This window comes from Giraffa tippelskirchi, chromosome 5, assembly GCF_054371585.1.
Source record: "Giraffa tippelskirchi isolate mGirTip1 chromosome 5, T2T-mGirTip1v1.2.pri, whole genome shotgun sequence".
Lineage (NCBI taxonomy): Eukaryota > Metazoa > Chordata > Mammalia > Artiodactyla > Giraffidae > Giraffa > Giraffa tippelskirchi.
The window spans coordinates 18,564,526-18,835,169 of record NC_137279.1 but is presented as its reverse complement, the minus strand read 5'-3'; the positions used below and the strand labels follow the sequence as shown (position 1 = coordinate 18,835,169).

The window sequence follows — 270,644 nt, the reverse complement described above, 5'->3', positions numbered from 1 at the left end:
CCCTCCCCCAGACAGACCCTCACTTCCTCAGCTTCCAAGGGGGAGCAGAGCACCTTTTCTCGGAGAAAAGAGAAGGGCCTCCCCTGGGCTCTGTTCTGATCCGTCTGTCTGGCTGTCTGGCCTCCTCCTTTGGACCGGCTCACACCCCGCGGGCCACGCCCCTCCCCAAGTTCCCACCCTCGTCGGGGGTGCTGCTCCCTTCCCAGACACTCCCTGACTTTCCTCTAGAGCCGCCTTCGCTCACTGCTCAGCGAGAACAGCCGCTCCAGGCTCCAGTCCTCACCACGAAGGCAGTCTTCCCCTGACCTCTGGTAAGTTCACATGTTTCGAGAATTCTCTTTGTCCTGCTTAGCAAAGGAGGCGTGGAGGGGAAGCAGGAGGCGGGTGTGGGAGATGCTCAAGTGGGAGGTGAGGACCCACGTGCACACACGCTCTGGCCCGGGTGGAGGGGGCAGAGATGCGCTCAGAGCCCTGTGGTTTGGGGTCGAGCCCAGCACCCGAGCACCCTGGGGACCTTCCTGGCCCACCACAGCCTCTTCCTCTCCCTGTACTTTCCTTAGACTCCCAGATTTCAGATTGCAGTGCCCTGAAACCTGACTCTGGTCTCTGGAAGTACTGGAAGATGTGGCCATCTGGGCTCTGAGTTGTCCTGCTAATTTCAGAGTGGATGAGGCGAGCATCTTTATAATCAAAGCTGCTGGCCACCTCTTTCTCTAAGAGCCCCTCAGGCTACAACAGGGGCTCAGGGAGGTTGGTGCAATTTCATACCTGGCCTGTGCCCAGGGTCTTGGGCCTCTGTCCCATCCTTCCCCTATTCCCCATCTACCCCTCCCAGCAGAGATGGGTGAAGCCCACGAAGAGAACCTTGGGAGAGGAAAGGGGCAGGACCCCCAAGATTAGTTGATGTGGCTTCAGGGAAGGCAGGAAGACTGTGGGGCACAGCCAGGTCCCTGGATTCAGGCAATCCTGTGACCCTCCTTTTTTATCTGGCGAGCCCTGAGGAGGGAACACCAGAATTCCTTTTTCTTTGCCATCAAAGCCTTGAAAAGAGCAAAGAGTGGGGCCGAGGAGGAGGGAGAATGGATGGGTGGCAGGTCAGGGTCAACTGCAAGGGGGAGATGGCCATTCTTCAGGCACAGCCACCTGCTCAGCCCTGCTGGCTCCCTTGTGCAGCTGGGGTCACCTCACCAGAGTGTGGGGCCAGCTCCCATGGGGCTCCACTTGTGGGCATCCTCCATGCTCATTCACCAGCAAATGCTTATAAGATCCTTATTCAGTGCCAGAAATGGTGCTGGGTGGGAAAAAGGGACTGCTCTGGTGTGGGTGTGTGTGTGTGTCTGTGTGACTGCAGCACAGGCAAGTCAAAATGCCCAGGAACAGCACTGTCCAACAGCAGTATAAAAGCCAGCCACTTGAGTAATTTTAAATTTTCTGATAGCGATGCTAATAGAAGAAAGAAGTGAAATGAATAGTCGATTTTATTTAACCCCACATATTGAAAAGACTGGGCTTCCCTGATGGCTCAGTGAGTAAAGATTCTGCCTGCAATGCAGGAGATGTAGATTTGATCCCTAGTTCGGGAAAATCCCGTGGAGAAGGAAATGGCAACCCACTCCAGTATTCTTGCCTGAAGACTCCCATGGACAGAGGAACCTGGTGAGCTGCAGTCCAGGGGGTTGCACAGAGTCAGACATGACTGAGCAACTAAACACAACACACATCCAAAAGACCCATCATTTCTACATGTAATGAAAGTTTCTAAAATCTTAATGAGATTCTTTACACTCTTTTTTTGGTATGAAGTCTTAGAAATGCAACATATAATTGACATTTACAGCGTGTATTGTTTCCGGCTGGCCACATCTTTCAGCAGCCACACATGCTAGTGGCTTCTGTATGGGCAGCACTGCCCTAAAGCACTCATGTGCACCATGGGGTCCAGGGGCCAGCAGCACTGGCATCTCTTGGCAACTTGTTAGAAATGCAGAATCTCTTGTCCCAGACCTGCTGAATCAGAATCCATATTCAAACAAAATGCCCAGGTGATTGATGCTCATTGTAAATCTGAGGACCCTGGGTGTGTAGGGACAGCAGGGTAGAACGAATTTTACAGAGCATTTGCTTTAGGGGCTTTTCATATTGGATCTCAACCCCTTCTCAGGGTGAATGATCTGAGTATTATCACCCCTGCTAACACAGGAAAACAGAGGCTGGGAAAGTTCAACTTCTCACAGCCACAGAGCTCAGATGTAGAGTAGACCCAGGGTTTATGTCTTCTATGGAATGCTTCCTTGGTGAGGTCTGGGGGAAATCCTTTACCCCTCAAAGTTCTCAGTATTTCTTCCTTGATCATCAAAAATGGCCTTCCCTGGTGGTCCAGTGGCTAAGACTCCGTGCTCCCTAAGCAGGGGGCCTGGTTCGATCCCTGTGCAGGGAACTAGATCCCGTATGCCACAACTAAGACCCTGAGTAGACAAATAAATAAAAAACAAATATTCTTCCAAAAAGTGGCCATAGTCACAGTATATCTGGCTCCCTCCATTGAAGCATATGAAAAAACAGGCCCCTTCCCAGTGAACTTGGGCCGTGAAAAGAAGAGATGATCAAGCAGTGAGAGAAGTAAACGACACTGTGTTCTTTGTCCTCATACACTCACACTGGCATTTGTGGGGAACTTTCCGTGTGCAAGCCCCTGCGCTAACAGTGGAGCCCTTCTGTGACAAAACCGCCAGGCAAGAACAAGCACTGTCCACGTACCAGATAGCGAGCGGAGGCTCAGAGGGGGTCCCCATGTAGCAGGCAGCAGCACTGAAGTTCATGTGGTTCCAGGGTGGGCAGTGTCTCACCCCCCTGCCTCACGACTTCTCACACGAACCCCCACCCCCACCCCAACCTTTCTCCTGTCGCCTCTGCCCACATCTAGCACATTCACATTTTTTTGGTTGTAAGTCAGTTCCTGAGAGGAAACTGCTGAGTTAAGCTCCTCCAGTAAAAATCTTTCGCCAAGATGATGACGGGGTTGTTTTATAGATTAGCTTTGACACCTGCAGCTATTTCCAAATGCAGCCGAGCAGGACTTCCACCCCTCCTTCTCCTGCTCCCCATTTACAACCTCCCCCCTAGCAGCTGAGACAACAGAGCGTCGTCAGGTTAGAGGCTCTGGGACTGGGCCCTGGTACACAGAGCAGGCAGCCCCATCTTTCTGCGCTGCTTCCTCATTGGTAACGTTGCTGAATTATGATGGGCCCTACCTACCTTGTGAGGCTTAAGTGAGAAGAGGTGTGGAAAGGCCCCTAACCAACCATAAAGCATTGTGAGATGGGGGTCACTGGATCATTCTTGGATTCATTCATTCTCGGGTTCTGGAGACTAAAGAGGGACATGGGGAAGGGAGAGAGGGTGTCGGCTGTGTGCAACCTCTGGACCCCAAGTTCTTTTTGTAATGAACTTGAATATTAGGTGAACATTAAAAACAAAGGTAAAGAGAGCAGGATTGCAGATTGTGTGGGCAGAGAAGCTTCTGAAGAGAAGATACAGAATCGAGTATCTCAGTGTGCCGTGGGGAGGCAGTTTGGGAAAGCAGGCAGAAGGAACACAGCCCAGTTATTGGTGACGACTGTAGGTCACCTTCTTAACAACCACCACAGTGACACTTGAGTGCCTTCTGTGCGTTGAGCACTGGGTTCTGGAGTTTATATGCATTATCTCTAGTCCAACAAGCACCCTAAAATGTAGAAGGGCCATCTCCCCATTTTACAGATGAGAAGGGAAGCTAGGAAGGTTAAGTAACTTTCCCTAGGTGTCAGGTGAGCCCTGATGGTCTGACCCATTGCACCAGAGGCTCTTTTCAGGGATCCCTTCTCCCAGCCTCCACCCAGCTGTACCTTCCTGCCCCCTTTGCTCAGTACAAAAGCTGCCTGTTTCCTTAACGGAATGACAACTTATCATAATATAGTTAAAATTTCACCCAAGGAATAATTTAGGCACCTTTACCTCAGCTTGTGACCTACTCTTGTGTAAGAGTAGGTTTCCACCTCCAAAGGGGAAAGAAAATAAACAATAAGGGGAAAGAAAATAAAAACCCATGATTATGGGTCTCTCCCTCCCAACTAACATTTTCAGGAAAGAAGAGCTCCCAAGTTCTAGTCTTTACTTGAAATCATTCCGAAGAGTTTCTTGTCTCTTGGTTTCTCCCATAAATACCAAACAAGAAAAAGTAAAACAGGCAAAGTACTATAGAGGGGATACAGTAATGATACAGCTTCCTAGTTGCGTCAGGTGACCATCTGTGATGAGAGTATTACCATTATTTAGCCACTGAGAAGGCAAAGTAAGGGACCTGCCAAAGGTTACCCCAGTTAGGATGTACACAGTTGGGATTTGAACTCAGGTACTCTGAGCCCAGAACCCAAATGTCTGCTAACCCAGGCTCTGACTCCCTCCTAGCACAAGGAAGGCAGATGCACCCAGGGAACTTAGCTGACACTATTGCACAGGTGTGCTGGGAATCACGGAGTAAAGCAATCTGTCTGCACTTGGCACTCTGCGTCATTGTCTTCCAGGGCCCAGCAAGAAGCTGGCATTCAATGGCTATTTAGTGAATGCATAAATTAAGAAATAATCTAAAATATCCTAGATTTTTAATAGGAAATAAAAAGAAAAAACTCTGAGATTAGAATGAAACCAAATTCCTCAATTCATTCCCCTGCTCCCCATACACATAGGCCATGGAGTGTTATGGCTGCACACGTGGATCTCAGAAGACTTGGCCTTGCTTGGTGATGTATCTTGTTCTACCACCAGGCTATGCCCAGGGGCCTTCAAATAAAAGTTACTTCATGGTGCTGGCAGAAATAGAGCCAGACTACCTACGACCATAACCTGGCCCCACTGCTTACTATCTGAGCAACCTTGGGCACATCACTTGACCACTCTGTGCTGACTCAGTTTTCTCATCTGTAAAATGGGGATGGTAATAGTTCCTGCCTCAGTGGATTTGTGAGGGTAAAATGAGTTAATATGTACAGAACACTTAAGAGTAGTGCTGGTGATATGAGTGTTAGCTATTGTCCATTTTCGTCTTCCTCTAAGGATCCCAGTGCTCTTTACTTATTCCGTTTCTCAGCTTCTTACTGACTCATAATGTCATTTTGAGAGTTAGATGTCCAAGTACAGGACCATCTCTTTTCCATGTCCCTTAAATTCCCGTGTCAAGGACACAGGGCAGGTTTAAGATGAGCAACAACTGATCAGCATCCCTGGGGGGAGAGATCCCTGGAAGATTCTGGGAAGAGAACGAGACAAATGACAAAGTGTTGGGCTCACAAAAGAGGCCTGTGACAAATGACTGGGAGGACTGGGTGGACAGATGGAGAAGAGCAAAGGCCCCTGTCCTTTTATTGGAGAACTCCTTGTGGCTCCCTGAACAAGACAGTGGCTCCCTAGGGGCTGGGCTAAGGGTTGGTCTCCCTGGTTTTCTCTGCTGGGATGAGTAATATGGACCAGGGCAGAGGGTCTATATCAATCTAACCCAGCAGAAAAATGAATGAAAATTGAATTCTCCAAGGAGAATTGGGGAGCTGTTATCCAGACAGAGATAAATCAAAGGATGCCACAGAGACAGGGAGAGCAGGTTTCCAACAGCAGGAGAATAATTAAGGAAACAGTTTCGAAATGCAAATGATAAAAGAGGGTTTGAGAGGAATAAGGACAAGGAGGAGATCATTGGAGATGGGGTGACAAGGAGCAGAGGCAGTGAATTTGTCCCTCAGCGGAAAAAGAGACGGGGCTTCAGGATTCCTGGCGTCTGAGGGTGAACTCACCCCCTCTGTGAAGTTCCTAAAATGCAAGGGTTAGAAGATACACAAGTCTGCTGTGCCCAGCGGAAAGAGCACCAGATTGGGAGTCAAAGGCTGGATTTAATTTCCAGTTGACTCTGTAACTTATTAGCAGTGTGACCTTAGGCAAACCACTTAACTTCTCCGTTTCCTGATAGTCATACCCAAGCCCTGGCATGATGATGAAGATCAAATGAGATAAAATATGTGGAGAAACTTTGTAAAATGTAAAGTGCTAGACAAATGCAAGCTTTAATCATTTTCTTAAATTGAGTTTCTGGAGAGTCTTCCCTCAGAATTGGATCCACTGACATGTTGGGTTTGGTTCCCAGAAATGTAATATGTAAATGTCCAGAAAGTACTGGATACTCTTTCTGACTATTGACCGACTGCCCTGACAGAACTTTAGACCTGGGAAAGCCACATGGCCACCAGCCATGAGTGGTGGCTGGTACCCACCCTCTTGCTGGGGTGTAGCTGAAAGGCACAGGTCTGAGGAGGCTCTGAGGACCATTGCTTCTGGGATGGCACCTGCCAGCTGTGGACAGCCTTCAGTGGGAAAAGCCCTGAGTTAGCTCAGAGGTTTAAGTCCAAACACCTTGATGGTTTTCCTGGGCTATTCCAGTAGAGACTGTCTGCTCTCTGTGGGAACTAGTCCTTCTTCCGTTCTGTGGGGGGTTGGGGTGGGGAGACTAGCTTAGCCCATTATCCTCAGGGTTTTCACCCTCCGATGTCACTTATGAAATTGTTGTGAATAATAGATGGAATTACACAGGTAGAAATTCTTACCTTGGTGCCGGGCACAGTTTTACACTTTCAGTAAACATTGGTTATTATTTTTACCACCATAGGTTATTATGTTGATGTTATTATTATTGCTATCTGTAGCGGCAGGCACTAAAAGGTACATTTAAGGGAAACATTTTCTTTTTTAAACTGGAGATTCATTATTAGATGGGAAAGGTAAGGGCCCAGGAGGAAACTGAAATACCTTGGTAGATGTAGGTGTTAGTAGAAGACCTTGGGAATGGGATTCAGCTCATACCAGGAGACAAATACCTCTAGAGAAGTACAGGAATGCAAAAAGGGTATTTATTGGTGGGGCTGCTTTGTGGGTACCTATGGGGACACAGAGGGATGTTGGGGGAACTGCTGCTCACAAGTCAAGAACTGACAGCAGAATGGGTCTCCCAGGGATTTTCTGCCATTGGGTAGAGTTGAAAGTGGCATCCCCTGAACAAGCCCTGGGCACAGGAGAGTCCCTACCACAGTAATGCTGCCCCAAACCCAGTGACAGGCTAATGACATGCAGTGAGAAGAGGGCAGGACCCAGGCAGGTTCATTCAAGGGGAGCAGGAGCTGCAGATAGCATTTTAAAATATAATATTAAATCATAAAAGTAATTACACATATGCTTCACATTTCACTGCATATAAATATTTTATCTTTCACTAATATTACTGAAAACATATATCAACTTTACAGGAAATCTGGAAAAGAAAAAATTCTGTAAAACACATCTCCCTAATATACTTTTTTTCCGTAATTCACTTCTGAATAGCATTCTGATATATTTTCTTCCAGTTTTTCCCCAAAGATTTTGAAAAACAACTTCTATTAGTTTTTTTTCTGCTTTATAAAATAATGTGCTCTTTGAGGAAACTGAAAAGAGCAAAAAGAAGAAAATAAAAATTGTAATGTACAGATAACCACTTTCATATTTTAGCACATATTTCTATCTATGCTTGTTTAAAAAATCCTAAAGTCCATACTGCTTCACATTCTCATTTTTCTCTCACCTCCTTATAAATCTGAAACACTTTTCTACATTATTAAATATCCTGTTGTATTTTCAAATGACTATAATATTCCACTTATATACTCTAATAATCCCCTATTGTTGGATATGTAGGTTATCCTCTTTAACTGTTATAAACATATATCATTATAGATATTATTCTTGATTATTTTGTGTGGACAAATTTTTATATGGATGAGGTCAAATCCATCACACTGGTGGGCTATAAAAGATATTGCCAAAATGCCCTCAGAAGACATTGTTCTTCTTTGCATACCCACTAGGAAACTGTTTTCTAATTCCCCCACACACACACCCTAGCCAACAATGGGATTACCACTGCTTTTATCTTTGACTAACATTTTTACATACTTATAATCATAGAATATTGCATCCTGCTTTAAAAATTTTTAGTATTTCACAAGCATTTCCATGTTGCTACGTTTCATAATTAGTTTCAATAATTGTATAACATTATTTTTCTTTTATTGAATACTTAGGTTGTTTAAGCCTCTTGTCTGAAACTTTTTTCAAATTTTATTATTTCCTTAGAATAGACACTCTAAAGTGGAATGACATGAACTAAAGAGTATGAACAGTTTATGGACTTGATACATATGGCCCAATTGCTTTTCAAACGAATTTAAGAGCTTATAAACACATTAGCAATGTTTGTGAGAGAAACAGTCTCCAAGCACCTTCAACAGCAGTGAATTCTACGATTCTCCTCCCCCTTTTTTCACTGAACAGACAGAGGTATATGCACAAGATGTTTTGTTTTGCTTTTCTTTGATTCTTAATGAGGCTGGCATTTCCTCGTGATTGTTTGCCAGCAAAAGTTTTCGTAGAAAACATTTTGGTGAATACTGAAAATGTCACCTGGTTCTTGGCTTCTTGTGCACTGGAATTGCCTCGCAGGTAGGCAGGGCAAGAGACGATGCCAAACCAGCACCAGGACACACAAAAGTCACTGTGACTTCATTGAAAACAAATTCCAAGCGCTGGCAGCCATGCCATGCTCGCCCACTGTCATGCTTGTCCCTCACCAGTCCTGGTATCCCCTCTTTTTCTCCCAGGAGAAAAACCTGGATGGTTGAAGAGAGAGCACCCAGTTCCCCTTCCCACCCGAGCCAAAGCCCACTAAGCTGGGATCACACATCTGTCTGTGTCTCTGGAACGAAATTCAGAGTGGCGGTGTTGCGAGAGCTGGGATCCAGAGAGTCGCCTATTAGGATAGGATCCTAGGATCCGGAGAGGGTCCTATTGCAGGGGGATGGGCTTCTCGAGCCTGCAGTCAGGCGGCGCCGAGAATCGGATGAAGCACTCGGCGGAGACCCGTCCCAGCGACGGGCCTTCTGTTTTATTTCCTCCAGGACTTCGCGCAGAGAATTGGTGTTTGTGTGTGTCTTGTAAATACCATAAGCAACACGCGCGCCTTCGCTCGTTAGCCCCGGCGGTGGGTGTGCGCGCTGCCGCCCCAAACGCACGAGGTGGGGAATTGTTTAAAACACCCGCGGTAGCAGCGGGTGAGGCAGGACGGTCTTGAACGACTGAGGGCAGGACAAGCTGGGCGGACGCAGGCAGAGCGGCCGGGACGGGGCGGAAGAGGACCTGAGAGTCCACTGGAAGCCGCAGGCCGCTGTGTGCGGGGGCGCGCACCCGGGGGCCCGCGCCCCGCTACCTCCGCGCGCAGTCCCTTGGCGGCCCTCCACCGCCGGCCGCCGCCCGCCGCCCGCTGCCCGCTGCGTGACTCGCGCGCTCCGGGCTGAGTACGGGCTGTCCCTGGCCCGGCCTCAGCCAGACGCGGGGGAGAGAGAGCAAGGGCTGGGAAGCGCCGGCGGGAAAGGAGTTGGCTGGAGGAGAAGAGGAGGACGACGAGGACGAGGAGGATGGAGTCATCTAGTTACGGAGCGCGCTCGATCGTCAGGCCGGGAGAAGCCGGGGACCGAGAGCGCGCGACGGGAAGACCCCCGCCGAGCGGCCGAGCCTCCGGAGTGCCTGCCCCGCCCTTTGGTTCGAACGGAGGAGCGGAGAGGACAAGAGCAACCCGCTGGGGCCGGGACCCCCCGCGGGAACCCACGGAACCCTCGAAGGCCCGGACACAGCCGTCCGGGACACCTGCTGCCGCGGCCGAGTCAGCCGCAGTATTTATACCCGGGGCGCGAGCGCGCACCGCGGACAGCGGGTGGGGGAAGGCCCGTGAGGCCCCGCCCAGCTCCATGCGGTCCCGCCCTCCTGCCCGGCCGGCCTCCCTCGGGGCGCTGGGACCCCCACTCCGGCCAGGGTCCACCGCATGCTGCCGGGTGGAGGGCTTGGCTGAAGGGCGGGCCTGCCTGCGGAAAGCGACGTCACGGCCGTTCCTGCAGTGTGAATGAATCAAAATGCCTGGGTGACCGCGGCCTCCCCGGCGGCCGGCACGCCAAGGGTGGAGGGGGAGGGGGAGGGAAGCGGGCGGGGGAGGGAGGAGGGGGAAAAAAAGCCAGAGCTGCAGCAACAGCGTCTCCTCAACCCGGGATGTGCACCAACCCCGGAGAGCGAGATCAAAGGGATTTGAAACAGACCGGGGACTGGCAGGGGGAGGGGGCCAGGCAGCCTGTGGAATCCTGCTGGAGAAGCGGAGGGTCCGCTTCCACCGTGACTTCGGCGGTCTGGTTGGGTGTTTTTTTTATTATTATTTTCCAATTTCTGAATCCAGCTTGAGCGAGAGATCTCCGTAGACTGCGACTCGCTGGCTCTCGCTCGGAGATGATGCAGAGCGCAGCTGTCCCCGCGGAGGGGGCTGTCAAGGGGCTCCCGGAGATGCTTGGTGTGCCGATGCAACGTAAGACACCCCCCTTTCTCGCTGATTTAATTTGATAGCCAGACAACCAGCAGCTTGGGCCGATTTGGGGCGGGCCGGACGCTGCGCGTAGCCTGGACCGGAGGGGACGGGCGGGGCGAGGGGCCGACGGACGGGGCGCAGAGGCGGTCACAGGGCAGGGGCACCAGCCAGAGTGCGTGTGGAAGGGCCTGGCCCTTGGCTTTGGGAGCCGAAAGTGAACACCTCCGGGATGGTGCTTGAGGCGAACCGAGGGATACCGAACCCCGCATCCCCAGCCCGTGGCTTTTCTAGGAGCGTTGGGGAGAGTGCTGTTTGAGGACGCCAGGGGAACAGGCTGCAGGCCAGGTCAGAGCCCTGGGGTGGTCCCCCAAAATCACCCCCCGGGGGGGCGGGGAGGGCTACAGTCAAAGCTCGCAGTACCGCTAGTGCAACTTCACCCCAGCTGGCGGAAAGTTGGAGAGCGCGTCCCCCGCCCCCGGGGCTGGCGGCACAGAAGCCCAGGCCCACTCTCTGTCCCCGCGCGCAGGGCGTGCGCCTGATGCGTCCCCAGCCCCTGCTGCCCGCAGCGCCCGCCGCCTGCGCCGCCGGGGACTGCCAGCTCCTAGTGAGGAAATCCACTCGCCATATTCTAGCAAGCCGAGGAATGAAGGGAGGGGGAGCACCAGGACGAAGTTCTGAATTCGGGGTACATCCTTGGCGCACGAGAGGGCAGGTTTCGGGATAGCTTGGACTCGTAAGGGAAGAGATAAGAGCGTAAGGGCACTTTGCTCGCCCGCTCGCTTGTCTTTCCTGCACCCGAAATCAGGAAGGTGGCCGGAGCTCAGAGCCTGTTTATACTCAGGTGTGTGTGTGAGAGTACGTGTGTGTGCGCGCGCGCAGGGATTTTCCAGGTGGGAATCTGTTTCTGTCCCTCACTAGCGAAGGGTGAGCCTTCGGTGGAAAATCTGTGCAGAGGCCAGAGCACGTCCTGTGGCGTCGCGCCCGCGTGGCGGGCGCCGCTCGAGCCCTGCCCCGCAGGCTTTCGGGTTCCGCGGACCGCCCCTGGGCATGGTAGAGAGAAGGCTTCTTCCCTCTACTCGCCGAGGGGTTTCCGCCTGCGACTTCTTCCATGGAGCGGTAGCTACATCCTTGAGGGCTGGCTCATCCACGGATGGTACCTACCTACGAACTAGGGTGCACGAGCGCGCCCTCCTGCGCCCCTGCTCTCTATGACAAGGTTTCTGCCCCAGCAATACCTCAGAGGTAGCCTGGCGAGAGTGCCCCGACTCCGCGACTTCCTAAGAAGTTTGTGAGAAGGGACTAGAAGAGGATAGCTTCGCTCAAATCTATTTAGGTTGTTCGTTGACTATATCCTACAGTTATCTTTTGTATCTTTTTCGGTCAATTGTTGACAATTCTAAGTCTGCGCTGTGCCTTCGGGAGTTTACTGCTAAGATGTGTCTGTAGAAGGTGTTGGGGGCTCACTGACTCCTTACTCCCCTCACCCACCAAGGGCGGGGAGGGAGGGGGTTGTCAGCCCCCTCGCACACACACTCACAAACCCTGTCAAATGTGCTCCGGCTTAAGCTGATTGTCACTGTGCAAGTGAGGGGAGTGTGAGAGTGGACGAAGGTGTGTGTTTCTTGTGTCCTTTTACTGGGTACAGCTGTGATTTAACAGCTGTGGTCCATAGGTGGCCTGTGTTAGGACTGCAACATAACACAGTGGGGTTTGCTCTGACAGCCTTTCTTTGGATGCCTCGCACACACTCTCAGATGGTCTCACTTTTTGTTTTTCTTGCTGAGACAACTTTGATTCCATCATCAGGAACTCGATTTCCTAAAATGCCTAAAACTCACCTTCAGAGTGACAGTTCGCCAGGGCTCAGCATCTGGGTTCGAAGTATGGAAAACTTAAGGAGGTAGAGAAGGGGACTCGCATTACAGGGCGGTCCTGCGAGGCAAGGCTGAACCAGGAGGGGGTGGTCTGTCCTTCCTTTTGTCTTGCCCTGGTTCTGTGGCCTTGGTTGGAGGCGGCACTGGCCAAAACTGAGGGCACCAATCCCCTTGGGGATTGGGATCAGCTTTTTTTTTTCCCCTTGGGTGTGTGTGTGTGTGTGTGTGTGTGTGTGTGTATGTGTATGGATTGTTCCCTCACCGACTGCAGCAGATCTGGCTTCTGGCTATTAAGCTGCTGGTGCTGGGAACTGGGGGTAGAGGGGAGGAGGGGGGCTGGCCCCCTCTGGCATATATACCCAACCATTCTCTTTGGTATGTAGGACCCAGTAGCCTAAGAATTCCATGTAGAAGTGGACATGCCCTTGGGCCTCAGGGAGGGAGAGGGGTAATCCTGGGATGTGGGTGTTTAAACCTGGGGGTGGGGGTGGGGTGGGGAGAAGAGAATAGAAAAGCTCTCCAACACTGGTCCCTCCAACCCACCAACTGGAAGGCTTACCCATCCCCCCACCACAGCCGCCTTCTGCTTCTTCACCCTGAGCCACTGCAGATGGAGCACAGGTCTAGCGATCCCCCCACCTCAGTGGCTCTGGTCCCTGGCCTCTAGGGGCATTGTAGGGGTTGGAATCCAGTTTGGTCTTCTGCTTTGAGGGGATGGTTTAGGCACATTCCCTTCAGGAAAACATTACCAAGTTATGTAATCATTTCTCTCTCGGCGGTCCTCTTTCATACACCCTATCCGCTCCCATACCCCCTAATCCCCACCCCCCCCAGCCACACACACACTGCTTGCTCCTGGGCGGCCTGGTATATGGTGCTCCCTGTCCCCCTGCTTCACCCCTTGGAGGTTGCAGAGCAGGTCCTGGCCTCGCTCTCACAGCCCCTGGGTCACCCGATGAGGATGCACCAGCTCAGGCTTTCCTGGGACAAGCTGGGAGTCTTCATCCCTTTGACAGGCATAGGTCTGAGCAAGAAGCTTGGAAGAATCTGGAAGGAGGAGGCTGGGAGCAATCCAAGAGCAACTTAGGGTAGAGAAATAAAACAGCCCCCCCCCTTAAAGCTTGGACTGGTCGCCGGGGCAGTGCCCCCTCCGCCTCAGGTCAGTGTTTTCTAAGGAACTCAAACCCTGGCTCCTTGCTCTGGGTGTCGGGAATGCTCTCATGTGCAGGAGGCGACACCCTCAGGGTCACTTCCAGCACCGGGCGAGTTCGTTGTTTTGTGGGTGCGTGTGGACGGGTTCAGGAAAGGACCTTGTCCTAAGTTGATGGGTCCCGGCTGCTTGGCCCATAGTTTAGGGTGGCTGGTTTCTCTTGTTTCAGGCACAGCCTGCCTTTGTCTGGGTGGTCCTCGCTGTGTCCCTCAGGGCTGCCAAGGTCGGAGTCCCCACAGCGTCTGACCCTGGGCAGCGCTGGGTGCGGTGACCTCTCTGCCTCCTCCCAACCTCTCTTCTCCCCGAATCCAGCCGTTCCAGTCCTGCTGGCCCCTCTGGCTGGCCAAGACATTTAGGAACAATGAGGGACATGGCGGGGGGCGGGGAGCGTTTTATCGGCCCCTTGCCTTCGGTTTTGGCCCATCTCACAAGTAGTCTCCTGGGGCACGGAGGAAAGGAAAACAGACATCCGAGAATGTTGGCCGGAGAGCGGCCCAATCCCGCGGGAGGAAAGACTGATTAGGCCGGTTCAGACAGGGGATGGTGAATGGGAAGCAGGCCCGGGGCGGAGGTCACCCATCTCTTACTTGTGTCCTAAGAAAATCTATCTTGCAGCTCTTGTGAACCCCGAAGCTGTGGGCAAGGGTGTTTGGTTCTGTATTTGGTAGGATCTGGGCAAAGGACGTCTCAGGACACCTCATTAGCCTTCTTCCCTTCCGGGTGCTCCTGCGTGGGGTGAGTTCTCCTTGCCCTGGTCGGGTCCGACTCCTCACCCCTAACCTTAAACTCTTGCAGGCTATATCTTAAGGGTGGAGTAAACGCATTTCCCGGCCGGGAGTTCTCTCCAACTCTGGAACAGCGATTTGCTCTTCTTCCCATTCTTGCCTCTTCTCGTGGTTCCAGGAGAGGTAAAAAGGAAAAAAAAATACAGAGAGATTGAAATGTCATCAGATTCAGGTACAGATATTCAAACAGAAGCCCCCAACACCGCAAACCTCTTTCCCTGCGTCATAAAAATATAGTCCGGCGCGGGCCAACTTTTACAGGTCAGACTGGTTGGTCCCGCTGGCAGATTTGGGCCTCGCCGGTTGGGGATTCGGACCCTCCCTCCGCGAGGATCCTGTCCCACCGTCCGGCCCGAGCTGCGCACCAGCCAGAGGGAATTTGGAGAAACCCGGGTGAGCGCAGCCGTGCCTCGTTCGGGGCGGCGGGGGGCCGCGGCGCCCGAGGGCCTAGCTGCTCGGGCCTCGCTGCTCGGGCCTCCTCGGTTCCCTTGCCTATATCCGAGAGGGCGGAGGGGAGCCCGCCTGGGAAGCCGAAGTCTCGGCGACGCTCCGGGGGATGAATTAACGATTTAACCCAGACAGAGAGCAGGCAGGTGGGGCGAGTGAGGGGCGAAGGTCTACACTGAGCGGCCCCATGTCCGCGTCCAGGGGAGAAGAGAAATCGGGGCTGAGAAGAGAAGGCAGGACCTAACTCGAGTAGTTTTCTCGCTTGGCCGCGATCCATCCTCGCGGAAAAGCAAAGCCAGGAGGGGCCGGGCGGGAGCGGCGTCCTTGGGTCTGGGAGCGCGACCTGGGTGACCTCTCCGCCACCGGGGCAGAGCTCTTCTGCCCCAGGGCAGGCGCCGGCCTGGGTGGCCCGGGGGCCAAGATGAATTGCTTCCAAAAGCGTTTACCTCGCACCTGCGGGCAGCGCACCGTCCGGAGCGAGCCCGCCGCGTGCCCTGGGTTTTTGAGGGCTCGCCTGGGGGGCAGGTGCAGACAGGGAGGCCCTTCCCGGGGAGCCAGCTTCACCTGCACCGCGTCCACCCGCTCCAAGTGGAGGTCGCAGCTGCTAAGGGGGCAAAAGAGGGGCGCATTCGGCATTTCTGCGCCTTGGCCCTTTCCCTCCGTCCTCCTTGCCAGTCCACCTTCCTCTTCCTAGTTTATTGTCCCGATTAGTCTGGGATTGGCCGAGCCTGGAACCCGTTTCCTACTTGTTTGGAGCCGGGCAGACTTTTCTCGCCGGGTGCGCGGGCGGAGCGCGGGAACTATAAATCCTCTTCTTCCGCATATCCATTTCGCACCAAGAATTTGGGAAAACCGTGTTTACCCCACCCCACCCCCCACGCGGGCGGCACATCTTTCCGTGAATTTTTAACCCTTAGAAAGCGATTCTCACATTTTGGCAGCGGCTCCTCCAGCACAGAACCTGGAGGCAGCCTGCGGGTCCCTGCGCCGCGCGCCCCTTTCCGCGTTCCCCTCTGGGTTCCTGGCCCTGCTCCCCGAGCTTAGCGGACCTGGAAGAGCGCTGGAAACGTGACGGACTCAAGAGAGACGAGGTCTATACCTGGACAGCTGTTGCTGTAAATTAAATTCGACCTGGGGAGGGACTTAGTAACACTGTGCGCCCGGGAAAGAAATGAAGCGGGCCGCGGGTTGTACCCACTGTCCTACAGAGGAAGGCGCGGCTGGGACTCGGCGTAGCCTTCATTCACCCTTTGGGGCTCAGAGGTTGGCTTCATCAAGGATGGGATTTTTTTATTTTTTTTGGAGGCAGGGTGAATGTCTTTTAAAGGAATCTGAAGGATGAAACTAGTCAGGAAGAAGAATTACTAGCAAAGCCCGGGCGAGATGAAACCGGGAGCGGCAGGAAGTTAAATGAAGGAATACCCGAGCGAGGTGTACCTCCTTCCCGACACGCCAAAAACAAAGCGGGGTTAAGGCAAGAATGTAGGCTGAACGCCCTGGGGATTAGAGCAACGCGAGTCTTCAAGACGTCTAGGAGTCAATCTACGCGACCAAATACCAGGGTCCATTTTTCAAAATCGAGTCCTCCTGGAGGTGAGGTGGGGTGAGGGGGTCGAGGCAGGCGGGAAACCGGCGTAGCAATGGCTTTCCATTGAGTAGACAGAACACAGCCCACGGGGGCGTTTTGGATTTTGAACAGTGACCTGATGACCCCGCTGACCATGTGTAGACAGCCTCAAGTCCTAAATATTTCCATTGTCCTAACATTTCCCCTTTGCCTCGGATTTTAGAGTCCTTTCACTCTGTGCTCCAGTCAATTAGTGATTACTTTAGCACCGCATTAGCAGACAGAACGCAGAGAGACGCAGGTGCTGGGAGGGCTGCGGTGGAGGAAGGGGAGGGAGACAGCCACACCTGCAGCCATCCAGGGATGGGAAATTAGTTAACAGGCACTCACCTTTCTTTCTATCACATTGTTAAGAGGTCTCCTTTGAGCCTCTTGATTTAGTCTCTACCGGTTGGTATCTGTGGGTTTCTCAGGGAAACTAGCCTCCTAATTAAGGAGTTGTGGAGGGGGGAGGTGGGTACAGTTGGATGGAGGGATCTTGTGCCATTTCTTAGATCAGGATTGGAGCTGAGAAGCTTTGGAATGCAGAGAGACTTGGAAACAGTTAAGCTGCTGAGCAGCCGTCCGAAAGGAGTCATCTTGCCCACTTTGGGAAACCCAAGGCTGGAGACAAACAGCCATTTGCTATGGCATACCAGATCCTTACTGTATAGATGGCTGGATTTGGAGATGGATGGTGTGTGCAGGGGGGTCGTTTTGTAATGGTTTTCTGCCTTTCCTCCCTTTCTGGAATGAATGTTAACAATGCCCATAACACAGATGTGAGCCAGTAGAGTCTACCACTTTTAGGAAAATGTCATCGTGGTTTGAATGTCTTTTTCCTTTCTCCCTTCCTTCCTCAGTCCCTTCCTTCCTTCTTTTGTGAGATCTTTACGGGAGGAGCATGGGTTTGCACAAGATTTCTGACCAGCGGGGTCTTATCAGGGGTTGAGTACCCAGCAGCCTGTGGGGAGGTAGATCCATCCATCTCTCACTCAGTTTCCAGGAGGCTTGGGAGGGAAGAGCAATTTCTGGGTCTGGAACAGAAGCGGTCCGGAGCGGGGCTACTGTTGTTTGTGGTAGGAAGAAAAACTCACATGCCCCCTGTGAGGTCTTTACCTTTTTAAAGTCTCAATTTTATAGGAACCTCCATCAAAATGGAGCACAAATGAGCCATTTTGAGGCACTGCAGCTGGGGGTAGGAGGACAGGTTTAACTGGCAAAATTGAAATGGATTCTTCCTTGGAAAATGTACTTTGGGTTAACTGTACTTTGGGTTAGTGACGGGTTGGAAAAATCATCTTGGGAGGCAACTAGTAACTCCTGTTGTTATTCTGGCGGGTTTCTTTTTTCTGATCCCCACTTCCCTTCCCTCTGCCGATTTAGGTCTAGTCACAGATGTTTTACTGTGGTATCTCACCCCCAAATGCCTTTAAAGTATAATTTACTTTAATTATAATGTTAAGGGGTTAAGGGATTGGTTCTGGGAACAGCTTAATAGAGACAAAACTTGCAGCCAAATTAATTGAAAGTTTCTTCTTATGAGGGAGCAGTTGCCAAACATATGGAATATTGCCACAGAATGAGACATCAGAAAAATGCATTGTGGAGATTCAGCAATGATTAAATGTGAAGAATGGAATAGAAATAGAGAGATGTCTGTTCCATAGACTGTCATGGATTTGTTTAACATGATTTTTCGCTTTTATTTGCAATTATTGAGAATAGTCAATAGTCAACTGAAGATTACTAATTCTGTGTCAATATATAACCTAGGAGATAATTCTACACCTGCAAATATATGTCAACATTTCTTATTTTATTTACTATGGGATGCCTTCTATTAAATGGTTGTCCAGATTCAGCCTTAAATGGTAACATCGAAATTGTCTCAAGGCTACTTTTGAATTTGATCTTTCGTCGAAGAGGTTACTATTTTTGAGCTAAGCAGAAGAACAAAAGAGATTTTCAAAGGGACCTCAAACCAACAAATGAAACAAATAGGACCCATGGTGGGAAGGATTCTAGAGAAGAACAGAGGGAGAAGACGCCGTTAGGTGTGATCATTTCTGATTCTCTGACTCTTTTCTAGTTGTTAGTCATTTGTCAAGACAAACTAGAAATTAGATAAGATGTGCAGATTGCTGTATTTTTAAAGTACATAAGCAAATAGGGTTATATTAGAGAATATAATTTACCTTAAATGTGATGCCAGGTTTTGTTTTGTTTTTACTTATCTCAATATTTTTGTGGCTGGCCCAGATCATTATAGACAATGCTGTCATCACATAATAACACAATGTTCAATAAACTTTTTATTCTTAAATTTTAAAGAACTAATATTGGAATTTTGTGCTTCTACTGTGCTGTTTAAGATTAAGAGCCTAATTCTGGGAAGGATTGGGGGCAGGAGGAGAAGGGGACGACAGAGGATGAGATGGTTGGATGGCATCACTGACTTGATGGACATGGGTTTGGGTAAACTCCGGGAGTTGGTGATGAACAGGGAGGCCTGGTGTGCTGCGATTCATGGAGTCGCAAAGAGTCGGACATGACTGAGCGACTGAACTGAACTGAACCAAGTTATTAAGAGAACGTTTATAAAAACATTTTTGAAAAAAATTATGTTTGGTCTCTTCAAGATGCTTTGGTTTAGAAAAAGGGAACATATAAATAAGGATGCTCTAAGTTCAGTTCAAGTCGCTCAGTCATGTCTGGCAAACCATTTCAGTATTCTTGCTGAGAATCATGAACTCCTTATTGCCATAGAATAAGGGAACATATAAATAAGAATGCTCTAAACTGTTCAATAAAATTGAATTGTCTTTAAAAGGGAAATAATAAAGAAAGACCCAGGAGGGGGGAGAAAACAGACACATCTAGTTATGATTTGTCATATAAACTGCATCCTGGGTCTCAGTCCTCTGTCCCTTTGGTCACAGTTATCAGGTGATTTGAAAGAGGAGTTATGACCAGAAAACAAGGTTTTGTTGTCAGTAGGGATGACAGCGACTTTGAATTGGAAAGTTTTATTTAAGAAATATGTATCAAATAACAGAACTTTTAATTAATTTAACTGTACCTCTGTTATAATTCTTAGACTTGGATATTCCAGAACTTAGGTTTGCATTTAGGCAGGCCTGGTACCGTACTTTTTATGTCCTGTGGCCTTATGTTACCAACACTTCAGAATTAATCATTCCCAGATGAAACGAATAAGCCCCCACTGAGAATATTTCCCCAACCTGCCTTTTCAAAACCTCCTTCTTTCTTACTTAAATAACTTTAGGTAACAGAGCAACATTGTCTGCCATTAAGTGTTGTGTTTTCCCTCTTCTGTGTTGGGAAGGAATGGAGAATTCTAAGAAAAACATTTGCATAATATTTCAATTACATATGTGTTTCCTTAAAGCCCCATTTGGCTTTTCTCCTTTCAGTTTGTAGTCAGTAAAAAAAAAAAAAAAAGCAAATAAAATTAAGTATTTTGGGAAACATGAAGTAGCCAAATGTTAAGACAGAGTTCAAAATAAAAACTACTTACCAGCAAAAGGATTTGAGGTGAAATCCACCAGACAGAGGTGGCTTTGGTGAGCATTGTTGGAAGCCTTGGTCTTCAATCAGTCTCAGAATCTATCACAGAGAAAAAGAAGATTCTAGCCCTGGTTTGCTCCCCAATTGTGTACCCTTAGGGAAGCCCTTTTAAATGTAGAGGTTCACTTTTCTCAAGATCTCAAGGAAGAGTAAATGAGCTTGCAGATTTGCAAGTTCTTGACAAAATTCATAGTGTGGGCAAACTTAAAGACCACGATCATGATCACGGTTCCTGTTTTGGGGATGGAGTTGCCCTAAGCGGGCTGGAGGACTCCTGGGTTTCCCGAGAGGATGGCCAAGACAATAGGGAGCACTGGAGGGGTCTCCAAACAGGAAACCCTGGAAGCAGGTCCCAGGGACCGCTCCCTATCCAGAAAGAAGCAAGGAAAACTTTTTCCTGGGCATAAGGCTGTCAGGTCAAATGGTTTGTGACACAAAAAGAATTTTATTGTCCAAAAGGCAGTGATAAAGCAGTGTCTTGCAGGATTCCAAAGTGGCCCCTGAAAGTCCAAATTTTACAAAATACTAATCTGTTCTGAGACTGTGGTTAAATGAACATTATTCCAACCAGTACAAAATACCTGTCTTTAAAATATTAAAGTATTCACCAGCATTATGGATCCAATGGAAATATCTGAAATTCTAAATCATTTTCCCAGAAAGATACACTTTCTCAAATACACTTTAGAAATCCTTTTCAAGTGTGTTGGTTCTAGTTTTAGTCTCCTTAGTGGAAAAAAAATTGTTTTTCCTCACCTTGTTGATCTTCTGTGACCAAAGAAATAGAAAGCACAATTTTTCAAAGAATTAAAATCGATTAAACAAACACAAATGATCTCTGAAATGTTTCATGGTGGCCCCAGGTTCCTTGAGAGCAGTTTCTTGGAAATGAAGAAACGTGAGTGGGGAATAAAAACACACAGTACTTATTATACATCACCAGAGGGGTGTGGGCAGTTTGATCTGCTGCAGACCATACAAGACCTTTGATCTCTTCTACTTCCCACCTTTCTGAAACTTCGCAAATGGAGGAATTTGGGGATTTAAAACAGAATCCATTGTCTGATGGGCCACTCTGAAAAATAAGCCCCATGTGCCCCCACTATGGCACTTCAGGTGATTTGAGGGCTGAGTATCACGTTGTGTCTTTCATGAAAGCTTATAAGCTTCCTTGATGAAGAAGTAAGTTCCAGCTATAGGCAAAGGGTTTTTAGTTATTTCTTACCAAATAAGAAATAGTCACTTCACCATTGGGCATTTAGATGTCTCCAAGAAACGTAGGAGAAGCCTCAAGTGTTAATTTGAACTCAATCCACTCTTACCTGGATGCATTACAGCAAAAGGTCTGGCAGTTTGTGGCCCCAACCACCCCACTCTCAGCATTCACATATGAGGAGGGGGACCAAGGTCTGGCAAATTTGCCCTCATTCTGTGGAGGAAAGAATCTGACGCTTCTTTATTCCAAAAAGACTGAATCTTGTAATGTTGCATTATCTGCTGTTCATACTCTGGGATTATGTTGATTAGAAAGGGTTGTACATTTTCCAGATGCTTTAGAACAAGGTGGATAAAGGAGAGTTTTGAGTGTTTTGGTGGTGAGGGTAGGGAAAATTATATTGGGAAATAATGAAGCATGAAATAATTTTGATACACTTTAAATGTATAAATCCATCTTGTTGGTGACTGGCTATGAGAAGGGAGAAGGAAGCTGACCACTGAGCTTGGACAAAGGTATTGTGGAAGTAAGTGTTTGTTTTATACTCATTAACTGATGCAGTCACATGGCAACCCTGAGAAAATGATGTTATTATCTCCATTTTACAGATAAGAAAATTGAGGCTCAAAGAGATTGAACAGCTTGTCCAAAATCACACACATAGTAGAATCAGCATCTCAGACTCTGGTCTGGGTTTTATCATAAACAATTTGGCAGAGCTAAAGATTTGAAGATCTGAACTCTAACCAGAACTGAAAAATTTCAAATTCCCTAAATAGTTTTCCAAAAAGGTCTTTGAGCAAAAGTTTCTACTTCCCCCTTGCTTTCCACTTTACTCACTATCCACTCTCCTCACCTCTCCAGGGCTGGACAGCTCCCTCATCTGGAGATGGTTTCCTTTCCATAGATACAGATATATATGTATGTGTATATATATATATATGAGTATATATGTGAGTGTGTCTGTGTTAAGTATGTCTGTATATACTGTAAGTGTGACTATGTGGGTACATCTGACTGTGTGTATGTGTCTGTGTGAGTGCGTGTGAGGGTGTCTGCTTGGGTAGTTATGTACATGCAATTGTTCTCCCTGCCAACTCAGGTCTGTGCCTTGGGTCGTGTCTCTGCTGGACTCTGGTGGACGGCCCCATGATGAGAGGGTATTGTCCCATGTGGTCCAGCATCTCCACAGGTTCCTTGGCTGCTCCAGGAGTGTTGCTGTCTTTTCATGCCTGGGTTTACCCTCTGCAGAGCCCTAGCAGAGAGCATCACCACAGAGCACTTTCCTGCAGATAAGATAAAAATTTTCATTTTAAATGAAATGACTCCTCAGATCAGGAACTGAGTTTATAGATCAAATTCTGTCTTAGTGACTGCAGAAGTCTGCTTAAACTCCAGTTTTCAAGGTAAAAAATCTTGCCATATCAAATACTGCATAGATACGTAAAGTTTACTGGGGATTTGGAAATCCTGTCACACCTTAGAAATTTTGGTTACAACTTTATTTCTTGTAGGAGATGTATATAACCTCTGTCCTGTTCAGACTCTTCAAATTATGAAAAAAAGAAATCATAGTTTATTGTAGGTTAAAAAAAGATTTGTGTTGTTGCTCTTTGAAATTTTCTAGATAAACATTTCACACACATCTAAATAATTGCCTGGAGCACTGTCTCCTGAAGTGTGGGGCCTGAGGTCACAGGTCCTCACCCCCATCAAAGGCGAGAATGAATCTGAACTTGACAGATGCCATCAACAAGCTGGCACCTTGTAGCTGGGGGGAGGGAATCAGCCAAACAGGGGTTCCCACTCCCAGCCCTGCTTGGGCATTAGGTGTCTGTCCCCTAAAACACTTGTATGCTCTGTCTGAAGGAGGGAAATCTGTCCCTTAGACATTTCTGTCTGCACAATTGTTAGGGAGCACCAGAGGCCAGTGGCTTATCAACCTCATCAACTCCTTTTTACTGAACACAGAGCAGCTTGGAGACTATTCCTCCACCTCCATCTCCCCTCTATAATATGATACGTGAGCCAGTAGAGCTAGCTGGGTGAGGTGATGTCTGACCCTCTAGCTCTGGGGATGGGTGAGCCCACCCCATGTCAAGCTTAGTTCAAATCCTGGTTCCCCCATTGGAGGACCTCTGACACTTTGCTTGACCTCTCCCAGACTCAGTTTCCTCATCTGTAAACTGGGGATAATAATGCTCCCTCATCAAGTTGTGTGGATTGAGGAAACCTATGTGCAGGGCCTGGCATAGTTTATAACAGGTTCTTGTTGCCTGGTTTTATCTTCATTATTGATATACTGTGGATCTCTTAAAACCATTTCTGCATTATCTTTGTTTTTTTAAAAATGCTCTGTCTCTCAAAATCTGCAGTGGAATACAGTGGGAAAGGTTTTATTTTCTTTTAACTTAAAAAGCACCCTTAGGGGACTTCCCTGGTGGTCCAGTGGCTAAAATGCTGCGTTCCCAATGCAGGGGGCCTGCATTTGGGGGCCTGGGTTGATTCCTGGTTGGGGAAGTAAGACCTCACATGCTGCAGCTAAAACAAATGAAAAAAGATCCTGCGTGCTGCAACTACAACCCGGTGCAGCCAGATAAATAAATAAAGTATTAAAAAAAAAAAAAGCACCCTTAGTATGTCCTTTACCTTTTTTGCCAAGCTTGAGGATGCCAGTTGGGTTCCAAGGTCTCAACCCGGAGTTTGGGAAGCCCAGCCTACCCCTCCGGAAGCACTCCCTGCAGGCTGGAGGTTGAGAGAAATGGCTTGTCTGCCTGCTTTTAGTGTTGTTCCTAAACGTGATGTTGTCTGGGCTTCCAACCCTCTAAACATCCCCTGCCAGCCCTTCCCGCATACATTAGCCTTAATGTATTCTCCCTTGAATACTCATCATATTAAGGCTCCCGGTAGATACCTTGCTCGAAATAAATTTTATGGGCACGCATCCTCGCCTCGCCCTCATCTCCATGCACTTGTGGCCTGGAGGAGAAATATAGCCGTATCTTTCCTTGGAGGCCAAACAACAATTAGGTGGGAATGGGTGGCCCTCTGGCCCAGGCGCAGGGCGGGAAGTGGGGAGGGAGCGGGCTTGCGCTCCGTTCCCCCATCGGTCTCTCCCGGGATTAATTTGCCTCCGCTGGCCTGTGACCTGGTTCCTGGGACAAAGACGTCCCTAGTTGGTCTTTTCCCCGGGCTGATGATCCACGAAGACCCACAGGTCGGACCGGGCACCCGAGGCTCAGGGGGCATGGGTTCCTTTGGCTCTGCACCGCGCATCCGGGCACACCTCTTTTCTGAGCCGGAGGGCTTCTCCCCTAGGGCTTCCTTCCCATCCTTTGCATAAAGATGCCTGAGCAGACTTCCTTCACAGCTCCTTCCTTAAGGCTCAGCAGCTGCCACCAGAGTGCCTGCAAGGGAGATCCACACCCTTTTGCTTTTAATGGCTCCATTTACCTGCCTGTCCCCATCCCTTTCCCAGGCTGGACTTGTCATACCAAGGGAGCTCCAGGTTACCCGCCCCTTACTCACTATAGCTTCACCTCTTCTTTCCCAACCTCCCAACTGGTAAGGCCCCCGCCCTCGGAACCCTCTCTGGTGGCTCCAGGGATGTGGCGCCTGGTGGTCCCTGGAGTGTCAAGTGTGTGGTTGAACAAGAACCTGCCTGGTGGTGCCCGATGAGTCCCCAAGCCATGGCACAGCTGCTGTGTGCTGTGGGTCCTCTCTGAACCTCCGCAGGAGGGTCTTGACATCTATGTCAAGATGTCAAGACCCTCCTTACTCAGCACAGTGGCACCACTGAAATACCTGGTTACTGCAGTTATCTTACCTCTTATAACAGGAGCCTTTACTGAACACCTACTGTATACCAAGTCCTTGTCCTGTATACTGAGTCCTGTTGTTTGGCCTCCAGCCAAAGTGTTGTGAAGATGAATTGATTAATTTATCTTCACAACACTTCTACCAGATACAGTTGTCACCATCACTCCATTTTACAGGTGAGGAAACTGAAGCAGCGGCAGAATATTGGGTTGGCCATAAAAGTTCATTTGGGTTTTTCTGTAAGATGGTTTGGAAAAATCCAAATGAACTTTCTGACCAACTCAATGATTTGTTAAAGCTTAGAAAGCAGAATCAAAATTAGGCAGTCTGGCTCCAGAATCCATGGTCTTAACCTGTGTCCTACCTTGCCGCTCTTATTCAATGGAAATTCCTGTAGCTGTCATGTGCTTAGCCCTTTGCTGGGACTCCTTGGTAAATACTTACTGGTTGAACAGTTTCTTTGTCGAGGAGGAAACCTTTTGAGATAAAAAGAAAATCCCATTTGAACTGGGACTGGTAGTGAGTGTCCAAGCCTACATGTATCAGGGAGTTTTCATTTTGGTCTGAGAATCAGATCAAAGGGCAAGGCATCTAGTGATTCTGACCTGCAGGCAATGGTGTGCCTGCTGAGGCCATGAAGGGAACAGGCTGTGTTGGGGATTCAGTTGGGTTCAAGATCAACACTGTACGTACAGGGCTAATAATGAGGGTTAGTGAATGTCTCCATAGCCTGTCTGTGTTTTAGATATAAATGACTTAATACTTGAGAAAGCTTTCTCTTCACATAGGTTTAGATGTGTTCAGTTTTTCCCCTTAATGCTTTGAGGCTAATGCTCTTATGTGAACACTTTAAAATCACAAGTCTCCATAGCCTGTCTATGTTTTAGATATAAATGACTTAATACTTGCAAAAGCTTTCTCTTCATATAGGTTTAGATGTGTTCAGTTTTTCCCCTTAATGCTTTGAGGCTAATGCTCTTATGTGAACACTTTAAAATCACAAGAGATTTGGTTTTACTACTTTTGTTGACATTTTGGGATGTGCAGGAAAAACTAGTGAAGAACTGTCTCCAGGTGAGCTTCTTAGGAATTTTTTCTTTTTGTAAATTTAAACATATATAGTAAAAATTTTTACAATGTTGTGTTGGTTTCTGCCATACAACCATGCAAACCAGCCATAATTATACATACATAACCTCGTTAACCTCCCTTCCTGTGATACATATGTACTATGGAATATTGCTGCTACTGCTACTGCTAAGTCGCTTCAGTCGTGTCCGACTCTGTGCGACCCCATAGACGGCAGCCCACCAGGCTCCGCCGTCCCTAGGATTCTCCAGGCAAGAATACTGGAGTGGGTTGCCATTTCCTTCTCCAGTGCATGAAAGGGAAAAATGAAAGTGAAAGTGAAGTCGCTCAGTCGTGTCCGACTCTTAGCGACCCCATGGACTGTAGCCTACCAGGCTCCTCCGTCCATGGGATTTTCCAGGCAAGAGTACTGGAGTGGGGTGCCATTGCCTTCTCCGATGGAATATTACTCAGCCATAAAAAAGAATGAATTTGAGTCAGTTCTAGTGAGGTGGATGAACCTAGAGCCTGTTACACAGAGTGAAGTAAGTCAGAGAAAAACAAAGATCATGTATTAATGCGTATATGTAGAATCTAGAAAAATAGTTTTGACGAACCTATTAGAGAAGCAGATATAGAGAATGGACTTGTGGGGAAAGAGAGAGTGGGACGAATGGAGAAAGTAATATCAACATATATACACTATCAGGTGTAAGATGGATAACTGGTGAGAAGTTGCTGTATAGCACAGGGAGCCCAGCCTGGCATTCTGTGATGACTTAGAGAGGATTTGATCAGCAATTTATTTGGTGATAAATATCTTTGGAGGTACTCTTGTGTGCCAGGCACTGTGCTAGGCATGGAGGAGACACAACTGAGAAAGAAATACTGCTTCTACTCTTTAAGGATTCCACCTTCTAATGGGAAAGACAGTGTGTAAAAAGACAAGTAGCGAAAAATGCTATAATAGAGATGAGAAAGCCCAGGGTTTACCAGCCTTGTGACATGCTGTATTATGAGACTACCATGGGAGGCCAAATGCTTGCACTTTTATGTTTTTGTTCTTAACATTTGTTACAGTCCTTTTTTTGAGGAAAAGGACAAGGGAAAATGGCTAGAGATGTTCACACTATTTCTTCATCCAACTGTGAAAGCCTGACCATTTTATACATTTTGAAACTAATTCAATGACTCAAAAATACTATCAATCCCCTGAGCAATCCCCTGGTAGAGATGGGATGCCAGAGAAATAGACCTTGGCTAGGAAGTCACCCAACTCAGGAACAAGATGGGGCAGTGGTTAGGATTCAGTTGCGGACAACAGAGTCCATTTTCACTATTTAAATGGAAAGTGGGCAATTACCAGGTATGAATTAGATGACTTTCTGCTTAGTGGAGCCAACCCTGGACCAAGCTTCTGGGAATAACTCCCAGTCCCCAGAATGTGTTGCTTTTGCCATGATTGATTAGGACATTAAAACCAGAGAATCCTGTGGCCTCTGCCATGTTCCACATGAGCATAATGGGGGCCTGCCTCTTGGCTGTGCCTCCATTCTACTCAGTTCTGAATTCAGGTCTCTCCTAAGTGCATCTGATTGGCAGACTCTAAATCACATTTGGAACCCGAGCTGCAAGAGAGTCTGGAAAAGCAGTTTCTAGTTTTCCTGTCTGCAGTACTACACAAAGTCATATTAGTTGGGGATATTAATTGATGGTGTCTTTTGTAGTTCATTAAAATAGTGAGATTCTTTCTCCTCTTGGACCTTTAGGCTTGGACCTTGGTCACTACCCCTCTCCCCCACATATCATTTTCTTTTTAGGCCAGATGGCCTCTCAGTCCATGCCTAGGCAGGGCTCACTTTAGAGGCTTTTTAGCACAGATTCTACCCAATAGTGAAAGTGTCATGTGCTTCCCTGGTGACTCAGATGGTAAAGAATCTGGCTGCAATATGGGAGACCTGGGTTCAATCCCTGGGTTGGGAAGATCCCCTGGAGGAGGGCATGGCAACCCACTCTAGTATTTTTGCCTCGAGAATTCCATGGACAGAGGAGCCTGGCGGACTGCAGTCTATGGGGTCGCTAAGAGTTGGACACGACTGAATGACTAAGCACAACACAGTGAAAATGTCATAGAAATAAAGGTGAATGTTATTGGGTCTTCTTGGCCACTGGCTGCTGAATTGCAGCTGGCGTAAGTGGAGTTAGCTGATGCTGCTAGCCTTGTGGTGCTCCCAGAAACAGGCCCTTTGGGCCAAAGCCACCCAAAGCCAGGCCAGGAAAACATGGATTGGATTTCGGTCCCAACCTACTCCTTTGACCAGGTACCTTTGCACAGTGTACAACTTGCACAACTGTATGTGGCAGCTCTGGGAGTTTGGCTTATGTTCTTTCCCAGATCAGGCAGAACGAGAAGGCATCCACACAGCACCTGGTCCGGGTAGCAGTGCTGTGCGGGAGCCTCACCCAGCCTCTCTCACCTCTCTCCACAGAGATCCCCCAGTGTGCTGGCTGCAACCAGCATATCCTGGACAAGTTTATCCTCAAGGTCCTGGACAGACACTGGCACAGTTCCTGTCTCAAGTGTGCGGACTGCCAGATGCAGCTGGCTGACCGGTGCTTCTCCAGGGCTGGCAGCGTCTACTGCAAGGAGGACTTCTTCAAGTAAGTCAGAACTGGGTTGGGGGGGGTGCAACTTGCTCTCCCTGCCCTAATCTAACTGCCTCCCCCATGCAGTGAGGGGGAAGCTTGCAGTAAGACAGGGTGAGGAGGGCAGGGGTCCATCCTGTGTGGGACGGGTGAACCCTGATGCTAAGAGGCTGTTCCTCATTGAGGTCCCTCTTCTGATCACTGGCCCCATCATTCCTTGACGCCCAGAATCTCGGCCTCACGTGAGCTCTGCAAGGGGCAGGAGTGAGGAGCCGGCAGGAGGCAGGAGCCAGACTTCTCCAGGGTGACTGACAAAGGATCCCTGCAAATCCTAAAAGGAGTTCCTCTTTCTGTCTTTGTCAGTTGGTGCCTCAGGACACTTGGTTGTATCATTCCTGTGACTTTCAGAGTGGCCCTTTGAAATTTGGATCTAGAGGCATCTCCATGGCTGCTTCAAGGGTCTCAGAGAAGAGATGCTCCTGGTAGGGGTTGAGCCAGGCTCACACAGTGAAGAGACTTCAGTGGAAATATGATGAAGAGACAGTTTTGTGTGATGCTTTAGAGCTCAGACCCTGCCTGAGTTTGAACTTCCTTATTAGCTATGTGCTGTGCTCTTGAGCAAGTTATTTAACTTCTCCTTGCTCAGTTTGCTCATCTGTAAAATGGGGCTGATGATAATAATAGGGTTGTTAGTTTTGAATGAGTCAACATGTGTAAGTTCCTTAGGACAGTGTCTGATACATGAGAACTAGCTCTTAAGACTGTCTTTGGTTTTTCATTCTGGGATTGGGTTCATCAGAAAGAAAAATCCTGTTGGAACTTTAGGTCAGAGTGAGGGGATCCCCTAAAATTTATTCTCCATGGCATTTGGTCTGGGACTTCTCTTCCAGAATTTATTACCTAGGCACTTAGGCTGGTGCCTCAAATGAAATGGACTGGCTAGTAAGACAGGAGGTGAGGGGTGTCTGTCAGGGACACAGAACCCAGTACGGGTGGCCCTTGGGGTGTGTGGAGTGTGCTGGGGCTGCGAGGTGGCTCACCAACACCGGGAAACACTGGGCAAAAATGAGCAAGCCCTGGAGAGATGGTGCGCCTCCTGCAGGGGATGTGTATTCTGGAGACAGGGAGAAGAAATGGGGAGACGCGCCATTCCTGGATATGGAACTCGATTTCTCCCAAATCTTTCCCAAGATTTAACTGCAGGGAATAAGTGATGTGAATTTCTGAGGATTCTCCAATTTTGTCAGTCCAATAGGAGTTGAAAAGCACTTTAAAGATGATGTTGATAACCACGGGGGCTGCCTCCATGGCTTGTGCTTAGAAGGCAGGACTCATTGTCACTATCACACTTCGGTCAAATAAGCTCTGCTCTCTCCTTGAAAGTGTGTGTATGTGTGTGTGAGCACACATCTATGCTCGAGCTCCCTGAGGGTGGGGCAGTGGCTAGCACAGGCACACCCAACAAATCCTTAGGGTTCCCAGTTGAGGGGTGGGCCTCTGGTTCTTTTCTGTGGACCGCACCTCCCCCACTTTCTCCCCATCTTCCTCTTACTTTGCCTGCCCTTGATGCTCACCTTGTTGCCTGTATTCTGGCATTTAAGCAGTTCCATCCCCTCCACTCACATCCTTTCTCCACAACAAGAATTTGCCTCAATTTTCCTCACTCACAGATGCCCTGGTCAAGTACAATGGCAGCTCTTTGGGCCCCAGATAGGGCAGTTGTCATCCTCTATGTTGGGGGGTGGGGAAGAGGGCAGGAGGAAGTAGGTGGGCAGGCCTGGCCTTGGGGCCTTGGTGAGCTGTCCATGCTTCCAGGGCCAGTGCCTCATCCTACCGTTTGTCCCTGGACCTTTGGAAATCTTCAGTGAACTTCAGGGTGAGCAAGAGGCCACATTGCCTTCTTGCCCATCTGGGGACAGGTGAGGTGCTGAAGGGTCCCTTGGCTGGAACCCTGGCTGGGTGCAGGCCTGTCAGGACCAAAGACCTAGAGCTCCATAGTCAGAGAAGCCCTTTTGAGCCCTGGCATTGTCCTGGGGCCCTATCTGATGTTTGGACCTTGACTGGCTAGCTCCAGGTTTGGGAACAGGAGGTGGCAGCAGCTGGCATGTAGCTTTGGCCTTGGGAGAACTAGTGATAAGGAAAAAGGATCGCTTTAGACCCAGGAGGGGCCAGGAAGCGGGCTACAGAGGGATTAGCACAAGCTTATGAGCCATAAGCCCGAGACCAGAAATAACAATGACATTTACTCACCCAGGCTGTTGCCCCAATCCCCGCCTCCAAGACCTTGGAGACTCATCAGTAGGGTCTCTAGTCATCTCCCCCTGGCTGCTGCCCACAACACCTCCCCACCAGACCAGCATCCTCTGTCACAGCTCAGGTCCTGACCCACCATCCCCAGCTCCTTTGGCAGGCCCCCCTCTGCCTACAGAATATTCCAGAAACACTGTGCCACCAGAGCCTTCTGCCTGGTGCTCAGCCTCCTGTCCAGTCCTAGTTCACGGCTTTCCTTGGGTACCCGATGCCCCCCAGCAGGATGCCCCCTTTCCCAGGCATGCTCAGCGTTTCCCCATCTCCACACCCTGGTCCGGGCTATTTTACTGTCCTGGGATGAGGTCCATCCTCTCAAGGTCTCCCCATCCTTCCATGGTGGTGAGTCCAGCTTTTCGGTGGAGGGAGCCTGGTGGAGGCCTGGCCACCTTACCCTTCGTCTCTGCCGGTGACTCAGCACAAGCTGCCTTGCTTGGCTGGTTCCTCATGCACCTGTTGGCCCGAGGACAGGCTTATTAGTCATTCATTTTTCTGTCTCCCCCGTACACATTGGCCGTTGCTGGGTTTGATGCAACAAAGAGTAGATTACACAGTGAATTTACAGTGTGCTGTGGGGACTAGTTTCTTCTGTACCCAGCTTTGGCATCCTGCAAGTCACAGAGGCCCAGGCTGCCTCCCTTATTTAGCCATGGTTGCTCTCCTCTCCTGAAATCATTCTGCTTTGTAAGGTAGCCCACTGTCAGGGCTGGAGCCCCTTGTTAAGGGGAGCTGGCCACACATTCAGTGCTGAATCCACAGGTCATTAATTCTGTGCTGGGGATGCTGTGTGGAGAGAAATGGAAAGCAGAAGTGATTCCCCCCACTACCCACAGAGGGACAATCAGACACAAAGCCCCAGGGAGGACCCTTGGATTTACAGGCAGTCAGGACTCACCCAGCATTTGGGATCATGGCTGTTTGGTACAGGAAGGCACAGGTGCAGCACAGTTTGGTCTAGCAAGTCACAGTCCTTGGTGAGGACAGGGAGAGAGCATTGTCTACAGTCAGAGTGGCTTCACCCCTCATCCTCAGGGCTTGGGACCTGCCGCCCACTTGGGGCTCAGACAGTGATCTGGTTGCAAAACTGGGGGTCTGCTCCTCATTGCAGCTCATTAAAGGTCACCAGGCACCTGCTTTCAGCTGACATACATGCAGAGGGACACTGGGAGGAGAGAGAACAGAAGATGGGGCAGGAGGGGAGGGCAGTCCTGGGCACCCCAGTTCCCTCCCGCATCTCACACCAGGCTGCAGGAGTCACCTCTGGCGGCCTCAAGAGAGCCCAGCAGGTGCCATGCACTCAAATCTGCCCACCAGACCTCAGAATGCTTGCTGCTGTGGCATTTGGAAGATGTCTGGTCAGAGGCATCTTCTCTAAGCACCTTGAAGTAAAAGAGAAAAAGAAAAAAGAAAAAGTACTATTCTTTTATGATATCTGCCCCAAAGCCTGACTCAGAGACAGAGGGCAGGATTCATTGACCTTACTGATCAGCACTGTGGTTCTAAGTTCCAGAATCAATACTTTAAATCTCTTTGCCTATAACAAGGGGCAGGGCCACTGCTTTGCACAACTCCAGGGGGCATATTTTATTCTGTGTGAAGTTTTGTGAATCAAGACAGTATTGTGAGGAGCTGGAGGGATGAGTACCCCAGAAGTGGGGGGAGGATGGAGGTGAAAGATGGAGATTGGCTTCCACCAGCCTCCAGCCTGTGAAACATGGCCTTACTGGTGCCTGGCAGCAGAGGGCGATGTTGGCGTGTGCACAGACAGAGAAAGACATACTGTTGAAAGGTTGTACTCTGTGGTTGTTGCGCTTTGGTGGGGGGGGGGGATGCTGTTAAACACTGTCTTGCTCAGTAACATTGGCTGATTTTTGCTGTTGTTTGTTGTTTTGCTCTTGGGTCCTTGGCTTCCCTTCTCCAAAGGAAATAAAATTCCAAGGCCAGAGAGGAGAGGCGGTAAGTTGACTAATGCAGTGTGCTTCTGAGACTATTACAAAATTGCAAGCCAGGAAGCCAACAACTCCTTGGGTTGTGTTTGCTGAGCAGGTCCTGTCTGGACTTTGCATCCAGGTGTGGAGGGTGCTTGGCTCCTTGCAAAAGGGTTGGAGCCTGGGGAGAGCAGGGGTCTGGGATTTGGGCTTCTGGGTCCCCTGCTCTTCACTGTCTGGGTCCTGGCAGCTCCCTTACTTTGAAGCATGGTGAAAACAGGTTTTCCGCTCCAGGAACTGGTTCAAGTGCTGGAGGTCCTTAGGCAAGTTCCTTAACCTCTGAGGGTACTGGGTACACAGGAGCGTTTCGCAAAAGGGAGTCATTTTATGAGCAGACTGGTTTGGTGAACCCAAATGGAGCTTGATTGAATTACTGTTCTGTGTTTAACCAGTTGTTCATCAGCAAACAAGAGACCTGGCCTTCCTGAAAACCTCATCCCCTTATCTGTTAAGAAGTGATGTTCTAACCCACTGAGCTGCTGTGAAATGGGAAGAAGGTGGTGTGTAAACTGTGTCCAGCACTGCTGGATTCTTCTTGCTAGGTGCTAGAATCTCTGGGTGTTGGGTTTCTGGCCCCAAAGGACTAGCTGTCAGAGTTCTCCCCCAGGGCTGTGCTGTGCTGGCTTCTCCTGCCCCCTGCCCCCTCCAGCTTTGCGACCTTCCCACTGAGATGATTTTAAAAGCCTAGAACTCCTCACATGGAGGTCAGGGTAGTCTGGCTCGCTGCAGTCTGCTGGGCATAAACCATGGCATAGAGCTGCTGTGCTGATTTACACAAAGACTTGACAAACAAACCAGTGATTATTATAATATGAAAACAAAGAGCTACAGAATCAAAGGAAGGGCAAGATTCGCATGCATTTTTAAGGTAAGCCACAGCCCTTAAGAACATTCCAGTCTTGTGGGGGAGCTTCAAGCTGTATCCTGGCTGCCAGGTCTTTGTGCTCACACCTGCCTACCAGAGGGGGCCGTGGGGAAGAGTTGGAGATGTTCGGGGGTGACTGCCACCCTGGGGGGGGGGTCCTGTCTAAAACTTCATGCTTCTTTGGGGGTGTCTCCCTGCGCCTGAGGCCCTCCCTTGCCTGGCACTTCGGGGACCCAGCGAGATGCAGGGCTGCTGGACCGCTGTCAGTGGGGAGCTGCGCCCCTCCCCCAGCCAGTCAGTCTCTGGGCAGTAACGGGCTGTCAGCCAAGGGCAGGTAAGAGGCGTCCTTGGGAGCCTGGGAGCTGCTGATTTATCCCCGCCGCCGTTCAGAACAGCCTGTCTCAGCTCCGGCAAGCTCTGCGTTTGGCCCGGCCGCAGGGTGGTTTTGCTGGCTCCTGTGAGGTCTTCATTAGTGACCTTGGGCCAATCACTCTTGTAACCAGGGCCTCCATCCTTCAGCTGGGCAGATGCCCATGGGACATCGGGCAACCTGGGGGACATGGGGAAGGGCCGCGCTCTGAGTTGGACTTTGGAGAGGGAGCAGGCACTGGGTTTGAATCCGGGATCAGTGTGAATTTGGGGCATTAGACCTCTTGGAGCCTCACTCTCATCTTGAAAAAAGAGATGAAAATAAAAATGTCTACTTTCCTAGGTTACTCCGAGGATGGAGTAAAATGAAGTACTTAGTATCTATCCATCATTATTGGTAACTACTCTTTAATTTATTTTTATTTTTTGATGTGGACCATTTTTAAAGTCTTTATTGGATTTATTACAATATTGACTCTGTTGTTTATGTTCTGGTTTTTTGGCCATGAAGCATTTTGGATCTTAGCTCCCTGAGCAGGGATTGAACCCATACCCCCTGCATTGGAAGGCGGGGTCTTAACCACTGGACCACCAGGGAAGTGCCTGGCTATTCTTATTAAGACCATGACAGCATATCTATGTAGGGAGGAGAGAAAAAGAGAACAGGAGGGTCCTGGGGGCAGAGGCTACAAAAAGCCTTGAGCCAGACAGGGGTGCCGGGGAGGGAGGTGGGGCCTGTCCAGTGCAGTGGCGGGTCAGGTGGCTGGAACAACTGTCCACCTCTTGGCGTGGGGGTGGTGTGTGGAGATGCCATAGGTTTTCTCCACAGGATGTCATCCCTGTCTGTGTGATCCAGAGCTCTGTGGTGGTGATCGCAGCCCTCAGCCTTCACTTCCCAAAGCGGAGTTCCCAGCTCTGGCCGGAGGGTCCAGCCTGTGCTTGCATGGGTGCCTCTAGCTAGCTGGTACCTTACTGCCACAGGAAGAGGACACTTCAGTTCTGCGGTTGGTTGTGGGTCCAGTCTGGGGCCAGGTTCTTGCTGAGCCACTTATTATTTTTGATAACTACACAGCTACAATGACACATAACACACATCATTCTCGAAAAATGTTCTTAAAGAATTCACAAGGGGAGGGTCTCTTTGACGTGTGACTTTCCATAATTTCTGAATAGTTTATAGTCTAATCCCCTCACTAAGCAAATTAAACCTTTTAAGGTAACGATCAGATGGTTCAGATAGTAGCTGTGCATGTGGACATTTGTAAGATTCAAACACACTGGTGGGACCAGGCCCACTGTCATTTGCAAAGGCCTGTAATCAAGGCAGAAGCAATTACTTAGCTGAGCAGCTCCCCCTGGGACCTGAGGCCGTATATCAGGCGGTGATGAGTCCACAGATTATCTGTCTGCCTGCCCTGGAGCCCTCTTGTTCAGCTGGGCCCGCCCACCCTCTAGGAGCCCAGGCTTGCTGCCGTGAAGGCCTCCTGACATCTGTGGTACCTGCATACCAGAGACCTTTGTGCCCTGGGGAATCTATTTGGAACCAAATAGTTGCAGATCAGCCTGGGACAGCATCTGGGCTGTGGAAACATAGTCCCCAGACAAAGAAGGATTGGAGTGACGTGGGAGTGGGAGATGGGTGCACCTTATAACACACCAGCCAGCATCAGCAAGCCTCATTCTCTTAATCACTGGGACTCCACCCCTCCCTCCTTTACCTCCCACCCCACTTCACTGGGGACGGAGACACAGGGTCCCACCTCCAAGAGGCCCTCCCTTTCCCTCCCCACCACCTCTGGGGCCCCTGTCACACGTCTCTGCTCCGCTGGAAGCTTTCCAATCAACTATCCTACTCATCTCGTCCCCTCATGCCTTCCTGCCGCAGGCCCATCTTTGGTCACCTTACTCCCCTGGCTCCTGAATCTCCTGAACCCAACGCTCGGGTTCATCGCCTGGCTCCACCACATTGCTTGCTGATTCTCTGGCCAAGATCACGTGAGCATCTGGGGAGAGCCAGTCTCTGGCTTGTGGCTGTGGCTCCTGGGGTCTGTCAGGGCCCCTGGAAGCCCCACCTAAGGAGGAGCCGCAGACCAGCCTTAGACCCTGTGATGGCCATCGTGGGTCCTTACCGCTGGCTGCGGGATGGGGTGAGAGTGGCTTGGGAGGGGCCCCTATGCCTCTCCCCGTTCCAGTGCCTGCCACACCTCCATGAGAATGAGTTCTCAGGCCTTGAAGGGCTCAACAATTAACAGGCAGTCTGCACATGCTGCAAGAGGGCCTAGAGCACCCATTACATAGGGTTTCTCAAAGCACGGTCCATGCCACAACTGCACCGGGGTCATTCATGAGCGGCTTATTAAAAGTATTCTGGGGCCAGAGTCAGGAATCAGGGATGACTTTTCTGCTTTTAAGCAAACATCCCAGGTGGCACTTCTACACAGGGTAATTTGGTAACAGCTCAGCTAACACCTTGGCAGAGAAGAATTAGCCTGGGGTCAGGAGGGCTGATTAGGTGCCCGAGGAAGGGAGTGGAAAGGAGGGACAATGTTGTTGGGCTAGTTGGCAGCCTGTCTCACCTGTGGAAAGGGACTAATAATGCCTATGATAAGGGCTCTTATGAGTTCAGGTGAGATAGCTCACTAGAAACTCCCCTGGTGAATACTAATGCTTCATGCATGTTCACAAAATTTAAGAGAGATGAGCTGGACTCTGGGAGAAGAGGGTCAGATCCTACGTGTCTCATTGCCTCTTGGGAAGCAAATCTTCCCCCAGCAGGGAAAGCAGGGACATATGACTGGGGGAAGGGAGAGTTGGGCTGTAGATTTTTTTTCTGCCAGTCACTGGGCTGTGTGATCTTGAGCAAATCTCTGACCCTCTCCCGGTCATTTTCTTCTGTGTTAAATGAGGAGGTTGGACTAGGAGACTGATTCTAAAGCTTTTCCAGTTGCATTCATCTCAAAGTAATATTGAATGTTCATTGAAAAGAAAAACATTATATTAAAAACTGCAAATAAAAAGCGGAGCCTGAGCGGAGTTCTGGTGGGCCTGGGAGGTTTATGTGTGAGTATGCACATGTAGCTGTGTCCCCATTCTCCAAGGCCCTGATGTTCTCCAGTGTCAGGCCTTCTCCAAATATGGCACCTTCTACATCTGGAGAAGGCTGACTGTTCTAGGGCAGAACTCTGTGTGCCGTGACATGGCTGTGGTGGTGATATATGTTGGAAATATTGGTACATACAGTAACAGTAAATATCAGCGGCTTACCTGTCAAGCGTGGTGATAGATAAAAGAAATACATGGAGGAAAGTGTCAACTGGGGAAAAAATATACGACTGGCAGTAAATCACCGCCAAGCAATTAAAGCATAAAATTAAGTTGTGTGATATTTTGTTTCCTTGGGATGGTGCACCACACTGTGGCGGCTCCCACACATGGGGGCTGGCCTGGGCCTGGGTTGGACTACTCCCAACGGCCGAGAGAAGGGAAGAGGATTGGGTTCAAATTCCAGCTCCACTGCCTATTGCTGTGATGTCTCTGGCATGTTTCTTACCCTCTCTGAACTTATTTCTTCCCTACAAATGGGGGAGTGGCCCTTGATGTAATTTGGGGTGGAGCCAATGAGATTTGCTGACAGGTCACACGAGGGTGTCCAAGGCTGTGGGCCTGAGCAACCGGAAGAGAGAAATCCCCCTTCTCTGAAGGAGCAGATACTGAGGGAAGATTAGGAGTCTGGTCTTGGGTGTCCAAGTTGAGATGCCGAGGGGGCGGCCGTGGGCTGTACCATCTGGAGTTGCGGGGAGGTCCAGGCTGGAGGTGGAAGTCAAATCCCCAGAGGTGTGGGATGGATAAGAAGAGTTGGAGGGAGGTGGACCAGGGGCTGCCAGAGAAAGGAGCAGAACCCGGAAAGCCAGGTCCTGAGGCCCAGTGAGCGAAGTGTTCTAAGGAGGGACCACCGATGTGGTGCAAGGTGAGGGGCAATGAGACCTGACCAATGGACTCAGCAGTGTTGGGGTCACCTGGTTAAGTGAAGTTGGGCTTGATTCATTGGTGACCACCTGACTGGAGCGCTGTATTAGTCAGGGTTTTCCACAGAAAGGCAACCAACAGGCGGTGTGTGTGTGTGTGTGTGTGTGTGTGTGTGTGTGTGTGTGTGTGTAAAGAGATTTAATTTAAGGATTGACTCACACGATTTCAGAGTCTGAGAAGCCCTAAGACCTGCAGTCAGCCAGCTGGAGGACCCAGGAGAGTTGATGGTATAAGTTTCAGTGCAAAAGTTGATAGGCTTGAGACCCAGGAAGAGCCAGCATTTCAATTCAAGTCTAAAGGCAGGAAAACACCAATGTCCCAGCTCCAGGCAGTCAAGCAGGAGGAGTTCACTCTTGGGAGGACAGGCTTTTGTGGTCTCTTTGGCCTTTCACCTGATGGGAAGAGGCCCATCACATTGAGGAAGGCAATCTGCTTTACTCGGTTGACTGATTCAAATGTTAATCTGTCTAAAACCACTTCTAGACACACTCAGGAAGACGTTTGACCAAATATCTGGGAACTCTGTGGCCCAGTCAAGTTGGCACATGGCAACTGGAGTGGACTCAATGTAGAATGAGAACAGGGCATTAGAGACTGTGTATAGACCCCCTTTTTGAGGGATTTTGCTCCAAGGGGAGTAGAGATGCAAGGATGCGTAGGGTCAAGAGAAGTTTTTTGTTTTGTCTTGAAGTGGCAGAAGTACTAGCACTCTGTATGCTGCTGGGTACCTGTGATAGAGAGGGGACATTGATGATGTGGGTGGCAAGGGGTCTAGTTGTTTGCTGAATGATCTTACTAGGAAGGAGTGGACTCTGTGTCCAGATGGGCCGTCAGACTTGACCAGGAGCACAGATGGGTCAGCTGTAGGGAGCGAGAGACTGGGCACGTGGTGGGTGGACAGAAGAGTGGGAGTGCCTAGCAGGCCTTTGCTGAGAGCTCCTCTTTTGTTCCGGAAATAGGGCCACCAGCTGAGACCAAGGATGAGGGGATTGGGAGAGAGAAGGGATGGGAGGGTGGGAAGGTTAATAGACTAGAGGGAGAACTGTGCTTTCCCAGGCCCTCCTGAGGTCTGGACCCTGAATTTAAAGGTTGTCCAGTCAGTGAGGTGGTATGTTTCCCTCAGTCCTGTTCTGACACCTGTGCTGCGTGGAGGAGATTGGAGGTTGAGAACAGGGTGAGGAGTTGAGGGTATGGGCAGGAGAGGGATTCTTAAGATGGACCACGGAGTCTTTGCTGGGTTGGGGGGAGGTGAGGCCATGAGAAGAGTGAGGGACAGTGAGAATGGGCCGGGTGGCAGGGTTGTGGGAGTCAGGCTGCTGCGGGCACTGAGCTGGAAGGGCAGGCACTGCGACGCTTGGAAGTTATTCCTGGAGGCACTCTAGTTCCCCATGGCATTGTCTGGGGTGGACCCTGAGGGTGAGTGGCTGAGGATATGACCTTCAGGTGTGCGTGCTCAGTCACTCAGTCGTGTCTGACTCTTTGTGACCCCCACGGACTGTAGCCCGCCAGGCTCCTCTGTCCATGGGACTTCCCAGGCAAGAATACTGGAGTGAGTTGTCATTTGCTCCTCCAGGGGATCTTCCTGACTTGGGTATAGAACCCGAATTTTCTGCATCTCCTGCATTGGCAGGTGGATCCTTTACCACTGAGCCACCTGGGAGGCCCATGACCTTCAGGAGAAGAGGTCAAAGAATTCAGTGGACAGGGTCAGGAGGGACTTGCTGTGGGGACATTGATGTCACCGAGAATTCTGGCAGCAGGGACAGTGAGCGTGAGAGTCAGCCAAGAGCAAAATCCACCCAGGAGGGAGGGGGTGGGCTGGGGGTGGTGATGAAGCCCCAGGGAGGTAGCAGGGTGTGCCCTGAGAGCGGTGGTGAGGTTTAAGTGAGGTTATGGACACAGGGGCACACAGCAGGTGCTTGGTAACTGGGAGCTGCTTTTTAATCATATTGATGACGAGAATATGGTACCTGGACTGATCGTAGGTGAGAACATAAAATGAGAAATGTGCTGGAACACTTGTGGTGTAGGGTTTACATACACCTGTTTCTAGAAGATGTGGTGCCTGCCAGGTCTTCTTGTCATCCTTTTTGCAGTATCTGGAGATCCTGCCCTGGAGAGTGGGCCAGCCAGGCCTGTTGAGAGGGGTGGGAGTGGACAGATAAATGGGCTGAGGGAACTTGGGTTGAGCACGGAGGGAAGGGTGAGACCGAGGACACAGGTTTGGTCCCCTTGCTGGGGTCAGGGGCAGCCCTTGAATGTCAGCTATGACATCTAGTGCATTTCCATAGACAGCAACCCAGGCCCTTCACGCCTGACCTGTAGGGGCAGGGGAGTGTCGACAGGATCAGTCAGTGTGTTGGGGTGACACTGACTGTTGGGGGCAGGCTCCTGGGGCAGTCCCCACATTGCAGGGTCGGGAGCCCCAGTGGCTCAGAGGGGGCAGGGCAGAATAGGTGCACCATGACTGGCTTCTCTGTGGCACTTGCTGTCACTGTGTGCCAGCCGTGCTGTCAGAAGCACCGAGTTCAAATGCTGGTCTTTCTACTCTGTGCCTGTGTGAGCTGGGGCCAGCACCTCACCAATCTGAGCCTCAGTCTCTCATTTGTCAGAAGGTATCAGAGTCCCTACCTTTCAGGCTGGGAGACATTTGTGGACTGAGTGTGATGATGAGAGCAACGTGGGGTGGAAAGTTTATGTTTTAATAAACTTCAGGCCTCATTTTATGGTGGGGGGGAGCAGTTCAAGTCCCTTCTTTGAAAAGCTTTTGCCAGGAGCTGCAGCTATTACGGGCTTCCCTGGTAGCTCAGACGATAAAGAGTCTTCCTGCAAGGCAAGAGACCCAGATTCAATTCCTGAGTCAGGAAGATCCCCTGGAGAAGGGAATGGCCACCCACTCTAGTGTTCTTGCCTGGAGAATTCCATGGGCAGAGGAGCCTGTGGACTACAGTCCACGGGGTCACAAAGAGTCGGTTATGTCACGTGCTAATTCTCCCCTGCTTGCTCCGACCTGTGCTTGAAGATGCAGTTGGAACACTCATTCCTCCCAGCATGCATTCATCCACTCCTTCAGAGGTTCTCGGTGGGCAGGGATCAGAGAATTGCCAGCGATGTTGCTCTGTGGAGGAAAATCATGTGAGCTGTTAGAATTCTTCCTTGCATTTTCTTTGTCATTTGGATCAGCTCCAACTGCTTTCCCTGGGGAGACCAGCTGTCCACGGAGGTCCAGCAGGGCAGCACTCACCAGAGAGGTTGTCCTTCTGATGAGCGAGGCCAATGCTGTTTGCACCTGATGGGCAGGGCCCTGCACACAGTAGGGGTTCAGTGATAGGATGAGGGGGGTGCTGACTGGCAAGTTCCTCGGAGGCCTCTTCCTTGGCCAGTGTGCTGCTCTGTCCCCACCGCCGTCATCCTTCAGATTTGGTCAGGGCAAGTTCACAGTTTTACCTTGTTTCCATCCAGGGAGTTTTAACCATGGCCATCTCATTCCTGCCCACCGCAGAACAAGCCGCATAGCCTTTCAAGGCCATGGCGGTCGCACCTGCAGCCCTGGCTAGTCTAAGATCTGGAAACTCACGACAGTGTCGTCATCGCATCCGCAACCCACAGGATGACGGCACCGTATTCTGGGCTCGCTGGCTCTGACCAGGAGTGGGGGTTGGGCACCCCTTGGGCCTCAGCCACACTGGGGGAACCCTCTGGGCCCCGGGGGTGCACACAGTCCTCTCAACAAAGGGTCCCGTTGGCTGTGCTCCAGGGGAGAAAGGTAACGAGAAGCAACTTCCACTTACCATCGGTATAAATCCCACAATCAGGAAAATTGCTTCAATTGCTAAAAAACGCTGGTGGGAAAGTCCATTTATTTTTCATTTTTCTTGTGCACTTGCCACCCTCATGCATGAATCACTGTCGGTATGTAGATTAAATTTATACCCCCGTTATCTTTCATGTCTCTGGGGCTCTGGTGTCAACTGGGTTTCTGGTTACTGAAAACCACTGCCTGCTTTTTAGTGGGGAGAGGATGTGGCCCTCCCTGTGGGCAGGGGCACGGCGGGGTCTCCACTGTGTTTTTTGGAGTCTCTGCTTTGTTTTGAGGTCTCTGCTCTGCCTTCTTCCTCCTCTGGTCTCCACCCTCGATTCGGCCACAGGACTTGCTTTTTGGAAAACTCTAGTTCTTCTCTGGAGCTGCTTCTGCTCCATCCTTTGCAGCAAAGGATTTGAACACTCGGGTTTTGGTGGTTTATTTGAGAGGGTTTGCAGTGAGCAGGATAAAGGCATTGTTTCATTTCCAACACCTGCTTTGTGCATTGCCTTGGCCTAGATAGAAAAACTATAGGCAATTTGAAAACAGACTCTAGTAACATATATGCAGGCTTCCTTTCTCTTTGTCCCTGAAACACATATACACACACACACGCAGTAGAGCTGGGTGCCTGCCTGCGTTCCTCTCTAATACAATGACAGCAGTTGTGGAAGAAGCCTGTTCTCACCTGTGCTCTGGGAGGTACTGAGCCATAGAACCATCTAGAACTGATAGTAGACTCCATTCTCAGATTTAGCCATCTCCGTGCACAACCTCTGAAAGCATGGGTCTTTATTCACTGACTTTCAACAAATGTGATCTCTACTTTTCTGGGTCCTGGACTTGAAATCTGATGAAAGCTTTGAAACCTTTTGAAAATCGGTTGAAAGTCCAGACCCCACCTCCTGATGCACAATTTTGAACAACTCAGGGGTGGCTGATGGAGCTTGTCCCGAGCTCCAGGCTGAGAACCCCTGCTCGCAAGAGGCCTGCTCCATGCACACCACCCTCCTCATAAAACCCAGAGGCATTCCAGGAGTTCAGAAGTCTGGGCTTCTTTCAACCCAAACGTCTCAGCCCCTCACACTCTGACACCCTCCTCGTATCTTGTCTCAGCGGAGCAGTCCTCGGGGCCACACTCCTGGCTCTTTGGGGTTACCCATCTAGACCCCCACTTCTCTGTGACTGTGTCCCTGGGAGGGGGCTGAAGCCACAGCTGGCCACGCCTGCTCCAGGCTCCTGCAGCCCCCCAGCAGGTATCATTACTGCACAAGAGACCCATCATTCTGCATTAATCTGGGATTCATCATGATAGCCATGACCATAATTAATTTATTTGGTATTAATGTGGATGAAATATGTACTGTCCTTTCAGGGGAAATCAGGCTGCCTATAAGCATTAGTTAAAAGGACCATTAAAATCAAACCTTCCCCAGATCCATTAGGCGAAGTCTTTCATCCTGAAGAAGATAAAGTTCTGCTGTGTGAAATGTCATGAATAATTAGGTTGATTGCTGTTTTAAACTCTGCCCCTTCCTCCCCAGCCCCTCCTGCTTCCCTCCTGAAGCAGGGAAGGCTCACCTGCAGTGGCTCACCACCCTCCCCCTTCATCGCCACCTCTACACCAGCCCCAAATTTCCCTCTGACCTCTGGGACCACTGGCATGGCTCTATGTGTGTGGCCAGAATGGGGAACGGGGCTTAAATGACCCAACTGGACTATATTTTCAATGGGTCTACTTCTCTTTCCTTCCCAGCCTTAGGGCAGGCTGGTGGTGGGCACCTTCCTCTTACCTCAATGCTGCTCCAGAAAGGTGCAGACAGAGAAAGGTCTGAGGCAGCATCCTTTAGACTTGCGTCTGCAGTCTCCCTGCCTGGAATGGTGGCAGAGGTAGAAATGCAGATTCCTGGGCTCACATCTCTGGAGCTGTGTGTGGGAGGGGGGAGGAGGCTGATAAGGATGGTTTGGCGTGTGCAGGGTGGAGGGGAGAGGCAGAAGAGAGGAACCATTGCAAGAGCCCTGCTCCGCTGCCGAAGTGCGACTTCTCCGGAGCTCCCCTGTGGACCCTGACATGCGGGGTGTCCCGGCCACACGGCTCCTCCTGTGGGAAGCACGTGAAGAGGTGTTCTGCCTGATGCTTTATGCACATGGGCACTTGCAGTTGCCCTGTGGGACTGGTCCTCTAGGCTTCACCATAAGGCTGAAGAGACCAGGAGACAGAGGATGAAACTGTCTGCTCAGGGGGACTTGGAAAATCCTATGGCCCTGGGTGAATTGATGACCTGTTAACTGGACAACTGGATGGCCCAGAGGTGGAGGCCCATGGACACCCCAGAACAGTGGGGTGGGCGAGGGGCCGATGAAAAGTGGGGGGAAGCCAGACCCCTCTCCCCACCCTCATGCTCTAATCCACTCTAATTCCCTGACAGGCGCTTCGGCACAAAATGCACAGCCTGCCAGCAGGGCATCCCCCCGACCCAGGTGGTCCGCAAGGCACAGGACTTCGTCTACCACCTGCACTGCTTTGCCTGCATCATCTGTAACCGGCAGCTGGCCACGGGGGACGAGTTCTACCTCATGGAGGATGGGCGACTGGTGTGCAAGGAGGACTACGAGACAGCCAAGCAGAACGGTAATCAGCTGCGCCCTGAATGGCTAACCTCTGTCCTGCCAGAGTCCAGGCTGCCCACCCCTCGAAGCCCTGCAGGTACCCTTCCCAGATGCCTGAAGGGAAAGAGATCTCCCATCCACCCCCCACCCCCAGTCCTTGGCACTGGCTGCCCCATTGAAGCATCAATCAAGTTATGGTTGCTGAGCAGCTGCTTGTCTTGGGACAAGGCAGTACTTTGGCTCAAGAGTAGCTGGGGACCTTGTGCTCATCATCACTCAGTCTCCCCATATTGGGACTTAGCCACTGGACCCCCAGGGAAGTTCCATGCTCCTTAGTTTTTTTTTTCTTTTTTGCTGCAAAAAACTTTCTTCCATTTGGTCCAAGGCTTGAGAGAGGGCTCCAAGGTGTTAACAAGCTGCCCAGTGGTTGCAGAGAGGGACTTCAGGCAGAAACCCTGACATTAGACGGGCTCCTCAAAGGCCGCTGGGCTCCAGAGACTCCTAGTTATGCTTGAGGATGAGCCTTTTGAAGGGATATTCTCCCAACCCCGCCCAGGGACCAGCCAGTCTGTGAAAGTGGGTCAAGTGGTCACCCATCTTCTAGATATGTTTCACCTCCTGCCCTAGGAAGTGGTTTTCCAGGAAGTCACAGATGCAGGGGTCTGTGCGAGGAGAACCCAGGCCATGCAGATCTGAAAGGGTCTGGTTTGGGTTCTTCTCCATGAGAAGGGTGGCTTCCATAGCATCCTGGGTCTTACCCCACTCATCTCGAAGTGGCTCCTGCATGTCCATGAAGAGGGCGTGGCTGCTGCACTGGTTTTGCATGTTCAAGACTCACTCCACGCCCTTGCGCTCCTCCTTGGCCAACTTGCGGGAAAAGTGGCCCACACCCTCCAGAGCCATATTGTCGTGGTTGAGATAGAAGCCCAGAGAGAGGTAGGTAGTGGAGGCCCTCAGACGCATGTTGACCAGGCGGTTGATGGCGGCCTCCCCTTGGTGGAGTAATTCTGACGCATCTGGGAGCTCATGGTTGATGGGTAATAAAGCTAAGCTCAAAAAACAGTGTTGGCTGGTCCTGGTGATCGCAGACCTGCTGAGTGGCGGATTCCAAAGGTCGTGACTGGGGAAAAGGTTTGGGGGTGGCTGGAGGCTGGCGCAAGGGGCGTCCTTGGGTCTGTTCCCTCCAAGCACTGTTGAAGCAAGAGACAGATCCCGGGACCGCCCTGCCCTTAGCTTTGTGTATCAGGATGCACATTTACCTCAGCCCCTCCACACCTCAAAGGCTTCAGTCAGCAAGAGCCCTCGCATTGGGCTAAGTCCCTCTTGGAACAGGCCAGCTTGTGTTTCAGTTAAACGTGCTGTTTCTCCTCTCAGCCTGCAGGCTCCTTGAGGGCAGGGACTTGGGGGTGATGACTCTTGTGTCTCCCAAATGCCCTTATGTGGGAGCAGACACTCAGCCGGTCTTTTCGCTCACGGAGACTCAGCCATCTCGACCATCCGCTCCCGTGCACCCGGCCACCCTCCTGGACCGCCTCTGGGCCACGTCCATGGTCTGCACAGAAGCTGATGGCACAAACTGAGGCTGATGTTGGGCCCCAGCATTGAGCAGCCACCCCAGAAAACCTGCCTTCACAGGGGCAGCCTGGGCAGCACCTGCTCCTGCCGCCTGAGGTCATGTTCTTGGGCAGCCCTGGGTCTTTCCTGGGACTTTACAAGGCTTGGGGAGCTCTTGGACCCCCATTCCCTGGCTCCCCTCAGAAAGACCATGTCTGATTTCCCACCTTCTACCACCTCACCTCAGGGTCCTCACTCACAGCTGTACCCTCCAGCCTGGCTCAGATTTTGGCATTTGGCCAAACTCACCTTGGGCATTTCAGATGCACGAACTCACAAAACGTCAAGGTCATTTGCCCTTGACTAGAATTTTTATGAACTCAGGGTGTTACTGTGGAATGCTCTTGTTGACAGCTCTGGGCTTGATGGAAAAAAAAAAATAAACAAGGCAACGACAATTTCATGTATATCCTTCCAGGTCTTTCCTGAGTTCCCACCTATATATTACATGGTTATGATCAATACATGGAGAAATTAGTTTTTTGCTTAATAAATGCAGTTCAAGGTGGTGACGAGGAGGCCCTTTCTGTGAGGCCGCTGGAGCTCGGCTTGGCTATGGCAGAGGTGGGAGGGACGGCACCTCTCTTTTCTGTCACCCGCCCTCCACTCTGCCCCCCTCCCCTGGCTCTGGCCTCCGGCATGGACAGCCCTTCCCTCTCTTCTCTTTCCCAGGCCTCTACAAGCCTGTTCCCGGGCTCTTTGCTTTAATGTATTAATCTGCTCTGGCTCCTTAAAACTCACTCAGTGCTGTTGCTTTGGAGTCAATTACGGTGTCACAGAAGATTAGGGCGTCTTGTCAGGGATAAACCATCAATGCAGAGGGACTCAGAGAGCCCAAGCTGTCTTCGGAATTCTGATGCCCTTCACCAGAGACATTAAGGATGGAGGCCTCCCCCAGGCCAATAGCTGCTTCTCACTATCAGTTGCCTCGTTTAGACCCTGAGAAGTTGCAGCCTGGCCTCCGCTGCTGCTGTGGATGGGTCAAGAGAAAGGGGAGACCAGCTGGGGAGGCAAGATGACCCAGTGGGGCTCACACTTGTATCCAGGATTGTTTGCGCCGTGGCAGAACCTCTGTAGGACAGTGGAAAGACACTGGATCTGGCCTCAGAGGCTGGGAGGCATCTCTGCTGGGCCACCCACTAACTTGGGGGTCCTCTGGCGATTGTGTAGCTGGTTGAGCCTTGGCATCTTAGCTCCACGTGGGGGGTCAGAGCATCTACCACACAGGGCTGTGTGCTGGGTTTCAAAGAGGCTGCAGCTTGTGGAATGGGATGTCACATGAGGGAGAGACCAGTGCAGAAGAGAAACGCAAACAGTAAGATGTGCTGTAGGTTTGATGGCAACTGGGCGTTACACAGTGTTTCTGGTCTGTTCTTCTGGCCTCTGGTTGTCCACGAGGCTGAGAGCACTCCATCCCATGGAATCTGGGTGATTCTTAGTGCAGCAGGGGCCTTGGTCTGCTGTGGGACATTGGGCTCTCTCTTTTTATGTTTTGATCCCTTCTTGCTAATCTAAACCCTCTTTGCGATTTAGATTCCCTCCACTGTGCTACACAAAGGATTGAGTATCAGCTATTTGTACCTTGGTGTGAATAATTTTGTTCATTTGTTACATTTCCTTGAATATTTGCATTCTCAATATAATGAGGTTGCCTTTTATGCCAGGGACAAGTGCTGGAGACCCCGCATAATTCAAAACTAACATATTTTAAGGCTAATTTTCCCATAGGAATTAATGTGAAAAATTGGGGTGGGATGTATTCTGGGAGCACATAAATCCATAACCAGTGAAGTGTATCTTTGCCTTAATGCTACTTTTTATTTTCTCAGCACTATCTCAGTCCCTCCCAGATGCTCTCTCCTAAATTAACAGCCTAGGGTATCATGGTCTTGCTTGGCCTTCCTTATAGCGTTTTATCACATTTAACTTCCACACCAAAGTTATTGATTTTTGGGTACATTTTTCAGCATGAGCACTGCCACCGCTACTTAATGAATACTTGGATGACATTGTTATAGGATATAAAAAAGATTTTAAATTATAATAACAGTGAATGTTAAAATAACAGCATGATAGTCCCTGTAATCGAAAGAATAAAGTTCTGTGCACGTAGCCAGCAGTACAGAACCAAGGAGCCACCAACCCAGGACAACAGGGGTTTGTCCCAATGGCACTGCCCAATGGCCATGATGAGAACAATTTCTAATTCACTAGGGCAACCTATTTTGAAATTAAGTGATTCTTGATGAATTAAAAATTTGGAGTGTTTCCGTTATTTCAAATTTTGTGTGTAATGTGTATATGGATTTTTTTGTTAGGTTTTTAAAAAAATTTTTACTTATTTTTGGCTGCACTGGGCCTTCGTTGCTTTACATGGGGTTTCTCTAGCAGCATTGAGCAGAGGCTACTCTTCATTACAGGGCACAGGTTTCTCACTGTGGTGACTTCTCTTGTTATGGGGCACAGGCTCTTGGCATGCAGGCTTCAGTAGTTTCGGCTCTCGGGCTCTAGAGTGCAGGCTCAGTAGTTGTGGCCCATGGGCTTAGTAGCTGCTTGTCATGCAGAGTCTTCCCAGACCTCGGATTGAACCCATGTCCCCTGCATTGGCGGGCAGATTCCTATCCACTGCACCATTTCCTCCCCATTGGCAGGAACTCTGAAGAGTATATGAATATTTTTAAAGTGCACTATTTTGTATTCACATCAAGTGCTGTCATGCTGTTATCTCTATACTTACGGAAAGAAGGATGTGATCCCTAACAATGAGTTTTGAAGGTTTTCCTCAGTGTCTGCCTCAGTGGCTCTGGAATCTTCCTCACTGGGTTCAGGACCCCAGGGAGGGACTTGAGTGGCAGGGCTTTGAGGATGACGGGGGCTCCGCTGGGGAAGAAAACAGCCCAGGGAGAAGGGAGGACTGGGGGCCTTGTCTCCCATCCACCGTGTGCACCATGGCTTGTAGTGTGAGCGGGGCTGCGTGACTACTTACTCCTGCACTGTGCTGCCCACACCCAGGCTTCTGAAGGGTGAGGGGACTTGCCCACATCACTGACTCAATGACAATGGTGAACCCCGGTCTTCTGACCCCGAGAAAAGCCTTTTAGAATGGTCATGAGGATCATAGACACATAAAGTTCTTGATAAACGTCAGCTGTTATTGTTGTTTTAAGAGAGGACTTCCTTGGATAGAAGGGAATAAAGGGAAGAAGATAGACATGGAGCAGACCCTCTTCAAAGGACACCAGTGAGAAGGGGCACAGAGAACTCAGGGGGTCGGATGCAGCTGCCCATTTCCTCTTCCTCGACTCTGGGCAGGGGTGCTAGGCAGAAAATGGATAAGCCTAAGTGCTGGGAGAGGAACAAGCCATTTACACTGCGTGCTTCTTCTGTGCTTGATTCTGGCTGAGAAGAGCCTTTGACTTACAGGCACTTGAGGCTCAAAATCTGTTGAAGACAGTTGATTAGTCAGCTTGTTGTCCTGAACACTCTTTATACAAGTGTTTTTCAAAAAAATTTGTTTGACTATAAGCCACAGTAAGAAACTTGTTTTGCTTCAACTCAGCACACTTATTCATACACCTAACACTGACCAAGTTTCATGAAGCAACACTTGCCCCCATTTGCCTCATCCATCCCACCCCACCCCTCCCCACCCCACTCCACCCCATCCCATCCACCCCACCCATCCACCCCACCCCATCCCATCCATCCCACCCATCCCACCTCACCATACCCCATCCAACCCATTCCACCCCATCCCATCCACCCCATCCCATCCATCCCACCCCATCCCATCCATCCCACCCATCCCACCCCAACCCCCCCCAACCCACCCCATCCCATCCATCCCACCCCATCCCATCCATCCCACCCATCCCACCTCACCATACCCCATCCACCCCACTCCACCCCATCCCATCCATCCCACCCCATCCCATCCACCCCATCCCATCCACCCCACCCCATCCCATCCATCCCACCCCATCCCATCCATCCCACCCATCCCACCTCACCACACCCCATCCACCCCACCCCATTCCATCCACCCCACTCCATCCCACCCACCCCACCCCGCCCATTCATCCTACCCCACCCCACTCTACCCCATCCCACCCCGTCCACCCCACTCCACCCCACCCCACCCTACCCCATCCCACCCCTCCATCCCCCCCACCCCACCCCACCCCATACACCCAACTCCACCCCACCCCACCCCATCCCATCCACCCCACCTCACCCCACCCCATCGACCCCACCCCATCCCATCCACTCCACCCCATCCCATCCACCTCACCCCACCCCATCCCATCCCATCCAATCCCATCCTATCCCATCTCATCTCATCTCATCCATCTTATTTCCTCTTTTAGTTTTTGATCAACTAAATTGACTTTACAACCCACTAGTGGGTTCTGACCCGTAATTTACGAACATTGCTTAGGTAAATAGTAGATGGACAGTTCACCTTTACTATGAGCCCAGGGCTGTGGAAAGGCAATGAGGTCATGGATGAGACCTGGGGGGTGGAGGCTTCTGATGGGAGAAGGGACAGGCATCTGGGGCAGCCCAGAGCAAAGACTTCCTTCTGTCTCCTTCCCCTCTGCAGCCTTGGCAGTAACTCACAAGGTTGGCCAGCGGAATGTTTGCCATGATGGGGAAACGTGTAGAATGGTACGCCTTCAGTCTGATGAGAGCCCCTTATGGCTGGGCTGGGAGGGGATAGGGAGTGGCAGGGAGCTGAGGAACAGCATATTGTCCTACCTTTTCAGTGACTCGGGAAGGCCTGTAGTACGGGAGTGGGCTCCATGTGGGTAGAGAGTACTCCCTCCCTCCCTCCTTCCCCATTCTCCCTCCTTCTTGCCCATAGCGGGCAAGATTACATGAGGAAAGGAGGAAGGATGAGACCCAGCTTCTTCAGATGGGCTGGAAGCAGTAAGAAGTGGTTTTCGTTGCAGATGACTCAGAGGCTGGAGCTAAGCGGCCCCGGACCACCATCACAGCAAAGCAGCTGGAGACGTTAAAGAACGCCTATAAGAACTCCCCTAAGCCCGCCCGGCACGTGAGGGAGCAACTGTCCTCGGAGACAGGCCTGGACATGAGGGTTGTACAGGTGAGGCCCCAGCCACCCCGACCCTCGGGGGCTCCTTTGCTGACCTGGGATCCCAGGCCGGGCACCACCTGGGGCCGGGCCTGGGGTGAGGGTGGAGGGTGTCCTGTGGGTCCCTGCATCCGTGCTGTCCACAGGAGGACGGCTCCAGGGGTGGTAACCACGGCACCTCATCAGTGTGGTCCCTGATCCCCTTGGGGCACTGGGCTCAGGGCCACGGCCCCAGGAAATCTGCTGAACCAGAGAGATGTCTGAGGCCCACCCAAGCCAGGGGAGCGATGGGCACAACCCATTCCTCACCCGTTTGCTGCAGCTTCAGTCTTTTTCTCTGGTCTCAGGGACCCTGGGGGCTTTGGGCTTGTGGTGGACACCCCCCGAGTGCGTCCCTTTGCTTGTGCGGCAGGTTTGGTTTCAGAACAGAAGGGCCAAGGAGAAGCGACTGAAGAAGGACGCGGGGCGGCACCGCTGGGGGCAGTTCTACAAGAGCGTCAAGAGGAGCCGGGGAGGCAGCAAGCAGGAGAAGGAGAGCTCTGCGGAGGACTGTGGGGTTAGTGACAGTGAGCTGAGCTTCCGAGGTGAGCAGGGCTGGAGGGGTGAGGCCGAGGCCCTAGGAAACAGTGACCCTCGACAGGCAGGAGAGATCTTTCTGGAGGCCTTGCCAGCTCTCTCCTGAACACAGGCCTCACCCTGTGACTTGGGGTAAAGGGTAGGGGGAAATGGTCATGGCCCTTCCAGAGGGGACAGGGCAGAGGAAACCAGGGCTCTGCTGCTGACCCATGGAAGCTGGGCTCCCAGGCCTGTGGACCCGAAGGCCTCCCCTCCTTGCCCACTGCCCGGGGCTCCCTCACCAGCCCACACAGCTGCGAAGGACCCCTGAGTCTCAGTCTGTGCCTCAAGCCCCTCTCCTGCATTTCTCCCCTCAATGGGGGCAGTGGCCTTCCTCCTGTGACCCCCTAGAGTGAGCCCCCTCCTCTCCTGGTGGTCGGAGGATGTGCATCACATCCCTTGGCCCTGGGGAGTCAGTACTGTGAGTGCACGTGAGGTGGGGACTGGCCTTATTCTGAAATCCCTTCCCCTACTGCTCACTTCATCTTGTCCCCAGCACATATGCTTTGCCGCATGCGCTACATTCAAATTTTGTGCGTCAGCAGAATTGCAAATGGCTGCATGTTTTGGATCCTTTGGTTGTTTGCGAATAGCCATTCTCTTGTATCGAGTCCTCAAATGTGAAAGATCTTCTCTTGTGGTGGGAGAAGGGAAGAGGCCTGAGCTGGGGGAATCAGAAATCTGGTTTCCAGTTGTGGCTCTGTCAAATTGATTTACTTTTCTTGAGCCTCAGTTTACCCATCTCTAAATGGGTATAACTGTATCCTTGCCCATCTTGCAGTGCTCTTGTGGGGATCCGTGAATACAACTGACTGGATGCATTTGGAGAGAGCTCACTGCATTTTTACGCTTGGAAGACACAACCATTCTTAGGCAGCTTGTGGTTCCTACCTGAGGGCCCTGTCACTTGGGATGACAGGTGTAGGCAAAACATCAGTTAATGGCCATTATATAGTGGAGCTGAGCCTTCATCTCCTGCCCCCTTTAAAGGGCATGACTCCCCTCCCCCTTTTCATTTTCATGGATGGGATGTGGAACAGCCTAGGGCAGGTTGTCAGAAGGGATGGATGTTGAAGTCCACTCTGGGGTGGCCTTGGTAGGAATGGACACACAGGCCCAGTGGGAATAGAAAGGAAGTCTGTGGGGCAGCAGATGGCAAGAGCTGCCTGCGAGGACCATGATTTCCTGAGAGGACCGTAGGTCAGCCCAAAGGTCTTCCCATGAGGCTCAGGGCATGTTCAGGGGCCTTATGCTCACCTTCCAGGCCTCTTGGCTGGGGCCGTGGGGATGGAAAGCCACTCAATCTCCTCTAAGCTGCTGAAATCAACATCTGGAACATACGGCATTGTTAAGTCTTGTTTTGTAGCTCCTTTCTGTTGGGTGCAGGTGGGCCCCTAGGTTGACATATCACTGGTCTCTCCATGTAACTATCTTATTTTTCTTAAGACTAAAATTGTTCACCTCAGTTGGAGAGATGAATTCTTCCAGGTGGCAAAGATTCCACGAGATCCCCTAATGAAATTCCTCAAGAAACAAGAAGGGCCATTTGCCTTAAGCAATCCAGTACTTTGTCCCCAGTGAAGAACTTATCAGTAGAGAAATCAAGTCCTTTGATACTGAACCTCTTTCCCAGGTAGAACAGAAAGCTTTTGTGTACCTGTCTTGCGTCCTCAGTTCCCTTGACCCCACGGCCCTGCTTGTTTCCCTACAACTGAATCAAGTACTTTTTTCAGCTCAAAAGCTTTCAGATTAAATCTTGTTAGCACAGAGTTTCTTCCATTTGTGCTGTGGATGACATGTGACACAGCAAACCTCAGGCATTCGTATTCCATAGCCGTAAGTGTAGCATCTTTGTACATGAGCCACCTGAGACCAACAAGCTCACGAAACATTTGTCCAGCCTTCTGGGACCTGAGCATGTGGTCTCTGGAGGTGTTTGTTCTGTTTTTCCCCTTGACGTGGGTCAGTGTCTGGATGCCGGGCTGACATGTTGGTGTCTGGTTCACGCTCGGCTTCTTTCCTGGTCATGTGTATTCCTAGGTTGTGAAGAACAGGGGAGCGTTGGAGTCCTGGCAGCTGACAATAAATCTCCGTTCTTTTGTCCACAGAGGATCAGATTCTCTCAGAACTTGGCCACACCAATAGGATTTATGGCAACGTGGGGGACGTTTCAGGCGGACAGTTAATGAATGGGAGCTTCTCCATGGACGGGACAGGACAATCCTATCAGGACTTGAGGGATGGGAGCCCCTATGGAATCCCCCAGTCTCCATCCTCCATCTCGTCCCTGCCATCCCACGCTCCTTTGCTCAATGGGCTGGATTACACGGTGGACAGTAACTTGGGCATCATTGCGCACGCAGGGCAGGGAGTAAGCCAGACGCTGAGAGCCATGGCTGGGGGACCCACCTCTGACATCTCCACAGGAAGCAGTGTAGGCTACCCCGACTTTCCGACTAGCCCGGCCTCTTGGCTCGATGAAATGGATCATCCTCCTTTTTAAACACTTCTCCTCCCCACCCTACCTGTCCTTCTGGCTTGAGAGAATATCTTCAAGGATCGAAAGACACATGCCTTTTAAGGACCGAAAGTGCGCCAATGTGAATTTCCATTATTTTCAATGGAAGTCCTCTGCCGATCCCGGGGAGGTCGCGGCGGGACCCCACTGGGGCTGGCTTTCCTGGGAAGCGGTGGGAGAGCAGCTGCCTCTCAGGACACAGCACAGGGGCGCAGAGCCCAGAGCGCTAGGGTGCCGGCTGGTCGGCTCCTCCCCTGCCCCCCGTCCTGCTTACAGGCTTTGGCTGCTCAGTGCTTGGTTAATGGGGTGACTGTGTCAGGCCACCTAAGCCTTCGGGAACTCTGCTCCAACTGGAGAGTCTCATGAGATGTCTCCTGAACCACTGCTCTCGCCAGAACTGAGATTCCCGAGGTGGAGGCCTCACGGCCCTTGAGTATCGATAAAAGTGATTTCTGGACCACCCTTACTTAACCCCAATTTTCAAAATTTAAAAAAAAGTCACTTATTAAAGATGAGTGGAAAACTTTGACGACCACAGTTTGATGTTGAACATGCTCCTTCCTCTCTTTTGTTTTTGTTTTGCTGTGAAAAAATATGACTTTTTCCCTACCCAGAACTGCACGCCAGAGACAATTTTTTCAGTTTTGGTTTTTATGAAATTCCATCCCAATCACTGAATCCCTGATGGCAAGAAGTGGTTTTCATTGCAGGTGACTCTGAGGCTGGAGCCGAGTGGCCCTGGACCATCCCAGCGACTGCCTGACAAGTCCCCCTGGTGCACAATGTGCCTTTTTAATTTGCTTGTATTATTTATTCCACAAGACAGGTTATGGGTTCCAAAATGATCAAAGCTAAAATATGGAGAGAACAGAATGACAATCAGTGAAAACATTTGTAGGCGTTTGGATTCCAAACATGCAGTCAGTTTAGCCAAATCAGCAGATGCTAGTCTCCCAGAGTTCTCATCCGGTAGGGCGAAATGATATTGGATCTGTTTGGAGGGAGTTGGTTTAGATGAGATTGTAAGCCCACTGCTCACCTGCAGCCAACCGTCCTCAGCCCTTTAAAAATGAGCGCTTTCTCTGCCGCACTAGCTGACTCAGTAGGAGGACAGTCTTGGCCTCTTCTGAGTACTGGCCATGCTTCTTGGCCCATCTTGGTTGGGAGGAATCATTTAGGGAGCGGCCCTTAAGTTGTCCACAGGGTTCCAAATGGTCCTTGGGCCTCATCCCTCTGGGTTGTTGGCTGGGCTCATGCCATGCCCTGTGGTGCTCCAGTCTTGCGCTCAAAAAGGCAGAGCTCTCTGGCCACTGGCAGTGCAGAGGCTCTCAGCTTGCAGGTTTGCAATAGCGGATCACCAAGCCTGGGGCACACCTGCTTTATAAGCTGCTGTCTCTGCAACAGACTGTGCTTCCACAGGAAATGCCGTTGTGATGGTGCTGCAAGTCCCACCTTACGTCACACATCTGTCCATCCAGAAGCTCTCCATGTGCATATGGAACTTAGCCAGGTAGAATCGATTCCAGTCCCCTTGGGAGACGGTGGTTTGCTTCTGCTGGCCTCCCATTCTCTTGAACAAGATCAGCAGAGTGGGAAAGGGTAAGAAGGCATTGCCTTTCTTTCACAGCAAGTGATGGGGCCAGAGCACCTGAGGACCCTTCCTTCTAGGAATGGTTTTGAGGACCGCAAAAGGTTAGGTATACGGTAGGCAGACTAAAGGAAGAAATCAGCACTTCCTTTCTGGATGCTGCATCTTTCGTAAACTCCTTCCCAGGACTAAACTAAGGTCAGTGAAGCTTCTTTAAAATAGATAATAAATTCCTGGATCAGCCTTCAGGCCATCTTTTCTCTGATCAATTTTGTAGTGTACCCTTATTTTTTGATGTGCTTGATTGTCATGATTTTTTGTTTGGGGAGTCTGTAAATGTAGACTCTGCCTGTGATTCCAGGTGTCAGGATGACGGTGTGTTAAGCCTGGCCAATTCTATGTGCTATTGGGAATTCCCCAGTAATGTGAATATCCGGGGTAGGGATAGAGACACAAATGCAAGATAACAAGCCATGTGAAGGAAAGGAAAATGCAACAGTCTTTTTGGAGGACAGAGTCTTAGGCACACTGTTCTTAGCAGGCTGCTTACAAAACACAGGAGAAAGACTGCTGGATTAAAACCAGTTAAAAACTGCCCCACTCAGACCACTGTCTCAGCCTGATTACTTGGAGTAGTATCTCATGGAACCTCAGAGACCCTTTGTATTTTCGCTGAGTGCAGTACTGGGAGAGCAGACTCTTTAAGATGGGGGTGGGGGGTGTTGCATCCCTCTCTGTGTAGCCCTGCTTTTGGAGACTAGATGAAATTGACCAGTTTTTGCTTCTGTAGGTGGGTTCATCAGGCTCACTCTCTATTCATTCATAGGAGAATGGAAGGCCTCCCTCATTCATGCACTCCAGTGAGGAGCGCAGGTGACACCGTGTTGGGAGGAGCTCCTTTGGTTTGGTGGGGTTGACTAGCCAGGAGGGCTGTTGAGCAAGCCCTGACCAGAAAGCCAGGGGAGCTGAGCGTAAGTTCCTAGGGCCACTTTGCCAGAAAGCAGCAATCACTGGTGCCGCCATCTAGAAACACAGTCACAATCGGTCTCAGATTTTTAGTGGATTTCTGTGCAAGTGGGGTTAGCATTATGGGGCTAGTGCCACCCATAAGCCCATAGGCCAAGACAGTTCCTTGGCTCTTCTGAGGCTCAGGGATGGAGAAGAATGAAATTGTCCTGAGATTATGGTCCAGGCACTCCTCTTGCTCAGTAGTCTGTTATGGAGGTACGCTACATGGGAGCTTTTCTCCCCCTGTGAAATGACACAGATGAATTTTGAAAATGAGATGACGCCTTCTAGAGGCCCTTACACTCCTTGGACCTGTCTTTGGCTCTAGGAGAGCCTGGCTGATAGACCTGAGGGTGGGAGGCTTCTGAATCCAGGAGCAAATTAATAAAATGAAAAAAAAAAAATCACCCAAATTTCCAGTGGTAACTGATAAAAGCAAAAATGGTATCTGCAAGGCTATGGAAGAATCTGTATCTGCTGAAAAGTAGTAAGACCAGGGAGAAAATCCCAAATGCAAGGGCTAAAATGGCCACTGGGTAAACCGCACTGTGGGAAAGCCTGGACCCCAGTCCTTCAGGAACTGGCAGTGCCCCCTGAAGCCAACTCCTTTCTGTCCTTGTGCTTTTTCTTTCTTGCCTCATCTGACAGTTATAAAATGAAAACCAACAACCACATTGATAACGTTATTCACATAAACTAATACCATGAAACACCAGGGAAAGAGGACAAAATTAAGACAGAAGAAAAGCATTTGGCAGTGTTGTTCAATAAGGTGTTTTTTGGGGTTTTTTTGGCCAGTGTAAAATATGAAATCTGATAAAGATCCCTGGGGGCCGTTAGATCTTTGCAGTGAAGTTCACTTTGCAAGAAATATAAGAAATCTGACAAAAGACGTTAGCATGTCTGAAGCTCGAGCTGGTTATTCTGATACAACCACCTCCTGGCCAGAGGGGTTGAAGGCTTCAGCTTAGCAACAGCTGTGCGCTGTGTGACAGGCCACTGTCCGCCACCCGCACCCCTGCTCTCCCCCTCCCTCTGACCACTTGGTTATAACCATGGAAATAATGACCGTACCTCCTCAGCCAGCAGGGTCTGGAAGGACCGAGGAGGCTCATTTTTAAACATTGCACTTTAAAAATTGGAAACCGTGAGATGAAGAAAAATTCAATTAAGCGGAAATGAGTTTTGTTTTATTGCCTGCTGCTGAAGGGCGCTGGGCATGCTGAAAGCTAAATAAAAAGCACATCACTGCCTCTCTCTTTCTCGGATTGGTCGATGGGCCCTTTTTGCAGTCGTTGCTCCAACTGCTCTAACACAGTGACTGGAGCCAAAAAGAGAGAGTGCAGCAAAGTCACCCCATCCCCACTGCTTGGTAGGACCACAGGAAAGCACAGTTTCAGCTGCGAGCTCTGGTGAGGAGTCAGCTGCAGGTCTGGGAGGTGCACCAAGCATCCCTTCGCTTCGGGAGGCAGAGCACAGGTGGACAGAGCCAGACCCCCCACGCTCACCCGCTGCCCACCTAGAGACAAGAACCATTTGTACGTTCCCCACTTGAGGACTGTGTTTAGCCAAACACGCAGGTTCAGGGCCGCAGCATCTTAGAAGCTGCTCTGAACTTGCATTCAGACCTCAAAGCCCGAGATCCCCTAAGCTCTGGATTGTCGCCCTCACCCTTCACAGTGTAAATTTTGTACAGTTAAAAAGAAATGGAGTCTCATTTCCTGGGAAAAAAAGAAAAAGAGAAAAAAAAAGGACCCACCCATCCTTATTTATGGCCATGTGACTTTGGAACACAGAAGCTGGTGCGTTTGTTTGTATGTGCCTCCTGTGTGTTGGCATGATGAGATGTGTATGGTAAAACTATGTCAAATAAATATGGAAATTCTTTAGAAGCCAGTGTGTCTTGCTTTTCATTTGGGTTTCTGGAATGTTTTTCTCTTGACATAATAGAATACAAAGCTGTGCTGACATAGATCCCTTTCATCGCCAGAAGGAAACCCAAGGTACAGCTCTGAATGCAGAGCTACTTACAACTGCAAATATCTGTACTATGAAATAAAGGGTTGGGTAGAGGAAGTTGTCTAATTTTTCTAATTTTTCTTTTTTCAGTTTTCTGGGGCCAGTCCTCTGTTTCAAGGCTTAAGGAATGGGCAGAGAAAACTAGCTGATTCCATACATTTTAGTTACCATTTATCCTGTTGCATTTTTAAAAAAAGTTTTCACATATTTAATACTGAGCCACACAGGGCACTAGTGAGGAAACAGGAAACATTAGGAGTCAAGCTCCGTCTCTCGCATGAGCTGTTCAGGCAGCAGTCGTGTTCTCACTACTGTGATTTGGCTGGTTGAGGATGCAGGTGACCTTGACACAGCATGAATGCGTGCCACTTATACGTGAGGCCCTTATAGACCCAGCTTGGTTCTTCTCCAATGTCTTCTTTTGGAGTTATACCCGATTTTATTACCAGTTTTCATTCGAATCCGTTGGGGAAATGGGATGATTCTGCTGTTGTTTGATGATTGTATGATTCTGGCCAGGAATCACGTGATCCTGAAAGTCTTGTGAGAAGATGAGAGGAGCAAATTCAGCTGCACATAGTGATCGCAGAGAAGAGAAAAGAGCTGTCCTGTTGTGTTTTTAAAGTCCTTCACATGTATACGTTTTCTCCCTAAGGATGTGAGAATGTCTGTATTTGGGTGAGAGGTGAACAGAGGGATAGAAACACCTCATCAGGGCTCCTGGTCAAGCTTTTCCAGGAAAATCTCCATTCAGTTTTTTTTTTTTTTTTAATCTGCAGGAGACTTTATTAGTGTGCAGGACCTGAAGTTTTGCTAGAGTGGAAAGAGCAACAGAGATTCCTTAATAAAAAAGTTTAAAGTCATGACATTTCTTTAGAGCTGGGGTTCCACCTAGGAAAAACTAGTGCTTTTTGTATTAGTGATTAGATTTCTTTGTTTGAAGAGAAGATCCAAACAGAGGTGCACTGAACTATGGTAACTATTGGCCACTTGTGGCTATTCCAGTTTAAATTGATTAAATAAAATTAAAAGTTTAGTTCCTTACACCAGCCATATTTTAAGTGCTCAATAGCTATTTTAAGTGTCTAGTGGTTACTGTATTTGGACACACAGATATGATATGTTTCTATCATTGCAGAAAGATTTGTTAGACAGTACAGATGGAGACTGGCTAAGAAGAATGGGCAGAGAAAGCTTATTCATCACCTGTTTAGCTACTAGTTATCCTGGAGTTCTTTGTATTCTCAGCCTCCGTAGACAGTGGTAGCACCAACTTTTTTTTTTTTTACTTTTTTTTCCCCTTTGGTTTGGTCCCTACAGACCAGCTCCTGAGCAGTGTGATTCTCCTTCTGACAGTGGCCTTTCAAAAGGACAGTTGTCTAAAGAAGAATAAAGGAAAGAATCATAAAGAAAAGAAATCACTGGCTAGAAAGAATGAAATAAGACACAAACTCAGGAGATCAAAGACTTAGCAGTCAGTGTTTTCCACCTCTTTCTGAGCTATTCAGCTAAAATCAGAAAAGGATAAAAAGCCATCAAAGGCAAGTCAGTATGTTGTAAATTTTAACCAGTTGCCAAACTGGTTAAAATCATAAGAAAGGTAGGGGGTCGTCAACGTAACTGAATGTCTCTTCTTAGATTTGATATTTGAGACCTAGTTTAAAAATTGGCCTGTACAGTCTAAGTGGAAAATTGTTGCCTCCCTATGCCAAGTCTCCTAGAAGGCTATTTCAGTTTCATCATTTGGAACTCCTGATGAATCTCCTCCTTTGCAGTCTGTGCAGTGAGTGGGGAGCCATGGAGCTGGGTCTGGGTGCTTGTGTGGGTCATGACTGCCTCAGGGAAATAAGCACTGTCAGCTCAGTCTCTGCTGCTGGGGAGACACTGTGAGTTAGGAGGGAGGGTATAAAATGGGGCCAAATCACTAGGAAGAGGGAACTTTTTACTACTATAATTCTAAAAGAAGTAATAAAAGCAACCCATCCAAACTATTAAGGTCTTCTAAATGATCAGCTGCTGCCCTAGGCATCCTGTCAGAGAAAGCTGGTGTGGCTTCTCCATGGAACATTTTTCCCTTTGTTTTCTTTTCTCACTTTTGTCTAATATGACATCAAGATTTTCCTTTAGAATTCTTTCCTTTGGTGATTCTTCCTTTGGCCATCTGCCCCGTTAAAACACAAAAACTGAACTTCAGTTCAGTTCAGTTCAGTTGAGTCGCTCAGTCGTGTCCGACTCTTTGCGACCCCATGAATTGCAGCACCCCAGGCCTCTCTGTCCATCACCAACTCCCGGAGTCTACCCAAACCCATGTCTGTCGAGTCAGTTATGCCATCCAACCATGTCATCCTCTGTCGTCCCCTTCTCCTCCCGCCCCCAATCCTACCCAGCATCAGGGTCTTTTCCAATGAGTCAACCCTTCGCATGAGGTGGCCAAAGTATTGGAGTTTCAGCTTCAACATCAGACCTTCCAATGAACACCCAGGATTGATCTCTTTTAGGATGCGTTGATTGGATCTCCTAGCAGTCCAAGGGACTCTCAAGAGTCTTCTCCAAAACCACAGTTCAAAAGCATCAATTCTGCAGCGCTCAGCTTTCTTCACCGTCCAACTCTCACATCCATACATGACCACTGGAAAAACCATAGCCTTGACTAGACGGACTTTTGTTGGCAAAGTAATGTCTCTGCTTTTAAATATGCTATCTAGGTTGGCCATAACCTTCCTTCCAATGAGTAAGCGTCTTTTAATTTCATGGCTGCAATCACCATCAGCAGTGATTTTGGAGCCCAAAAAAATAAAGTCTGACACTGTTTCCCCATCTATTTCCCATGAAGTGATGGGACCAGATGCCATGATCTTAGTTTTCTGAACGTTGACCTTTAAGCCAACTTTTTCACTCTCCTCTTTCACCTTCATCAAGAGGCTCTTTAGTTCTTCACTTTCTGCCATAAGGGTGGTGTCATCTGCATATCTGAGGTTATTGATATTTCTCCCAGCAATCTTGATTCCAGCTTGTGTTTCTTTCAGCCCAGCATTTCTCATGATGTACTCTGCATATAAGTTAAATAAGCAGGGTGACAATATACAGCCTTGACGGACTCCTTTTCCTATTTGGAACCAGTCTGTTGTTCCATGTCCAGTTCTAACTGTTGCTTCCTGACCTGCATACAGGTTTCTCAAGAGACAGGTCAGATGGTCTGGAGTTCCCATCTCTTTCAGAATTTTCCACAGTTTATTGTGATCCACACAGTCAAAGGCTTTGGCATAGTCAATAAAGCAGAAATAGATGTTTTTCTGGAACTCTCTTGCTTTTTCGATGATCCAGCGGATATTGGCAATTTGATCTCTGGTTCCTCTGCCTTTTCTAAAACCAGCTTGAACATCTGGAAGTTCACGGTTCACGTATTGCTGAACTTAGGTATGTTATTAAGTAGTAGGTTTTTTTGTAATTAAACTAACAGTCACAGATTTCCCTGACAGAATGCATGTCTTCCCTTCCCACAGAAGGGACTCCTAGGAGGAAAAGGTATCCATGTGACTTGTTCATCCTTCAGGTTGTTTGGCAGATCACTGAAATGGCCAGAACTTTCAAGGCTGATACAGGTTAGGCTTTCTCTAGAGTTGGGGGAGAGTTTGTTTATCATCTATCTATTTATTTAACTGAAGTATAGTTGATTTACAATGTTGTGCCAATCTCTGCTGTACAGCAAAGTGACTCAGTTAATGTGTGTGTGTGTGTGTGTGTGTGTGTGTGTGTGTGTGTGTGTATTCTTTGAGAGTTTTTTCTTTTTGTTTTGTTTTTTAACATTTATGTTTCTCTCACTTGCATGCCAACCGTGGACCAGGATCTCCTGTTGGTTGAGAGGGGCTTGGGAGTTTTGGAAAGGCTAGGAATTGCTTCCTGAAAGATAAAATATAAACCCCCCAAAATGGTCTTGGCACACACTTGGAGTTGGAAATAAGCAGATTTTTTTTAAAAGGCCATTAAAATGGTAAATAGGTTTCAACAGATGGCTTCAGCACAGCAGTGGAAAGCCCAGGCAAGGACTTTGGGGTTAAATCTCATATTTTAGTCACCTGGGACAAATATTTATAAAGTTGACAGCTCTCTCCTCATCTCTAAATAGAGACAGTGAAGGTTGCCTGCTCCCTGGCCAGCTGATGGGGGCTGCCTGTGACCTAGGGAATTGAATGTCACTCTTTTTGACACCTGTCACACTTCAGCTCCCCCAGTCTACAGGAATATGATAACCAAGAACTTATATGGTGGATGGGCCAGGACTTTTATACTCAATACGTGTGCTGGCTTTATTATTTTTTCAGAATCATTTTAACATTTAATGCTTCTCAATTAAAGTGATTTCCTGGAGTGGATGCCAAGCTTCGTTTAGAATGCGCATTAACCACTTTCTGTATCGGTAGTTAAAGGCACTGAGGGATTTAAACAGCAATCCACAAGTCTGTTCAGTCAAGGTTTGGCGGAATAAAGCAGATTATAAACAATAATATATGTCTTTCTCTTTTTTTTTTGGAAGGTTTCCAAACTCACAAACAGAGCTAAAGTGCTGTAAACATATCCAGGAGTAAGCATTGGGCTCTGCAAATGTACTCCATGAAAGCCACGGCCACCGACAGTGCCACTTTTTATCCTGTGTGTGTACGTGTGCACGTACTTTAAAAGAGCTTTTTATTACACAAAGTGTCCATCAACTGAACTCACCTTCTAAATATTAAAATGGAAACCGGGATTGCTATACAAGTGAGAGGAAAAATAAATCCTGGCTGCAGTGTGGATGATGAATTTGCTGCTGCTGCTGCCTAGGGCGGCCGTGGAAAGGCACCTCTCTATTCCTTAATGCCCTCACAGCCACTGCGTCTAGTAAACTTAGGTTCAAATGGTCTTTTTCTGCTTCCCTGGTGGCTCAGTTGGTAAAGAGTCTGCCTGCAGTGCGGGAGACCTGGGTTCAATCCCTGGCTCAGGAAGATCCCCTGCAGAAGGAAATGGCAACCCATTCCAGTATTCTTGCCTGCAGAATTCCATGGACAGAGGAGCCTGGTAGGCTATAGTCCATGGAGTCACAAAGAGTCCAACACGACTGAGTGACTTAACACTTTCACTTTTTTTCAAGAGAAACCCACACTGAGTGCTTAGAGTTCTACCATGAGGCAAATGCATGTTATGGCGGCAGCTCCTTGGATGTTCACTTTCTGTTTTAACTTCAGCGTTATAGGAAGGACTCATGTTCATTCCTTCTAAGATATGTAGGAAGAAAGTGAGAAGGAGTCTGTCCTGAGTGTAAACTAGCGTGTACATTGTGACCATCTCAATCTGGTTTTTAGGGCTAGCAAGCTTTCTAATGCTGGAGGAAGGCATACTGCCCTCAGAAATGACTCCAATTCATGAATTTCCAAGAGAAGAGAGAATAAAAATGTACAGTAATGACATGTATTTTATAACTGTGCAAAGGAGAAGTGATATAACAAAACACAGAAAAATTTGAATGATTTACATATAAAGTAAAAATAGTAATAAATAAAAAGCCATGAACTCCCAATAACTATGATGATCCATACAAGGATTAAGCCATTAAGTTCTGCTTTTCAGGTAGGAGCATGACAAGAATATTTCAAGGGTAAGTGAATAAAGATGAGATTAAATAGCCTTTCCTGTTCAATCCTTTAGTGTAATGCCAATTAATGCATATTTGAAAAATTGATCATACTTGGTGCATAATAAACGTTAGATGATAAGTATAACGAAGCTTTTTTTCCCCTTCATTCTAATAATCACTGCACTTTGACCTAAATCCCTCTGATGAAGGAACTGTGAATAGTTTCTGAAATAATTAAAGATGCTCAAGGTAAAGCTTCAGTAACGATCATAATAATTTTTCAAATCACATGATTACAAAAGACTGCACTGAAGTCTTTTTATGCTACAAGGAGAAAGTCCAACATGTGTATATAAAATCCACAAAGAAGATTTTAAATCCTCAGCCTCTGACCGTGGTTACTTTTGGTTTTGCTTTAGCTTATCCTGATAAGGTAGTACAGGGAAAACTCGGGACTTGGTATCACAGGTTTGGATAACCACCCTGATTCTGGAAAAATAAGATTGTGTATATTGAAGTGCTTGATATATAATAAAGCCTATATAAAGATGGGCATTTCCATTGTTTGTACTTGTATAACCTTGGACAATTTCCCTAACAACTCTGAGTTCAATTTCCTCATTTGTAAAATAGAGAAAATACCAATTATTTCTACTTTTATAATTCTGAGTTTCATTTAAGATGCTTGTGTATAAAGTCCTATACAAGGTAAGGTGTAATTACTGTTTACATCATTAATGTTAAAATGTATTGACTTTAAGATACAGTAGTTTATGTGTTACTAAGAAAAAATGCTGCCAATTCAACTATGACATTGTTTATAAAAGATATCCAATTTTGGATAAATTAAAATGTGAAAAAATGTGCATCTTAAAATTCATCAATTATAATATTATGACTACTATTAAAACATTTGACCCCAAATGCCTTAAAGGTTAGGATTCAAAATTCATTTAATAATATATTTAAACTCGACATTTTCATTACTTGTGGGTTACATACCTTTTTGTGATAAACATCTACTTATGAAGGTGATCTTTTAGGGACCTAAAGTCTGATGAAAGCCTTCGTGTTTCAGCCGTTAAATGCTAAATAAACATTTGAAAGTCTTCATATTCAGCTGAAGCATATGTTAGCCTGGGCGCTAACCCTTCTCCAACCCAGGCTCAGCTCTGCTCCAGTAACACACCTTGTTCATTAATCCTCAAAGATGTCATATTGTACATGGAACAATAATCCATAGCCAAGTAGTTAAACCTGGCAAGAAGCTAAGAAATACCTATTTAATAGAAAGGTTCACCGGATTATGACAACCTTTTATCCAGAAAATGCTGAAACATTTTAAAAAAGATACAATAGAAACGATTCTAGATACAATACTTTGGTTGTTACCCTTCTACCTAACAAGCATCAGAGATAACAGTATGTGTCCAGTTGGCTGACTTCTTGTCTCTTTATTAGAAACATAGTTATAGTAGGTTTAAATAATTTAGTTTTTGATTATTAACTTGTGAATTTCTATGAGACTTTTCAAGATAGTCCATGCAATATCTTTGACTGCGTGTGCTCAGTCATGTCCAACTCTCTGCAACCGCACGGACTGCAGCCTGCCAGGCTCCTCTGTCCATGGGGTTTTCTGGGCAAGGATACTGGAGTAGGTTGCTATTTCCTCCTCCAGGGGATCTTCCCAATCAGGGATTGAACCTGCATCTCCTACATTGCAGGTGGATTCTTTACCGCTTAAGCCATCGGGGAAGCTCTAAAATAAGATAGCTTCTAAGATCTCTTGTGGGGCTTCCCAGATGGTGCAGTGGTAAAGAACCCACCTGCCAATGCCAGTATTTTGAGATAACATCATATAAGTACTTTTAAATATGCACAATAATGGGGAAAAGGAATAACAGTGGCCTAGAACAATGCCTGTCATTTAGAAGGCTCTCAAGAAATATTTGTGGATGTATGGAGGAGGGGCTTTAAAACTTCACATGAATTTTGTGGACCAATAAAGGGGCTGAGATTCAGCAGATTTGGTCTGAACTATGGCTCTGCTACTGCTCTGTGATCTTGGGCAATTTAAGTAACCTGTTAATATCTCAGATTCACCCTCCTTTAAGTGGCCTAAGAGCCCTTGTACTACCTACTCTACAGGGTTACTGTGGAAGGATGATAGATTAGATATGCCCATGAAAGCATTCTGAAAAGTCAAAAAGAGCTAATGCATATAAAAAGCCATCATTAGTCACACAGAATTGAACACGTGGGCTCATTTCTACCCTGCAGCAGAATCAGATGTCAAACAGTTTAGGGTCCAATATTTTGGCCCAGACTTCTTTAAAAATTTCCAACTGTGGTGATCACTGATAAAACTGTAGTCTAGGTAGACTGTTGAAATCTTGAACATTTTTTTAAATAATAAAAAAAGACACAGTAAGACCCCATACATCATTCAGTAGAAGCACTTAAAACTATGAAAATGGGTTCAAGTCAACAAAAGATTTCTCATTCTTGAAGTATGGTAACAAGAAGCCAGAAAAGAAGGGGTTCTAAAGGGGATTCACAGACCCCATGGAGTTCAGAGATGGGCTTCAGGAGACCTCAAGATTTCATGTACAACACCATGTTCTAGGGAAGAATGAGCTGGAACTCCGCAAGAATTAAGAACACTGGTTTAGTTGACTCAAGCTAGAGTTCTGAAGATAACAGTGATTCACTTGCTTTCTTTTGCCTCTTCTGTAATGTTTGTTTACATGATTCTCTATTTCTCGTTTTTCCCTAGTGTGTATCAAGACTACTGTAATGGCATTCAGGGCCTCTTATATGAGTTGGTTGAGGGCAAAGCAAATGACAGTGTTGAATAAATATTAAATACAGAGTCATTAACATTGTTCTGATCACAATATCTTCAGAAAAGAAAAAAAACAAAAAGCAACACATTCCCCTTTTCACTTTATTAAGGACATAGGAAAATGGTGCTGGGCATGCTTTTATGTTTAGACACACATCTACAGAGGTGGCTAGAGGATAAGACAATAGAATAAATGTGGAATTGAGAATGAGGTGAAAGTAGAATGGCAAACTGTAAATAGTCTAGAAAATGCTAGTGGTAAAGTAGCAAAAGCAACTATTCATAACTCTGACGAATGTTTCTAGTTACCCATTACTTTATAAGGCCTCCAAGCCAACTGGTTTCCAGTTTGGGAACACAGTGGAGACTCAATTTTTAAAATACTCATGTACAGCACTGCTATATTTAAAACAGATAACCAACAAGGACCTACTGTATAGCACAGGGAACTCTGCTCAATGTTATGTGGCAGACTAAATGGGAGGGGAATTTGGGGGCAAATGGATACATGCATATGTATGGCTGAGTCCCTTTGCTGTTTACCTGAAACTATCACAACATTGTTAATAGCTATACTCCAATATAAGATAAAAGCTTTTAAAAAATACTCATGTACTCAAAAAAAAAAAAGACTGAACAATTACTCTGAAGTTTTGGTTGAACCATGATTGGAATTGAATCTTTAGGAAATTCTCTGGCGGTTCAGTGGTTAGAACTCCATGCTTTCACTGCTGAGGACATGGGTTCCATTTCTGGTAGGGGAACTAAGATCCCACAAGCTGCTTGGCATGGCCAAGAAAGGAAGAGGAAATGAACCTTCAGAAAATGGTTTTCTAGAATATTTTCAAATGCTAATTGGCTTGAACATGACTAATCTGTCCAGGAAAAAAAAAATCTGCAAAACAAAACCAAACTTACACTAAAATAAAGTATGTCCTAGTTTTATCCTGCTGAATTATATGAAAGAGTGGTTCACCACTTATCTGAGGAAGTTAACCAGCTTTCTGGTCCAGTAAATTTGTGTTCTTTGATGGCAAGCATTGCAGGTTTGGCAATGGAACTCATGATCTGGCTGACACGTGGTGTGTGTGTGTGTGTGTGTGTGTGTGTGTGTGTTAGTCGCTCAGTTGTGTCTAACTCTTTGCAGACCCGTGGAGACTGTATCTCACAAGGTTCCTCCGTCCATGGGATTTTCCAGGCAAGAATACTGGAGTGGGTTGCCATTTCTTTCTCCAGGGGATCTTCCCAACCCAGGGATCGAACCCAGGTCTCTCACATTGCAGGCAGACTCTTTACCATCTGAGCCACCAGAGAAACCCTGAGCCACCAGTAAAAGCTGACGAGTGAGGCACTAAATAATTGTTCAGTAATTTAAGGGGAATGAAAACAAATCAAGATCCAGTTTTCTCAGACATTTATGGATGAAATCTTCCCCGTAATAAGGCACAGGGAGATGATCCATAGATTGTTATATATGACAGCAAAGTTTTTGAAAATTTAGATACTGGTGACAAAAGCATAAAGATTTTGGAAACTGATTTTAGAATGTACTTAAAAATGTTAAGTTGATGAATGTTTTTAGTGATAGCTTTCAGTGCAAATTTGAAACCTTTAAAATCAAAGTAATAAAAGCCAAATTACATTCTTTATTTAAAAACAACTATATAGTTTTAGATGTGGCAAAATAGCTTATTAAACACTTGTCTAAGAAATATCAAGGTTGAATTACAAAAAAGAGATGAAAAAACGAGTTTCTTGATAGCTTCTTGCTCAGATAACTACTTTGTAAATCGGAAATGAATGAACACATTTTGATTTGCTAATGTCCTAAAAATGCACAAAGTACTATCAGTTAAAAGCTGTATGCAACGTCTTGGTCGCTTTTACTGTAAATAATGAATAATGTTTCTTAAAACACATTCAATTAATGTGGAACATGAGGTTAGCTGAACAGGAGGTTGCCATGTAGCTGAAATTGTGGGAAAAGAAGAGATAACAAAGAGAATGCTCTGCTAGAATTACAGTAACATTTCAGGATGTACTAACGTGCATATCTCTTCCACAGATAATTAAGAAGTCATTTTAAAAATGAATGATCTTGGTGAATGGTTTTGGTTTACATCTCTGAAAATTAGAGATCAGAAAAATCACAAAATAAGCAACATTATTTAACATGCCTCATTTCTGCTCTGGAGGGGCTGGTTGAGCTAATGCAACTCTTGTCCATTGCTGAGGGTGCCACTAAGCAAGTTTATTCCTTGTTATCTTAGGAGTGATATCTTAGAAAAATGATCTTTTAAATGGTCATCTCTGCGTCTCAACTTGTTTCTTCATTTCTCTTCCCTGACAACTATCTATACTTTCCTTACATAATAAGAAATGTTAAGGAACTCCCCAGATGGAGTTCTTGAGGCTTAAAGGGGAGCCAGTTTCAACAGTGGCACACTTGTCTGTCCTTTAAATAAAACCTGTGGTGTAGTTGTTTATGTTTTTAATAAAAAGTAGAAGCTCTCCAGAAATAACTTCAGTCACACCTAAGTACTGGAGCATTATGGCTATTTCATTTTAGACCCCAACAGGCCTAACAGTTGAGGCCTGAGCTAGTTACAGAGACTGCTGCCATATGCGACAGGGACATTACAGCCAATGCAAAGGGCTTGAAGGAGGTTCCTCCCTGTTTTGTGAAGGTGAGTTTAAGGAATCCTGACCTAACTAGTGAATTGTTCAGAATCTGTGTTTCCATCCTAAAATGCCCACGATTCTTAGGTTTTCAGTGACTCTGGTTGTTTTAGCTTCCCAATTCTGTCTAACAAAAGAATAGACACTTTAGCTACTTATTCAGACCAGCTGTACCAAATGCCAGGAAACTGTCCGAGCTCCATCCCAATATTGAGATTTCATGGAACTTTCTCTAATTGTCAGTGTAGTACTGCTAGGTCTATTTCCCTTCTGTATTTTTTTTTTTTTTTTTAAAGAGCAGCCATGTTTAATATTGTGAAATACGACGCATCTCCTCCTCTCCCAGCCTCTAGAACAGTGATAAATTTCAGAGCACGCTCAGCGGAATTGGATTGTATTATGCACAGTACACATGTTCATCACCAAAACGGAACTCGCCAGAATGTATGCAAGTAGAATGAATTGCTGAGACTTCACAATTCCAGTTCCTCACAACTGATTTTATTAGCCAACATATACCAAAGATGGGCGGCAAAAGATGTATCATTTTGCAGTTTTCTTTCACCACCGGAGCCCTGTGCTGTTGTCGACCATAGTTTTCCAGTCTTTTGATTAAGCCTTGCCTGTTGTGTGCTGCTGTAACATCAAAGTAACTGCTTTGCACCCTGTCACCTCCTCTGGCAGGCAGCCGTCCTGGTCTCGGAGCATGGGGTTGGCCCCGGACTGAAGTAGCAGCTCCACAATGTCCAAAAACTCACAGGCAGCAGCTGATGGGGAAATCAACAAATATGGAAACCAGGTTACTGTGAGACAAAGAGAAACCACTAGACTTCAGCAGGAAAGGCAAGTGGTAAGCAATAAGAAATCCTGAAAAATGAACAATGTGACAGACTGGGGGTGATCAGGCCTTGGAACGAAATAGTGCTGTGACAGTGGATTTGCTAGTGTTAAGAAAACAAAATTTACCCCTGTGTTTGCCCAGAAGCCGACAGACAGACAAAGACATTTTTTAAAATTGTGAGGCTTTTAGACTCTATTCTTCAGGATGGGAATGAAGGGAAGGAACAAAAACTAGTTGAAGTATTTCTTTTACTTTGATCAAAATAATGATATGTTTGTAAGCTAAGTCAAAAGGCTAAAAATACTATAAATGTCAAAGAAAAAACTTTTGTCTTTGAAGAGGGAGTAAGTGGGTAACTAACTGAACTTTAAAATTAGTTAAAAACAAAAACAGTGGCCTAGTAGTCAGACCATCCCTCTAAAGAAAACAAACAAAAAAATGGCACCAATCACACAAGGTGTGTGAAGAGGAAAAGGACCTACAGACATCAAAACTTCTCATGAAGATGGTACAGTATTGCCCCCAGACCAAAAGGCTAGAAAAGAGCCATCCATTCTCGTGCACATGTGGAGAAACTTGATTTATGACAATGCTGGCATCGAAGATCAGTGAGGAAACAAAGCTCCATTAAATTAGATGGCACTGAGACAGCTAGGCTAACGGCAGAGATGGTATTTCACACAGGATCAAACATAAGTGGCAATTAACATATGAAAAGATGAGCAACCACATTAGTAATCATGGAAATAAAAAATTTCATACCCACTAGATAGCTGAAAACCAAAAACTGAGACAATACCAAGCATGTAGGAGGCCTGGAGCAAGGGGAGCTCCCCTCCGGACTATGGGGAGCATACACCGTGCCTCACTTTGGACAACCAGTTGGCATTACACGTTAAACCAAAACAAATGCCCACCGTTGGACCCAGCAGTTCTACTCCTAGCTATATAGTCTTCAGAAACCTTTGTGTATGTTCTCCAGGACACACCTACAAGAATGGACATACAGTAGCCCTACCTGTAAAAGACCCCAAATGTAAACAACCCAAATACCCATTGAGAATAACATGTAAAAATAAAATACTGTTTACATATACAATGAAATCCCCACACAACAAAGAAAACTAAGGAACTACAGTTTCACATGACATGAGTTCATCTCCAGATCTTAATGTTGAAGGAAAAAAAGCAAGTCAGAAGGACACACACAGTATGTTTCCACTTAACATTTTAAAAGCAGACGAAACTAAACACCACTGTTCAGAGACACAAATAGGTAATGAAACTATAAGGGAAAACAGTGACATAAAATTTGAGTGTTAATCTGGGGGCCCTGTAGGGAAGTCCGTGTAATTGGATAGGCATACACAGGGTTTCAAAGATATCAGCAGTGTTCACTTTTTTTTTTTCCACTTTTTTAACTATGTGGTAGGTACAATTTTTCAAAGCTACATTTTTAAATTTTTGTATCTATTTTATATACAATTCTGCAGTGTGATATATTACACAATGGCAACAACAAAAGGTTTTAAAACAAAGGGAGAACAAGAAGGGTAAGGGGTTTGATTCAATGAGTATTTTATTGAATACATACTATACTAGTTCTATCAAAGATACAGGTAAGACTCCAGCTCTGAGGAACTTAGACGGGTGAATATAATAAACACTGGCAGGCAGGGACACACACACACACACACACACACACACACACGTGACAGGTGAGGTGGGACACACACACACACACACAAACACACACACACAAACACACACACACAAACACACACACACAAACACACACACACGTGACAGGTGAGGTGGGTGGAGGAGAGGAGAAGGAAGTTGAAGGATCAGGAAAAACACACAAGTAGGTGGTATGTAAGCTGAGCTTTGAGGACGGAGTAAAACTGCAGGTAAACTGAGAAGGAAAGGCATTGCAGAGTGAGAAAACAACATTAACAGAAGGAGGAGAGGATGGGGAATGCTGAGGGAACTGTCTGCTGGCCCAGAGAAGCAAAAAAGGGAGTTAAAAGCAGAGAGTCTGGATTTAAGTCAAACTACACAAAGCCTTGAAAGCCACACTGAGAAGTTCAGCACTTACGAGGAGAGGAGTAGCATAGTCTCAGCTCTGAGTGAGGATGATAATTCTGGAGTGACCTGGAGACCCTAAATATCTGTGGCAGACAGAACAGTTAAGGAGACTGTGGCAGTCCTTTAGGGCACTTGAAATTAGCTAGTGTTGGCAGGAGTATAAAGAAAGTACTGACTATGAGAGCCACTGAAATTCAGGTAGGACACAGCAAAATACAGATGTATTTAAAAAAAAAAAGTTTGTGAATGATAAATTTAATAATTAATGAGGTTGATATAATGTCATATATGTAGATACCTAGTTAAACATTTATTTATATTTTGCATTTTTTTTTCTGGAGCGAAAATATTTTGTTTCAGATTTCAAGTATTTTTATAGACTTTTGAAAAGTTCTTAGGCCCAAGACCTGTCATCATAATGCTTACTGAATGAAACAGTCTGAGTACTTCTATGCTTGATAGATAGAGAAAATTACTGATAAATTTGATTATATAGAAACCTAAAACTGATAAATTTGAACACATAAAAATTTAAAACAGCTATACCACACACACATGAAAATTTGATATACAAAAATAAACCATAAACTGGGAAACATTCACCTATATAACACAGACAAGAGCTAATGTCCTTAATATTTAAAAAAAAAACAACTTTTAACAAATCAATCTAAAAGAACAATGGGCAAAAGCCTTAGAAGAATCAAGAAGACACCTATGTTTCTAGTCTGGGAGAACACATAGATGTGCCTGACATCTCTAAAATAAGGAATCAAAAGAAGGAAGAGGAGCAGTTTTTGGAGAGAAATAGAAGCAGAAAATTATTGAGGGGGAGAAATAATATTGGTTTGGGACATAATAAATATGTGGTGTTGGGGGATGTCTATATTGATAAGGTCAGACAAGGAGGTAAAATTTGAATATGAAAAAAGAAACCAACAACCCACCCACCCTATACACACTGCTACCTCCATCTTTTGGAATTTGGAAAAGACCCTGATCCTGGAAAAGACTGAGGGTGGGAGGAGAAGGGGGCGACAGAGGATGACATGGTTGGATGGCATCACTGATTCAATGGACATGAGTTTGATGTCTCTTCACTGGGAGATAGTGAAGGACAGGGAAAGCTGGCGTACTGCAATCCATGGGGTTGCAAAGAGTTGGACACAACTTACTTACTGAACAACAACCTCCATTTTCATTGTACTGTATGACTTTCTGAAGATGTATGTTTTTGGATCAGGATTTTTAGCAATTTTTCTGAATACCCTGTTACATGTTTATATTACACGACTTCCTTGGCCAAAGAGCTACCTACCTAAGGTGGTTTCCCTTACCACGTTAGAGAAATACATTTGAAAGAGACAGTGTCGTTACCAGTAGACACATTTATGTGGCTGGGAAATAAAAAGCTTTAGAGGCAAAGATTGTTAATGCCAGTTATTAAATTTTCACCTGTATTTTTTACTACAATTTACATTCATCCATTTTGGGTTTTGTTGTTGTGGATCACTGAACATACTTTATTATTATTCTACATTATCTTTGCCGGGTTTTCTTCTTCCTGTAAACAGACTTTACTCTTCAATAGCTCTTTAAAAGTACTAGCAAACCAAGTTAAAATGATTGTCCTTTACCACACCTGGCTTTCTCTCTCCACCATGCTTTCGACCGACTACTGCAGTGAGCTTGTATCAGAATTACCTGGAGGACGGAGAATTTACATTTCCTAACAGGTTCCCAGGTGATGCTGATACTGCAGATCTGGGACCTCGCTTTTCAGACTCAGGGCTCTACCAGCTTGCCTCCTCCCTCATGCTATTTGCCAATTTTCACAGCTGGAGCCACTTAACTCACACGTGTAGGAAGGAATACAGGCCTCTCATTGGTTCCGTACGACGTAACTTTACGTCGTCGGGTAGCAGACATAAGTCCGTTTGCCTTTGCTGAGTTTTCCAGCTCCCACACGTCATCTCTTCTTGGATTCCTTGCTGGACATGCTATTTCCTCTGGGACTAGGACACTGATTTTGCTTGCTCAGTTCCTTCTGGAAGCTGAAGATAAGCAGGTAAGTTCACTTCCTACTTCTGGGAATCTACCTGGTTGCCTTATGCACGTTTGTTTTACAGTGTTGGTTTGCCTGCGCTGGTTTCTTTCCGTTGCTTGTTGTTAAGACTTTGAAGTTTCCCTTTTTCTGTGCCTGAGTCTAGTGTCCTGGGTCTGGCGTTCCCGGGACTGACTTCAAATACCCAGGGTACCTTCTTTGCTTTTCAAACAAGGGTTATTTATTCGGTTGAACAACGTTGTTGCTATTTCTATGACTGTTGCCCATTCTTTTTCTATTTTATATAGAGGAGCCGGGAGGGCTACAGTCTGTGGGGTCGCAAAGAGCCAGACAGGACTGAGCAACTAACAATACACACATGTGTTTCCAGACCCGTCAACGCCGGCTTCATCTTCCTCATGTTCTGAGCCTCAGGGCTGGCTGGGTCTTTTCCCTCTATAAATGATTACTTTTCTGGTAAAATCATACACCTTGGCTGGCAGGTTCCTAATGCCAACTACATGTATGGCTTAGATCCAAGTTAGTCAACTCTATTTTTTTTCCTTTTTAAACTGGTGTCAAGAAGGTCTATCAGCTTGCCATGCAAAGTGTAGTCTGAGGATCAGTGGCTTTTAGCATACTAGGGGAGCTTTTTAGAAACGGGAAGAATTGCTCCCACCTGAGACTAATTGTGACTCAACCTTACCAATCACTACTTTTTCCAACTTCCTTATCTCACCACTGATGCAATTTTACAAACCTTTGTTGGGTGAGTTTCCTGATGACAGTGTGAACTATGACCTATAATCCATGATTCTCTAGGAACCCAGAATCTGTGTACATCTCACATTTGTTGTTTCGTAGTGTATCTTTTGACCAAGCCCTTCTCAACTATGTCAAGATACCAAAGGAATGTTTGTTCATGTTATTGGCCATGATCTGATGAGGGTCCAGGGTGGATGAGTACCACTCAAATTCAACAATAAAGTTTAGATGCCTAATATAATTCTGGCCCACAGTTGGTGACCATACAAATCTCTCTCATTGAAACAGAGCAGGACCCTGTGACCCTTGCAGCCCCTCCCTGCCTTGTCCTCTGCCTGCCTTTTACCTGTGGAAAACTTGAGTCAAAGAATAAATTTAATCAGAGAAATGTGAACATGTGGAAACAAAAGAAAACAGTCAGAGGAGACCAAATAATGTACTCATTAAACATAGTCAGGGACCTTCAGTTCCTTCTCAAGGGCTATAGATAATATTCTGAGCCATATCCTGTGAGTTACATTATAGATACTGAAACCCCCACCAGGTGGAAGAAGTTAATTACATGATGACCAGATTGTAGCCATGACATGTGTGCGTGCTCAGTCCCTTCAGTTGTGTCCAACTCTTTGCGACACTGTGGACTGTAGCCTGCCAGGTTCCTCTGTCCAAGGGATTCTCCAGGCAAGAGTACTGGAGTGGCTTGCCATCTCCTCCAGGGGATCTTCCTGATCCAGGGATCGAACCTGTGTCTCTTATGTCTCCTGTGTTGGTAGGAGGCGGGTTCTTTACTACTAGTACCACCTGGGAAGCCCCCACAACTCTGGGAACTGGCCTTAAAGAAATGGAGACAAACCAACCCTGGAACTGATGATTAATTGTATTGAAAAACAACATGATGCTGGTTAGACCACTGATGACCAATTTCAAGATGACTGTCAGAGCTGACTGTACTGTTTCTGCCTGCAGCCCTCTCCCTCTGTCTATAAAAGCTCTTGCCCCCTAATTTCATTGTGGCGGGGTGGGGGGGGTGGAGTCGGACTTTGGACAGATGTCTGCCCTCCACCCCCTCCAAGTTGGGGGCATCCAAACTCAAGCAAACTCTCCTTTCTACCAATCTGGCCACTTTATAGGCTTTTGAGAGTGAGCAGCGAGACCCCCACTTTCAGTAACAGTTTTTTGTCGCCCAACGTGGGGCAGACTGCTACAGCTCTTGTGCTTTGACACCTGGCTCTCCTGGGTTTCCCATGTCCATGACAACATATGAGTCTGCTGCTCGTGACTAGCTGGCTTCGAGAAGGGGATTTGGGGGACGTTCCTAGCAGCAGCCAAAATCATTTGTTTTGAGGATGCTCCCTGTTTCTCCCCTGTTGGCACTAGCTGCTAGCTTACACTTTTCCTTGGTGGAATGGAAACATGCGTTGGGGATGAGGTGACGCGCTCCAAGATGGGATAGGTCCACTGGTGTGCACCAGGCAACCTTCCCATTTGTGAGTATGAAGTGCTATTTGGGCATTCTTGCCAATTGGTTCTGATATGTGTGTGACACTGAGAACTGTGTGTGGCCAACAAGTGCTATTTGGGCATTTTGCCAATTGGTTCTGACATCTGTCTGCTGTTGAGGGCTGCTTGTGGGCACTGAGCGTCATTTGGGCACTTTGCCAATTGGTTCTGATGTCCAACTACCATTGAGGACCATTTGTGTTGGGGAAGTGTTTTTTTGGGATTCTGTACCAGTCACCCTCAGAGATGGTTTGTGACAGATCTGTTTTTTGGTGTGTGAATATGTATTCCATCTGTGTGACTGGTATCTTTGTCTTTTGTAAAATGAGAAATTCAGGTTCAATTCATTAAGAAAAATTCAAGCTATGAAACTATGACTAAAGGTGTTTTTTTTTTTTTTAAACTAATGTATGCAATAGTGTTCTTTAGATTCTGGAAAAAACTGGTTAAGATGAAACTCTTTTGAAATTCCAAAACCCGGTTCTTTTTGTATATGCAGTTAGAGAAAGCTGGCTTGATAGAATCCGCCGCCCCCCCCCCCCGCCCCGAACTCTGATCCTGAGAAAACAAAAATATGCCTAGGAGAAAACTTGAAGTTAACTCATCATGCCTTTGAAATACAAACACAACCCACTTTGCCTGGGACTTCAGCCCTGGGTTAATCAGAAAACTTGAAGTCAAAGTGGGGAGGGGGAGGAGGAGAAAAAAGAAAAAGCAGGTTTTTAAAATCAGCTGTATAAATTGGACTGTTCTGTTATTCATAAACTGGTAAGTTTAATTGCAAAGGCTAATTTGTGAAATATAAAAAGATGAAACAATGAGATCTCTGGATGTTTTTTATGTCTCAAGATGTGTTTTTGGATAATATTGCTGAGATTAACTCGTAAAGGAGCTCTATTTAACTGGTTTAAAAAAGGTAAGTGTTTGCAAATCAAACAAACCTAAATTTATCTACTTTTGCCTTCTTGCAAGGCCAAGAGGGAAACTAAAAGTGCTTGGAAATTGTGCTATGAAAAATGTATGTCTTAAAAAAATAAAAAGAAAAATGTACGTCTTAGAGGTTATGAAATATGATCTCAAGTTTGCCAATCAGAAAATGCTGGTATAATATTTCAATCACTTGTTTCTTGGTTTTGTTAAGGTTTTCAAGGGTTAAAAATTGTGATACATAAAAATGATTAGGGAAGCATTTCAGTGTGTAAAACAAGTAGGATATATGTTGTTGGTGAAGAGAAGGTATAAAGACTGGATATATTGTTGTTAAGGAAAAATGATGATTTTGTCCTACAGTTGGTTGTTGGGGGGAAAAAAGGGACAAATCGGTTTGGATCCAGAAAATAATAAAAGGTTTGTGAAAAAGGAACTTTGAGAAACGACTTTTGTATGCTATCAGGATTAAGATTAGACTGAAGTTAATTGGGTAAATGAATTTTGTTATTATTAACAGTAAACTGATGCAAGACTAAATTTGTTTTTTTCTGTTAAGAAAACAAAGTTCTCCTGGAATATTGATCTGATTTTGGTAACAGTGACTTCTAGTGGAAAGTTATTGTTTTGCTTCTAACCATACTTTTGACCCCAGTGTTCAGGATGGAAAAAAATTGTCCAGTGAAGTTGTCACAGAGTATAACTACTCATGATGTGTAGTACTGCTGGCTTTAAGTTGACTGCTTAACACATATGTACAATGTTTGTGTGACAGTGGGGTATAAAGGACAAAACATATGGCTGATAAAGCGTTTCCTCATTAACATACCTTTGAGCCTGTTCATGATTAGTGTTCCCCCAATGTGGACAATTAGGCAAATACATAAACAAAAAGGAGGCCTATCACCGAGGGACATGGATGGACTGAGAGCAGGTAAGGGAGCCATTGTGGGAATGTTGGAAAAATACACTGCTTATCAATGCCTTATATGGAAAGATTTACAGCTAAAAGGGGAAAATGATGTAAGAAGTTTCTACATATTGAGGTATGGGGATATTCTGGCTTATACATGATTTGATTTGAACTTTAGGTTAACCAAAACAGCCTATTTGTGGCCTATTAAATATACATAGTACATCTGCTTTAACCACTGGAAAAAAAATACATCCAGAGAATAATACAAAGATGTATTTTGATTACAATCCTCATTGTAATATGTCTAGTAATTTTGAAATGTTTGTCCAGGTACTATGACAAAGTAATCAACAAGAGAGATAACGTTTTCATAGTACAAAATACCGATGTGAAGCACAGTTCAGTTCAGTTGCTCAGTCGTGTCCGACTCTTTGCGACCCCATGAAATGCAGCATGTCAGGTCTCCCTGTCCATCACCAACTTCCTGAGTCCACCCAAACCCATGTCCATCGAGTCAGCGATGCCATCCAGCCATCTCATCCTCTGTCGTCCCCTTCTCCTCCTGCCCTCAATCTTTCCCAGCATCAGGGTCTGTTCAAATGAGTCAGTTCTTTGCATAAGGTAGCCAAAGTATTGGAGTTTCAGCTTCAACATCAGTCCTTCCAATGAACACCCAGGACTGATCTCCTTTAGGATGGACTGGTTGGATCTCCTTGCAGTCCAAGGGACTCTCAAGAGTCTTCTCCAACACCACAGTTCAAAAGCATCAATTCTTCGGTGCTCAGCTTTCTTTATAGTCCAACTCTCACATCCATACATGACCACTGGAAAAACCATAGCCTTGACTAGACAGACCTTTGTTGGCAAAGTAGTATCTGATTATTTCCAGTTCTGTGTCCATTCCCCAAATTAGGCAGGACTGTGTCCCACATGTGAGCCTATGGACCTCAGGGCTGCTCCAGGTTCTTTGAATTCTGCCCCAATTGGTTGGAGGGTTGGGTGGCTAGTGTAGTGCCTTGTTCAGGATCTGAGCAGAAGGAAGCATGAGTGCTCAAAAGCAGAAGTGCTTAGCTAGGTGTACTGAAAGACTGTTTTCCTTTCTTTCCTCTTTTCTCTTGTGATTTGATAACCAACTTCAGAGTTTGGATTCCTTTTTGTGTGTGTATCTGGTGGATTTATGGTTTGCAGTTACCATGAGGTTCAATATAGCAGTCTGTGTATAAAAAAGATTGTTTTAAGTTGCTGGTCTCCCATTTCAAATGCATTTCCAACATCCTGCATTTGCGCTCTCCTCAAGGTTGCTGGTTTTGATACCATGTTTATGTGTAGATGATTTCCTACCGTTACTAAGTTTGCCTTTACTAGTGAGCTTTCCCCTTCATAATTTTGTTTCTAGTTGTGATCTCTTTCTCCTATAGAAGTTTCTTAAGCATTTGTTGCAACGCTAGTCTGGTGGTGCTGACTTCTCTTAGCTTTTGCTTGTCTGTAAAGCCTTTGATTTCTCCATCAAATCTAGATGAGAGCCTTGCTGGGAAGAGATTTCCTGGTTGTAGGTTTGCCCCTTTCATCACTTTGTTACCCCACTCCCTCTGGCCTGCAGAGTTTCTGCTTAAAAATCTGCTGCTAGCCTTGTGGGAGTTCCCTTGTGTGTTATTTGTTGCTTTTCATCTTTTCTCTTTAATTTTGGTCAGTTTGATTACCGTGCGCCTTTATGTCTTGTTTCTCCCTGAGTTAATCCTGTGTGGGACCCTCTGTGCTTCCTGGACTTGGGCGAGTTTCCTTTCTCATGATAGGGAAGTTCTCAATGATTACCTCCTGAAATATTCTCTCAGGCTCCTTCTCGGGCCCTTGTAGTGCGACTGTTACTATGTGTGATGTCCCAGAGATCTTGTAAACTGTCTTCATTTCTTTTTTCCATCATTCTGGTCTGTGGCAATGATTTCCACCATGGTCTTCAGCTCACTGATTTGTTCTTCTGCCTCATTTATTCTGCTGTTGATTGCTTCTAATGTATTTTTCACTTCAGTTATTGTATTCATCAACTCTTTGGTGGTTCTTTATATTTTCTCTCTGCTGAAAACTTGTAACTTCTCAATCTGTGCATCCATTCTTTTCCTGAGTTCTTGGATCATCTTTATGATCATCACTTGGAACCGTTTCTCAGGTAGATTTTTCTATTTCCACTCCAATTCTTAGTTTTGTTTTTTTTTTTTCCTTTTTTTGAGAGGTTTTATCTTATTACTTCGTCTGGAACATATTCCTTTTCTATCCGTGGTAGGTTACACTTTTTGACCTTGGAGAAGTGTCCCAGCAGTGCATTCCCCTCTCATCACGCAAGGGCAGGGAGCAGCTGTTCCCAGGGTAGGTTCTGACCTGAGTTTACAGACTCCCTTCTTCAGGCTGCAGGATCATAGTTTTGTTTCTGGTGCCTGCCCACTGGTGGGTGGAGCTGGGTCTGGTGGGCGGGGCTGTGCTAAGGGACCTGTGTAAAGGTGGCTGTGAGCTCAGGAAGCCTTGAGGCAGCCTGTCTGCTTGGCTTGAGACATCCCAGCACTGGCGCCTAGTCTGTTGGGTGGGGCTGGGCCTTGGTGCTTATGACCCAGGCAAGATGTCTGCCTTCCACGAACATTCATGTAAATGACATTCACCAATATCTCTGCCACCACCACCAGTGTCCACATCCCCAGGGTGAGCTACAGCTGCCCTTCCCTCCCCCCACCTCCTCAGGAAACCCACCAAGATAGGTCTGGCCTAGGCTCCTACAATGTCACTGCTTTGGCCCTGGGTCCTGGTGTGTGAGACCTTGTGTTACACCCTACAAAAGTGGAGTCTGTTTCCCCAGTCCTGTGGAGCTCCTGCAGTCAAACTCTGCTGGCCTTCAAAGCCAAAGTATTCTGGGGGCTCCTCCTCCTTATGCTGAATCCCTAGCTGGGGAGTCTGACATGAGGCTTAGAACTCTCCTGTGGGAGAACTTCTGTGATATAATTGTTCTCCAGCTTGTGGGTCACTCACCTGGGTGGTATTGGAATTGATTATATTTCAAGTATGCCCCTCCTATAGTTTTGTTGGGGTTTCTTATTTGTCTTTGGGTGTAGAATATCTTTTTTGGTAGGTTCCAGTCTCTTTTATCAATAGCTGTCCAGCAGTTGTGATTTTTGTGTGCTCATGAGAAGAAGTGAACTCAAGGTCCTTCTACTCTACCATTTTGTCCCTCTCAGATTCTTCGTCTACTTTGGATTGTGCCAGTTAACATATAGATGAAGATTCCCTGCCTCCCCACCCCCCACTGCCTCCATCTTTTTGTTTTATTGAAGTTAATATTCTTCATAAAAATTTGGTAAATTCTGGCAAATGTGTCTACTTGTGTAGCTACTATTCAATAGAGACAGAAGACCTGTTCATAACCCCTAAGAGTTCCCTCCTGCCTCTCTGCAGTCAATCCTTTTATCCCACCCATAGGTCCTGGCAACCACTGACCTGATTTCTGTCTTTAGGTTTTGCCTTCTCCAGAAATTCAGAAATCATAGAGCATATAGTCTTTTGTGTCTGGCTTCTTTCACTGAGTGGGATGCTCTGGAGATTCATCCATGTTGCTGCATGTATAACTAGTGCTTTCTATTTTATTGCTGTATTCCGTTGTATAAATATATGTAGACATATGGGTTGTGTCCAGTTTTTGGCCATTACAAATAAAGATCCTGTGAACACTTAGATACATGTCTTTGTGTGAATCTTTTATGTTTTCACATCTTTTGGGTAAATATCAGGAGTGGGATTGCTGAGTCACATGGCAAATGACTATCTAACTTGAATAAGAAACTACCAAAGTTTGTATTCCCACCAATTGCTCTGTGTCCTTGTCAGCACTTGTTACTAAAATTCTTTTTAGCCATTCTAGTCAGGTTTATAGTACCTATAGCATAGATACTATGTAGTATAGTCAGGGCTTCTTATTGTGGTTTTTAATTTGCATTTCCCTAAAACCTAATGATGAACATCTTTTTATATGCTTATTTGCCAATCACCTACCTTTGGTGATTTATCTCTTCAAATCTTCCATCCATTTATTAATTGGAGTTACTTTTTATAAATTTAGAATTATTCTTTTTAAATTCTAGGATATAAGTTTTTCCTCAAATGTTTCATAAATATATTTTCTCACTCTGTGACTTGTCTTCTATTAAGAGTATCTTTTGAAGAGTAAGAATTTTTAATTTTGAATGAAGCCCAATTAATTTTTTTCTTATGTTTTATGCTTTTTGTGTCCTATATAAGAAGTCTTTCTCTGTCTCAAGATCACAAAGATGTCCTTCCCATTTTCTTTTAGTCCTTTATATTTTAACTCTTATGTATTGGTCTCTGATCCATTTCAAGGTAATTTTTGTGAAGGGTATGAGGAAACAGCTGAGGCTTGTTTTCACCCCAGTATGTATGTGTATGTCCAACTGTTAAAGCACCATTTGTTATACAGCCAATCCTTTCTTCCACTGACTTACCCTGACACTTCTGTCACAAATCAATTTACCCATGTATAGGCTGGTCTGTTGGAGAAGGAAATGGCAACCCACTCCAGTATTCTTGCCTAGAGAATCCTGTGGACAGAGGAGCCTGGTGGGCTGCTGTCCATAGGGTCGCACAGAGTTGGGCCACCTCATGCGAAGGGTTGACTCATTGGAAAAGACCCTAATGCTGGGTAGGATTGGGGGCGGGAGGAGAAGGGGATGACAGAGGATGAGATGGTTGGATGGCATCACCGACTCGATGAACATGGGTTTGGGTAGACTCCGGGAGTTGGTGATGGACAGAGAGACCTGGCGTGCTGCAATTCATGGGGTCACAAAGAGTCAGACACAACTGAGCGACTGAATTGAACTGAACTGAAGCAACTTAGCATGGATACATGCATTGGAGAAGGAAATGGCAACCCATTCCAGTATTCTTGCCTGGGGAATCCCAGGAACAGAGGAGCCTGGTGGGCTGCCGTCTATGGGTCGCACAGAGTCGGACATGACTGAAGCAACTTAGCAGTAGCAGCAGAAGGCTGGTCTATTCCTAGGTTATTTATCATGTTTCATTGACCTATACACCTTATTTACTTATACTGCTTCAATTTCTATACCTTTATAGTGAAACTTGTAGTAAATAATAATGCATTGTTCAAAGGAAAAAAAGAAACTAAAAATATTTTGAACTAATGAAAATGAAAACACAACTTATCAAAGTATGAGGGATGCATCAAAAGCAGTGCTTCGAGGGAAATTTACAGCATTGAATGCATGTATTAGACAAGAAAAAATATATAAAATCAGTAATCTAAATTCCCACCTTAGCAAACTGGAAAAATCAAGAGCAAATTAAATCCAAAGTAAGCATAAGAAAGAAAAAAAAGAATTACACCAGAAGTCAGTGAAACTGAAAACAAATCAATAGAGAAAATCAATACAATCAAATAATAGTTCTTTGAAAAAGACCAGTAAAAGCAATATGCCTCTTGTTATTGTTCGGTCACTAAGTTGTGTCTGACTCTTTGCAGCCCCATGGACTGCAGCATGCCGGGCTTCCCTGTCCCTCATTTTCTCCCAGAATTTGCTCAAACTTTTCTCTGTTGACTCAGTGATGCTATCTAACCATCTCATCCTCTGCTGCCTGCTTCTCCTCTTGCCCTTAATCTGTCCCAGCATCAGGGTCTTTTCCAGTGAGTTGGCTCTTCTCATCAGGTAGCTAAAGTATTGGAGCTTCAGCACCAGTCCTTCCAGTGAATATTCAGGGTTGCTTTCCTTTAGGATTGACTGGTTTGATCTCCTTGCTGTTCAAGGGACTCTCAAGTCCTCTCCAGCACCACAATTGGAAAGCATAGATTCTTTGGCACTCAGCCTTCTTTATGGTCCAACTTTCACATCCATACATGACTATTGCCAGAGCTTTGACCATACGGACCTTTGTTGGCAAAGTGATGTCTCTGCTTTTTAATATGCCATTTAGGTTTGTCAAAGCTTTCTTCCAAGGAGCAAGTGTCTTTTAATTTCATGGCTGCTGTCACTATCCACAGTGATTTTGGAGCCTGAGAAAATAAAATCTGTCACTGTTTCCACTTTTTCCACATCTATTTGCCATGAAGTGATGGAACTGGATGCCATGATCTTAGTTTTTTGAATGTCGAGTTTTTTTTTCTTGAATATTGAGTTTTAAGCCAACTTTTTCACTCTCCTCTTTCACCTTCATGGAAAGGCTCTTTAGTTCCTCTTTGCTTTCTGCCATTGGGGTGGTATCATTTGCATACCTGAGATTCTTTATTTCTCCCGGCAATCTTGATTCCAGTTTGTGATTCATCCAGCCCAGAATTTGCATGATGTACTCTGCATATAAGTTAAATAAGCAGGATGACAGTATACGGCCTTGAGATACTCCTTTCTCAATTTTGAACTAGTCTATTATTCCATGTAAGGTTCTAACTGTTGTTTCTTGTCCTGCATTCAGGTTTCTCAGGAGCAGGTCAGGTGGTCTGGTATTCCCATCTCTAAGAATTTTCCATAGTTTGTTGTGATCTACACAGTCAAAGGCTTTAGTAATCAATGAAGCAGGAGTAGATTTTTTTTTATTTCCTTGCTTTTTCTATGATCCAGTGGATGTTGGCTATTTAATCTCTGGTTCCTCTACCTTTTCTAAATCTAGCTTGTATATCCCGAAGTTCTCAGTTCATATACTGTTGAAGCCTAGCTTGAAGGATTGAGCATTACCTTGCTAGCATGTGAAATGAGTGCAACTGTATGGTAGTTTGAACATTCTCTGGCACTGCACCTCTAGTCAAGTTAAATATGAAAAAGAGGACACAAATTATCAATATCAGAAATGAAAGAGGTGTCATCACTATAGGTCCAATAGACATAAAAAGGATAATAAAGGAATACTATAAACAATTCAATGCCTACAAATATGATCATCTTAGACAAATTCCTTGAAAGAGACAATTTGCCAAAATTTACTAAAGAAAAAGTATACAATCTGAATAGGCCTGTTACCTATTAAAGAAATTTAGTAGATGATTAATAACCTTTTATGCTAGAAGTACAAGGCTCATATGGGTTCACTGGTGAATTCTAGTAAACATTTAAGGAAAAAATTATACCAGTTCTCTACATCGGTTTCAGAAGGTAGCAGAGAGAATACTTCCTAAACCATTCTATGAGGCCACTATTACTCTAATAACAAAACCTAGACAAAGACATAAGAAAGGGGAAGGTGAAACTACAGACTGGTATCTCTTGTGAACATAAATGCAAAATCCTCAACAATATATTAGCAGATTGAACTGAACAATGTATAAAAAGGATTATATACCATAACCAAGTGGGATTAATCGCAGGTGGGCAAGGCTAGTTCAACACTTGAAAATCAGTTAATATAATCCATCATATCAATAGGCAAAAAATAAAAGTCGCATGATCATATCAATCGATGCAGAAAAATAACTTGTCAAAGTCCAATACTTATTTGTGATCTAAAATAAAAAAAAAAACTCAGTTAACTGAAAATAGAGGGGAACTTCAACTTGAGAAGTTCCTGACTATTTCTTTAAACTTTTTTGTCCCTTTTCCCTCTATTTACTTCTGGGATACCTACTATCCTAATGGTGCTCCTCCAAAAACAGTGAGACAGCTCTTGCAGAATTTCCTCATATTTTAATGCTATTTCTCTTTTCTACTTATAACATTTTTAGATTTCCATTTTTGAGCACTCTAATTCTTTATTCTATGTGATCTGCTCTGTTTCCAATGCTTTCTAATGCATTCTTTATCTCATTTATTGAATTCTTCAGCTCCAAAACTTGTTTGGTTTTTTTTTTTTTTTTTTTAGAGTTTAAATCTCTGACAAAGGATTCCTTCTGTTCATTCATTTTATTTCTGAGCTCACTGAATGACTTTTCTGAATTTTTTTGTTGTTTGCTGAGTTTCTTCATGACCACTACTTTGAATTCTCTACCAAGTAGATTGCAGTATTCCATGACTTTAACCTTGGTTTCTGGAGAACTGCCACTTTCTTTCTGTGGTACAGTGTTACTCTAGTTCTTCACGGTGCTGGATGAGCTGGCTCCTCTGCCAGCAAATCTGAAGTATTTATAGCAACAGAAGTTAGAGGCTTTCTGTTTTCCAATAGGTGGCACTATCGCGTAAGTTCTGGTGTCTTTCACCTGAGCTGCCTCTCGTTAAATTCGGGTTAGCACCTTGTACCTTCTACTACCTCTTAGCTGTGGACCCCTGCCCACGTTACTAGTTCTTGTGTCTCTGGGATCACTGGGGCCTTGCTTCTACTGCTGTCCCTGGGATCACCACCTGGTGCACCAGGATGGTGGGCTCTTCCCTGGTGTCTGGGATTCCCTGCGCCACAGGCTTAGCCACTGGAGGGGGAGAGTTAGGGAAGGTGGGATGCAGGGGTTGTGAGGGCACTTCTCTGTGTCCAATATCATAAGGTTAGTGGGCTCTGACACTGCAGTTTGGGGGGCAGGTGGCCAGAATTGTGGGCGTATCAGCAGCTGGAGGGATGGGGTCCTAGGCCCGACTCCTGCTGTTGCCCCTTTACCTGTGGTTCCATGTGTACTGCTTCCCCTGCTGCTCCCGGACTCCCTGGGGCTGTGGGCGCAGCGGCTGTGGTGGGAAGGCCAGGACTGCAGGTACCACCTCTGCTATTTGCTCGGTTCTGCCTCCTATATTCCACTTCACTGACCTTTAGATGTACAGATATTAGGAATTCTCTGGCATCCTGGTGTATTGAGCAGGAGGACCTTTGTTGAATTACGAATGTTTTACTGGTTATAGGTTGAAAGGGAGAGAGAAAGGTAGCTTTTCACTCCACCATGTTGCTGATATCACTCCTCAGGAACTTCAACTAGATAAAGAACATCTACAAAAAACCTATAGCTAAAATCATACTTAATGTTGAGAAACTAAAAGCTTTCACACTAAGATTGGGTATAAGGCAAGGATATTCCCTCTCACCACTCCTTTTGAACACTGTACTGGGAAGTTCTAGATAATGCAATAAGACATGAAAAGGAAATAAAAGATACACAGATTAGGAAGAAAGAAAGAAAAATATCTTTGCAGATGACATCATAGAAAATCCAAAAGAACTGACAAAAAAACCTCCTGGGACAAATAAGCAATTATAACAAGGTTGCAGGATATAACACTAATGTACAAAAGTCAATTGTTTTCCTATATGACAGAGGATGAGATGGTTGGATGGCATCACTGACTTGATGGACATGGGTTTGGGTAAACTCCAGGAGCTGGTGGTGGACAGGGAGGCCCGGCGTGCTGCAATTCATGGGGTCGCAAAGAGTCAGACACAACTGAGCAACTAAACTGACACCAGCAATGGACAAATGGAATTTGAAATTAAAAACATAATACCATTTACATTAGTATCCCCAAAATGCAATACTTGAGTGTAATTCTAACATGATATGTACAAGATTTATATGAGGAAAACTATAAATCTCTAAACAAATAATTGGAGAGATATTCTATGTTCATTGATAGGAAGATTCAACATTGTCAAGATGTCAGTTCTCCCCAGCAAGTCAGGCTGTGAATATGAACAAACTGTACAGTGTATATGGAGAGGCAAGAGACCCAGAGAAGCCAACACAATATTGAAGTAGAAGAAGAAAACTGGAGGACAGACACAATCTCACTGTAAGACTTATGATAAAGCTATAATAATTAAGACAGTGTGGTATTTGCAAAAAAATAGAAAAACAGGTCAATGGGACAGAATAGAGGGCCCAGAAACAGACCAACAAAAATAGTCGATATAAAGATCATGGAGTAATTCTCTCTAGGAGGGCAGTAAAGAGTGTTGGAACCTTTCCTTTGCTTAGTGCAGTGGCTAAAACTTCCAGTACAATGTTGAATCAAAGTGGAGAGAGTGGACATCTTTGCTTTGTTCCCACTCAGAAGGAAAGCATTCAGCATTTTACCATTAAGGATGATATCAGCTAGTGATTTCTTCAGGTTGAAGAAGTTCCCTTCTATTTCTATTTTGATCTGTTTTTTTTTCCTCCCCAAATCATGAAGGAGGTTGAGCTTTTCAATGGCTTCTTCTACACATATGGAAATGATCATGTTTTAGTTTTGGTTTTGACTTGTCTGATAGGGTGAAATACAATGATTTTCAACTTCTGAACCAACCTTACATTCCTGGGATAAACACATTTGGTTATAACTTATCCTGTCTGTATACTGTTATGTTCAATTTGCTAACACTTTAATAAAAGATTTTTGCATGATATTCATGAGACATATTAGCCTATAGTTTTCTTTTCCTGTAGGGTCTTTTTCTGGTTTCGGTATTAGGGTAATGTTGGCCTCATAGAATTCATTGGGCAGGGTTCCCTCCTCATTTTCTGGAAGAGTTTGTATGTAGAACTGGTATTATTTCTCCATTAAATATTTAGTAGAATTCAGAGTGAAGCAATCAGGGCCTGGGGATTCTGTTGTGGGCAAGTTTTCAGTGGCAGATTCAATCTCTTCAATAGACACAGGGCTATCTAGCTTCTAAGTTTCTTTTTGAGAGAATTTTGTTAGTCTGTGTCTTTTGGAAATTTGTCCATTTACTCTAAGTTATCTAATTTATTGGTAAAAATTGCAAACAGTGTTCCCTTATTTGCTTCATAATATCTGTGTTGATGACTCCCTTTCATTTCTGAAGTTGGTAATTTGTTTTTCCTCTTCTAAGCTGGTCTGGCTAGAGGTCAGTCAGTATTATTGACCTTTTCAAAGCTTTTCAATGGTTTCATTGATTTATGCTTTGATCTTTATTTTATTACTATATGTACTTTGAGCTTAATTTGCTTTTTTTTCAAATAATTTTAAGGTGGACTCTTAGATCACTCATTTGAAACCTTTCTTTTTTTAAATAAAAGCATTCAATTTCCCTCTAAGCACTGCTTTAGCTGCATCTCACAACTTTTGATAGGGTGTTTTTATTTCATTCAGTTCAAAATATTTTCTTAATTCTCTTGGAATTTCCTCTTTGACCTATGAATTATTTACAAGTATGTTTAAGTTTCTCACAATTAGGGATTTTCCAGATATGTGTCTGTTGATTTCTAATTTAATTCCATGGTGGTCACAGAGCAAACTTTGTATGATTTCTTTTATATTTTTAAAAAGTTTGTTTTATGGCCTAGAGTATGGTCTATCTTGGTAAATATTCCATATTTATATTGAAAAAATGTACATTAGGTGATAAAATCCTTTAGATGTCAATTAGGTCAAGTTGGTTGATACTATGGTTCAAGTCTTTCATATCCTTGCTGAATTTTTATCTACTTGTTCTATCAATTACTCATGTATTGCATGACAATGGGTTGTTTTTTCCTTGCTTTTTTTATGCTTCACAATTTTTGAATGCAGAAATTGTGTGCAGGAGGACAGTGGAGGCTGAAGTAAATAACACTACAACCAGAAATGGGCATACTTTTTCTTTCATCATGCCATTAGAATGGGTGTTGAGTCAGTCTAGTCAGCCACTGAACTGGGTTTGATTTTGTTGTTGCTATGGATAACTTTAGTGCATCAGAGGCTTTAAATTCCTCCAGCTGTGGGCTGCTGCTACCTCACGCTTAGTTGTAAGGCTTGGGTGCCAGAGGGTATTTTCAGTATTCTCACTCCACCCTCAGCTTTCAGTGGTCTGAAATTTCTAGTCAGCTGCATATCTACTCTCTGTATTCTTTCTCCTTCCCTTCCCTATCAATGAGACTGCTACTGCTTATTTCTCAGTGAGGCTCATGGTGAGAGTGGGACAGAGCTCTTCATGCTTTTGGGTTACTCTGTCTTAGGCAGGCCCCCAGAAGTGGAGATTTCTCAACGTTCCTGCATCCTCCCAGCTCCCCCAGTTCAGTTCAGTCGCTCAGTCGTGTCCGACTCTTTGCAACCCCATGAATCGCAGCATGCCAGGCCTCCCTGTCCATCACGAACTCTGGGAGTTTACCCAAACCCATGTCCATCGAGTCAGTGATGCCATCCAACCATCTCATCCTCTGTCGTTCCCTTCTGCTCCTGCCCCCAATCCTTCCCAGCATTAGGGTCTTTTCCAATGAGTCAACTCTTCGCATGAGATGGCCAAAGTATTGGAGTTTCAGCTTCAACATCAGTCCTTCCAATGAACACCCAGGACTGATCTCCTTTAGGATGGACTGGTTGGATCTCCTTGCAGTCCAAGAGACTCTCAAGAGTCTTCTCCAACACCACAGTTCAAAAGCATCAATTCTTCGGCACTCAGCTCTCTTCACTGTCCAACTCTCACATCCATACATGACTACTGGAAAAACGATAGGCTTGACTAGACGGACCTTTGTTGGCAAAGTAATGTCTCTGCTTTTAAATATGCTATCTAGGATGGTCATAACCTTCCTTCCAAGGAGTAAGCGTCTTTTAATTTCATGACTGCAATCACCATCAGCAGTGATTTTGGAGCCCAAAAAATAAAATCTGACACTGTTTCCACTGTTTCCCCATCTATTTCCCATGAAGTGATGGGACCAGATGCCATGATCTTAGTTTTCTGAACATTGAGCTTTAAGCCAACTTTTTCACTCTCCTCTTTCACCTTCCTCAAGAGGCTCTTTAGTTCTTCTTCACTTTCTGCCATAAGGGTGGTGTCATCCGCATATCTGAGGTTATTGATATTTCTCCCGGCAATCTTGATTCCAGCTTGTGTTTCTTTCAGCCAAGCGTTTCTCATGATATACTCTGCATATAAGTTAAATAAGCAGGGTGACAATATACAGCCTTGACGGACTCCTTTTCCTATTTGGAACCAGTCTGTTGTTCCATGTCCAGTTCTAACTGTTGCTTCCTGACCTGCATACAGGTTTCTCAAGAGACAGGTCAGATGGTCTGGTATTCCCATCTCTTTCAGAATTTTCCACAGTTTATTGTGATCCACACAGTCAAAGGCTTTGGCATAGTCAAGAAAGCAGAAATAGATGTTTTTCTGGAACTCTCTTGCTTTTTTGATGATCCAGCGGATATTGGCAATTTGATCTCTGGTTCCTCTGCCTTTACTAAGACCAGCTTGAACCTCTGGAAGTTCACAGTGCACATATTGCTGAAGACTGGCTTGGAGAATTTTGAGCATTACTTTACTAGCGTGTGAGATGGGTGCAATTGTGTGGTAGTTTGAGCATTCTTTGGCATTGCCTTTCTTTGGGATTGGAATGAAAACTGACCTTTTTCAGTTCTGTGGCCACTGCTGAGTTTTCTAGATTTGCTGGCATATCAAGTGCAGCACTTTCACAGCATCATCTTTCAGGATTTGAAATAGCTCCACTGGAATTCCATCACCTCCACTAGCTTTGTTCGTAGTGATGCTTTCTAAGGCCCACTTGACTTCACATTCCAGGATGTCTGGCTCTAGATGAGTGATTACACCATTGTGATTATCTGGGTCGTGAAGATCTTTTTTGTACAGTTCTTCTGTGTATTCTTGCCACCTCTTCTTAATATCTTCTGCTTCTGTTAGGTCCATACCATTTCTGTCCTTTATTGAGCCCATCTTTGCATGAAATGTTCCCTTGGTATCTCTAATTTTCTTGAAGAGATCTCTAGTCTTTCCCAATCTGTTGTTTTCCTCTATTTCTTTGCATTGATCGCTGAGGAAGGCTTTCTTATCTCTCCTTGCTATTCTTTGGAACTCTGCATTCAGATGGGAATATCTTTCCTTTTCTCCTTTGCTTTTTGCTTCTCTTCTTTTCCCAGCTATTTGTAAGGCCTCCTCAGACAGCCATTTTGCTTTTTTGCATTTCTTTTCCATGGGGATGGTCTTGATCCCTGTCTCCTGTACAGTGTCACGAACCTCCATCCATAGTTCATCAGGCACTCTGTCTGTCAGATCTAGTCCCTTAAATCTATTTGTCACTTCCATTGTATAATCATAAGGGATTTGATTTAGGTCATACCCGAATGGTCTAGTGGTTTTCCCTACTTTCTTCAATTTAAGTCTGAATCTGGCAATGTCAAACGTCAGCAAACCCTGCCTTGTGTGAGAGGAAATGTCCTGAGTGGGAACTTCCTGTCCTGCCCTCAAGGGGCAAGAGACCTCTGCTTTGTGTCAGTGCAGGGCTAAGCTCAGGGCTTCCCTGTCCTTCCCCAGGGGCAGGCAGGTTTTACTTTCACTCCTCCTCCAATGGCAGTGGGTATCTCTCTAGGCCCAGGACAGGAGGTGAGAACAGAAAAGCTTTCTGCTCTTCCCCCAGTGGCTAAAGGATTTTTCTTTGTATGAAATAAGGGTCTAGGGAAGTGGAAGACTTTCATTCCTGTGTACCACTGAGGAGGGAGCTCTCTGTTCTCAGTTTGTCTACCAGTCAATTTGTCTAATGAATGAGTACATGAGTGAAACGCGTTCTTGGGTCTGATGCTTAAATGTTGTACCAGCTCACTTTTAGAATTTGTTAATTTTAGCTGTTTTCTTATCTGCATTTATGGTGGCTGCCTCTTCCTCAGTTGTTCTATCAAAGGCAAAACAGTTGGTGTGTCTTACAGGGGCTTGTCATTCTTTGGAATCTGGCTTACTTTGCTGACATGCAACTTCTGCTGATGGTTTTTTTAAAAAGTACAATTTTGCAGATTGTTTATCATTTTCTTTTTGTTAGTGTGGGAGCAATATTCTGTTGCTATTTTCTCTATCTTAAGTGGAAGCAGAACTTTCTGGGAGTTTGCTTTTAAATGATTTTACTAGGGACATTTCTTCTTTTGCACTTTGTTGGTACTCAGATAAAGATAAAGCGGTTTGCATGGCTCCCTTGATGGTCTTCTCTCCCCTGGTGGGTGCTTCAGGGGCCCTCGGTTATAAGCTGTGAAGTGGGCACACAGCCAACAGCTGAAACCAGGTTGTTATAAGTCTGGGAGAGCTTTGGTGATTCTTTGTATTATCCATCCTGAAAACTTAGGTACCAAACTCGAATCCATAATAGCACAGACTCAGGGATGGTTCCAAGGGAACAGAAATGGAAGACAGAAATTTTTCTAAGCTAAAGTCAGACCACTTGGGAACCCTATCTGTCTGCCTTTAGTGGGAATTCTTAGATGACTACTAGAATTACAAATATTAAATTAATATTTGAATAAATGAATAGAGAGTAGGAGAAAAAGGTGTGTATGTACTAAGTCATGTCCAACTTTGCAACCCTATGCATTGTAGCCTGCCAGGCTCTTCTGTCCATGGAATTTTCCAGGCAAGGAAACTGGAGCAGGATGCCATTTCCTGACCCAGCGACTGAACCATTGGCAGGCAGATTTTTTACCACTGTGCAACCTGGGAGGTCCAGGAGAAAAAGGTACAGAAAGGCCAATTTGCCTATTCTAATCCTGGGACAGGTGTTAATGAGTTGAGATCATCTGTGGGGATATGCCTCAAGGAGGAAGGAAGAGACAGAATATCTTTACCAATAAAGTGTTCAGGATTATAATACTCCTTTGAGAGTTTAAAATTATCTCCCCAAATGAACATTTTCACTTTACATTTTTGAAAGGTTTTTTACCATGAAACACTGTATATACCAAGTTAAATTCCAATGGGAGACAGCCTCTTAGAAAATAAAACAAAGTTAAAGACACATTGCCTAATATCAGGGAGCTGTGAAAGAGGATATTTATCCTGCACAGAACTAGCTATATGACATTTATATTTAAGGAATAATCATTTAACCTTTTTGCTGCAGCTATCACTCTCAACTCATTGTGAGAAATACTTGGTTAGGTTTTAAAATTGGAACTTTTAAAGCAGTATCAGAGGAATAAATTTCCCAGTGTATAAATCTGTAACACAGGGTAATAACTACCATGGTCTGTCAGATCACACTTGAGCTCAAATCTAACCCAACACTTGAGACTGCTAAGCATAAAGATCAAGGCTCAGCAGATGTGGACTATGGCTGAAGACACTAAGCTGGCTAAGTCAGGCAAAGGGGCATTAATTTCATACATACAACCTGTATGATGATGTGACTTTTCCAGCAGTATGACACAAGTTATGAATACCAACCCAGAAATAGAGCTTAAAACTGTTTTACATACAGAGAACTACAGCTAACTAGCTGAGAAAAGGCTTAACTGGTCTGTATAACAATCCTCTAACCCAACACACGTAAATGAAATTTTAGCTCAACTGTAGTTATGAAGTGAGATTTAAATTTGGAATTTAAGGGTTACAAAACAGTAACTTCAGAGTAAGGGATATGTTACCCACAAGGAAAGGAGTTTTATTAACAAATTCCTGGGGTTTATGCAAAGACTGGTACAAAAGCATAAGCAGTCAGGAAGTTGCAGTAGGAAGAAAAAAATAAAGAGAAGAAAAATTGATTTAAAGGACAAGAAGAAAACACACAAGTGAATCTTACCCTGGAATGAGGAAGGCACTTGTAGTACCTCTTGGAGAGTCACTGTTGATAGGCATCAATAATGTTTACATTTAGCACACAACCTCCTGGCATGTAGAGGTGCCCAACAAACAGTTTTGAAATTATATGCTCTGTGCTCCCAATTAGATGGTGAGCTACTTGATTATATGCTTTTCTATATTCTCCTCTTCATCTAACACAGTATTGGGGATTAGTATTTGCTCAAAATTCATTAGTTAATTGACTTCTCTGCCTTTGGCATCTTCAGTGAAGCACAATTCACAAGGCAGTCGTCTTTCAGAAACATGTAAGCTGCTCACCCTCTCAAAATGGACAAAGACAAAGAAGATGACAGCGAGATGAGAAGGAAGGGGTGCTAACATTTTACCAAATTAATGAGGGGATACTAGTGCCTACAATGTGCTGCAAAATACAAAAACAGCCATAAACTCATCTCAGAAAGGCTTGAGCTAGTCTATAGGGATTAGAATAGTTGCTGGATTTATGGTACCCTGGGAACCTCTATTTGTCAAGTGCCATGGAGGCAGCCCTGACACTGGCACAGGTGAAGATGAATTTTCATTCAGAGCAGTGAGCCTTCTGACTCCATTAATCCTCAGGGTTTTGATGATGAATTTCTTTCTTTTTTTATTTTATTTATTTTCACTCTAGTGCCTCCTCCCACTGCCCTGTAACAGTGTGCAAGGAACAGAACAGATGGTGCTTTACGTGGAAGATCGAGGGCTCATGAGGATACAAAGACTGCCCACTCTGAAATCACATGACTGCACGTGCAAGGAAAAGCCTTGATTTCCCCTGGGAGACACAGATGCAATGATGTTAGTATTCCCAGTGGAGGGGGAGGAGGCGAGGACTAACAGGCCATTTACAAAGAAGACCACACTTACACTAATACACTCTTCAGCAAAGACCATGTTTAATTACAAAATAACAGGAGGACAGATACCTGAAAGTTCAAAAACACCAAAATAAAACAGAGGCAAATGAAGGTTTAGTATGCCACTATGCAAAATGCATTTCGAACAAACCAGTAAGGACATAACAGTAGTAGAACACTGGCCTCTAGTTAACCTGCCATTGGCTCTGACCCAGTTTTAATCGGAAGAAGGCAGGATTTACAACCTGCTTAAGCATGGAGTTTGACAACTGCTATAATCAGAAGAGCTGTCAACACAAGGACAGCTGTCAAGCCAAACTGTAATTCATAAAAAATAATAGCTAAGCCCCCAAGACATCCCCAACATTGTGTGCAATCACTGGATTTAACCATACTTCGAGTGTTACGAAAGTTCTAAGAACAGGTTAAGGGTCCTAAAATAAAATCAACAAATAGCTATTGAATGTCTATTAAATAAAAAAATTCAATAATATTAAGTGACTAAATGGATAAAATATGCCCAGCAGATTCCCTTGCATATAGTAGGTGCCTAATAAATTGTAAGTATCAACATTATTATTACAAGCAAAACTCTGTTTTGACAATTTTAAAATTGGGCAAAAGTCTAGTGACCAAGTAAGAAAATCTAAATTAAAAATTAAATTGCACCTTTAAAGTATTAATTTCATGAAATATTCCTGAGTTGTCAGAATATTTTAGTTTTATATATTTGTAATGCCAAAACCTCTAATACTATTTGAGTGTTTAATTATCTTGATTATAACATATATGGTATTTGTCTTGTTATTTCTACAATAATATGACAGAAAGAGATCATTTTACTAGATCAATCTTGGGCAGGATTCCTAAATCAAGGATAAATAATTTTTATGATTATCTAAACTCTTAGTGAACAGAAATAGGAATATAAAGGCACATAAATGAACATATATGTGTGTGTTTACTCACAAGTACAGTCTTGAAAAACAGCCTGACCCACTGATCAGGGTGACCAACCATAAAAGATTCTCATTTATTTCTATTAAAGATTATCTTCCAAAAAATTATGTGTGCTTTAAAAGGATACTAGGACTGTAATTATTTATGGAGTTATGAAAAGAAGACTGGAAGTAGAATTAGAAGACCTGGACAAGTATTTTGGCTTTGCCACCTACAACATGTTACCCTGTCAAGGTCACTTCACCTCTCTGGACTTCAGTTTTTTATCTGCAAATGTAGGAAAACAGGGCCTAACTAAGGCATCTGTTGGAAACATTAAGAGATTATATGTATGAAAACAGTAACACCATCTTATCTGTCAAGGTTTGAATTTGTGTGTGTGTGTGTGTGTGTGTGTGTGTGTGTGTGTGTGTGTGTGTAAACTTTGAGTATAAAATACAAAAGAGTACCAAAATAAAAAACTTTCTTAAGATGAATTTTCCATGTAACTAACGGGCACAGAGATTGAGTCAGGTCATTATTAGAATCTCAGAAGCACTCTTACCCTGTTCAACCCTTTCAAATGCTACCTACCCAGTTCCCCAAGGTGACCAATATCCTGTGTGCTAATGCTGGAGATGAGTTCTTCCTTTTTTTGATCTTCATATAAATGGAAGCATACGTACATACTTCTTTTGTGTCTGGCATCCTGAACTTAGTATGTTTGTGAGATTCATCATTTTACACTCAGTGTCTCTTTTGCAATTCCATTTTGTTATCTTTCTGCAGTGCCTTTTAGAACTACCTTTCAGTTCACCATAGTTGTTGCTTTTTTTAATCTGTGCCAATTCTGCACTTTAACCTATTCATATTGTAAGATTTCTGTAACTTTTCATTTATTGAAATTCTGTTTGATTGTCTCTGAAATTCCCTTGTTCTTTTTTGGAGTGTCTTGTTCTTGTGTTTTTGAATCCTTGATTTTACACAAATTTTTTTCTGACAATTTCTATCCAGTAGTTTTACTTAATTTCCTTAAAGTCTAATCCTGTGGTTTACAGTGTCTGCTGACATTCACTCAAGTGTATTCTATAAGTTTGGGTTGTGAGCTCATTTTCAGCAGAACTTCTTTCTGTAGAAATTTTGTGCTGTATTAGTTAAGGGAGAGAAGTTGAGCATTTGCTTCTGCCAGGCCCTTTAGGGGTAACCAGCTGAGTGCACTACGTTAATTTCTCAACATGAGAATTTCTGAAACAATCAATATAAATTTAAACCCCAAACTTGTTTGAGATGGGGCTTTTTTTTTTTTAACCCAGATTCTGGTCTGTGGCAGATAACCTTGTTGTCCTTCCTTACACTAGTAGGTCAACTTTTTCTAAGCTATTTTCTTTTTCCTACTGGGGATGCAGTCCTTAGAGGGTCTTGGTTTATGTGCAGGGTCTCAGTTCCAACTTCCCATTCCTCATGAAAGATCATTTCCAGGGTTTGCTGGCACTGAAATCCAAGCCCACAGTTTCCCCAGACTAGATACAGTGTTGACTCACACACTACCACTATCGTTACCAGGTCCTTATTTATTTAGGGTGGGAGGTGAAGGACACCCAATGTCCGGGGACATCTGTTAGCTTAAAAAACATGTTTGGTATATTTATTCAGCAAACAGTTGATGATCATTAAATATCTGAATGAATCAATTACAATTAAGAAGTTAAGTGGTATTTACAATACTAATAGAGCCTATATAATATTTAGATTTTAAACCATTTAAATTTAATTTTCAAATAGGTAATATATGTACATGGTTCCAAATACAGAAGTCACTGAAGGGTTTATAGGAAAAGACTTCTATTCTGTGCTTGTATTTGAGCTCCACACTTCCTCCCTTAGGCAATCAACATTCACTTTTGTGTATCTTCCATTTACTAGCAAATGTGTACAGATATATTCATGGCAGCACTGTTCTTCACTTTACTCCTTTCACTTAACAATATTTCTTAGAGACTTTTTTCGTATCAGAGCAAAAAGAAAATATAGCTTATTTTGAAGCCAGTCAGAAAGACCTTCAAATAGTGTCAACCCTGTTACTATTCAGAAATGAAGTTTACACATATCAAATTAAATGGACACATTCCCACATCGGTAAAGGCATTTACCCCTAATGGTTAAGTACGGATGACAGAATGACTCATCTACGTTCTCAAGGGCATATTTAGTCTGTGTAACTGTTTCTACAGTTTCTGGATGGAGAAATGAAAACACAACACATGCCATAGAGAAGGCACAAAAAATGTCTACTGAATGAAAGGATTGAGGGATGGAAATAAGAACTAATAATTTGCTTTCTTTTTAGCCACGCCACACATTTCCTAAATTTGTGTATGTATAAACTAAAGAGTATTTCGTTTTTTTAAGATTTTTGTTAATTATTTTAAATTAGAGGACAACTGTTTTACAATATTGTGCTGGTTTCTGCCCTGTTTCAACATGAATCAGCCGTAGGTATATGTGTGGTGGCCCCCTCCCACCTCCCACCCCTCTAGGTAGTCACAGAGCATCGGATTTGAGCTCCCTGCATCGGATTCAATCTCACTTTAAATTTTTGATCCAATGAAACTTGTTTAAGAAGAGAGAAACTAAAACATATTTTCCACACATGAGGAGTTTAGAAGGACTAGGATATTGTTCCAAGGACAGTTTTGTTTCCAGTTGAGGATTAACAGAGCATTTAACGGCACTTCCCTGTAGCTCAGATGGTAAAGAATCTGCCTGCAATGCAGAAGAGCTGGGTTCAATCCCTGGGTCAGGAAGATCCTCTGGAGAAGGGAATTGCAATCCATTCTAGTATTCTTGCCTGGAGAATCCCATGGACAGAGGAGCCTGGTGGACTACAGTCCATTGGGTTGCAATGAGTCGGACATGACTGAGAGACTAACACTAACGATATGAGCATTTAACAATATGATCAATCTCTGATAAAATTAACACAGTATCTTTTTCTTCTTAGATGAAGTGCTTCCTTCCTTCTGTTCCTGATAAGCAGATCTTGCCTTCTAAGCAGTTCTGTTTTGCTTCACTAGGAAGCTGAGTGGTCCCTTCACACCTGCACTTTGAGTTGTCAGTCACCACGGTCCCCAGACCCTAATGCAGCCCCTGAATGGCTCACTGAAAGCTGATGAACCTCAAGCATATTCGTAACAGTTCCAAAGAAGTTCCAAGAATCCACTTACACTGCTTATGCAACACACTTTTAAAAGAACTTATTTTTAGTGTGTGGAACTCCCTCCTTTTCAAAGGAGGTTGCATTAGCAGAGTTATCTTTTTAAGCAGAGCAGTACACTCTAGACCTTATGGCACATATTTTGAAACAAAAGTCAGCTGCTTCTTGAAGCTAGGCATCAGGAATAAGGCACAGCCCTGAATTTTTTGCTGAAGGCTTCACAACCACTGTTGGAGTGTCTGACTTAATGCTTGGTTCAAACAGGTAAGAAGGAAGCTGAGAAAAGTTTTTTCCTGGATTGAAAATCAGAGTATATAGTAGCCAGGATTTGGTGATGTTAGAGGAGCTATATGACAGACTTATATGAACATGTTTGCAGAGTAAGAGATGTGAGCACTGTGGAAAGTGGGAGGGGAAGGCATTTGTTTTTCTCTCCTTTCCTGGTAAATCTAGAGATAATGGGTTTGAATTTCTGGCTCTGTTAGGTAAGTTTACTAACTTCTTTGAGTTTTTATTTCCTCACTTATAAATTGGAGAAAACAATAACTACTTCAGAGGGCTGTTTATTGAAAGGAGCCTTGAGATTTCCTATATACTGTTACGGGCACAACTTTCAAAGGTATTTGGTAACATAAAATGTACATGTATGCATATATGTGTGTATATATATATATACATATGCAACTTAACTATTTTAAGTACAGAAACAGAAGAATATAAAAGCTAATAAAACAAGTTTTTGGCTATTACAAGTAATGCTGCAGTACATGTTCTTATTTATGTCTCATTATACACATGTTGGGGAGTATTTCCAGGGAATATACTAGAAGTGAAATTGCCAGGTTGTAGGGTATGTGTCAGAGAAGGCAATGGCACCCCACTCCAGTACTCTCGCCTGGAAAATCCCACGGATGGAGGAGCCTGGTAGGCTGTAGTCCATGAGGTCGCTAAGAGTCGGACATGACTGAGTGACTTTACTTTCACTTTTCAGTTTCATGCATTGGAGAAGGAAATGGGAACCCACTCCAGTGTTCTTGCCTGGAGAATCTCAGGGACGGGGGAGGCTGGTGGGTTGCCGTCTATGGGGTTGCACAGAGTTGGACACAACTGAAGCAGCTTAGCAGCAGCAGCAGGGTATGTGTACCCATACCTTCAACTTCGCTAGATTTTTGCCAAATTCACCTCCAAAGTGATGCAGTGGTTGACATTCCCAACAGCAGTATATGAGAGCTCTTGTTCCTCCACATCCCATGTTGTGTGCATGCTATGTGTATGCTAAGTTGCTTTAGTCATATTCGACTCTTTGTGACCCCATGGACTGTAGCCCACCAGGCTCCTCTGTCCATGGGATTCTCCAGGCAAGAATACTGGAGTGGGTTGCCATGCCCTCCTCCAAGGGATCTTCCCAACCCAGGGATCGATCTTGCATCTCCTGTGGCTCCTGCATTGCAGGTGGGTTCTTTACTGCTGAGCCACCGGGGAAGCCCTGGTGCACATATTTACGTGTTGCCAATCTGTGTGAAGTTATATCTGAATGGTTTAATCTGCATCCCCTAATTATTGTTGGGAGACATTTCTCCAAGGGATTTTCATGTTTCTGTATACCGCGTGACCAGAGGTGAAGATAGCTTTTATGCTAGACTATCTTTCAAAAGATGTTAATGTACTGAACGACCTTTGTCAATGGAGGTACTGCTTCCTTCTAGAATAGATGGCAGCTTTGTTTATTGTCCGGTATGATAAAGACATGTGTTCTCTAGGGCAAAGGTTGGGCAGGTATGCTGGCAGCTTATTATAAAAGACTGGAGTTCCCTAAGCTTAGGATTTCTAAGCTATGACACTATGTGTCCAAAACCTACGGAGGCTTCTCTTTGTAGCTCCCATGGGACTCAAGGGGATATGACACAAACATGAAGCTCATGCTGCTTGCTGTGCTGTGAACAATAGTCTTTTGTCTCTGATCCATGAGTTGTGTGTCTTTTGCGAGCATCCATAAACTGCATCAGGCTAATTGGTAAGAGTTCAAGTAGTGTATGATCTCAGACTATTCATAGTTCTTGGAAGTTATTGGTGAGGGTGAGCATCTTGTTTATTGGTTATTTGGCTCTTCTCATTTGTGAGCTTACTATCTGTTTTTTGGGGTCTATTTTTTTCCATTTGTTGCTTACTGTCTGGGAGATGTTCTTGATATATTCTAGTTTAAATATTGATGGCTGTCTTGTATTCAAGCGCGCGCGCGCGCGCGTGTGTGTGTGTGTGTGTATGCACGCGCGCTCTGTCGCTTCAGTCACATCCAACTCTTTGCGAGCCCATGGACTGGAGCCCGCCAGGCTCCTCTGTCCGTGAGATTCTCCAGGCAAGAATACTGGAGTGGGTTCCCATGCCTTCTAGAGGATCTTCCCGACCCAGGGATCAAACACACATCTCCTGCATTGCAGGAGGATTCTTTACACACTGACTCACCTGGGAAGCCCTTATTCAACCATGTTCATATCCAAATAGAATAAAAGTAACAATACTTTTTCTAGTACTTCAGTTTCCAAGGTACTTTATTATCTCTTACATCACTGAAATTACCCAGTAGCTCCTTAAGTGCCATATTACTTCTATTTTACAGATTATCCTCTATTTTACAGATTATTTAAGTGAAAATTACTTAACGAGGCTAATCAGTTAATAGAAGAAATAAATTAAAAAATCATATCTATTTTTCTTCATTTCAATCACATCAAGAAAGTATTTCTTACAGGAGAGATTCTAGCTCCTAAGTAACAATGATTAGAATCTTAGTTGTCACTGATAATAACAGGAATGAAATAATGAAGTTTCAAAACGGGATTGGAGGAAACTTCATTTCTGTTGACTGTGTAGAAACACTCAGTTCACTATGAATGTGTCCATAAGAATTTTAACATATAATCAACTTCAGAGGTTATTAATCTGTTTTTTAAACATAAAGTTATTGTAGCTCTGCTAGTGGCTGGCATTTTTCCAAGCGCTATGTAGGGTTGGACAAAGCTGAAATAAGCCAATAAAGTCAAATATAATTAGTAATAATTTAAAAACATCTTACCATAATGTAGAGCTGTTTGCCCTTCATTGTCCTATAAAAGAAACAAGGAATCTAAGTTATTGCAAAAGTATGAAAGTATATACGCTATAGCAAATATCTGATATACCCAAGTTCCATAGGTTTACCAGCTACAGGAAAAGAAGCCAGTTCTTTGAGCCTCGCAGTAACCTCTGACCAAACTCTCCATCTTGGAGAAAAGGAGAAGGCTGAATGGTAACTCGTGCACTGCAGCAGCCACAGAGTGACAGGATGACTAGATCTGCAGATATTAAACCAAAGGGAATCCCTTAGAATGTGACAGTTTGATGACCCAATTAGTGGCAGAAAAATGGCCATTTATCATGGCCAGTATTATGTGTTTTTTTTAAGTACATTCCCAAAATCTATCAAGAAGTCTATGATTTATAGTAAGAATTAGTAGCTTTTTAACTCATTTTCAAAGATTCAGATTCCAGGCTTGTAACACAAGGTTTCATAATCATATCAAATATCACACAGAAATGTGATTTCAAGGTACACAAAGTCTCTACAAGTTGTTAAGTCAAAAATTCCCACATATATTCAGGAAAATCCAACTGTTCAGTTAAATTTTTATTCCTTTAAAATCAAAATATTTTAACTATATAAACTAATTATCAATGAGTACTTTTTCATGATGCTATTTCTTTTTAATTCAATTTTTATTTTACATTGGAGTACAGTTGATTTACAATGTTAGTTTCAGCTATACAGCAAAGTGATTCAGTTATACATATATCTATTTTTCAGATTCTTTTCCCATAGGTTATTATAGAACGTTGAGCAGTTCTCTGTACATATAATAGGTCCTTGTTGGTTATCTGTTTTATATATAGTAGGATGTATATGTTAATCCCCAAACTCCTAATTGTTCCCTCCTCCAATCTCTCCTCTTTGGTAACCATTAAGTTTGTTTTCAAAGCCTGAGTCTGTTCTGTTTTACAAATAAATTCATTTGTATAAGTTTTCTAGATTCTACATATAAGTGATATCATATGATTTTTGTCTCTGACTTCATTTAGTATGATAATGTCTAGGTCCATCCATGATGCTGCAAATGGCATTATTTCATTCTTTTTTTATGTCTCAGTAATATTCCACTGTACCTATATACCACATCTTTATCCATTCCTCTGTCAATGGACATTTAATTTGCTTCCATGTCCTAGCTACTGTGAGTAGTGCTGCAATGAACATTGGGAGGCGTGTATCTTTTTGAATTGTGGTTTTCTCTGGATATATGGTCAGGAGTGGAATTGCTAGATCATATGGTTGCTCCCTTTTTAGTACTGAAAGGAACCTCCATGCTGTTCTCCATATTGTGTGCTCAGTCGTGTCTGACTTAGGGGCCCCGTGGTTGTGGCCTGCCAGGCTCCTCTGTCCACCACTTCCTACCCCAGGGGATCTTCTTGACCCAGGGATTGAACCCATGTCTCTTGTGTTTCCTGCGTTGGCAGGCAGACTCTTTACCACCAGGGCCACCTAGGAAGCTCCGTTCTCCAAATAGTAGTTGTACCAATTTACATTCTCACCAACAGTGTGTTGGGCTTCCCTGGTGGCTCAGATGGTAAAGCGTCTGCCTGCAATGCGGGAGACCCAGGTTCGATCCCTGAGTCGGGAAGATCCCCCAGAGGAGGAAATGGCAACCCACTCCAGTACTCTTGCCTGGAAAATTCCATGGATGGAGGAGCCTGGTAGGCTACAGTCCATGGGGTCACAAAGAGTTGGACACGACTGAGTGACTTCACCTTCCAGCAGTGTAGGAATGTTCTCTTTTCCTCTGCATCCTCTCCAGGATTTATTATTTGTAGATTTTTTTGATGATGGCCATTCTGACCAGTGGGCTTCCCAGGTGGCGTAGTGGTAAAAAAATCAGTCTGCCAATTCAGAAGACGCAGGAGACACAGGCTCAATCCCTGGTCAGGAAGATTCCCTTGGAGGAGGAAACGGCAACTCACTCCAGTGTTCCTGCCTGGAGAATCCTATAAATAGACGACCCTGGTGGGTTACAATCCATAGAGTCGCAGAGTTGGACATAACTGAGCACACACATATGCATTCTGACCTGTATGAGGTGATACCTCTTTAGTTTTGATTTTCTCTAATAATTAGCAACATTCAGCATTTCTTCATGTGTTTTTGGCCATCCGTATGTCTTTCTTAGAGAAATGTCTATTTAGATCATTTGCCCATTTTTTGATTGGTTGTTTTTGGTTTTGATATTGAGTTGCATGAACTGCTTGTATATTTTGGAGATTAATCCCTTGAAAGTTGCTTCGTTTGCAAATACTTTCTCCCATCCTGTGGGTTGTCTTTTTGTTTTCTTTATGGTTTCCTTTGCTGTGCAGAAGCTTTTGAGTTTATTAGGTCCCATTTGTTTATTTTTGCTTTTTATTTTCATTACTCTGGGAGGTGGACCTATAAAGGTATTGCTGCAATTTATGTCAAAGAGTGTTCTTCCTATGTTTTCTTCTAAGAGTTTTATAGCATCCGGTCTTATTTTTAGGTCTTTAATCCATTTTGAGTTTATTTTCATGTATGGTGTTAGAGAATATTCTAATTTAATTGTTTTACATGTAGCTTTCCAGTTTCCCCAGCATCATTTATCCAAGAGACTGTGTTTTTGCCATTGTATAGTCTTGCCTCCTTTGTCCTAGATTGACCATAGGTGTGTGGGTTTACTTCTGAACTTTGTATCCTGTTCCACTGATCTACATTTCTGTTTTTGTGCCAACACTATACTGTTTTGATGACTGTAGCTTTGTAGTATAAAGTCAGGGAGCCTGATTCCTCCAGTTCCCTTTTCCTTTCTCAGAATTGCTTTGGCTATTTGGGGCCTTTTGTGTTTCCATGCAAATTAAAAATTTTTTGTTCTAAAAATTTTGTGAAAAATGCCATTGATAATTTGATACGGATTGCATTGAATCTATACATTGCCTTGAGTAGTATAATCATTTTGACTATATTGATTCGTCCAATCCAAGAACATGGTATATCTTTCTATCTGAGCAATGCTATTTCTTAAGCTGAGGGCAGATGATCACAATACATGAGCAACGCATAATCAGGATGATGTACAGGTGAAAAGTAGAATTTAGATTAACTTGATACGCCTTTAGTATGTGCAGGGCCATTCTTGAGCCCCTGGTAATTAAGAATAAATGATTAACCATTATTGTAAATGAGACAGAGTGATATCTTAAATCAACTACTCTTAGACAAACCATGTCTACCTTTCCCATTTCCTAAAAACTGAATATGGGGGTTGGTTCCCAGAAGGTTTTGGGTGTGGTTCTATTTAATCTCCTAAGAAGAAAGGCAAAAAGCTGCCACAGAGAGCTTATTTTCTGGTTCAGATAGGTAGTTAGAAAAAAGGAATTCCTTAACACCTAGAGAAGTTCAGCAGGAATAACAGCCATGGGTAGAAGACAACTTTGAGGCAATATAGTTTGATTAAACTGTTTTCTTACCAGGAATTGGAGTTCTCACTGGATTTGGTGGTAACATGTGGGTGGATAGGTTGGAGGAGATATGAAAGATGTAATTTTGAGAAACCTTGTGAGTGGGGCAGATTCAGCTGAGGTGCAGCACTGCTTACATTTGAGATGCTCATTATATATCATAAGGATAATAATAAACTCTAAGGGGAGTAAAAGATGGACAGCAGCACCAAGAAGTCAGAAAAACAAGAGATTATTTTTGCCTACTTCTTTCTTGTATTTTTCAATACAGTTCCTACTTTGCTCCTAGTTTCTCTTTGCCTTGCCCTGCCCTTGAGATTAATGCCGGGTAGGGGAAGAGAGCTGAGGCAGCTACAGTAACCAAGATCCAAGAGATGATAATGAGGGGTGGCATGACAGTGTGAAGTTGTGTTTCTGAGTATCTGGATTTACCTGGCTACAGCCAAGGGAAATTTTGAAAGATCTGCATTGCCGACTATGGCTTTAAACTTGTATCTGCTTTGCTAGTTTCCAAAGTTAACCAGTAAAAATGTATGTGTTTGTGTATGTGTACACACACCTGATGGGTTTATACATTCACATTTATGTGCACACACCTGATGGGTTTACACATTCACATTTATAGTTTAAATGCTTGGCAACAGAAAACAATTTCAGAAAGGGTTTAATTTATTGCAACTTCAGGACTCTAACCTATGCATCCATCATGCAGGGTTATATTTTCTACAATTATCCATTTTTAGAAAGTGTAACTTTCTTGCTATTTGTGCATAAGTTCCTTGTTTAACTACTGTGTTCATATAAATATATATGCAGAGTTCAATTTCATTCAATTTGTAATTGCTTATCTTCACAAGAGAGGTAGAAGCATAATTAATTTCTTTTAATCACTTTTACCAATGAGTACTAAATCTATTGGAGAAGGCAATGGCACCCCACTCCAGTACTCTTGCCTAGAAAATCCCATGGATGGAGGAGCCTGGTAGGCTACAGTCCATGGGGTCGCTACGAGTCGGACACGACTGAGCAACTTCACTTTCACTTTTCCCTTTCATGCACTGGAGAAGGAAATGGCAACCCACTCCAGTATTCTTGCCTGGAGAATCCTAGGGACGGCGGAGCCTGGTGAGCTGCCGTCCATGGGGTCGCACAGAGTCGGACACGACTGAAGCGACTTAGCAGCAGCAGTAGCAGCAACTAAATCTATATCTCCATCTCAATCTCCAACTGATGAATTAATTTAAAATGTTTATTGAGCTCCTACTATGGTCCAGGCACTGTTCCAAGTACTGGGAGCACAGAGGTGAGCAAGAGAGAGAAGGTCCCTCATGTTATAACTCTTACATTCTAGTGGTAGGGGAAGTAATAAGCAAATAAATCTTTTCTGTAATAGACAGTAATAAGTACTCAAAAAAAAAAAGCATAATAAAGTTGTCTAGATGATGTGAGATGCTATTTTATATCAAAAGAACAAGGAAGGGCTCTTTGAGAAGGTATGTACACACAGAGAATTGGGGAAGATTCTAGGGTGGTCATGCAACCTCCTGAGCTGAGCACATCATAGCACCCATCATCCTCCTGGTCTAGAAGTAAGCATGTCACTCAAGCCACACCAATTAGAGTCTTTTTTTAGGATTTTCAAAACAGAGCAAGGAGACAGAAGCTGATGTACAGAGAAAGCCTTTTTCTTCCTGGTCAAAAGAAAGTGGTGTAGTGAATAAAGACAGATACAAAAAGATAAATATTGTATTATTCCAGTTGTATGAACTATTTAGGAGTAGTCAAATTCAGAGAGAGAAATAGAACAGTGGTTACCAGGGGCTGCAGAGAGAGGAATGAGGAGTTATTGTCTAGTGGGTACAGTTTCAGTATGGGATGATGAAAACATTCTGCAGATGGACAGTAGTGACAGTTGCACAACAACGTGAATGTTCTTAATACCACTGACTTTACACTTAAAAATGCTTAGTTAATTGTGTCATGTACCAGTTCAGTTCAGTTGCTCAGTCGTGTCTTTGCAACCCCATGGACTGCAGCATGCCAGGCCTCCCTGTCCATCACCAACTCTCTGAGTTTACTCAAACTCATGTCCATTGACTCAGTGATGGCATCCAACCATCTCATCCTCTGTCATCCCCTTCTCCTCTTGCCCTCTATCTTTCCCAGTGAGGGGAAAGAGTCAGCTCTTCGCATCAGGTGGCCAAAGTATTGGAGTTTCAGCTTCAACATCAGTCCTTCCAATGAACAACCAGGACTGATCTCCTTAAGGATGCACTGACTGGATCTCCTTGCAGTCCAAGGGACTCTCAATAGTCTTCTCCAAAACCACAGTTCAAAAGCATCAATTCTTCGGCACTCAGCTTTCTTTATAGTCCAACTCTCACATCCATACAAGACTACTGGAAAAACCACAGCCTTGACTAGACGGACCTTTGTTGACAAAATAATGTCTCTGCTTTTTAATATGCTGTCTAGGTTGGTCATAACTTGTCTTCCAAGCAGCAAGGGTCTTTTAATTTCATGGCTGCAGTCACCACCTGAAGTTTTTGGAGCCCCCCAAAATGAAGTCTGTCACTGTTTCCATTGTTTCCCCATCTATTTGCCATGAAGTGATGGGACCGGATGCCATGATCTTAGTTTTCTGAATGTTGAGTTTTAAGCCAACTTTTTCACTCTCCTCTTTCACTTTCATCAAGAGGCTCTTTAGTTCTTCGCTTAAGGGTGGTGTCATCTGCATATCTGAGGTTATTGATATTTCTCCCAGCAATCTTGATTCCAGCTTGTGCTTTATCCAGCTCAGCATTTCTCATGATGTACTCTGCATTTAAGTTAAATAAGCAGGGTAACAATACACAGCCTTGATGTACTCCTTTCCCGATTTGGAACCAGTCTGTTGTTCCATGTCCAGTTCTAACTGTTGCTTCCTGACCTGCATACAGATTTCTCAAGAGGCACGTCAGGTGGTCTGGTATTCCCATCTCTTGAATTTTCCACAGTTTGTTGTGATCCACACAGTCAAAGGCTTTGGCATAGTCAATAAAGCAGAAATAGATGTTTTTCTGGAACTCTCTTGCTTTTTCAATGAGCCATGGATGTTGGCAATTTGATCTCTGGTTCCTCTGCCTTTTCTAAATCCAGCTTGAACATCTGGAAGTTTATGGCTCATGTACTGTTGAAGCTTGGCTTGGAGAATTTTGAGCATTACTTTACTAGCGTGTGATGTTTAAGTCATGGATATAACATGCTTCCAAGATGTTTTGTGTGAGCAGAAAATTCTCCTGAGTGTCATTGGATTTCTTTTTGTGTGTGTGACCATAGTGATTCTGATACTCTAATTCAGATTTGATCTACCATTTCTACCAATGTTAGTTCTAAAGATACTGTACACAGCATGAATCATTAAAAGAGTAATAAGAGAGCTGCATAGAGGGGATGCATTTCCCCATGTGGGTAATGAGAGATTTAGTTCTTATCCAATAATTTGACATCTGAAATAAAAATTCTGTTTTAGTATTTCGAATGAATAGATGATAAGGGAAGCACTCAAGAAAATTGGTTGTGAGGCATTAGAAGTAGTGATAAAAATTATGAGTTAGTAATATAATTTTGGGTAATTTTCAATATTATTTCTAAGCTTGGAATGTTTTGCCTCTCCTAACCTGTGAGATCTGTGACTCTATTACAGAATATGATTAAACTAATCTGACAATTTGCCATATGTTAGGTATTGGCAAGCATATTTTATAATTATTTTTCTAAAAATTTTTCTGATACATGAGTTAAGTCTTCAGTTGGTTACAGGCACACTCTTTCTTGGGGAAAAAAAGGTATAGTAACACCTCATTTAACTATTAATAGTACCTGTTAGGAAAATCCCATGATAGAGGAGCCTGGTGGGCTACAGTCCATTGGGTCACAAAGAGGGGGACACAACTGAGCAACTGAATAACAACAAAGCACCTTTTAGAGAGCAAAAAGCCCGTCAGCACATTTTAAAAATAATTGGCACATTACTCTTTGAATATGCAAACATTAAAAACCACCCTTATAAACTTTCTAAGGTATCTTCCCATTATCACTCAAGATGGAGAACATGGGAGATTATTTAATCTTTTCCTGATGATTCAGTTATCATAAACTAATGATGTCCCTCAGTGTCTTGCATCAAGTAAATGTCTGGGCATATACTTGAACAAAAAAAATCATCTGTTTTACATCAGTGTTAGTCACTCAGTGACGTCCGACCCTGTGACCCCATGGACTATAGCCCACCAGGCTCCTCTGTCCATGGAATTCCCCAGGCAAGAATACTGTGGGTTGACATTTCCTTCTCCAAGGGATCTTCCTGACCCAGGGATCGAACCTGGGTCTCTTGCATTGTAGGCAGATCCTTTACCTGAGCTATGAGTGCTGCCTTTGATTGTTTTCCTTTCAGTTATTTTCCTAATCATGTTTCCCTATTTCGTGGTGGGTTGCACAAGTCGGACACGACTTAGCGACTAAACCACCACTGATCGTTCATCCCTTTTAAGGCAGCCAAGCAGATTCAAGTCTATACAGATATTCTCAAGAACAAGTTTGCTTTGGGAACTGAAGATAAGATGACTGCATTGACATGTTACTAAAATTGCTGGCAAGAGGGATTGGAGTAAAGCAGGCACAGAACAAGTGAGCAGCTGGAACTAAAGGATCAATAATGTATGTACTATGCCCACAAGGTGGTCTTCTTCGGCTCATCTAATCATTGAGACTCATAAGACTATCATTGAATACACCTGGCATCCGTTTATTCAGGAGGATTTCAGACAGAAACCATTCAGAAGCTGCCCTCAGGGCAGTGTCAGCCTAGAGTTCTGTAGTAATTCATGTGACAGCTTGTCCAGCCATCCAGGTGCTATCTTCTCTCTAGGAGAAGTAGCTCAGGTGTGAGGAGAAATTCCATTTTGGTATATGTGGGGTATATCTTGGTTTAGAGGCCCTGCTGCTTTATAGGAACCATTGTATCTTGTAACAATAGCTTCAAGGGCCACATAATGGATATGCTGATTATAAGAAACTCAGGACAGTCCAAAGTGTAGCGTTCGCATCAGAAATTTATCATAACTTTGCAGTTCCTTCCATTCAGATACAACATAACAATCAGGCAGGAAGTCATTTTCATCATAAGTTGCTTAGTAATGTAAGTGACATCCTTAACCTTATCATGTTACCAGGGAACTTACAGTTTTACCTAAGACCTGCTTTTCATCCAGTGGGAGAAATTGTAGTCAATCCCATAAGATGATATTAAACTTAAACAGCCAGATTTCTTATCTAGAAGTTTAATTTGAAATACTTTGGGATCTCATTGAATTTTGCCAACACCTACTGTCTGTCCCACTTTGATTATGAGAAGTTCTTCCATGGCAAATGTTCTCTCTTCCTATTTTTATTTTCTTTTTGCCTAAATTCTTTGAATTGCTCTACAAAATTTTACTATATTTGATTGTTTAAATCAGGAGGCTCTAATAGAATAAACCTAAATAATACTAAAACAATACAAATAAAGCTAAAACATATCTAAAATAAATGGATAGAAATACTTAAGGAAATGGGGACCTAGCAATTTCACTCTGGCATTTATGCCCCAGGAAACATGGTCCTATTCCCAAATGTTGATGTTAAAAATTGCATGTCACTTGGCTCTACAATTTTTTTAAAGTATTTTTAATATTTATTTATTTTTAATTGATTGATTTTACAGTATTGGTTTGATTTCTGTCATACATCAACATGAATTGACCATAGGTGTACACATGTTCCCTCCCTCTTGAACCTGCCTCCCACCCTTTCCCGCCCCTCTACGTTATTACAGAGCCCTGGTTGAATTCCCTGAGTCATACAACAAATTTCCACTGGTTATCTATTTTACCTATGATAGTGTATATGCTTCCATGCTACTCTCTTCATTCATTTCATGCTCTCCTTCCTCTCCCCGGCCCTTGTCCACAAGTGTGTTCTCCATGTCTGCATCTCCATTGCTGGCCTGCAGATAAGTTCATCAGAACCATCTTTCTAGATTTCATATATATGTGTTAATATACAATATTTGCTTTTCTCTTTCTGACCGACTTCACTCTGTATACTAGGCTCTAGGTTCATCTGCCTCATTCGAATTGACTCAAATGTGTTCCTTTTAATGGCTAACTAGTATTCCATTGTATATATGTACCACAATGTCTTTATCCATCTTTTGATGGACATCTAGGTTGCTTCCATCTCCTAGCTATTGTAAACAGTGCTACAATGAACACTGGGGTACATGTGTCTTTTTTAGTTTTGGTTTCCTCAGGATATATGCCTAGAAGTGGCATTGCTGGGTCGTATGGTGGTTTTATCCCTAGGTTTTAAAGGAAATCTCCATACTGTTTTCAATAGTGGCTGTATCAACTTATATTCCTACCAGCAGTGTAAGAGGGTTCCCTTTTCTCCACACCCTCTCCAGCACTTGTTGTTTGCGGATTTTTTGATGATGGCATTTCTGACCAGTATGAGGTAATATCTCATTGTAGTTTTGACTTGCATTTCTCTAACGATGAGTGATGTTGAGAATCTCTTCATGTGTTTATTAGCCATCCATTTGTCTTCTTTGGAGAAATGTCTGTTTAGTTGGCTCTACAATTTACCTAGCTTCTAAAGTCAGAAATGTGAGTTCCCATCCTTGACTTGTTTCATCCTTTATATCTAATCCATAAGCAATCCTACTGGTTCTACTTCTAAAATATATATATGTCATTTCTCTTTACCCTCATTGTTACCACATGTTACAAACAGTGTCCCCCCCAAAAAAAAAGACATGTTGAAATCCTAATTCCTGGCACCTCAGAATATGGCCTTATGTAGAAACACAATGGAATGACACATCCACAGGTCAAGGAATGCCAAGAATCGCTGGCAAACACTAGAAGCCCCAAGAGGCAAGGAAGGATTCTCCCCTATGGGTTTCAGAGGGAGAGTGACCCTACTGACAATACTTTCTACGGTTCTAGGTCACTCAGCTTGTGGCACTTTGTTATGCCAGTTTTAGGAAACATACCCCACCTCAGTACAAACCTCCATCATTTCTTACCTGGACAGAAGCAGTAACTTCATACTCATTCCCCTCCCTTCTCCCACTGTCAGCCTACTCCAGTCTATTCTTCAGACAGCGGTGACAGCAGCCTTCTCAAAAGTTAAACTAGATCATTCATTACTTTGGTTTAATGCCTTTTAGTGACGTCCTGTTGCTCTTGGAATAAAGTTCAAAACTCTTACCATCATGGCCTAGGGCAACAGTTCTTTACCTTTTTGGTCTCGGCACCCTTTTATAGTTAAGTCTTCAAAATTACTGAGGACCCTAAAGAGTTTTGGTTTATGTAGTTTAAATCTATCAATACTTACTGTATTAGAAATTAAAGTTCAGACATTTAAAAACCATTACGTTACTGTAAGTAACTCAATTTCAAAAATAAATGTATTTTCTAAAAGATAAAACAGAGTGGCATTGCTTTGCTTTTTTGGAAATCTCTTTAAAATCTGAACAGGAAATAACTAGATATCCATTTCTAGTTCTGCATTCAATCTATTGTGACACCATGTCATGTAGCCTCTGGAAAATGCCATTGAAGGCTCACGAGACAGTAAAATGTGAAAAAGGGCAAATAATGTCTTAAAACTATTATGAAAATAGTTCTGACTTTATGGACCCGAAAAGATCACAGAGACCCCCAGGGGCTCCCAGTCCATACTTTGAGAACCACTAGGCTAGGAAATCCTGTATCACTTAGCCCCGCCTAACTTTCTAATATGAGCTCATAAAATGTCTACTCTTTAGATGGCTGTCTCCTTCTTCATCCTTCAAGTTCCAGTCTGTCACCTATTTAGACAAAGTTCTCTCTGATATTTGCTTCAAAGAGGTCACCTCCTGTTGTTATTTTTTAGTTCAATCTCCTTATTGTTTCTTCAATAGCATTTATTACAATTTATATTCAAAGGATGTATTTATCTGTTATTTTCATTTGAGTGTGAGCTCTGTAAAGTTAGGAACCATGTATGACTTTTGACTGTTATAATCCTAGCAGCTAGCATAGAGTCTGGTACATAGTAAGCACTCAAACATTTTACCGAATGGAAAAAAGAATCATGGATTTGTGCAAATATTATCTGCCAAGGATGTTCACTGCTTACATCCACTCATTAACAGATATTTACTGAGTATATACTATGTGCCAGGCACTGTTAAAGTGCAATAAATAAAAATAGACAAAATCTTTACCCTAGTTTTGGAGGAAGGGTGTATAGAAAATAAACCAAGTAAGTCAAATATATGTTAAATAAAACAGGAAAGAATGAGGAATGCTGGAAGAGGGTAGAATGAGTTTCAACTTTAAGGGGTTAGTGTAGGCCTTACTAGAAAGGTTTTGGATATAGTAGTTTGGGATATCTATCAGATAACAGAGAGGTCAAGGATTACTTTTGTTGATCAGTTGCTAAGTCGTGTCCGACTCTTTGTGACCCCATGGACTGCAGCATCCCAGGTTTCTTTGTCTTTCACTGTCTCGCAGAGTGCCATCCAACCATCTCATCTTCTGTTGCCTTTCTCCTCTGCCTGCCATCAGTCTTTCTCAGTATCAGGGTCTTTTCCAATAAATCGACTCTTAGCATCAGGTGGCCAAAGTATTGGAGCTTCAGCTTCAGTCCTTCCAATGAGTATTCAGGACTGATTTCCTTTAGGATTGACTGGTTTGATCTCCTTGATGTCCAAGGGACTCTCAAGACTTTTCCAGCACCTCAGTTTGAAAGTATCAGTTCTTCAGCACTCAGCCTTCTTTATGGTCCACCTTTCACATCCGTCTGTGACCACTGGAAAAACCAAAGCTTTGACTAGACGGACCTTTGTTGGCAAAGTGATAGTTCTGCTTTTCAATATGCTGTTTAGATTTTTTTTTTTTTTTTCCTTTTTGTAAATAGAAACTTTTTTTTTTCCTTTTTTTATTTTTTTTATTTTTTTTTATTTTTTTTTAATAAATTTATTTATTTTAGTTGGGGGCTAATTACTTTACAATATTGTAATAGTTTTTGCCATACATTGACATGAATCAGCCATGGGTTTACATGTGTTCCCCTTCCTGGACCCCCCATCCATCTCCCTCCCCATCCCATCCTTCTGGATCATCCCATTGCCCCGGCCCTGAGCCCTTGTCACATGCATCGAACATGGAATGGTGTTCTGTTTCACATATGATAATATACATGTTTCAATGCTATTCTCCCAGAACGTCCCACCCTCACCTTCTCCCTCACCCAGGAATGCAAGGTTTTTTTAACATCCGCAAATCAATCAATGTAATACACCACATTAACAAATTGAAAGAAAAAAACCATATGGTTATCTCAATAGATGCAGAAAAAGCCTTTGACAAAATTCAGCATCCATTTATGATTAAAACCCTCCAGAAAGCAGGAATAGAAGGAACATATCTCAACATAATAAAAGCTATATATGACAAACCCACAGCAAACATTATCCTCAATGGTGAAAAATTGAAAGCATTTCCCCTAAAGTCAGGAACAAGGCAAGGATGCCCACTTTCACCACTACTATTCAACATAGTTTTGGAAGTTTTGGCCACAGCAATCAGAGCTGAAAAAGAAATAAAAGGAATACAGATAGGAAAAGAAGAAGTAAAACTCTCACTGTTTGCAGATGACATGATCCTCTACATAGAAAACCCTAAAGACTCTACTAGAAAATTACTAGAGTTGATCAATGAATATAGTAAAGTTGCAGGATATAAAATTAACACACAGAAATCCCTTGCATTCCTATACTCCAATAATGAGAAAACAGAAAGAGAAATTAAGGAAACAATACCATTCACCATTGCATCAAAAAGAATAAAATACTTAGGAATATATCTACCTAAAGAAACAAAAGACTTATATATAGAAAACTATAAAACACTGATGAAAGAAATCAAAGAGGACACAAACAGATGGAGAAATATACCGTGTTCATGGATTGGAAGAATTAATATAGTGAAAATGAGTATTCTACCCAAAGCTGTTTAGATTTGTCATAGCTTTTCTTCCAAGGAGTAAGCGCCTTTTAATCTCATGGCTGCAGTCACCATCCTTGGTGATTTTGGAACCCAAGAAAATAGTCTGTCACTGTTTCCATTTTGTCCCCATCTATTTGCTATGAAGCGATGGGACCAGATGCCATGTTAGTTTTTTGAACGTTGTTTTAAGCCAGCTTTTTCACTCTCTTCTTTCACCCTCATCAAGAGGTTCTTTAGTTCCTCTTTGCTTTCTGCCATTAGGGTGGTGTTATCTGCATATCTGAGGTTATTGATATTTCTCCTGGCAGTCTTGATTCCAGCTTGTGATTTATTCAGCCTGGCATTTTGCATGATGTACTCTGCATATAAGTTAAATAATCAAGGTGACAATATACAGCCTTGATGTACTCCTTTCACAATTTTGAACCAGTCTGTTGTTCCATGTCTGGTTCTGTTGTTTCTTGACCTGCATACTGATTTCTCAGGAGGCAGGTCAGGTGGCCCAGGATTCCCATCTCTTGAAGAATTTTCTACAGTTTGTTGTGATCCGCACAGGCAAAGGCTTTAGCATAGTCAATGAAGCAGAAGTAGATTTTTTTTTTTTTTTTGGAATTCCCTTGTTTTTTTTATGATCAAGGGGATGTTGGCAATTTGATATCTGGTTCCTCTGCCTTTTCTAAATCCAGCTTGTACATCTGGAAGATCTCAGTTCACATACTGTTGAAGCCTCAGTTCAGTTCAGTTCAGTTCAGTCACTCAGTCATGTCCGACACTTTGCGACCCCATGGACTGCAGCACGCCAGGCCTCCTTGTCCATCACCAACTCCCGGAGTTTACCCAAACTCATGTCCATTGAGTAGGTGGTGCCATCCAACCATCTCATCCTCTGCCGTCCCCTTCTTTTCCTGCCTTCAATCTTTCCCAACATCAGGGTCTTTTCAAATGAGTCAGCTCTTTGCATCAGGTGGCCAAAATATTGGAGTTTCAGCTTCAACATCAGTCCTTCCAATGAACACCCAGGACTGATCTCCTTTAGGATGGACTGGTTGGATCTTCTTGCAGTCCAAGGGACTCTCAAGAGTCTTATCCAACACCACAGTTCAAAAGCATCAATTTTTTGGTGCTCAGCTTTCCTTATAGTCCAACTCTCACATGCATACATGACTACTGGAAAAACTATAGCCTTGACTAGACGGACCTTTGTTGACAAAGTAATGTCTCTACTTTTTAATGTGCTGTCTACGTTGGTCATAACTTTCCTTCCAAGGAGTAAGTGTCTTTTAATTTCATGGCTGCAGTCACCATCACTATCTGCAGTGATTTGGGAGCCCCAAAAAATAAAGTCAGCCACTGTTTCCACTGTTGAAGCCTAGCTTGAAGGATTTTGAGCATTGCTTTGCAAGCATGTAAAATGTGCACAATTGTACAGTAGTTTGGCATTGCCTTTCTTTGGGATTGGAATGAAAACGGACCTTTTCCAGTCCTGTGGCCACTGCTGAGTTTTCCAAATTTGCTGGCAAACTGAGTGCATTACTTTAACAGCATCATCTTTTAGGATTTGAAATAGCTCAACTGGATTTCCATCACCTCCACTAGCTTTGTTTGTAGTGATGCTTCCTAAGGCCCACTTGACTTCACATTCCAGGATGTCTGGCTCTAGGTGAGTGAACACACCATCATGGTTATCCAGGTCATTAAGATCTTTTTTATACAGTTCTTCTGTATATTCTTGCTAACTCGTCTTAATATCGTCTGCTTCTGTTAGGTCCATACCATTTCTGTCCTCTATTGTGCCCATCTTTGTGTGAAATGTTCCCTTTGTATCTAATTTTCTTGAAGAGATTTCTAGTCCTTCCCTTTATATTGTTTTCCTCTATTTCTTTGCATTGTTCACTTGAGAAGGCTTTCTTATCTCTCCTTACTATTCTTAGGAACTCTGCATTTAGATGAGTATATCTTTCTTTTTCTCCTTTGCCTTTTGCTTCTCTTCTTTTCTCAGCTATTTGTAAGGCCTCCTCAGACAACCATTTTGCCTTGTTGCATTTCTTTTTCTTGGGGATCGTTTTGGTCATCGCCTCTTATACAACGTTACGAACTTCCGTCCCTAGTTCTTCAGGCACTCGGTCTATCAGATCCAATCCCTTGAAACTATTTGTCACTGGAGATATAAACTTGAGATCTGAAGAGCAGATATATAAAGCCCAGAGACTGGATGAGATCACCAAAGGAATGGGTATAGAGAAAAGAGATCAGACAATTGAGCTCTGGGGCATTTCAAGACAAAGCAGGTAGGAAATCATTTCATCACTAACTACTGTCTGACTCTTGCAACTTCATGGACTGTAGCCCACCAAGCTCCTCTGTCCATGGGATTTTTCCTGGCAAGAATACTGGAGTGTGTTGCCATTTCCTTCTCCAGGGGATCTTCCCAACCCAGGGATCAAACCTGTGTCTCCTGCATTGGCAGATGGGTTCTTTACCACTGAGCCACTAGGGAAGCCTGAGAACAGGAAAAGGAGCAAGCAAAAGGGACAGAGAAAGAGCTACTGAGGAAGATTGAGCAAAAGGGACCTTTCTAAGGTCAGAAAGGGAGTAACCAAAATCACTGCCCTGGAACACAAGAGAATAAAGCATTTAAAGAAAAAGTCATTCAAATTCTGCTGATAGGTCAAGAACGGTAGGGACCAAAGAGTGGTCACTGGATGTAGCAGAAGTGCAATGAAAAACAGAAAGATAGAAGTAAATACCTAATTCAAGTGGCTTCAAGAAATAACAAGAGAGGAGAAATTAGAGTATAAACAACTCTTTCACGGAATTCTGAGGAAGAATGAAATGGGGCAGGAGTTGGGCAGTTAAGTGGAGTAAATAGATAGCAGTATATTTATATCTGCTGGAACCTATACAGAAGAGAGGGAAAACTGATAATGCAAAAAAGGATATATGCAGTAAGAGCTTGAGTGGGATGGTACCTAGTGTGTTAACAGAGGGGCTGGCCTTGGGCACACAGGTGGTTCATACACACTAATGCGGGGAAAGTGGGCTATGTAGGTACAGATGCAGGCAGGTAGACAGATGTGATGGTAGAACTTGTGGAAGTTCTCTTTTCACTGACTCTTATTTTACCTCAGTTTAATGGGAATGAAAGTCATTAGGAGAGAATGAGGATGAGGAAGGAGGTGTTTGAATTTTGAGCAGAGAAGAGAACATATGAAAGAGTTATCTAAGAGAGGGAAGAGATAACGGGAGTAGGGAAACGTAGAGTTGCTTCTGGGCAGCAGTGAGGGCCCACTTGAGATCAGTAGTTATAAACCTGAAGTGGACATAGATACGGACGTTTCTCCTGTCATGTGTAGCTGCATAGGTACAGACATGGAAGAGTAGAAGAATTAATTTAAACATCTATTTCTGAAAGCCTATCAGGGACACAATGATAAATAAACCAGTTATAGTCTATGCCTTAGTGGAGTTTACAATTTAGTTTATGTACTGTAAAAGACAGCAACCTAAACAGAGAAATGGCTGCAGCATAATATACTTGTAGGACAGACTATTAGGCAAACATTATAGAAAGTGTGCTGAAGAATATCTGATATGCATATGAGAAGATATTTATGACAAGTAAATAAAGTAGGTTATAAAACTATATACAGTATGATCTCATTTTTGTTTTTAAAATGTATTATCTACCTATAGAACAAACAGAAGGAAAGCATCCAAAGTGATAAAAGGGGTTATCTCAGGGCTAAGATTGCAGATGACTGAATTTTTTTTCTTTACACTTATTATTTGTAAAAATTTCAATAATACATTGTTATCACTTTTACAATAAGAAAAGTTACTGTTGATTTATATTCTTTGAATTTGAATACCATCTATATATTTACAAACATTTTTCAGTGATTATTACTTGGCTATACCAATAAAAACTGATCAAACTAATTAAAATTATGGTTAGGTATAAATGTCTATTTACAGGTACAGGCATGATAGGGTTACTTGCCTGCTGCCCCCCTACCCCAATCCATTTGTTGTTTGCTGTGCTCCTCAGATCACCATGACTAATTTGAGGCTTTTGAGTTCAGATGCTGTGGGCTGAAGTGTTCCTGTGTTTACTGTGAAATATTGGGATTTTTGATCTTTCAACTTAGAGCATGTTCACCTAGAAATCAATTAGAGCAGGGGCATAAATATGAGAACCATGACTGCAATCACAGAATTGATTGGCAACTGGGGAATAGAAAGACAGAGGACAACCAGGCTGTCTTCTATTAACTTTTCTGTCTTCCAAGAGTACTAGAGAAAAGGAGCAGGCTTTAAAAGACATAAATTTTCCTCAACTCTGAATTGTTTATATGTCTAAGTACCGTGACATGTCTAAAGAAGAGGTATTTGGGTGAAACAAAAGATAATTATTTATAATTACTCTCTAGCCAAATTGTAGTCTTTTTAAGGGGCCAAATGTAAATTCTTCTTTTATTCATCTTTTGTATGCCTTGCACATAATAAGCACTCAAGAAATATTTGATCAAACTTGATGATTATGACTCACTTAAATACCACCTGTTCAGGTTTTAATCATTATTAATAATTATTTTAAATCTACTATATTTTAAAATACTATGATTATGATGTTTTAATAAAACACATCATCTTGTATCTGCAAAATCTTTATCTCTGTTATTCCTGTGTGTTAAAGTGTAGTTTATATTAAAGCATGATATGACTCCAGTTTTTTCTTTGTAACCTCAAAATAGGATATAGGAACCCAAACCTTAGTCTTTATAAACATTTCTGTTTTAAAATATATTACAAAGAATAAATGGAATTGAATGTCAAGAATGAGTAAGTGAAAGCTTTTACTCATCTGGTTTACAACTTATATCAGCTAATTTTTCTAAATTTAAGTTGATTAAATTTTTTGGTTGTTTCATTTCAAATGACCACACCAGAAGAGGGTTGTTTGTCATAGTTATTTATGCTTTTCCTTTCTGTTTTAGCTTAAGAGAAATGTTCAAATTTAATAAATATGTAGTTGTTATAAACAGGAGCAAAAACAATTCTAATAAATTAACATTGGTCATACATTTTAAATCTCTGTAAGGGATTATATATTAGGAAAAATAAAAATGCTCAGGTGAATTAAAAAATTCACATAATAAACTTAAAATGTAGAAAAATTCAAACTATAAAAGCATAGAAATGTACAGCTCAGTGCATGCTCAGTCGTGTCTGACTCTTTGAATCCCCATGGACTGTAGCCCACCAGGTGCCTCTGTCCATGGATTTCCCAGGCAAGAATACTGGAGTGGGTTGCCATTTCCTCCTCCTAGGAGATCTTCCCGACCCAGGGATCGAACTTGCATCTCCTGCATTGGCAGGTGGATCCCTTACCACTGAGCCACCGGGGAAACCCCTAGAAATGTATAACCCCTTCACTATACTCTCATATACTGTTTCTAAATAAATAAAAATTCATAAGAAACACAAAATAATGACAAAGTATTATAGGGAACTTAAAGACCCAGACTCCTAAATATGAAAAGAAAAAATGTACCATTACTTAGTGATTCTTGACCATTATCTTTATTTAATAAGGATGCTATTTTTAAAATAATTATATTTTATTTCTTATTTATTTATTGGCTGCCCTGGGTCTTCATTGCCGTGTGCCGGCTTTCTCTGGTTGCGATGAACGAGGGCTACTCTCTAGTTGCGGTGCACGTGTAGTTGTAGCCTCTGGGCTCTAGAGCACAGGCTTAGTTGCTCCACGGACGTGGGATCTTCCAGATCAGGGATTGAACCTGTCTCTTGCATCGGCAAGTGAATTCCTAACCACTGAACCACCACAGAAGCCCTGCCATTATCTTTAAATGGCAGGGAATCACGAAAGCTTCCCCTTGCTCTGACAGGTTCCTGTGTCTGACTTGTGTAGGACTCTAAGCTATCACCCATTACTCAGATTCCATTCATAAGCAGCCACTCTTCTTTATAACTTGAAGTAGGACCGTGAACCTTCACAATCCTTGCTTAAAACTTTCTTTCCCTCACAGCTCCCTCATCTTTTACCTTCTATTATCTATGAATATGTCTGAGTCTTCCTGCTTTTTTGAAAGTAAGGACCTCTGGCATAGTTGAACTTTATAGACCCCTATTTCCTTTATCCCTTCAACCTAGCACAAAACTTGGCATCAAATAAAAGTTAAATGAGACAAACATAAACTACTTGCAGAGAAATCAAATATAGTCATACCTCACTAATCCAGCGGTTTGGTTTTTGGTATTCTCAAGTACTTGGAATAGGGCCCACAGCCCAGGGGAAGATGCTGATAAGAACCATACTAAACATGTTGTGACCAGCTGACTCCTGTATAGAGGGATTCTCCTAGCTTGCTTGAGAAAGCAATGAAAGGCCAGCTTTTACCTATGAAATATGAGATGCAACAGGAGGCAGAAGAGACACAGAAAGTGATGGAAACAAGGATTAGGGAGCAGAGATGGTAAGAGGGCCAGCAGAGCCTAATGGTAATTAGAAGAAAGAATGAGGGCAGCAACAGTAGCAGCCAGCAGAAATTAGAAGCTTTGACAGAGGTGGCAAGTTGCAGACAAAAGACCACAGGGAACAGCCGGCCGTAAAGAGGGCTGGCTGGCTGCATGCCAACCAATAGATTTTAGCAATCTCAAGAGGGAAAGAGAAGATTTGGCCCTATGCTTCACCATCTATAAATACCTGTGGTATATATAGCACAGTGATTTAAGAAGGAGGCAATGATGTATAGAAACTATTTAAGAAAAAAGATCATAGAAAAACAGTTTAAAAAGCAGCATTTTGAAACCAACACTAATCTAGAAGGTTTAACTTTGTGAAGTGTGCTACATTGTTCAGGACATTAAAATAAGGAAAGAAAAAGGAACAAAAAGGAACAAACCTGCTTCATAGATAGGTTCATTTCTGTTATATTTCAGATTCCACATGTAAGTGATAATAGTATTTGTCTTTCTCTTTCTGATTTACTTCATTTAGTATGATAATCTCTAGTTGCATCCATGTTGCTGCAAATGGCATGATTTCATTCCTTTTTATGGCTGAATGGTATCCCATTGTATATATGTATTTTATTTTTATCAGCTCATGGGTTAACAGACATTTAGGTTGTTTCCTTGTCTTGGCTATTGTGAACAGTATTTCTGTGAACATATGGGTGCATCTATCTTTTTGAATTACAGTTTTGTCCAGATATATGCTCAAGAGTGGAACTGCTGGGTCATATGGTAATTCTATTTTCAGCTTTCTGAGGACTCTCCATACTGTTTTCCATAGTGGACGCACCAACTTACAATTGCACCAATAGTGTAAGAGGGTTCCCTTTTCTCCACACCCTCTCCAGCATTTGTTATTTGTAGACTTTTTAATGATGGCCATTCAAACTGGTTTTCACAATGAAAATTTTCATAGTCTGGTAGGTTCACAAAATAGTTCCCCACCCATAGAGGATGCTGTGAAATAGGCACTTTCCTTTTGGTATCTGGGAAATTAGTTAATATCTTCTGCTGTTGTTCCTCAGACACAAATCCTTTATCAATTCTTATCTGAATGAATAGGATGGTGTCTTCACTGCTATTCTTCCCTATTGCCCTTCTCCTTAGTAGTAGTACACCATCACTAGATTAATTACTCTAAAATAATCCATTATGTGACTCCTTTTAAAAACACACATACACACACATACAGACACATGTACACATGAGTGCATACACACAATAGTCCTTAATCTAAGCATCAAAGCGTCCATGGTCTGGATCCACTTTATCCAATTATTTTTCATGACCACCACATATCTAGATTGAGCTGTTTCTGCTACTTGTCCCTGTTCTCCCTCGGTGGCCATCAAATAGCACCTGAGCTTTTACTGTTCAGGGCTGGCCACAGTTCCCTCTTGATGATGTCTCTGACTACATGGCTCATACCAGTCTCTCCATTTTCTCCCCCATGACCTTTCCCAAAACATTTTCAGAGTCTCACTATGGCACCTGATTATATTCTGGCTCCTCATTGTTCTTTTTAGAGAATGAGTTTCATATTGTCTCACTTTTTAAAAAATGCCACCAACTTATCATTGAGTCAGTTTTTCAGCAGAATGTCCCATAGTCCAGATTTGCCAGCTTACTATCTTCTGATGTCATTTACATCATTATCACATGTATTTTTTTTAACAGGTTTTATTAAATTTGGGTTCAACTTTTTTTTTTTTTTTTGCTAAGAATACTTAAAAAATAGTGCTGTGTTTCCTACTGAGACAGGGTCTTGAAAAGCACATGGTATTAATATTTGAAAGGGTGAGGTGGACTTCTGTGTGAGAGGATAAGGGTGAACATTACAGGCAAAGGAAAAGCATGCACACACAGATGGACGTAGGTAAGAGTGTGTGTGAAGTGTTCAAGGTAGGACTCCACTGATACTGGCTAGAGTAGGTCTTCCATTCCATTCACAGCACTGGATGCACAGGTTTCATCCCATCCAGTCCTGCCAAACCAGCATGTCTAGGGCTAGAGGCTCATATATATATATTTTAAAAATAATTTTATTCTTTCTTTCGGCTAGCCCTACTTTGTTGCTACACAAGGGCTTTTTCTGGTTGTGGCGAGTAGGGGCTACTCTCTAGTTGCAGTGCATGGGCTTCTCATTTGGGTAGCTTCTCTTGTTGCGGAGCACAGGCTTTAGGGAGCGTGGGCTCAGTAGTTGTGCACAGGCTTAGAAGCTGCGAGGCATGTGGAGTCTTCCTGGAGCAGGAATCAAACTCATGTCCCAAATCCATTGGCAGGAGGATTCTTTACCACTGAGCCACCAGAGAAGTCCTAGATATCTTTATCTTTACAGAGTTCCTAAGGAGATTCACATGCTTTGCTGCTCCTGAAACCCTCTGGTCTGGGGAATAGTGTACATATAAGTAGTCTGCTCTTGGTATTGGAGATGGAAATGGCAACCCACTCCAGTGTTCTTGCCTGGAGAATCCCAGGGACGGGGGAGCCTGGTGGGCTGCCGTCTATGTGGTCGCACAGAGTTGGACACGACTGAAGCGACTTAGCAGCAGCAGCAGCTCTTGGTATGTCAAGCTCATTCCTGTTTCAGGGATTTAGGGCATGACTTCTAGCACCTTCTCTCTACTGAAGTCTCTGTTTAACTATTACTTCCCCTCAGTAAAGTCTTACTTGATCACTCTGTTCAAAGTAACCAATCATCCTTCACCTTATTTCTTAGTGCTTATCTGGTAGTCTTATTTATTTGTTTTTGGTATGTTTTCCTCACTAGAATGTATGCTCTCAAAGAGTGTGGACCTTGTCTGTCTTGTTCATGGTGGGAATTCCAATGCTCAGGAAGAATCCTGGGTATATGAAAGGTGCGTGCTAAATACTTAGGATGAATGGATAAATTTGACATATTTAGGAAATTCTTTTTAGAACACTCTTATGTAACATAGATTGTTGTTGTTGTTTAGTTACTAAGTTGTGCCCAACTCTGTGACCCTATGGACTGTATCCTGCCAGATTCCTCTGCGGGATTTCCCAGGCAAGAATACTGGAGTGGGTTGCCATCTCCTTCTGCAGGGGATCTTCCTGACTCACGGACTGAACCCGAGTCTCCTGTATTGGCAGTCAGATTCTTTACCACTGAGACACCTGGGAAGCCCATGTACTGTAGCTAGGAAGGAATAAAATCATCCTTTAAGACTGTCTTCATTAAGATTGAGGTAGTAAATACCTTCTTTGAGAACTTCTCTTTGCATTTTGGATATTTTGCTTTATGATATCTCATTTCACCTTACTGTTTAAAAGGAAAAATTTGAGATAGCATTTCATAGATGAAAACTGCAACCCTGAACATCTATCTCATCAGTTCAATAATAATTTCCAAATGTACTTAATGGACTATTAAATCAGTAATTAGAAATCAAATCTTGCTATGCTGCAAAAGATGTCAAAATTATATATACTCAGACCAAGATATTTTAAAATTAAAATTTTATTTAATTAGCATTCCTCAGAGAAAGATATTTTAAAATTAAAATTTTATTTAATTAGTGTTCCCATAATCTATATTAAAATTTATTTGTACCCAGATGACTTATAAAAATATAGGCAGGGCAGTATAAATACACAGAAAGAGCTCATGGTGGTTAACAAAATTCAATGATATCTTTAATAGTATAGTTAACAACAACCAAAAAAAAAACCCAATAGAAAAAAGATTTAGGGTTTGAGGAGTAGGGACAAATACAAATAAAGTGAAAAGACTTTTATACAAGCTATTTTGTGGGGTGTTTGGAAGCATTCCTTCTTTCAGCCACACTTTTGTGAGTTTAAGTTAATGGATTTCTATTGCACTCCTGTTGTCACTATTGCTAATGCTTTCCTATGGATGAAGCAGATACCTGGTTATTTAAGGAGTAGGATAAATGGGTCAAGACAGCGTTCCCTATCCCAATTCACCAGGGAGCGTTTGAGAATTCCACCTGACATGAGGACAGCACTGTGCTCTTAAACAATCTGCAGTTTGATCCGATTGTTCCCCAGTGGGGGACGTAGGCCACAGCTCACTCAAGAGTCATTGATTGGATTAACAGCCTAATTCCCAACAGATGAATAGAATACTGATGTCTTGTCAGCCCAGATCACAAAAGGAAAACACAATCTGCTTCTACAGCTCAGAGATTTAACCCTCTATTTACCCTGAGGCTAGAATTTCAGTTTTTCATACTGTAATTTCTTCAGAACTATTTGCCGATAAATATAATGAAGTGGTGGTTTTTTATCACCATCCACGTGTTTTCATCCCCTTTTAGAGTAATTTTTTAAATCTTTAAAAACATGGAAAGATTTTTTATTTCAGTTTTTACTATCCACATTAGTCCTGCAGCCTAAATTCTTTTCCAGTTTCCTAAAGAAATATTATATAAGCTGTTTCCTCAGGGGAACCCAATAAAAAAGGACACAGCCTCTGGGGAAAAAAGGTAGCAAAATCCATACATTCAAATATAAAACATTTTGAGCTGTTTTTCTGGCATAAGCAACTGATTTTATTGAAGGGAATGAATGATTGTATTAAGGGGAATAGAGTCTCAATAAATGTTAGCTTTATTTTATTCACCTACTACACCTCTACCTTCCATCTATAATTTAATAACTTTTATGTATGGTTGTACAACTAAGAGTCAAATTAAAAGGTCTCAGTGGTATAGGTTTAAAAATAAGACCAAGAGACTTAATTCAAGTCATCTATGAATTAGAATTCTATAATAAATATATACACGTCTTGTATGAGTAGCAAAACAATATTCTGGGCCAATTTAATGACAGTTCATTTTGTGTGTATCTTTCTGCCTATAGCCTGCCAATATAGTAAGAAAGATGATTTTAGTTGTGAGTAAAAATGATGGTAGTGGCGAAGCTTGTCTACTACGCTAGGCAATTTACATAGGTCCTCTTATGTAATCTGCCCAACAACCTTATGAAGTAGGTATTAAGTTATCTCATTTCACAAATGAAGAAACTGAAGCTTAGTTATGTTAAGGAACTTTGAGGTCACAGGATTTATAAGATGTGGAGCCAGAATTGAGGTTTCTGGCTCCAAAGCTTATGCTCTTAAACATTACTGGGATTTTATGGGTTTCTCTACATAGCTAATATTTATATTTTTCAGTATCAAGGTATTAAAATTAAGATTCAGCCTTCTCTTAAAATCTGTTATTACTCTTGTAAAAACACCTCTGCATTTACAAATGTTCTCTTTTGGCTCTTTTTCTTTAGGACATTTTAAAATGAATTTCATGATAGCCCCCTAAAATCAGCCATGTCAAAAACCAGGAAACTCTTTTTTTTGTCTGTGGCTTTGGAGTCTTAGTCAACTTCTATCCCTTTTCTTTACCTCTTATACTGTCTTTCATCAAGTGAAGTTGATTGAATTTTTCTGTACCGTATCTGATTCTTTCTTTCTCTACAGTAATGGACCTTATCCAGGTCCTAACCTTCTAATCCACTAATCCCTACAATAGCCTCCCTAATAATTTATCTGGTCTCCCATCTCTTTTGTAAGCATTGTCCTTAGCATGCCATTCTACTTGAAACTTTGAAGCATATTTTTTCTAATTGTCTTCAAGTCAGATAAGAATTCCTAACTAAGGATTTCTGTAACTTTTAATATTTTTATGGTTTTAAATGTTAACACTACATACAGGAAGTTTAGATCAGTTCAAATATGAGAACATATTATATAGAATTGTTTCTATTACTAAGTATTATACTATTACATTATAATCTGATTCTGTATGGTAATATGTTTCCATAATACCTATTATTGAAAAACAACAATTAAAGGAAAGAGAATACATGTTTTGAAGAGAGACAAGGAAAAAGCTCAACTAACACCAATTAAGACTCATTCATAAAATATGTACAATGTAAAAGATCTTTATGCTACTCCCACAGATCTTAATTTATTTTTCTATATGCATTTCAGACATGCTTTTCTTTTTGGGCATCCCTGGTGGCTCAGATGGTAAAGAATAGAAAATTAACACTTATTTTAAATAAATTTACACTTAATTTTACAGAACACTTTCATATATACCAACTTTATTAATATTTGAAACCAACAGTCTGAAGTAAGGTATTAGGAGGTATTCACAGCTCCATTTTATAAACAAGGAAATTCAAGCAAGGAAATTCAAGCTCAGTAGCGTTAAAATGACTTAGCTAAAGTGATCTATTAAGCCAAACAATAGAATTAGGACTTTATGTATTCCATTTATATAGAAATAAGTTTTGTAATTTTAATGTCGAATTTCCACTTCTAGAGCAAAAGCAACAGTTATCACTGAATTTGGATAAAACATTAGCTACTAAATAATCTGTATAAAGATCCTGCCTCCATCCATGAACATGTTGCATGTTCATTCATTTAGGCATCCAAAAATTCAATTGGGAAAAAAGGACAGCCTAACTAAAAATTGTATCTTTACACTAAAATAAAACAATCTGAAACAAGTAGCTAGAAGATATTAATACAAATATCATGAACACATTCTAAATCAAGACAGGCCCTTTTAGAAATTCTCTAGAAGGTGAAAGATCTTCAGGAGGATGATTCCCAAGTAATCCCTTTCTTCAGTATGGGAAAGAAGGGGCAATAGAGAGCATGAAGAAGCAGAAATGCTTCCTTGCATATTAGAGACAGAAACATTTCAATGGTGCCTAGAGACGTGATGCTCCCGTGCCACAAAGGATAGTTCATAAGCTCTTTTTTTTTTAATGGCGAATATTTTTCTTTCATATGGTGTGAACTCTTAAAAGAATCTGCTTGCAATGCAGGAGACCCCGGTTTGATTCCTGGGTCAGGAGGATCCCCTGGAGATGGGAAAGGCCACCCACTCCAGTATTCTGGCCTGGAGAATTTGATGGACTGTATAGTCCACGGGGTTGCAAAAAGTCAGACATGACTGAGACTTTCACTCCACTCACTCGCTTAAATTCAAAGGAAATTTTGATAGTCCTCAAGAACATAAATTTGTGGCAGAAACCTTTGTTCTAGATGTCCTGGTAGGCACGTCCACTAACCCATCTTTAAAGTATAATACTCTGAAAGGTCTACTGTGAGTAATACCCAGAGGTTTTCACATTCTACAAGTCTACAGCTTTAAAGTCCTATCCTGTAATATAAAAACAGCATTTTAGCAGATATTTTAAAATAAGTCATATTAACTTTCCTCTCAAACAGTAATGTTAATAATATCAAACAGAAACCAAAATCAACCAAAAAACAAATGAATAACAACAAAAAAAAACCCCAACAGTTTTAATAACAAAGAAAATCAAATCAATGGTGTATCCTTTGTGGTAACAGAGACTTGTCTGATTGTGGAAACCAGGTTAAAGACAAGGGCTTGGACAGTTGTGCCCTGAAACAAGCAGACTGCAGGTTTTATAAATACATACAGAAATAATTAAAATATAAGGGGTTTAGCGGGATTAATCTCCTTTAAATAATCTCTGCCACAAAGCCTGTAAAGACACTGCTGGCACCAGGCCCATGTGAGACCAGCTGTCGAATATCAGAGTGGCAGAGACGAACTGCTCCCACTTCTGCACTGCCCCCTCTGTGCGATCTTCTCTGGACCCCTTCTTCATTGCTCCCTGCACCACAGGGACAGGCCAGCAGAGTAACACCTGTGGCCATGTGGAGCATTCTCCTTTGACTTGACTCAGGAGAAAAACCAAAACACAAAAAGACAGTTGGTGCTGGAAAGAAGTCATGAGATAGAGGCTCAGAGGCCTCTAGGGAAATGCAGGAGGGCTCCGGAAAAGTGCTGATTACCTGATTCCATTCATTTAACCCAGGGAAATTTCAAAGTCACCTTTAATTGTTTTCAAACTGCGTTTTAAGTAATGTAGATAGTACCCTTACTCCCAAAGGAAGCACAAAGCAGCTGATAACTCTTTAAAAACAGTAGCATTTGTTTCGCTTCAAAGTTAGCCACAAATTGAACAAATATCTTAAGGTGATAGTGCAATGAATTAAACAAGTCAGATATATCCGGGGCGGGGGGGGGGGCTCCTCTACTTCTGTTACATGGTATTTCCATAACTTTAAAAGGAAACCATTAAAAAATCCAAACAACAGCTTCTTGAATGACATGAAATCAATGTTATATACCACTGTAAGAACAGATATACATGTACGTATTTTCATACATATTCCTCCACCAGGAGAAAATGAGGCTGAGTGCTGGACTGTCTCCTTTGAAAGTGTCTATTTGAGGTTCTTAAATCTGTCTTTCCAGTTTTGTGTCTATGATTTTTGGACATCAGCAAATCTCTCTGCTATAATTCTTCTTGTCAAAAAGGTGATCTTTTTTTTGTCTCCTATTTACTTCACAGGTACACTTTAAGGACAAATAAATAGTATCTAACTCTTCAGACACTCAAGTAAAAGCAGGCTATTAGATCAATTCCAAGTATTTCAAAGGAAATACTGCTGACACAGCTAGGATGGAATATTCTGGATAACACAATTACCATATTTCTTACACAAAAATGATCAAGTTTCAAGGAATCAGAATATCAAATGTAATTTACTTAAAAAAATAGAAGGTGCTTTGACTTTTTACATAAAACGGGCAGAAATTCTTGTTAAAAAGAAAGTTAAATATCAGGATACTATCAACAAAGCTTCATTCTACTACTATGCAATGGAACATAGAAAACTTATGTTCAGTTTCTAGTTTTATTCAACAACACAGAACTCCCACATTTCTTTAATGTCCTGCACTGTCTTATAATGAAAGCTTCATTTTATGTTTTCCCTCTCTTCGGAATGGGTTTTAAAGACTGCCAAAGTGAAGGCCAAATGTCAAATACGTGCCTGTCCACTCAAGACTATTGATGTCCATCAATACATTTTTCACACATCAGAGTGCTCTCAGATGTTAATGACTTTCAGACTAAATGATTAGATTCAAGTTTTGAACCACTGATCCAGAGGTATCATCTTTTCACAGATGCCCTAGGTCAGTGGTCCTCCCAGTGTGGGCCCTGGGACAGTGGTATCAGTTCGACCTAGGAACTTGTTAAAAATGCAAATTAGGCTCCACCCTAGACCTATTGAACCAGAACCTCTGGTAGTTGGGCCCAGAAATTTCTTTTAACAAGTGCTGCTGCTAAGTTGCGTCAGCCGTGTCCGACTCTGTGCAACCCCATAGACGGCAGCCCACCAGGCTCCTCCGTCCCTGGGATTCTCCAGGCAAGAACACTGGAGTGGGTTGCCATTTCCTCCTCCAGTGAATGAAAGTGAAAAGTGAAAATGAAGTCGCTCAGTTGTGTCCGACTCTTCGCGACCCCATGGGCTGCAGCCTACCAGGCTCCTCCGTCCACGGGGTTTCCCAGGCAAGAGTACTGGAGTAGGGTGCCATTGCCTTCTCCATTAACAAGTGCAGGTGATTCAAATGCTAGCTAACATTGAGGACCACTCCCCTATGCTAGTATCCTGTGCTGTGCTCAGTCACTTCAGTCTTGTCCGACTCTGCAATCCTATGGACTGTGGTCTGCAAGGCTCCAGCATCCATGGAGTTCTCCAGGCAAGAATACTGGAGTGGATTGCCATTTGCTTCTCCAGGGGATCTTCCCAACCCAGGGAACAAACCCGCGTCTCTTATAGCTCCTGCATTGGCAGGCGGATTCTTTACCACTAGGGCCACCTTTATTCTCTGTAAATGAGCACCATCTTTTGGACAGCAGTGAACAAATTACATGTTACAGAGTTTACTAAATTATTAAACAATTTATCTTTTCCTTAATTTTTAAATTTAAACATACGTGGTAGGATTTCTTTTCATCTTCTAGGGAAAAGCTGCCCATCAGAGAGACCATTATAATCTGGTGCACTGTTTTTATAGTTCTGTAACATAAACTGACATTTATTGGAGCTTCACATAAGATTTTTCCATCAACGGATGTGTTGGAAGAGCAATAACCAAGTGTGCTGTGTTGGGCAACTACCTACACATCAGGATACTTTTCAAAGCCATCAGGCAAAGGGGGTCAGTTGAATTTTTTTTTACTGCACAGGCTAATGCTTTAAAAGTGTCTTGATGGAATCAAGGAAATTGGATTGTCCCCCCATTTGCTGGGCTAAAACAAGCCTTTTTTATTTATCCCATTAGAGGAACACAAGAGAAACCTTTTAAATGTCACTAAAAATTTCCCTGCATGGCAAAACCCAGTCAAAAGGGTTTTAATTTTCTCTGAGAACTCTTAAGTAATGCAGTATCTCAAGGTTTAATAAATTGTAGGTGGGATAGTTTTTGTTACAGGCAACAGGCAACTTTATTCTTTTTAAACAGGTGCTTAGACATGCCTTAGGCTTCTCTCTGTTGAGAGAGGTTAGGGCACTACCTCAAACAGCAGAGAACTCAACTTCAGTCCAAATAACAGCAACAAAAAAGAACCATGATGGAATCTGTATAATCTGAGACAAATTTTTAGAACACTTATAAAATGACAATATTTTTAAATGTATTTAAAGTGATGGTTAATCTTTCTATATGTGACATTTTTGTATTGAGTTTCTTGAAAAATTTCTTGAAGAATCTGGCTTTGAACAAAGCCCAAGGAGAACACAGAGATTAGGTATGTAACTTTTTCTCAACAGAAAGAGGTATTGCAGAGCAAAGACTGTATTCCCAACCTGTAACAGGGTAAAAACCCCCTAGTATACAACTTCAAAATACTACAGGAACATCAAATAATAAAGACAAGTTGATTTATGTAACATGGATTATACATTTATAGAAATTTATGATATATAAAATATACCTTCTATGACTTTTTTGGTGTATTTGCTGATTGGATATCACCATTAAACATTGAGATTTTTTTGGTTGATTTGTTTTCCGTCTTCAACAAACTATTACAAGTACTTCCAATCATCATATAGAAGGAATGCCAGAAAGGAGGACTTTAAGTGGGGGAGGAGGAGGTATCGCTTAATCTATAAGAGGGGTTCCTTTCTGAATCTCACTTTATTATAAATATTGTTAACCATACTCAAATGAGAATCATACAGCTTACTCTGTTCCCTAGTTCCCCAGATGAAGAAGAAAAAGAGAAATCATGCTAAAGAGAAAATATATCTAATAGAGCAATTAATAATTAAATTATGTCAAGTATTCCTCTTTTATTATCTGCTTTTAAACAATAATTTTAGCTCACATCAGGGTCAGATGGCCTGGGGTCCAACAACAAAGTAGTTCTGTAGGGGAATCCTGCAGGCTTTACTAACTGTTCGTGTTTCAAATCTACCCTGTGACCAGCTATACCCTATGACTACAGCTACTTCAGAGGGAGGCTTAGTGAAGTACCAGCTGACAAACGAAGAATGTGAAGTCGACTGGGAAAAAGAAAAATTACCCTTTTGTCATGTCTAATCAGCTATTTCTATACTTTTGATAAATATGCTTTAATTATTCATTAAAATTTGTACTTAAAAGCTAGTATCCTCTTTAATGGAAACGCCAGCTTTATTACTGAAGTTCCTAACAACTTAATATATTTCATTATTATTCTATCCTTTATATATACAGCTTTTCTTTTTTTAGGTGTTAGCAATAACTCAGAAGCTTTAGATAAAATTCTGTGTTGTTAGGCCTTGAAAGCTGAGTCACTGAAAATCTCCCAAGTCTGTCAACATTCATAAAAGAACCATCAATTATCAAAAGACAAACTAAACAAGCAACTGAAGGGAAAAGAAACTAGAAATGGCAGTAAGGGAATGTATTAAGAGATTCTATAATGAATATTAAATAATTGAAAGATCCTGTCATTGGCTTAACTTTACTGTTGCTTTCATAGGAAGACCTTTGCTATTCACATGAATGTCAGGGTTTGGGATTAGCAAAGTTGAGAAAATTTAGTTTTGTTTTCTTTGCTAGAATATAGGAACTCTTAATTCTGGATTCTTAGATTTCCAGAACATCTAAGGAAGGGCTTCACTTGCTAATCTTGTTAGCGAAAATTCTATGTCCATACCCTTTCTCTCTGGTGTTTATAGCTTTCCTCATATTCTTCCTATAAAGATTAAAGACCACTATTGTAGGGTAGCAGTATACATTAAAAGACTGGCCATGAATTGGCAATTGCTGAAACTGGATGAGTATACAGAAGTTTGTTATACTATTCTCCTTAATTTTGCACATCGTTTTAAATTTTTGTGATTAGTTTAAAAAAAAAAAACTGTGAAAGAAACTCACTGTGCATACAAATCAGTTCTTGATAAAGGGCTGTGGTAAATCTAAGCAAATCGCTAAGATAAGTGATAATTCTATCTTTCCTTACACCTGGGTTCGATCCCTGGGTTGAGAAGATCCCCTGGAGAAGGGAAAGGCTACCCACTCCAGTATTCTGGCCTGGAGAATTCCATGGTCTGTATAGTCCATGCGGTTGCAAACAGTCGGACAAGATTGAGGGACTTTCACTTTCATTACATCATAAAGTAAGTCAAATGAAGGTAAAGGATTTGGAGTTTTATAAAACGTAAGTGTGAAAATCTTTTATGGGAAAACTTTCAATGATGCAAGTTACTTTACTTTTGAAATCATTATTCTGTTTCACAAAATGTCAAAATTTGACACAAAATCACAACAAATGAGACAGAAAGGGTAACTGGTAAAGCAAAGACAAAGGAGGTGGTGGTTTGGTGCTTGCAGGGGAGGGGGGAAACTGAAAGGAATAAAGTGGTGGGCTTAATCGAATCACTTTGAAAAGCTGCAGCCTCTCAGAGTTAACCTTGCCAATCAGAGGAAGCAGGAGTTGAAACATGTTTGTGCACATTAAACTTAGCCTGTGTCCTTGAACCTATGGTGCACTGCCTCCTCTCAAGCAGCCTGGGAAGACTTCGTAATGCTCACCCTTAGAGAGAACCTTGAATTCCATTAGAAAGCTCCACAGGAAGGAGAAACCCTCAAGTGGCAGCTTGAACCACAGAGAGAGCTCATACCCTTTACTAATATTAGAAGTGAGCTCATGGGATTAAGTCTGCAAGTCCTGGAAAATTAAAAGGTATGAACACACTGACAAATGCCATTATATCAATAAGATATCTTTAAGTCTGCTTTCCTTTTTTTCTTAAAGATATGGCAGATATTTAAAATGATACCATAAAGACAGCTTACTAAGTCTACAATTAAATTCTACAACTGGTCTGGTTATAGTCATTACGATTGTAATATTTACCTCTGTATCATGCTTTGCTACAAAATCATTCACCCATGTGATGACCTAGTAAATTTTATACACAAACTATACTTTTACATGAAATATGAAGGTAGATACTACGTTGTCTTTCACATATCTGTTATTATAGTTCTACTGTTCTGTATAATGAAAAAGTATCTTATACAATGTACAGTTTTAGTACTACATGTAGGCAGGCTCAGACTCAAGCTGTAGGAGAAATTTCTAATAATGAAAACTTTCCAAAATGGAACAGACTACTTTGTGAAGTGAATAGAAATGCTCAGACCAAGGCTAGCTGGCTTAACTACTTTCTGGAAATTGAGCAGAGATAATTACTGCAGTAGGTGGGAAGTTGAACCTGATGATCCTAAAATTTCCTTTCTACCTTTAAGATTTTACAATTATGGTTTATTCAAGGTAACAAAATCAGTGGCAGAATAGAAACTGGAATCTAGGTAACTTGACTCAAGTCTAGTTTTTCTAAACACAAGGTTATAGACCCCCTCAAATGTCCTTAGGCAGCAAATAGAGTGAGGTTAATTGGGTCAGGGAAGCAATAGTGAGGGCTTCCCAGGTGGCAAAGTGATAACTGCCTGCCAATGCAGGAGACACAGGAGACATGGGTTCGATCCCTGGGTCAGGAAGAGCCCCTGGAGAAGGAAATGGCAACCTACTCCAGCAATTTTGCCTGGGACATCTCATGGACAGAGGAGATTGGCAGGCTATCGTCCATGAAGTTGCAAAGTGTCGGACACGACTGAGCATAGCACATTCATACAAGCAATAGTGGGCTGATGGGAGTTAGAGAGCTCAAGGCCTGGCAACAGAGGGCAGCAGCTACTTAGCTCCAGCTGATTGCTGACCTATGGGAACTTGCCCAGCATTACCAAAATTCCATGGACAGAGAAGCCTGGAGGGCTACAGTCCAAAGGGTCACAAAAAGTCAGACATGACTGAGCATGCACGCACCATATTTTCAGATTGTTCAAGAGAATCTTAATAGCTACACTTTTATGTGAAATTAATTGGCAGTTAATTATAAACTGTTGTAACACTGTAGGTGCCAAACAAAAATAGATATTTGGGCTGCGTATGACCCATCCCAATTTGTGACTATGAGACTTTCCACAAAAACTCCATTTCCAAACTGTTGATTTTGTAAACTCTTCTCTACATTCTTCAAATTTATCAACATCCTTTGTGAGAAACAAATGCCTAAATTTTATGTTTTATATTAACTATAGTTCTCTATGGATATAATAATAGTTTGCTCTGGTTACTACAGTGGTGGTGTTATGCTGGCTTTTGTAAGATCAACAGTACATTGCTGTCTCATTGTTCACCAACTGTCCACAATAACTCAAATTTTCTACAGATAATATTTGTGTATAATCAATCTCTAAACCTGAGCATATGAATTAGCCTATAAATATTATATAGCACTTAATTTATAGAAAAATCACCTTTCCTTTAAAGAGTCACTTTTCCCCCTGAATTCTTATTCCCATCTTTTAGGCATTATTAACCACTCTAGGAGATCGAACCATAGGAATCTGATAGGAAATCAACCCTGAGAATATTCATTGGACTGAGGCTGAAGCTCCAATACTTTGGCCACCTGATGCGAAGAGCTGACTCATTGGAAAAGACCCTGATGCTGGGAAAGATTGAAGGCAGGAGGAGTAGGGGACGACAGAGAAGGAGATGGTTGGATGGTATCACCAATACAATGGACATGAGTTTGAACACACTCTGGGAGATGGTGAAGGATAGGGAAGCCTAGAGTGCTGCAGTCCATGGGGTCGCAAAGAGACACAACTTAGCGATCGAACAACAACATGAGTGTATCAGTTTGATCATTAAAATAGCAAGATTACCATTTCCAGACCTTATTCTGTTGAGTCACTTGGAAGAATTTTGTTAATTTGTGTAACACCTTCACCCTTAATTCATCCTCATAATATGACATTTAGAATATTTTGGGCTCAGCAACATTAAGTACAGTGAGATGTATTTTATACAGACAGAAGACGGCGGAGTAGAAGATGTGAGCTCAACTCTTATGAAAACATCAAAATCACAACTAACTGCTGAACAACAATTGACCAAAAAATGCTGGAACCTATCAGAAAAGATATTTTACCTCCAGAGACAGAGAAGAAGCCACAACGAGATGGTAGGAGGGGCGCAATCAAGATAAAATCAAAACCCAAATCCAGTTTGTGGGTGACCCACAAACTGGAAAATAATTATACCACAGTAGTTCTCCCATTGGAGTGAAGTACTGAGTCTACATCAGGTTCCCCAGCCTGGGGGTCTGGCAATGGAAAGAAGAGCCCCTAAAGAATTTGGATTTGAAGCCAAGTGGGGTTTGACTGCAGGAATTCCACAGGACTGGGAAAAGAGAAATTTCACTCTTGGAGGGTACACACAAGGGGAAAAAGCAGTACCCTTGTAAAAGCCTGGGCCAGACCTACTTGCTAATATTTATGGATCTCCTGTGAAGACAGAGGATGGCAGTGGCTCATTGCAGGGACAGACACTGGCAGTGGAATGCTGGGGACTACACATTGGTGTGAGCCCTCTTGGGGGCTGCCATTTTCTTACCAAGACCTGACCCTACCCAACAGCTTGTAGGCTCCAGTGCTGGGATGCCTTAGGCCAAACAATCAACAGAGCAGGAAAACAGCCCTGCCGTCAGCAGACAGGCTGCTTAAAGTCTTCCTGAGCACACAGCTGCCTGCTGAACACACTCCCTTACAAAGCACTGCCCACCAGAGGGACAAGACCCATTCCCTTCCACCAGGATGCCTGCACAAGTCTCTCAGACAGTATCATCCACCTGGAGGCAGGCAGCAGAAGCAAGAAGAACTACAGCCCTGCAGCCTGTGGAACACAAACCACAAACATAGAAAGTTTGACTAAAATGAGACAGCAGAAGAATATGTCCCAGATGAAGGAACAAGATAAACCCCCAGAAGAACAACTAGTGAAGTGAAGGGAAGACAGGCAATATACACCAAAAAGACCCTAACAAGGACCTACTAACAGCACAGGGAACTCTGCTCAATATTCTGTAATAACCTAAATGGGAAAACAATGTGAAAAAGAATAGGTAAATGTATATGTATAACTGAATCATTTTGCTGTACACCTGAAACATAATACTGTACCCCAATATAACTATACCCCAATATAAAATAAAAATTAAAGGAAAGAGTAAAAAAGTGAGGTTCATAAAGAAAAACAGGATAGCAATAAGGAGAGACTTGGGCAACAATATGATAAAAATATACTATAAAGACTCACTAATTTAAAAAGTGTGTTTTATATATACAGACCAATGATTAAAGTTTAATGTAAGTCCACAAATGGATACTAATGCATAAAATACTTAGGTTATGATAGAAGGTGGCATTTAAAATTGTGGGAAACAGATTTGAAATGGCATTTGAGATTTAAATGACATTGTGACAAATTTGAATCTGTCCTAAATATAGGTCAAGATAAACTCCAAATGGATCAGGGATTTAAATGTAAAATGAAACTAAAAAAGTAATAGAATAAAATGTAGAACATTTTTTAAGAAAAATAAATATATTTTATAAAATGTATACATTTACTGATTTCCAAAATTTATTATTTAAATCTCAGAAATCATCAATAAGTCACTATTTCAACATTTGAACAAGTTAGTTCTTTTAAGGCAAATGACAGACCCATCTCTTGAGTTCAATGAAGTTGCCTGACTTTTTAAAAAGTTACAGAATTAATCCATATCTGAGGGCACAATCAACTTGAAAGTGTACAAAAAGTTAAGATTCAGCTGTAGGTAGTAGCTGAGGTGTTCAGAAACCTTTATCATAAAGTAGATGACCTGGTGATAAAAAATAAAAAACAGTTCTTTTGTTTTCAAGCTTATGATAACATAAGATGTCAACAATTTCTGGTTTATAGCAACAGCAAGACAGATTGTAGCCAGGGGACCATTAAGAAGGAGCAATTTACTCTACCAGGTCATAACACTTTGACAGTGTTCTATAATTCAGTTAGATGTAAAAATAAGATGACACTGGGTGTTCTCTCAACTCAAAGTAATTTGAACTTGATTCACACTGTACTGTGAGCCAGTTGTTCATTATCAGATACAAACTCAGCAAAAGAAGTGACTATTCGATACAAAAATGACAGAAAAAAAATAGCTTATTAAAGAAAATCATGACTTGTGAGCATAGAACACACAAACTAAAAATCACACTGAAAAAAAAAATTATACCGAAACAGAAAACCTGTTGAACGAAATGATGTCTATATAAAAGAATTTCAACCTGTTGAACGAAATGATGTCTACATAAAAGAATTTCATTATAAATAAGAAAATATTAAGGACACATGGAACTTATAATCCTCATAAAATGCACCAGATGCCTATGAATTCTAAAGCACTGAGTTACTGTGATAAGAGTATGACAGCAGCTTAATGCAGGGGAAAAGCATGAATGAATCTGCAGTCAAAATACCTAAGTGTGAATCCTGGCTGTCCTACTTACTAGCTTTGTGCCCTTAAGCTATTCACATAACCTCTCTGAGCTTTCAGTTGAGTGAAATGAGGAGAATGCCACACAGGACTCCTGTAAGGATAAAATGACCTAAAATGTATAAAATTATTTGGTAGAATAATTAAAAAAAAAAAAGGTCTTTAAATACAGGTTTAATTATCCTTGTTCACAATTTTCAGACTTCTTCTCTATCGACTTTTGTCTCTCTCTGTTAACCCAGAAAACTCTGCCTACATACACTTGTTTTATTAGTTAAAAAATATTCACAACATGCCTCCAAAGCTCCAGGGACTTAAATACTACTACAGCCTTGGTACATAGTGAGGACTGACTATACTTAGTCTCTACCTTCATAATCTGTTAGAGGAGAACTCTTTTTTATAACAAAAGCTTTTTTCAGAAGCCTAATCTTAAAATATTAAGGTAAAATAGGTAAAAGTTGAAGTGGGGAAGGAAATTTCTACCTAAGGTACCTCTGGGGAGATTCACAGAGCATTCTGAAAACCACCAAACTGGTAGGTAGGCCTCCCTCTAACATTTTGTGCCCAGGGCAAGAGTACAAGCAGAGATCTCCAGAACCCCTTTCCTTACCTCACCCTGGTTCCATCCTATATCACAAAGGGCCTCACAGACGTGAGCACAGACACAGCTCCCATGACCAAGCTCAGTCCACTCCCCCACCTCCCACTCACTTGCCCCTTGGCCACCCTTGAGTTGAATCCTGGAAGTAAGCTGGACCATTTGGACTGATATCTACAGAAGCCAGTTGCATGGCTGGTGGAAGATGGGGTTTAAAAGTACAAAGTATATGTAAATCTTACATTGTGCAAGAGGAAAACAAGAGAGAGACATGAGTATCTTATACCTCAACTCTTTTTTCTTACTACTTCAGTCATGCATACCTTCTACCAGAGTTTTAAGGATTGTCTATATTTCTTTCAACCCACTCAGTATTAAAAGGTTAAAATAAACTGCATTTGTAAAAAAATGAACAGTCTAAAAAAGATAACAGCGCCACGAAGCAGTCCACTGCCAAGATTGTCAAGAGCAATAAGTGACTTCAACATGGGCACTGTGGTTTCATAATGCATAACCTGCACTTAAAAGTAAATCTTACTTATCTTTAGAACAAACTCTTTTTACTGCTCAGGAATGTCTATCTGTGTTACAACATATTTGTTTAAGCCTGCCACACACAGACAATTCTCACAGAACAAAGCACATTTGCCAGATTTGTTGAGAAAATCATGAAGTATGCATATAACCTTGTTAAAATCAAGTTTCCCTAATATTTTTCCTTTCATTCTTTCCATAAATTTCTAGAAGACATTGTTTCTTTGAGGCATTGTTATTTCTATTCTAAATTTTTATTCTTAGCTTATCAAAAACACACTAAGTGACATGTCAGGTATTATGTTAGGAGTTAGGAACTGAAAAATACCAAAGTTCCTACTCTCACAGAGCCTGCTGCTAAGTCACTTCAGTCGTGTCCGACTCTGTGCGACCCCAAAGATGGCAGCCCACCAGGCTCCACCGTCCCTGGGATTCTCCAGGCAAGAATACTGGAGTGGGTTGCCATTTCCTTCTCCAGTGCATGAAAGGGAAAAGTGAAAGTGAAGTCGCTCAGTCGTGTCCGACTCTTAGCGACCCCATGGACTGTGGCCTACCAGGCTCCTCCATCCATGGGATTTTCCAGGCAAGAGTATTGGAGTGGGGTGCCATTGCCTTCTCCGCTCACAGAGCCTAGAGTCTTATAAATGGAGATAATTATAATAAACATGATATATTCTGTGACAGATGTAAAAAGTTTATTACACAAGTGCAAAAGAGGAGAGTCTAAATGGAGGTTCGGGTGGGAGGAAAAGGAGGTGGGGCTAGGTCAGGGTCTTCTCAAAAGAGGCGATGCTTTGATGAAAAAATAGGGAAAAGGATTTTGTGTGTGTATGTCTGTGCACACTCACAAATATGTATATGTGTTTCAGGCTGGGGGAGTGTATCTACAAAGAGACAATCATTTTTCAATATTTTATATTTACTGAATGTATACTATATGTCAAACATTATGCAAGAGACCACTAGGAATATTCAAGAAACAGAAAACTGATCCCTGACCTCAGAGAACTCACAACCAACTGAAGAGACAATACAAGGTGGACAGTATAGTAAACACAATTAATACAGTAGCACTAGTTCGATAAAACTATTGGAGAATATTCTATTTATATGTGTAGTTTTCTTGAGAACTGAGATTCCTTTTTAATTTCACCTTCTTAAGTTAGGAATTTTTCCACCATGCTTGCTTTTTTTAAAAAAAAATATTTATGTGGCTGTGCCGGGTCTTAGTTGCAGCACGTGGGATTTATAGTTGGGGCATGTGGCATCCAGTTTCCTGATCAGGGATTATTAAAAGAAAAAAGAGATCAAATATGTAGACATATCTGATGCACAACTATTTGAAAAATAGCAACTGTCAGCCAATAAGATGATATCTAAATTTGCATCCCTCTAAAAATGCAACTATATCTGGGAATTCTAACCAGTTGTTAATAACTCATCACAGGAATGAATTAGTTTAATCTGATTTTTTTTTATCCTAACTCCTACTTAAGATTAGGAAATACCGAAGAACTGGCAGGTGAATAAAGGGTTTAGAATTACAAATCTGGCACTATAGACTTAGGTGTAGATATTTATAATTTTGAAATTATCTTCCCAACGCCCCTTATCCCTGACTTACTTATAGAGTAACCATAATTTCTAGAGCTGAAGCTTCTCTCTTTTTTTTTTTTTTTTTAACAGATCTATAGTTGATTCTGATGACCCAGGCTTGGAAACCTTTGAGATATGAAAGTGAGCTCATCAACTTCATAAAATAAGGAGCACTAGATAAAACAGTTTGGTAAAAGAGGTGGGACTTTGAAAGTAACCATAAAAGTTGAGAATTGATTCACAGATGAGAGACCACTAGAAGCTTTTTTTTTATCACAGAATAAGATACTGAAGTAACATTTAGATAATGATGTTTAAAGAAGACTAATCTGTCATAATTATGTAGGATAAAGTCCTGTTAATAAGTTGCCACAATAACATACACATGAAGGAATGATAATTTGGACTAGAAAAGTGTCAGTGGAAATGGAATATATACTATGAAGTTCTCTCTACCTTACAAGGCCAACGCTTGCAGATCTTAAGAGTTCCTTTTTCACAGTTAAGATAGTAGCTGAGCCTGAGTGGCAATAATGTTATTAAATGATGAGTGAAATGACAAAGTTCTGTGCTAATTAAGTATTTATTATTACGGTTAAGCAATAATATAATGCATAAAATTGCACAGCTTTTGACAACTAATAAGAAACTGAAAGTATGAGTAGAATGTGATGGAGGGAAACCTTTGCTAGTAACACACTAGCCTAATGGTTTTATTGCACATGGTTCTTCTTTATTGCTTTTTATTATGAAAATATTTGCATATATAGAAAAGTACAGACTCACTACTTAATAATCCTTAACATTTTACCATATTTTTGTTTTTTGTTGAAGCAGTTAAATTATAAACAGAATGACATCTTATCCCTAAATATTTACTGTCCACCTAATAGCAAGGAAAATTCCTACACAACCACAATACCATGAACACATTTAAGAGTTAACGCTACCTCCTTAATGTAGCATGGCCTCTTCACAGTTATGTACAAATTAAGACAACACAAGCGTGTATTATGTTCTTCCCCCAGAGAAATCCTATTAATACATACTCTTTTTGAATTATTAATGAGAAAGTTAGCTCTCACAATTAACTAACTTTGCAAATCGTTTGGATCTTACTGGCAATGTGATAGAAACCCCTCTCTCGTTAATAAAAAAAAATATCGTTAGCAAATGTACTTTGCACAGCCACAAACAGAAGTCACTTTTTTTGTATACAGTGCTTCCACAAGACATGCAAGAGTTCTTGAGAGTATTATTTACTTCTTTCTAAGTGTCATGGGTGTGGACTGACCAGAAAGAACTCTGACACGCTCAAGACTTTGCCCTTAACAGAAGAAGAACTCTGCCCAGTGTCAGATAATCTGTCACTATAAGCTACTTGTATCCAAGCCAGATATTTATTGCTATTGATCTGCCTGGTCCTAGCAAAAGACTTTTGTTCTCCCAGACCGGGACTTTGACCTCAATTAAGTTATGAATTTCAATCCGATAGACTGCTCCACTTACCCTACTGCTCTCCCTGACTGGATTAATTAGAATTAGCTAGGCCGAGAGTCACCCCAAGCTCCTCATGGATCATGTTATTTTAATAATAAATAAAGGAATAGCAGCAATGTGCAAGAAGTATTTTGAAAGATTGCTCATCTAGGAACATCATTCAGAACCTGCCAATATCAATTTCTCTGACTTTGATTCCCTCATTCACTTTTCATTTCTTTTCATCCTTCGGAATTCCCCCTTTTATTTCAGCTTTCTAAACATGTTCTTTGCATAGAGAAAACTACTTTCATTTTAGCACTTCACTGTTATTCTAGAGTTAGACAGTAACTCAACAAAGCAACTGTTTGCAAAAGTGTAACTTAAAACAGTGAATAATCTCAGAACACAAAGAAAAAAACACACCATTATCTATGAAAAATACTAGTTTTTAGCTAGAGTTTCTCTATTGCTAATTAGTGCATCAAAAGCAGACAAATCAGAATGCCCCCTGAGAAGGCAGTAGCCACTCTTGCAAAAAATAAGAATGTACAAATTAATTTTAATCCATAACCCATTGGGACAGATTATATATTGGCCACTGAGAATTCTAAACCACGCTGATTTCAACAATAATCAGTGGGATCAGGATTTGCTAATGACTTACCCCCTAAATATAAAAGATTATTTAAAAATGTAAAAAATGTATAAAAATGTTTGTATTTTGGAATGTTGTATTTAGTATTTGATACTGAAATTATAAGATTTTTGGAAAGTATAAAGAGAATCCTAAAAAGGGTATACCTTATCCATTGATGTTTTGACAAGTAAAAATGCTTTTTACTCATTGATTATTGAAATTTTGAGTTTTCACTAACTCAAATACATAAAAAAAGATTTAATTAGAATGCTAAGTTTGATAGTGACTTCAATATTAAAAGCAATGCAAATTTTGAGTTTTCACTAACTCAAATACATAAAAAAAGATTTAATTAGAATGCTAAGTTTGATAGTGACTTCAATATTAAAAGCAATGCAAAATTAAAGCACAAACTCTGTCCTCAAAATGCCAAGAATTCCATGCATATTTGGAAGATACATTCTGAGTATAAAACGTTATGTGTGTGTGTGTGCTTAGTCCCTAAGTCGTTTCCGACTCTTTGTGACCACCATGGACTGCAGCCCACCAGGCTCCTCTGTCCATGGGATTTCCCTGACAAGGTTACTGGAGTGGGTTGCTATTTCCTTCTCCAGGGGATCTTCCCAACCCAAGGATAAAAACCCATGTCTTCTGCTTGACACTGACTCTTTACCACTGAGCCACCTGGGAAGCCCATAGAAGGTTATGCCATAACATTATAAATCAGTGATTTATCAATCCTTTAAGAATGGAAATATTATCAAATAATATTGCAGGAAAGAAATAGGCACACATGAAAATGGTGAATTTAACTCAGATGACCATTATATCTACTACTGTGGGCAAGAATCCCTTAGAAGAAATGGAGTAGCCATCATGGTCAACAAAAGAGTCCAAAATGCAGTACTTGGATGCAATCTCAAAAACGATAGAATGATCTCTGTTCATTTCCAAGGCAAACCATTCAATATCATGGTAATCCAAGTCTATGCCCCGACCAGTAATGCCGAAGAAGCTGAAGTTGAACAATTCTATGAAGACCTACAAGACCTTCTAGAACTAACACCCAAAAAAGATGTCCTTTTGATTATAGGGGACTGGAATGCAAAAGTAGGAAGTCAAGAAACACCTGGCGTAACAGGCAAGTTTGGCCTTGGAGTACAGAATGAAGCAGGGCAAAGGCTAATAGAGTTTTGCCACGAGAAGGCACTGGTAATAGCAAACACCCTATTCCAACAACACAAGAGAAGACTCTACACGTGGACATCACCAGATGGTCAACACCGAAATCAGATTGATTATATTCTTTGCAGCCAAAGATGGAGAAGCTCTCTACAGTCAGCAAAAACAAGACCGGGAGCAGACTGTGGCTCGGATCATGAACTGCTTATTGCCAAATTCAGACTTAAATTGAAGAAAGTAGGGAAAACCACTAGACCATTCAGGTATGACCTAGATCAAATCCCTTATGAGTATACAGTGGAAGTGACAAATAGATTTAAGGGACTAGACCTGATAGACAGAGTGCCTGATGAACTATGGACAGAGGTTCGTGATATTGTACAGGAGACAGGGATCAAGACCATCCCCATGGAAAAGAAATGCAAAAAAAGCAAAATGGCTGTCTGAGGAAGCCTTACAGATAGCTGGGAAGAGAAGCAAAAAGCAAAGGAGAAAAGGAAAGATATTCCCATCTGAATGCAGAGTTCCAAAGAATAGCAAGCAGAGATAAGAAAGCCTTCCTCAGCAATCAGTGCAAAGAAATAAAGGAAAACAACAGATTGGGAAAGACTAGAGATCTCTTCAAGAAAATTAGAGATACCAAAGGAACATTTCATGCAAAGATAGGCTCGATAAAGGACAAAAATGGTATGGACCTAACAGAAGCGGAAGATATTAAGAAGAGGTGGCAAGAATACACAGAAGAACTGTACAAAAAAGATCTTCATGACCCAGATAATCACGATGGTGTGATCACTCACCTACAGCCAGACATCCTGGAATGTGAAGTCAAGTGGGCCTTAGAAAGCATCACTACGAACAAAGCTAGTGGAGGTGATGGAATTCCAGTTGAGCTATTTCAAATCCTCAAAGGTGATGCTGTGAAAGTGCTGCACTCGATATGCTAGCAAATTTGGAAAACTCAGCAGTGGCCACAGGACTGGAAAAGGTCAGTCTTCGTTCCAATCCCAAAGAAAGGCAATGCCAAAGAATGCTCAAACTACCGCACAATTGCACTCATCTCACATGCTAGTAAAGTAATGCTCAAAATTCTCCGAGCCAGGCTTCAGCAATACGTGAACCGTGAACTTCCAGATGTTCAAGCTGGTTTTAGAAAAGGCAGAGGAACCAGAGATCAAATTAGCAACATCTGCTGGATCATCAAAAAAGCAAGAGAGTTCCAGAAAAACATCTATTTCTGCTTTATTGACTATGCCAAAGCCTTTGACTGTGTGGATCACAATAAACTGTGGAAAATTCTGAAAGAGATGGGAATACCAGACCATCTGACCTGTCTCTTGAGAAACCTGTATGCAGGTCAGGAAGCAACAGTTAGAACTGGACATGGAACAACAGACTGGTTCCAAATAGGAAAAGGAGTACGTCAAGGCTGTATATTGTCACCCTGCTTATTTAACTTATATGCAGAGTACATCATGAGAAACGCTGGGCTGGAAGAAACACAAGCTAGAATCAAGATTGCCGGGAGAAATATCAATCACCTCAGATATGCAGATGACACCACCCTTATGGCAGAAAGTGAAGAAGAACTAAAGAGCCTCTTGATGAAGGTGAAAGAGGAGAGTGAAAAAGTTGGCTTAAAGCTCAACGTTCAGAAAACTAAGATCATGGCATCTGGTCCCATCACTTCATGGGAAATAGATGGGGAAACAGTGTCAGACTTTATTTTTTGGGGCTCCAAAATCACTGCTGATGGTATTTTTTGGGGCTCCAAAATCACTGCTGATGGTGATTGCAGCCATGAAATTAAAAGACGCTTACTCCTTGGAAGGAAGGTTATGGCCAACCTGGATAGCATATTTAAAAGCAGAGACATTACTTTGCCAACAAAAGTACGTCTAGTCAAGGCTATGGTTTTTCCAGTGGTGATGTATGGATGTGAGAGTTGGACGGTGAAGAAAGCTGAGCGCCACAGAATTGATGCTTTTGAACTGTGGTGTTGGAGAAGACTCTTGAGAGTCCCTTGGACAGCAAGGAGGTCCAATCAGTCCATCCTAAAAGAGACCAATCCTGGGTGTTCATTGGAAGGTCTGATGTTGAAGCTGAAACTCCAATACTTTGGCCACCTCATGCGAAGGGTTGACTCATTGGAAAAGACCCTGATGCTGGGTAGGATTGGGGGCGGAAGGAGAAGGGGACGACAGAGGATGAGATGGTTGGATGGCATAACCGACTCGATGGACATGGGTTTGGGTAGACTCTGGGAGTTGGTGATGGACAGAGAGGCCTGGCGTGCTGCAATTCATGTGGTAGCAAAGAGTCAGACACGACTGAGCGACTGAACTGAATGAAAAATAAATCAATTATATATTTGAAAAGTATAGCTACCGGGTTTAATCTCCATCTCCCTTCTTCCCTCTCACTATCACACACACGTTCACTTGGTTTCTGTAGATTATATAAAACTTCATTTTAGAGAAGAATGTTATATTTTTCCATAGAAAAGTTCTAAGCTCAACTACTAGTAAACGTTTCTTCCTCAGCACCCAAAATATATTAGTAATCTAGGAAGAAAGTAAAACTAGTATGAGAACTAGACTGTTTAAAATGTGTGCAATAATCAAGGATTAAATAAAAATTTGAAGACTAAGGCTATTTTCATAATGATCTATTCAGCAGGAAAAGATCAAAGAACAAATGTTTTGACAAACAGCTTGTTTTCACACCTGACTTTCATTAAGTTGCAGCATATTCTTAAGTGGAATTAAAAAGCAATTCTCTAGCAAATCATACAGGCAATTTAACACATTAGCCCAGACTTTTCAAATGACCTGTTAATTAGGGCCACCTCATGTGAGGGAAAACAGGAAAATTTAGCATTCTCATGCCTTCACTTACAGTTGAAATACTGAAATGTAGATAATGACTTAATGCCATATAAATGGTATGGAAACTGCATTAAAGTAAACAAATTAGAAGGCTAAAAGTCTCAAACATTATTTAGAAAACTTACTAATAGTAAACAGTTTATAGCAACAAAGAAGATAAATATTTAAGAATATAGATTTAACTAGAAATGGGCAAAACTTCTAAGAGGAAAAAAATTAAATACTCCTGAAAGATGCAAAAGTAGACTTGATCAAATGGAAAGACATCCCCTGTATTTGGATAGGATGAATTAACATGATTATGTCAATTCTCCCTAATTTATAAATTTAATGCAATCCCAATAAAACACCAATAAGCTATTTTACAGAGTTAACACAAATTGAAATTAAAGTTCATATAAAACAAACAAACATGCAAGAATGGCCAGGAAAACTTTAAAAAGAAAAACTATGAGGGAGAAAGAGCCTTTCCAGACTTTAATACCTACTATGAAGCTTTGTTATTAAATATTGTTGTATTGATTCTTTTAGACAAATAGACCAGTTTAATACAGTAGAAAATCCAGAATTAGACCCAAATATATATGGCAGTTCAGTATATGACAAAGCTGGCACCTCAGATCACTGGGGAATTGACTTCTAAATAAATGATGTTGGGAAAACTAGGAAGCCATTTAGAAGATGAAATTAGGTCCATTTCCCATACCATACCATCTAGGGATCTAAATGTAGACTATGAAACCATACAAGTACTAAAAGAAAACATGGATGAATTAAGCTTTAATCTTGGTATAAGAAAATTTTAACCATGACTTAAAATCCAGAGGCAATAAAAAGAAAAGCTGGTAAATCTAACTACATTAAAATAAATATTTTTCATATGACAAAAGATACCATAAACAAAGCCAAAAGACACCTGAAAAACCTGGGGGAAAATATCTGCCAACATATGTCACAAAGGGCTAATACCACTAATATATAAAGAATTCTTAGAAATTGAGGTATACTAGGTCAAAAACCTGATAGAAAAATGTGAATAGACAATGCACACATAAAATATAAATAGCCCTCTAACATATGAAAAGACAGAACTCACATACACAAACTAAAACAACACTGAAAACACTGAGACCAATTCTCTATAAGATGGCAAAAATGTAAAAATATGAAGAATTCAATATGACAAGACTGGAAGGAAAAAGGCACTCACATAAATTGCTAGTGTGAATGCAATCTGGTACAACCGTTCTGGAAAGAAATTTGGCAACACCTAAAAATACTATCAGTTCAGTTCAGTAACTCAGTCGTGTCCGACTCTTTGTGACCCCATGGGCTGCAGCACGCCAGGCCTCCCTGTCCATCACCAGCTCCCAGAGGTTACCCAAACCCATGTCCATCAAGTCGGTGATGCCATCCGACCATCTCATCCTCTGTTGTCCCCTTCTCCTCCTGCCTTCAATCTTTCCCAGCATTAGGGTCTTTTCAAATGAGTCAGTTCTTTGCATCAGGTGGCCAAAATATTGGAGTTTCAGCTTCAGTATCAGTCCTTCCAATGAATATTCAGGATTGACTGGTTTGATCTTGTAGTCCAAGGGACTCCCAAGAGTCTTCTCCAACACCACAGTTCAAAAGCATCAATTGTTTGGCACTCAGCTTTCTTTGATGGACAGGGAGGACTGGCGTGCTGTGGTTCATGGGGTCGCAAAGAGTTGGACACAACTGAGCGGCTGAACTGAACAGCTTTCTTTATAGTCCAGCTCTCACATCCATACGTGATTACTGGAAAAACCATAGCTTTGACTAGACAGATCTTTGTTGGCAAAGTAATGTCTCTGCTTTTTAATGTGCTGTCTAGGTTGGTCATAGCTTTTCTTCCAAGGAGCAAACAATCTTTTATGCACTTATCTTTTGACCCAGTAGTTCCACTTATAGGAATCTATGCTGAATCTATCCTGAAAGTGCATGTCCAACAATATGAAAATACATATGCACAGTGCTATTAGTTATAGCATTAGAAGTGCAAAATACTGGAAATTATCTAAATGCTCATACACAGAAGAGTGGTTGAATAAACTATGACATATCCACACAAAGAGTACTATGCAGCTGTGAAAAAAAGGATAAAGATCTTTATGAAATGATACGGAGGAACTTTCAGGACCTACTGTTAAATGAAAGAAATGAAGTGCAAAAGATTATCTATAAAATGTTATCGTTCATGTAAATTAGAAGAGGACAAATGAAAATGGTCATGTACTTGCCTATTAGTGCAAAAGAGATATGGGAAAGATAAGCCAGAAACAAGAGACTGGTTACCTATAAGAGAATGGATAAGAAAGTAGTGGAAATGAAAGACCTATGCTGAGAACCATAAGACATTAATAAAGGAAATTAAGGAGGATTCAAAGAAATGGAAAGATAGTCCATGCTCTTGGATTGGAAGAATTAATATTGTTAAAATGGCAATACTACCCAAAGCAATCAACAGACTTAATGAGATCCCTATCAAATTATCCATGACATTTTTCACAAAACTAGAAGAAATAATCCAGAAATTTATATGGAACCATAAAAGACTCAGAATTGCCAAAGCAATCTTGAGAAAAGAGAACAAACCAGGAGGCATAACCCTCCCAGACTTCAGATAATACTACAAAGCTACAATAATCAAAACAGTGTGGTATTGGCACAAAAACAGATGATATGAATCAACAGAATAGAACAGATAGCCCAGAAATAAACCCACACACCTATACTCAATTAATCTTTGACAAAGGAGGCAAGAATACAAGATAGGAAGACAGTCTCTTCAGCAAATGATGCTAGCAAAGTGGGACAGCTGCATGTAAATCAATGAAGTTAGAATACATCTTCACCCTATACACAAAAACTCAAATGGCTTAGACTTATAAGACATGACACCATAAAACTCCTAGAAGAGAGCATAGACAGAACATTCTTTGACATACATTGTAACAATGTCTACTAAGGTCAGTCTCCAAAAGCAATAGAAATAGAAAGAAAAATAAATGGGAACTAATCAAACTTATGGGGCTTCCTTGGTGGTTCAGAAGGTAAAGAATCTGCCTGCAATGTAGGAGATTACAGGGTTTGATCCCTGGGTCAGGAAGACCCCCTGGAGAAGAGAATGGCTACCCACTCCAGTGTTCATGGAGAATTCCATGAACAGAAAAGTCTGGTGGGCTACAGTCCATGGGGTCACAAACCTACAAGCTTTTGCAAAGCAAAGGAAATCATTAAAAACAAACAAAAAAATGAAAAGACAACCTACAGATGGGAGAAAATATTTGTAAATGATGACAACCAACAAAGGCTTAATTTTCAAAATATATAAACAGCTCATATAATGCAACAATGAACAGCAAACAACCCAAATGAAAAATGGGCAGAAGACCTAAACAGACATTCCTCTAAAGACATACAGATGACCAACAGGTACATGAAAAAATGCTCAGCATTACAAATTATTAGAGAAATGCAAATCAAAACTCCAGTAAGGTATCACCTCACACCAGTCAGAATGGCCAACATCAAAAAGTCTACAAATAATAAATGCTCGAGAGGGTGTAGAGAAAAGGGAATCCTCTTACACTACTGGTAGGAATGTAAACTGATACAGCCACTATGGAGAACAATATGAAGGCTCCTTAAAAAACTAAAAATAGAACTACCATATGATCCAACAATCCCACTCCTGGGCATATATCCAAAGGAAACTAATCCATAAAGACATATGCACCCTAATGTTCATAGCAATACTATTTACAATAGCAAAGACATGGGAACAACCCAAATAAATCAACAGAAGAACAGATAAAGATGTGATATGTATATATACACAGTGGAATATTACTCAACCATAAAAAAGAACAAAATAATACATTATGTTTCTGTATTAATCTGTGTGTATATTGAATAATATATATTTACTGATACCTTCAATTATAATTCAACACTACAGGGTTTAGTTTACCCTTTTCTTATATATAACTTTTTTCTACAATAAAAAACTCTTACCCTATTTTGTCCAAATCTGCAAATAATAGTGTCTATGTACACAATAAAGAAAAGATAGTAAAAAGAAGGCAAACCTCCTCTATTTCCTCAGGACAATTTTTTTTTTTAAAGCAGACAAAAGAAGGGAAGATCAGTACATGTCTCCTAAAATTAGAAAACAGAAATACTTCGTGATATTTACATACTTAAATATTTTTAAAAAAGAGAGAGAAGTGAAAATATGAAATTTCCTTAAGGTCCTATTTTATCTAAATAATTTCTGTGCATTTTATATCCTATCCCACGATTATATACCTGTGTTTGTGTTTCTGTATCAAATGATGTTTGGAGCTACGTCTAACTTAAATTGTCTATATTCCCCCAATTTTTGAAGATGAATGCTCTGTAAAGATGCATCACACTTATCTTACGGTTTTTCATATATTCTTGCATATATCATGCGCTCTACTGTTGCCAGGGATATAAGGCCCTCTATTTGATGAACTATTAAAAAATAAATAACATTTTGAAAAATACTGAATGACACATAAAAATGGTCACTATATAACATTAAGTGAAAAAAGAAGTACAAAAACCAAAATCTGATTTCTAGTTCCAGGGAGGATGGAAGAAGATACAATAAAGTAACTTTCTCTACCCAAAAGCCAAAAAAAGAAAAAGAAGTTGGGTAAACTGAGAAAATTGTATGTCTAGAGCTATTTAAGAGTCATGGAAGCAAAAAAGACTGAGTAAAATAAATCAAAAAGCTATTTAGAGGAGAAATAGGCTCTCTCCTGCTGCTTTCTTACCTGGGGGCATTTACTGATTGCACAGGCTGAGCTGAGGATGAGCCTGGCTCAAATGAAATAATGACACCTGGGAAAATAAAATCAGTAAAGCTTTTGGAGGCTGTGTGGGGCTGGCTCAACAATTCAAAACTTTTACAAGTCCCAAACACAAAATGCTGTTCTCCCACATTCAGGGGATGTGTGGGAAGCCAGAGTTTCTTAAAAAGTACACACAAATCTGCTGTCTTACAATATTTGAGACAAAGTCCTGCTTGAAGAAGAGGGCCTGCCTCACACAAAAGATCTCAGCCTGAACATTATGCCAAAATTTGGAAGCAGTGGGAGGCAGGAAGTGGGAAAAGAAAGCTCAAAGAGGGAAAAACATCAGACTGAATCTTGACCAGTCTTTCAAGACAGGGAGGTAGAGGCTCATAGGCTCATAAGCAAAATCCGTAAAGAATCACCCCCAAAATATGCAGGAAAACAAGATTAAGTCCAACCAAAGCTACTACCCAGCCCCAACAAAGCTCAATTCCTCATTGATGTGACATGATCAGCCCCTCAAATTATATAGCTGATAAAGGCTAAGGAGTGACCTCTCGAGGAAGACAACACCAACTTCAGTCTCTATAGTTCTTTATACATAATGTGCAATATAGCATAAAACATGAGATATAGCTCTTCCTTTTCCTTTCTTGAACAGTTCAGTTTTGAAGCCATAAGTTAAGAGTGAGTGAGGTAGGTGTCTTTGTGGAGTGGAAAGAGGCAAGAGGGGAGCAGTAGCTGTCCAGAGCAAAGTGATCCAGAGCCTAACTGGGATGGGAAGGGTGTCCAGCTGGAGTGGCAGCAGCCTAGTGTGCGGTGTCAAAGCTCATGCAGGATGAGGAGGAGGTCCACATAGGAAGACAGTTCAGTACAAAGTTTCAGAGATCAAGAAGAGTGAAGCAGATACTCCCACAAAAGGTTGACATGGATGTTGACACCTAAGCTGAGTGAGTAAGGCACTCACATGGGAGTGTGACCTGGCTCAGAGTGTCAGAGACCAAGAGGAATGAGGAGGGCATCTCTAGAAAAGTGGTCTGAACAAACTGTCAGAGCTTCCGTGTGATGAGTGTATCCATGCAGGAGAGAAGGTGGCAACAGAATGAGAGACTGATCAAATAAGCAAATATGATAATGGAAGCCAGGGTTCTCCCTGTCAGACCAGAGAGTTACAAATATAGAAAGAGAAAACAATGAATCTTGTGGCACAGAACTAGAAGAAGAGGTTCTGGTGTAAACTACACACACAGGAAAAATAAATACAGATTTTAAAATGTCTGTGTATATATATGACATAGTCTGGGAAGAATGATAGCCAACAAGATTGAGCACATCTAATGCTCAGATCTTGGTTTCTAAAGACCATTCTCTATTTTAGCTGAAACAGAGCTCTCTGGAGAAATGGCTATTTCCAGGCCTGGAAAAAGGAAAAGTTCAAGATGAACCTGGGAGTTCTTGTTATACCAGAGAGTGAAAAAATTATCAAAGAATTCTGCACACATATCAATAGAACACAAAGGCCAGACTGAAATGGCTTCCACTGGCCAAATCTGTAATAACCTGAGCATTATTGTTGTTGTTGTTCGCTAAGTTGTGTCTGACTCTTTGTGACCCCCATGAACTGTAGCACACCAGGCTTCCCCTTCCTTCATTATCTCCCTGAGTTTGCTCAAAACTCATGTCTATTGAGTCAGTGATGCCACTGGAGCAAAAAATTAAATAACATTGCATTATAACAGCTTCCCTGATAGCTCAGTTGGTAAAGAATCCACCTGCAATGCAGGAGACCCCGGTTTGATTCCTGGGTTGGGGAGATCCCTTGGAGAAGGGAACAGCTACCCACTCCAGTATTCTGGCCTGGAGAATTCCATGGACTGTATAGTTCATGGGGTTGCAAAGAGTTGGACTTTGTTACATTATAACAAGGAAACCATGAATCCAAATTGATGTGAATAAAAGTGTAAATAAACTGAAATTTTGATGAGGACAAATATTCCCAAATAACTTCCCACAAAACAGAAATGAATTACAAAAGGACAAAAATAATTTTACTATGAAGAATCTGGCCAGGAATGATCTTAACCAAGTGATCAACATAAACAACATCAGCAATGAAGCAAATTGCAAGTATGTGCCATTGGATACACGTTCCAATGAGAATGCAGTATCACTTTTATGATATCCCTGATAAAGATGCACAACATGATCAGGAGGAAACATTAGACAAACTCCAGCAGAGAAACATTCTGTAAAATAATTGGTCTGTAATCTTTAAAGGTATCAAAGTCATAATGTCAAGGAGAAGCTGTGTAACTGTTGTAGACTGAAGGAAATACTTAGTTTCTGTAGGCTATTTTAGACATAATAAATAAATGCAATGTGTGATTCTAAACTGAATCTCTTCATTATAAAAGATATTCTAGGGCCAACTGGCCACACCTGAATGACATATGAAGATTCAGTTCAGTTCAGTAGCTCAGTCGTGTCCGACTCTTTGCAACCCCTTGGACTGCAGTACGCCAGGCCTTCCTGTCCATCACCAACTCCTGGAGTTTACTCAAACTCATGTCCATTGAGGTGGTGATGCCATCCAACCATCTCATCCTCTGTCGTCCCCTTCTCCTCCTGCCCTCAATCTTTCCCAGCATCAGGGCCTTTTTAAATGAGTCAGCTCTAAGCATCAGGTGGCCAAAGAATTGGAATTTCAGCTTCAGCATCCTTCCAACAGACTGGTTCCAAATAGGAAAAGGAGTATGTCAAGGCTGTATATTGTCACCCTGCTTATTTAACTTATATGCAGAGTACATTATGAGAAACACTGGTCTGGAGGAAGCACAAGCTGGAATCAAGATTGCCGGGAGAAACACCAATAACCTCAGATATGCAGATGATACCACCCTTATGGCAGAAAGTGAAGAAGAACTAAAGAGCCTCTTGATGAAAGTGAAAGAGGAGAGTGAAAAAGTTGGCTTAAAGCTCAACATTCAGAAAACTAAGATCATGGCATCTGGTCCCATCACTTCATGGCAAACAGATGGGGAAACAGTAGAAACAGTGGCTGACTTTATTTTTCTGGGCTCCAACATCACTGCAGATGGTGATTGCAGCCATGAAATTAAAAGACGCTTACTCCTTGGAAGGAAAGTTATGACCAACCTAGACAGCATATTGAAAAGCAGAGACATTACTTTGTCAACAAAGGTCCATCTAGTCAAGGCCATGGTTTTTCCAGTAGTCATGTATGGATGTGAGAGTTGGACAGTGAAGAAAGCTGAGCTCCGAAGAATTGATGCTTTTGAAATGTGGTGTTAGAGAAGACTCTTGAGAGTCCCTTGCACAGCAAGGAGATCCAACCAGTCCATCCTAAAGGAAATCAGTCCTGAATATTCATTGGAAGGACTGATACTGAAGCTGAAACTCCAGTACTTTGGCCACCTGATGGCTTAGAGCTGACTCATTTGAAAATACCCTGATGCTGGGAAAGATTCAGGGCAGGAGGAGAAGGGGACGACAGAGGATGAGATGGTTGGATGGCATCACCGACTCAATGGACATGGGTTTGGGTGGACTCTGGGAGTTGGTGATGGACAGGGAGGCCTGGCGTGGTGTGGTTCATGGGGTCGCAAAGAGTCAGACACGACTGAGCAACTGAACTGATCTGGTATTAAGATTAGATAGCTGTAATATATCAGTGGTGATATCCTGATTGTGATGGCTGAATTATGCTTACATAATATAATGTCCAATAGTTTGAACATTCTTTAGCTGGATGGGATGAGTTACAAGCTGGAACCAAGATTGCCAGGAGAAATAACAACCTCAGATATGCAGATGATACCACTCTAATGACAGAAAGCAAAGAGGAACTAAAGAGTCTCTTGATGAAAGTGAAAGAGTAGAGGGAAAAAGCTGGCTTAAAACTCAATATTAAAAAAACAAAGATTCTGGCATCTGGCCCCATCACTTCATGGCAAATAGAAGGGGAAAAACTGGAAGTAGTGACAGATTTCCTCTTTTTGGGCTCTAAAATCACTGCAGATGGTGACTGCAGCCAGGAAATTAAAAGACGATTGCTTCTTGGAAGGAAAGCTATGACAAACCCAGACAGTATATCAAAAGGCAAAGATATCACTTTGCCAACAAAGGTCCATATAGGTCAAGGCCTTGGTCCTTCCAGTAGTTATATACAGATGTGAGAATTGCACCATAAAAAGCAGACCACCAAAGAATTGAGGCTTTCAAACTGTGGTGCTAGAGAAGATTCCTGAGAGTCCCTTGGACAGCAAGGAGATCAAACCAGTCAATCCTAAAGGAGATCAACCCTGAATACTCACTGGAAGGACTGATGCTGAAGCTGAAGCCCCAGTACTCTGGCCACCTGATGCGAACAGCTGATTCATTGGAAAAGACCCTGATGCTGGGAACGATTAAAGGCAGAAGAAGAAGAGGGCGGCAGAGGATGAGAGAGTTGGATGGCATCACTGATTCAATGGACGTGAACTTGGGCAAACTGAGAAATGGTGAGGGACAGACAGGCCTGGCAGGCTGTAGTCCATGGCGTCACAAAGAGTAGGACACAACTTGGCAACTGAACAACAACAAAGTAGAATGTCATCATTTGCACAGGGGTGGTAGGGCATAATGTTGGCAAAATACTCTCTGAGTTCAAGGTTTAAGATTCAAACATACTCTTATTATTTGTATAAATTTGAAATTGTTTCAAAATGAAAAAATTTAAAATCTAGACATGTGAACAAGTAGGAAATTGTGATCCATAAACAAAAAATAGCTAAAAGCAGCAGCCTCAAAGATGATTCAGCTACATGAATTAAAAGATATCAACTTCACAATAATCATTATAAATATGTGAAAGAAAACAGAAGAAAAGATGGAAATTTTCAATAGAAAGAGGGAATAAGTGAAATTAATCAAATGGTCATTCTAGAACTGGAAAATTATAATATCTGTAATTAAGAACTCAATGTAGACCTCCAAGCAGAATTTAAAATATCAAACCAAAACACTTAACCACTGCTGGAAAATGAAATATAGGAAAAAATCTTAAATGCAGTCAGAGAAAAAAGACACTATCTTCAGAGGAACAACAAAAAGAACTCCAGCCAACTTCTCAAATCAAAATATGAGCTAGAAGATAACAGAATGACAGCTCTAAAGGGCAGAAAAAATAAACTGGCCAACACAGAATTCTCTATCAAGCAAAATTACCTTTCTAAATTATAAGTGGAAAAGACATACTCAGACAACTGAAGCTGAGATGATTCATCACTAGAAGTCAATACTGCAAGAAATATTAAAGTTCTCCAGGCAAAAGAAAAATGATACCAGATAGAATCAGGAAATCGCAAGAAGTGAAAGAGCATTAGAAAGGGTAGATATGTGAATAATGATAAAAGATTATTGACTAATGCAAAAACAGTTATCTTGTTAGGAATGCAGAAAATAGAGAAGCAAAAATATATCATGTATAATGTAATACAATTACAGCAACACAAGCTAGAAAAAGATAAACAGAATTAAACCATTTTAAGATTTTTCACAGTGTTCAGGGCATGGCAAAAGTATTAATTTAAAGTAGACTATAATAAGTTAAGGGACTGTTTTGTAATTTCTATTATGGCCACTAAAAGTGATTCTATTAAAGAATAACAAATATGCAATAAAAAAGGTAAAATGATATAATAAAAAAATATTTGACAAATACAAAAGAAGCTGGGAAAGGAAAAAGAGACAAAAAGCAGGTGAGACAAACTAAAAAAAAAAAACCACAAAAAATGGTAAAATTAAACAGAAGTATATCAGTGATTACATTAAATGTAAATTTAAATATTAAAAGGTAAAGATGATCACACTGGATAAAAAAAACCAGGACCCAACTACATGCTATTTATAACAAACACACTTAAAATATAAAGACATAATGTTAATAGGTTGAATTGTATAAACCACCCCACCCCCCGCCATGCATATATTTAGGCCCTAACCACCAGTGTGACTGTATTTGAAGAAACTGCAGTGGAAATTTAAAAAAAATATTTTGAATAGAACAATTTGCTACATGCATTTAAAATAATGCATAAAGAGAAATTTATACTTCTAAGTACACCTATTAGAATAGTTGGAAATAAATTATCTAAGCTTTCACGTCGAGAAGCCAGAAAAAGAAGAGCATATTAGATCCAAAGAAAGCAGAAAGAAAGAATAAAGAGCAAAAATCAATGCAGACACCAAATATAAAATGGAGACAATCAACAAAGCTAAAAGTTCATTCTTTGAAATCATCAATAAAGTTGATAAACCCTTAGCAAGAATGATCAGTAAATAAATAAATTATCAGTATCAGAAAATTTTTAAAAAGAGATATCACTATACACTCTAGAGATACTATAATGATAGCAAGAGGGTATTATGAATAATTTTAGGTCAGTCTTTTATAACTTACGATGAAATGGACAAATTCCATGAAAAACTCTGACTTATTAAAACTGACCTCTCTTTATATAAAACGTGAACAGTCTTGGATCACTAAAGGAAACTGAGCCTTTCGGTGAATATTCAGGGTTGATCTCCCTTAAGATTGACTGGTTTGATCTCCTTGCTGTCCAAGGGACTTTGAGGAGTCTTCTCCAGCATCACGGTTCAAAGGCATCACTTCTCTGGCGTTCTGCCTTTTTTACGGTCCAGCTCTCACAATTGTATGTGACCACTAGGAAGACCATAGCCTTGATTATATGGACCTTTGCCGGCAGAGTAATGTCTCTGCTTTTCAATATGCTGTTTAGGTTTATCATAGCTTTCCTGCCAAGAAGCAAACATCTTCTGATTTCATGCCTGCAGTCACCATGCACAATGATTTTAGAGCCCAAGAAGGGGAAATCTGTCACTACTTCCAACTTTACTCACTCTGAGAGTCCCTTGGACTGCAAGAAGATCCAACCAGTCCATCCTAAAAGAGATCTGTCCTGGGTGTTCATTGGAAGGACTGATGTTGAAGCTGAAACTCCAATACTTTGGCCACCTCATGCAAAGAGTTGACTCATTGGAAAAGACCCTGATGCTGGGAAGGATTGGGGACAGGAGGAGAAGGGGACGACAGAGGATGAGATGGCTGGATGGCATCACCGACTCGATGGGCATGGGTTTGGGTAGACTCCGGGAGTTGGTGATGGACGGGGAAGCCTGGCGTGCTGCGATTCATGGGGTCGCAAAGAGTCGGACACAACTGAGCGACTGAACTGACTAATGGGGCCAGATGACATGATCTTAGTTTTTTTTAATATTTAGTTTTAAGTCAGCTCTTTTACTCTCCTCCTTCATCCTCATCAAGAGGCTCTTTAGTTCCTCTTTGCTTTCTGCAATTAAAAGTGGTATCATCCACATATCTGAGGTTGTTGATGTTTCTCCCGCCTATCTTGATTCCAGCTTGTAACTCATCCAGCCTGGCATTTCTCATGATGTGCTCAGTATATAGATTAAACAGGGTGACAGCAGACAGCCCTGCTGTACTCCTTTCCCTACTTATTTCACTACTTAATTTACTTATTACCTGCTGACATTTTACCACTTGGATGAAATGTAGAAACCTTATTCCATTTAACTCCTTTTACCTTCCTCCCTTTATAATAGTATTCATCCTGTTTGGTGTTTGCTGAGCAAACCTAGATTTGTGATTTGGTGTGTATCATTAATTTGGAAAATTGCCAGTCATTCCAATATTTCTCTGCTCTATTTGCTCTTCTGATATTCCACTTACATGTATGTTACACCTTATAAAATTGTTCAAAAGGTCTCAGAAATGCTCTTTTTATTTTTCTTTCATTCCTTTTTCTTTGTGCATGTCAGTTTTATAAGTTTTCACTAACATATCTTCAGGTCCACTGATTCTTTCCTCAGTTGTGTACAGTCGACTGAAGAGCCTAGCAGAAAAAGATCTCTAGTCTTTTTCATTCTGTTTTTTAATTCTTTGCCTTGTTCATTAAAGAAGGCCTTCTTATCTCTCCTTGCTGTTCTCTGGAACCTGCATTCAGATGGGTATATCTTTCCCTTTCTCCCTTGCTTTTCACTTCTCTTCTTTCCTCAGCTATTTGTAAAGCCTCCTCAGACAACTATTTTGCCTTCTTGCATTTCTTTTTCTTTGGGATGGTTTTGGTCACCGCCTTCCATACAGTGTTACGAACCTCCATCCACAGTTGTCCAGGTACTCTGTCTACCAGATCTAATTCCTCAAATCTATTCATGACTGCCACTGTATAGTTACAAGGGATTTGATTTAGGTCATACCTTAATGGTCTAGAGGTTTTCCCTACTTTCTTCAATTTAAGCCTGAGTTTTGAAATGAGGAGCTCATGATTTGAGCCACAGTCACCTCTAGGTCTTGTTTTTGCTGACTGTATAGAGCTTCTCCATCTTCAGCTGCAAAGAATATAATCAATCTGATTTCAATATTGACCATCTGGTGATGCCCATGTGTTGAGCATCATCTTTTGTGTTGTAGGAAGAGGGTGTTTACTATGACCAGTGTGTTCTCTTGGCAAAACTCTGTTAGCCTTTGCCCTGCTTCATTGCATACTCCAAGGCCAAACTTGCCTGTTCCTCCAGGTATCTCATGACTTCCTATTTTTGCATTCCAATCTCCTATGATGAAAAGGACATCTTTTTTGGTGTCATTCTAGAGATCTTGTAGGTCTTCAGAGAACCCATTCAGCTTCTTTGACATTAGTGGTTGGGGCATGGACCTGGGTTACTGTGATGTCGAATGGTTTGCCTTGGAAATGAACCAAGATCATTCTAACATTTTTGAGACTGCACTCATGTACTGCAATTTGGACTCTTGTTGACTATGAAAGGAGGGCTACTCCATTTCTTTTAAGGGATTCTTGTTCACAGAAGTAAATATAATGGTCATCTTAATTAAATTCACCCATTCCCGTCCATTTTAGTTCACTGATTCCTAAGATGTCAATGTTCCACCCTTGCCGTCTTCTGCTTGACCACATCCAATTTACCTTAATTCATGGACCTAACATTCCAGGTTCCTATGCAATATTTTTCTTTACAGCATCGGACTATACTTTCATCACCAGACACACCCACAACTGTGTGTTTTTCCACTTTGGCCCAACTGCTTCATTCTTTCTGGAGCAATTAGTAATTGCTCTCCACTCTTCCTCAGTAGCATATTGGACACCTTCTGACCTGTGGGGCTCATCTTCTGGTGTCAAATGAAACATCTGGATATCCATATGTAAAAGAATGAAGTCAGCCTCCTATCTTACATCATATACAGTTAATTCAAAATTAATCAAAGACCTAAATGTAAGAGATAACACTATAAAATTATTAGAAGGAAAAGGCTTAATCACTATGATCTCTAACAAGTCAATCGTTTCTTAGAAACACCACCAAAAACACAACAAAATTAAAAAATAGATAAATTAGGCTTCATCAAAATTAAAAATTTTGTGTTTTCAAAGGATATTATCAAGCAAGTGAAATGACAATTCACTGAATGGAAGAAAATATTTATGTGCAATAATGTACTAAGTATCTTTAAAAATACACACACACGTATTATGTAAGTAGAGCAAGTAAAGATGAGAAGGAAATGCACTCAAAATTTACAGACAGAGGATAAGGGCTTGGGCTTTAGAACCAAAACGACATTTTCAAGCCTAGACTTTATCACTTACTAGCTCTATGACTTCTGTTTCTTTATCACTAAAATGCAGATAATAATATTCCTACATTATAGGATTGATGTGACAATTATACATAAAATGCCTGGTACACAGTAAATACTAAAAAACTGTTTTATATCTTACCCCTCCCCCCACACACATAATAGAATCAGATGGTTTTATTTATATACTTTTGTGTCCCCTCACCCTCCCCTCCCAAATTCAAATCTATAGTTTTGAATTTATCCTATAAGCAGTGCAGTCATTAGAGAGTTTTGAGTAGGTCAACGACATAATAAATAGTAGCCTTAGAAGGGCTGTGTTAGCAGCAATATGCTTGGTGAACTTGGGAAAGAGCCCACTTGGCCAAGAACCAGGAGGATAGCCCTGAGGTAGTGGGGCTATGTCATCATTTTAAGCCCTACAACACCTGGATAAATCTAGAATTGTCATTATCCCCATTCTTTAAAATATATATCTATATATATTTCCTATTTATTTCATAAAACCACATAGGCATATAGAATTTCATTTTTTCAGGTTTACTCATTCTTTCATTTCACAACTATTCTTTTTTAAAATTGAGATATAATTGACATATAACATTTGTTTTAGGTATACAACAATGATTCCATTTTTGTATGTATTACAAAATGGTCACCACAATAAATTTAGTTGAATCTCCTATTTTCAAAATTTTCTTTAACACACAGTCACCAAGGTATTCTGTGGGAGGGCATGTTGCTCTATGCCATTTTATAAATCGTAAGTTCATGTAATTTATATACCATAAAGTCCTCAAACATTTCAGTAACACTCAAAATATTCGCCTTTTGAACTGCTTAATACCCAGTACAGAGTGTAGACATTCAACACCATAGGTGCTCCTCCTCTCCCAACCCCTTATTTCTTTCATGTTACTTTACAATAAATCTGAGAAGTCTAGCAATAAATCTTTAGCATTCAGATACTTTCAAATGTGCTCTTAGAGTAGTTTTAATCTTTCTTCAGGACTTAAAGATCAAATTTACTCAAGAGGTCTGAGGGGTTTGTGTGTGTGTATTTAACCCACATCCTAATCTCAAATGTGGTTATGAACCCAACTTCCAGAGCTGAACTAAAAATCAATAGCAAGCAGTGGAAAAGACAAAACTGTGTACATAATACTGCCAGATAACAAATGAAATCTATAAAGGATCTTTCTCAGAAATAAAATTAAAAGATTCAATTCCATCAGAGTCATAGAATGTAGAAACTGCAGTGCAATAAAAGTATATATGAGATATACTGAAAGGTAAAAATGACAGGAAAACACAGAGTAGACGTTGACCTATCTTTAATTACTACTCCGTTTCAGGCTAATGGTAAAAATTAGTCTTCAGATACTTGATAACATCAGCCTGTCTCTGCTGGGTTAGTACCAAGATCTGCAGCCAAGCAAATACTTCTAATAAAATTGATTTTCCTTTTTGGCAACCGATAGACCAGTCAATAATAATGTTGTTTAAGAAAGATTGAGTCATGAGGGAGATGAACATTTCCTTCCATTTACTATGTTTGTATTGTCTATATTTGAAAAGAGTTTTCAATAAGGAAACCAAAGAAGAAATTACAGGGGGAAAGCTATTTTGAGAGCAAATCTCCAAGCATGTTAGCAACCCAAGCTGACAAAGCCAAAACATTCCCTTAACTGAAGCTAGATCATATGGATTAGGATTGTCAATAACAAAGGAAAACCAAGGCTAGGAACAACACAAAGTGGTCATATGATGACAAAGAGGGCAAGGAGGGGCATGTAGTCCTAACTTATTCACCCTAAAAAGCTACATGGAACTTTTACTTTGCACTGAAGTTTAGTGTTAGGTAAAGAGTATTCTATAAAACTACATATGGCAGTTTTTTATACTGTTTGTCTTATGATACTCAAACAAATAGAATACAAGAAACCCACATGCAAAAACCTCAGCCTAAGCCTAAACTGGGGACACTTCCATCCAAAATACTACCCCTAACAATCCAAACCAAATTAAAGACATGAGTGCACCAATAAGTTTTCGTTTTGGTGGTGACTGGAGGACGCAAGGGCTAGAAAGACAATTTCAAAGCTCACACAGAGAAACCGACAAGCAAAAACAACAGGAAATATTCTGAATAAGTAATTAAGCAATCTATCCTGCCAGGTATTAAAACATATTTTGAAGCTACAATATTTAAAGCAGCATAGCACAAGTATGTGAGCAGAAAAAGAGAGCAACAGAAGAACAGCTAGAAACACGGTGAAATTCATAGATAAGTGAGAATATAAAAAGAAGACACTTTAAATCAGAAAAGATTATTCAATAAACATTATTGGAACTGGCTAATCATCTGGACAAAAATAAAATTCCTATTACATACATGTGATCCTAATTCTAGATGGATTACAGAAATCATGAAGTGATAACAAGTATTAGAAGAAACATTTTAATAATTATTATATCACAAAGAGCTAATTTTCCTTAATACATAAAAGTTCTGAAACAAAAGAGAATTTTTAAAAAATTAGTTGTTTGCATTTTTTGAGTTTTCCCTTTGTACATATACAACCTACAAAGAAAAAAAGTGAAATATATATGGCCTAAGGTTATGACTTTGACCTGTGACTCAAAGCTAGGAACTAGCCCAAGAAGAATGCACACAAGTCTAATGGGAATAAAACATTTATTCTAATAAAATAACAAGGAAACGCAAAGGTTCTGGTAAATGCTTAGGCCTTTTCTGGTTCTCATGATTTATTTTTCTAACATTCTGTCACCTTCTTTATAAGCTGATATTACTTTGTTCAATATTTATTGAGCAACATCTATATGTCAGACATACAGGGTACTGGTGACAGTCATACTCTAGTACTTGTTTATGGTGGTGTCAAGGATACAGACATGTACATGATTAATTACAATACACGGTGACTGCATTGTGGTAGCTCTTTGATGAGCTTAAGAATAGGGAGCTATAAGAGATAGTGGAGGTGTCTATCTGGTCAGAGTGAAGGAAGGCTTCCTGGAGGAAATGATATGTAAAATTAGGCCTAGGAGGGAGAATGAAGAAGAGAGAAAACAGTATCTAAAAAGCCCAACAGGGGAGCAACATGTCAAGTTCTTCAGAATCAGTGAAATTTATCATAGCAGGGATGGTGCATAAGCTAGGAGTGTGTTGAGAAATAGGTGGAGAGGTAAGCAAAGCCCAGATCATGAAGGCCTTCACAGGACAAATCACATTTAGATTTAATTTTAGAACAATAAAAGAAAACAAGAGAAATATTTACAAATTAGCATCTTAAAAAGTCTTTCCAGATGAAAAGTGGGAAGGAAATACACCTAAGGACATCAGGATTAGAAGCAAGGATATGGTGGGTGCTGGCAATGTTGAAACAGAGAAGCGGGTAGATTTGAGATATACTTAGGAGACAGAACCTAGAGGACTTCAGTGGATGTGAAAATGAGAGAAAAATCAAGGCTGATTCCTAGAACACTGGGTGGATGTTGGTGCCAGTTATTGGGTGAGGATGGGAGTGGTAGTTGAGAGTAAGTTCAGTGGTGGTGCTAGTGGTAAAGAATGCCTGCCAATGCAAGAGATGCACAAGACGTGGGTTTGATCGTTGGGTCGGGAAGATCCCCTAGAGGAAGAAATGGCAATACCCTCCAGTCCTCTTGCCTGGAAAATTTTATGGACAGAGGAGCTTGGTGGGCTACAGTCCACAGGGTTGCAAACAGTCAGACACAACTGAGCATGCACTGCAAGTTCAATGTTAGATATTGCAAGTTTTAACTGTCTGAGAAGACAAGAAGAAATATATGTTGGTGCAACTACTGGCTGAGATACATATAGTTGATAAAGATTTCTTCTATTTTGTCTGTGAAATAGGAGAAAATGTGAGAATAAGAAAGACCATTAAGACATGCCAGCCAAAATTACAGATTGATACCATGATTTTTGATAATGTCAGGGATGTGTGATTTTGTTTCCCTAGCTTTGCCTAGAGCCAAAGTGTAGATGTATAGAAGGCAGGCAACTGGATTAATCAGAATTAAAGTTTTGCCAGATGGTTACCATAGCTGAAAAATAGGGAATGGGAATGAAGTTGAACATAATAATAGCATGAGAGTGGACAAATGAGCTAAAATGGAAGAAGTAATCAGTCAAGACACTAGGGATTTCCATAAGGTCAAATAAGATTTAGAGTGAAATGAATTGGAGAGTATAGTTAGAACCAAACATTTCAGACTTGATTAAAAGTTCAGGGTGAGGTCATGGGCTAAAGTGGAATGGATGTACATGACAACAAATATTATGAAAAGGAAAAGCATTTTATATCTGACATACTAAATTAAAAAGCAAACTCCTGAATAAGACATGGATGCCCAAATGGCAACCCACTCCAGTGTTCTTGCCTGGAGAATCCCAAGGACGGGGGAGCCTGGTGGGCTGCTGTCTATGGGGTCGCACAGAGTCAGACATGACTGAAGTGACTTAGCAGTAGCAGCAGCAGCCCACTTTCACTATTTTATTCAACATAGTACTAGAAGACCTAGAGTAATTAGGCAAGAAAATGAAATAAAAGACATCCAAACTGGAAAGGAAGAAGTAAAAATATCTCTGTTCATAGACAACATATCTTATATGCAGAAAATCTTTAAGCTTCCACAAAAAGCTGTTAGAACTATTAAGGAAATTCAGCAAAGTTGCTGGATATAAAATCAACACACAAAAATCGGTTGCATTACTAAACACTAACAATGAATAATCAGAAAGTGAAATTTAGAAAACAGTTTCATTTACAGTAGTGTCAAAAAAGAATGAAATACTTAGGAATAAACCAAAGCAAGGAGGCAAAAGAATTGTACACTGAAAATTGTAAAACAGTTTTGAAATAAATTAGAGACACAAATAAAGAAAAGTCATTCCATGAACTGAAGACTTAACCACTGTTGAAATGACAATATGAGTATCCCTGCTTTTAAAAGTCTGCTTTATGCCACTTCGCTTTACTAAAGACCTACCTTAACTACCTGTTTTTGCTAACCAAAAAAAAAAAAAAAAACCTAGAGGACTTTTGCTTTTACAAAAAAAAAAAAGCCAAAAAGCAAAATGAGCACTCAGTCTTTGTTGTGCAGCTGGGCATTGTAGAGGAGTGTGCACTCTGAGCACCAAGAGTAGTTAGTGCTCCTTCTCCAGCAACTACACTCTGCACCTCAGCACGAAGCCACCTTAACTTTTAACTGTGCCTGCATCAGTGCTTTATCTCAGTTTATTTTGTGCATGCACTAGCAAGATATGTCCTAAGGTAACTGCTTCTTCGCTTTACATCATTTTGGCTTACAAAAGGTTTCATTCTTCGCTTTGCTTTCAGAGAACAGGGGAAAACTGTACTCCCAAATTGATCTACAGATTCAATGCCACCTCTAGCAAAACCCCAATGACTCTTTTGTAAAAAGAGAAAAATCCATCCTAAAATTTACATGGAAACACAAAGGACTCAGAACAGCCAAAAGTCTTGAAAAAGAAAAACAAGTTGGAAGTCTCACATTTCCTAATTTTAAAATTTACTATAAAGATATAGTAATTAAACCAGTGTAGTACTGGCATAAAGACAAACATATAGACAAATGGAATAGCATAGAGATCCCAAACTCTTGCATATATGGTCACGTGGTTTTTGACAATGGTCACATGATTTTTGACAAGGGTATCAGGACCATTCAGTGAAGAAAGGACAGTCTTTTCAATCTATGAATGGCACTGGGAAAACTGAAAATGCACATGCAAAAAAAATGAAGACCCTACCTTTGACTCAAAACAGGTCAAATAACAGAGCTAAAATTATAAAACTCTTAAAGAAAATATGGGGAAAAAAACTTCATGACATGGTATTTGGCAATGACTTCTTGGATATGACACCAAAAACACAGGCAATAAAAGGAAAGATAGATAAGGTGAACTTCCTCAAAATTTTAAGCTGCTGTGTATCAAAGGACACTATTATCAGCAGCGTGAAAGACCACCCACAGAATAAGAGAAAATATTTGTAAACTGTGTACATGATAAGGGACTAATATTCAGAATATCCCCTGGAGAAGGAAATGGCAACCTACTTCTATGTTCTTGTCTGGGAAATCCCATGGACAGAGAAGCCTGGCAGGCTACAGTCCATGGGGTCGCAAAGAGTCGGACACGACTGAGTGACTAACACACCTTACAACTTAACAATAAAAAACCCCAACCAACCCAATTAAAGAATGGGCAAAGGACATGAACAGACATTTCTCCAAAGAAGATGAACATATGGCCAATATTAACTGGTCAGCATTAATAATATTCAACATCATTAATCATTAGGAAAATGCAAATCAAAACCACAATGAGATATTACTTCACATCCACCAGGATGGCTAATATCAAAAATAAAGAAAATAACAAGTGTTGGTAAGGATGTGGAGAAACTGGGATATCTGTGCATTGCTGATGGGAAGGTAAAATGGTGCAGCCACTGTGGAAATGCTATGGTGATCCTCAAAACATTAAAGAATTACCATATGATCCAGCAATTCTACTTCTGGGTATATACTCAAAAGAAGTGAAAGCAAGCACTCAAAACAAATATCTGCTACTCATATTCATAGAGGTATTAATCACAATAGCCAAAAGGTGAAAGTAACCTGAATGTCTGTAGATGGATATTTGGATAAACAAAATATGGTGTATACATACAATGCAACAATACTGAGTTTTAAAAAGGAAAAAATTTTGTCACATGGTACAACACGGATAAACCTTGAAGACATTATGCTAAGTGAAATAAGCCAGTCACAAAAGGACAAATAGTGTATGATTCTATTTATATGATGTATCTAGAGTAGTCAAATTCATGGAGAGTAGAATGGTGGTTGCTAGGGTTATGGGGGGCAGGGGAATGGGGAGTTAGTTATGAGTACAGAGTTTCTAGGGGTGCATGGTAAATCTTAATAATCATGAATTTGGCAATTGTTTCTTAGGTATGACACCAAAAGCACAACCAACGAAAACAGATATGCTGAACTTCATCAAAATTGTAAACTTTATGTGCACCACAGGACACTATTGAGAAAGTGAGAAGATAACCCACAGAAAGGGAGAAGATATTTGCAAATAATACATCTGATAATGCTTTAAGGTCCAGAATATAAGAACTTTTACTTCTTAAATATAAAAAACCCCCTCAGTTTAAAAAAGGGCAAAACACTTGAACAGACATTTTTCCAAAGAAGATAGACAAGCTGTTAACAAGTACATGAAAAAATACTCACTAGGGAAATGCAAATCCAAATCATACTATGATGAGATCACTACACCCCACTAGAATGGCTATTAAACAAGAAAATAACAAGTACTGGCGAAGAAGTAGAAGTACTGAAACACTTATGCATTGCATTGCTGGTGGGAATGTAAAATTGTGTGGCTCCTGTAGAAAGCAGTTTGGAGTTTCCTCAAAAAGTTAAACATCAAATTACCATATCGGAAATTCTCCTCCTAGGTACAGAACCAATAGAACTGAAAACAAGTTTTGAACAAAAACATGTATGCAAATTGTTCACAGCAATTATTCACAATTGCCAAAAGGTGAAAACAACTCAATTACTCATCAGTTGATGAAGGATAAAATGTGTTCTATACATACAACAGAATATTACTTAGTCATAAAAACGAAAGAAGTGCAATTACCTGCTACAACATGGATAATCTCTGAAAACATGCCAAGTGAAAGAAGCCAGAAACAAAGGCCACATATTTTATGATCCCATTTATATGAAATATCCAAAATAGGCAAATCCATTGAAACAGAAAGACTAGTTGTTGCTAAGATCTGGAATGGAAGGGAAATAGGGAGTGACAACTTAACGGGTACAAACTGTCCTTGTCCTTCTGGGGTGATGAAAATGTTAGGACAAGATAGTAGCAATGGCTGCACATTGTTAAATATATTAATGCCACTGGATTGTACACTTTAAAACCGTTAATATGATAAATTTTACTTTATATAGATTTTACCTCATTTTTTAAAAAACATTTTCTTTTCATCACTCTTACCTGACAGTTAATATCAGCTCTATATTGTAGCAAGACTGTGACTAGTTCCTTATGTCCTCGATCACAAGCCCAGTGGAGTAGAGTTCTGCCCTAAAAACACAGAAAAAGACAAATGAATTTGTTAATCCAGTTGTGGGCCATATAAAAGACATAAGGTCTTAAGAAAGATACAGAAATAAGTAAAAATATAGGTTAACTATTCTAAGAATGATTAATATAAAATGTTCTATGGGAAAAGCAGTAAATGAAGAAAACAACAGGAATTCCTGAGTTCTACTTTGGGGATCTGTTAGATACTAGCCCAGTGACTTTCTTCAGCCTGATCAGTTTCTTTATCCATAGAGTAGGGATAAGGATAATACTAACAACAATAATACCAGTAACATTTATTGAATGTATGAACTATGCAATAACACTTTGTAAATTTTAAAGTACTTTGATGAAATGAGAGATTAATTTCAAATTATTATGTTCACTTTTGGTGAAACAACTCTTATGAATTAAAAAAAAAAATGGTACTTAAACCTAGGTAGAGATCATAATCTGAATGTAATATATCTAAATTTACTCAAGATTATTCCATAAAATGTAAGAAAATGTAATCACAAGCATTTCCCCTTCATAGCTCAAATTTACACCCTGAAATATCCCCCAAACATTAGTACAAGTCTACTAGTATTTAACTCCAAATGTTGACATGAAAGCCACTTGTAAAACAGAATAGACAATTAACTGTTAAGAGACAGCGTAATAAATATTAAACAATTTTAACTATTGTCTACCAAAGACAAACAGTTACTATCGATGTGTTAATTCTTTTCTCTACTGTCAGAAAATCTTGGCTTAGTTAACAAAAGGAGCCTAATTGGTCCAGAGAATAAACAAAACCCCCAAAGCTAAGGGCTTTTCTGAAGAAATGAGTGATTATGGCTTAACACTACTTTTTGAGGGTGGTAGTGATGTTGTCATTTTTAAAAGAATGGAATGTTTTTTCACATTAAGTTGAAATCCCTGCTTTATGTTATTTTAGAAAAGATTTAAACAGATATAAGCTAGGACAAAGAGGACTTAAAAGTAAAAAGCACCTCTGAAGAAAGCTTTTCTTAACCCACTTACATTCTTCATCTTTCAGACTCTCTTCACATACCTATTCATTCAACTAATTAACCAGGAGCTATTCTTGAAAAAAACAAACAACAGCAAAAACCCAAAGTAAGACAACTTCTTCCTTAAAAATTGTCCTTTCCATTTCTTTCATTTGCTCAATTTATTTTTACTTACCTGTGAATATCTGTTTTGTATGCAAAATGCAGAGAAGGGAAGCAGAAAATTTTTAAATGTGGGCAAATCAGTCACACTTTATTGTAACAGCAAAACCACTTAGTTAATTATTAGTTCAGAGCCCACTAATAATTTTTTAAAATGGAGACAATTCTAAAAGCCAAATAAAAAATGTATTGTTGATAGAGAACAGTGTTGCCTATGTTAAATGTTCCCCAGCTCTAATGTATACTGATTTACTGTTACTGAGGCACTCATTTTAAAACCCTCCATATGAATAATTAGATATTCTAATTTGATCCTCAGAACAAATACCAATGTGTAAAGTATTTTATAATTCAATATAACTGTTTCACAGCTTTTACATTAAATAATCAGGTAAAATGTCAAAGTCTGTATTATTTTTAGTTCTAATTTTAAGGGTACATTTTATGGCTATCAAATTATTAACAAGAATCACCATATAGTTAAAATGATGTGTGACAGACTTACACAGGGCACCTACCAGAACTACCTAACAGTTAAGTAAGAAAACATAATATATCTAGTATTTTTACTGTAAGATGTACGGATAATTTCTATTCCTCAACAAGATCCCTGACTTCTCCTTAGGTTTAACCCAATAGGGTTCCATTGATTAATGCTAAAATATAACTCCTTAGCTGTTTCGGTGTGGAAGCAGACAGGCAACACATTTTACTGTTAATGGGGAGTTATATTTTAAATTTTCCATGTGTGGTGCCAAAAATTTACTTTAGGGAAACACCTATGACTGGACCTCAGTAGTGATTTTCACATTGGAGATATTTTCCAGAAGGGTGGCACTCGTATAGCAATGTTTTAAGGAGGACGATGTGCTCTCAGACATTTACACTCTGCTTTTTAACAGGTTTTTTGACCTGCGATGTAATTAATTTTTGTAACGCATTATTTTAATGGTACACTAATTAACCTTGAATTAGAATGAATTCTCTGACAATGACTTTCTACAGAAGTGCTGAAGAGAGCTACATTAAGACCACCTAATGATTAATATTTTTATGTGGTATTAAGCTCAAAAACAAGAGCAGGATTAAACATACTTGTAAATAAGCACACATAAAATAAATCAGGCTTTGGAATTTTTGCCTTCAAAAGTTCCTGCACTTAAATGAACAAAGACCAGCAAAACCAGGTATCTGAAAATGACAACTCTTTACTTCTTCACATTACAGAGTTCCTGTAAACATACTCTACTTTAAGATTATTGGCTCAAGTAATACATAACCAGGAATTTGCAGAGATGCTATCCTCATAACCCCTACTGATGAAATCAGTAAATAAACACCTGTGGTTCTGTCCTTTCTCTTTGTTAACCACAAATATACATGGACCAATATAGTACAGTTTTTAAATTTATTAAATTGAGATACTGGATTCCATAATTTCTTTTCCAGAAGGAAAACCATCAACTAGGTACACATCATATTTGTTTAAAGATTTTATACAAACTTATGAGATATTTTACCTATTTTTATATGTAATTGTTTTATCATCTATGAATGATATAATCTCTTAAAAATTTTCAAGTTAAAATTTATTTTTACTGTTACCACAAAAACTGACAACTGTTTCTTTGAGTTTTAATAACTTCTGAAAAAATATCCCAGAAGTATTTAGGATAAGTGGGGAAAGCCATTATTAAAAGAAATTTTTGTTAGGCCACCAGACGATAATAAGCACTATTTGGAAAGCTCTGGATATATTCTGGAATTCAAATACAGTAAAACATGGGGTCGGGGGGAGAGAGTTCCCATCTGTTAACTAAGGGTGCAAATATCGTCTTACCTCAGACAGATGAATGACTAAAGTGCTTTGAAAGTGCAGGGTGGCAGCTAACCTATTAAGTAGTATTACTTTCATACCTTCTGGAAAATACAGAGTGGGTCTTAATAGTTTAAATGCTCCTTTGATATCCTTGGTTACTTGTCCTTAAACCATGAAGAATTTTTAAAATTACATTTTCTCCTGGATATCACAAATTAAATGAAAAGAGATAGTATTATCAAGTGAATCTTGATGTTCTTATGGTATTTTGAGAATAGATACAAAGCATGTACACCATATATACAGTAGATGAAAACATGGCAAAGATGGTATGTTTAAATTTGTAAGAGCTGCCATTCTATCAAAGATTGTATAGGATGGTGGTGGTGGTTTAGCCGCTAAGTCAAGTCCGGCTCTTGCGACCCCATGGACTGTAGCCCGCCAGGCTCTTCTGTCCATGGGATTCTCCACGCAAGAATACTGGAGTGGGCTGCCATTTGCTTCTCCAGGGGATCTTCCCAACCCAGGAATTGAACCTGGGTCTCCTGCATTGCAGGCAGATTCTTTACTGACTGAGCTATGAGGGAAGCCATTGTATAGGATAATACAGTCTAATTACTCAGTGAAATACTGCAAACAGGTCAACTTGAATTTCTCTCTCCAAAAAAACTGGGTTTCAATTTACAATTGATTGACTTCAGCTACCAATAACCTGTAATGTCTGTCTCCCCTCTCCTATCCCTATCTTCTACCCTTTGCTGCTGCTGGTAAAGCATCTGGCTACAGTGACAACTCCCCCACCTGCAACCACCAGAAACTACACAAAGCCTCCTACTGCCACCCACCTCTCAAGAGTAAACCAACAGTGTTCTTTCAAAAACTCAGACAGCAGTAGTATCGGGAGGCAGTTTACAGTCTCAAGATGTGACTAGCATGTAAGGTAATACACATTTAAAGTAAGTGAATACTTTATTTTGTTCACTGGCTAGGACCTAAGGTAAAATGAAATGGTGTTGCTGACCTATCAGGGAATTCAGAAGGACTTTAAATACACTACTTTAAAAGATCCCTTTATAAGCATTTACTAAGCCATAATTTTAGTAACTAAAGGGTCAAGGAGTAAGCAATGGAGACATTACTTCATCCTGTATAAACTAATAAGTAATCCAGTGATCATAATAAGGTAGCCAGGTGTCATCATAAGACAATGGATAAATACATGATATATTCATGGTCATATGATGGAATATTACTCAGCAATGAAAACAAAGGGAAATACTGACCTATACAACAGTATCAATGACCCAAAAACATTATCTTAAATGCAAGAAGCCTTATGCAAAAAAAAAAGTACATTTTATGATTTCACCTATAAAGTTCTATAACAGGCAAAATCAACATACAGTAGAAGAATTAGAAAACAGTGATTACCTTTGTGGGATGAGGAGAAAGAAGCAGCTGAGAAGAGGCATGATGGAATTTTCTAGGGTGACAGTAATGTTCTATATCTTGATAGGAGTTTCGGTTACATGGGTACATGCATTTGTCAATATTAATTGAAAAAAGTGAAAGTGAAGTCTCTCAGTCGTGTCTGACTCTTTGCAACCCTATGGGCTGTAGCCCGCCAGGCTCCTTTTCCGTCCATGGGATTTTCCAGGCAAGAATACTGGAGTGGGTTGCCATTTTCTTCTCCAGGGGATCTTCCCGACCCAGGGATCAAACTCAGGTCTCCCACATTGCAGGCAGACTCTTTACCCTCTGAGCCATCAGGGAATACCATATAAAGATTAACTTTTGCAAATGACTGAAGGAGCTTAATGAAACAGGCTTGAACCCAGGTATCCCGCATTGCAGGTGGATTATTTACCAGCTGAGCCACAAGGGAAGCCCAAGAATATTGGAATGGGTAGCCTATCCCTTCTCCAGTGGATCTTCCCGACCAGGAATCGAACCAGGGCCTCCTGCATTGCAGGCAGATTCTTTACCAACTGAGCTATCATTGTATATACATTTTACATTAAGAGAAAAACTAGACTAATACTGATCTCTGGTTAATGATATATATGGTGAAGCATTTAGAAGAAAATGTATTTTCTATAAAATACTCTGAAACACTTCCAAAAAAGTAAGATAGACAGATGGATAAAGAGATGGCTAAATACTGATAAAGCAAACATACATAGTAAAATATCAGTGGTAGAATCTAGTGATAGGAATACATATGTCCACGGTAAAATTCTTTCAACTTTCTGGTATGTGTACAATTTTTCATAATAAATTGTTGGAAAAAAATCAAACGAAAATTTGTACACCCACATTCACAGCAGCAGTATTCACAATAGCCAAAATATAAAAGCAACCCAACTGTTCACAGATATTTAGATACACAAAATGCAGTATATGCATACAAACATCATTCATTTTTTTAAGAGGAAGAAAATTTTGACATGATTTAACATGGACGAGTCTTGAAGACATTATGTTAAGTGAAATAAGCCAGTCACAAGACAGCACATACTGCATGATTCCATTTACATGAAGTACCTAGAGCAGTCAAATCCATGATCAGAAAGTCAAATGGTGGCTGCCAGGGGGCTGGGGCAAGGGGAGGGATAGGGAGCTAGTGTTTAAGTTTCAGTTGGGGAAGATGAAAAAGTTCTGAAGAAGTATTAATACAGGCTTGATTTTTAAATGGTGCTGCCTGTATTAATATAAATGAGCATAATTTGACAGTTTAGAATGCATTTCTAAATTACTAGTGTGAATAAACAGAGTTCCTTCAAATTAATGTTAATCAACTACACAACCAAAATAGCATATACTCATGTAGAAAGTTATTTAAGAGGATACACTTTTACTTCCTTTTTTAAATAAAAGCATAAATTTATCCTCAGTTCACTGACTCTGCTTCTTAGACCTTTTGCTTCTTTGTTAGGTTAATAATGTCAGGTTTTGCCAGATTTTGCATCAGTTTCTCAAGCCAAAAGCAAGTAAATTGTATTCTGACATGAACCACAAATTTAAAACAAAGCAAGTAAAGAAAGGAACAGTTGAGAAAGGTGACCTTCTTCAAAGTATTTGAAAGAATCTATAAGCATATGGAAAATGGTATAAAATTATACCTTCAAAATGACAGAAAGGAAAGAACTAAAGAAGTAGCTCAATAAAAGAGGAATTTGGGGAGTGCGTTAGACAAGAATCTACGGAAAACTAATAAATTGTATAAATCCTTCTGGGGGGACTGATGATAGATACATTGGAATGATGTCATCTAATTTGTTCAAACATTATTACATCGCTACATTTAACAAATTTAAATTAATATAAAAGTTTAAAATACACACTAATGAGCATGTATTTAGCGTATGCTAATATGGCACTGATCTAAGAAACAATGTATATGACAAGAATAGTGCAGACATAAAATGTGCCTGATGATTGACAAGAAATATTCTGTTCATAACAAGTATACTTTACAAATTATTTAAATCAGCCAAGATATTTTCTTGAAAAACCTGTAAATATGTGGCATGTGTAAAGAGTTATATTAGTATGACTCAAAAATAAAAATTGAAGCACCATTTAAAAAATTTAAAAGCTCTTACATTTCTCTTCATATTACCTATACTGCAGTTTTCAAACATTTCTGCAAATCATTAAAAACTTTAATAAAAGTTGTAATATAAATAAAAAATGAGTACACATAACACCATGATGCTATAAATTTGGAACATCTGATATATAGATAGTGTCCTGAAAAGTAAGTATAACTACAAAACTTTTTCTTTTACCTAAAATATAAACAATGTCCTAATTACCGTATCAGCAGGAAACACTATGTATTGAATAATTTTCTCAAATTAGAAATGTATAACTTACTATTAATATATTAGCAGCAATTACAACTTAAATGACACACAGCAGGAACTATCCTTATACATAATAAAATAACTTCATTATAAAATAGGAATATTTTACTTAAAAAGCATTTTATATATATGTTTATGTGCTATGATAGCTATAGATTCAAATCTAAGCATTTTAGGCAATATAATAATAATATTTATTTCAATATATGGGGTGCAAATATAGCTTATCATATTATAACTATTATTAAATTTCTTTATGTGCTCACAGAACATTTTAAGTGCAATAAATGTAATTTTTAATCATCTTAGGGAAAGACTGAAATTGGGATATATCTGCTGGGTGGACATTTTAAATAAAGTCATACACCATCCCACAGAATCTTAGGCAATCAGTAGTGAAATATCTCAAGTTGAAATATTAGATAGACAAACACAAGAACTAGATGTCTTTTCAAAATTTTATCGTTACCTAACTTATTATAGTAGGGAAATGTCTTTTTTCTGATAAAGAGGTTAAAAGTATTTAGCTAGAAAGTTAACTGTGAGATTATATACTTTTAATCTACCATCAAAGCTTACAAAGTTGTTTCATTTGCTAGAGCTTTAAATGTCATGAAGCAGTACCCTTTATTTCATTTAGGATGTTAAGTGTGATTCTAATTTTAAGCTCCCATTTCCCTCATGTTCTTAAATTAATTCATACAAATCCCTGATTAATAATAAAAGGGCTTGCCATCAATATTCAAAGCCCAGCCTGAGTTGTCATGGCTGAAAGGGCAGAAATCTGCTTGGAGCAATGAGAGAACCCAACTGAATTCAGGGTGTCTCAGTCTATGAATGTGTAAGCACTTCATCTGTTCATGGAAACACAGTGTTCTGGCAGGCTGGGGGTAAAGGTAGCTGCATGGTTAACAAACTGGAAGACCTGGGAAACTGTACTATATCAAAATCACTAAATGAGGGAAGCAAGGCATTTTACAAGGCTTTCTTTCATTTTCACACATAAAATGTGGTGTTGTTTAGTATAAGCCATATGTGTTCTAGACATTTACTTTATCCCTATTACTGCTGTCCAATGATCTCTGCAGAGGTCACATGTGAATTTAACTATTTTATAAAAGAAATTGTTACAAGTCAGAGTATAACACTAGCAGGGCTGACTGGAAACTGATTATCCTCCTTAAATCCAGTGGTGAAAAGAACATTCTCTCAGAACTACATTTCACTCTTTTAGACTCAGCAGTTGTATGTATTTGAACAAGTAACATGTACATATCTGAAGCAGTTCTTGTCTGAAAAATAAGGGTAACCTTTCAGAGCTGTTGTGAAGACAACTGGTAAAAAAAAGTGGAAGTACCTTACAGAGTTGTGAATGTGGTGAAAGTACTCTGTAAACTATAACCCACACTGTATAAAATAGTAGTATTTGAAAGATGGAGAATTCTAATAGGGATCATATAGTATACACACAATCATTTCCAGTGAAAAAGTGACCTTGAAAAGTTAAGTGGGCTTTTGGTTTCCAGTTCCACATATAAAGAGCTAAGAAGTTGCCACTCCACCTTAACAACAAACAAAAAGCTGAAGAGACTGAAAAATCAACGATTCTTCTTGGATCCATAAGAGATGGGAGTATACAGGGCAAACTACTGCCCCTGAGACTAGAGAGAGACAGGTGAACCTGACAGCCTGGAGCACAGCCTTATATGTGGAGACCACCCGGGGAACCAGTTCCAGGTAGGAAACCCTGGCTATGATTGATAAACCGCTGGAGGCTCAGTGCAGACAACTCTGAGGGTAAAACTCCAAAGGCGTCTATTCAACTCCTCCACACACACACACCCCCAATAATGTGAGATTTACCACCAGGAGCATGACCAGGTTCTCTGACAATAAATGTCAGAGAAACATCCCCTTATGCTTTGGGTAGGGGAAAGGGAAATGATCCATTCTGAAATATGCCCTGAAAAGGCCTGCCTTGAGAGGAAAAGGTTAACCAGCACCTAACCTGTTGGGGTATTATCAGAGTCCAACTGACCCGGGGGAAGGGAAATAGCTAACTCCACTCTAGCCATTCTGTCCACTCAAGCCATTCTGTCCCATTCAAAGGGAGATTAAAAAAAGAAGAGAGAAACATTTCTGAGATTCCCAGTTCAGAGACACAGGCTCAGTACAGAACTGAGACCTAATGGTAGGACCACAGAACACTTTCTCTCCCCAACCCCTCACCAACATATTCAGTCAGTTCAGTTCAGTCCCTCCATCATGTCCGACTTTGCGACCCCATGCACTGCAGCACGCCAGGCTTCCCTGTCCATCACCAACTCCTGTAGCTTACTCAAACTCATGTCCATTGAGATTGGTGATGCCATCCAACCATCTCATCCTCTGCCGTCCCCTTCTCCTCCAATCTTCAATCTTCCCCAGCACCAGGGTCTTTTCAAATAAGTCAGTTCGTCACACCAACACATTACTAAGGGCCTATTTATAGCAGTTCCTTTTATCTGGTATATCACATCCAGCTATCAGTAAAAATTACATGGCAAACCCCAAGGCAAAAAATCCACCATTTGGAGAGACAGAATAAGCATCAGAATGAAACAGGGCAGAGATGTTGGAATTATCAGGTGGAGAATTTAAAACAACAATGATTAATATGCTAAGGGCTCTAATATATAAAGCTGGCAGCATGCAAGAACAGATGGACAGGGACTTCCCTGGTGGTCCAGTGGTTAAGAATCCACCTTGCAATTCAGGGAACGTGGCTTCCCAATCTCTGGTCAGGATACTAAGATACCACTTGCTGCAGAGCAACTAAGCCCCTGTGCCACAACTAAAGAGTCCATGCACTGCAACAAAAGATCCTGCATAATGCAGTGAAGATCCTGTGTGCCACAATTAGGACCCAAGGCAACCAAATATCTAAAACAAGAATATCTAAAACAAGAAAAAGAACAGATGGACAATGTAAGCAGAGAAGTGGAAATCCAAATAAAAAGCCATAAAGAAATGCCAGAGATTAAAAAAATATAAACCTATTGCAACAGAAATTAAAAATGCCTGTGACAGGCTTATTGGCATACCAGAAACAGCTGAAGAAAGAATCTCTGAGCTAGAAGATGTATCAATAGAATCCTTGAAAACTGAAAAGCAAAGAGAACAAAGACAGGAAACACCAATAATAACAAAAAACAGAACAGAATACCCAAGGGCTGTGGGACAAATGCAAAAGATGTAACGTATGCATAGTTGGGGATACCAGAAGGAGAAGAAACAGGGAAAGAAACACAAGAAATACCTGAACAATAACCGCACCTCCTCAAATTGATGCCAGATGTCAAGCCACAGATCCAGGAAGCTCAGAGAATACCAAGCAAGATAAATACTTCAAAAACTACACCATGCATATCATTTTCAAATTACAGAGAATCAGAGACAAAGAAAAATTCTGAAGGAAGCCAAAGGAAAAAACTACATTGCTTATAGAGAAAACAAAGATAAGAATTATATCAGACTTCTCTTCTGAAACCATGCAAGCAAGAAGAGTGGAGTGACATTTAAAGTGTTGAGGAAAAACCCCTGCTAACCTAGAATTCTGTATCCTGAGAAATCATCCTTCAAAAGTGAAGGAGAAATAAAGACTGTCTCAAAAAAATAGTGAAGAAATCTGTTGCCAGTAGACCTGCCTGGCCAGAAATATTGAGAGAAATTTATTAGAGAGAATGGAAACAATGTAGGTTAGAAACTGGATCTACATAAAGAAAGAGCATCAGAGAAGGAATAGTGAAGATACAATAAAAACTTATTCTTAATTGATTTAACAGTTTGTTCAAAATAATAGCAACACTGTATTTGATTATACAAGCTTATATATCATATCTTAGATGCATACAAATATATACATAGGCATACACTGCATGCATGTACATATGCCTATGTATGCTTTTATATAAGTGAAATGAGTGACAGAAGTAATACAAGAGACAGGAGGGAGGAATTAGGAATATTTTGTTTTTATAAGGCACTCACATTACCCATGAAATGGTATCATGTTATTTAAAGTGGACTTGGGTTAGTTATAAGTGTATCTTGCAAACTCTAGGGCAACCATTATAAAAGGTTAGAAAAAGCATAACTGAGAAGCTAAGAGGGGAAAGAAAATGGAATCATATTAAATGCTTACTCACAAATAGCAAGAAAAGAGAGGAAGACAAAAACAGGAACAAAAAATAAGGGCAAATACCGAATGTGGTAAATATTAATCCAACTATATCAGTAATCACTTTGAATGTCAGTGGCCTACATGTATCAATTAAAAGACAGATTGTCAGAATGGATCAAAAACCCAATCCAACAATACACTATTAAAAAAGAAAACCTACTTTAAATATGTAAACAAATATAAAGTAAATGTTCAGAGAGAAACTACCATGCTAACACACCATAAGAAAGCAGGATAGCTATATTAATTTTAGTCAGAGCAAACTTCAAAGTAAGGAAAGTTATATGTGATAAAGAACAGCATTAGATAATGGTAAAGAGGTCAGTTCTCCAAGACATAAAAATTCTTTATGTACCTAACAAAAGAGCCTCATTCATGGATGGTAGGATTACAAGACGGTACAGACATTTTTGGAAGAAAATTTCATGGTTTCTTATAAAACTAAACATATTCTTACAATATATTCTAGAATTCATACTTCTCCTTATTTACCCAAAGGTACTAAAAATTATGTCCACACAAAATCTGCACATGGATGTTTATAGCAGCTTTATTCATAACTGCCAAGACTCAGAGGCAGCCAAGGACAGTCCTTCAGGAGGTGAATGGTTAAGTAAATTGTGGAACATCTAGACAATGGAATATTCTTGGATGCTAAAAGGAAATGTCAATACAGAAATCAGATTGATTATATTCTTTGGAACTGAAGATGGAGAAGCTCTATACAGTCAGCAAAAACAAGACTGGAAGCTGACTGTGGCTTAGATCATAACTCTTTAATTGCCAAATTCAGACTTAAATTGAAGAAAGTAGGGAAAACCACTACACCATTCAGATATGACCTAAATCAAATCCCTTAGGATTATATGGTGGAAGTAACAAGTACATTCAAGGGATTAGACCTGATAGAGTGCCTGAAGAACTATGGACAGAGGTTAGTAACATTTTATAGGAGGCGGTGATCAAGACCATCCCTAAGAAAAAGAAATGCAAAAAGGCAAAATGGTTGTCTGAGGAGGCCTTACAAATAGCTGAGAAGAGAAGAGAAGCTGAAGGCAAAGGAGAAAAGAAAAGATACACCCATCTGAATGCCGAGTTCCAAAGAACAGCAAGGAGAGATAAGAAAGCCTTCTTAAGTGAACAATGTATGGAAATAGAGGAAAACAATAGAATGGGAAAGACTAGAGACCCCTTCAAGAAAATTAAAGATACCAAGGGAGCATTTCATGCAAAGATGGGCACAATAAAGGACAGACACCAAACAGAAGCAGAAGATATTAAGAAGAGGTGGCAAGAATACACAGAACTATACAAAGAAGGTGTTAATGACCCAGATAATCATGGTGGTGTAATCACCCACCTAGAGCCAGTGGAGTGTGAAGTCAAGTGGGCCTTAAGAAGCATTACTACAGACAATGTTAGTGGAGGTGATGGGATTCCAGCCGAGCTATTTCAAATCCTCAAAGATGATGCTGTGAAAATGCTGCACTCAATATGTCAGCAAATTTGGAAAACTCAGCAGTGGCCACAGGACTGGAAAAGGTCAGTTTTCACTCCAATCCCAAAGAAAGGCAATGACAAAGAATGTTCAGACTGCTGCACAGTTGCACTTATTTCACATGCTAGCAAGGTCATGCTCAAAATCCTTCAAGCTAGGCTTCAACAGTAGATGAATTGAGAACTTCCGATAAACAAGCTGGATTTAGAAAAGGCAGAGGAACCAGAGGTCAAATTGTCAACAACCATTGAATCATAGAAAAAGCAAGGGAATTCCAGAAAACATCTCCTTCTGCTTCATTGACTACGCTAAAGCCTTTGACTGTGTGGATCACAACACACTGTGGGAGATTCTTAAAGAGAATTACCTACCTTAACTTATCTACCTACCTCCTGAGAAACCTGTATGCTGGTCAAGAAGCAACAGTTAGAACAGGAGATGGAACAACGAACAGGTTCAAAATTGGGAAAGGAGTACATCAAAATTATATATTGTCATGCTGTTTATTTAACTTATATACAGAGTATATCATGTGAAATGCTAGGCTGGAAGAAGCTCAAGCTGGAATCAAGACTGCCAGGAGACATACCAATAAGCTGGGTATGTCAGCTTATTGGTATATGATTGGTATATGCAGATGACACCACTCTAATGGCAGAAAGTGAAGAAGAACTAAAGAGCCTCTTAATGAAGGTGAAAGAGGAGAGTGAAAAAACTGGCTTAAAACTCAACATTCAAAAAATGATCAGGGCATCCAATCCCATCACCTCATGGCAAACATATGGGGAAAAATGGAAACAGTGACAGATTTTATTTTGTTGGGTTCCAGAATCTCTGTGGACAGAGACTGCAACCATGATATTAAAAGACGCCTGCTTCTTGGAAGAAAAGCTATTACAAACCTAGACAGTGTATTAAAAAGTAGAGACCTCACTTTGCTTATCAAGGTCCATAAAGTCAAAGCTATGGTTTCTGCAGTAGTCATGTACAGATGTGAGAGTTGGACCATAGAGGAGGCTGAGCATCGAAGAACTGATGCTTTCAAACTGTGGTGCTGGAGAAGACTCTTCAAAGTCCCTTGGACTGCAAGGAGATCACACCAGTCAATCCTAAAGGAAATCAACCCTGAATATTCATTGGAAGGACTGATGCTGAAGCTGAAGCCCCAATACTCTGGTTACCTGATGCTAAGAGCTGACTCATTGGAAAAGACCCTGATGCTGGGAAAGACTGAGGGCAGGAGAAGGGGGCAACAGAAGATGAGATGATTGAACCGCATCATCGACTCAATGGACATGAGTTTGAGCAAACTCAGGGGATAGTGAAAGACAGGGGAGCCTGGAGTGCTGCAGTCCATGGGGCCACAAAGAGTTGGACATGACTGAGTGACCAAACAACAACAAAAAAGAAAATGAGCTATCAAACCATCAAAAGATATGGAGGAAACTCAAATTATTACTAAGTGAAAGAAGCCAATCTGAAAAGACTACATATCGTATGATTCCAACTATATGGCAGTTTGGAAAAGGCAAAACTATGGAGACAAGAAAAAGATCAGCGGTTGCCAGGGGAGCAAAAGGTGCAAATAGGCAAGCACATGGAATTTTTAGGGTCATGAAAATACTCTGTATGATACTGTAATGATGACTATGTCATTATACATCTGTCCAGATACATAGGATGTACAGCACCAAGAGTGAGCCCTAAAGTAAATTATGGACTTTGGGTGATTATGATATATTAATGAACATCCTTGGTTTAAAAAAAAAAATGTACGTCTACCTTCCTCTCAAGTTTATTAAAACACTAAAGCTGCTCTGCTCTTAAAAAAAATTTAAGTCTTAGAAAAAAGAATTAAGTGATTTCTTCATTATATCATCATCCTTCATTCATATTATTCACTAAGGACAATCAAGACATTTATTGATGTTGTGGTGTATGTGTTTCAGGTACTGTTTAAGTCCTTTATATACATTAACTCATTTAATACAACATTTCTGACACAGGTACTATTCTCATTTTACACATTAGGTAACTGAGACAGAATAAACTTGACAAAGGTCATATTGCTAGGAAGTGACAGTACTAGCCCTTGAACCCAGGTAGTCCAGCTTGTCACCATTATACTATACTGCTTCTGCTTATTCATTCATTCTATCATTCATTAATTCACAATTGATCAAATCTTTATTGAGCATGTGGGATATGTCAAGAGCTCTGACAGAAACATTTTCAACAAGGAAGTTCTCAAAACATTTACCTTTCCCAGGAAGCTGCTGAAGGAAATGCTCCTTCAAAACCAGGAAATAAATAAAAGAGGAAGCTAGAGGAGGAGACACTCCAACAAAACAGAAGTAAACAATAAAAGGTGAAGACCTAGGATCCAGAAAACAGAAAAATCCAGGAGAAAGGGGAAGAGAATTCCGAGGACAGCGGTAAAATGTAACGCCAGGATGACATCTGTGCGAGAGGCTGAGAGAACAACCAGTCCAGACTAGAGATGAAGAAGGAGGAAGGAAGGAAGGAAAGAAGGAAGGTTCCAGAAGGACACTGCTAAAGAAAAAAAAAGGAAAGACATGGGATTGACTGCATGCGAAGACCTCTATTGGGCAAGTTGAGGGAAGAGTTAATAAAAGGAACACTTGAATCGGTTCTACTGAGATGGATGAAACTGGAGCCCATTATACAGAGTGAAGTAAGCCAGAAAGAAAAACAACAATACAGTATACTAATGCATATATATGGAATTTGAAAGATGGTAACGATAACCCTATATGTGAGACAGAATAAGAGACACAGATGCATAGAACAATTTTATGGACTCTGAGGGAGAAGGTGAGGGTGGGACGTTCTGGGAGAATAGCATTGAAACATGTATATTATCATATGTGAAACAGAACACCATTCCATGTTCGATGCATGAGACAAGGGCTCAGGGCCGGGGCAATGGGATGACCCAAAGGGATGGGATGGGGAGGGAGGTGGGTGCGAGGTCCAGGAAGGGGAACACATGTAAACCCATGGCTGATTCATGTCAATGTATGGCAAAAACTATTACAATATTGTAAAGTAATTAGCCCCCAACTAAAATAAATAAATTTATAAAAAAAAAAAAAAAAAAGGAACATAGAAGACCAAGAAAGGTATAAAAGCAAATAAAGAGGCCACTATTAACTTTAACTTTAACTTTAATAGTGCAGTTTTTAGTTGCACTCATTTCACATGCTAGCGGAGAAGGCAATGGCACCCCACTCCAGTACTCTTGCCTGGAAAATCCCATGGACGGAGGGGCCTGGTGGGCTGCAGTCCAGGGGGTCGCACAGAGTCGGACACGACTGAAGAGACTTAGCAGCAGCAGCATTAACTTTAAGAAAAACAAAATGTTGTACCATGGAATGTAGATTGAATTATTCATGATTACATAATTCATTCATTCACTTTTTACCCTTGCCTTGCTTCCTTGTAATCAGAGCAGACTTCCTATGATACTGACCTGGGTCTTGGCCTCGTGACTTGTTTTAGACAAAGGAAAGCAGGGAGATGTGACACACACTACAGTCAAGGAAAGCTTTAAATGTATTTGTGGGATCTGGTTCTGTCTGCCCCACATAGGGTCTATCCATTGGGATTAGATCTCAGATGAAAAGAGGTGAAATCAAGATGAACTGAGCACAAACAAGGCTAGTAGAACCCAGCAGAGTCTCAAATGGTTCCAAGTCTTTTGAAACATGAACAATAAATAAATGTTGTTAGCTACTGAAATTTTTCTTTTTTTGCTATGGCACAAGTTGACTAATACATATAGTAGAGTCCATAGCTCAGCAAACAATATTTACATAGTCATAATAATATAGTTATATTATAACCATAATCAGTTCAATTCAGTCGCTCAGTCGTGTCCGACTCTTTGCAACCCCATGAATCGCAGCACACCAGGCCTCCCTGTCCATCACCAACTCCCGGAGTTTACCCAAACCCATGTCCATCGAGTCGGTGATGCCATCCAACCATCTCATCCTCTGTCGTCCCCTTCTCCTCCTGCCCCCAATCCTTCCCAGCATTAGGGTCTTTTCCAATGAGTCAACTCTTCGCATGAGGTGGCCAAAGTATTGGAGTTTCAGCTTCAACATCAGTCCTTCCAATGAACACCTAGGACTGATCTCCTTTAGGATGGACTGGTTGGATCTCCTTGCAGTCCAAGGGACTCTCAAGAGTCTTCTCCAACACCACAGTTCAAAAGCATCAATTCTGCGGCGTTCAGCTTTCTTCACTGTCCAACTCTCACATCCATACATGACTACTGTAAAAACCATAGCCTTGACTAGACAGACCTTTGTTGGCAAAGTAATGTCTCTACTTCTAAATATGCTATCTAGGTTGGTCATAACCTTCCTTCCAATGAGTAAGCGTCTTTTAATTTCATGGCTGCAACCACCATCTGCAGTGATTTTGGAGCCCCAAAAAATAAAGTCTGACACTGTTTCCCCATCTATTTCCCATGAAGGGATGGGATCAGATGCCACGATCTTAGTTTTCTGAATGTTGAGCTTTAAGCCAACTTTTTCACTCTCCTCTCTCACCTTCATCAAGAGGCTCTTTAGTCCTTCTTTGCTTTCTGCCATAAGGGTGGTGTCATCCACATATCTGAGGTTATTGATATTTCTCCCAGCAATCTTGATTCCAGCTTGTGTTTCTTCCAGCCCAGCGTTTCTCATGATGTACTCTGCATATAAGTTAAATAAGCAGGGTGACAATATACAGCCTTGACGTACTCCTTTTCCTATTTGGAACCAGTCTGTTGTTCCATGTCCAGTTCTAACTGTTGTTTCCTGACCTGCATACAGGTTTCTCAAGAGACAGGTCAGATGGTCTGGTATGCCCATCTCTTTCAGAACTTTCCACAGTTTATTGTGATCCACATAGTCAAAGGCTTTGGCATAGTCAATAAAGCAGAAATAGATGTTTTTCTGGAACTCTCTTGCTTTTTTGATGATCCAATGGATGTTGGCAATTTGATCTCTGGTTCCTCTGCCTTTTCTAAAACCAGCTTGAACATCTGGAAGTTCACGGTTCACGTATTGCTGAAGCCTGGCTTGGAGAATTTTGAGCATTACTTGACTAGCATGTGAGATGAGTGCAATTGTGCGGTAGTTTGAGCATTCTTTGGCATTGCCTTTTCTTTGGGATTGGAATGAAAACTGACCTTTTCCAGTCCTGCGGCCACTGCTGAGTTTTCTGGATTTGCTGGCATATTGAGTGCAGCACTTTCACAGTATCATCTTTCAGGATTTGAAATAGCTCAACTGGAATTCCATCACCTCCACTAGCTTTGTTTGTAGTGATGCTTTCTAAGGCCCACTTGACTTCACTGTGCATATTATAATTGACTATATTACATAATTATAGTATAATTTGTAATAATAATAAAAACATTGATACAATAGAGATTCAAGAAGAAAACTGAACTAAAAGCTGTGATAATAACTATGTTAAGAGAGTGAGGAGAGAGAGATGGGACCAGTATCACTGGTCCCCCTTTACTGTAGAATTACAGCCTTACATTTTCAGTTCCAGATGTCTTTGAAAACATATTACAGGAAAGATGTTGCCTAAAAGTGAGATAATATTAAAGGCTAACCTGTACAGAGAGCTCTCAATTAATAGAGAAGTCAATTATCTACTCTACACATTATCTATGATCACCACATGTCCTCTTCCTAACACTTGCCACCTTTGATTGAAGATGGTCATTTCAGTCATCTTTACCGCATTATCACAGAATGAGAAAAATGATTCAAAAAAAAAAGAAAAATGTTTCAAAGTGATTAGCAAGTTTTGCTTCTTTTTTAACAACTATAATGCAGGGACAGTTTAAGCTCAATATGTGAACAGTTCTATTCACAAAACAAATCAATAATAGTATATTTTACAAAATAATTTAGTATAGGATCCCTTTAAATAGTGGACCTGCATTGAAATAACTGGATTGACCAAGATTTTCACCGTTTTCTAGAAATATAGTTACTGGGGAAAGGACAATATACTTGTTTCATACCTCTTCATCTTGCATATCCACATCCATGTTTTTTGTTTTGATGACTTTGGTTATATGGTCAATGTTGTTTTCCCTGCAGTAATCAAATATGTCTTTGTCTTCTTCCCTAATTGGAGTTTAAAAAAAAAAGTTTTTGTCTTAATAGGTAACACAGAAAAGTTACATATTTTTAATACAATCTGTTTGCTGTAAACATTAACGGAATCTGGTAAAGAATTTTCCATGAACAATAGTGGATTTTCAGTAAGACAATACATCCAATCTCTGAAAAGACTAAGGTTCTTAGCAACTATAATTATAGAGAAAAGCTTCATCTGCTTTAACAGGTTACACTAGTACACTAAGAAAACATCTTGAGTAGATTTTCTCAATGCTCTTTCTCTCCCCAGTTGCTTTTACACACTGACAGGCACATACATCCTCTGACTCAGAATGTTCAATTGTAGCACTGCAGTGAGGTCATTTTCCGTTGCCAGTATAGAGGTAGCAAAGGATCGAGCAAACCTACTACTTCTATTACAGAAAAACAGAATAACTTGGTTGCCATCCAAGTTTTCAAAAATTATACACAAATACACACACAACACACACGCACACCAAAGTAATTTTCTTAAGGGAAAGATAATTACAGCATCACAAAATTCATAAATCTTTCATGAGATAATACAAATAAAGACTGGGAAGCATACTATACACCCAGTACTACTCTAAGTATGTCAGTGTACTAATTCACTTATTGTTATCCAACAGCTTCACTTCACAGATAAAGAAACAGGTATGGAGATGTTATATGACCTGTCAAATAGCATCACATTTATCAAAGGTAGAATAAGAGCTAGAACTCACTCAGATCAGCTGATTTTATAGATAGTCCATTTTTATACTTTTCTATTATATCAAGCCACATCTTCAACTCGTAAGCTGTAATCTATTGCAGAATCTAAAGCAGAAGTTCTTGACATGAGGTCTATGAGTCCTCTAAAACAGTATACAGAATTATGTGTGCAAATGCATAATACATTTTTATGAATGTGTTGGCAGGGAGCAGGGGGAACAGGCGGGTGGGTAGTTTCAATGAGGTCCTCAAAGGATTGGTAATGTGGAATATTAATAATGAAATGGTCCGACATGTAGGCTTAATTTTCCAAACAGGCATAAAAGAATGTAATTTGAGTTCGAAAAATTATAACTAGTATTTTTGATAAATGTAAGGCCATAGCTTCCATTTATCAGAAATTAAAGTGTCTGACCATAGGAGGTCTCCTATCTTAAAAGCCAATAACTTTTACCCTATAAAAAGTTATTTCCCAGTCAGAGGTAATTAACTCAAACCACAATCCTGTGGCATTTACCATCTAAGATTTCCTAATGCATTTGATGTATTTAATTGAGAACCTACTACATGCAAGGCACTGGGCAAGATTCTGTTTATAACAGATAACAAGGATAAGCAAGAAACTCTGTGTTCAGTGCATGTACAGTATAGCTGAAATGATTAAAATCTATACAGTTTAAAACTGTATTTATTTTCATTTATTTGGCTGCGCTGGGCCTTAGTCACAGTACATGTGATCTCTGATCTTTAGTTGTGGCATGCAGGATCTTCCAGTTGCAGCAAGCGAACTCTTAGCTGAGGCATGTGGAATCTAGTTTCCCTACCGGGGACTGAACCTGAACCCCCTGCATTGGGAGTATGGAGTCTTCGCTGCTGGACCACCAGAGAAGTTCCCTATAGTGTTAATCTATACACTATTAACATAATGTGAAGCTGGACCTTTAAAAAGGCCTATCAGAATACAGTGGAGAAACAGTCCACCTCAAGCTAGAGAAAATGAGCTAAGTCTCCAGGAAAAAAATGTTTCAAAAAAAAAAAGTATGATCTCTTGAAAATGTTCATTTGCAGAAGAGAAAATGCTTTTCCAGATCACTTACTCTGGGGGAAAGAAAAATAGAGAAGTCTGAGATCAAAACCCCTAATAGGATAAGTCTGATTTTTTAAATTAAGGCTTCATATAATACTATTTTAGCTATATTTAACTTTCACAAAAAATACTTCTTATGAAAAAAGTGCATTCAGCATTCTGACCTGGGGATACAAGGGGCCTAGTTTCCTTCAATACAATAACAGAGACCCCTCTAATTCAACAGGCAGCAACTTCAACTGTGACATAAAGTGCTGTGCCATTTTAAGTCATAATAAAAAATGCACTTCTCACCAACTGTTTTGAATTGAAAATATTGGGGAGTTGGTGGTGGGGCACAGAAAGGAAAGTATGGAGGATCCTTGGGATATAGGTTACCCTTACCCAGTAATATTGGAGGGTTATTCAGAAATGAGAGGACCTTCTGGGTGGCCCTGCTTCTCTAATCCTAAATGGGCATGTACACCTATGCCATAAGCAGTAAGAGAGGAAATAAAATACAAACTTATTTAACATGTTTCTATTGCTTAATATATTCTCAGTGTTCCTTATATGTATCCTTTATATCAATTATTTTGTTTTGGTATGTGAATTTTTTGGAGGTCAGGGCTTTTTTTTCATCTGTATTCCTGCTTATCAACTCTAGTTTATCATTACTAAGTATGTTAGGTACAGTTTGAAACTGTACATAGAAGTATTTATAAAATACTTCAGGGTAGAGCACACAATGTAAATTAAATATAAAATGGGAAAGTCAATAAAATCACCATGAATGTGTTACAAAGCTGAGTGATTAATAATTTAAAAAAATTAAGTTATACTCTTGGGCTTAGTTTTTAAATAGTTATCTAACACCAAGTCATGCATGTTTTGACTAGCGTGCCAGCAACCAAGCTGTCTTTATACAATGTCACCACCTAGTGGTCAAAATGGAGAAACATCAGAAGCAACATCTTTGTGTATCTTGTATCTTGCCCCCAATAAGATTACGTACAATATACAAATCTAACTCTTTTTCCCTCTGTATTTCCCAGTTAATGCAGTCTTCCAAAGGAAATTTTTCTCTATACTTAAATGAAATGACATGTGCAAACCAAATATAGCAGAGCCTTAAAAAATGTTACTGCCTTTCTACATCTTCTCACTTTATCTTCTCTTTTGGTGCGTCTCGGTTTTTTCCTTTTCTCTGCTGAATGTGATAAAATTATCATATCCATTCTCTACAGATGAGTATGAGTTATTTTCATGAATACCCCCAAGAATGTCCCACATTATCCATAGCACAAGACAGAAAGACTCTCTTGAGACTCCAAATTTCCTAAAATTGACAGGAACTACATTTATCTGAATGAAACACACACACACACACACACACACACACACACACACACACACACACGCACACACACGCACACACACGCTTTCTTTGACATTCTTTTGAAATGTAAGGGCACATACTCGTGGAAGAGAGGGATCATGTTTAAGTATGGTTGACTTTCATCAATCACAGGAAGATGAGATTCTTGCTCATGCCTGAAAATGCTATCTGCACCACTTTCTACAAAGATTGCATTTTCCTATCAAAAGACTATTTCAGATAGTTAGGTTTCATGACAAGCCATCTAAAGTCTATTTACTTTTCACTGATCTTATAGAATTAAACACATTTATGGGATAAACTCAGATATCTAACTATTTAATAGACACATTCAGTAAATATTTCAATTCATTGTATTTATCAAGCAATTGGCAACCAGATATTAAAACAGTATTCCAATAGATAATTAAAATTTATTGAATGAATGAAAACACAAAGAAGAACTTACACACATACTTTAAAATCAAGATCAGAATTCTATTTTTAAGTAAACTTTCTATTTCAGGACAACTGAAGATTCACATGTAGCTGTAAGAAATAATACAGAGAACTGGTACTATTTTCCCAGTTTTCCTCAATGGTGGCATGCTCATATGTTTTTTAAAAAATGGATTATCAGCACCATTTTTTTCTAGAAAAATGATACTGACAAACCTATTTGCAGTGCAGGAATAGAGATGCAGACATACAGAATGGACTTGTGGACACAGGGAGGCAAGGAGAGGGTGGGACAAATTGAGAGAGTAGCACTGCCATATATACACTGTCACGTATGTAACAGACAGCTAGTGGGAAGCTGCTGTATAGCACAGGGAGCTCAGCCTGGTGCTCCGTGATGACCTGAGGGGGGAGGCAGGTGGGAAGGAAGCTCAAGAGAGAGGGGATATATGTATACTTATAGTTGATTCAGACTGTTGTACAGCAGAAACCAACACAACATTGTAAAGCAATTATATTCCGATTAAAATACATTTTAAAAAATGGATTGTCATTATAGTATTTAGATTCTGTTGGCTACATCTAAAAGAATGTTTATTTTAAAATTCCATTATTTACAAAATGTCAGAAATTATGCCCTTTGCAATTATTTAAACTTTTAAATAAAAATTTTAGATGCGGGGACTTGCCTGGTGGTATAGCAGTTGAGAATCCGCCTGCCAGTGCAGGGGACATGGGTTCAATCCTTGGTCCAGGAACTAAGATCCCACATGCCACAGGGCAGTAAGTTTGTGTGCCACAACTACTGAACCCTCAAGCCGCAATCGCTGAAGCCCACACACTAGAGCCCAAGCTCCTCAACAAGAGAAGCTACCACAATGAGAAGCCCACACACCGCAAATAGGCAGTAGGCCCACTCGCTGCAACTAGAGAAAGTCCACATGGAACAATGAAGACCTAGCACAGCTAAAAAAAATTATTAAAAAACGTTTTAGAAGGTATCATAAAAATATAAAAGGGAACAGTCTTCCAACATTCTCGTACGAACTACATCAGCAGAGGTTTTTCAAATATCATTGCTCCAACCCAATATTCTATAAAGTAGAGGCCCAAAGCAAGAAGTGGGCCACTCAACCAAAGATAAGCAAAGAAGGCATCACAGAAGAGTTGACATTACAACCTAGGCTTGAAGAATATACTGACAAACTAGCTAAGTGACTAAAGGCTCTTGAAGAACAGAATAAAACGAAAAGAAAGTGAAGTCACTCAGTTCAGTTCAGTCGCTCAGTCGTGTCCGACTCTTTGCGACCCCATGAACTGCAGCACGCCAGGCCTCTCTGTCCATCACCAACTCCCGGAGTCTACCCAAACCCATGTCCATCGAGTCGGTTATGTCATCCAACCATCTCATCCTCTGTCGTCCCCTTCCCCTCCCGCCCCCAATCCTACCCAGCATTAGGGTCTTTTCCAATGAGTCAACCCTTCGCATGAGGTGGCCAAAGTATTGGAGTTTCTCAGTCATGTCCAACTCTTTGTGACCCTGTGGACTGTAGCCTGTCAGGCTCCTCCGTCCATGGGGTTTTCCAGGCAAGAATACTGGAGTGGGTTGCCATTTCCTTCTCCAGGGAATCTTCCCAATCTAGGGATCAAACCTATGTCTCCTGCATTGCACCAAGTAATAACTTTCACCAAGTAATAACTATTTTCTGACTGCTGTGAAAGTGCTGCACTTGATATGCTAGCAAATTTGGAAAACTCAGCAGTGGCCACAGGACTGGAAGAGGTCAGTCTTCGTTCCAATCCCAAAGAAAGGCAATGCCAAAGAATGCTCAAACTACCGCACAATTGCACTCATCTCACATGCTAGTAAAGTAATGCTCAAAATTCTCCAAGCCAGGCTTCAGCAATACGTGAACCGTGAACTTCCAGATGTTCAAGCTGGTTTTAGAAAAGGCAGAGGAACCAGAGATCAAATTGCCAATATCCGCTGGATCATCGAAAAAGCAAGAGAGTTCCAGAAAAACATCTATTTCTGCTTTATTGACTATGCCAAAGCCTTTGACTGTGTGGATCACAATAAACTGTGGAAAATTCTGAAAGAGATGGGAACTCCAGACCATCTGACCTGTCTCTTGAGAAACCTGTATGCAGGTCAGGAAGCAACAGTTAGAACTGGACATGGAACAACAGACTGGTTCCAAATAGGAAAAGGAGTATGTCAAGGCTGTATATTGTCACCCTGCTTATTTAACTTATATGCAGAGTACATCATGAGAAACGCTGGGCTGGAAGAAACACAAGCTGGAATCAAGATTGCCGGGAGAAATATCAATAACCTCAGATATGCGGATGACACCACCCTTATGGCAGAAAGTGAAGAAGAACTAAAGAGCCTCTTGATGAAGGTGAAGGAGGAGAGTGAAAAAGTTGGCTTAAAGCTCAACGTTCAGAAAACTAAGATCATGGCATCTGGTCCCATCACTCCATGGGAAATAGATGGGGAAACAGTGGAAACAGTGTCAGACTTTACTTTTTTGGGCTCCAGAATCACTGCTGATGGTGACTGCAGCCATGAAATTAAAAGACGCTTACTACTTGGAAGGAAGGTTATGGCCAACCTAGATAGCATGTTTAAAAGCAGAGACGTTACTTTGCCAACAAAAGTCCGTCTAGTCAAGACTATGGTTTTTCCAGTGGTCATGTATGGATGTGAGGGTTGGACGGTGAAGAAAGCTGAGCGCTGCAGAATTGATGCTTTTGAACTGTGGTGTTGGAGAAGACTCTTGAGAGTCCCTTGGACTGCAAGGAGATCCAATCAATCCATCCTAAAAGAGATCAATCCTGGGTGTTCATTGGAAGGTCTGATGTTGAAGCTGAAGCTCCAATACTTCGGCCACCTCATGCGAAGGGTTGACTCATTGGAAAAGACCCTAATGCTGGGTAGGATTGGGGGCGGGAGGAGAAGGGGACGACAGAGGATGAGATGGTTGGATGGCATCACCGACTCGATGAACATGGGTTTGAGTAGACTCCGGGAGTTGGTGATGGACAGAGAGGCCTGGCGTGCTGCAATTCATGGGGTCGCAGAGAGTCGGACAGGACTGAGCGACTGAACTGAACTGAACTGACTGGGTTACATATGCAGTGTATTTAGTTCTAGGACCAGAAAATTCTTAAAAGCCTCAAATAAAAAGTTCTATTCACTATCTTACATACATTGATAAGAGTCCCTTCAAATGAAACCACTGACATTTTTAACATATTTTTCTCATATTTTTTCAAGCAAACAATAACAAAGAAGAGATACCAGGGACTTCTTGTAGATAACTTGTTATACTGGAAAGGTTATTTAGGCATAAATTATACTTAAAAAAAACTAGTTACTAAAAATGCATTTTCACCTGTTAAAATCTGCTTAACTCTAAAAAAGTTGATCGAAAATTTCTGATACTTTAAGTGTCCATAAGAAAAAATGTAGTTCAGTTCTGATCAATCCCTCTAAAACCAGTGCCCACATCAGAAAAATCTATAGAATCTCTTGGCTACAGAGATGAGTTACATTCTCAACCATTAAGGTAAGTCTAAAATCAATAAAAACAATTAATCTAAGGGAAACATCATCATCAGTATATTGATAAATGAAAGACTACAGTCTCTAATTATACCAGTGAAGCACATTTTTAAAAACACTAAATGGAAAAGAAATTTAATTAAAAAATGTAAACTGAAGATACTCACTATATTAATATAATAACAACTATCAAATTCAATTTCAGTAATTGGAGATTACAATGATTCCTCAAACATCTCAGAAGCAATACAGTGTAGCATTTAAGAACAGAATTAATAACCTGTGACCTTGGGCAAGTAACCTAACCTCTTTGAGCCTCAGTTTCCTCATCTGTAAAACAGGGATATTTATAATACCTACATCTCATAGGATCATTCTGAAGATTAAGTGGAATAATATATGTATAAAACACATGCAGTATGGTTACTAGCATATAATAAGTGATCAATATATGTTAGCTGACATTATTACTAGCTTAAGATTTTAGCATATGTTGTAAGGTGGAATCATTTTTCATACTCTTGTATAATACTCTCAATCAATTCACCCAACAAACATTAATTGAACCTTCAAGGAAATAAAATAGGCCAATTTGTTGGAGCAAAGTGAACAACTGGGAAGGGGAAAATTGGCATTAGATGAGATGATGAGGGGCCCTGCAAGACAGGTTAAGGATTTTAAAATTCTATCCTAAGTGTTATGGGAAATCATTAAAGGGTTTTAAGCAGGAAAGTGATTGGAGATTTGATTTATAAATCTAGAGGAGACAGCAAGGGAAGTGAGGAATCCAGTTTGCAAATCATTCTGTAGTGTCCTGGCCAAGAGATGTAGAGTAGTGATGTTATTGCAGAAGGCATGATAGCAGCGATGAGAGGCAGATGAATTTGGATTATTTTGAACATGAAGACACAGAATCTCTGATGTGTTAGGAGATGAGAAAGAGATAGGGTAGACCAATGTCTAGGCCTAGGAATGACATACTTTACATGATATACTGTTAATATTTATCTAATGAATATATAAAATTTTGTATTGGGTAAAATTTTTAAAAGTGGAACCATGTAAATCATGTAATAATGTCTTTTTTATACAGAATTCAAATGTCAATAAACACCAGCATTTATTAATATATACAATGCAATTAGCAAAGACTTCATAAATTGCAAAGCAATGAAATGAACCAAAATTGCTTGCTTTCAGCACTGAGAGAACAGCTGACAACAATTCAATGAGAAGATGACTTTGTCTATCACACAAAACTGACATCTTTGCTAACAGTTTTAGGATTTTTTTCTTTAATACATCTGTAAAGCATTTAACAGAAGAAAACATTTATTTATATTATCTATAATACATACGACTACCTTTTACTATAATAGACATAGTACATCCATAACTAATATGTCTTTATACTTGTGAGTGTACACACACACACAAACACACACACATACTAAACTTTGTAAGACTTAAACAAGACTAAGTGCCTAGCATTTCAAAGGTACTACATACGGATAAGGATATTAGAAAGAGAGAAGGAGAAGATTAGAAGGAAGAGACAGAAAAAGAACTAAGTGGGGGAAAGGATGAGGGGGAAGGAAAAAGAAAGAGAAGGGGAGATGAAGAGAGGAAGAGAAGATGATGGTTTTAGTTGATGAATGACCTCTTCTTCAGAAAGGGCTGTTGATCTGCAAACAGGTGGACTTGCCTATATGCTTGGTTGGCATCATGACACTGAGCACACAGGAGCTAAATAAAGCACTTAAGAAAAGGGTGAATATGAGAGCCAGGAGACTCTTACAACAGTTACTGTTTATGTCAAGACCTGCTCGTCCCAAGGGACCCATTTTCACATAATCTATAATTATCTCTTCGCTTTAATCGCCTTGTCATTCCTGAGGCTCTCATGGGCACTGGAAGAGGAAAAGCTCATTAACTAAACCTTTTCTCCTCTCTCCAGCCACCCATGGCTTTTAATTGCTTGGTGTGTTATTATCTAGGAGTGCAACTGGGATCATTTTCATAAGAAAGGGAGGTAGAGAGGAGGAAAGGAGCCATGAGTCCCTGAGGTATGCACCACAGACAAACCTTTGCTTTCTCAATTATTTATGCCAGCTGAGGTTTTACAGGCTGAATAAATCCATAACTCAAGTTCATTCTGAGCAATCACATTCTCAAGGGAGAGTTGCCCACTTGCCTATACACACTTGTGCAGTCCTCAAAGAATAAGCAGAATGTAACAAGACATATGTCATCCAATTTATCACCTATCACCAAAGTCTTAACACAATGTTGATCCTAGGCAACACAGTGAAATAGGGAAGAGTTTCACTACTAACTACCAGGAGAATCTTTTTGATGGTAACAGCAGTGATATCAGTGGGACAGTATTATCCCAGAGTGATGTAGCCTACTGAAAGCATAAAAATTCAAATACTCAACTTTTTAAGTACAAAATATGTGTAATGCATCCTCTGGATGCTTCAGAGTCTTAAACAGATTTGTTAAAAGCTGATAACAATGTGAAGCTTTGAAAAAATAACTACATGGAATTTCATACTATTTGATTTTATAAATCACTTATAATAAAACCATATATGCTGTAGCTTTTTCTCCAATCACATCTTTTTCAGGAAGATTTTAGAGTACAATTTATATATAAGTGACTGGCTTTTACACTAGTTTTATTCCAGTTCATATTTTCACCAGAAACACAAAATTAAAGCATAAAATTAGAACCTTTATTCTAGTTTTTTTTTTTTACTATATATATATATATATATATATATATATATACACACACACACTTAGAGTCTACCACTTTCGAATCAGGTCTAGAGGGCAACTAATGAAAAAATATTTCTAAAATATTTTCAGAATCTATTATAGTTTAAAATTTTTAACTTTCTAAGTCAATGATGAAAGCATCTCTTTATAATTCTACAGGCTTTTGTGTCTGACCACAGCAGTGACCTCTGGTATTTTCTGCCAAAACAGTTCATTTGTCTCACAGAACAACTAATCAATTCCAGAGCCCATCAATCATTTTAGTTGTATACTGGTCTGGTCTTGCTTAGAGAAGGTCCAGATGGCTGCCTGTGTAAGTGGGATTAATAAAATTCTGACAGATTACGTAGCATCAAACTACAGAATGTAACAAGGAAGATCAAATCTTATTGTAGGGTGGTTGGATATTGTACATGTTTCATTTGTTGTATTTTTAAATCATGCCCTAATTTCTCACTTTATGTGCCAACTTCTAGGTAAAACCCTCTCAGTTATACAAGTCACTGAAAGTGATTACTTGTTAGTGAGTCAGTATATGCATTGCAGAAGCATTTGACTCTTTGCAAAGCCTTATACTTATTAACCAGAGCTTTTTCTGCCAGTTTAAATGAAACACAACTGATCTCAAGACTAGAGTAGCCGTGAGTCACAAGACCTGTTACTCTCTTGTTTCTATAGTTCCAAACACAGATCTCTCCCTTCCTGGTTTGTCATTTTCTTCTGCAAAAGCAAACAACCTGTACCTAACTCCATAGTTAGGTCCTGACATGTGTTTTTGGCTCCTGCCATCAGTCCTGTGCCCTGGATCTCTCCTGGGGGGGACTCTATGTTCATAACAATACTAATAAAACTAATAGTTACAAAGTAACCTATTTTGAGCCACATGCTTTTCTAGGATGCGTGTATAAATAGTCATATAATCCACAAAAATGCCATATGAGAAAGGTAGTATAATCATCCCCATTTTAGAGAGAAATAACTTGCCCAAGGTCACAGAGCTAAAAAGAGATGGAACCAGCATTTGAATTCCAGCAATTTGGTTCCGTAATTTTTTGTACTTAATTAGCCTCACCTTATATCCCCTCCATTATACTACAGAACAATGAACTAGCTTCAGAATGAGAAATTGGTTTCAGGGATGTGGAATATTAACACAGAAATCTGTACCTATGACATTATATTGTCACTTTCTGTGACAGAGTGGAAATAAAGGTCAGAACCAAAACAGGCAGAGAGTAAGCTCAGAACTGGCCCCAGTGGCCCTTGGCTCAGAAACATTTACAATAAAATAAAATGGGCCCTTAACTTATCACCTACAATGCATTTTAGTCAGGAAACTGCCACAACATCGGAGCCCAAGCCTTAGTAAATGGGTTCATTAGATAATGATTTTCCTAATCTTCAAAAATGTGGGAAAAAATTAGAAGTTTATATATTAAAGTACTCAAAAAGACATTCAAAATACATTTTTATGTTCTTTTAAAAAACCAGTGGTTCAAAAGGAAAAAAACAAGAAAACAATGGTTCTATAGAAGAAAGCTTTTCCTTTCATCCAAGTTTATCATTTGATGTTTCTAAAACTATAAAAGGACGACTCCTGTCACTTTTACCTCAGTTGAACATAATTCTGCCAAGAAACCAATTCATCTCAATTAAAGGACAATTTTCTCTTGGAAAAATAAAACAGTAGATAATAAATTTCACCAAAGTATAAGCAAAATTTGACTCCATAAACTTCAACAAGTAGCCTGTTTTCATTGTTGCAACTGCATTCTTTTTTTTTTCCTTAACTTATTTATTTTAATTAGAGGCTAGTTACTTTACAATATTGTGGTGGATTCATGACATGAATCAGCCATGGGTGTACATGGGTCCTCCATCCTGAACCCCCCTCCCACCCCTCAGGGTTGCCCCAGTGCACCAGCTTCGAGTGCCCTGTTTCATGCATCAAACTTGGAGTGGTCATCTATTTCACATATGGTAATATACATGTTTCAATGTGATTCTCTCAAATCATCCCACCCTTGCCTTCTCCCACAGAGTCCAAAAGTCTGTTCTTTATATCTGTGTCTCTTTTGGTGTCTCGCATATAGGGTCATTGTTACCATCTTTCTAAATTCCATATATATGCGTTAATATACTGTATTGGTGTTTTTCTTTCTGACTTACTTCACTCTGTGTAATAGGCTCCAGTTTCATCCACCTCATTAGAACTGATTCAAATGCGTTCTTTTTAATAGCTGAGTAATATTCCATTGTGTATATGTACCACAGCTTTCTTATGCATTCATCTGCTGATGGACATCTAGGTTGCTTCCATGGCCTAGCTATTGTAAACAGTGCTGCGATGAACATTGGGGTACACGTGTCTCTTTCAATTCTGGTTTCCTTGATGTGTATGCCCAGCAATGGGATTGCTAGTAGTTCTGTTTCCATTTTTTTAAGGAATCTCCACACTGGTCTCCATAGTGGCTGTACTAGTTTGCATTCCCACCAACAGTGTAAGACAAAGATGCCACAAAAAAAGAAAACTACAGGCCATTATCACTGATGAACATAGATGCAAAAATCCTCAACAAAATTCTAGCAAACAGAATCCAATAACATATTAAAAAGATCATACATCATGACCAAGTGGGCTTTATCCCAGGGATGCAAGGATTCTTTAATATTCACAAATCAATCAATGTGATACACCACATTAACAGATTGAAAGATAAAAACCATATGATTGTCTCAATGGATGCAGAGAAAGACTGACAAAATTCAACATCCATTTATGATAAAAATCCTCCAGAAAGAAGGAATAGAAGGAACATACCTAAACATAATAAAAGCCATATATGATAAACCCACAGCAAACATTATCCTCAATGGCAAAAAATTGAAAGCATATCCCCTAAAGTCGGGAACAAGACAAGGGTGCCCACTCTCACCACTACTATTCAACATAGTTTTGGAAGTTTTAGCCACAGCAATCAGAGAAGAAAAAGAAAGAAAGGAATCCAGATTGGAGAAGAAAAAGTAAAACTCTCACTGTTTGCAAGATGACATGATTCTCTACATAGAAAACCCTGAAGACACTACCAGAAAATTACTAGAGTTAATCAATGAATATAGTGAAGTTACAGGATATAAAATTAATACACAGAAATCCCTTGCATTCCTATACACTAACAATGAGAAAACAGAAAGAAAATCAAGGAAATAATTCCATTCACCATTGCGATGAAAAGAATAAAATACTTAGGAATAAGTCTACCTAAAGAAACAAAAGACCTATATATAGAAAACTATAAAACACTGATGAAAGAAATCAAAGAAAGCAACTGCATTCTTATACTGAAGAAACAATAGGGACTACTCTAGTCCTTTAATGGAGTAACCCAACATTTTAGTATAGTTTTTATCATAATCTACTTTGTTATACTGGAATTCTGTTACATTACAGGATAAACTCTCTACAATAAGAATATGACTAGTTGCTGTGATTTCTGATCTGCTGTAGTAGTAACAAAATTACTGTTTATAATTAAAAGGAAGGCTTTCGATGGCTCTCTCACACTCATATTCCTTACTGTTTCCTATCTTAACAATATGTTCCAGAATACAAAGATTTAGATCCTATCATAAAAAGACTAATACTTAGATAACAATGAAATAAGGCCAGACTAACAAGTTTTGCCAATAACAGAGGTTCATATTTCACTCAATTAATCAAAAAGGTTTACCAAACATACTCACATGTAGATGCCCAAAATACCACAAACATACTATTCAAAAATGAAGACGCTAAGCAGCACAAATACCCACAATGTTTTGTCTCATTGTAGACTCATGTAATAGATGTGTGCTGAGTTGAATTAAAATTTCTACTTTTTGAAAATAAAGCTACATTATTTTATCATTGCTTCTCATGATCAAAATTCTAAATACTGACTTAAATCTAAGAGTCACTTCTGTAGGAATTAGGTAGAGGATAGGCAGGTAGGTTAACTTTTCCAGTTCAGTTTAACTCTATCTTAGGAATATTCTAATTACCCAGATATCTACTCTCACATCAATTGGAGTACATTTGATTTGCTTTCTGTTCTGCAGAGCTACTGTGATCAGTCATGTGCTGATCAGATATTCCGAAAGAAACTGTATTCAATGTGTCATTTTGAAAAATACCAGAGTCTGGGAGCCCTTAAGGAAATCAGTATACAAAATAAAAATCACTATTTATAGATAAGTGATTGATATTATTAGAAAGTTAAATGTACTGATTTAAAAAAACAAAGTTTAGAAACGATATCCATTTAATTATCTAGCTAGGAAAGTGGCCTGTACATTTCTTTAGAAGAAGAGGTGAGGATGGGCATGTCACAGGAAACCAAACCAGCAGCTCTGCGCTTTATGATGGGGCCACTGGGCTAACTGTGTGCGAGTACAGTCACCAGACTCTCAGATCTGCAGAGGAAGTAGCTGTGGATACTTCCCAAGCTCCAGACACTTTTACTCTGTACCTACTAAGTTCTTGGAACTTCCCCAGATACTGAGAATACCCAGATGGATAAAATCCGACGCGTGCTCTCCGAAGACTAAAAGTCCAGCAGAAAGTATAAATTTTTTAAAAGTATAATCCAATGCAGCATAATGTCATAAATGCTACAACAAAGGTGTGAACAAAAGACTATGCTCACACAGAGAAAGAATGACTAACTATCCCTCCTAGAAAAATGACTCTTAAGGATTTACTGACTTAATTTGAACATTTAATAAAATGATTAGTAGGGTTAAGGTTCTGATATGCCATTTTTTTAGAAGCTCTAAGTACAGAATATACAAATTAAGAACCCCCAAAACACGTTCTGAATCTATAAGGTTTAAGAGAAAGAAGGAGTTAAACCTGAAAATGTTTTCTTCAACTGTGCTTCCTCAAAACTGTACAGGCTTCAGTGTCCTCATAGTACCTCAAAGGAATCATGGTGGCAAATACACTCCAGGTCAGTAGCGTTTTTAAAAGGTTATCTTTATCCCCCTCAGATCTCCATCAGGCTTCCACTGTCTCATCCCAAACAAATGTTTAGTCTAAGTAAAAACAACGTGCTTGCTATGCAAATGGACTGAAGACAGGACCCCTAGTTTTGAATCTGGTCATTAACCAAAACTATGAGCATTTAAAGTTTTTGATTCATAGGGGTATCAATAGCTTTCCTTCTAGAATGCTACCTGGGAATTCTTATCGTTACTTCTTTATGTGGTGAATAATGTCAATAACTCTTCTGAAAGAGTGAAGCATAAAATTTTAGTACAATTTCCTCTTCATTCTCTGAAAATAGGTATTTCCCTTCAATTTAGGTGAACTCAATTTCCACGTGAAAATTACAGCTCATTTATTTCATGTTAATAAGTAAGAAAAGTAAAGTTCAGATAATGCAGAAAGGGTAAGAGCATCAGAAGTTCCGATTTCGCGTTTCTGCTTGTAGAGTAACAATCTTAGAACAATACATCACCTGCTTTAAAGCAGGACCGAATCCTTTTCCTGATTTACACAGTGTTTAAAGAAAATGATTGTCCAAGAAATTTCATACATTACATATAAAATTTGAAACCTTTGTTAAATAATACAAAATGACCTTTAAAAATGTTTGAATTTTGGTAAAAAATACGTAGCATAAATTCATCATCTTTACCATCTCTAAGTGTACAGCTTAGTAGTGTTAAGTGTATTCACATGGTTGTGCAACCAGTGTCCAGAAGTTTTTTATCTTGTAAAACTAAAACTCTACACCCATTTAATAAACAACTCCACATTTTTGCACCTTCCAGCTCCTGACAACCATGATTCTATGAATGTGACCACTCTTGATACCTCATATAGTGGAATCATACAGTATTTATCCTTTTGTGACTGGCTTATTTCACTTAGCACAGTGACCTCAAGGTTCATCCATGTTCTAGCATGTGTCAGATTTTCCTTCCTTTTTAAGGCTGAATAATATTCCATTATATGCAATACCACATTTTGTGTATCCATTCATCATAAATGGACACTTAGGTGCCTTCTACCTTTTGCTACTGTGAACAGTGCTGCTATGAACACAGGTATGCAAATATATCTTTGAAACTCAGCTTTCAATCCTGGTGGCTACAGAACCAGAAACAATTGCTGGATCATATGGTAATTCTTTGTTTAATTTTCTGAGGAACCTCCCTACTGTTCTCCATAGTGTGCCATTTTACACTCCAAAATGATTTTTAACTTAAAAGTAGAGTAAACAAACTACAAAAATTAACGTATTCAAAAGAAATAATGATATTTTGAGGAAAACTAATAAGAACAACAACCAAAATCCATACCTTTAGATTTGAGACACAAAACCTTGCCCTATGAACTACTTATGTGGGAGAAAGGTTATTATTTGACACTGATTCAGACAGATTTTTAAAATTATACATATAAAAATTTATTTCCTGCCATTTATTATCCTTCTAGAGATACCACCAAATCAGTTTCACGTTAAGAAAAAGTTCTTCAAATGAAAGTTTTAAGGATTAAATGGACACACACACATATATATGCAGATACACATATATGTACATATTCCTATTTTTAAAGACAAGAAGAGAATTTACCTGATGATTTCTTCGTGATACAGAGAACTAACAACTGGTCCACCAAACCCCGTATTTGCTTCTTTTCCTTTCTTCTCTGGTGACTGTAGGGGGGAGAGGGGAGAGAGGCAGAAAAAAAACACATGGATTAAAGCAGTACATTTACAGCAGTTAGAAAATAATACTCTGCTAAGGAACACTAAGTATTTGATGATCCACCATTTCTCCAAGGCCCTAAGTGACAATTTTAGGATGGCATCAGAAAGGCAAGAGGACGCTTAGGTCATCACACCAGCAGAACAAATACCCTCTAGCAAGCTAAGGTTATTCCACCACTGCCTTCTGGATCCACTTAAAAGCCATTCCCCAGCTGATTACATTAGCTATTTCCACTGTAAAAAACACAGGCATTCAGTGTGGAAAAATGAAAACAAATATGAAATATAAATACCAGACCTGAATGTGATCAGGAAAATCATATCTAAATTAACAAAATGAAAGTTCCCAAATAAGAAACTAAGCTGGAATAAAAGTTAAAATTTAACCATAAAAAATAAAGAAAATATTTTTAGGTGGCAAGAAGGGAGAGAGGAAAGGAGGTTGAGATATTAAAAAAAAAAAAAAAGTAAACATATGGAAACACTTTCCAAAATCAAGTTTTAGCAGGCTCTGTTCCTGTGTTCTCAAAAAGCAGAAAATTAAAATAAACTTAAAAATAAGATTCTTCCAAAACATGTATGTGGAAGCAGTGAACTTGGATATTGTAATATTATTGTCTAAAAGATCAAACTGCAACCTGTTCAAAAGCCCACATCTCTTGCAATATTTATAGTTTTTAGGCAGGACACCTAACAAAAATTAAAACTCTGAACAAAAATATCTTAGGGTTAACATTAAATACTTTTATTATTTAATTTGACTATAAAAATAGTTTCACCTCTGAAAAATATAGACAGTTACCCTATACATGTTTTTTTTTCCTTAAAGAAGGGGCTTTGCTTTATTGCTGTTACTTTTTTATGTGTTTGTTTCTTTTGGTCTGTGAATCACAGCACTGAGAAAAAGATCCTGGAGGCAGTGTATTCTGTCAGTTCTTAACATCATTAGGGGAACTAAAGTTTTAAGAAATGGTGGAAATTTTTGAGATGAAAGTGTCAGTTATCAACTTAGGACAGAAATAAAAGTATAGTATCATAAACAACAACTACCATCATGATTAAATAATAAAGTATATAAAATACAATAGCCTGATGCTGGCAAAAAAAAAAAGAAGCACAAAGCAAACTCCAGTTCCCTCTCTTCTCTGAGGAACATTTTTGGAGAATCAATGCTGCAAAGAATTTTCAGGATAGAGAATGTTTTCCCTTATACTAAAACAGTATAATCCAAAGAGAGAATTTATTTAATCCAATAACATTCTAAATACATACTCCATTAGAAGAATGAAGTTGAAACATACTTAGATGCTTGCTAAATGAATAACAAAATTGGAAATGAGAAAATTGGATGCCAAAGGAAAAAGACAGAATTAAATATAGAGTGTAATTTAACATGTCTGGTCTGTAAAAGACACTGTTAAGAGAATGAAATAACAAACCATGAACTGGGAAAAAAAACCTTGGCAAAATATATATCAATCAAAGGACTGGCATTCAAAATATATTTTAAAAGACTCTTAAAACTCAACAATAAGAAAACAGAAAATTATAGGCCCATATTGATGATGAACATTGATGTAAAAATCCTCAAGAAAATATTAGCAAACTGAATTCAACAAAACATTAAAAGGATTAAACACCATGATCAAGTGGGATTTATCCTAGGAGTGCAAAGATGGCCTAACACTCACAATCAATCAGTGTAATATATACTACTCTAACAAAACTAGGGATAAAGATCATATAATCATCTCAAAAGATGCAAAAAGCATTTAATAAAAATTCAACATCCATTCATGATAAAAACTGAACAAAGAGGGTACAGAGGTAATGTATCTTAATATAATAAAGGTCTAATAGGACAGTCCCACAACTAACATCATACTCAACAGTAAAAAGCTGAAAGCTTTACCTCTAAAATCGGGAACAAGACAAGGATGCCCATTCCTGCCACTTTTATTCAACATTGTATTAGAAGTCTTAGCCAAAGCAATTAGGCAAGAAAAGGAAATAAAAAGCATCCAAATTGGAAAGGAAGAAATAAAACTATCTCCTTTCATAGACAACATGATCTTACATACAGAAAACCTTAAACATATACTCCCTCCCCCAATAAACCTGTTAGATGTAATAAATGAATCCAGAAAAGTTGCAGGGGACAAAATAAACACACCAAGATCATGTCATGTCTGAGTGAGACAGAAAATTTAAAAGGTTTCTAATATTAAAAAGTGATGAGTGCTATAGAAAAAAATTAGTGTGGGGAAGACAGTTACAATTTTAAATAAGATGGTCTGGGAAGGCCTCACTGAGAAGGTCATTTCAATAAAGACATAAAGGAAGTAAACAAGTGAGTCCTGCAGTTATCTAGGGGAGATGTTCCAGGAATAGGGAACAGCCATAGCAAAACCCCTGTGGTGAAGGTATGCTTAAAATGTTAGAGAACCTAGGTGTTTATGTCCTTTGCTAGAGGCAAGACTAGAAGCAAAAACACACAGTTGTTCACAACACAATCACAGTTTTTATCTGTGTCATTCACTGAAACTCTTAATGCAAGCAAATTAGAATAGATACCTGTGGTTTGCTTAGCAATTATTTGCTGTGAAAATACATACTAGTAATTAGGAATTACATGGTGTTGGAAAAGGATCAGTATATTTCTTTTTTACATAGTTAATAGCCTTTATTTTTTAGAGTAGTTTTAGGTTTAAAGAAAAATAAGCAGCAGGTACAGAGAGTTCCCATATACCTCTCTCCCCCAATTTTCCCCTATTATTAACATCTTACATTAGCGTAGTACATTTGTTATGAAAGAGGAGTCAATTTTAATACATTATTATCAGTTAAAATAAAAAACATAAGTTAAAAACTTAAAATAATAAGGGGCTTCCCCTTGTGGCTCACCTGGTAAAGAATTCGCCTGCAGTGTGGGAGACCTGGGTTTGATCCCTGGGTTGGGAAGATCCTCTGGAGGAGGAAATGACAACCCACTCCAGTATTCTGGCCTGGAGAATTCCATGGACTGTATAGTCCATGGGGTCACAAAGAGTCGGACAAGACTGAATGACTTTCACTTCACTTCATTAGTTAAAATCCATAGTTTACATTAGAGCTCACTGTTTGTTGTATACGGGTTTGACAAATGTATAATGACATGCATCTATATTACACTATCATTCAGAATAGTTTCATTACCATAAAATTCCTATGCTCCAATTATTCATCCCTCTCTCCCTCTGAAGCCTTGGCAGTTACTGATCTTTTTTACTGTCCTCATAGTTTTACCTTTTCTAGAACATCATATAGTTGCAATCATATAGTATGTAATTTTTTCTTTCACCTGGCAATATGCATTTTAAGTTCTTTCATGTCTTTTCAGGGTTTGATAGCCCATTTCTTAAAACAACAACAATTCTAGTTTTTGCAAAAAATAAAAATAAATAAGTTACCCTTTTAACCATTCTTATGCATAAAGTTCAACAGTGTTAACTATATTCTCCTCTGTGTGAAAACAAGATTTTTCTCCAATCTTCACCATAAGAATGTGGTGGGCCCTGGGGGTCAAAAACCCATGAACACTGGAGGGGGGCGGGCTAGCACCTCCTAAGCCTGAGGCCCTGGAAGTTTTTAGCTTTTGAGCTAGTCCACACTCAGCCTGCAACAATTCATCAATTACCATTTAAGGGTTCATACCAATTTATGGTTCAAATAGCTTTTGCTCCTAACAAGCAGGTCTCAAGTGTGATTCTATGTATTCACCTGTCAACATTTGGGGAGTGGAACTTTGCCCTGTGAGCTCAAATCTCAGATGAATCTAAGAAAGGCCATGATTTGCAGTTTGGTCATATTTTTGTTGTTGTTGAAGACAGGATAGATGATTTCCAAGCTCTCCACATGTCAGAGCTGAAACTGGAAGTTCAATTATCTTCTGAAGAAATTTTAAAATAAAAAAAAGTTTCTATCTGGTATGCTTTTCCTTTTGCCTGAGGAAGTTCCTTTATTGTAGTGCATGTCAATCAGCAATGAATTATCTCTGCTTTTATTTGTCTCAAAAGTCTTTATTGTTTCTTCTTTTTTGTATTGACATGAGATTCACATAACATAAAATAAGCCATTGAAAAATATACAATTGAGTACTTCCCTGGTGGTACAGTGGATAAGAATCCACCTGCCAATGCAGGGGACATGGGTTCGATCCCTGATCCAGGAAGATTCCACAGGCCACAGGAGAGCTAAACCCGTGCATCACAACTACTGAGCCTGCATGCCTCAACTACTGAAGCCCATGTGCCTAGAGCCTCTGCTCAGCAAGTAGAGAGCAATGAGAAGCCACCACAATACGAAGCCCATGCACCACAACTAAGAGTAGCCCCTACCTGCTGCAACTAGAGCAAGCCCACACAAAGCAACAAGGACCCAGTGTGGCCAAACATAAATGCAATCTTTAAAATATATACAATTTAGTGGCATTTAGTATAATACATTCACCATGTTGTGCAACACCACCTCTATTTAGTTTCAAAACATCTCCATCATATGAAAAGAAAAGGTTAGCCTATTAAGCAATCACTTTCATTCATCTTCCTCCGAACCCTGGCAACCAGCAATCAGCTTCATTGACCCATTCTGGACACTTCATGTAAACGGAATCATACAATATGTGATCTTTTGTGTCTGGCTTCTTTAATTCAGCATAATGTTTTTGATGCTCATCTACATTAGAGCATGTATCAATATTTTATTCCATTCTATGGCTGAGTAATACTCTAATGTATATGTATATATTCTATATCCATTTATCAGTTGATGGACATTTGGATTACTTGTACCTTTTGGCTATTATGGTGCTGTGAACATTTGTGTACAAGTGTTTCAGTACCCGTTTTCAATTCTTTTGGGTTCATATATAGGAGCAGAATTGCTGAGCCCTCCACAGCAAAGAATTACTTGGCCCCAAATGTCAGTAAGGCTAAAAAGCTCTGGCTTATGATTTCATCAAATGTTTAAAATTTTCAACTATTACTTATTACTTTTTCCTGTCTTCTTTCTCCCTCTTTCTCTTTATGGAATTCCAAGTATATTTATATTTGTTCAGTCTTTTTATGCTCTGTTCATTTTTATCTTTCATTTGCTGCATCTTCAAGTTCACTGATCTGTTCTTATGCAATGTCTAATTGGCTATTAAGTCTTTCCAATGTATTTTTCATTCAAATATTAATCCTCATCTCTAGAAGATTCATTTGGGTCTTTTTGTATCTTCCATATCTCTCTCCATTGTGTTCATGTTTCCTCTATTTTCTTGAATATATAGAATATATTTATAACTGCCATTTTTCATCTCTATCTTTTCTGTGTCTGCTTTCACTGACAGGCTTTTCTCCTGCTTATGGATATTTTCCTTCTACTTTTGCAAGCTTGAAAGACTTTTACCGTAAGATAGGTATTGTGAATTCTGCACTCTTGTTTGCTAGATTCTGTTGTGTTCCTTTAAATTCTGTTAGACTTTGTGTGGGCATTAATTCAGTTACATGGAATCAATTTGATCCTTTCAAGGCTCATTTTTGCCTCTTGAGAGACCTGTATGCAGGTCAGGAAGCAACAGTTAGAACTGGACATGGAACAACAGACTGGTTCCAAATAGGAAAAGGAGTACGTCAAGGCTGAATATTGTCACCCTGCTTATTTAACTTATATACAGAGTACATCATGAGAAACGCTGGGCTGGAGGAAGCACAAGCTGGAATCAAGATTGCAGGGAGAAATATCAATAACCTCAGATATGCAGATGACACCACCCTCATGGCAGAAAGTGAAGAAGAACTAAAAAGCCTCTTGATGGAACTGAGAGAGGAGAGTGAAAAAGTTGGCTTAAAGCTCAACGTTCAGAAAACTAAGATCATGGCATCTGGTCCCATCACTTCATGGGAAATAGATGGGGAAACAGTGTCAGACTTTATTTTTGGGGGCTCCAAAATCACTGCAGATGGTGATTGCAGCCATGAAATTAAAAGACGCTTACTCCTTGGAAGGAAAGTTATGACCAACCTAGATAGCATATTAAAAAGCAGAGACATTACTTTGCCAACAAAGGTCCGTCTAGTCAAGGCTATGGTTTTTCCAATGGTCACGTACGGATGTGCGAGTTGGACTGTGAAGAAAGCTGAGCGCCGAAGAATTGATGCTTTTGAGCTGTGGTGTTGGAGAAGACTCTTGAGAGTCCCTTGGACTGCAAGGAGATCCAACCAGTCCATCCTAAAGGAGATCAGCGCTGGGTGTTCATTGGAAGGACTGATGTTGAAGCTGAAACTCCAATACTTTGGCCACCTGATGTGAAGAGCTGACTCATTGGAGAAGACCCTGATGCTGGGAAGGATTGGGGGCGGGAGGAGAAGGGGACGACAGAGAATGACAGGACTACAGCCTGTTAGTTTCCTCTCACATACACTCAAATTAGTATTCAGCCAGAGTGACCCCTCTGTAGATCTCTGGAACTCTCCCTTTCCATGTGAGAACATCTTCTCTGGTCTTTGGCCCTGTATATTCATTCCAGCTCAAGTCTGCAAGGTGGCCAACCTCTTCTGGACGCACCCTCCCTGCAATGAAATTGCTTCCAAACAATAAGGTGAGGAAATTGTAGGGCTTACTTTCTCTCCTCTCATAAGTTTCACACTACTTTCAGTGCAATGTCTGAAGATCATTATTCCGACTATTGTGTCTTGTTTTCTTCCTATTTAGACAAAAGGATAAATCTTGTCCCTATTACACCACTATGCCCAAGAGCAGAAGTCCCCAAAACACTAAAAAAACAGCATAATAGTCCATGAAGTAATGTACCATAATTTACTTAACCATTATCTGACAACTGTCTATTTAGATATTTTCACTTTTTCATTGATAAACAAAGGTATAATGAATATCTTTGTACGTAAAGCATAATATAGTTTTAATTAAAATCTTTAAGGGAAAAAACGGATTCTATAAATTTGACTACAGTGTGTTCTAAATATGTTTATTCCTGGGATTAATTCTTCTTTCTGATGCAACTGCACAAAGCACATAGAATGCTGGTGACAATTTTTGGAGGGTGGGGTGGAAAATTATATTTTAGGCAAAAATAATATTTTTAAAATAATCTGCCATTATCAGATTGAATTCAGAATAAAGCTGCCAAAGAAGCATTAGTTTTCTTCTCCATCCACTTCATCTACAAGATGGGCTAAACTCTGGCTACTTTACCCTCTTAATTTCCACTCCAATGAAATGCTTCTCATAGAGGCTTAAGAAGTTTATTCCATTTCTCTCTACTCAAAATCCATTAAGTTATTTTTATGTTGCATCAGCAGTTAAAGAAAGAGACTCCAATTTGGCAGCCAATAGGATAAAATTTGCCAATTCTTCTATTGCCTCAGACTGTATTATTTGAGACACTGAAATGCTTCTTCACTCAAAAAGGAAAGGATAAGTTGTTGGCCGAATTTTTATTACTTGTTCAGATTCTACCTTAGTCAGTTGCTGGGTGAAGATTTAAAACCCTGTGAAACTTTCTTTGCTATCTGAAAAATAACTATTCCAAAAATTATCAGGCTGATTTGTATAAGAAGGGGGTTTCCCGATTCCATGTGCTACCTTCCTTGGTTTCTATTTCTATCAGTTTGCTTAATTTGGTTATAAGTCCAGCTATAGGAATTTGAGTATTAATCTCTCTGCCTTCGTTTCCTCATTTATAAAAATAATAGTATCTATCTCATTGGGTTGTTTTCAAGATTTAAAATACACATGTAAAACAGAACAGTGTCCAGCACAAAGCAGACACTACGTAAGTGTTAACTGATATAATCATTATTATTAGTCACAAAATGGCCATTTCCCCAAAGTGAAAATGTCTCAGCAACACAGATATAAGATATTTTGATGTGGTGACAAACAACATGGAATCATGAATCTTTATCTAACGGCTTTAAACTTCTGATTCTCCTTGTAAAACAACAAATCCCCAAACAAACCAACTAGTAACACTGTCATGAAGAAAAAGAAAAAAGGAAGCTAGGACTTAAGGAGTATCTTCCATGTGCTTCGCACTTTTATATATTATCTAAATCCAACTTCAAAACAATTTATAAAACTGATATTTTTACTGTATCTCGTTTAATCTAAGACATCATCATTATAAGAACCATTATTTTCTGTAATGCTAAGACAGAAAATACAGCCAATTATAGTATACCATCCATTTTAAAACATAACCATAATTTATAAATGTTAAAAACTGATATAAATGACTGCCTTATATTTGATAAAATATATCTCCATTTTACAGATAAGAAAACTGAAGAAAGGAGAAATACCAATGCCAGATAGTAAGTGCAGAACTGAGTTCCAAACCAAGATCTTGTGGTACCCAAAGACTATGCTGTTTCTATTACACTATACTATCTCTCTAAGCTACTTTAGAAACTCTTACCAAATATTCCGAATTAAAACTTCATTCTATCTCAAGTATACATTTAAAAGATTCTTAAATATTTTATCAGTTCAAAAGGAAACTTTAAAATTTAAATAAACATGTAACTCTTTAACATTGAGGCTGATTTATTATGTATACTACGCACAATTTAATCAAGTAGACCAATAAGATAGTTCTAAGCCCTTAAAAAGAACACTTTCCTAATAATGCTTTTAAGGTACTCACTGTAATTTTTTCCCTGAAACATGAAGTTATTCATTTTCACATACAAAAGTAAGAATATTAATCTCACCTTAGCTATTACCTGTCATTAAGAACACCTTAAAAAAAAACCTTCACTATGAAAATATTGCTGGTTGTTTTTCATAACAGTAATACTTTAAAATTCCTCAAGAAAGATAAACTCCATAAATCTAGGTTTTTTTCATCTTAGCTTCTCTTAAAATTATAAATATATATAAAATTATGGATAGGTTTTAAAATTAATGGTGTACTATGACTGGCTATGTTTCCTGTCTTAGCAATTACAGAAAATAATGATTCTTGTAATGATGAAAAAAATTACCTTCAGGATATTCTAACTAACTTTCTAGAAATGTAACAATGATCAAGATTTAAATTTAAATGTTCTTTGGAAAATTATTCTGAATACAGCATTTATCATGCTATAGAGAAATTATAACTTTCTTTATATGATGTCATATGTTAAAAAACATTAAGATCCAACGGATGGACAGACCACCGTTATACACAGACAACAATTAATATTTGAAATAACACAGGTGTTTAGGAGTTTATTTACATACATACATATAAATATCAGTAATGTCATATCACTACTTGAAAAAAAAATTCAGCATTCATAATCATTTAGGAAAATGCACATTAACACAACAATGAGCAACAGATTTTAAGCTAATTCCCTTAGGATAACAAAATTATCAAAATTGGTAAAATTGTAGTGAAACAGGTACTAATACTAAATTAATGGCCCTAATGCTCTTGTAAAATGATATTAATCTTTTGGAAAGCAATATTGCAATCCTATCAAGACCTATAAAAATGCTAGCATGATTTTATTATTTTAAGCATTAATATAGCTTCTGGATATGATAAGATAAAAATAAAATTCTAAATCATAGTAACTTTGTATAGGTTTCAACCATAATCCTTCCTGTTATTCATCTTTACATGAAATTAATGTTCTTGAATTTTTAAGACAGAAATGTGAATCAGGATAGAGTTTTGGGTATATAACTCCCTTTTCTGTTATTTCCATGAAGTAATTAAAAATCTGGCCCTAGGATACTTGCAAGATCACTTGGTTCTGGTCCCTTCTTCCACTCATATCTGGTTTTTTCTTTCCTTTTGTCTTCATTGTCCTTGTCTTGCTTGACTTTGATCAAATTTTCTGCAGATTTCTCTCAGTGTGAGGTTTTGTAACTGGAAAGAGAATTTTGGCTGGTTCATTTTGGAAGGAGAGGTACAGAGACTGATAAAGCAAGACAAGTTTAGTGAATATGGTCTTTATAAATGGTAAAGGAGTGAACAACTCAGATAACTGGAAGAAAAAATTCCTATTCATTCCTCCTTGATGTTATTCTGCGATATATTTTGGGTCAGAGACTGTTACTTAAGATACTTTGTGATTATTATAGGGGATCTAAAATATACTTTCTGAGGAAATTCTTCTTTATCTTTCTATGCTCCATGTATTACAGTCCTGAGATAAACTGTCTGCCTGTTTTTAGCTTCTACTTAAATAAGGAGAGTAGTAGTATATAGGCCAAGGAAATTTTCATTTTGAGCCTTTCTTTCCATTCATCAACATGCTGCTTGATGAAACAAGAACAAATTCTTCCTTTTTTTTTCTCAAGTGTAAAGCCAGAGACTCCACTAAAAGTTAAGAATATTTCTGGATATTTATCCTTAGTAAGTTTCTTCTTGAGTGATTTTTAATTCCCAAGGGACATAGTAAGATAAGTTCCCATTTCAAGAAGCTACAAAAAGAACGAAAATTAAATTTAAAGAAAATCTAAAGAAATATAAAAATAAGGGGAAAAGCCAATGTAATAGAAAACAGATGTTCACGGAGAAAAATTAATAAAGCTCAAAACTGGGTTTTTTAAAAGATTAGAAAAATTTTAGCAAGAATGATGAAAAAAGATAAAAGACAAAGACCAATGTTAGGAATGAAAAAGGGACATCAGAACATATCTTAAAGAATCAAAAATTAACATGTAAATCTTACGAACAACTTTAGCCAAATAAATTATTTGGAAAAAACAGCCCAATTTCTCAGAAAAAGAATATAGTTTACCAAAGCTAAGTGGGTAAGAGATAGAACATCTGAATAGTTCCATATCTATTAAAGAAATTGAATCTTTAATCAAAAATCTTACTGAAAAGAAAATCTCAGGCCCAGACAGTTTCACTATTACATTCTTTCAATCATTTAAGTAAGAAATAATGCCACTCTTACACAAACTTTCTGGGAAAACAGAAAAAGAGAGAACACTTCTCAATTCTTTTTATAAAACCAGAATAACTTTGACACTTAAGCCTGGCAAGAGTGATACAAACAAGGAAAATACAAGATAATTGCTCTCATTTAACATAGGTGAAAAAAATTCTTAAAAATACATTAACAACAGACTCACAGATACAGAGAACAAATTTGTGGTTGCCGAGAAGAGGGAGTTGGGGAGGACTGGATTGAGAGGTTAGGATTTAGCAGATGCAAACCATACAGAAAATGGACAAACAACAATGTCCTACTGTATAGCACAGAGAACTGTATTCAGTATCCTATAATAAACCATAATGGAAAAGAATTAAAAAACAAAGTAATTCACTCCTTTACCAATTTAAAGTCCAATTGTCTCCTTTCGCAATACACAAAACTTTTACTATTCTATTTAAAACTGTAACCCAATATCCTCTTCATCCTATACTTCTATCCTTGTCTCCCTGTGGTAGAATTTAACCTCCACAAGGGCAAAGGTTTTTGTCTATTTTTGCTCACTGATATATTCTAGGAACTTAAAATAGTGCCTGTCCAGTTGTTGTTTAGTTGGTAAGTTTTGTTGACTTTTTTGCGACCCCATGGACTGTAGCCTGTCAGGCTCCTCTGTCCATGGGATTTCCCAGGCAAGAATACTGGAGTGTATTGCCATTTCCTTTTCCAGAGGATCTTCCCGACCCAGGGATTGAACCCAGGTCTCTTGCATTACAGGCAGATTCTTTACCAATTGAGCTACCATAGAAGGCACTTATCTGTTGAATGCATGAATAAATGGTTAAAAATAAGTCAAATAAGGTAGATATTCACATGAGAGTGAATTTTAGCTAAGTGTAAATTTTAGAATGACAGACTATTCAAATCCTGCTTTACCACTTATTAGCTGTGTCAATTTCCCTAAGCTTCAGTTTTCTTGTCTAGAAAATGCAGATAATAATAGTGTCTTCTTTATAGGGTTGCAGTGAGGAATAAATAGAATAATGTATCTAAAGCACTTAGCATAGTGCATGGCTCATAGTAAGAGCTCAGGAAATACAGCTAATAATTTTTTTCCTGTCTTAAGCTTACTTCAATTAAATAAACAAACAATAAAATTTACAGCACTGTGTTAGTTTCAGGTGTATGGCAAAGTGATTCAGTTATCTACATATGTATTTTTTCAGATTCTTCTCCATTTTATGTTATTATAAGAGACTGAATATAGTTTCCTGTGCTACACAGTAAATCCTTGTTGTTTATCTGTTTTATACATAGTAATGTGTATCTGATAATCTCATACTCCAAATTTATCCCTCCCCTTCTCTCCCCTTTGGCAACCAAAGGCTTGTTTTCTATGTCTATAAGTTTGTTTTGGTTTTGTAAATAAATTCATTTGTATTAATTTTTTTAGATTCCACATATAAGTGATATCATATAATATCTCCTGTCTCTGCTTTACTTCACTTGGTATGATAATCACTAGGTCCATCTATGATGCACAAATGGCATTATTTTATTCTTTTTCATGGACAAGTAGTATTCCATTGTATATATTTACCATATCTTCTTTATCCATTCCTCTGTCAATGGACATTTAAGTTGCTTACATGTCTTGACTACTGTAGATAGTTCTGTAATGAACACTAGGGTGCATGTATCTTTTCAAATTAAGAGTTATCATCTTTTCTGGATATATGCCTAGGACCGGGATAGCTGGATCATATGGTAACTCTATTTTCAGTTTTTTAGGGAACTTCCATACTATTCTCCATAGTAGCTGCACCAATTTATATTCACACCAATTTACATTCCCACCAATTTACATTCCCATCAATAGTACAGGAGAGTTTCCTTTTCTCCACAACCTCTCCAGCATTTATGCTAATAATTATTTTCATTATTATTGAGTATCTTATCCAAAAGGCATATATAAATGGATCAATACTCTCCAAAGCAGCACAGTCAGTCTCTGACCCTATCCGTATTATACACCCCCTTCATCAATAGTTGACTCAAGGTACAAAAGAGAATGCTAATCAAATTTTCTGATGACAGGATCATCAAACCTAGATGACACATTCATGACCCAAAAGAGTATCTTAATGTTGGAATAATATGATAAATCAAATAAATGGAATATGAGTATACATAAGGTAATAAACTTAGTACAGAATAGATATTACATAACAGAATGTGTGGAAAAAAAAAGATTTGGGATTTTAGTTTTCTGAAAGTTACAAAATTTACATTGTAATGTGGCTGCCAAAAATGTTTAAATAATTTTAAGTTACATCCATAAAAGAACAGTATTCAAATAAGAGAAAAGTTTTATTCTATAGAAGTCATATCTCAAACAGTCTACTCAATTCTAAAGCCAGACTGAAAGGGAAGTTATTATGAAACTGAAACTTGTTCACACAAGAATGACTGGGATGGTGGTGCAACTTGATGGTGATGGGAGTGAAGAACAAAGTTAGAAATTAGTAATATCTGGCCTGACAAAGAGGAGACTTGAAAGTTGTCCTAAAATAATGAAGGACTCTTATGTAGATGAAAATTTGGACTTATTACATGTAGGGCTAGAAAGCAAAAATAGAACAGATTAGAAAACAACAATAACAGTAACAACAACCAGAAAAAACAGATATTGGCCCAATACAGAAAGGAGCTTCTAATAATTACAGTTGTTAAAAAAATTGGGCCAACTTCTTTACAAATAGTATATTTCTATCACTAGTAGTCTTCTGAAAGTGAAAGTCGCTCAGTTATGTCCGACTCTGTGACCCCATGGACTGTAGTCCATGGAATTTTCCAGGCCAGAATACTAGAGTGGGTAGCCTTTCCCTTCTCCAGGGGATCTTCCCAACCCAGGGATCGAACCCAGGTCTTTACCAGCTGAGCCACAGGGGAAGCCCAAGAATACTGAAGTGGGTAGCGTTTCCCTTCTCCAGGGGATCTTCCCGACCCAGGAATTGAACCGGGGTCTCCTGCATTGCAGGTGGATTCTTTACCAACTGAGCTATCAGGCAAGCCCAAGAATCTAAAAGATTGTGTGTTAGAATAACTTGGAGACAAAAAATTAGCCTAGACAACCACTAACTTTCTTTCTAAGATTACAGCCCTTAAATAAGAGAAGAAAGATAAATATGATAATAAAGAAGACAACATATAAATGGCCAAAAAGCACATGAAAGGACACTCAACATCATTAGTCATCAGGGAAATGCAAATCAAAACCACAGTGGGATACAACTTCACACTTATTAGGATGCCTGTAATCAAAAAGACAGAAAATAATGAATGTTGACAAGGATGTAGAGGAAACTAGAACCCTCATAAACTGTTAATGGGAATACAAAATGTTGCAGTCACTTTGGAAAAAAGCCTGGCAATTCCTCATACCCATGAGAAATGAAGGCATATGTCCACACAAAAACTTGCACATATGTTCTTAGCAGCCATATTCACAATAGCCAAAAAGCAGAAACAACCCATATGTCCATCAACAAATGAAAAGATCAACAAAATGTGGTATATCCATACAATTGAGTATTATTTGGCCATAAAAAGGAATGAAGTGCTAATACATGCTACAACTTGGAAGAATCTTTGGTCTTCCATGCTAAACTAAATGAAAAAAGCCAGTCACAAAAGACCACATATAATATGATGCCATTTATTTGAAATGCCCAGAGTAGGCAATTCTATAGGGACATAAAGTAGATTACTGGTTGCTTAGGGCCAAAGGAAATCGGGAAATTGAGACTGGTAGCTAAAGGGTATAGAGTTTCTTTCTGAGGTGATGAAAATGTTCTAAAATTGATCATGGTAATGGTTTTACAACTTCATAAATATGCTAAAAACCACTGAACACTTCAAATATACAGGTAAACTGTATAATATATGAATTATGGTGTATGTCAATTTTTTTAAAAAAGGCAAATGAGAGCACAAAGTGTCAAGATAGTAAGTGAAGACATAAACACTCTGTACCTTAATTAACCTCTAAATTCATCACATTAATTATCACAATGATTAAATATAATGATAATCTTGGGAGGTGAGGAAAATGATAAAATGTTTAGCACATTATGTTTAAAGAGGCTAGGAAACATGATTACATTAGAAAGAATTTTACCTAAAAATGTTTAAAGGTTAGCTATTTTAAAGAATACATTTGGTTAGCTGAAAAATTCACCCATGTAGAATAGTTCATGCCCAGATCTGAAATCCAAGAGGTGTTACTGTATAATAGGCAATCTCCAATCTAAAACCACTAGATTACGATTTTAACCTATTACTACAATCACAAAAATCAAAGTAATTCTAGATTGTGTAGAGATTTAACTGGTACACATACTCTCAATAAAGGTAACACCAACTTAGGGTTATATTTCCTGAACTGTGGCCAATATGGTGCCAATGCATAAAGGAAATGTATTCATAATTAATTGTTTGGAAATATAATTACAATCAATGAAACTTCAAATCTTTTTATTATTCTTCTGTCTTGATTACCATCAAGACTTACTCGGGTCAGTCTTCTAAAATATAACAAGGTAATGTAATTTTATAGTTTAAAATTTTCAAAGGAGATATAAACAAAACCTTCAGAAAGTTTCAGAAACTCTTCACACTTTCTAACTCTATATCAAGGCATGACCTGACTGCCCCCAGGGAAACAAACCTGGGCAGACAGTAATTGTATTTGACAGCCAGCAATTACATGCAAGGTTGGAGATTAGAAGACCATTAATGTGTATGCAATAATTGCTCTGGTATTTTCTGTTACTATGGAGAGTCAGCTCAAAGAGAAGACATGGTAAACTTTACCTTGGATGCATCTGACACAGGAATTCTGCCCTAAGAAAGCAGGTGAATAGTGAGCACACTGGTTATAGTCACAACAGGCATGCACAATATGCTTCTGATAAGAATGATATAGGAACAACTAATATGTATTTCTAAAAGATATTTCCATCTATGTTGTTGTTGTTTAGTCACCAAGTCATGTCTGACTCTTTGTGACCCCATGAACTGTAGCCCACCAGGCTCCTCTGTCCATGGGATTTCCCCGGCAAGAGTACTGGAGTCAGTTGCCATTTCCTTCTCCAGGGAATCTTCACAACCCAGGGATTGAATCTACGTCTCCAGGCAGATTCTTTACCACTCATTTCCAACTATACCTTTCAACTAAATATGAAGAATATTAGAAAGACTCACACAATGAATATGACTAAATCTTGATCTTCAGCAAGAGTCCAAATAAATTATTTTTCATAACATCACATGATAACAAAAGCTTACTCCATATTTGGAAACTATATCAAACAGAGAACCTTAAAACCTGGAAAGATCAGAAAGAGAGCAAAAATATCAAACTTATCCTAAGAACAGTAATAGGAAGCTGGTAGACTAAACACACACCCTTGATCCCTTCTCCCTCCATTTAACATACTGAAACAACTGAAGTAAATCTGGAAGAAATTATGGTACACCTAAAGTGAGATGGTGCAGGGCAAGAGAGCCACAGGCCCAGAGGTTGGAATAGAAATTTACCCTGGCCGTAAAACTAAACATTCAGGGGCCCAACGACCTGATAAAGATGAAAGATCCCCTTAGCGAGAAGAGAGGGGTCACACCCACCACATGCTGTATGGTCCTACACACGGCGAATCCTGCTTACTCTGGCAGCCCTAACCCAGCCTGGTAGACTGCATCTCTTTGACAGGGACCTACCAGAAGTCTCCTAAGAAAGGTCTCTCTCATACCATCTCACCTTGTCTTAGTAGAAAGATCAGAGCTCACTGGCCTACTAGACTAGAAAAACAATTACATCTGCTTTGCCTGTCAGTCTATTATTGCTCAAAAGACCCCAATAATCAGATCAGTGCTAAGGAAACCTAAAATCAGTAGTCAGAGAAAAATTATAAGCATTTAAGGAGAGGGAGAAGTTAAGATGAATCAGAATGAATGGCTTCTTTTGAGGTCGGCAAAATTAATTGAAGGAACAAAAGAGAGCTTTCATACAATAAAATACAAGGACACATACATGAACACTAAAGGTATTATTTCATAAAAGTCTACTAACATGCTAGTTTAATATAGCTTTCCTGCAGCATGGTTCAAAATAACCCTTCAATGAATAAGCATGACTCCACAACTGAAATGTTTTCAAAAAGACAATGAAAAAAATACACCCAATTGTTAGAACCACCTTCAAAAAGCACACATGTCATAATCTGAGGCATAATTTATGTTAATAAATATCCCCAACTTTCTTCAGTTCAACTCAACACAGTAACTACTTTTAAGCACTTACTCTCTTATCCCTGAAAGGTATATTAATTAACTGCTATCAAAACAGTATTACTAAGGATTTAGGCTATGTTGCCACACAAAAGGTAAGAAACAATATACACCAAATAAGATCAAATATTAAAATGTACACTAGAAACAATAAATGTGATAAATTTACAGAAAGAGGGAAATTAGTAAAGACTGAACTTTGTGAAATAAACAGGAACTGATCAGGATTTAAAAAAAAAAACAGGTAGAAATGGTTAAAAACAGGCATGTCAAGAAGGGCAATAAGGAAAGAAAGGCATCATAACTTCACTATATTTGAGGGACGATGAGGAGGCATGTCAGATGGAAGTCAAGTTTATAGTGGGTAAAGTTAGAGATAAATCTGGAGAAGTTGGGGATAGAGATACAAGTCACAGAGGATTAGAAAGTAAGAATTAAAAACTGAGCTATTTGAGCTAATAGTTTCTAAGAAGTTTGGAATAAAATTAGTTTTTCTCATTTTCCTGTTACCCTTCATTGTAAAGAGAATCATGTTTTAAAATGTTTTAAACATATGTATAAAATTGTTCTTCATATGTAATACAGTCACATTTAGAAGGTACCAAATTTTAAAACATACAGCTTCAAACACTCTCATAAAAGTAATCATAGTTTTCAGAATCTCCATAGTATAACCACTAAAAGTAATTCATATTATAAAATTAAAAAATTATTTGTAACATTAATACATTGAGAGTGAAGTGGGCAATCTAGTAGTATAACAAAGAGCTTAAGGTATTACAGTTATTCAAAAGAAATTTCTAATATTTTAATAATTTGGCTACAGAGCACCTTAGTATTTCTAATTTTGAATGTATGGTCAATAATCTTAACTTTTTGCACTTTCTCCATAACTATAATTTACTGTTCTATTTCCTAACATTTCCCCCAGTTTTATCTGTACAGTTTGTTAAGGGTATTTATTCTTGGATATTGGGCAAATCATTTATAAAACCAGAGACTGAAACGTTCAATCCTAGTTTAGCTAAGAAGATCCAGCTCAAATTAGCTAGAACTCACAAACAGCTAATGAAAGCCTGATGACAACAGGGAAATGAGAAGACTGGTCCTTTGTGACTATTCTATTCTCGATAGAAAGCTCTCTTAGGGATCTCCCTAATAGCTTTTAGTACACGTTAAAAAGTGTTCTCACACATTCATTTTAGTTTAACTGTAACACTCTGAGTAAGAGGGGTTTGGCATTCCATCTGGTAATATATGTGCAATGCCAAGATCCTCAAGTTCCAAGGAGAAGCGGAAAAAACTTAAGTCAATTTTGACTTAATTCATAAACTGCTCTTATTGAGAATTCTATGAAATGAGGGATGCTTGCACAAGGAAAGGATTATTATGTATCTAGCTGTATTTATACAACACATAAATTTTACAAAAGGAAAAATCAAATACACACAAATATTTAAACCTGGTGAATTGCACGTGCTTACTCAAGATGCTATTTTGGGGGTAAAGGTTTCATTTAGTAAACTTTGATTCAAAATGTAAAATGAAGCTATTAGCATGTTATTTATTGTAATTATATTCAATTTTAAAGCAACAAACCAACAACATAAAATTGAAATGTAAATACAGTATATTCAACAGGGATTTTCTGAGACTATTTATGATCATTTTTATAAAAATATTTACTACACATGTGATTTGAAAACAGTTTCTCTGCAATGAGGTTGTAGTCTCCATTTGTTGTTGCTGTTTAGTTGCTAAGTTGTGTCTGACTCTTTGCTACCCCACCAGGCTCCTTCTGTCCATGGGATTTCCCAGGCAAGAATACTGGAGTGAGCTGCTGTTTCCTTCTCCAAGGAATCTTCCCAACTCGGGGATCAAACCTGTGTCTCCTGCATTGGCAGGAGGATTCTTGACAGCTAAGCCACCAGGGAAGCCCTGTAGTCTCCATAGCAATTAATAAATTTGGAGTCATTTATTTTCAAATTACTCATAATATTTTGTGATTTAAAATAAGTGTTCATAGATGATATTGTTAAATGATAAGCATTAAGAGTGATTTTTAAACTACATTGGCCAAAACATCATAATAACAAAGGAAACTCACAAGGTTATTTTTTTAAGTTATCATTAACTCACAGACTAATCTGGGTCTGTTTTGTCACTTCCAAAACCGTCAGAAGGAAGGATATACTTCCTGGATATGTCAAATAATGTCTAAGGGAGTTCTATAACCTTTAAAAAGAGAAAAACCCACTTATTTAAAAAGAATTTTGTCCAGTGTTGTCAATACTCAACAGTAATAAAACTGGTAGCCTAAACTGTTAACTTCTCCAGAATATCTTCCCCTAATTAGATGTTTGTTCCCTTTCCCTGAATTTGCTGACAATTGTTCTCTTACAGACTAGAGTGATAGCTGTTCCTTCTGACATTTCATCCTGGCTAATACGAGTTCTGACAGAATCTAGTCAATAAGATCTATCTTACAACAGATTTGAAGCTGTAGACTGTATTAGACACCAACAGTTAATGAGAGAATCCTTCAGAAATTGGTGAAACAGACATAACACAGCCAAAATTACAAGTTTAAAAAAGAAAAATTCTTGACATATTGTTTCTATTTTTATACCTTGATAAGTATAAGTATACCAAAAATCAATTGAAAAAAAGAACATTTTAAATATTTTAGAGCGCACTTTAATTTATGCTGTTATTGTAAGAGTGTAGATTAGAATGTTATTAACTTGTCACATTCAGAGTTTGAAAAACAATGTTAAGTTTTCTTTATGGATATTAGACCTACATATTGCTGTGTAATTTTCCTACAGCAATCTAAAGCATTAAAAATTGAAAATTTAAGGACTGAAGATATATTCACATTACTCTAACATACATCTTTATATCCTTTCAAATCAAGTCATAAAATCTAGTTCTTCCACATATGAATTCCTCTAGATCACTATCTAAAAATCTTACTTAAGTCAAAATCATTACATTAATAATTCTCAAGCAATAATATAAGGTCTACCAAGCAGTGAGTATTTAAATATTTTTAATATATTAATGAATTATAAAATTTAAAAACAAAATATTTTTTTAAAGAAAAGCAAAAGGTAGTGTTTTTAGAAAAGAAATAATTTCACAATGCTGCTAAAATATCTAGCACTAAATATCTAGCACTAAAATATTAGCTGCTATCACTAATCTATCCATTCATATTTTCCTAACCAATGATCCATACACATGAAACTTCTCTCCATTTTCTGAGTATCCCAAACTCTCCTATGTGTCTATTCCTTTGCACCTGCTACCTCTATCCAAAATGCTGTTCCATCCTTCCTTCCTAAAAAACCTACTCAAATCATAAGACCCAGCTTAAATGTTACCTTCATGGCTTTCCAATGGTCAACAAGCAGAAAGTCATTCCTGTGAGTCCACAGCCCTTGCTTCATAATTTTACTAGTATTCTTCAAACTCCACCACAATGATCGGTTAATTTTTTTTCCTTCACTAGATTTTGATCTCTCTGAGAAAAAGGATTATACCTTACTTACTTCTGTATCCCTGAATTCAGCACTATGGCCAGGCAAGCTGACTGAATGGTAAGTAAACAAACAAATTAGTATATTATTAAATCTTTTTTGTAACTGAGTAGCTACAGTATAGTAATATAATACAAATTATAGGAATATTTTGTATATTACCCAAACATATTCTGAATTAGAGATCTCATAATTGGGAAGAACATTAAAGAATAACTATTAACATAATGAGTAAGAAAAAATAATAATGAAACAATGATCAATATACAAGTTTAAACCAAGTCTTTACACTGAATCATTTTCAAAGATGAGAGATCACCATATTTTGTAAAATGACAAAAAATATCAAGTAGATCAAACTAATTATTCTAAATATCCTTTAATATAAATAGCTTAAAATATATAAAAGCTTAAGAAATACTTTCTAATTGGTTCAGAAAACTTGCTGCTTGTGATTTTGTTTTTCTATTTTTTCATAGTTATAACCAAGAGTATTTAGCTTTTACTATTGAAAAGTGAAATTTGAAACACCTATTCAAAGATTACCAATGATAACTTAGGACAACAATCAACATAAAAGAAGTAACAACCCTCAAATACCAAGAAACCTGCCATCTATTTTATTGGTATTCTTTACTTTGAAAGTGTTAGTCCCTCAGTTGTGTCTGGCTCTTTGCAACCCCATGGACCTCTGTCCATGGGATTCTGCGGGCAAGCATACTGGAGTGGGTAGCCATGCCCTTCTCCAGGGAGATCTTTCTGACCCAGGGATCAAACCCAGGTCTCCTGAATTCTTTACCATCTGGGCCACCAGGAAAGCCTATTCTTTTAACTACTTGTAGTGTTAAGCTATTCATTTGTAAGTTGGCTAAAAAAACTGATAAAGACTCCTTTGGGGCATATCATTTGTAATACTGATTTATCGGTCTGCCACCTCCCAGTATAGATCTGACTCTGAGCTTATAATTAGGGTGCATAATGTGGAAACAGAATGGTGGTTGACTATCTTGCTTTATGAAATGGTATGGACATATAAAATGGTATGGGTTAATTAAATGAACTGAGAATGTTGGTTTCATCTACATAGCTTTAAAACATTAGTTTTAGCAATGTCATAATATATATCCAAAAGACCCAATAGCTGTGGTTCTACCAACAACCTCAGAAATAGCTATCATACTTCACTGTATAAATATTATTTCTCATCTATTCATTAATTCAATTTATAGTTAAGTTGTCTCCTAACTGGGAGTACCATGGTGACCAAGACAGATAATGTTCTCTTGACCTCTTGCAGCTTAAAGTTTAGAGGAGGGAAGAAAAAAGCATTAAGTCACTTACGATATAAACAGACAAATACCACATAAGGAAAAGTACAATCTACATTTTTTAAAGTTATATTTCATTCTTTATCTTCCAAATCCTATGGAAGACTATTCTCCTATATTCTTTCTATCCTTTGTGCTGTGTGCTGTGCTTAGTTGCTCAGCCGTGTTTGACTCTTTCCGACCTCACAGATTGCAGCCACCAGGCTCCTCTGTCCATGGAGATTCTCCAGGCAAGAATACTAGAGTGGGTTCCCATGCCCTCTTCCAGGGGATCTTCCCAATCCAGGGATAGAACCCAGGTCTCCCGCACCGCAGGCAGATTCTTTACCATCTGAGACACCAGGGAAGCCCTGTTTCCATTCTTCACTATGAAGCAGCTCTGGCTCACGATTTGTAGTCCCAGATTTCTCGGTAGCCCCAGAGAAAAATTCTAAAAATAACACTTAGTAAGATGGTACCATGTTCACAGTGGGTGCTCAAGAGCCCCTGGGAATATTCAATAATGTTTTTCTTTTCCTTTTGTCCTTAAATTATTTTGTAAAATTTTATTTTGGAGTATTTTGATTTACAATGTTGTGCTAGTTTCAAGTGCACAGCAAAGTGCTTCAGTTATACATATATCTATTTTTTTCAGATTCCTTTTCTATATAGGTTATTACAGAATATTGAGTAGAGTTCTTTGTGCTACACAGTAGGTCTTTATTGATTATCTATGTTTATATATGGTAGTGTATATATGTTAATCACAACCTCCTAATTTATCCTCCCCCACACACACTTTTCCTCTTTGTTAACCATGTTTGCTTTCTAAGTCTGTGAGTCTGTTTCTAGTTTGTAAATAAATTCATTTCTATCATTTTTTTTTTAGATTCCACATATAAGCGATATCAAATGATATTTGTCTTTCTCCATATGACTTAACTTTACTTACTATAGTAATCTCTAGGTCCATCTGTGTTGCTGGCAAATGGCAAATTTTCATTTTTATAGCAGAGTAATATTCCATTGCATATTTGCAGCACACCTTCTTTACCCGTTCCTCTGTCAATCTCCATTGGGTTGCATGTATCCTTTCTCCAGTTATGGTTTTCTCCAGATATATGCCCAGGAGTGGGACTTACAGGATCATATGGTAGCTCTATTTTTAGGTTTTTAAGGAATCTCCATACTATTCTTCATAGTGGTTGTACCAATTTACGTTTCCACTAATGGTGTTGGTGGGTTCCCTTTTCTCCCCACCCTCTCCAGCATTATATTGTCTGTAGACTTTCTGATGGCTATTCTGACTAGAATGAGGTTTTGATTTGCATTTCCCTAATAACTAATGATGCTGAGCATCTTCTCATGTGCTTTTGGCTATCTATATGTCTTTCTTGGAAATGTCTATTTAGGTCTTCTGTCCATTTTTTGATTGGGTTGTTTATATCTTTGATATTGAGCTGCATGAGATGTCCGTATATTTTGGAGATTAATCCTTTGTCAGTCACATTGTTTGCAAATATTTTCTCCCATTCTGTGGGCTGTATTTTTGTTTATGATTTCCTTTACTGTGCAAAAGCTTTTAAATTTAATTAGGTCCCATTTATTAATAATTATTAACCAAAATGAAAAGATATAAGCAACTAAGAGAAAACAGAAGACAGTATTATTTCTTCCTAGACAAACAATGCATTGCTTGATGAGTCTAAATCACCAATAAAAATCTGAAACTAAAAAGCTTGGCTACTGATCTCTAGGAATTCATTATGAAGAAATGATTACACAAGTGTGTAAAAATATAAGTAGAAAAATGTTTATTGCAGCATTATCTGCAAGAGTAAAAAAAGGCATTAAAAAGAATAGCAAACCTAGAAATAAACTTAAGCAAGGAGACGAAAGACCTATACACTGAAAACTATAAAGCAAACGTGAAGGAAACTGAAGATGATACAAAGAAATGGAATGATACACCATGTTCATGAATTGGAAGAATTAATATTATTAAAATACCCATACTACCCAAAGCAATCTCCAGATCTAATACAATTCCTATCAAAATACCTATGATGTTTTTCAAATAACTAGAACAAATAATCCTAACATTTATATGAAACTACAAAAGATCCTACATGGATCACAGCCGTGTCTAACTCCATGAAACTATGAGCCATGCCATGTAGGGCCACCCAAGATGGAAGGGTCATAGTGGAGAGTTCTGACAAAACGTGGTCCACTGGAGAAGGGAATGGCAAACCACTTCAATATTCTTGCCTTGAGAACCCCATGAACATTATGAAAAGGTGAAAAGATATGACACTGAAAGATGAACTCCCCAGGTCAGTTGGTGCCTAATACACTACTGGAGAAGAGTGGTGAAACAGGTCCAGAAAGAATTAAGTGGCTGAGCCAAAGAAAAAACAATGTCCAGTTGTGGATGTGACTAGCAATGGAAGTAAAGTCCAATGCTGTAAAGAACAATATTTCATAGGAACCTGGAATGTTAGGTCCATGAATCAAGGTAAATTGGAAGTGGTCAAACAGGAGATGGCAAGACTGAACATTTACATCTTAGGAATCAGTGAACTAAAATGGACCAGAATGGGTGAATTTAATTCAGATGACCATTATATCTACTATTGTGGGCAAGAATCCCTTAGAAGAAATGGAGTGGCCCTCAGAGTCAACAAGAGTCCGAAATGCAGTACTTGGGTGCAGTCTCAAAAACGATAGAATGACCTCTGTTTCCAAGACAAACCATTCAGTATCACAGTACTCCAAATCTATGCTCTGATCACTAATGCCAAAGAAGCTGAAGTTGAATGGTTCTATGAAGACCTACAAGACTTTCTAGAATTAACACCAAAAAAAGATGTCCATTTCATCTAGGGGACTGGAATGCAGAAGTAGGGAGTCAAGAAATACCTGGAGTAATAGGCACATTTGGCCTTGGAATACAAAATGAAGCAGGGCAAAGGCTAATAGAGTTTGCCAAGAGAACGCACTGGTCATACCAAACACCCTCTTTGAACAACACAAGAGACGACTCTACACAAGGATATCACCAGATGGTCAACACCGAAATCAGATTGATTATATTATTTGCAGCCAAAGATGGAGATGCACTATACAGTCAGCAAAAATAAGACTGGGAGCTGATAGTGGCTCAGATCATGAATTCCTTATTGCCAAATTCAGACTTATATTGAAGAAAGTAGGGAAAACCACTAGACCATTCAGGTATGACCTAAATCAAATCCCTTATGATTATACAGTGGAAGTGACAAATAGATTCAAGGGATTAGATCTGATAGACAGAATATCTGAAGAACTATGCATAGAGGTTCGTGACACTGTACAGGAGGCAATGATCAAGATCATCCGCAAGAAAAAGAAATGCAAAAAGGCAACATGGTTGTCTGAGAGGGCCTTACAAATAGCTGTGAAAAGAAAAGAAGCAAAATCAAGGGAGAAAAGGAAAGATATATCCATCTGAATGCAGAGTTCCAAAGAATATGCAAGGAGAGATAAGAAAACCTTCCTCAGTGATCAATGCAAAGAAATAGAGGAAAACAATAGAATGGGAAAGACTAGCAATCTCTTCAAAAAAGTTAGAGACACCAAGGAAACATTTCATGCAAAGACGGCCACAATAAAGCACAGAAATGGTATGGACCTAACAGAATCAGTAGAGATTAAGAAGAGGTGGCAAAATTACACACAAGAACTACACAGAAAAGATCTTAATGACTCAGATAACCACAAAAGTGTGATCACTCACCTAGAGCCAGACATCATGCAGCGTGTAGTCAAGTGGGCCTTAGGAAGCATCACTACGAACAAAGCTAGTGGAGGTGATGGAATTCCAGTTGAGCTATTTCAAATCCTCAAAGGTGATGCTGTGAAAGTGCTGCACTCGATATGCCAGCAAATTTGGAAAACTCAGCAGTGGCCACAGGACTGGAAAAGGTCAGTTTTCATTCCAATCCCAAAGAAAGGCAATGCCAAAGAATGCTCAAACTACCGCACAATTGCACTCATCTCACATGCTAGTCAAGTAATGCTCAAAATTCTCCAAGCCAGGCTTCAGCAATACGTGAACCGTGAACTTCCAGATGTTCAAGCTGGTTTTAGAAAAGGCAGAGGAACCAGAGATCAAATTGCCAATATCCGCTGGATCATGGAAAAAGCAAGAGAGTTCCAGAAAAACATCTATTTCTGCTTTATTGACTATGCCAAAGCCTTTGACTGTGTGGATCACAATAAACTGTGGAAAATTCTGAAAGAGATGGGAACACCAGACCATCTGACCTGTCTCTTGAGAAACCTGTATGCAGGTCAGGAAGCAACAGTTAGAACTGGACATGGAACAACAGACTGGTTCCAAATAGGAAAAGGAGTACGTCAAGGCTGTATATTGTCACCCTGCTTATTTAACTTATATGCGGAGTACATCATGAGAAACGCTGGGCTGGATGAAGCACAAGCTGGAATCAAGATTGCCGGGAGAAATATCAATAACCTCAGATATGCGGATGATACCACCCTTGTGGCAGAAAGTGAAGAAGAACTAAAGAGCCTCTTGATGAAGGTGAAAGAGGAGAGTGAAAAAGTTGGCTTAAAGCTCAACGTTCAGAAAACTAAGATCATGGCATCTGGTCCCATCACTTCATGGGAAACAGATGGGGAAACAGTGGAAACAGTGTCAGACTTCATTTTTTTGGGCTCCAGAATCACTGCTGATGGTGACTGCAGCCATGAAACTAAAAGACGCTTACTCCTTGGCAGGAAGTTTATGGCCAACCTAGATAGCACATTTAAAAGCAGAGACATTACTTTGCCAACAAAAGTCCGTCTAGTCAAGACAGTCCTTATTTTCACCTAAAAACTCTTCTGTGTTTCCTGAAAGTTTCTATAAATTTTTTTACAATTAAGAAAAAAAAAGGAATTTCCACTTTGAGTTTTTTAAAAACCTGTTCCCACCCATCAAAGACAATAAAACCTGGCTATCTATGTCAAGTAGTATGTAAGGAGCTTTACAGTCAGATCATATACAAGTTGTGATAACTAATGCTATAGGACTGAATTAGAAACAGTACGGTTAGAACCTTCAGGCAGTGATTAGAACCTCAGCAGTTAGGCAAAATAGGTTTAATTTGCTGACTGCCACTGTTAAACCTATCACATCAGACAAAGTTTTATTTTTATGTTATTTAAATGTGTTCTATGCTGTGGTTCCCTAATCTGTAAAACAGGAAATTACAGTACCTACTTGATAGAGCTATTGTGACTAGTAGATAATATATATAAAGCACTTTGAATAATCCCCCAGCTTATATCAAGCATATCTATATCTATACACACACACACACGTAATAAACAAAGTTAAAAAGTTACTTTCTTCATGATCCCCCAAGATTAATATTGAATAAACTAAGCACTCTGATATGCTTTCTATCTCTTAAACATATTTGTTCTCCATGTTTAATAATTATTCCATTGTCTATATGAGTTAAATATTATTAGCAAATTTTCTCCACTGTTTTATTGCATATTCAATGTAGAAAAATTCAGTTTTATAAAAATGTATAAGGTTCATGTCAATGTATGGCAAAACAAATACAATATTGTAAAGTTAAAAAATAGAAAATAAACTAATTTAAAAAAATAAAAAAAAATGTATAAGGTGAAACGTAAAAATCCCTCCTTTTCCTAATTTCAACAACATTCCCAATTCAATATCATTTCTTTCAATATTGTACCTATGCCCATATTTGATTTGTTTGATGGCTTAACTTACCAAAATGAGATCAAACTAAACATACTGATCTGCCCTCTATCTCACACAATGTATCACGGAAAACTTTCCATATCATTCTTTTGATTGCTGGACAGTATTCTATTACATGTCATTATTTAACCATTTCCCTATTGATGACCATTAAGATTGTTTCCAACTTCTTAGTAAAGCAAACAACACTGCAGTGTACATCCGTATGCACAGGTCTTCCAGAACGTGCAGATATTTTTGTGGAGTAGAGTCTCAGAAGTGAAACTGTTAAGCTTCTCAAGCCTACATTTCCTAAGGAAGAGTACAAAGCTGAGACAAAGCTTTTAAGCTAAGCAATTTTTGAGATATAAAGTCCTAGCACATGAAGAATGAGAGGGAGAGGTGAGGCGGGTAAGGAGGAAAAGCAAACAAAAGGCGGTACCGTTACCAAGCTGGTTTCACGGACCATGGTCACACAGGCTGTCTTCCAGTTAAGCTAAATGGACCATTATGTCTCAGAATGGGAAACGAAGAAAGGAAAGAAGCGAAAAGCAATTGAACTGCCAGTTTCTTCCAGTCTCTTGCCTCTCCCTGGTCAATGTCTGCCCCCTGAGTTTCTGGTCCTGCTACCTAACCCCCCTAAGCAGCTGCTGGGGACAGAGCAGCTGCCACACACCCTGAGCCTAGAAGGAGTCAAAGTTTCCAAGAGTCTGGTCGGGTAGGAGGTCCTGCTGCAGCTGAGCCTCACAGCAAAACCTAAGTGGGCAGGTGCCTTTAGGAGGTGAAGAAGTCATCTCCTAGGAGATGGCTGCCAACCCATGCTCCACTAAAAAGGCATGCCTGTGCTGACTTCCTTGTGCTCTGCCAACAAGCCTTCTAATTCAATCTCTCAGATGAAAAGTAGTATACGCTGCTTTAGCTTACTTACATTTCTTGATTATTAGTGAGACAGAGCATCTTTCACTATTGATTGGCATTCATATTCCTTCTGGGGATGGCTTGTCCTTATACATTTCAAGTGTAATTTCTCACCCTTCCATTAGGAGTCTACAATTAAACTACTGAATTCTGTTACTCTCAGCTCTGCCCTATTTCCTAAAACTAGAGGTTACCTATGAATCAGATACTTAAGGCTATCAGCTTACATACAGTACATAAAATCTTTGCTGGTTATCCTGACCGCTGAAATAACAAAAAAGGACCAAGCAAGAACATGACAACCTCCTTATCCCAGTTTCCATAATTACTTTTCACTTGGTCAGGGAAACTTCAGCACGTTAAGACAAGTTTACATTTCCATCCAGTTTTCATGTTTCCTCAAGCTCTGGCCAGAACACCAGGACGGTCAGAACAATGACTCCGGCCTGCCATCATCTCTGTCTCTAAGCCAATCAAGCTTCATTGCCAATGACCAATTCAGATTTTCTTTAAGCACTGTCAGATTTGGCCATAATATAACCACCTTCAATGTAAAACCTTTTTTCATACCAAGATAGGCACCAAGAAATTCAGACCCAAATTTCTGACATGTCTTTTTCCCTCTTATGCTTTTTTTCCTTTTAAGAATTACCCTGATTGGCTTTTTGATTCAATTTCTGCATCGTACCCAAGGGTCAATCCATCACCTGTCTCTCTCACCCTTTTCATCTTTGCCATACTTTAAAGATTGGACGACCAACAAACATACAGTAGCTATTGACTCTAAAGCTATAGTTAGTAATATTTTTGGTCTCAAATTACAAATTGTGTCAAACAGCTGGAAGTCTTACTTCACGTGCACTGTAATATGAGTAAAACTATACTGCTTCTAGAAGAGAGTTACTCCATAGTGAGACTGAAAACAATGTGATATTCAGATAATGCTTTAAACCCAAGTCTTTGTAATATATTTTTTTAAATGAATGTATTTTCAACTCGGCTAACAAAATCTAATTCATGCAGCTGACAGATTTGATATGTATAGGGAAAAACTATTTTCCAACTCTAAATTACAGGAGTATGACTTAGACTTAGCTAAATCAGTCCTATCTAATTCGAGGCATGCTATGGCACAGCCACAAAGAGGAAATGTATTAACTTTTCCCTCTGAATAATTCTTCTATAATTTCAGCCTTGTTATTTATTCAACATAAGCTACCATGTGCTATGTTTTCACTCGCTAATATTCCCAGCAACACTAACACTGCATCCCATTTTTTGTTAGCATATTAATAAAATTCTTGCCTCTGTTAAATATATAGTTGGTATAACAATAAAAATAATTTATATTTGCATTACACTCTACAGTTTACAAACTCTTTTCTATTATACATATATAATCTCAATGAATTATAATCGTCCTTCACAACTTTAAAATGTGACAATATACTACAAATCTCCAAAAGCAAATCATGTCAAATATTGTGAATAAGATTATAACAATAGAAGACCAACAGAAGTATAAAGAAATTAACCTGCCAGTCCTTCTTACTTTGCTCCAAGACAACTCTGCATTAGTACTGTTGGTTCATTTTCCCAATTTAAGCTTTTAAAAAATACATACTAAATTTCCCTATATTGTATTTCAATCAATTGCCAAAGCTGAGACTACGATGTCATAAATAAACCACCAGATCATAAATTTCTCAAAAGACATAAAATCAAAAACACCCTGCACCTACAAATTAAATGCAAAACACACGAACTAAACAATGAAAAGGAATTACTATGTGAAATTTAACTTGATCAGTTAGTTAACCAGTCTATTCTGAACAGACTTAGTCTTTATTCTCAGTACTGATATTAAGATTATAACCAGGCACCAAAATCATCTTGGTCTAGTCTTTTCATTTCATGTTTTCTTATAAATTATGGAGCTATAGGGAAAAAAGTCAATCACCTTTCAGATGTTTGACTGCAAAAGCACTGCTTAGAATAGCAATGATTTGAGTTATTTAAATACAGGACTGTGCATGAAATGAGAGCTATCTGTAAAACAGCACACACTTAAACTAGTGTATATATTACAACATTTCAAATACCTAAAGATCTCAAGCCTCCCATGATTCTACAGCTGATGAGAAATTCCAGTATACAGAATTTTTTTAAAGGGCCTAGTAAAGACAGGAACACATTTTAACATTTCATACAAACAAATACTGCATCCACATCTTATTATCTTGGCATTAAGAGACCACTTTGCTTGTGCTCCCTATAAGATACATTTTAAAAGAATATATAAGACTCTCTTGGTGGTGCAGTGGATAAGAATCCACCTGCTAATGCAGGGGACACAGGTTCGATCACTGATCTGGGAAGATCCCACATGCCGTAGAGCAACCAAACCCATGCACCACAACTGCTGAGTCCGTGCTCTGGAGCCCGTGCACCACAACTACTGAAGCCCATGAGCCTCCAGCCCACGCTCCACAATAAGAGAAGCCACTGTAATGAGAAACCTGCATGCCACAATGAAAGTATTAGCACCCCCCCCACCCCCCGCTCTGCTGGACACAACTAGAGAAAGCCCATGTGCAACAACAAAGACCCAGTGCTGCCAAAAATAAGTAAATAAATAAAAAAAATTTTAAAAGAATATATAAAGTTAAGTTGAACTGACTTTGTAACACACAAGATTGAAGTAACACTTAAAACCAAATATCACTGTGGAGATTGGTAAAAATACTTAACTGTTAATTTTTTGTTAAACTCACTTCTTAATAGTGTTATTTGAAAAGTAGTATATTCTAAGTTTTCCAAATTTTCAGCAGTTTTTGAATTAACCTGTGAAAATAACTCTAATAGAAATTAGCAATTTAAGAATTGTCCTATTTATTTTGCAATTAGATTTTCTTGTTCCTAAATGATACAAATAATTGAAAGCTAATCTGTCATCTTCAGTTCAGTTGCTGAGTCGTGTCCACTCTTTGTGACCCCATGGACTGCAGCATGCCAGGCTTCCCTGTCCATCACCAACTCCCAGAGCTCCTCTGTTGTCCCCTTTTCCTCCTGCCTTCAATCTGTTATCTTAGAATGTATAATTGACACTTCACTCTTTTCCAAAAGGCATAAGGCAACCAAAAGACTGCAGATTTTATCCAACATAAAAATGATCAAACAAAAAACAAGTGTGGTTCATACAACAAACTATTCAAGATGCATAGTTCTTGGTCTCAGCAGAGGTTTACACTGATGTTTTCTCAAAAACCACTCTCACAATGCACACACACAGAGACACATACACAGTTGTAAACAATAGACAATGTTTACATCTCTAATTACTAAAGTTAAGCATTTAATGGGCTTCCCTAGTAGCTCAGCTGGTAAAGAATTCACCTGCAATGCAGAGACCATGATTTGATTCCTGGGTCGGGAAGATGCCCCGGAGAAGGTATAGGCTTCCCACTCCAGTATTCATGGGCTTCCCAGGTAGCTCAGATGGTAAAGAATCTGCCTGCAATGCAGGAGACCTGGGTTCGATCCCTGGGTTGGAAAGATCCCCTGGAGGAGGGCATGGCAACCCACTTCAGTATTCTTGCCTGAAGAATCCCCAAGGACAGAGGAGCCTAGTGGGCTACGGTTCATGGGATTGCAAAGAGCTGGACATGACTGAGCGACTAAGAACAGCACACAGTATGCATTTAATGATATTATTTCTGATGTGCTGAAATTTTAGGAACTTTTATATACACATGGTTTCCCAGGTGGCTGAATGGTAGAAGAATCTGCTGCAATGCAGGAGGCACAAATTCAATCCCTGGGTTGGGAAGATCCCCTGGAGAAGAAAAATGGCAACCCGCTCCAATATTCTTGCCTGGGAAATCCCATGGACAGACCTAGCAGGCCACAGTCCATGGGGTCGCAAAGAGTCGGACACAACTTAGTGACTAAACAACAACAATAGATACACCCGGCAGGGCCTTATCAGAGGAGTTCCAACTACAGTGTCAAACCCTTCTGGGGTTATTTGGGTACCAAATATGTTAACTCCTCCATTATTTCATTACTCAGAGTTGATTTATATGATCAGGTGACATGTGGCAAAAAACTAGACTATGAAAAATTGCTACACATCTTACTGACAGGCAAGAATGATTGAGACTATCATAAAATAACAGCATTACAACTTAGGAAGACTCAGTTGAAGCACCCCTTAGGCAGAAACTCTGGATAAAGCCAAAGGAGGTTAGCTATTGGTCAAAAGGGAAATGTCTCCAATGTAAATTTCCTCGGAAGACACCACAGACACAGAAGTATATAATATACATATATATCAGCAATAGTTGCAAAAAAACCATAAAATCTTCTAATTAGTTTTTTTTTAAGTCATAGTCCAATGACATAGTAACTGAATTGGATGATTTCATGATTTTGACATTAGTCAGCAGAAGTGCTACAGGAAAGAGGTAAAAACCAAGTGATTTGGCATCGTGAGTTTACTGGGAAAATCACATTCCAAAGTACATCAATTCTTTAAAAGTTTCAGAATATGACATATAATTAATCATTATTATTATAAGATTTCAGCAGGATTACAGCATTAGTCTATGCTAAGTAATACAGCCTGAAAAAGCTCAATAAATCTTAGCTGAACCAAATCTCAAAGGACAAATGAACACAGTCATCCCTAGTTTTATAACACAAATAGATCTGAAAAGAAAACAAAGACTTGGAAGTAGAAAAATCTAGCACAATCCTAGAGTAATGAATGAAAATATAGACTAATTCCATGAAATAATACATATACAAGAGAAATGATCCATAAACCATAAAAATTTTAAAAATTAAAACAGTAAATAAAAGTCATTCAGTCGACTATAGTACAAATACTAGATATTTAAAACATGCACTCTCTCAATATATAAAGCTTTCTCACAGGAGCCAAATGTGGGGAGACAGGAAGGGAAATCAATCTCAAAACTTATCCACTTTAGGTTTATAATACTAAATTTTAATATCGCAAATGTTAAGAATTTTAAAAACTTTCAAAAAGGAGATATATTAAATTGTACAAGCAGTTTTTTTTTTTTCCTTAAGTAAACAGTGAATAAAAATCTATCTTCCTTCACTGGGTTTCAAATCCTATTAACAGATTTTTCAGGCCCTACATTTAAAATGAGCCAGTGTCATGACTGCTAGAGGATGGGAAATACTATGTTAAAACCTAATTACATGCTAAAGAGAGTAAAGTGGGACATTTAAATAAGAAAAATGACTTATCTTTCCTAAATATATTTCTCTTTTACTTCAATTAAAATTATAGATTACTAAGAGTTTCACTAAAATTTTTTTCATGGTTTCCTAGGTGGGGAAATAAATAAAATATTCGACCTAAGAAGAAACTGGAAAACTGTGATATGATACACTTATTTATTATGACTACACACTACCAGAAGAAATATCAAAACTGACACCCATCATATACTAAAATCAGAATCTGCTTCCAGGGTAACCCTGTCCCACCAATATCAATGAAACCCTAGGAGTTTATCTATCCCAAAGTAATTTTATATGATTTTCTTTTAAGTTTCTTTTAACTTATACCACTAGGGAATTCCCTTGTGGCTCAGTGGTTAAGAACCTGCTTGCCAATGCAGGGGAAACAGGTTCGACCCCTAATCCAGGAAGATCCCACATGCCATGGGGCAACAAGGTCTGTGCACCACAACTACTGAGACCTCACACTAGAGTGTCAGCTCTGCAACAAGAGAAGCAACTGCAACTGGAAAAAGCCTGCACACAGCAATAAAGATCCAGCACAGACATAAATAAATAAATAATAATTTAAAAAATTATACCACTAAACTGTATGTTTAATAAGGAACGACTTGTCAAACTTTTTACATACATACACATATGTGCACAGGTATTGATACTGCTTTCTTTCCTCAATCAGCAAATATAACAGGAAAACACTAAAAAACTCAGAGACAAGTAAATGTACGGAATGAATGTGAAAATAGTGTGCCAGACGAGTATCTATTTGTTAATTCTCCTCTAAAGTTAACCATTGAAAGGACTGATGATGAAGCTCCAATACTGTGGCCACCTGATGTGAAGAACTGACTCATTAGAAAAGACCTTGATGCTGGGAAAGATTGAAGGTAGGAGGAGAAGGGGTTGACAGAGGATGAGATGGTTGGATGACATCACTGACTCGATGGATATGAGTTTGAGCAAGCTCTAGGAGTTGGTGATGGACAGGGAAGCCTGGCATCCTGCAGTTCATGGGGTTGCAAAGAGTTGGACACAACTGAGCAACTGAATGGAACTGAAAGCTACCCAAACATGTTTTTTAAACCACAAATAGGAACCAGTGGACTCAACTGGCAAACACACACAAACACATACAAGCATTAAGCATTCGATAGTTCCTAAATATTGTGCAACCCTTTATGAAGTCAGTATGGTAAACCATTTTATTTTTTACTAATACAACATGCTTTTTCTGTATCAGAAATTAGCTGTTCATGGAGGCTAACAAATTTGACCCAAAATATCAATATATTCAACCTTTGTTCCCAATAACAAAACATGCTATAATAGAATTCTACTATTAGAACAAATGGTTTTTCAGTAGGAAAAAATTATCTCTTTGTAATTTTGAAACTAGACAAAATGCAGTTTCAATTACTAACTCTGAATTAATATATTTAAGTTGTTTTTTTTTTTTTTTTATCAAAGTAAACCTGAAATAACAATTCATTCCATAAGACCTACTCCTGGATTATTTCTTCTGCCTATGGCTCTATTTGGCTTCCTAGGTGGCACAGTGGTTAAGAATCTGCCTAACAATGCAGGAGACACTGGAGACACGGGTTTGGTCACTGGGTGGGGAAGATCCCCTGGAAGAGGGCATGGCCACTCACTCCAGTACTCTCGCCTGGAGAATCCCATGGACAGAGGAGCCTGGCGGGCTACAGTCCATAGGGTCGCAAAGAGTCAGACACAACTGAGCAAGCATGCACGCTATGGCTTTAACATCATAATCCAGTTAGTCTACTCAAATGTGTAACTGCTTTACTTACAAAGAAATATATCCTGTTCTACTGTACAAATAAAGTCTTGAGCATTCTTTAGTGAAAGAAAATTTTAGTTACACAGGATACTAATTTCTCCAAATTGTCTAATAAATTTAATTACTGAATAAAATTTATTTAGTAATAAATAAATTTATTTGTTGCTTTTTTTTCATTTATGTGAATTGAACAGGACAACAAAATCTTTTTCCATTGTTAGTTCTCATTATTCCAAGGCTTCAACATTTTTAGATTATAAAATATGTCCTTTATTTAAACTATTTTATTCTTTCATTAAAACATTATATTTTGATTTATTAAATACAGCTAGAAATTCTTAATTTTTAACCTTGCAGTTGTAATTTGTATCTGCAAGAGAAACAAAAACACAAAGTAAGCATAATACAGGAAAATGTATCATCACAGAAAATCAGTCACTTTAAGCTGTAGAACACTGCCCTCTGCAGTCCACTGATCTGAAAAACAATTCAGTGTACCTAAATCACAATTTAATCTAGCCAATGGATTTTTCTTTGTTACTGAAGCAATATTCTTCCACGCTTTTTTAAAAACTCAGATTTATTCTAGAGAAATGTCTCTGTCAAATGTTCTTCAACTTCTTTTCAAGTCTCTCCCCCCCCTTCTGACTCACCCAAATCTCAATTTGCAGTTAAATATGGCATTAACTTTCATGTTCTTGCATAAGGAACACAGTATTTAACCCAATTAATCTCACCCAAATTAGTCTGGACAAAGCAAATCTAAGAAAACACGGACACAACACATATAAAAAAGGGATAAAGATAATGAATTCAGAATTCAATTTACACAAGGTCTTAACCTGATTTTTCATTAACTTGGTACTATAATAATTGGGAAAGCTATACACAGCAGAAATAACACAGCAGGTATAGCACACACAAGTCATCTATGCAAACTTCAGCTATATGGGCTTAAACTCTTCTTCAGCCCCTTCCCTATACCACATACAAAACAACTGCCAGACCAGTCCAATCGAGCAGTTACTGGCCATCTTCTGTTTCACATACTGTGCTGGTACAGGGAATTATAAATATTAATAAGACATAATCTTAATTCTGGAAAAGTACAGAGGAAGAGAAACATAACTGCAATTCAAAATGGTAAGAACAATGAAAGCAGAGGAGCACAGAGAGCCATCACTTTGTCTATCTCTGTATGGTTCAAGGAACAGGGAAGAGATTCCTAGAGGTGAAAATACCCTGAACCTAGTTTCAAGGATGAGCATAAATTAATAGAGTAAACAGAGAGAGCTCTCCAAATAGTGAAAAAGAAAAAAACAAACTTGAACTAAAATCAGAAGATGTAAAACAGCAAGCTGTAGAGCAGTAGATACTGACAACCCCAGACTACTTCAAAGTGACTCGTGAGCCGTTAAAACAAAACTAAAACAAACAAACAGAGAGGTCAGGATCCTAGCAGTAAATTTTAAGTAAATCTGGAGTAAAGATTATGCATCTCTATTTTTAAAGCTCCCTGCAAGGGATTCTGGTGCACAGTCAGGTTGCTGAAACAATATTTTAAGTCTGATAGTACTGGAATTTAAAATAAAGGTTGAGGCAGGGTAGGAGATGGGATTGAAGTGTAAATATGAATCATATTGTGGTGGAATTTGTATGTCATACTAATTTAGCCTACGAGTAAAAGGGAATCACTTTTAAACTGGGAAAACATGGTCAGATACGTATTTTAGATGAGCCATTTTAGAAGCAATATAGAGGACAGAGTTGAGTGGGATCCGATTTAAAATAGGGATAACATATAGAAATGCCCCTGCAACAATAAAATAGAAATACTCAACAAGTATTCTGACACATGAACCTAAAATAAAGTCAAAAGGGAGAACCCTTAAGACTGACTGCATCTGCAGATGTATTTTTAATTTGGCTCACATTGTAGAGCAACTGCCCAGCCAACTTTAACTTCTCTTTTAAAGCCTCATTCAAAAATCAAGAGATATCACACTAATGCCAAGATTTTATATCTGGTCTGGCACTCTGGGCACTCACAGAAATAACCGGCTGGAGCAAAGGTCCATATCCCTAGTTTATATAGGCATCACTCCCCCTGTAAGGGCTTCCCTGGTGGCTCAGAGGGTAAAGTGTCTGCCCGCAATGCGGGAAACCCAGGTTCAATCCCTGGGTCAGGAAAATCCCCTGGACTAGGAAATGGCAACCCACTCTGGTACTCTTGCCTGGAAAATCCCATGGATGGAGAAGCCTGGTAGGCTTCATGGGGTCGCGAAGAGTCGGACACGACTGAGCAACTTCACTTTCACCCCGTGTAAACTACAGTTCTCACAACTAGGTATAAATTCCAACCCACTTCATTCATTTATGTTAATGGCCTGGACTCTGCAGGCTATTCGATTTTAAAAAATAGTTTTTGTGATCCTGCTCTAAAAACTCTGAACCCTGATCAGGATCACAGAATTCAGAATCAACACAGCCTACAGTTAAAACTGCAAGAATAGTAGGGAGAAACAGCAACACAGTCTTGGGCAAAACAACATTTAATCATGCAGACTTGTTCTGGCTCCTCTGTTGTTTCTTCAAGTTCCATTATCTATTCTGATATTCAATGAAGTTTTATAGGTAAAAGATAAATCAATGACATTGTAAAAACCACAGATGGATAGTAGCCATTTTGCAAAAGCCTAGATGGCTACTAGACAGCTTAGAACAAGAGAGTCTCAGTTCTCCCATCTATATTACTTATCTTCATAAACAATACACAAATATAATGCAATGAATGCTAACCTGAGTCATCAGACAAGTTATGGTGAACAAAAATAAAGTAACTAGTAATATCCCAAGTAAACATGAAAGTTTCTAAGGAGTTTCTCTAAAAAAAGCAAAAGACTAGATGGCCAACAAGAAGCAAGGTTTTAACAATACTACTGAAACACACAGAAAGCCCTAGAAATTCCTGAGAACAAAACTGCCTTTTGTTTACCAGGAACTTTTGCTCCCTCTGGTGGTCACAAGAAGCTTTACTAGGAGTGAAGAGAAACAGGTACATGGGCAAAGAGGAATAAAACTGCAGGAACTATCCAGATAAACTTTCATCTGTCTGTTGGACAAATAAACATTCAAGTTACAAAGAACACGTTTTTAAAAGAAGAAACTTAGAATTTAGTGCTTTGGAGGAAGCAATGCAGAATTACAGAAACAGTCACAAGTGGTTAGGTCTACTAGGAAATGACAGGAGTGTATCGTGTGTGGGACAAGGAACTTTATATATAAAGTTTCATTTTAATACCTTTTCATACTGTTTGAATTTTTATTTCCATATGCCTGTATTACTTTCATTAAAATATTATTTACTGGACAATATAGAAGAATACTTATATCTTTTTACAAGTTTATATTCGAAGTGTATTTCCCTTATCATTAGAGTAAAAGCCTTAATCCTTATGGTAGACTATCCCATGTGCCCCACGCTACCTCATTTCCTATGTCTCTGCCCTGCACCCCATTCCCATATACCTGTTCAGTCCTCCTAACAATTTCTAGAGCACACCAGGCATGATCCTGTCTCAGGGATCTGCACTGGCTGTCCCTCCAGATAGAATGCTCTTCCTTAGATACCTGCATGGTTCACTCTTTCACGTCTCTGCTCAGGGTCATCTCTTCGGTGAGCCGTTCTTGATCAGCTCATTTAAAATTGTAACCCCACCTCCTGTACACCCTATTCTTCCTCTGCTTTCTCTCCATAGTGTTAATCACCTTCTCATACACTATAATATTTGTTCTGTTACTTATGCCTGCCAAACTGTAAGCTCTCTAAGAGCAGGGATGGGTCTCTCTTGTTCACTGTTATCTCTAGCACCAAGATCTATAACATGCACACCATAAGTGTACAATAAATGAGTTGAATGAATGAATACTATAATACCTTAACAGACGTACAAAAAAGGACAAAAGTCCTTTTATAAGTGGTTCAATATGAAACAGTAATCTGCAACAGATTAAAATTTTAATATACATGCAAAATATAGGAGATTGGTCTTTAATAAGTTAGATCTACAGAGAGATCATTAGTGTACTTTTTTCTTTTTGGCCTTAACTTGTAGGATCAACAGAGACCAAATAAACTCAAATCATCCTGCTATTTGTACTCAAAAAGCCTTTATACAGGACTCAAAAGAAATGCTACTCATTATGCTGTGCACCTTAGAATAAGAATCTTCTCAAAAGAGCTATGGAAAAATATCATTAGCTAGAAATTACATAAAAACATATAATTCTTTAACTTGGAAAATGTCTTCTTCTAGAACTGTTAATATATTTATCAGGCTATAAAACCCCATCTTTGTGTCCATGTTATCTCTTTAGAAGCAAGGCAGCCACTTCAGAACAGTTACTTCATGGGTCAGGTTTGTTGTTGTTTAGTTGCTAAGTTGTGTTGGGAGTCTTTTGTGATCCCATGGACTGTAGCCCGCCAGGTTCCTCTGTCCAAGGACTTTCCTAGGCAAAAATACTGGAGCAGGTTGCCATTTTCTTCTCCAGGGGATCTTCTCAACCCAGGGATCAAACCCACATCTCCTGCATTGCAGGCAGATTCTTTACCACTGAGCCACCAGGGAAGCCAGGGCATTCACATTAAAAAGAATCTTAATCTTCCAAATGACCGGTCAATTACGAAGCAGTCAGAAAAAAACAAAGTGACTGAGATGCAATTATTTTCCAACTTTATCAAAGTTTTTACAAAACTACCTTGAATATTTGTTAAAACATCAAATTATACACTTAAAAGTTTGAGCATCTCACTTTATATAAATTTTACTTGAAAAAGTAAAAAACATAAACAACCTGTAAACGGGTAGTGAACTTCAGTTAGTAAACTTGCTTTTCACAGGCGTGTAGGTTAGCAATTCTGAAATGGCCTCCTGTGTATTCTAGCTCGAGCAAATGAGTAAACATCATGAGACTATTAGGAGCCAGGGTTCTGACGTAGAAAGGAGTTACAAATACGGAAAGGGGGAAGACTATAATGTATGATATAGTGCAGGGTTGGAATCAGAGCTACCAATGTGAACTTGTGGTTTTTAATATATAAGTAAATAAATATAAAAAAACAGATATAGGATACCTATGTTACAGAGGGTTAAGTAGGTGTGTGTATATACACACACACACACACGTCTGTGTCTACAATGAATCTATCTGTGTGCACATTCATACATGAACGCATACATATGTATGTGTGTACACACAGATGTAAGTATGAATGTATATTAATATATATGTGCATTTGAGCATATGTATTATTCAGGTATGTCTGCTGAAAGGTCATAGAAACAATGACACCCCAGCAGAAATGAGGATACCCAACACCAAGACTTTGCTTTCTAAACACCATTCTCTACTGAAAGGAACCAAAGGGAAAATGCCAATTCTAGGGTGAGGACAGAGAAAGCAGATGAAGAACCTGTGTAGTGAGTTGAATTGTGTCTCCTCCCCCTCAAAGACACATCCAAGTCTAGCCCCAGGTATCTAAGAATGAGACCTTATTTAGAAACAAGGTCTTTGCAGATGTTATCAGGTTAAGATGAGGCATATAGTCACCTAATATTTGACAAGGGAGCCCAGAATACTCAATGGAAAGGAACTACTAGTTTGTGGTACTCTGCTATGGCAACCCTAGGAGACTAATACAGCCTGAAACATGCCAGAAAGAAAAGCGTTCGAAGAATGATGGGGACATATCAAAAGGACATGGGAGCCATCTTGAATGGCTTTCAGTGGCCAAACAATGATGGTAATTGATATTACTATTGAATAAAATACAAATCTATGAGTATATTCTTGACTATAATGGGTGAGGCAAGCAACCGGGGCCCTGAGCACCCCTGCACGTTCATGTTCAGTATGCCAGGCTTTGACTATTTCTATCTTTGCCTTTTCTCAGAGTTGTGTGTACAGTCAGCCACCATCAGGGATGAGGCAATTTCTTCCACACCCCTGAAAAACAGCAGGCTTGCTTCTACCTGCTATGAAAGTGATGAATCCCCAGAGCTCAGTGCTCCTTCCCTATGGCACAACCCACTGTGTATGCAGGAATCCATCTAGGCCCACCTGTGTCATCCCTGTGGGACTTAGGGGACACAAGAATGTGAAGCAGATCCAACAAAGCTCATGTTGTTTGCCACGCCATGAATAATAAAGTCCTTGGGCTCGGACCCAGGAGTCTTGTAACTCTGCCAGTATCTAAGAAACAGTAATGGGCTATCTTCTTAGCTTGCAAGTAGGGTAGAATCCTTTCACAGTTTTTGGAAATGAGTCAATAAATAAATAGAGGAGAAGGGAAAGCCCATCCTCACAGTGGAATGGCAAATAATAAATGCAGAAGGAATGATGGAGTTAGAATGCCGTTAATGGATATTAAAACTAGTGGGTGAAATCTGATTAGGAAAAGGATATTTACACAGTCTCAGAGTATCACCCCACAAATTACTCATTAATTTCAAAGGGGGTAGGGAGAAATGTTACAGTAGAGAAATCTGACAGACACCACCTTAGCAAGTGATTAAAGTTAATATAACCAATCTGGGGACAAACAGACATCATGTATCTTCTGGTATAATGAACAGAGAAGGACACAATTCTGTGGTATTCCTTCCAAAAATGTAATGATCCAATTCTAATTACGAGGAAACATCAGACAAACCCAAATTGAGAGCCACTCTGCAAACTAACTGGCCTATACTCTTCAAAAACATGACAGTCGAGAAGGAAAGGCTGAGAAACCACTCCAGATTAAAGGAGACTAAAGAGACACGGCAACTAGATGCAATGCATGATTCTGAATTGGACGATTGATCAGAATTTTTAAAAATAACTATGAAAGACATTTTCAGTTCAGTTGCTCAGTCGTGTCCGACTCTTTGCGACCCCATGAATTGCAGCACGCCAGGCCTCTCTGTCCATCACCAACTCCCGGAGACCACCCAAACCCATGTCCAGCGAGTCGGTGATGCCATCCAACCATCTCATCCTCTGTCGTCCCCTTCTCCTCCTGCTCCCAATCCTTCCCAGCATTAGGGTCTTTTCCAACGAGTCAACTCTTCGCATGAGGTGGCCAAAGTATTGGAGTTTCAGCTTCAACATCAGTCCTTCCAATGAACACCCAGGACTGATCTCCTTTAGGATGGATTGATTGGATCTCCTTGCAGTCCAAGGGACTCTCAAGAGTCTTCTCTAACACCACAGTTCAGAAGCAACAATTCTGCGGCACTCAGCTTTCTTCACCATCCAACTCTCACATCCATACATGACCACTGGAAAAACCATAGCCTTGACTAGATGGACCTTTGTTGGCAAAGTAATGTCTCGGCTTTTAAATATAGGTTCTCCTTAATTATATCTCATACAAAGTAGTGTTGTATGTCAATCCCAATCTCCCAATTCATCTTCCCCTCCCATCACTCCCTCCCCACATGCTTTTTTCTAATACACATAATGTCAGCTATGGAACAGAGAGCAGAGTGGTTAAGAGTGGGGATCTGGACTTATACAGGCGTAGGTCCAAATCCCAGCAATATCATTTATTAGTTGGATAATCTTGGCAAGTTATGAAGCCTCTCTGTGCCTGAATTTCCTCTTTTTTAAAATGCAGACAACAATAGTTTCTACGTCTTAAAATTCTTAATAAGATTTCAAAGGGTAATATATCCAGAGAACACATTCAGCATGAGAGTTATTATTTCATCATCTTTAGAAGCAAATATCAAAAGAAAATGATTCTTTTGACCTAAAACATAATGAACTAAATACCAAATCTCTTGAGATTGAGATTAGGGTCTGGCCCTATACCAATCAAAAACATGTGGGGAAAAAAGCTATGAGTCAAAGGTACCAGCTCAGAGTGTTTAAAAATTAAAATGTAAATGAAACATAAAATTTCTCTTTACAACTAGATTATGATGTTAACATATTTTTAGAATCATGTATTAAAGAATCATTTTTACTTGAAAAGTATGTATCTTTGGTTCTATTTAGTTTACTCAAGTTTCATAAATTAAATAGGTAAGATATAGATATTTTTTAAAACATCCTTAATGTCCATTTGGATTTACATAAGGAAGAACTGCCTTAACTACATGGACTGTGCTAGCATTTGTAATAGTCACAGTTAATGGAATTTTACTTAGTAATTAAGGCATTGAAGATAAGAAGCCATAAATTCTGTCATTTATCAAAAGTTATAAACTCAAATGCCTACATAAAGCCAGGCAATCAGAAACAGTCAAGTATAAGTCAATAGGGAAGAACTGAGACCACAGCGGCTGGACCTGAAGAGTAAGGACTCGCTTAAAGGCATGCAAATTCAAGTCTTGTTTTTTTCAATATTGTGCCATCTGTATTCAGGCTGAGTTCAGTTCATAGAGGCACTTGTTCTTACCACTGAATTTCAGATTTTTAAGTCCTTTCACAACCTTTATGGTATACATCGGAGAAGGCAATGGCACCCCACTCCAGTACTTTTGCCTGGAAAATCCCATAGACGGAGAAGCCTGGTAGGCTACAGTCCATGGGGTCGCGAAGAGTCGGACACAACTGAGCGACTTCACTTTCACTTTTCCCTTTCATGCACTGGAGAAGGAAATGGCAACCCACTCCAATATTCTTGCCTGGAGAATCCCAGGGACGGAGGAGCCTGGTGGGCTGCCGTCTATGGGGTCGCACAGAGTCGGACACGACTGAAGCAACTTAGCAGCAGCAGCAGCATGGTATACATCTGTACACAAATGATGTTTTATAGCAGTCATATCACTAGAGATATCCTAAGTTGGTTATCTTTCCCACTTTGTACTCATAATTAAGATATACTTTTCTATGTCATAACATTTACATCTTTAAGATTCTTTATAACTCTGACATTTTAAGATTCCGTCCTTCATACTGGTAATAAATATGTAACAATAAAACAAGTGCCCCCAAAGTCCAAAGTAATCTCTTCTTCCACTGGATACCTTAGCACTCACCTTATTATTGTTTTATACTATTACTCTATTTTTCATATGTTTTATCTTCTATACCTTGTGAAAGTCACTCAGTCATGTCTAACTCTTTGCGACCCCCTGGCCTATACAGTCCACGGAATTCTCCAGGCCAGAATACTGGAGTGGGTAGCTGTTCCCTTCTCCAGGGGATCTTCCCAACCCAAGGATGAAACCCAGGTTTCCCACATTGCAGGCAGATTCTTTACCAGCTATTAGGGAAGCCTTATAATGTATCTTAAACTACATAATAGAAGAAAGTATGTCATTTATATTTTACCCCTATCAATAAGCATTTTGCACTTGCATAGAAGGTGCTCACAAAAAAGAAAAAAAAAAGAGAAGAGAATCCTACCATTTCTCAAGATAATAATATGATCTCAAGTTAAACTCTTTCAAATTCTGAAATGAACTGAGCTTTCACACGATTTACAATTATGCTTTTAAAAATTCTCCACAATTCAGAGTTCTCAGTACCAGTAGCTGGCTGTATTAACATATAAGCAATAGTATTTTTAGATAGATAAATATTATAATAACTTTATAATCTTTCTATTTGAGAAAATAAAACTCAAAGGATGTTACTTAAGCTTACAGCTCAGTTTTAAACATTTATTTGAGAGAAAGATGGTGTTTTTTTGGAAAGTGTTATTTACAATCATTAAGTCTTACCTGAGGATTCCAACTTGGATCTAATTTTTTAACTACAGCAATATATTCCTGCATTGCTTGGCTGGGGCTTGAATCACCAAGTGCTTTCCATGCTTCCCTGTAGTAATATTCAAAATGGCCTACCATTAATTATGTAAGAAACACAAATAGTATATTTCTTGATATTATTAAGAAAAAGGCACACGTTTTAATGGTCACAAGATGTAATAATCCATAGATGCATAACCTTCTCTTTTTGCCTTTACATTGGTCCATAGCAATATAAACCTTATCAGGCCATCTAAGGAGCCCTTTTAGATATTTTTTCCTCTAATCACCCTTCCCATGAAATTTTAAAATATATATTGCATATCTGTTGAATTTAAGAAGACGTAAACTATTGCAATATCTAAGATTTTAAAACTCCCTCAAACCCAAATTTCACCCCTGCTGAGAACGTATGGTCTACAGACAATAGGAGTAGTTCCCATCTAATGAATTAACTGTGTTTATGGAATTTCAATCATGTGTTCACTATTCATCACATAAAACAATATTCTGTGGGAAATGCTTCAAATTTCTTATTTTAAGGTGTGAGAAACACACCTTCCCTCCTTCTGTTATCTCATCTCTAAGCTGCCAGTAGTAGATCCTAAGGCCTTGGGCAGGGACTTCACAAGTGAGGGGGCAGCGAAGACAGAGAAAAGGATACTAATGAATGAGGAGGTAGGGACTTCCTGCAGTACAATAACCAAGAGCAATATTTTAGTCCTGAGCCCCCTTCTGCACTTTACTTTTCTTCTTTTCTGTCAGCTGCTAGACCAGGCCTCCTTCTTGGCTTTTCCCTGCCAATTCTTTCTACCTCCAACTGGGAGGTACAGTCACTGATCCACTGTAAAAGATAACTCAGTCTCAGAGTTTTCCCATTACCTTCCTGCTCTTATCATGGACAGAACATCTTTCTGAGGTTTCCCAAATTTATTTTTAATCTCTTGAAATTTACTTGTATACATTGTAACACTTTACCCCAAATATACATTCTTCAAAGTAAAGAAATTTCATTATTTAATACTATTAAATAAATGTGTATGAACCATATTTAGATTTCCCCAAAATGTTCTTTATAGCTTTCTTTTTCCAGATGAGGAGCCAATCAAGACTCACACATAACACTGAGTTTCAAGTATGTTTAGTCTTTTTGTCTTCCATGATACTGATATTTTTTTAACAGTTCGAACCAGGTGTTTATAAAATATCTTTTGCATTTGTCTGATTGTTTCCTCACCTAGAGAGTTTGCTTGCCAAAAATGAATAATCACGATTAGAATCAGGTGAAATATTTGGCAAGAACAACATATAGGTGAAATGTCATTTACAGTTCATCACATCAGGGGGCACATGACAGCAGTTGGTCCCATCATTAATGATAAGAGTCAGGATTTAGTACAAGCAGTATCTCCAGGTTTTCTCTTTGTAACTAATAAGTAAACTCTGGATCAGATTGTGTGAATATTGTTCCTGAGTTGTTTTTCATCTAATGGTTTTAGCATCTGTTGATGATTCTTGCCTGAATTACTATAATCGTACAGTCTAAACTTTTAAAAACAATGAAAAAAATAGGAAAACACAGGGGAGAAAGTAATGGTGAAGTTATAATTCGTAAATGTAAAAACTCACAAAATATATATCAGGTAGTCTTATAACAGTAATAAAATGCCAGTCAGAGAACTATTTGTTATCATCAGCATAGGAATCTTGAGCCAGAAAGAAAATCAAAGCACAGCTTCCTTCACTGAGAATGTTCTACACAAAAGAAGTCAGCTGAACTAAATAATTGTGCTTAATGACATTACTGATTTGCATTTCAGGTTCAAGCTCTACATCTCCTCACAGCTGGGTGACAAACAGTTCCCAGACAGGCAACTTGTTCAGGGAACCACTTTGAGGGGCACTGCCCTAGAAAGAAGGTGAGAATCCAGTTTTAGTGCTTCTTCTCTCTACAACCATATTTCACCTTTTCTTTTTAAACCCTTCCCTCTCTTCTTTTAATTTCAGACGGATGCTCCAAGTCCTTTCTTCTGTAAGTTTCCCTATTGTATATGATTTCTCTCTTTTCACTTAAACAAGGTAGGAGCATATAAGGCCTCATATGACAGGATGTAATCTCTGAATTATAATTTAAAAAAAAATTCTAGGAGGGCATAATCTTTCTATGTATTCAGGAAAGAAGTAGGCTCAGTATCTATTTTTCTTTCCCCCCTCTGCTCAAGAGGTTATTAGAAGTACTTCTTTACCATGGTAGGCAAGGAACAGATGAGCATTAGAGATGAGGAGAAAAAATTGGGGAGGGGAAAAAAGAGTAAAATATGGGGATTTACCCTGCTCTTCTCCCTTCCCATCCTCCTGACCTTCTTCCAAGATCCCTCCAGAGAGAAGTGGTGACCCATTAAGGGCTGTGTGATAAGGAAGGAAAATTTCAAGCAACAGCTCTTATGGTCACTCTCTAAGAAATGATTCATGTGAGGAACGTATATCAGTTGTGAACTACTTATATACCAACATCAAAGCATAAGAATCCTTTAGGAGACTTATCTAAAATCAGCTTCTTTTAATCTCTCTCCCAACTGCCTGTCATTAGCACTGCCTACAGCAGAAAGAGATTAATATAAAAATAATTCTTTAATCTCATCACTACTTTCTAATTCCTAAACACCTAAACCCTTTACAACAACCACATTAGATCAGAAGAATTTCTTACCATTTTTGCTTTCCTTCAAAGTCAAAGAAGCTTGGTTTAGGTGTATTGCAATTTCCAACTTTGACCTAAATGAAGGGGGTGGGCAGAGATAAAATCAAGAACTTATTTTTCAAAGAACTGCCTGAGAAACTTTTAATTTTTAAATCTATTACGTATACTTTGTAACTATAGGTTAGACAATACCTACAAATATATAAAATAATAAAATGTAACACCGCAAAAGCAAACCAAAAAAATAAACTTTAAATAGAGGCTGCTTTGGCTTATTGCATAAAACAACTGTTAACAGTATAACACATTTAAAAAATGAATGATAAACAGTTACATTCCTAAATTAGACAAACTGTATATATATATAAAACAAATTGCATAGATTTTGTAATTGTGCTATCATTTATAATGTAGAATTTTAAATATGCAATAAACCAACTTTAAAGTACAGTTTATCAGAATGCATCATACACTGTTTATGCTGATTCTCAACACTATCAGCATTTTCTCTCTCTCAAACTCCAGAATAAAACACACTATTTTCAAGTTTATGAAACTAGTCAGTATAAATTTAGATGCTAAAAGCCATGAAAAAATTTCAAGGTTCTAACCAACAAATTCTACAAATTCTATCTATTCCATAATAATCTTCTCTTGTTCGTGGTCAATACTTATTTTTAATCCTCAAACACTTTTAGTTAAACTACACAGTGACTATTTGCATTATGAATAACCATAAATGAAATTCACACAAGTTAGAATTTACTGCACACTCTGATTCCCTCTGCCACAAGTAATCTCCCTTTCTGATGAACTCTCACAACACTTTCTCCCTCTCTGTGATGGCACTTTTCACATTTCCCTTGTGTTAGCGAAGTTTGTGTAGCCTCATCTTTCTGTAAGAATAAAGTCTCTAAGAAACTCTTCTTAACCCACTCATTGCACATAACATAGTGTTTAACTGAAGGCAGTAAAAAAAAAAAATGTTTGTTGCATACGGAATATATACATTAGGCATGTGTTCAACAAAATACCTACCCACTATCTCCCTAAAGCTAAATACCACCATCTGAACCCTACCTACTTCTCTGGGACCTTCCCACTACCTCCTAATGCTCCTAACACACGCATTTTGCTAAAATCAAACTGATGGTCTACTCATTAACCAGACTGGTCTACTCAACTGCCTTAAGAATTTTCATTTTTATTCTATTTTTCTCATGCTATTTCCCTCAACTGAAAAGCCCTCACCTTCTTCCCTCCACTTTTCAAAATGCTACACCTCCTTTCAGTACTACTCAAGGTTCAGATTCTAAGGAACCCTTTCAGTCTACAATGATCTCATTCAGCTCTGATTTCCTAATAACTATCATCTCTATTATTTGCTTAGTAATTAATCACATGGCTCTCTGGTCATTATTAAAATGTACAGTGACACAGGGGCAGTCCAACGAGGAAGGGACAGGGAGAAGAAAGGATGAAAGAGCAGGAGCTGCATTTCTTAGACAATCACCATAAACCAAAAGCTTCACATAAGTCAAAGGAGCCACACAACAATCCTGTTAGGCTTGTCGTTACGTACTCATTCTATAAATGAGTACAGAGAAGCTGAGGAGGACTGTCACTGCTCACACATTTATAAATCTTGAATCAGGAGTCAAGACTTGACTCCAGGACTGGCACCAAAGTCCAGTACTCCTCTACTATATCTGTTTCATATGCTACATAGAATCCAGGCTTCCATTCTGGCATCTCTAAAATCATTTGAACTACTGGATTGTTAGAAATATGAAATGAGATAAACTATTAGGCATCATAAAAATAGTGGTTATTACTTTGTGTTTTTTCATCCAGACAACAGCCAGTGGCAGAAACAAATGCCATGTCTATCCTTCATTTCTCCTACAGTGATAGAAGTCTCAGCCAGACACAAGATCATTGAGCTGAACATTTTATGTGGCCATGCAACTTCCACCCAGGTCCAGGGAACTGGATGTGTGTAAAAGTGATGATAAACATCTTCCTTAAAAAGAAAGAGGGACTTGTCCTTCCCTTTCCTTCTGCCCAGGCTAGAACTGATCATGGAAAGAAGATCTTACTGCAGCAGTTCTAAAACTTTTTGTCTCGTAATCCCTTTACACTCTTAGAAACTGAACCCCGCAAAGAGTTTTTGTTTATGTGGATTATATCAATCAAAATTTACCAGACTAGAAATGAAAAGATTTTTTTAAATGTGCATTAATTTTAAAAATAATAAACTTGTTACATGTTAACATAAATAACAAAATTTTATGAAAAATGACTATTTTAAGGCAAAAAATATTTAGTGAGAAAAGTGACACTGTTTTACATTTTGCAAATCTCTTTACTATTTGCCTTAAAGAAGGCAGGTGTATTCTACTTCTGCATTCAGTCTTTTGGGATACATTGTTTTGGATGAAGAAAATAACTTCACACAGATACATTGTTAGAAAAGACAGAAGTATTTTAGTAGCATTTTGAGATAATTGTAGATATTCTTCTTTGCTGCTGCTAAGTCGCTTCAGTCATGTCTGACTCTGTGCGACCCCACAGATGGCAGCCCACCAGGCTCCCCCGTCCCTGGGATTCTCCAGGCAAGAACACTGGAGTGGGTTGCCATTTCCTTCTCCAGTGCATGAAAGGGAAAAGTGAAAGTGAAGTCGCTCAGTCGTGTCCGACTCCTAGCGACCCCATGGACTGCAGCCTACCAGGCTCCTCCGTCCATGGGATTTTCCAGGCAAGAGTACTGGAGTGGGGTGCCATTGCCTTCTTCTTTGATATCACACCAAATCTCAACAAGTGGCAGTTTCTTTAAGGATAGCTTTTTAAAGATTCTTCCCTGGTGGCTCAGATGGTAAAGCATCTGCCTGCAACGTGGGAGACCTGGGTTCGATCCCTGGGTCTGGAAGATCCCCTGGACAAGGAAATGGCAACCCACTCCAGTATCCTTGCCTGGAAAACCCGATGGATGGAGGGGCCTGGCAGGCTAAAATCCATGGGGTTGCAAAGGGTCAGACACGACTGAGCGACTTCACTTTCTTTTCTTGCTTTCACAATGTGGAATCTGAAGCCGTATCAACAAATTTTTTTATACTGTTACATTAAAATCCATTGGTCTGACTCGCATACTTTGAATGCATCTTCTATCGACACATAATTTGTAAATTCATTCCCTGCAACATCTGAAAATTGTTCACTGAGTTATGCAGATCTTTCAGATGTTGACCTATTTCATTACATACACAACAGTAAAAGTTCACAATCACTAAAGCCAGCACTAATCTATCAAACACCATTGGAAGGACTGATGTTGAAGCTGAAACTCCAATACTTTGGCCACCTCATGCGAAGAGTTGACTCATTGGAAAAGACCCTAATGCTGGGAAGGATTGGGGGCAGGAGAAGGGGACGACAGAGGATGAGATGGTTGGATGGCATCACCGACTCAATGGACATGGGTTTGGGTGGACTCCGGGAGTTGGTGATGGACAGGGGGGCCTGGTGTGCTGCGGTTCATGGGGTCGCAAAGAGTCGGACGTGACTGAACTGAACTGAATCTATCAAAAACATGTTTCAGTATTAGGAACCTGTCAAGATCAGGTGGCAAATACAGATTTTCCAAACCTAATTTTCACTTGAGGCTCAAGTGTTGTCACTGGCAACAAATACCAGCAGTTGTTTTCCTTTAAGTGACAATCTGACTTCTCTCATTTTCAAGAAACTGTATGCCAAATACTCAAGTGGGTAGCTCAACTTGCAACTCAAAAATTACACAGGCGTTTTTCTTCAAAACAGCCAACAATAATTCAGTATGCAGGAGACATATTTTGTGTGTACCCCTATTTCATCACACACAACATTAAAAAGACTTGTATTCAAGAGTTAAAATTAAATAAAATCAGTAATTTTTACTGCTTTATCAAAGGCATTTTAAAGTGAAACTGGCCTTTTTCTTTTTAAATTCGGAGTACACAGTGGTAAAAAAAAAAAAAAGTTAAATAATACTACTGCTGCCACTGCCTTGATTCATGCTAACACATCAGCAGTTTTATTCGCCATGACAGCACAGAAAAAAGGCAAATACAAACATACCTCGTTTTATCGCACTTTGCCTTATTGTGCTTTGCAGACACTGCATTTTTCACAAATTGAAGGTCTGTGCATACCCTGTATCAAGCAAGTTTATCGGCACCATTTCCCAATAGCATTAGCTCACTTCATGTCTCGAGGTCACATTTTGCTAATTCTCCCAATATATCAAACCCTCCACTAGCAAGAAGATTACAAGTCATTGAAGGCTCAGACGATGGTTAGCACTTTTTAGCAATAAAGTGTTTAACTGAGGTATGCAATTTTTTAGACATAACGCTACTGCACACTTAATAGACTACAGTACAGTGTAGACATAACTTTTATATTGGAGAAGGAAATGGCAACCCACTCCAGTATTCTTGCCTGGAGAATTCCACGGACAGAGGAACCTTGTGGCCTACAGTCCATGGGGTCGCAAAGAGTTGGACATGACTGAGCAATGAACACTTCAACTTTTATATGCACTGGGAAACCAAAAAATTCATGTGACTCACTTTATTGTGATATTTGCTTCATTGCAGTGGTCTAGAACCAACCCCTCATATCTTTGAGGTATGCCTGTAGTATCTTAGTATTATTATGAAAATAGTTTTGACTTTATATTCTCTGAAGTCTGAGGAATTCTCAGGGGGTCTGCAGACCACAGTTTGAGAACTGCTGCCCTGGAGAATGGCTAAACTACAAGACAAAAAGACTGAGCTCCTGGATGATTACATGAAGCAGAAGCACCCTATCAGCCCTAGATCACCCACCTCCAGCCCATTATGTGAGATGAAAATAAAAGTTCAGCAGCTGACCCTGAACTTTTGATTACATGAAACAGAAGCACCCTATCAGCCCTAGATCACCCACCTCCAGCCCATTATGTGAGATGAAAATAAAAGTTCAGCAGCTGACCCTGAACTTTTGATTACATGAAACAGAAGCACCCTATCAGCCCTAGATCACCCACCTCCAGCCCATTATGTGAGATGAAAATAAAAGTTCAGCAGCTGACCCTGAACTTTTGATTACATGAAACAGAAGCACCCTATCAGCCCTAGATCACCCACCTCCAGCCCATTATGTGAGATGAAAATAAAAGTTCAGCAGCTGACCCTGAACTTTTGTATCCTGACACAGAAGCTTTTGTATTCCCAAATTCAAAGAACAGTTCTGGATCCAGAAAAGACTGGATAAATAAAACTACAGGATTCTAGGACCTCATGAGTAACACTTTTCAAATTATTAGATAATGAATCCTAAGCTATGAAACAGAGTTATAAAATGTAGCACTTTAACAGAGTATCACCTAAACTCTGTTCTCTCTGATATATACATGATATATTCAGGGCCCCCGAAACAGACTATTTCAACCAAGGTTGCCAATGGCAAAATGCCAGTGAGTCAAGTGTACCCAGGTTAAAGTAGGAAGGTGTGTTGAGTATCCCCACTTGCGCTGGTGCTGAAGGCTCCTCAACAGGAGTTTGAAATTTTCATTGTCCTCGGGTTTTCACAGGTGTCAGTCAGTTACCTTTTGTTGGCACAGTCTAGGCGAAGGGATGTTAACTGGTGTGATCTTTTTGAAACCACTAAAAGATGCTTGTGGAGCCATTGGCTTATCTGAGACCAAGAGAACTATTATGTTAGGTAAGTTTAGATCTCTGCCTGAGAAAACAAGGTTCACAGCTCAGTTTATTTTTAGCCTCCTCCTGCTGACAAAATAGAGGGCTATTTGGAATAGAAAGTGAAATTATTTTATGAGAAAAGCCGATTTTATGAGAAATGTAATTATTTTACGAGAAATTTTGATCCACCATGCAGGAATTATATTGAACTCTCAACTCTGTTATTCTATCAAAGATTGCTATTTTTAACACTGCCACAGAATTGATAGAAACAAAATAAATTGATAGAAATAAAATATTTAGAAGAGACTGATGAACACTGTATGTCCTAACATGCCTAAGTAAGCATAATCTTTTTCTCCAATTCTCTAGTAATTATTCTCTCATAATGAGGAATTTTATTTCCAGATACACAATATCTCTAAACACTCTAATGTCAAGAGGGTGAGGAATGCACACCTCTTCCAGGCTATCTGGATGAAGTATACCTGAGACAGAATGGTTAGCAGCTGGCAGGTGATGATAATTCACTGATGACTTGGTATCAGATATTTAACAATGCTGACGCTAATATCAATAAAGATATGTCATAGAGAGGAAAACAATGTTTCTTGGAAATGTGGAAAAAATTAGTCTTATCCTGCCCAGAGAATCATCAGTCAGCCATGTTACTGGTCCAAACACAATGCTCCAATAAATTCTTGTTAGATAATTGAAAGTCTCATTTTAATGTTATTAGGAGAGGACTAATGACCAAAGAGAAAATATATATCCAGAACTTTTGCAAGAGAAAAAATTCCAAGGCCAATTCAGGGGCAGTTTTCATTGAACACTATAATTTATACCATTTGTTCCTACAACTACATCTCTCAGGTCATCGATCTTCAAAAGAATCTTCATCTCCAGTCAGTATATTCAGTTTATGATACAGAGGGACCCCCACAACTATTTCTTTTTAAAGAATATAAGGGGAAACAGATACCAAGAGGCATAAAATGGGCTATTATTCAGAACTCCATTGCTTCCAGTGTTCCAAAAGCTGGAGTCTTCCTCAACTTTTAACTCTTGTCAGCAATTTTTCACATGTTTAAATCTAAACTCCTCAGGCAACTTTTGTAAATCTTTTGATGGCAAGTATCATGATGTTTTTGCTACTCTGAATCCCCCACAGGCATAACACCCAAGTGTTTTAATATAAAATATGCTAAACAAGTATTGTTGATTATGATAAAGCAATTATTTTTCCAACCCAATTCCTCTCTGAGGATAAATAAAAGGTGTCTCATACGACATTATTGTATTTCCATACTTCCAGGTAATTTCAGAGCCTTAGACTCAGGAGCTACAAGCTAGTTCTAGTTCTGACTGTTTACCCATTTTGTAAATGTTCTGAGGCTGATGAAGGGCATAAGGGCAAGGTCACTAAACAAGTCGGGAAAGACCCAGAAAAACTCATTCAATGTCAGCTAAATATCGCTCTTAGGAGAGCAGACAGGCCCTTTCCCTGTCCAGAATGAAGCTAATCCTTAGATGATTTAAAAAAAAAACAAACCACAAACAAACTTCATTACACCTGACCATTAACCAAGCACGTTCACTATCTGTTTCTGGAAGAAAGAGAAGGCTTACGGTCGCGCTCCTGCACCCAGCCCTTCCCTGCTACTTTACCTGCTTGTACCTGGCATACAGGTACAAGAGCTGCTCCCTGCTAGCCACTTGGACCAAGCCTTGGAGGTGCGCTGCAGCCTTCTCAAACAGCTCTGCCAGGCTCCTGGATGCCTCGATCTCGGGGCTCTGGAGGGATTCCACATCCCCGGAGTCGTCCCCCGAGCTCAGCTCTCCGCCACTGTCGCCCGTGGTGGCCCCCGAGAGCAGGAATGACGAGGCCATGAGTCCGCCTGTCTTCTTAGGACGGGGTGTGACGCCGGCCTGGGGGCCTGGCCCACCAGTCAGGAGCTCAAGTCGCACCCAAGCTTTGCGGTCCCTCGCTTAACTCAGCCTCGCTCCCTCTATCCCCCTGGTCTCCCTGGGCGCGCAGGGAGGGCCCCGCCACCCTCTGCTGCTCTCCTCCGCTGCCCGGTCTCTTCCGACTTCCCCAGGCTAACAGGGAGCTCGGGCTAACCCAGGTCGCTCCCGCGGCGCGGGGGTCTGAGAGCAGCACAGCCAAGGGTCCCGGAACAAGGGCGGCGGGGGGGCGGAGACAGGCGCCTGGGGGCGTGGCGGGGCGTGCCGGGGGCGTGGCGAGCGCTAGGCGGCCTGCACGCCGGGCACGCGCCCTGGGTTCCGGACTCCAGCCAGTTCCGCTCTGGGCCGTAAGAGTGTTGGGGGACTTATGGGAGCGCGCTGGGCTAACGCTGCTTGGAGAAACTGTCCTCAATCGTTGAGGTGTCCGTTAGTCGTTTCGTTGAAAATACCGGAACCCATTCTCGGGTTAGGCCTTCTGGGGTGGGGAAGGAGGCCGTGTATTTGAGAATGTGCGGGTAGAAGCGGAGTCCTGGGAAACTTGGAGCCGAGGACGAAGGTTCCGCCTGAGCCCGCCTCCCCGGGTTTTGTGTCCCTGCGCTGTACCTAGTCGCTCAGTCGTGTTCGACTCTTTGCGACCTGGTGGACTGTAGCCCGTCAGGCTCCTCTGTCCGTGGGGACTCTCCAGGCAAGAATACTGGAGTGGGTTGCCATCCCCTCCTCCAGTGGCTCTTCCCAATCTGGAAATCGAACCTAGGTCTCTCGCATTACAGGCGGATTTTTTTTTTTTTTTTTTTTTTTTACCGTCTGGGCCACCTCGAGCGGCCCCGAAAGGTCCTTGGATGCCTGCATCCGATGCTGGAGAGTTTGGTTTTAACTTGAATGGTGAAAGAGAATTTGGGAGATTGGGCCATCAGTCCAGTCTCTCCATGTCTTGCTTTGCACTCGTTCATAACCATCATCTGTCAGAGGTTTACGGAACCCCATCGCCTGGGCCCTTAGCAGGATGCTCCTTCCCAGCTCAGCCTTTGCCACTGTGCTTTGGCAGACACTGAGAAATGCCCTGCATAGTTCTGCTCTATAGGAGCTTAGGAAACTGCAAAAAACTATGACATGATTATAGTAGTGTCAAAGGAAATAATCAATAACCAATCTGCAGTGAGAATAGAAGAGAGTTTTGTTTGAGCAGAACTGAGGACCTTAGTCAACCTCTCAGTAGCTCTGAGGAACTGATCCAGAAAAGCATAGTTCTCAGCAGTTTTGTATCTTTTCAGAATAAAGAACATCAAACCTGGTAGGAGTACATTCTCTCAAAGTTCAAAAGAAGAGAGAAAAGACAGATTAGCTTGTACACAGCAAGTCAGTATGGCTCTGGAACCTAGAAAAGAAGCCTTATCATCGAAGGAGTAGTAGAATTGATGTCCCGGAAACGGAGGCGTTTATCTGTATCTTCAAAGGGGACTTTTTAAACTTCTGGACAGTGCAGCCTTTCTTCAGTAATTAAAGCAGATGTACAATGCATGTTTGATGGAGTACAAGACCTGCTGTTCTAGTTGGCATAAGTGAAAGTAGTGAAAGTATTAATCGCTCGGTTGGCACGCCCATAACTCAGTATGTGAAAATTTCTTCCATCAATAGTTAAGTTTTACTGAGTGGTTATTGTGTCCTCTGGTTCTTGTTCAGTCACCCAGTCATGTCCAACTCTGAGACCCCATGGACTGCAGCACGCCAGGCCTCCCTCTCCCTCACCATCTCCTGGAGTTTGTCCAAGTTCACGTTCATTGCATTGGTGATGCCGTCTAGCCATCTCATTCTCTAACGCCCTCTTCTCCTACTGCCCTCAATCTTTCCCAGCATCAGGGACTTTTCCATTGAGTTATCTGTTTGCATCAGATGACCAAAATACTGGAGCATCAGCTTCATCATCAGTAAAAATTCCAGTGAATATTCAGTGAACAGTGCTTAATAATAGAAGAAAACAACAAAAGGGAAAAGACTAGCGATCTCTTCAGGAAAATTGGAAACATTAAGGGAGCATTCTGCCCAAGATAGGCAGAATAAAGGATAAAAATGGTAGAGACCTAATAGATGCTAAAGAGATCAAGCAGAGATGGAAAGAATACATGGAAGAACTATATAAAAAAGATCTTAATGAACTGGATCACTATGATGTTGTGGTTAGTCACCCAGAACCAGACATTCTGGAGACCAAAGTCAAGTGGGCCTTAAGAAACACCGCTCTTAATAAAGCTAGTGGATTCGATGAAATTCCAGCAGAAATATTCAAATCCCTAAAGGATGATGCCATCAAAGTTTTGCATTCATTATGTCAGCAAATCTGGAAGACCCAGCAGTGGCCACAAGACTGGAAAAGGTCAGTCTTCATCCTAATTCCCAAGAAGGGTGCCAGAGAATGTGCTGAACATGGGACAACTGCACTCATTTCCCATGCTAGTAAGGTCATGCTTAAAATCTTGCATGCTAGGCTTTAGCATTATGCGAACTAAGAACTTCCAGATGTCCAAGCCAGGTTTAGAAAAGGAAGAGGAACTAGAGATCAAATTGCCAACATTCGCTGGATTATAGAGAAAGCAAGGGAATTTCAGAAAAACGTCTATCTCTGTTTCATCGACTATGGTAAAGCCTTTGAGTGTGTGGATCATGAAAAACTGTGGAAAGCTCTTAGATGGAAATACCAGACCATCTTACCTGTCTCCTGAGAAACCTGTATGCAGGTTAAGAAGCAACAGTTAAAACCCTGTATGGAACAACTGATCAGTTCAAGATCAAGAAGGGAATATGACAGGGCTGTCTGCTGTCACCATGTTTGTTTAACGTGTATGCTGAGCACATCATGAGAAATGCCAGGCTGGATGATTACAGGCTGGAATCAAGATAGTCGGGAGAAACAACAACCTCAGATATGCAGATAATACCACTCTAATGGCAGAAAGTGAAGAGGAACTAAAGAGCCTCTTGAAGAGGATGAAGAAGGAGAGTGAAAGAGCCAAATTAAAACTAAATATTTAAAAAAACTAAGATCATGGCATCCAGCTCCATAACTGCATGACAAATAGAAGGTGGAAAGGTGGAAGCAGTGACAGATTTCCTCTTGGGCTCCGAAGTCACTGCGGACAGTGACTGCAGTCATGAAATCAGAAGACTATTGCTTCTTAGCAGGAAAGCAATGACAGACTTAGACAGTGTTTTGAAAAGCAGATACATTACTCTGTCGACAAAGGTCCGTATAGTCAAGGCTATCGTCTTCCCAGTGGTCACATACAGTTGTGAGAACTGGACCAAAGAAGGCACAATGCCAAAGAATTGATGCCTTCAGACCGTGGTGCTGGAGAAGACTCTGTGCGACCCCATGGACTGTAACCCGTCAGGCTCCTCTGATGATGGAATTCTCCAGGCAAGAATACGGGAGTGGGTTGCCATTTCCTTCTCCAGGGGATCTTCCCAACCCAGGAATCAAACCCAGGTCTCCTGCACTGCAGGCAGATTCTTTAGCATCTGAGCCACCAGGGAAGCCCCTATTATGTCCTAAGTGCTGTTAAATAAACAAAAACAGTATTTTCATTTAGTTCCCAAAACACTGTAATAAGCACCATCAGAGTGGTACAAAGAAAGTGTTCTAAAGAATGGTTATTCCCCATGTTGGGTTAGGCTTTAGATGGGTAGACAGAGGAGAAAGGGTAGACAGGATGAGAGAAGAAAGAGAAAAGGCAGGAAGGTGAGAAAGCCTGGATCAGGATTCAACAAACATTCCTTGAGTGTCCCGGTTGTGCCACTGTTATTCCCTGCCCTCAGAGCACTCACAATCCAGTCAAGGGATAGCTGATCAACAAAACCTTGCCATTAGAAAAGTGATAAGAGTAACTTACTGAATCCCTTACTATTAAAGGGACTTAGCCCTTCGTGCTTAAGGTAGGTACAGTTATTTCCAGGGTAAACAAATCAGCACACAGTGGTGAAGTAACTTGCCCAAGGCTGCACAGCTAATAAATAGAAAAGGGAAAAATCAGAGTTCTAAGTTATTTTAGTCAGAAATTAGTCTGCATATGGAATAATAATGGGAGCCCTGATGGCTCAGCGGTAAAGACTCCTGAGATGGCTCAGGAGCCCTGATGGCTCCTGCAATGCAGGAGACTCAGGTTCAATCCCTGGGATTGAAGATCCCCTGGAGATCCCCTGGAGAAGAAAATGGCAACCCACTCCAGTATTCTTGCCTGAGAAATCCCATGGACAGAGGAGCCTGACAGGCTACAGTCCGGGGGGGGGGTCACAAAAACATCAGACGTGGCTTAGTGACTAAAACAACAATAACATATGGGGTAATAATAGACAATGAAAAATAGATTGAAGGGAAGGTACATGGAACTTTATATACTTCTCTTTGTAGAATTTTTGTTAGAAATGGGAATTGAGTATTATCAATCTTTTTTTTTTTCCAACAACTCGGGAGATGTTTTCCCCTTTAATTTTTTAAAGAAATGATTAATAAAATTTTGTCAATGAACTATATAAAACAATGGTATTAATAATGTAATAGGAACTTAATTATATTAACAATATTAATAAATTAATATAAATTTTAATGTGTTATGTTAATAGATTTCTTAAGGTTGAATTATACTTCTGTTCCTGGAATAAACCCATTCTGGCCCTGGTCATGCTTTTTTGTTTGTTTTTTATTTCTAGGTTCAGTTTGCTAATATTTTCTTTAGTACCTTTACAGCCTTATTTAAAGATGACTGACAGTTCTCCTTTCTGTTGTAGCCTTTTCAATTTTGTGTCAGGGTAGTAGGAGCCTTGTAGAATATATTTAGAAGTTTTCTTCTCTTTCTATATTCTGCAACAGTATAACGTGGGACCAGGGCAAGCACAAACCTCTTTCATGAGTAGTGGACGTGTAAATTTCCCAGCTCTCCCACTTGGGGAAAATGTTTGGCACTATTTACTAAAGGCGAGCATACGCAATTCTACTTCTACCCAGCAAGAATGTATACGTGCATTCACCGAAAGACATGTACTAGAACATTCATGGCAGTGCTATTCCTAATCCCCCAAACCTGGAAATTCTCAAATGTCCATCAACAGTAATAAGGATAAACTGTAGTGTGTTTACACAATAGAGTACTCTTCAGCAGCAAGAATTAATTAAGTCAGACATAACACATGAATGACTCTCATAGACAATAGTGTAGAATCCAGGAAACCTAGCAACAAAAAGCTCATTCTGTATGTTTCCATTCATCTAAAACTCAAAGTTAGGCAAAATGAATCTTTGATGGTAGAAGTCAGGATAGTGAGTAGTCTTGAAGTTGGTAATTTGAAGGGTGCATAAAGGGGGCTTCTGGGTGCTGATGATGTTCTTTTTCTTGAGCGGAGTGCTGATGACACAGTGTGTTGACTTTATGAAAATTCACTTAAAATTTACATACTTTTCTGTAAAAGTACATCATATAATGACATCATGTAATGACATCATATCTGAATAAAAAATTCTAAAAAGGAAGAGCCTCTGACACTCAAAAGCTGGTCTAGTATTCACGGTTAAGCCATATTATTCTCCTATTGTCAACCTCAGACAAGGTCGCCCTGAAACCATGATAAAATAAGACAAAGTAAAGTGCCTCAGGGGCTTCCCCAGTGGCTCAGCAGTGAAGAATCTGCCCAGTGTAGGAGCCGCAGGTTCAATCCCTGGGTCAGGAAGATCCCCTGG

General features: G+C 40.5%; 2 protein-coding genes and 1 long non-coding RNA gene across 10 annotated transcripts; 1 reads left to right on the top strand and 2 right to left on the bottom strand.

The window, feature by feature from the left end:
* Window positions 1-10,380: 10,380 nt before the first annotated feature.
* On the top strand, window positions 10,381-55,056 carry LHX4 (LIM homeobox 4). The gene is made up of 6 exons (XM_081485844.1): window positions 10,381-10,456; window positions 28,562-28,733; window positions 44,505-44,707; window positions 51,252-51,406; window positions 51,807-51,978; window positions 54,118-55,056. The coding sequence occupies exons 1-6, from the start codon at window positions 10,381-10,383 to the stop codon at window positions 54,510-54,512; spliced, it is 1,173 nt and encodes a 390-aa protein (XP_081341970.1). The 3' UTR covers window positions 54,513-55,056.
* A 15,700-nt stretch (window positions 55,057-70,756) lies between these two features.
* ACBD6 (acyl-CoA binding domain containing 6) lies at window positions 70,757-265,139 on the bottom strand. Of its 8 annotated transcripts, XR_014052381.1 has the most exons (9): window positions 264,623-265,139; window positions 257,244-257,308; window positions 254,507-254,603; window positions 208,769-208,851; window positions 192,055-192,160; window positions 173,324-173,413; window positions 103,885-103,915; window positions 73,217-73,289; window positions 70,757-71,044 (listed from the first exon to the last, which is right to left on the bottom strand). XR_014052381.1 is itself a non-coding variant. In XM_081485838.1 (8 exons), exons 1-8 carry the CDS (start codon window positions 264,842-264,844, stop codon window positions 70,890-70,892), a joined length of 930 nt encoding a protein of 309 aa, XP_081341964.1. In that variant the 5' UTR covers window positions 264,845-265,139; the 3' UTR covers window positions 70,757-70,889. The 8 variants fall into 8 exon arrangements, 5 of the variants coding, with proteins under 5 accessions (XP_081341964.1, XP_081341966.1, XP_081341968.1 ...); XR_014052382.1 differs by lacking the exon at window positions 103,885-103,915 and having other exon boundaries at window positions 173,302-173,413; XM_081485838.1 differs by lacking the exon at window positions 103,885-103,915 and having other exon boundaries at window positions 173,285-173,413.
* LOC145504664 (uncharacterized) lies at window positions 145,305-149,187 on the bottom strand. Its single transcript, XR_014052383.1, has 2 exons — window positions 146,933-149,187; window positions 145,305-146,841 (listed from the first exon to the last, which is right to left on the bottom strand). It is a non-coding gene; the product is annotated as an uncharacterized LOC145504664 (long non-coding RNA).
* Window positions 265,140-270,644: the final 5,505 nt, after the last annotated feature.

What these genes read in the sequence shown, in the direction of transcription:
- ACBD6 (XM_081485838.1), bottom strand. Translation starts at nt 264,844, where the DNA reads ATGGCCTCGTCATTCCTGCTCTCGGGGGCCACCACGGGCGACAGTGGC. An exon ending in AATGTTTTTTAAAAAATGAG is followed by an intron (nt 73,290 to 173,284) that starts GTAAAATCTATA and finishes TGTCTGCCACAG; the next exon opens with ATATTTAGGGTCTCCAGGTC. An exon ending in ACTATGCTACTCCTCTCCTC is followed by an intron (nt 71,045 to 73,216) that starts GTAAGTGCTGAA and finishes TTTCCCCATCAG; the next exon opens with CTGCTGCCTGTGAGTTTTTG.
- LHX4 (XM_081485844.1), top strand. Translation starts at nt 10,381, where the DNA reads ATGATGCAGAGCGCAGCTGTCCCCGCGGAGGGGGCTGTCAAGGGGCTC. An exon ending in GCTTGGTGTGCCGATGCAAC is followed by an intron (nt 10,457 to 28,561) that starts GTAAGACACCCC and finishes CTCTCTCCACAG; the next exon opens with AGATCCCCCAGTGTGCTGGC. An exon ending in CGAGACAGCCAAGCAGAACG is followed by an intron (nt 44,708 to 51,251) that starts GTAATCAGCTGC and finishes TTTTCGTTGCAG; the next exon opens with ATGACTCAGAGGCTGGAGCT.